The sequence below is a fragment of the Triturus cristatus genome, chromosome 7 (assembly GCF_964204655.1).
Source record: "Triturus cristatus chromosome 7, aTriCri1.1, whole genome shotgun sequence".
Taxonomy (NCBI): Eukaryota; Metazoa; Chordata; class Amphibia; order Caudata; family Salamandridae; genus Triturus; species Triturus cristatus.
The window spans coordinates 325,824,248-326,112,605 of NC_140590.1; the positions used below are offsets into that span (position 1 = coordinate 325,824,248).

The following is a 288,358-nucleotide window of genomic DNA, read 5'->3' on the forward strand; positions in this document are numbered from 1 at the left end:
ATTAAACATACATTTATTTGCATATACAGTTATACACACACCACCACACTTACTTCTACGGAAACTTACACATACTTAGTCTTTTAAACAATCACTTATAGAAACACATACTTATTCATACAGGAACTCTTTCAATCTCTCACTCTCACATATACTCACTTATATACACCAATAGTCACATATACTAGTTTAAAACATATGTAGTTACTCATAAAGACACTATTGAGACAGTCATTCACTCACTAACACACCCATACACACACTCATCCACCCATACAGTCCTGCACACATGCTGTCTTCAACACATACAAAGAGTGAGTCACTCATTCATGCACCTATGCACTACATAATACCCCCCACCGAACCATGCAGACACTCAGACTGATACTCAAAAACCAACTAATAACCTATATAGACACCCATGTAGCTACTCACCAACCCATGCAGCCACTTATACACAAAGTGAGAAACTGATACAGATATTTACATATTTAAACATTACTCACTAAGCCATGTATTCACTATGATACACTTAATCAGTCAGTTACACAATCAATTTTTCAAAAGCAAATCATCCATTTAGACACTTATATACCCATTTATTCTTCCATCGACCTTGCGATATACATATATAAAACATATTTAATTTTCAGAAAAACACACATTCACTGGATGATGTCATCAGTGATGTCATTTGAGATGTCATCAGTGATGTCATGAGTGATGTCACTGACCATGTCATGAGTGATGTAATATGTGACGTCATCAGCAGTGCATTGCGGGCGCACGAGTTATAGTTAGCTGAACTAACTATAACGGGGGAATTTCAATGGTTTTGTACAAGTGAAAAGTCCAGCTAACTATAACACCTCTGAAACCTATGGTTTTTTCAGTGAATATATATATATATATATATATATATAATCAAACACAGTGCTTCAGCAAATTGAGAGCGCGCTCAAGAGACAAGAATCTTCCTTTGGCCACATAAATCACCTTGTTTATTTAATTTCGCCTGACGCATTTCGGAACAAACATTTCCTTCATCATAGGCATTATCCACAGTCTCGCATTGCTGCTGCACTGAATATCAATTAACCGCCCCCTAATGGGCTTCTCCAATGAATCCCAGAGCAACCTGGTAACCGTAGTGCAAACAGTCTGCATTAGAACCCAAATGGGGAGGAATAACATAATCCATAAAACGACCCCGCAATGAGCCACCAAAACAATGATTGAGTCCATAATCATTAGGCTTGTCTCTCCACATGTTAGGGCGTCGGCAGATTCCGCGCCCCGTGGCCCCATGTCATCAGCTTGGGGGTGCAGCTCTCCACGCCCTGAGGCCGTATATATCTATATACAGTAATGTGTGTTTTCTGGATGTAGAAGTCTTCATTCATAACAATAGAGTGGAGACCAAACTGTTTAGAAAACCCACTGCTGGCAACACAGTGTTGCACGCCATGAACCATCACCCAGGACACCTGATACGCAGCATTCCCATTGGGGAAATGTTGTGCATTTGGCGTATCTGTAGCACAGAAGCAGAATGTGTTGCAGCACAGAAGGCTAGTCGAGATATGTTTGTGGCAAGAGGCTATACCAAGGAGATGGTTGACAAAGCTATAAACACAGCCCCTAATGGTATTCCTAGAGATGTGGCTCTAATCAACAACAAAAATGTTAAAGGCCATTGCAGTCAGTGAGGACAATTCTGTTACTAGATTAGTACTGACTTACAATAGGCAACACCAAGCTCTGCGTAAGATCCTCAGAAACAACTGGAGCTTGGTGCGTAACGATCCAGCCATTGACAATCTTATGTCAGCTACACCAGGCATCACATTCCGTAAAGCCAGATCGATGAGTGATGCTCTTGTTAAAATTAGTCCCGAATTGTCAGTTGCTAAAACGTGGATGAGTTCTAGAAAGGGATTTGCCAAATGTGCTGTCTGCAAAGCATGCAAACAGGGGGTCAACAAAACATCTTATTCAGTGCCATTCAATGATACTTCTGTTCCCATTTCTAAATTGCTTACCTGTAAGACTGAATTTGCAGTCTATGTGCTGGAGTGACCGTGTGGCCTGCAATATGTGGGTAGTACCAAGTTGCAGGTCCACAAGAGGATACTCCAGAACATTCGAGCCATTTGCGGTAGTGATGCCTCCTACCCGGTGGCACGTCACTTCAAAGTGTCTCACAATAACAACTCTGAACTTTAGAGATTCTTTGTGATAGACACTGTTATGCCACTTAGAAGAGGGGGTAACCGCGAAGCCTGCCTTCAAGCTCTGGAAACTCGCTATATCCTAATACTAGATACCAAGACACCTAATGGTCTTATTGCTAGCGAGGATTTTTTTACATGCTTGTAATATCTCATTGCCTACTTTCATTGATTTCTATATAGCGTTTTAATAAATTCCTCTGATTATGCGGCCTCTGAAAAGTATGCAAGGTGTTTAGCACATATTTATTGCCACTATTGCACTTTATTAACTGTGTCCATGTCATTAGAATACAGTTCCATGCCCATCTGGTCAGGACTTTTTGTTTTACATGATCATTAGCTTTGCTTGGTACTTTAGGCCATGCGTTCTGTTAATTGTCAAATTGTTTATGTGAACACTTTTGCATTTTTTTTTTTTTTTTTTTTTTTTTTTTTTGAAACCGTTTATTGCACGATGAAAAAGTTACAAGCATGGGCCTACAACCATCCGGCCGGCCGCTAGAGTAGCAAAAGGCATATAACATACATACAGTGAGAGTCTCTTGGCGGAGCAGATTGGCAAATCAGGTGATATCAATAGCGTAGGCCGCATAACTCCTAGCCCACAATACGGTTTCCTTTTGTCAAACAGAACAACACAAAAAAACCACACCCGCAAGGCAACCCGCGATCCAAGTGACAGTACATGCTCCGTAAATGGGGGATCCTAACCAGCAGCAAAACTCTGAAGAGGGGAATGGGAGTATAGCAGGGACTGGGGAGCCACGTGCCCACGGCTGAGGGAGGGGGTCGGCTAAGGAGATGGGGCTGGCGAGGCTGCCGGTAGGAGTGGCGGCTCACAAATACCCCCACGGTAGGCGTTCCAGGGGCCCCAGGTTTTCACCCACGCCCCAGGCTTACCCCTCGCCACATACACTACTTTTTCACGAAACATACACCAATCCATATGTTCTTTCCAGGCCAACACCGCCGGGGGCCTCTGGGATCCCCACAATTGGGCAATGTCACGCTTCGCTATCATGTATCCCAGAGTCACCCACCGCGTCTGCGGGACCGAATAATCATTTGGTTCCCACACATTCAGCAAGCATCTCCTCGCTTCAGGCAGCAGTGCAACCCGCGTAACCACACGCAAAACCTCATGCACACCACGCCAGAATCGCTCCACTTTCGGGCACTCCCACAGTATATGCATGAAAGTTGCCAAAGCACCACAGCCGCGCTTACACAATCCGTCACCAGCAAAGCCCATACATAGAAGCCTCGGCCCCGTGACGTAAACCCGGTGAAGGATCTTAAGCTGGACGAAACGAAGGCGAGCCGGGATGGCCACCTCCTTCGGAGAGGCCACCGCGGAGATCCAATCCTCGTCGTCCAGCTCCAGCCCATCGGCAACCCAGGCCTCGCGGAGGCCAGTCAGCAGGCACGATCTGTCATTGATCAGTTTTTTATATATAAGGGAGATCGTGCTGTCTGGCACATGGCCATCCAGCACCCTGTCCTCCAGGGGGGAAGACTCCGGAATGGACGCAACATCCGGGAAGACGGAGGCCAGCGCGTGGCGGACTTGTAAGTATCGAAAGTACTCACTGCCTTGCAGCTGAAACTCCGTCTGCAGCATCTCAAAAGTCTTGAAACCCCCCCTCGTCCAGAGATCTCCCACCGTGCTGATTCCGATCGTGTCCCACTTCTCGAAGCCCTTCAATGTCCACAGGGAGCCCAACCTCTCAGACGCATATAGCGGTGACGCCCGGGTCAAACGGTCCTTCCACCCCATAGCTGCATTAGCCGCGTGCCATACACGCACCATGACACGAGTCGGTCCCGTCAGACGGGAGTCGGGCGTGCCAGAATAGAGCGCTCGATTATAATCGCCACCGGGCAGGAGCATCCTGTCCATTTCAAATGCCGGGTTCAAGGCGGGCCCGTAAAGGCCATGATTGATTGCAGCTAGCTGGGAAGCCCAGTAATACCGTTTAATGTCCGGGAGGGCGACCCCCCCATCGTACCACGGGAGCGTCAATTTGGCCAGAGCAATACGCGGCCTCCCGTCCCAGAACAGGCGTCGCTGCAGGCCCTCCACCTCGCGGAAGTAGCGCGCTGGTACCAAGTCCATAGTGTTCTGGAGGGCGTACAGAAAGCGCGGCAAGGACATCATCTTAAACAAGGCCGCTCGGCCAAGTGGTGAGAGCGGAAGACGCCGCCAACGCGCGACATCCTCTCGCAAGCGCTGGAGGGGGGGCATCAAGTTCCGCTCATAGCGGGCCTCCGGGTCTAGAGTGATATATATACCCAGGTACCGGAACCCCTGGGAGGCAATCTGGATCGGGCAGTCACGCGGTAGGGCCGGAGCCTCCCCGGAAAGCACATATACGCAGGATTTCGCCCAGTTGATGACAAGGCCTGAGTTACGCCCGAAGGAGCGCAAAACATCAACCAGGACTATCAGCGACTTTTGCATTTTTAACAGTGTTTTTAGATGTATCATTGAACTTTTTTAGCCAGATCAGTAATGCATACACCCTTTTATTGATTGAGAAATGATGTCTAAGTTATTTTGGCATGGCCTTTGCATATATAGCTAAACGCTGGTTCCCCTGCTTAATTCATTGATTTATTACCCACTTGGGTTTTATTCTCTGTATTAACTATGATATTAAGCATTTGTGGAAACTTTTAGGATCCTTCAGGTATTTATATTTTTTTATGAGCAGTATTTATAATTGATTCATGAATTTCCTGACTCTCCTAAAGTAGCAGTGTCATTTGAAAATATGTTCAGTATCCTATGATGTATTTCATATTAGGTCTAATGACTAAGTATTGTTTTGCTATTTTTCTGTACAAGTACAACTTTACTCAGGCACTTGCCGATCATGTTTACAATATTTCCTCTATGTCTATTGACCATGTGACACTAATCATGCACCTAGCACTTTAAATTTTGCACTTCCTCTTGAAAGCATCATGTGATCTTGGCCTCTAGGAGGCTGAAACGCATCATGGCTGACAACACGAGTTTTTATTAAACAACTTGCCCCAACACTGGGTCTGCTTCGACTGTTTATCTGAAAAGACTTCAGTGGCGAAGGTTTATTTATATATATATATATATATATATATAGACACACACACACACACACACACACACACACACATGCACGCACGCACACATACACACACACACACACATATATATAATATATCAATAGGCAAAAAAATCCTTCTGGGAACCTCCACCCTTGGAAGGTGGTGAGCTTACCGGCGGAGTCAGCCGGTCAATAATCTAACCATACCAAATTCCATGTGGTGCGCAATCAGGCAGACACGGTGAAAGCGCAACAAACTGGGATTTATTTACTTCATAAACCCTTCATGACTCGTTTCGACTGATATACAGTCTTGAGACCGTATACCGGTCGAAACGCATCATGGAGGTATGGTATGGTTTTATATATATGTAGAAAAAAGAGATTTTCCCCTCGGTGGAACTGCACACTCGGGGCAACTGCCACGAACATCCTCGTCACGTGTCCTCCCTGTCCGACGTGTTTCAGGAGTGCGCCCTTCCTCATGGACAGTCTTTGAAGAATCAAGGCAAGCAAGTAACACCAGTATATCCCCTGATTTATTTTCTTTACACAAATGACACTCAGGTAAATGATGGTATTGCATTCTGGGACTGGTAGTTAGTGAATACCCATGTGGGTCGCCGCCACCATTGACAACATTAATAAAGTTTTTTCAAAAAGGAAACAAAAGTCTTTGAAGAGTCGCTCTTGCCCAAAGAAAAGCCCCTCCTGCTCCGCACATCAGCTGCTCAAATATGCAGTGGCGGGCCCGCTTGGGTCTCGCGGTGGTGCTGTCCCGTGGCCGGGCCAGTCACATTAGATTTAAAAAAAAGAGAGAGTTCCCCTCGTGGAACTGCACACTCAGGTGGGTAATGCTGGTAGGCAAAAGCAACTGCCACAAACATCCTCCTCACGTGTTCTCCCTGTCCGACGTATTTCGGGCATGCACCCTTCCTCATGGACAGTCTTTGAAGAATCAAGGCAAGCAAGTAACACCAGTATATCCCTTCATGTATTTTCTTTACACAACTGACACTCGGGTGAGTGATGATATTGCATTCTGGGACTGGTAGTTAGCGAATACCCATGTGGGTCGCCGCCATTGACACCACCATTAATAAAATTGGCGGCAACTCTTTTTTTCCTGAATATATATATACATATATACATATATATATTCACTTAAAAAACCATAGGTTTCACACATGTTATAGTTAGCTAGACATTTCCCTCGTAAAAAACCAATGAAATTCCCCCGTTATAGTTAGTGCAGGCAACTATAACTCACGCGACCGCAATCCTCTGCTGATGACGTCAGATATTACATCACTGTATTTTGACACCTATTTACCCATGTCTTCTTCCATTAATCTTTAGCTATACATATATTACAAATATTTATTTTTCAGGAAGACACATATTTAATCAGTGATGTAATATCTGACGTCATCAGCAGAGGATAACTATAACATGTGTGAAACCTATGGTTTTTTAAGTGAATTTGCAAGGTTTTTTAAATGCTAATTCCTAACTATAACGTGTGTGAAACCTATGGTTTTTTAAGTGAATTTGTACGTTTTTTTAAATGCTTAAGTTATGTATTTATTAATATTTTTATTTCAGGTTCTTCACCGTGCGCGCACCGCGTACGTTATGCTTACCGTATGCGCACGGTGCGCGCTTATAGATATATATGTACTTTTAACTGAAATTTTCTCAGGAACTACTGAACAGATTGACTCCAGATATTCAAAAGGCACATCCCTGACCTGAGGACTTTCTCTTTGCCAAATTTTAAATAATTCTGTTCAGCCGTTCGGGCTGTACCTTGGACTAAAGGTCCCTATGGAAAAATGCATGGGGAATACCCGTTTTGGGACCCCCCTTTTTTCTCGGCCCCCACTTAACTACTCACCCCGAGACTTTCAGGATAGGAGCGGAGCGCCCCACCTATTTTGAAAAATTCGCGAGGATTCGTCAACCGGCGCCAAAGTTATTCAAAATAGAATTTTCAGATTTCCTATGGAAACACGGTCCTAACTATAACTATCTACTGGCGACCGCCAGTAGATAATATATATATATCAGAAAAAACTCCACTGCTGCTTGGCACTTCAATATGTAGAAGAACGGAGCACGGACCACATCTCTGTGCATTCAATCAAATGTATTTTCCTGAGGTAAGCCAGCCATTACGCGTTTCAACTCCGTAGAGCCTAGATCACATGATGATCAAGGCTCTACATATATATACACACACACATACACATTATAAAATTAAATATATATATAAATGGGGGTTGAGAAGTCCCCTCAAAAGTAAAAAAAAAATAACTTTGATATATATGTGTGCGTTATTTTATTTTTGGTGGACTCCTCAACCCCCACCTTTTTTTACTCCTAACCTCCTTTTGCCTCTTTCCTTACCTGAGCCCTAAGAGTGCCCTTATGTCCTTTTACTCTACACACCCTTAAACCATAAAATTAACCTTACCTCCCTTTACCATTGCCCACCCCTATACCCTAAAATCGCCTTACTTCCTTAACCTCCACCCGCCACTAGACCCTAAAATCACCCTTACATCTCTTTAGCTGTACCCACCCTATAACCCTAAAATCCCCCTTAACTCTCGTTACCCATATCCACCCCTGAACCCTAAAATCAACCTTAACTCGATTTACCTCTTCTACCCCTAACATCAACCATACCTCCCGTTCCCCCTGCCGGCTAGCCACCAGTGGGTACAATGGAATCTCCAAAGTGGTCAGGAAAAGGTGGAATGTGTGAGAGGGCAGACCAGGTAACCAGATATTCTTGCAGGCAAGGGCAGGTACAGAGGGGCATGAGCATACCAGGCATGCAATGCCCACAGGACTAAAAGGGCTCTAACCAACCCCCATGGTGTGTCTCAGCCCAGGCTTCTGCAGCTTGAGCTGCTGTGTGCTTTGCTGGGCAGTGTCTGGAATCTTATCTCCACCACACCCAAGTTTTTCACAGGTCTTTAGAAGACAATTTACATCCCTTTGGAACTGCTTAGCGAGGCTTTGTTAGTTTTGTTTACTGATTACAGTACCCCCTGGGTCCCCACTCTGCCTAGTCACTATTCCTTACATTTGTATTTTATTTTTAGTGCCAAAGTGAAAGAATGCATTTAGTAAAAAGGCATCTCATGAGTAGGGATGCCACCTTTCCAAAAGAAAAATACCTGCCATTTGTTGCTGTCTAAAGAGTCTGCAAAGGCCTCGCTTTGAAACTCAATAGGGTTGTAAATAAAATGGTATGTATTCACATGGCACATGAATTTTCTGTCTTTGTTTCCTATTGCTTAATTAAACTTAAACTGTAATTATTAGTCATCGATCATTAATGCCGCCCTAGAACACATTTAAAAGTGCTTTCTACTTGTATTTGCTGTTTAAAGTATGCACAGATAAGTGCTAAAAATACCGGCTGAATGTGATTTTGCTTATTTTTGTACTGGCTGGGACATAAAAATACTGGTGGAACCGTTAGAAATCTGATCAGCTGGCAACCCAATCACTAGACTGAAAGTTTGTTGCAGGATCAGCACAATATTTATTTCCTTTACCCTCCATCCCCGATTGCTGCCAATCTGGGTACACATCTTGCATTCAGGCAACTCACTCACCCTTAACGTTCATACTCACCCTGCACTCACAGCAATCACAGTGCTCACCATGCACTCACGTCATTCACCCTCCTACCGAGTGAAGGACTAAGGAAAAATGCTAACATGGCTATAGTCCCGCCATCTTGAAAGGTTTGCACGAACGTTGCCCTTGAATGCCCAAACCCTGCCTATCCCGTGCCCTCCCCACCCCAGGCACAGCTGTGCACACAAGAACCCCCTACATGCCATCTGCCACCGAGCCAACTCGGGAAGATGGCCCTGGACTGTTTCCCACACCCTGCTCCGGGGTACACACACCAGCCTTCGACAACAGCTGAAAGCTGTGAACAGGACCATCAAACACTCTTCCTGTGTGGACTTAATATCCCCTCCCTGTGAACAGCGGAATCTGGCCCTTTATGACCTGGGAATACAACCGACATCAAACCCTCTCTTTCCCTCCATCCTGTTTTAAGACTCTTGTGTCCAGGCATCAAAGGCGGGAGGGGCGGAGCTATGGGTATAAGAGATTGTACGCCACGGAATGAAGGGGCAGTCTTAGCAGATCAGTTTTGTGTTTTATTCCAGGAGACTGTCCTAACCCGGGTTAGCAAAATAAAGCTGGTGTTCCCGTTTCAAGCCTGGAGTCCCATGTCCACTTTGTCTTTTCCTGGAAAGGTGAAACGTAGATTTAGGCGTGCCCCGCGCCGCTGGCCTATACCTCACTGTAACGAGTGGGAAGTCTTCGGGGGATAGTTCTACAAAATGGCGCCCGAAAGTGGACACCTCCAGAGGTCATAGGTCAAGCCCGGTGGTTGTGGAAGGGTCCGGTGATCAACATCCAAGGGAGGCGCCCTACTCCAATTCTGTCCAAGTTGTCAGCTTGTAGACCTGCGGATCTCGAGAAACCGATCCCCGCCACCCGGTCTGGGCTAATTGACTATGACCCTGGCTGGGGTTCCTGTCGGACGGTCGGATTCCAGGAAAAGGACCGGGACCCACGGCTGAGACGACGACACCTTTAAATCGGTCAGGTACGGGTGGGTCTACAAACACACCTATTTTAATTCGGAGTTGCAACTAAATCGGTGTATATCGGGTAATTCGGGTAGTCTTCGGCCTTTGCAAAGTCCAAAGCCAGTAGTGATTGTGTTTTTGTTACGCTATTGAATATTTCTGGTAAGTCGGATTTCGGATAAGGAAATATGCCAAGGCTCAGTAAATTTAAGAAACTGTGTTGTTGTTGTTGTTTAAGTTTAGAAGAGATGTTAGAAGAGAACCAACCGGTACCCCCTCCTGGTACACCTCTTTATGAGATGTATGTCAAGACGGGAATAGCACACATAATGTGGACGTCTATTGCCAGAACATGGGTCCTTTGATCAAGACATATTAGAATACCTCGAGCAGATACTGTTTTTGAATAGAGCTCGTCAGGCTATGTTCGAATCTTTTCGAGCCTGGCAGAAAGAAGCTTATCATCAGCAAAAGAAAGCCGAGAAACATGCTCGCCGGCACCAAAAGACATTAGATGAGGGCAAGAATAGGCAGACCGAGAAAGATACGAAAGAGGAAGAAATGATACGACAGGACAGGAAGTTTAGAGCAGAAATGGAAGGATGCTACATGTCCAAAGAAAAGGATGTAGAACCAGAAAATCAAGACCTCCTTATGAGGCAGTTATTGGAGGATAGGAAACCACCCCCTTATAATCCCTCACCTATCTACCCTGTTCTAGTACAACGGAATGATCAACATGACCGCTCGCAACAGCCAAATGCACCCGCACCCGAAACCCCGCATCAGCCAGTCACTGAAAGTCAGCCCACTGCCTCCAGCTTAAGCCCAGTACACCGAACTATCCCGCACCCGCCTCAATTCCCCATTCAGCATCAGCCCATTAAAGCAAGCGCAGTACAGCACACCGCTACACACGCGTTGACCTTGGGATCACCAATAACGGACACACAGCTAGTCGAGGATGCCAGCACACATACACCTAGACACAACATGTCCAAGGCAACAGGTGCAGCGGATGGGTGGAAAGATCAAGCACTAAGTGTGGCAAGAACCCTATTTACCCCCAATGCATATTTTCTCCGGTCCCATCGGAATCAGACAGAAGAAAACGGGGTTATATTACAACAGGATGTCTGACTAAAGCTACACATTCGATAAAATTTGGCAGACAATGAGTCAATAAGCTCCCGAATAACAGTTTATGGTATTCCTCAGCATGTGCACAGAAATACAGGAAGACTGGGCGACATTCCTATCCCCACTGACACCCATTCCCTTACAGAAGATGAAGGACGAGGTAAAAATGGGTCATGTAGCGTCACACAAGTTAGAACACTTCCTGTTGACACTCACGCAGTATAGGAACGAGCTTATAACACGCATGACTGGAAGCGAGCTATCACGGATGAACCCTATGCGAGAGGTACCCCCCTTCTTTCACCCAGGTACTCCGGCCATTACTCCAGACCCAACTGCCAATCCACCAATCCTTGGCCGACCAGAGATAGGTCCCCACATTGTCCGACAATGGGTACACATGCCTTGGCAATGCTCTGAGATATTGCAGTTCAAGGCAGCGTTACCGGACCCACGTAAAAACCCCACAGCCTATTACAAGGAATTAGAACAACAGCTTAACGCCTCCATCATGACGTACACGGACATAGTGATGTTCTTTGGTAGCGTAGTCCCGACAGACATATGGACAGAGATACACGGAACCGATCACGCAACACAATTAGGGGACACATGGAAGGCTCTAGAACAGGCAGACCTAGATCGAAAGGTAGTAGATAAACCGCCACAAATAATACTTGACTTACCAAAGAAAATAGTCACCCTGATGAAAGGAATACTGAAACCTAAAAATATAATATGGGACAAACTGACGGCGTGCAAGCAGGGCAAAGACGAAAGCGTCTCGGACTTCTTTACCCGCTTTGAGCAGACCTTCACTGATGATAGCGGTCAAGATCCATCCTCTGAAGGCGGCCTCCGCCTCTTTGTGGACAAATTTGTTGAGAATTTGTCACCCGACATATCCGTCCTCTTAAAGATGTCCGAAAGCTCCTGGCAGGTGGCTACTAAGAGCCGGTTGCTCTTTATGGCTAACTACTACGAGCAGAGAGTACATGAGAACAGGAAAAGGAAGGTAAAAAGTTGAAGGACCTGAAGACAAAAGCACTGCTCCAACAAGCTTATCCTGCACCCCAAGTAGCCACGGTTCAGACCAATAGGCTGTAGGAAGGTGGATATCTGACTATGGTTACCCCCAATTGTTTGCCTAGTGTCTAGCTGGTTTTTTGACTTAGTTGGCCTGAGATCCTGCCATTCAGGGTCTCAGGCTGTCTGCTCTCTCTTTAAAATGGACTCCATGTACCCTAGGTACATACCCAATTGGTAAGGATCACCTTATTGGACCCTGTACAGTGTACCCTAGGTACCCAGGGCATAGGTGTACCCTAGGCCTCCCAGGGGCTGCAGCATGTATTATGCCACCCCTGGCCTGGCCCTCCAATCAGACACAACTGGCTGATTGCTCAGCTGGGGCAAGGTTGTGTAATCACCCCTGGCTTAGATATAGTATACCTATATCTACCCTTAAAATAGACACATGTGTACCTGTGAGCCACTCCTATGGCAGGCCTTAACAATCCTGGAGGCAGAGTGCTTGGTAACATGTGAGATGGTGCTCTAGCATGAGATGAACCTGTCTGCAGCTTTCGGAACCATGTCCTTATAGCTGTTCCATGATATAGCCTACCATATACTCTTAAAGTACCTTATAATCTTAAACGGTTATGGTAACTATGGTTTGGCTTTATCAAAACATGTCGTATAAGGTGTCTAACACTTTGGAATAATACCCCCATACAATTTCTGGTGATGAGGATATTATTCCCCCCTTCTAGAGGGAGAGATATGTTAAAATCCTACTTTGCTGTTTAACTCTGACCAAAGCCTCAGCATCACAAAATGGATGCTGCTGCCACAGACACGTGTCTGACCTCCTGCAGCTGGGAGCCCTCCCAGCCAGTGAGGCCTGGACAATAGGTTTCCTGCTTGGGGAGGTGCTAGCACCTCCCCAGTCAGACTTTAGTGTATTGGGGCAGGGAGGGCTGAAAGGAATGAGACATGCCTGGGGCACACAAGGTGCTCCATGCATAGTCCAGTTCAAACCGGTGCTGGGGCACTCCAGCCCCAGCTCTGGCGTGAAACTGGACAAAGGAAAGGGGGTTTAGCCACTCCCCTTCCTGGTCCCACCCATAGGAGGGACCTTGCAGGTAGCCCAGCCCACTAGCCCAGTATATCAGTAGGTAGCTGAGCCCTGCAAATTAGATTAACCTGAATCTGCAACTTGAACAGAAACTCTGGACCTTCGACATTCGACCTCAGGAAGAAGACTGAAGAAATCTCCCTTGTGGCCAAGGAGTGACCACCCTGGGCAACCAGGCACCATCCAGCGACCGCTGCTTGCGACTGATCCTACGAGGGACGACTGCAGAGACTGACCAGCGCCGAGACTTCCAGACACCTCTGACCCAGATCCACATCTGCAGCGAAGCTGAGACCCGTGGAGGTGACGAGGGACGTGGGACCGGCGACTTGGGAAAAGTGGCTGGTAACTGACTAGCGCAACTTCTGAGGCTTCCTCGAGGCTGTGCTTGGGGAATTGAGAAGCCCCCATCCCGGGCACCATCTGCAAAGAAGATCAGCTCCCCACACTTCACGTGTTCTGCGTGGGGCCCTTCTGCACCTGAGTTGCTCGACGTGTTGTCCGGTTGCTGGCCCGTTGGCTAGTGACCTCTGCGACGACAAACCTTTGATTTCATCTTGCTGGTCCGGCTCCTCCAGACTGGCACCCGCTCCTCCGTGAAAGAGAAGCACCCCAGACCTTTCTGGTCTGCACCAGAAGCAAGTCCTCCATCCTGCGTGGGTTCCGCTTGCCAAGGCTTGTTGGGTCCTAACTCGACCTCGACGCCGCCGACAGCAAGAGCCTTCGTGGGATAGCTCACCTCCTGGTCCTGGTTGTCCTCGACGCCTCCTGGTACCCGTGGCTGCTGCGACAAGCTTCACCTCTCCACCTGCATCTGCACAACATCGCCTGGCTCCTTCCTGGTTCCGTCCCGGCTCCTGGCTGGTGACCTAAACTCTGTCCCTTCTGCTTGCAGGTATCTTTCCTTCTTGATTCCATCCCTGGGATCCACCGGACACTCTTCACTGACTGCCTGTCAGCAACTTTCCATCAGGCATCCATAGGAGTCAACGACGAAACCCGACGCAAGTTCACACCTATGCACCCGCAGCCCGTGGGCTAGGTAACTTGAGTACTCCGGTGCTCACAAGGGTATTGACTATCCTAGGGTCTAGTTTCCAAGTCTCGACTTCCTAGCTATTCCAGAAGTGTCCTAAAACTGTTAAACTCTAATAACTACTATTTCTATCGACTTTTACGCATTACGCGTGAGTGTTTCCACTCTGCACCTGAATCCCGTGGGCCTCCCACTTCCTAACCTTTGGTAGTATAGTGTAGCCCCAGCGATTCCCTAGGACTAGGCCTATCCTGTGTTCGTGACAGTGGTTCTTATACCACTTACTTAGTATATGGTTTGCGTGGCCCCTAGGGCCTAACTGTATTACTTACCTGTGTGACTTAATGTATGCTTAAATAAGACTGTGTTGTACTTACCTCGAATCTCATAAAGAGTGCTGAGGGTTTGACTAGAATAAATACATTCTATTTTTATATATATCTGTTGTGGTGTCCTTTCGTTTGGTATTCAAGGGATTACAAATGGTATAACAGCTGGCTTCACATGCCATACAGAGTTTAGCCTAAGACTGCTCTTGTCCATGCTACCACTAGGATAGATGATCTATAAGGTTGACTTTACAACCAATCACCATAAGGGTTGTTTGGACTGATACAAGGTGTACACTAGAATTAGTGACATCATATATCAGTCCAACTTCTCACATAGGCCTCACCCAATGAATAGACAAACACCACCCTTAGGAGAGAACCAGTGTTCTTATTGTAAACAGGACGGTCACTGGTCTAAAAACTGCCCTGTTCTCGCCGCCAACATAGCTGCCGGCATAACGAGACCACGTGCACCCCGACCATTAGACACTCAACCAATGCAGGGGCAGGGTAGAGGTAGAGGACAGGTGACAGCAACCCAAACAGGTGTCAAATTACTTTGACAAATCAACTGAAAGATCCCGGAACTATTATACGGAAGATTACGACCCCGAGGAAGGTGAGGGTTACCAGACAGCATAGGACAGCCAAGAGAGGGGAAATGGGCCAGTACAGATTCCAACTGACCAGAAGGGACCTTACATTCGTATAGGCCTTCGAAATGGAAAGCAGGACAACTTCCTAGTAGACACTGGGGCAACAAGAACTTCTGTCTCACACGCTCTGGTCCCTGGGGCACCCCTTTCAGGCATTACCAATGTTTCAGTAGGTTTTGCAGGTATCCCTGTAGCCAGCCCCGTTTCATTACCCATCCCCTTGCAGATAGGTCCATACACTGCCCATGCTCCAGTAGTTCTCACGTCTGGATGTGCGGAGAACCTACTAGGCCTAGACTTGTTGAAAGCCTTACATGCTACCATACAGTGTTCTCCAGACGGTGTACATGTGACTATGAATGCCCCTGAGGTTACAAAAACCTGTTTTACCTCCGCATGTCAATTACCGCCTGAGTTGTCCACGCTCCCAGACGCCCTATGGGCCCAGTCCGACACTGATGTTGGATGCCTGGACATATCACCCTACCATGTACAGCTAAAAGAGAATGCCCACATGCCTCGCATTCCCCAGTATAAGATACCTGCAGACGGTCAGCAAGCACTCATCCAGATAGTACACGATCTAATTGAGAAAGGGGTAGTAGAAGAGACGAGAGGGAATGTATGCAACAGCCCCCTTATACCGGTCAAGAAGAAAGGTCCAGCAAGTACCCCACATGTCTACCGACTGATAATTGACCTACGCGCTATCAACAAGATAGTCGTTCCCCAGTACCCTGTAGTGTCCGACATTACCACGTTACTAACCATCATCCCTCCTACTGCCACACATTTCACTGTCATAGACCTCAAAAATGCATTTTTCTCCATCCCCATACATCCGGCCAGCCGCGATATATTTGGATTCACGTTAGCCGGCAGAAACTTCCGGTTCTGCCGAGCTCCGCAGGGGTACACAGAGAGCCCTAGCATCTACAGCCAAGCCCTGAAAAGTCAGTTGGACACCATGACCCTACCCCCCACTTCAGCACTCATACAGTAGGTTGATGACCTACTCATCGCTTCCGAAAAAGAATGTCGCAAATGCACCATCATACTGCTACTACATCTGCACAAACACAAACATAAAGTTTCCCTTCCCAAATTGCAGTACTGCCAACAAGAAGTCTCACACCAGATAGGATACAGTTAATTTTTAACATGAGCAGACCTCATACTCAAACAGCAGTCCGAGGCTTCATAGGTATCACTTCATACTGCCGTCAGTGGATCCCAAATTGCTCTCTCACAGTCAAACCTTTACTCGCACTGATCACAAAGGAAGTTCCCGATGTAATACCATGGTCTTCTGAAAGCGAGCAAGCCTTCCAGACACTCAAACAAGACTTATGCTCTGCACCCGTACTAGGTTCCCCCTGCTCCACCAAGCCTTTTTTCCTTTTCACACATGAACAAGACGGATGTGCATTATCCGTGCTGACCCAGCCCTACGCCGACAAACAACGCCCGTGCTCCTATTTCTCAGCAACCCTAGACCCAGTTGCCCAAGGGCTCCCGAGTTGTTGAAGAGCCGCTGCTGCTACAGCTGTGTCGATACGACAAAGTGCCGGGCTAGTAATGGGTCATACCCTCACCATAATGGTACCACACTCTGTTGAGGCCCTCCTGAACAAGACAAAGGCCCAACATCTGACTAGTGCACGCTTGACCAGTTACGAGCTAACACTCATGGCAACTCACATTACCATACAGAGATGCACCACACTTAACCCAGCCACCCTATTGCCCGCTACTGACGGACACCAGGACACTACTGATCCGCATGACTGCCTTCTCCGGACGGAGGAGGAAACAAAAGGACGAATTGACCTGACAGACCTTCCCCTAAGTACACCGAATGGCACACTCTATGTAGACGGGTCTTGCTTCAAGCTACCTGATGGGAGAACCACAGCAGCCTATGCAGTAACCACATTACAGACGAAAGTAGAGACAGCTAGGATACCCCAGCAATCAGCACAGGCAGCCGAACTCGTAGCGCTCACCAGAGCTTGCGAACTTAGCGCTGATTTACGGGTGACTATTTATACAGACAGTCAGTACGCGTTCGGAGTAGCACATAACTTTGGCCGACTATGGGCAAACAGAGGGTTCCTCACATCCCATGGGACACGTATCCAACATGGTGTCTTGATAGGCAATTTGCTCGATGCCCTGACACACCCCAAGCAGCTGGCCATAGTGAAATGCAGTGCTCACAAATGGATCACAGACGACATAGGACGAGGGAATGCCTTCGCTGACCAGACAGCCAGGGAGACAGCAAAGCAAAAATCAGACAAAATGTATGTAGCAGGTCCGGCGAGATGGGTACCCGAGGGAGGGATGATTGAAGACTCAATAGACAGTGTGAAGGAAATACAGGCAGAAGCGACTGAGACAGAGAAAGCGGTATGGACTGACAAGACCACCCAATTAGACGACAAGGGATGTTGGACAGACCTCTCTGAACATCAGAGATGGATGCTCCCAGACGCCTATGTCCTCCCGGTAGTAACCATGGCCCACGGACCGGCACATATCAGTGCAAAGGGAATATGCAGACTCCTGGCACCGACCTGGGCCAACGAGAACATCTCCAAGACAGCCACACACCTAGTTAAGAACTGTATGACATGCCTCATGCACAATCCCGGCAAAGGCACTCCAACACCTCCTGGCAACTTCGCTCCTCCTTCCTTCCTCTTCGAAGCCCTACAGATGGACTTCATTGAGATGGAACGGGTGAACAATCTAAAATATGTGTTGGTAGTGATCTGCTCTTTCAGCAAGTGGGTAGAAGCGTACCCCGCTAAAAATTGTACAGCCACCACGACAGCCAAAATCCTCCTGAAGGAATTCTTTCCGCGATTCGGGTTACCACGCCTAATATGGAGTGACAACGGAAGTCACTTCACAGGCCTAGTCATACAGGACGTCTGCGATGGTCTAGGCATCAGACAGAAATTTCATGCCGAAAATCATCCGCAATCCGCCGGATTGGTGGAAAAATACAATGGCACCCTCAAGCTTAAAATATCTAAGATCTGTGCAAGCACCGGATTGTCATGGCCAGATGCACTACCGCTGGCCTTGCTGTCCACCAGAACCACACCACACACATGGTCTGGACTCTCGCCACACGAGGTGGTCTTCGGTAGACCCGCCAATGTGTGGGGAGTACCCAGACCGAGGAGGTTTTCCGAAATAGAGTACCCAATGTTGATAGATTACCTAAAACAGCTCACTGACATTCCCAATTCCTGAAGGACCTGGCCACAACATATGGCCGGGTGATTGGGTGCTTACCCGGAACTTCCAGAGGAAGAAGAGCCTCGAGCCCCACTGGTAAGAACCGCAGCAAGTGCTCCTGGCCACGAGAACCGCCGTCAAGGTCGAGGGGCGGAAGAACTGGATACATGTCACTCACTGTAGGCGTGTGCCTCTGCAATTGCCCTATGACCGATGGGTAGATGACGACTTGCCAGACCAAGAAAGCGAGGCGGTTCCAAGATCCATACCCTTCAGTGATGCACAACTAAGAGACACAAAAAGAAACGGACGACATACTGCTGGAGGCCATACCTCCTCACCTAAGAAACTAACAATTGTTTGATGATCACACCACTCCATGCAAAGAAAGATACGACTTAAGGCCGAGAAAACCAAAAAGTGGGACATGATACGTGTCATCCTCTGACAAATTTCTGACACTGCTGACCTGACCGCTGGGACGGTCGTGATAGATGTCCTGGGACGCGACTCGAGAGAGTGCCAATAGGGCTGCGGATATCGCTACTGGGTGAAGCAACCAACCATCACGGGCAGCAACTAGGGGTCCAGTGGCTCGGTCAAGACTCAGATACAGGATGAACGGAAACATCGAAGCACAAGCAACAGAACAACTGAAGAAGAAAAATGAGAAGTACTGTAAAATAATACACAGAAGGTTCACTATATGTCTGGGCTTACTACTGATCGTCTGTATGGCACTGACTATCATCGGATGGGTACTACATGACATTCTGCCAAAAACAGTACCCCAAAATCTGTCAGAACATGAATATGCCACAATGCCACCACATGAGGGCCACAGACGACGAGAATATGTGAACAACACATTCCTCCAAATATTGCACCAACACCAGCTCGTCATGAATGTTACAAACTGCTGGGTGTGCGGCCTGATACCGCATTCCACCCAACGGGGAACGCCCTTCCTTCCCCTGCCATTCTCAGAGAATGGGTCCGCATGGCCCCTCTACAACATATTCACAGGTGCATATCTAAGCACTCCAATCCAGGCCCCTGACAGTCCATTTGGGCCTCAGAGAAGAGCAATAATAAACGGAGTAATGGCAATGATGGACTATCTTAAAAACAATAATAGCGGGACTCCAGACGAAAACGAAAAATATGAACGGTGGAACTTAACGTACTATGTGGCCAGCTTCAAAGAAAGAGAACGCAACAGGAAGGCACAGCCAGATGTCTGGGTGGTGCCACACAAAGGAAATCTGTGCCTCCAAGGGAAAGGCGGGAACAGCAAGGCCCAACTAGGCACCAGCATATGCGTCGACACATACGCCTTCTCTGAAACAGCATCTCCGCCACTGGTGACAGCACAGGGCGCCTACTTTGTCTGCAGTGACAAAGCACATACATGGCTCCCAGCCAACTTCACAGGGACTTGTTACATTGCCTTCCTCCTTCCACCAACATATACTGCCACAGCTACCCATCATCAGGTGGGATTCAAAAAAACAAAAGAAAAGGGACACTCTGAATTCTGAAAGCACTGCTGGCCAAATAGCAGACGACTTCTTCAAGGGACTCATTTCTTTCTGGGGTCCGGTGGTCAACAGCCAAGAGGTCAGGCATCTGTCCAGAGTGGTCAAAGCCACTATCAATGAAACAGCAGGAGCACTGAGCAACATCACGGCAGAGGTCCAAGCGGACCGTCTCATGACACTTCAACACCGCATGGTCCTAGACACCATCCTGGCAGATCGTGGTGGTGTATGCAAACTGATCGGATCCAGCTGCTGTGGGTACATTCCAGTAAACGCACCAACAGTGTATCAGGCCATTCAGAGACTGCATAAAATCGCTGAATCCACACACACAGAGGACGGGAGTTGGTCCTTAACGAACTGGGTATGGGGGCTAATCACAAGCTGGGGCTGGAGAATAATGACTGTCATCGGAGCCATCCTCGTTGTTTTGTTCTCATGCTGCCTCTGTATCCAGTGTGGACCGGCACTCTGTGGATGATTTTGTGCCATGTGTCTGACACCCACACCTGTCAACATTCACAAGCGGAACGAACGGAAACAACAACAACAAGAAATCCATGAACTCATGCAGATACGCCTCTAGGGTTTGCCATTCAATGGCAAAAGGAAGGACTGAAGGACTGTGGAAAAATGCTAACATGGCTATCGTGCCGCCATCTTGAAAGGTTTGCACGAACGTTGCCCTTGAATGCCCAAACCCTGCCGATCCCGTGCCCTCCCCACCGCAGGCACAGCTGTGCACACAAGAACCCCCTACATGCCATCTGCCACTGCGCCAACTCGGGAAGATGGCCCTGGACTGTTTCCCACACCCTGCTCCGGGGTACACACACCTGCCTTCAACAACAGCTGAAAGCTGTGAACAGGACCATCAAACACTCTTCCTGTGCGGACTTAACACCCCCTCCCTGTGAACAGCGGAATCTGGCCCTTTATGACCTGGGAATACAGCCGACATCAAACCCTCTCTTTCCCTCCATCCTGTTTTAAGACTCTTGTGTCCGGACATCAAAGGCGGGAGGGGCGGAGCTATGGGTATAAGAGATTGTATGCCACGGAATGAAGGAGCAGTCTTAGCAGATCAGTTTTGTGTTTTATTCCAGGAGACTGTCCTAACCCGGGTTAGCAAAATAAAGCTGGTGTTCCCGTTTCAAGCCTGGAGTCCCGTGTCCACTTTGTCTTTTCCTGGAAAGGTGAAACGTAGATTTAGGCGTGCCCTGCGCCACTGGCCTGTACCTCACTGTAACGAGTGGGAAGTCTTCGGGGGCTAGTTCTACACGAGAACTCACATGAGCACACCGCTCATCCTGCACGCACATGACACTCCACTCACTTGTCACTTTGACCGCTCACCCTCCACTCACAGCAATCACACAGCACTTACGTTGTTACCTTGCACTCACACCATTCATCTTCCCCTTGCCTTGCGCTCACACGAGCACAACACTTACCTTACACTCACAGCTACCAAACTGCAATCATGCCCCTCGCCAAGAACTCATGCCATTCTCCCTTTACTTACCCTGCGGTCACATGAGCACACTGCTCACCCTACACTTACAGTAATCACACTGCACTCACACCACTCACCATGCACTCATGATGTTCGCCCTGCACTTACACAAGCACACTACTCACCCTGCACTAAGTTGAGACTTCACTCACCTGTCACTCTCACTTAGCAATCTCATTGAAACAAGCACAACACTCACCATGCATTCATTCCTCCCACTCGGCACTTTCTCCTGCACCAAAACTCGTATGTCACATCACTTACCCTGCAGTCATTCCTCTCAGCCTACTCTCACACTGTCTCATCGCTCACTGTGCACTCACATAGGCACTCCTATCACTCACACAGCTCACTCGTCACTCACATCTTCACGCACATCTTCACTCACATGGTCACAGCACTCACCCTGCACACACACCACACAGACAAGCACACCACTCACCCTGCACTTCCACCTCTCACCCTTTACTCACACGGACAAACCTCTCTGCCTGCATTCATACAGGCACTCTGTTTATCCTGCCTGCACACAGGATAGTAGTCTGCTGGAACTCATATGGACGCACCACTAACTTTGCACTTACTCCTCTCACCATGCACTCACCAGTCACTCTTGCCGCTTATCGTGCACCACACACGGGCACACCACTCACCCTGCATTTTCACCGCTAGCACACTCTGCACTCACTCCTCTCACTCTGCACACACTCCTCTCACCCTCTCACCCAACACTCACATGGGCCCACATTGCATCCATGCATCTCACCTGACACATCGGCACATTTTTCACCCTACACTTTACCACTCACCCACACTAATCACCATCACCCAGCACTTACAAGAGCACACATCTTACTCTGCACAACTCTCATGAATATACACGTATTTCTACAAAAGCGCCCACAGAAAACCTGCTTTTTCCATGGTACTAGATACCTACTTAATTCTATCTTTAACATCGGGGCTGGTGCAAGAGGGGAGAGTGGACTGAAAATGTGGGCTGGCACAAGGAGGGAGACTAGGGCTGAGGCTGTGGGGTGTGGTGCTGGATTGAGAATTGTGTGACACCTTGAGCCATTCCTGGTTTTCCATTCACCACAATGCTTTATTCCGGGACACGTAGTGGTTTTTTTTCACATTGTAAGTTGGGTCTCAAAAACTCAAAAATGCAAAGTGTTACTGGATGAAATTCGTGGTTGTCGAACAAGCCAAGCATTTAATTAGAACAGTTGGATGTTTTGATGCTACATGTTAGAACGTTAATTTGTTAATTTCCAAAACTATACCTGCTTGATCCACGTGTGAAACCAAATATAAGCCCCGCACAGCAATTTTAAGGACGTGCACCTTTTATTCACATCCACATCATAATTGTAAGAAACATTGACAAGGCAATAAATTATTATTTCTGAATAGTGAATAGAGAATATGTTTTTTTTAAGCTTCACTAAAAGGCAGGGCATGTATAGCAGAAGCAGAAGGGCAAGCTTTTCTAACACAATAAAAGCAGATTCACTAATGGAAATGTGAGTGGGATTATGTCTGAGTGAGTGTGACAGAGTACAAATGTACGAAAGAGTGCAAGAAATATAGTGAAATTGTATGTGAGTAAATGTGTGTGTGTGTCAGTGTGTGTGTTATGCGTTCAAGTATGCTGCTGGTCTGCATACTGGAGATCATTCCTGCCCTTAGGACAAGGGCACTAATAGCATATGGACGGGAGGACTTACCTATGGCAACCTGCAGGCCCTGACATGCTTCTATGAAGAGAACATCATTAGCTGTGGGGATTCGAACTGTCTAACTGAGAAAGCCGCTAACCCAGTCATACACAGAGGCAGGAACACAGAACACGCACCACCACACCTGACCAAAAGTCCTGACATGAGGTACGTAATTCTTAGCATGTGGGGTGGATCCATAGCAAAATGTTGAAAATGATATTTGAGGTAACTCTTGTCATAAGTTTCCTGTACTCGTTTATAGAGGGTGTCAATTGCAAAATGCCTACCCTGGTATTCCGGAGGGAATTTTTAGAGGTACCCTTGACTTCGGCTGACATATCCATGGTAAATTTCTGGCATTGCCATATTGAATGTACTACTTGGCATAAGGGGCTCGCCCATGAAAAAAATGTGAGCTTGGCATAGTAGAAGTAATTTCTGACTTAACACATTTGAAAAAGATGAGACCTACTCCTAGGAAAGGCCAGGCTTCCCTGGTGCACCATGAAAGCACTAGAATATTTCATAAATGCCCTAAAGGGGTCTGCTGAGTTTTACAAATTTGATCCCAAAAAATTCTCAGGGGAGAAGTCTACTCTCCCTTAAATCATCTACAGAAATCTGTTAAATTGTTTTGCTTGCTGGAATTTGGGGAAGAATCACACCTCACCACTTACATAGATCTTTTTCCTCATATAATGGCTATGAAGTTAGCTCTGACACCATTTCTGGAAATTCTTGTGCTGGCCCATTGCTGGGAGCAGGACTGGCATTATGGTAGTGTGAGGAGCGCTGTGTTTAAAAATCATTTTTGGTTTAAAAGCACATGAAACTGTCTTGTGTCTCGGCAGTTTTCAGGCAACAATAAAAATGTCAAGATAACTCTGGAGATTAATGTTCCTCCTTGTGGGATTCCGGAATTTTGTATAGTGGCAGTTTCAGCTTATTGTAAAGTAGCGCAGAGGGTTAATGTACCTGCAGCAAAGAACGTGTACCTTGCAGAACACAGAACTAAGGGGCTATGTATAAGCCCCTATCGCCACCACAACGTCACTTTTACCAACATTGTGGTGGCGATAGGGGATGCGCCTTATGCACAAGGAAGCGTGCTGCCTTATACACAAGGCCCCCTTTCATGCTATGGTTAGCGTGAAAGTGGTGGGCAGTGGGTGTTGCGGTGGGCGTTCCACCGCAACACCCATTCGTTTTGACGCTGCCCCCTATGTACAAGGGTGGCGTACATAGGAGGCAGCGCCAAAATTAAGACCAGGTAAATCCTGGTCTTAAGTTGGCGAAACGAGGAGAAATGCATTGTTCCTTTTTATTTTTTATTTTTCCATGTGTGCTGCCTTGTGCAGCACACATGGAAAAAGCAAATTGCCATACAATCTTTAAAAACAAAAATGCCATTTTTTCACTTTCATGTGTACTGCATGAAGCAGCACACATGAAAGTGACAGAATGGCATTTCAGGATTGCTTATGTGCAAGAAGGGACACCGTCCTACACATAAACAAGCCTCCCCTGCACACAGACAGACCTCACTTTCACTATGCTGCAAGGGTGCCAGCGTTGGTGCTAAGTTGCTAAACTTAGTGCCATCGCAGGGGGAAAACGCAAGGCTGCACCACATTCTTGTAAATAGGGTGCAGCCTTCCGTTTCAGAAGTGGCAGAGAGAGGCGTTAAGCCAGGAAGGCTAAAGCCTCTCTCCGACAATTTATTGTACATATGGCCCTAAGTGCGACTGAACTATGAGTAGCACTATAAAAAGCACTATAAAAAATGTACGTCAGAGAGAGGCTAGAGAGAGATGAGGGGCACTGTTGGGGAGTGGTAATGAGAAAATTCATGGAGAATGAGGTTATGGGGAAGGAGAGCGCAAAAAAGACTATCATAAGGGCCGCCGACAGCGCTCGAGTCAGCCCTGGTTGGGAGTCTTAGCCAGCCCCCCCACCTCCCCCCTTTAAGTTCTGGTCGAGTTGCGCCCCTCGAGCATATTCACCAAAGCCACGGTCGGAATCGCACGTCTATACGCTCAAGGGGAGGAGCTTTCTCCAGCCAGGGAGGTGGGCAGTGCCTACCCCTGGAAAGCCAGAGCCTCGTGGGTGTGCGCTTGCTTATCTGCAGGCCCAGTGCCCAACTGACTCAAACTTCTGCGGCAACAAGACACTATCTGCAATACCATTGCAAGGCGGCCAGGCACTGGCACTGCTACGTTTATTTTGTAATCGTGCGCCTGCTATAATAAGGCTGGGGCATTTTTTCTTATTTACACTTTTATTCTTTCGGTTTATCTCGCACATGCGTGTTGAGTTTCTTCGAGTGCTCTATTGTGAATGGTTTAATTGGTGAATGAAAGAATGAGAAAATGTGTGGATGAATGGATGACAGGATGAGTCGGGCCATGTGGTTATAAAGATGTATTGAGTGCCTAAAGTCACCCGTTGCTGAAGAGACTCTCGTACTTGAACTTGTAAATACGATCACATATATAGGGCCGGGGAGGGGGCCTCACCTGTCAGGTGGCGCTTGAAATGTGATAGGCGTATCTGACCGGCCATCATTTGAAAGTCACCCACCCTTCTGACATTTTCTTCGCTCTACTGAACTCAACAGTGTCTTCAGATAGAAATGTGATAGGTTGCTTACTCAACCCCAGCCCTACCGACACTCAATATAATCGGCCTGAATGGGTCACCCCAACTCTATCGGCCTTTCCACATATAAAAGACAGAATTTACTCGTTCGCGGCCGGCCGGCCCGCCTCTGACTGGGGAGCCTCGAGGCGTGACTCAGACACTGAGTCCCAGCCTTGCTGGGATATGAGGCGGCCTCGAGTTGGCAACGTGACCTCGCCATACTTTCATGATATTCACAAATGAGCCAAACTTGACATCTTTCTACATAACTCCCTCTACTCCACCTTAAACCTTAGCATCGAGGCGTGACTCAACTCGACCAATCAGACGGCTGAATTTCGCATACCTCTGGTCCCTTCAAGGAATTATCATGACCCCGCCCCAGAGAGGGAGGGGCCAGATGTGGACAGGCTCGGTGTGAATGAGTAGTCTGCTGAGCCAGCACTTTCAAACTGCCCCAGAGAGCTCAGCAGACAGACACCAGGAAGTGTAACTGACAGCCCCAGCCCACCTCTGGGGTCCAGCGGCCGCGCGCTGAACAACAGAGAAACTCTGCTGCCGTTGCTGGTAAGAAGAGAGTTATTTTAATTTCTTTATTTGTGTATTTCTGTTTACAGCGCTCGTCCTTTCTAGTGCTGCGGTGACCGCGACATTTATTTTTGCAAATGTATATAGCGCGGACAACGGCTCGCGGACATCAGAGCGCTTTACAACAAGCAGGCTTTAAGGATTGCAGCGGGTTACATTACTAGAAATTAAACTCAAACGATTACTTCAGTGAATGTGTACAGGGGTAACCGCAAGAACCAGCTACAGCAACGGGGCAGACGGAAATACACCTTTACAACATCCATTTAGATGGTGGGGGTCAAAAAGCGAAACAATATGTGTCTGAAAGGGTACAACGAGGGACTGGTCTACCTACACCATGAGTCCCAACGTTTTATTTCTTTTCTCTGTGGATTAGGTAGCGGTGTCGGGGTGTGTGTTACTCCGTGTTGAGTTCACAGCTCAGTCTAGCATGGAAGGCTGCCAGAGAAATAGTAACAGAGCGAGAGGCATTCACGCTGGATCGCCTCGAGGCGCTTGCGATAGGCCATAAATATAATTGTTTGATAGTCTATGAATGTGCCGACTTTGGCTTGAAAAATCCGTGTTTAAAGACCCAGTGTAGCGCTGTTACGGACTAGTGCTGCCGTCGCACCGCACACCGCGGAGAGGTCCCGCTAGCCACAGCATTTCGGCTTACTACATGCTAACTTTACCAAGCAGCTCTGCTTGAAAGCGTTTCCAATGAGCTATGGTGTGACCGTGCGGTTCGGCACACCCCCGAATATGCTTTTGGTTCGGTGCGCTTGCTTATTTAAGTTGCGGAATAGCGCTATGTTGGCTGCTGGTGGGTCGCTCCGCTGTCCAGCATCACTGAGTCCTCATACTACAAAGGGTCCCTGTAGCAGTCGCGGTGATAGCACTTTGAAGCCCACTTCTTGCTGCCAGGGTCTGTTTCCGCTGTCTGTGTTTCGGTCTGCTTGGTCTGTCTCAAAGCACTCTGTGGTGGGGTAGATGTGAGCTAGGGAGGATGTTTAAAGGTGGTGGGGGAGGGCCCTTGTAGGGTGCGCGCGCACCACTAAGTGGGGCTATCCCTGACAGTAAGACAGTTCAGTAGGTCAATGTACTTGTCGCTTAGATCTGTGTCAATCTGCAACCTGCTTTCCACCTGACTCCAGCCTACATAGTCAATAAAATGAATTTTCTGTATTATGTTAAATGTCACAAAAAGGACGTCTGCACTAAAAAGTGTTATGTAGATGAGACATTCACAGTGTCTCAAGCTCCCTGAATTCGGAGGAAGTAAGCATGTTGGCACTGTGCAGTGTATCCACTCAAATTAATAGCTGCAGAGTTGTGCATCTTGGTTCATGTGACAGGGGTGCGGCCAGCGTTGTCTGTTTTCTCCCCCAGACAGGGTGGGGTACCTGGGATTCTCCTCTGCCGGCCTCCGCCTCCCCCTCAAGCCCCGAGGGACAGTGCAGAAAACACTTGCTGCATGTCGATCGAGTCAATACAAAGAACGTATTCATAAGAGGAACAGGAACTCGGGGGGAAAGGGCGGGGCGCGGGGGAGCGCCTGCTATGCACCCCCAACTTCTCTCCACCCCCCCCTCAAATTCACAACTGCGAGTCGCCAGTTCAACGCCCCACCTTCCCCGTCCCCCAAGCCTGTCTCCCAGAATACAAATTATGTCGGTTCCCAAGTCTTCCGTCCACCCCTCCCCCCTCCAATGAACTTTATAAGCAAACTCCGAGAGAGAGCCGAGCTGCCGCTGCGCTCTCTTCTGGCGGCGATCACTCCATTCCTTGAACGATGCGAGTGTCTTTAAATTGTGACCATTGTTCAGTTTTACAACAAGAATCCAGAATAGCCAGTTAATGAGAGAGTGCAGCGACACCTCTACAGGGTTTTAAGTGGGCCGGGTCCCTCCGGGTCTCACACCTGGTAGTAATTAAAAACGGACATTGAAATGGGTCCCGATGGGACCCTATATTCATGTTTTAGTTTAACTTTACTGTCAAATAGCGCTTATTGATTTCTGAACAGTGATTGCAATACAATTAAGGTAATTCAGGAGAGCGGTTTAGTTCCTGTTTATATTTCACATGTTTTGCTTCGTATTGCATTCCCTGAGAGCATTAGCTATTTGCAGGATGTTGTGTTTCTGTCATGTTTCGTGTTGCATATTACTGTTGTAAAGTCCATACCTTAAACTGAGTCGCCTCCAGGTGTTTCTAACCAGCCATGACTGAGCGCCCTGGAGTTCGCCAAGGGTGTGCGAGTTTCTCTTAGCGCCGATCGATGGGTCAGACAGGTGTTCCAAATACATGGCCATGCACTCTTTGGCCTCTCTGCTGAACAGCACAGAGCAATGGTCACACTCTCCTGTTGCAAATGTGATTTTGTACAAATGTGTGAAGGAGGTACAACGTTGTTAAAATTGACAAGGGGGATGTGTGGTGTGTTTGGGGGTGGTGAAGGAGATATGAGGAAGTGCATTCAGAGAGTCAGAAGAGGGTGCTGGAGAGGAAAGAGAAGAGGTGTAATGTATGCATATAGATGAGTGGAAAAAGGCTTACATATTGGTGCCCGATGCTATACCCTCATCTACCCCCCAAACTTTCTTTGTCTGCTTGTCTTATTATCTGTCGCTCCTTACCCAGACATGCCTTGGATATCTATAGCTTACTTACGGAAAATGCCTGGGATCTGGTGTTTCTGACAGAGACTTGGCTTCAGGTTTGGTCGGCGGCTGACAAAGCCCTATCCATCCCTCCTAATTTTTGCTCTCAAACATCTTGATCGTGTTTGGTAAAATGGTGGAAGGCTTGTTATTAGACACCGCTCCTCCTTCTCATACTCCATCTCTAAACTGGCGGCTGGTAATATCACTGAAGGTTTGCCGTTCACCATCGTTCTATCCCCCACCTCTGCTCTTTTGGGTGCCCTCGTCTATCGTCATCATGGTGCTCCGGCTAACTCTCTCCTTCCTCCTGCTGACGCCCTTGGCCAGCTATCTTCTCTTCACGCGAACTTCGTGGCACTAGGGGATTTCAATCTTCATGTTGATGATCCCAACAATAGGCCGGCGCCACAGTTTGTGTCCTCCTTGGAAGGGTTTGATATTGAGCAGTTGGTCAGGGGACCTACTCATCTGGCTGGTCATACACTAGCTCTCATTCTTTCATCTACTGATGCGATCAAGGTCAGACCAGCACTTAAGCTTCCTTGGCCCGACCATTTAATAGTCCCTTTGGGCATTTTTTCCCCAAGCCCCGGTTGAGTTCAAGGAACAATCATTAAAACTTCCAGACCTTGGGCCAAGCTAACTGAAGCAGCTTTTTGCAGGCCATGCAGTCTTCTTCTTATCGCGGCAATGGAGTGTTGGAATCTGATGTTTCCAACTTTAATAACTGGTTGATCTCTGCGTAAGATGCGATCTCCCCCATCAAAACAATCTCCTCCAGCAGATCATCTCCTTCCGCACCTTTGTTCTCGAAGGCTCTTAGGGCCGAAAAATGGTGTTATAAAAGACTTAAACGGCGATGGAGGAGGGCTTTTGATTACGAGGATAAAGTAATTTACCTATCTGCGTTGAAATGTTATCATTCCTCTATCCGGAAAGCACAGAAATCTTTCATTGCTTCTTCTATATCTGAGGCAGCTAATAAGGCACATGAACTTTTTAAACTTGTAAAAATAATTCTGTCTCCCGAAGCTACAGAAAATGTTCTTACTCCCTGGATGGAACCCTGCCAAGATCTATCTAATTTATTTCATGAGAAAGTTAAAAACATTTTCATCCTATTCACTGATCCAACCTCATCTGATGTGGTCACTCACCCCTGTCTTCACCTCTCCAGTCCTCTGCTTCTGAGGTTTGACCCCATTTCCGTGGCTGATTCAGTGCCTGAATTGCAAGGTGTAAATCTGTATCTCCACTAGGCCCCTGTCCTCCAGCCTTCCTAAAGTTAGTTGCTGATGTGGTTAATCCTATTCTTAATGTGCGGATGAATAAATCACTGAAATAGGGCGAGGCTCAACTTTACTGGAAACATGCACTATTTTTCCCTCTGCTTTAGAAGTAATTGGCGGATCCTCAGGTTCTGAGTAACTTTAGGCAAATTTCTCTCCTCCCCAATGTAGCTAAACTTTTAGTGAAAAGGGTCAACAAACAGCTGTCACATTTTCTAGAATCTAATTTTCTTTTGCATGAATCCCAATCTGTTTTTCGTTCTGGCTACAGTACCAAGTCAACCTTACTTGAAGTATCTGAATTTATCAAGGAAAAACTCGATCAGAGCTTTCCTGTGTTGCTTATGTTGCTGGACCTGGCTTCGGCCTTTGACACTGTCTCTCATGTCATCTTACTAGACAGAATAGAAAGAATAGGTGTCAGAGGCCAGGCTCTGCGTTGGTTGAAATCCTTCCTGTTGGATCACTCCCAAGCAGGCCTCCTTTTCCAAACCTCTGGTCTGTGGCATCCCCCAGGGCTCGGCACTTAGCCCCACTTTTTATATTATCTATCTGGAGCATCTGGCTAAACTGGTGGAGTCCTGGGGGTGCGGATGGTCTCCTATGTGGATGACACCCAGCTCTTCTTAGATTTCCATATAAACACTCCCTCAACTTGATTGAGTGCCTTCAAGCAGTGTCTGAAAGGTGTGGTGGCTTGGATGGAGGAAAGTTATCTTAAACTAAACTCAGAAAAATATGAGATTCTTTTTTTTGGCACTAAATTATTCCCTGATGCCAGTCTGTGGTGCTGCCCGGCCCCATCTCTGATGGCCGGAATCCTTGGGGTAAAATTTGACACTCATCTCACCTTTGAACCTCAAATTAGGTCCTTCTCCGCTTCTTATTTTGCCACCCTTAGATCCCTCAGACAGATGTTCCACCTCATTCTGGTGGACTCCCGAAAAACGGAAGTCCTCGCTCTGGTTAGGCTAAACTGGACTAGGCCAATAGTGTATACTTAGGCCTACCAATTTTCCTTATCCAACTTCTTCTATTTATCCAGAATTCTGATGCACGCTTCACCTTGGACATCCCTTCACCATGGACATCCCCGATGCTCAGCAATTTCTCCTCACTTGTGGTATCTTCACTGGCTTCCTATTATTAAGAGAATGCAATTTAAGGCACATACTCTAGTTTTTAGAGCCTACACTCACAAGGGCCCTTTATATCTTAGGGGGAGACTTAAGCCTTACTCCCAGTCCGGAGCTTTTATGTCCAACAACTGCAAGCTTCTGTATGTTCCCCGCATACTTAAATCCAGACGAGGCGGACACTCCTTCACATATCTGGCTTCCAAATTGTGGAACTCTTTGCCGCTCAGTCTGCGCTGCAGCCTTTCAGAATCAGTCTTCAGACTCAATCTTAAAACCTTTTTGTTTGATACCTCTCTTATGGCTGTATAATCTTTAGTCCCCCCTTCACTCCTGTGCGCTTTCCTCCAGTGCGGGACACTTCCTTGGAGGTAGCTGTGCGCATACAAATGCCATGAATTGAATTGAATTAAATACACGTCTTACAAAAGGTGAACATAACAGGAGTGACTGAGACACTTTGAAGACCACACACGCTGTCATAGGCCTCAGTAATGTTACATTCACAGTATTAGAATTTCAGAAATGAAACATTTTCAATATTAATTTACAACAAAATCATTGTTTTTACTAATTCATCTTAAACAGTTACCAGCTATTGAGAAAGCCAATAGTCCTGGCTGGCTTAAGGTGTATGTCAATTGTAATACATTGGGATGCAGCCAAAATACCAGTCGGTTTGCACACTATGGGAAAAACACAAATGTAGTTTACATATTTGGGCAATCCCTTAGTGACATAGGCCGCACCCCTCTTATTGACCGCCACTTCTTTCGCCCTACCTAAAACGCTGCGTCTCGAGACATCGCGGTACATTTGATGGGACGGTATTAGCACTTCTTTCGAGATACTTTTAGTGAATTCATATCAAGGCTTTTTTAAAGGCAGTCAGGACCAGCCTTGGTTAGAGGGGCACGTGAGACGGCGCTGCTCTTCTCGAGAGACCTACAGTGCATGTAACGAGACAGTGCTAGCCTCACTCACACTCGTCGTAAGATCTTGCGGTATGCTTATTGAGACAATACTGGCAGTTCTCTAGAGATTTGCATTGTCTATAGTAGGGCCATGCCTGCCACCCTGCAGCACGCATTTGTCTGGAGGCAGGGCCGGCTTTAGCATTTGTGGTGCCCGTCGAAACAATAATTTTTGCCCCCCCCCCCTCCCCATGAACCCCTCTTCAGATTCCCTCACTACCACGGGGCAAATGTGCCCCATATCTCTCTGTAGCCCCTCTCTCACAAACATTTCATTTGTTTTCAAACACTGGTAAAGGCTGGCTCTACCAACAAGAATGTATATGTATCCAAGAGCACCTTTTTTTGGAAACATCATGAATAGATAATGAAAGACTGGGGGGGGGGGATCATAATGCCCTAACTGTTCTGTATTAGGGTTGTATCTTATTAACTGCGGAGACAAAAGGATCTCTGTAACAAAAAGCAGTAATCCACTCAGCTATCCACATCAAATACAGATCTGTGGTCTGCATGGTACACATTCTCTACCACAGGTATATACCCTCTGCTCTACTTTATGACGAGTCAAAACTGCCACTAGACAACACTCTGATCTCTCTGTAGCAGAAACATTAACCGCAAGACTTATCTTGACATTTTTATTGCTGTCTACAAGCTGGACGGACAAGGAACTCTGCAGCGGGTGATTTTAAATCGTGAGTCTGCGCCCCGTCCCCAGGTCAGCACCCGGTGCGGCTGCACCAGTCGCACTGCCCTAAAGCAGGCCCTGTCTGGAGGCCTCTGGTATGTTTGTTGGGACAGTACCGGCAGTTATCTAGATAGCTGTAGAGTCTACAATGGGACCATGCCTGCACCCCTGCAGCCCGCATTTGTCTGGAGACCCCTGGTGTGTTTATTGGGACAGTCAGGGTAAAGCTCTCAAGAATCTGAATTCAAACAGTATTGGCCCTTTTCCAGAGATCTGCGAGCTGTGTCCAGAGATCTGTGCTGCATGTATGGGAGATAGTAATGGCCCTTTTCTAGAAAGCCACAGTATATTGAATTAAATTGCATTTACACTTTACAGGAGCAAACCTTTCTGGAACCGCGCTGCACATTTTTTTGACATTATTGGCGCTTTTCTACAGATCTGCATTGTATTTGAGTGGAATGCACTGACAGTTCACAAGAGATCTGAAGACCTATAATAGGGCAGGACTGGCACATCTCTAGAAATCTGCAGCTTCATGTAACAGATCAGTACCAGCACTTCCTCAGACAGTACCAGCACTTCTCCAGACAGTCCCAGGGCTTCCCCTGAGCACACGTGCCTGGTGATCTAGGCTGCATTTGTTAGGACAGCACTGGCAACATGGAAAACATATGACGAGACTGTAAAGGCCCTTCATGTGAGATCTGCAATACACTATGGGTGACAGTGCCATCAGTTGTCATGAGCGCACTTATGTGGAGTTCTGCAATATATGTAACCAGACAGTATTCACTCAGCCCCTTGTGCAGATGTTTTTTATGTGCTGACTGCTCCATATTGGAGCAGCTATAGGAACGCAGCTAATGAGAGTGACCCCCGAATACTCCATTACTAGCACAATAGTGAGGTGGCCTGCGAGGGGTGTCCTTGTCGATGCAGGCTATGATCCTACACATAGGGAAGGCGGAGCAAGAGGGACCGGTCTGCCCCCACATGCAGTCTAACCTACAAGCTGTTGCACAAGAGGTTGTAACAGCCCCTCAGTGATGGGGTGAGTGCATTTTAGAGCTGTGCACCCAGTATCCTGAGAGATCTCTGAATTTCTTTCCATTTGGATTTACTTTGGTAGGTAGTGGAAGGATGAGTAGGGAGAGGATACGGCGTAACGGCCAGAGCTGCCAACTTTGTATCTGGGGAACCATTATTTGTTTAGCACCAAACTGATGCTAAACCTTCTTGAGGATTAACACACCAACGCAAATTGATATTTGTGTTGGTTTGTATCGAAAAGTAACACAAAGCAGTGTGAACTGCTGCTTGCATTACTTTGCGTTAAGGGGGCGTTACATGGGTGGTACATGGGCTTTATCATGCACCACCCATGGTTTTTTACGCGAAACATTAGTAGACAGGATTTAGGGCAAAAAATTAACGCCGCTGAAGAGGAGGCATTAAACAGAAATGTTTTCATTTCTCCTTGCTTTTCAGACTTTGCATGTGTGCTGCACTGTACAGCAAACATACAAGGTAGGAAAAGCTTTTAAACTCGTTTGGCCATAGTATTTTGTACAGGAAGGGTACCCCACCAGGACGAAACCTATACTAGACTCAGGCATGCACCGTAGTGGTACTAAGGTGTGTGCGTGGTGCACGGCAGCTGAAATCAGCGCCGGCACTAGGGAGAGGGAGAAGAGAGCCATATCTCTGTAGATACGGGCTCGCCTGCTCTCTCCCTGTCACGCAAAGCAGCGCAGCAACCGTTCTGTGATTCTTTTGAGAATCTGGGCCTTGACGTTCTAGAGTTATTGGGGTAGTTTGTGTTGTGATATCTGTTACTATTAGAACAAATGTGTGCAGTAAATGCTTATGCAATATTTCTGGTGTGCCTGTTGGCTGTTTGTGAATATTTACTTTTGTGTACAAATGGAGCTTTTAAGAGAGAAGATGAGGGTCGCTACAGAGAACTACCTCCTCTCTGAATCTTTCTTGATGTTCTTCTCAGCGTTAGGGCCTGTTTGGCGGAAGAGCAGCCCACAGAGAGTGTATCCGGGCTTCTGTGCTTGGCCCTGCAGTATGCTGGGGGGAGATGAGTTTCCAAGACTCCTCTTAGAGGACAGAAAGGCTCCATCAGTCTGGTAAATTATTTGAACGGAGGGATGCACTGGGCACTGATTGGCGCCAGGCAGCTGCCTGGCTTTGAGAATATAATGTGAACCTGCCCTGTAGCTCACTTGCCACCTTTTGGACTTTTGTGTTGAGTACCTTCTATTTTCTGACTATACAAACAAGCATTGGCATAGCCAATTGTTCTCGCCTTTGTTTAGTTATCCAGCGCAATATCCTTGGTGCAACAACATCAAGTGTTGCATGGCTAAACACTTATAAGGTCCCAAAGGCGAGACCTATTGGCTATGCCTTAAATAGGAATAAACACTGCAGGTAAATAATACAAATGCATACTACACAAGCGGGTTTCTCCTGGGAACACAACAAGTACTTCTTTCGAAATTTCTAATCTTGGATGATGAACTTCTGTTCCGTGAGCGTACAGATTGTCACAGGGAGTACAGTACTTGCGTGTGAGGAATCCAGCACGGCAGAGTGTGGGAAAAGTAGGAAACTGATATGGGAGCAAGGAATGAGCCCACATACTGACAGGTGTGAGGGTTTCAGAAATGAATAGACAAGAAAGAGTATGCCTGGATGCAAAGGGGAGGGGAAGTAAAAGGTTTGGGAAATAATACAGAAATATTTATTTTTTGGGGCTGTGTAAGAAAAGAGCCCGATTTTGTGGATGGTGTAGGGAATAAGAAAGGACAAAGTTTGGCATGTGGTAGGAAGAAGTCAGTAGAAGGTTTATTAAGTATGATTGAAGACCCAGTAGATGTAAACAAGTATGGCAGGGTTTGGGGGTTGTAAAGGAATTGGAACACTCAACTCAAATATTGAGAAAGCAATACAACACAAGAGCCTGTGGAGGGGCATGAAGAGCTTGACTGGGAGTGTGTAATGTGTGTGAAGAATACCATGGGGTCTGCTGGACTGTAAGTGAGACATAAGATAGAACAGTGTGCATAAAGCACAGGAAATAAGACAAGACAGGTGCAGGAGGATAAAAGACATGATAGATGCCTGGTGCGTAAGGAATGCAATATGGCAAGTTATGTGAGGACTAAAACATGACCTACTCCCAGAAATGTGGAGAGGAAGAATGGGCATAGATGTAGTGTGCATGCAGAACAGGACAATGTGCAGGCTGTGTGAGGAAATGATGGTCTAGGCTGTGTGAAGAACAGGGCAGGCAGATGCCAGGCATATAACGAATAGGACAACATGGAAGGTGTGGGAGAAGGAGGGTAAAAGGTATGCAAGGAGTAAGGCATGATAAGTTTTAGTGTGTGTGTGTGTGGAATGAGACTGAGTAGGCACATGCTATGACTGAGTCTTAAAACACATGATATACTGTATGAGAATAAGGCATGACTCGTTAGGTGTGTGAGGCATGAGATGGGACAAGGTAATGAAGCACCGAGACAAGATATGTGAAAAATAATCTAATGTTTGTTGAGGTTGTAGGGAATAATACAGGACATGGTGTAGGTTGTGCGGAAAAATAAGGTAAGGGAGTGAGAAACAGGATGGGGAAGGGTGTAAGGGATAAGACCTCACTATGACAACTCTGTCAACTGGAAAACTGTCCAGGAAAACTTTACTCTCAATCCTATCCTTCATTCCCAGTTCCCCGCTCTATCGGGTAACATAGAAAGGGATGCTGACCTCTTCCACAACTGGATTACACAAGAAATTAAAAACCGGAATCCCACTAATCGACCGGGCAGAACTCATAAGAAAACAAAAAACAACGCCCCCTGGTTCACCCCTGACTTAGCTACCGCTCACCTACTATGCAGGAAAGCGGAGCGCAAATGGCGCCGAACTTACGACTATGACGACCATCTTGCCTATATCCAACAGAGGAAAAATTACCACTCTAACATTAAATTGGCCAAGAGAATCTTCTACGTAAAAGCCATCAAGGAAGCTAGTCAGAAACAAAAAACCCTGTTCTCTATAGTAAAATCTTTTACTCAGCCCAAGGCCCTCCAACCCGAAATCCCCCCATCCCAAGATCTATGTGACAAGATTTCAGAATACTTCGACGAAAAAATCACTTCTATCCAAAGAAATTTTCCCCCTCCGCAAACCCCTCAAGGGCCTCCTAGTCCAGACCTACTTGATTCCTCAGTTGGCAGTCTCAAAAATTTCACACCGGTCACCCTGGTCCAAACCAGAGAAGCCATCCTATTTTGCAAATCCGGCTCCCCTTCTGACCCCTGCCCCCCCAAGATTCTCCACCAAATCATAGATGTGGTGAACCCTACCATCAATGACATAGTCAACTTGTCACTCAGCTCCGGATCTGTCCCTCGCATATGGAAAAAGGGTGTTGTCAAACCACTCATGAAGAAGACTAACAAATCCCCAGTGGACTTGACCAATCTCCGCCCAATCACCCTTCTCCCTGCCTTGGGAAAAATCACTGAACAGTTAGTTTATAAAGAACTCAAAATCTACCTGGAAACCCATAATATACTTCACCCTCAACAATCTGGTTTCTGCCCTAAACACTCAACTGAAACAGCTCTGATCGAACTGACTGACACAATTAAAACGCTGCAAGATCAGAGAAAGAAAGCCATTCTGATACTTCTCGACCTCACGGCAGCGTTCGACACCATATCACACTCTATCTTGATCAACAGACTGATGGCTATAGGGATCTCAGACACAGCCCTATCATGGATAGGATCATTCCTCAGCGATAGGTCCCAAACTGTCGCCCTTGGTCCTTTTCAATCTAAGGAGAAAAAGGTCTCCTCTGGAGTACCCCAAGGGTCCATCCTGAGTCCCCTCCTTTTTAATATTTACCTCATTGCCCTCATTACCTTGATTGAATCTTTCGGAATACCCGTCACCTCGTATGCCGATGATACTCAGTTGATCGTACCCCTTGAGGACAACTCAAATAAAGCTGAGCTTCATCTTAAAAACTGCTTAACTGCGGTCTTCCAGTGGATGGACACTAACCACCTCCGATGCAACTCTGGTAAAACAGAGATCCTCCCCATCGGAAAGAACACCTCCTTCTGCCCAGCCCTCTGGTGGCCGGATAACTCTGTTGCCCCTCCTCAAACTGTCACAACAGCTAGAAACCTTGGTGTAGTATTTGACGCAGATCTATCATTCGACCAACACGCCAGGACGGTTGCCGGCAGATGCTTCGGTATAATTAAATCTTTCAGAAAGTTCTTCGACTTTCTCCCTCTTGAGGCCAGGAAAACTGTTACAGTGGCCCTCGTAATCTCGCGCATTGACTACTGTAACGGCCTCCTGGCTGGGACCAAAAAATCCACTCTGACCAAACTCCAAAGCGTCCTCCATACTGCTGCCCGCCTGGTCCTAAAATTACCCCGCAAATCCTCAATCTCTGCAGCCCTAAAAACACTGCATTGGCTACCCCTCCATAAAAGAATACTTTTCAAAATTCTTACTGTTGCCTTTCGGGCTTTTAACAACACTGGTCCTAAATACTTAACCAGACGCTTTCCACACTACAACCCGAGTCGCTCCCTTCGTTCTGCCCATGACAATCTCATGTCCTCCGCCAGGTACAACTTGAAGTCAAAAGGTGGAAAAACTTTAAGCTCCCTGGCCATCAAAGCTTGGAACAGCATGCCTAAACACCTGAGACAACAGACCTTAGAGAAGCCTTTCAGAAAACTTCTCAAAACTTGGATCTTTAACCTCCCCGACGACTGGACTAAAGCCGCCATCTAGCCTCCCTCGCACCTACCTTTGACCGGGCATCCAGGTTGTTCAGCGCCATGATGCTCCCTCCGGAGCGAACGTTGCGCTTTATAAATACCCCCTCAAATATCAAATATCAAATACCGGGACGGGTTTTGGATCGGCGTGTAATATGCAGATACCTCTACAATGACTCTAACCTGTTTGATGATACCGGCCTGAGTGCATGTTTAGAAACAAGCATGGCTGAATGCGCCAGCAATCGCCTGGGAAATACCTTCCCCCAACCAAATGTACAGTAACTTCGGAAGTAATGGTTGACATTGTTTGACCCAAAGCTAGATCCTGCATCTCAGCTAATGCAAATACTGAAGTGAAGCTTGGATAATTAGCCTGGATACATATGGATCATGCACGGAAGCAGCACTGGCAGTGAAACAGACTGGCACAGTCGAATCTATGACATGACCCTGTGCAGAAATGTAGGAAACAGAGATGCCTGCCCAAGTTTTTGGGACAAAAGAACCAAATAAATGTTTGGAAGAAAACCCCATAAAAATTAAATTGCACACGTGCGAAAGATGGGTACCTGCAAGCAGGAAAGGCGTGAAGAGAAGTTGTGTGCGATGGAGCAACATGGGAGGAGGAGCCATTGCAAGCCCGGGAGTGGAGCACGTGTGCGCACTTCGGGGAGCAGTCTCCACATTCTCAAGCACTTCACTCGTGCTTGTGGCGCGCCGCTGCGCGCTCCCGCAAGGTGTATGCCGCCACAGGCACGAGTGCAGTGCTTGAAAAAGTGAAGAACAACGGCTAAAGGCCCTCCTACGCAGCGTATGTGCGCTGCGCAGGCGAGACCTAAAAACTGTAAATGTATTTAAAACACGAAGAGACATTAAAAGTATTTTGTAGTAAACAATCGTTTTTTGTATATCGGGCGTCACCTCACACCACCTTGATTGACATAGGCTTTGACTACATATGGGCACCTATGCATTGAGCTGAGCCAGATTAGTGAACCCAACTTTCTGCTACAAAGCTAGTCCTTGTAGCACTGGATGCCAGAGATCCTCACCATCCCGCTTTTTTAGTGCATGTCCGGACCGGATCCCAGTGCTGAAATGGGTCAACACCAACAGCAAAAAAATGTGTGGCTCGTGCTTCATTTAAATAATCTTCCCCTTGGTGAAGAAAAATTACACTCATTATCATTACCTAAGAGTATAGACAAGTGTTGACAACATCAATAGACAAGTATTGACAAAATAAATTGGACTGGCTTTTTGCTGCTAATATAGACTGATTGGCTTTGCCGATGCTATTTGGAAATGCTAAAAAGAGAAAAAAGGCTTTATGCTTATGTTGTGCTGCATTGGTATTAAAAAGGTAAACACACATGATGTGTACCATTGCGGTCCTTCTGACACTTGAGCATGTTTGTGTCGCTGTGCTGGGGAGATCCAGCCTGATGCCATATGTGCATGCTTGTGTCACCATGCATGTGCATGCATACAGCAGGGTGCAGCCCCCCTTTTGGTTGTTTTTATATATCATTCCAATATGGCAGAGAAGTACATAAAAAATGTAATGTTCCCGAAAGTACGTCTCGAAAAAAGGAGCAGATGCAGTAGTGGTGCGGATGGGATCATGGGAGTGAAAAACAATGGTAGGGTGTGGGAGCAACCAAAAACATTATTAAAAAAAGATGTGAGGGGTGGGAGAGCAATCATAGTACAGGCTGGTGTAGAAAAACACCGCCAAGCAGTGGGCAAGGAGCAGTAAACAAAAAATACATTAAACAATTACAATAGCTGTGCAGGAGGGCTTGGACTCGAGGTGGTTATAGAGAGCAGAGAGAGTGTGCAAGGTTTGTGAAGGGGGAGGCAGCCTACAGGGAAGAGTCAGAAAAGGTATGTAGTCCAATGGAGTGCTAACGTTGAAAGAATAAAGTAGTGACATGAATCTGAGCAGTAGAAGGATGCAAGTCATCCAGTAAAAAGGATGGTAAAGAAATTATGCTCCAGGGGAGGCACAAACATAAGAAGAGGAAGAAAGCCGACGTATAAGAAGCTATCAATGAGAGTGACAAGAAAGCCATCCAATGGTAAGTAAGGGGCAGGCCCAGAGTCCATGGTACGTATAAACATTGTCCACAATAAATCTACGACAACTAAGACCCAAAAAAGCCCAAAAGTTAACTTAATCCAAGTATGAAGAAAAATGACACAAATTACCTCCAGCCCAGGGTAAGGAGGACAAAAATTAAGTCTGACCAAGAGTTAAAAAATAAGGACAACAAATATCTCCACCACATGATATAGAAAAGGGCCCAAAATTACCTCCACCGCAGAGTACAAAAACACACAATTTCCTCTCAGGAGTACAGAAAATTGAAACAATTATATATATTTGAGACTATAGAAAAAAACGACAAATATTATCTCTAGTCCAGAGTGAAAAAAAAAGGATAAAAATCATGTTCACCCCAAACTGAACAAAAAATGCTAAAATTATCTCCATTTCAGAATAAAGGGCAAAAAAATATCTCTAACCCACAATACTAAAAACGACAAACATTTCCACCCTATAGTGAACAAGAACAAATTCACTTTATCTGAAGCCCATAATGTGAAAAAAGGATATTCGTGCCCTGTTGGTTGTCAAAGGGGCCACCTGGAATATTTGTGTCAATGGTTTCTGTTAAACAACAACAAAGATGTCTGCGGCTCTTAGAGAGTTAAAATGTAAGAAAACACGGCCTCCTTAGCGAGCCATTCTGTGTGCTGCTCATTGGTGGCCCATGCCTTGTCTCACATGTGACACCGCCTTTGGGCTTTTAGTCAACAATGCTTTGCATTCTGGGACTCGTGATTTTGCTTTTCCAATGACAGGCCTACAGTTCTAGTTGTGAAACAGTGAGGACGGTTTGAAGATGTCCCCTCCTGCACAGGATACATCGCTCCCCCCACCCCCAGCATTGCGAACACGTGCTCTCCACGAGCTGGAGATCTCATCCAGCTAACCACAGCCTCCTCTGCTGCTTGGTATGTTTATTTAGTTCTGCTTTTATCTGGTGCAGTGTGTTTTTTAACCCACACAACGGTTTCAAAGGCCGTTCCTCTAAACCTAAGCACCATCTCGTTGAACCATGGATGAGAACACTGGTTAAACATTACCCTCTGTTTGTGCAATCTGACCAAGGACTGTGACAAAGCAGGCCCACCAGAAAGGGGGTATTCTGAGGGGCAGCTCCACCATGTTGCTACATACATGTGTGACGCAGAGGGGCGGCTCCGCCATGTTGCTACATACATGACGTAGTTGGAATGGAGCCCCTCCTTCTGCTTACTCCAGTCCTGTATTTGCATAAATTAGCCCGTCGGATTCAATATACTTACAGTGCCTTTCCTTCCATTAATTCTCCTACCTTTCCCATTGTTACTCCACTGGGCACTTCTTCGTTGTCGTACTGTGCGTGTTCTCTTTGAGGACTTGCATGATTGTCTCCTACCACCACCTCCTTTCATGCGTTCATCCATAAGTGTCTTCTGTACGTAGTGGTGGTTTAATAAGTGACTTAGCTCTCTCCAGTTCAACGCTAAGTCTTGGATGTTGCCACCAGACCATTATACTCTACTAAGGCTTACAGACCTTCCAAAACACTCCAGGTTTTAAGTGGAAGCCAATCACACCAAAACATCTTGTGATCCTACTGTTATTTTTAAGCCTACTGATAGTCAATTGGGCCCTAGTCCATTGTGGTCCAATCCAGAGATGTCAGGTCAACCCGTGTGTGGTGTGAGAGCCCCATCCAGTCCAGAGATCACAGAATATCCTATGTTAGGTGCGAGTAGTGTACATCATACACGTATTGCAAGTTATGCCACGTACGGTATGAGTAGTTCATCCATTCCAGAGATCCCAAATTTTGCAATGTGAGGTGTTCGTTGATCTTCGATGCAAGATATTTCAAGTTCACATTTGAGGTGTGAGTAGCTTGTCCAGTTCAGTGGTGTCAGTTTATCTCATGGGAGGCGTCAGTGTGTCTAACTTGCAAGAGATGTCAAGTTATCCAATGTGAGGCATGAGCAGGGCTTCTATGTAACAGATTTCAGGTTAACCCATGTCAGGGCTGAGTAGCTCTCCCCATCCAGAGATGTCAAGTTATCCCACGTGAGATTTCAGCATTTCAGTCATTTCAGAGACCCCAAACGCTCTCATCGGAGGTGTGTATTATTTTGAAAAACAAGAGGTCCTTCAAAAACAATGCAACATGCGATAAATATAGACCAGAACCGGCTCTATATCAATTGTACAATGCCCAGCCGGACATTGAAGTTTTAATGATCAAATAGAATTAATTTCTGACATACAAATAGAATGTAGAGTGGGACACAGTCCTGTGTCCTTACAAACTGAACAGAAAGTACAGACAGTCAAACACAAGAAACATACATCAGGCTGAAGAATGAAGCTTATAGCCAGTATGAAATACAAGGGCAAGCTTTCATAAAGGTACAATGACATGCACAATTTTTAACAAATGCGTTTAAAATGCATGTTTGTACATGGGGTCGACGACGTTTCGATCTATTCAACCAATACATAGATCATCATCAGGACTAGAGAGAATAAAAGCCTGAATTTACAATTCCCAATTCAGAACCGAATCGCTCCTTGAGTAGTTGCACATGGTTCCAAGTAAGGAAGTGGTTGCGCGGATCAGCCAGGATAATACCAGGGGTTCAGCTGAAAACAATTGTTCGCTGCAGCTTGTTGAGGGAATTAAGGGAACGACCAACTACCCAGCAAGGCGGCCTGAGAATCCAAAGTCCGCCAGCATCAAGGGGAACTGCACGATCGCTAGTTGGTCATCGGAGGTGTGAGCAGGACAGCCCTAGAAGTGACGTGAGCAGCTCGTCCAGTCAAGAGATGCTGGCTATCTCATGCGAGGTGTGTCTTGGTCTAGCACATACGCGCACACATTTAAGAAGAGGAAAGTGGTAGATTAACAAAAATAATAATAATCAGGAGAATATATTTCCTGAATTAACTCCTATTGAAGCAGAGATAATTTCAGATGGGAGACAGTCATATAAAGCCATTTTTGGCTTAAAAAATCAGGAGCCTTCCTACTGAATCGGGTCTATCGGCATGTATGTGTAGCGTGAAAGAGGTGTCATGTTATCCCATGTCAGGTTTGAGAAGCTCGTCCAGTCCAGACATCTACTATTGTTCCAAGTCAAGGTTTACAGACTCATCTTGTCCAGGTTTTGACTTTACACTCTGGTTTGTTTGGCAGTCCCAGGGGTGCAGCTTGGTCAGTAAGATTGGGGTGGTGTGAGCTTCAGATTTTCCGGCAATCAGGCTGGCATATAATGTTTAAATACATTATAGGACAAGCAGAGTACATGAGAGGGACCCATGGGGCAGTGGAAAGGGAGAGGAATGCGAATTAGTTGGAGTACTAAGAGAGAAAACACCATATTTTGTAAAATAGCCAATATTTTTGAGGACTTTCAAAACAGTGTGTATGTTTTTTTCTGTGTGTATGTAAAACGTACTAGTGAAATCCGACTGGCATCTCAAAATACCTGACTGAAAGCACCTGTACCCAATTGTGTATTAGAAAATGCATTTAGAGGGGGTGTAACACCCCAAACTCCTCCCCTGAAGCTATGTCCCTGGGCAGTCCTGCATTTATAATAGAAAAAGCAATATCGCAAGTACCAGAGGGTACAGAAGGCAACTTGTGAGCTCTCTCGGTTCCTTTCAGCTGAGCCCTGGTCGAAACCTGAGTGCTGGGTTTTCAAATGGCTGCCCGAGCTACTTTAGTTTGTGGCGGTTTCGGCGCCCTGGAGAGGAAGCAGTTAATGCACATTGAGCGGGTTTGTTTCCGGTATGGAACTTCTTGAGGGAGGGGGCTTCAGGCTAATTCTCGATGAGCTCATATGGTGGAAAACACAGCCGCAGGTTCATCAGATCTTCTCTGCAGCCAGTGAGCGCAAGAACCGAACCCATATATCCCAGGGGTGGAGCCCACGTGGCTCTGTGCCAGAAGGGGCGTTCGAAAACCCATGCTTCGATATATAGATGCTAACAGCAGACAAGCCCCCCCAGGCTGATCTAGCCCTCTCTGCAGCAGCATCACACACCCTACCTGCCTTCGTCTTCTTTGTAGGTTTGTCGTTGGCCAAGACCTGTTGTTTTTAATAAAAAAAAGTATATATATATATATACACACTGCTGAACATTAATCAGGGCCATTTAGTTTCAGTGCACCTAAATGGACTTTTTATGAATATTCGGAATATCTGCCGTGAATCCCGCCGTCCAGGGCCAATATTGGACATTCCTTGTGCCGCCAAACTCTGATTTCCAGAGCCTGCTAACATCTGGGGTGCAAGCTCTCACTCCCTCCCCCTAGTCTGCAGGAATGAGTGCCCCCCCCCACCCCCGCCCCCCAACCTTGGCCTTCTCTGAGATTTTCCATCTCTGAGAGCGAGGAGGACACGTCAGCCATTCTACTGCCTCATGGCAGAATCAGCAGCGAGTGAGGATTACCATGTGCCCCTCCACTCATCTCCTTCCAATCCCGCTGAAAAAAACACTTGTTTCGCTTCCCAGAAAGTCCTTGCTTGGGGACTCTGTGTAAAAGGGGGCTTCGGGTTTCCAGCGCAGCTGTTTTAAGGTCCTCAGATGCTCGAAATGAGAACCAGCTGTTGTCATTCCCACTTGTAAAGTTTTGTCCGATTAAAGAAAAGTTTAAAAATGTGGGTCCAGGTCGTAGTAGGAACTAAGCAATTCTTCACCAAGTGGGCCTTTGTCACGAGGGCCGCCTACAGCAGTCTTGTTCTCCATCCAGCACCAGGCTGCAAGCTGAAGCCCCGAGCTGGAAGCTGAACCCCCGGCTGGAAGCTGAAGCCCCGAGCTGGAAACTGAACCCCCGGCTGGAAGCTGAACCCCCGGCTGGAAGCTGAAGCCCCGGCTGGAAGCTGAACCCCCGAGCTGGAAACTGAAGCCCCGGCTGGAAGCTGAAGCCCCGAGCTGGAAGCTGAAGCCCCGGCTGGAAGCTGAAGCCCCGGCTGGAAGCTGAACCCCCGGCTGGAAGCTGAAGCCCCGAGCTACGACTGGGAGGATGGAAAATGCAATCTCAGATCCAGACCTCTGTTGGGGCCAAGAAAGAACTGGCGGGAGGTAACTCTCAGGATACCTGGCCACTTGGCAGCAGTGCCTCTTATAGTCTGGAAATGCTGCTTTTTAGGTCCCGCCAACAGCTCTGCTAGCTCTCTGTTGACAGCAGACCTTGTGTAACCCATATGGACTTAGAGTGGCCTTTGTGGGCTTTGGGCTCCCGATTCAGTGGCTTTACCCGTGTACCCACTTGCCTCCCAACCCATGCGACTCTCACTGCCTCCAGAAACTGTTTCACACGCAAGGCAGTTTTCTTGGAATGGTTTTTCTTATGCTTTCATTGCAAGCTGGCTGGCGTGCACCAGCCATCTTAACATTATTTTTCTTAAGGCACAAGAAAAATCATGGCAAGATGGCAGATGTGCGTTTGTGGATTCCCAACTGCTATCTTCGAATGCTTTTTGAGAAACAAAAGAAAAGCTTTGCAAGATGCCCACCTTGCGTGTGCACGGCAGCCATCCGGGAAAATTAAAACAGTGGCAAAGCCCATAGGTGTGAGCCCTGGTTTCACATGTGCGGCCTATTGGCTTTGCCAGTGCTTGTTAAGTTTTAGTGTGTAAGGGTGCAGTTACTAGAGGGTGCATTTGTTTCAATGTTGGGTGTAGAAGAAGGCACAGAAAAGACAAATCAGTTCACCGCAGTCCTTTTCACCTCTTTTGACCCTTTCGTCCAAGACCTGTTCCATCGTGCGGTTGTGCTGTGAGCATGGCGGAATGATCCACTGTACACAGATCAAGGCCTACTCTTGAGAGCAGCCAGCCGAACACAGTCAGTCCACAGCCCAGAAGTTGAATATTTTATCCCCAGAGACATGGACCACCGTTCCACTCGCCCTGCTGTTGTATATTCACCCCCTCTTATCTGGCCTTTATCCCAGCCGCCTCTGCCATGCCATACATCAGGGAACCATCATTTCATTGCCTGAAGTTTCTGCATCCTGGGTGGACCCTTTATGGGGTTTAGGCCCCTAAGCACCCAGTATCTGAAACAACACCCCCTGTTCATAGGGCCGCCTCAACGCTGCTCCAGTTTATGAAAGAGTTGAAGACGCACCTCTCTAAAGAAGACTATGTCACAATGCATTAACCTCTCACAACCCAGAGCAGTCTCCTCTTACTTGTTGACCGTATGCTTGTCTTTGACCATATAGAGTGCTCTGTTGCCTTTTGGCTAGGTTTGTGCCATAGAAATAACATACATACATACATTTCAGAGTTACCGATCCTCGTAGTTAGGACTCTGCAACTTCGGTACGTGTGAGGGTGAGGTGCACGCAAATTTTAGAACCACTCTACGTACATCCGAAGACACACACTAAATGCATGAAGAACAGTCCGGCAATGAACAGTTTTGTAGATTTAATCCAGTGAAACAAAAACAAACCACCCAACGCGTGTTGGCGTCTCTCACACCTCGGTTGTGCCTGTGACCAAGGTGTGCGAGATGTCGAAACGTGTTGGGTCGTTTGTTGGTATTTCACTGGATTAAATCTACAAAACTGTTCATTGCTGGACTGTTCTTCATCGACTGAAGCGTGTGTCTTTGGATTCACTTAGAGATGTTCGAATACATACATATATACATACATACAAACATACATAAGCCCCTCCTTCATAGACTTAGTGTGCTTTTGTGAAAGAGATCCACGGCCAGGCACCTCCCTGCCTGTACTGTGAGTACTGGAGGGTACATTCCTGGAGAAAGTGGTGAGACCTCATGAGCGGGGGAGAGACAGGACTGGGTGGCTGGGTCGTGCCCATCGTGGGTGCTGCCAGAGATCAGACTGGGGTTGTATGATTGGACCATAGCATGGCATACGTCACTCATTGGTTTCCATTGCTCCTGCAGAGAACTGGTGAATAATACCCTGGACACCGAGATTGGCTCATTCTCTGTAAATTGAGCACAGTACTACTACAAAGTCTGGCACGTGTATCGAACCCCTAGGCAAAATGACATTTTGCCGTTTGGATTCCCCAGGTTCCCCAGCATTTGTTGTATTCTGGTGCCCTCCTGTAACCATAAGGCAGATGCTTAAAGATGTCTTTATGTAGTGCCAGTCCTGAGCACAAAGTGTACATTTTAGGGAAGACTTTGTTGAGTACGGAATACAGCAATGTGTATGACTTCTGTAATGTGCCTTCTAAAGTGCTTCCAAACGTTGACATATCAGAGGTCTCCAGTTGTTCTGTGGCGGGCATGAATGACGTATCAGGTACTGCCCGTGTTCTTTGTATTCTGGTACTCTTCGTTTTGTATTACCGTTATAAATGCAAGACGACACGTCTCAGAGTGGAAAGAAACAATCATGGACAGGACAAACTACTGGAGCCCGGATGGAAAAAAATTGAGATTCCCGCAATAAATGTTGCGAATCTCTCATTCACAGAAAACACTGCAGACCCAGATGATACACTTGGCATTGAGCAGCTGTGGGCACTGATCGATGCGAGGGCGAGGGCCTGAGCGGCCTCCCCCAGCTGCCAGTGCCAGTCCTATGTGCGCAAACTTTTTTTTCCAGCCCTGGCCTTTGTAGTCAACACACTTTATGTGCTGGATTTTTTGAGCCCTTATTTGCAAGGTTAGTAGTGATACTACAAGTCCCAGAATGCAAAGTCTGGTTGCATAAAAGCCCAGGCTGACTGGCGTAATGCCTTGGCAGCTCTGGGTTGTGTGTGCCAGTCTACTTGTCAGAGTCTTGGGTAGGCTCTGAGCCTCACCCCTGCTGTCTTCACATACCTTTGACTGGCCTCTCCTTCATGCTGCCACTCTTGCCTTTGCCCTGCAGTCATACTGCCAGGGGCTAGCTACTAATGATGCAGCAGGAGCAGTGGCACCGGGGCAAGGGCGTGTGGGCCCCACTAATCACCAATTACAGCGGTCTTCTTCTACCCAACCAGGGCCTGGAGGGGGTGGGGGCGGAGGGGGTCATTTTCCTTCCTTGCATTGGGCCCTTGGCGCTCGTGTTACGCCACGGCGCGAGCTGGCAGGCTTTGCATCTAGTCACGCGCTGACTACTTTTATGGTCCTGACTCTACTTTGCGAATATTTGCTATTAGTTTTGTTTGTACGCAGTCTTGTGATCTCTGTCATGTATACCTTTTAAAGAGGCTTTTAGAGAGTGAAGTGCACCGCGTGTTCCTGTCTTCAGCTGTAACCATGCTCAGCCGCCACTGAATCGGACACTGCGGTTCGGATTCTAAGAGCCCCGGACTGAGCTCAGCTCATCAAAGGCTTGTTTACAGGAGAGGTGACGTCATCGTGAGGTTCAGCGGCTGCAATGGAAGTAAAGTCAGAACATCTTCTCATCTTGGCTCGAGACAGAAGGGATAACGTATAAACTTTCAAACAAGTTTAGATTGCACATTCTCCTGGGAGCCCGTGCTGCAGCAACGTGCCCATCGCTACGTATAATGTGACATTTCATTTGTAACTTATTCCTAGAAAATATCATCAGCGCCATAGGGCCCAATTTGATCCTAGGCGGACAGGGCGATGGAGTTCCCTCCCTGCCAAGACTATGGCGCGCCACCCAATTTAAAGCCAGTGGACCATAGTTTGACGACGGCGGTGACTACTCCTTCTCTGCTGTGGTCAGACTCCTCCCATGCCTTACAGAGTACGGGCTGTCGGAGGCTTGGCTATATGTCCGTCCACCTAATTTAGATTGGCGGAGATGCAGCCGTTTTCATTACCCGTCACCACCAGTAAAATCCTGGCGGTAAGGGGCACTGAAAAGTGCTCAATGTCCCCTCGTCATGGGAGCAAACTCCCATGGCGAGGGGGGAATTATTTTTCTTTATTTTCCCCCAAATAATTCCACTTTGGGACTTATTTTTGAAAATAAAAGAAAATTGTAACTTTAGCACAGGCTGGGTTCCATCATTATTCATTATATATACATCGGCAGGAACTACCTTGGCAGCGTTTCCCGCCCTAGCTTGAAATGTTCGCTGGGCCTACAGGCATTTCAAAATGTGGCCGTGGGAAGCTCCGTCAGGGCGATGGACTAACTTACTCTGTCAACCTGGCGGGGGAGGGGCTGACCCCATAAATGTAGATCAGGCTCCTAGTCTTAAAAGAGCATTTGTGAAGTGAGGATACTGTTTCCGTGTACACTTATCATAGTTGTGTGGTATATTCTACCAATACTCAGATTAAAGTACTTACAGCGGGACAGATGTTTTTGCCTGGAGTCCTCCTTACTGTACACGCGCTAATTGCTGTACTGTCCAGCTGACAATTCAGAGAGCTTTTACATGAAGGACAGGACGGGTGGGGAGGGTTGACCTGGGCCGGAGAGGAATAAGGCCCATGGCTACATCAGGTGTTTTTCCCTAGTCCACGTGTTGGCTGCTGGGGCGGTTGTGTTAATAGCCCAGTGTGCAGATCTGAGAGGCACATGGATGGAGGGGCGCGGCAGACGACATCTCTGCGTAGATGACGCAAGAATGTACTAGGCTGGTTATTAGGTGCAGAAAACTCTGAGAATGATTTTATGTGCCATGGCATGTTCCTGGGACAGGACAGCATCACTCTTCAATATAATATGGGAGGTGAAAGCATGGGAGTTTTATGAGGAATGTTTTAGAGATCAAGAACAACCGTAAAGAGATTCGTCCTCTAAAACACCCTTTAACTCACTGCACGGAAGGAAAGTATCTGGAATTAAAAAAGGAATGGAAGAATCCCTGCTTGCCTGCAAAGATGAATTCTCACAGCACTAGTTTCTGACATTGAGGATAGTTGGACCCTTTTCCTGAAGAGAGCCCAGATGCCAGAGGCACGTGCTCCAAGAAGCTTGGCTGCTGAATAGATGAGAAGAGCCTAAGCCTGCCTGCTGCCGCCTTGCCTGGCACACACCTGCCTGATTGCTGATAAGGGGCCGCCCGATCCAGCAGACACCTGCCTCACGCCTGGCAGATGCTTCCCGATCTAGTAGACACCTGCTTTGCTGCTAGTAGATGCTGCCGATCTGACAGACACCTGCCTGACTGATGGTAGGCGCTGCCAGATCCAGCAGACACCTGCCTCACGCCTGGCAGATGCTGCCCGATCTGGTAGACACCTGCTTTGCTGCTGGTAGATACTGCACTATCTGACGGACATCTGCCTCGCTGCTGATAGATGCTGCCGATGTCGCAGACACCTGCCTGGCTGCTGGTAGGCGCTGCCTTATCTGGCAGACACCTGCCTTACTGCTGGTAGATGCTACCCTATCTGGCAGACACCTGCTTCGCTGCAGGTAGGAGCTGCCCTATCTGGCAGACATCTGCCTAATTGCTGGTAGATATTGCCTGATCTGGCAGTCACCTGCCTGACTACTGGTAGGTGCTACTCTATCTAGCAGATGTCCGCCTCACTGCTGATAGATGCTGCCTTGTCTGTCGGAGACCTGCCTCACTGCTAGTATATGCTGCCCTGTCTGGCAGACATCTGCCTCACTGCTGGATGGTGCAGCCCTATATGACATACATCTGCTTGCCTGCTGGTAGATGCTGCCCTATCTGGCAGACACCTGCCTCGCTGCTGGTAGATGCTGCACTATCTGGCAGACACGTGCCTCAATGCGGATAGATGCTGCCCTATCTGGGAGACACCTGCCTCGCTGCTGGTAGGTGCTATCTGGCAGACACCTGCCTCGCTGTTGGTAGATGCTGCCATGCTGCCCAATCTGGCAGAGACCTGCCTCGCTGCTGGTAGATTCTGCACTATCTGGCAGACACCTGCCTCTCTGCTGGTAGACTCTGCCCTATATGGCAGACACCTGCCTCGCTACTGGTAGATGCTGCCCGATCTGTCAGACACTTGCCTCACTGCTGGTAGGTGCTGCCCTATCTGGCAGACACCTGCCTCACTGCTGGTAGACGCTGCCCTATCTGGCAGACACCCACATCACTGCTGGTGGGTGCTGCCCTATCTAGCAGACACCTGCCTCACTGCTTGTAGATGCTGCTTGATCTGGCAGACAGCTACCTGACTGCTGGTAGATTCTGCCCTATCTGGCAGACACCTGCCTCGCTGCTGGTAGATGCTGGCCGACCTGGAAGAAACCTGCCTAACTGCTGGTAGGTGCTGCCCTATCTGGCAGACACCTGCCTCGCTGCTAATACACGCTGCCCGATCTGGCAGACACCTGTCTCACTGCTGGTAGATGCTGCCCGATCTGGCAGACACCTGCCTAACTGCTGGTAGGTGCTGCCCTTTCTGGCAGACACCTGATTAACTGCTGGTAGGTGCTGCCCTATCTGGTAGACACCTATGTCTCTGCTGGTGGGTGCTACCCTTTCTGGCAGACACCTGCCTCGCTGCTGGTAGATGCTGCTTGATCTGGCAGACAGCTACCTGACTGCTGGTAGATGCTGCCCTATCTGGCAGACATCTGCCTCGCTGCTGGTAGAAGCTGCCCGATCTGCCAGACACCTGCCTAACTGCTGGTAAATACTGCCCGATCTGGCAGACACCTGCCTAACTGCTGGTAGGTGCTGCCCTATCTGGCAGACACCTGCCTCGCTGCTAGTACACGCTGCCCGATCTGGCAGACACCTGCCTCACTGCTGGTAGATGCTGCCCTGTCTGGCAGACACCTGCCTAACTGCTGGTAGGTGCTGCCCTATGTGGCCGACACCTGCGTCGCTGCTGGTACACCCTGCCCGATCTGGCAGACACCTGCCTAACTGCTGGTAGGTGCTGCCCTATCTGGCAGACACCTGCCTCACTGCTGTTAGGTGCTGCTCGATCTGGAAGACACCTGCCTAACTGCTGGTAGTTGCTGCTCGATCTGGAAGACACCCGCCGAACTGCTGGTAGGTGCTGCCCATGGGCGTCCGCAGAAATTTTTCCAGGGGGGGGCGAACCTGGCAAATGAAGGGGCGTGGCTAATGTTAATCAATGGGGGCGGGGCTAAAATGGCAGACAATCAGGATCGGGTAATGTTCAGGCCAACCTGAGAAAAACAAGCATTGGCATAGCCAATAGGTCTCGCCTTTGGGACCTTATGACTGACTCACTGACTGAAGAACTTATATAGCTGGGTAAGTATGATGCCGGCAGTATAAGTATTTAGTTCTGCAGCAGGTCCCAAAGGCGAGACCAATTGGCTATGCCAATGCTTGTTATTATATCTGGGCATGTTGAGAGGCTAGGGGACTGGGTCTCGATGTCTGGTTGGGAGCACAGCAATGACCTACTCAATTTGAATGCATAGGTAATACAACCGGAGGGGTGAAATGAAAGGTTCGCTACCAGGAATAACAGGAAGGTAGAAAGTTAGGCTGGTTAGAAAGATAAGGAGGGGTAGAGACAGGCATGGTGGTGAGGGGAGAAACAGATGCATGCTAGGAGAGCGCTGTGAGGGAGTGAGGCGAATTGGGAAGAGGCACTGAAAGGTGGGTCGGGTAAAGACCGTAGTAAGGCAAACAGAAGGGTAGCGAGGGGTGAAGGGTAAGCAAAGAAGTGAGGTGTAGAAGAAAAAGATTCAGGAGCAGCGACAGGTAAATCAAAGCTGGAGAGGGGAGAATAACGCAGTCGTAGAACGTGAGGGGGCCAGGTAGAGAGAGGGAGAGGTGTGTCATAGACATGTAGAGACAGCTGAGGAAGAGGGAATAATAAAGACTGAGGTAGACAGGTGAGGTAGAGGGGTGCGTTGATATAATGGAAGTGCAGAGATGTGCCACAGATGTTACTGAAGAGGAAAAGAAGTAGAGATATTGAGAAAGATGTAAGGCACTAAAAGAAGTAAGGGGGTGAACAGAGGTAGAACGAGTGGAAGGGGAGAGAACACGTAGAAGATGAATGGCAGGGTAAAATGAGCGATCAGGCAGTGAGTGTGAGGAGTGGGATACAGAGGCATATGTGGCAGTGAGCGTGATGTGCGGGGTACAGAGGGATATGTTGTGGCAGTGTGCACAAGGTGCGGGGTACAGAGGGATATGTTGTGGCAGTGCGCACAAGGTGCGGGGTACAGAGGGATATGTTGTGGCAGTTAGCGCAAGGTGTGGGGTACAGAGGGATATGTTGTGGCAGTTAGCGCGAGGTGTGGGGTACAGAGGGATATAAGGCAGTAAGCGCGGGCAGGGCCGGCTTAAGCGCTCGTGGCGCCCAGTGCGACAATGCTTTTTGGCACCCCCAATGACCACCTCCACTACAGGTTCTTCATAACCATCCTTTCACAGCGCCCCTCAAGCCTCCGTAACCATTCAGTCTCAGGTGCATTTAATTCATTTTATAGCGCCGCTCCTATCCGTGTAAGGTGTCAGAACACTTTACATTACACAGATTACATAGAGACAAACAATCCTAAGTGTGTAAACAGTGCATAGGAAATGTTACATAAGAGAGAGGACAAGAAGGTGTAGGAGTCACAGGTCATCCGTACAGGTAGGCAGGATAGTTTAAGAGGGCTTGGCCAGGAGAATCAGAAACCTAGAATTTAAAACCTAGCACCATGGATGGGGGGTTCCCTTTATTAATAAGAATTGATTTCTACCCAAATTAACCCATTTTGCCACATTAGGATAATGAAAAGCTGGGGGGAAATCATAACACTCTAGCCCATACCCTACAGTTTGCATGCATCTTTCATAACAGTTACTTGCTCACTGTTCCACATTAGGATTTTAACTCATAAAGAGTTATCAACAATATGGTCTCTCTGACAAAAGTGTGACCCACTGACCTATTTACATTACATTATACGCACTTTGTGAACTGCACGTTCTTTGCAGCAAGCATAGTAACCCTCTGCGCTACCTTAGGATGAGTAGAAACTTCCATTACACAAAACTTCGATCTCTCCCTCTCTAAGAAGTGCATTAATCACTGCAGTCATTTAGACATTTTTATTGGTGGCTGAAAATTTCTAGGAGTCCAGGAAAGAAGCAGGTGCTTTTAAAATCATATTAGCGCCCCCTACACAAAGTCAGCACCCGGGGCGGTGGCACCGGTCGCACCGCCCTAGAGCCGGCCCTGAGCGCGGGGAGTGGGGTACAGGGGGATATGAGGCAGTGGGGAGTGGGGTGCAGGGGGATAGGAGGCAGTGAAACACAGGGTCAGCATGTCCTGCCAGACATGATAGGGTGCATACTGGCAGATAGATATGTTATTGACACGAGTCTGTGTACGTTTTGGTGGGATCTGAAATCTGGGCTATGGCGCAACCTCAATTTTTGACTTGGGAGAATAATGCATCGACCCCCCCAGAACTTCATTCAGAAGACCTCTTGCTCTCAAGCTACACTGTGTTAAAAGCAGTGCTTAATTTGAGCCGGTGCTTTCCGGTGCTCAGCACCGGAACTTATTTCACAGGGCCGGGACTATGATTTCTGAACCTGCAGGTGGTCGTCTCAATATTAATTATTCCATTCCAAAATATAAAGTATAACATACCTTGCCATGGTGACTGGCTGGTATGTGTTCACAGGCAGGCATACACCGGTTCAGGCAGGCATGATTGTGTATCACCACGTTAGTGATGTCATCACACCTGTCACGAATTCAAGAAGTCATCGTCAAAAAATGGCTTGCGTTCGATTCCCCGAGTCTGTTGCACCCTGCCATTGCCTGAGCCTCCCATTGGCTAATTGTAGGTGGGGGCTAGCTCATGACGGATTTCAGGCAAGGAAGCTCCGAGAGCTCATTTGGAACTTGGGAGTGAGGTCGCGAGGAAGAATAAACTAAATTAAGTGTGCATTTTCAAATTGCTTCGTGACCAGAGTGGTATAGATGGCAGCCCTACATTGCTGCTATCCGCAATGGGCTCAATACGGCTGTGGCCGAGCACAACTTTTGTGTGCCATGGAGTCACCTGTTTGTGCGCTGCCCCCCAGCATGCTAATTGTTCAGCGCGTGAGTCCAGCAGGTGCCACAGCCATACACACCGGCATTGGCAGCATTACGGTCGGGGACAATGCTTGTGCTGTAGCAGTCAGGGTCACAGCAAGCTCAGCATTGGATGCCGATGCCGTTGTCACCCCTGGACCTACTAATTGCAGGAGGCACTAGCAGTGACCTAACCTGCTGTGCTGGAGCAGCCGCCTGTTCCGCAATGCACTGATTAATATGTGCAAAAAAGCATTTTATTTTGGTGTGCATTTCTTTTTTTTGCACTCGTGTCGTGTCGGTTTAGATAAAGAATTAAAATACATGTCACCTTGCCCTTCTTTAGGAATGACAAAATAGCAGGGACATGTACAGGCTAGAGACAGGGCTGAGAGCACTAGTAAAGATGAGAGAGAGCAAGAGCAAAGAGGGGAAAGAAACAAGGAGAAGAGAGGGATAAAACACAGCAGAGAAGAAGAAAAGGAGGAGAGCAAATCAGATACAGAGAGAAAGAGAAGGCAGACATGGTGCGCAGCAGACCGTGATAGAAGGGAGAAGATAGATTGAAAGGATGTAGAGGACAGGACATGGCAGAGAGAAAAAAAGAGCAGAGAATGGATAAAACGGAGATACAGCTAATCACTGCTAGAAGAGTGAAAGTAAAGAGCCAAGATCGAGGGGAGAGAAAGCAGAATATGCATAAAAAGGAAGATGAAAACGGGCATGGGTAGAATGCATAAGGAATAGAGGGCAAATCAGAAATACAGGGAAGTAGGTAACACACCAGGTGTGACAAAGACGATAGAAAATGATTAGAGAGGCGAGAGGATAGACTCTTAGAGAAAAGACCTATGGGACAAACATCAGAGCATGGTTAGAAGATAGACTGAGGCAGTGCTAGTGTTGAAGGTGGGGAACACCAGAGATAGAAGTGGGCTATGGCCTCCTTGGAAACATTTTCGGCACCGGCACTTCTGCTTTTGCAAATTAAGCACTGGTTAAAAGGAGGTCTTTGTGTCCAGACCTAACCACTCGTGCTTGTGGCGCGCAGCTCAAACTGGCCATTGTCATTCTGTTTGTGATAATCAGCCACAGACAGCATGACAATGGGCGGGAGGGGCTGCGAGGAGGAGTGCGAGGCGCCCGATCAGGGAGTTGAGGCCTCTGGCAGGGAACAGCTCTGCTCCCTGCAGGGCCCGTAATTACGGACAAAAGGCATCCGTAAAAGCATGGATGGCCGCAAGGGGGGCAAGGAGGAGCACTCCAGGGGGGGGCAAGCGCCCCTCCTTGCCCCCCCCTGCGGACGCCCATGGTGCTGCCCTATCTGGCAGACACCTGCCTCGCTGCCTCGCTGCTGGTAGATGCTGCTCGATCTGGCAGACACCTGCCTAACTGCTGGTAGATGCTGCCCGATCTGGCAGACACCTGCCTCGCTGCTCGTAGGTGCTGCCCTATCTGGCAGACACCTGCCTCACTGCTTTTAGATGCTGCCCTATCTGGCAGACACCTGCCTCACTGCTTTTAGATGCTGCCCTATCTGGCACACCTCCCTCGCTGCTGGTAGAGTCTGTCCGATCTACCCACCTGTGTGCTGGGAAAAAAAACTGTTTCTAGAGGGAGCCGATCAGAAATACTTCTAAACGTGGTTTCGTTTAGCGTAACTAGCTCTGAAAAAAATTGCAACTATTACAGTGAACCTTCAAAAAGTCCCTTAAAAATGTGAATTATCCAGCCACAGACGCCCTATCGTTTGAACTAAAGCGTCGAGCCGCCGCTGCATGGGGCAATGCGCCTGGTTGGTGACGATGGCACAGAATCACCCGACGCATTGAGACTTGGATACAGTTTTCCTTCAAAATAATTTGAAGCTTTAAAACATCCTCATGTGTTCTTTGACCCCAAACTCACGCGCCGCATCCTAGCTGTGAACTCGGCATTGCATAGAGAGCTGAGGCAGCGCGGCTCAACCTACAGACTTCAGTCCAAACTGCTCTGTGAAAGATGGACGTCGAGTTACCAAAATGCCAGGAAGAGTGAAAGTGACATGACTCACCCTTTGACCTCACTGACGTTACAGGAAGGGCCAGCAGCAAGTGAGCTTTGACCCTGAATCCCAGGATGTGACGCCTCAACCACTTCATTCTAATGATATCACAGGGTCTGAGTCACTATAGCCTTGTGTATACTTCTAAGGGAAAATATAATTACAAAATCATAGGGAGAGGCACAAAAAGTGATTTAGAAAACAATGGCGGTCAGCTGATCTGTACAATTTCGTATGGACCTAATGGTCATATGAACTACATTATTTGTATACATTTTAATTTACGATCACTTGTAAGAAACTATCACACTTGTGGGACACAGAGGTGACGGTTCTGTTCAAACACATGATTTTTCATATACTCACAACAATAGAGCATGGTAACACGTTTAAAGATATGTGTGTTTTTAATTGTTTCATTGTATGTTTTATTCTGAAACGGGCACGTTTTATTTTTGAATACTGTTTACCTTCTTGGCATGTTATTTGCTACCTCTGAGGACAGAGAGTACAAAAAGCACTGGCAGGTTTCGCCAGGGCAAACTAGGGGTCGCCGCATCGACCCCTGGATGACTGCCATGCTGGGAACTGCACTTTAACTCTAATTTAACTTGGACTAGTTCTGCCCTGTTTTTATTATTTCTGATAATGTTATTTCTTTTACATAACTTCGGCTCATATTTCTTTAGTGTGTGACGACTTGTTTTTATTAATTTTCATGCTTTTAATCAAGTTTGTTTGGACCTTTAGTTCTATACCTTGCCCTATACCTTGAGGAGCCTGTAAATCTGCAGCCCGTCTCCCAAAGTGTCCCATGCAGTATGAGAACTCAAAGAGGTCCAGATGACAAGGGAAGCTTGCAGTGCTGGGACTGTAACCTTTCTTGTGTGTAAAGGAAGCTCTCAGTGCTGGTGCTTGAACTGTAACTTTCCTCTATGTGCAAAGGAAGCTTGCAGTGCTGTTGCTGATACTGTAGCTTTTCTCTCTATGTAAGTGGCGCTCTCAGTGCTGTTGCCTGTACTGTGACATTTCTCTGTGTGCCAAGGAAGACTACACTGCTGTTGCCTGTACTGTGACTTGTCTCTGTTTGCAAAGGAAGCTTTAGTGCTGCTGTTGCCTGTGTTGTAATCTTTCTCTGTGTGTAAGGGAAGCTTGCAGTGCTGTTGCCTGTACTGTAACTTTCTTCTATGTGCAAATGAGGTTTGCAGTGCTGTTACCTGTACTGGAACTTTCCTCTATGTGCAAGGGAAGCTTGCAGTGCTTTTCCCTTTACTGTGACCTTTCTCTGTGTGAATAGGAAGTTTGCAGTACTATTACCTGTACGGTAACTTTTCTCTGTGTGCCAATGTAGCTTGCAGTGCTGTTGCCTGTACTGTGACTTTTCTCTGTGTGCCAATGAAGCCTGCTGTGCTCTGTTGCCTGTGTTGTAACTTTTCTCTGTGTGCACTGGAAGCTTGGAGTGCCGTTGCCTATACTGTGACTTGTCTGTATGTGCGAGGGAAGCTTGCAGTGCCGTTGCCTGTACTGTGACTTGTCTCTGTGTGCGAGGGAAGCTTGCAGCGCCGGTGCCTCTCCTGCAACTTTTCTCTGTGTGCGAGGGACGCTTGCAATGCTATTGACTGAACTGTCAATGTTCTGCATATGCGAAGGATGCTAGCTCTGCTGTACTGTCTAGACCTGTCCTGAGTGTGAGCAAGCATTCCCTTGTGCTGCACATGTTCTGTGTTGGGGATGCTTGCCCTGCCGCAACACACATGACACCTGAACTATGTGTAGTACTGAAGGATGGTAAAAATCCTTGCTAAACCAATTTCAAAATGGTTGGTCCTTCCAGTGCTTGCTATTTTTCTTGGCACTCTCGGCGCATGGTTGCTGTGTTTTCCAGCAGTGTGGGTCAGGCTAAGTTCAGCCCCTTCAACACTTGCAGAGTTTCCTAGTCAGGTGTTAAACGAACATGACATAAAAACCACCAGATTGTGCATATGAACCGTCCTGCAATTTTGGATAGTCATGCGCAGCTTCGAGCTGGACCCCCGTGCTCCGCTGTAGCTGTGAGATTCAGTTATTCCTCGTAGTCCCTGGACAGCAGCCAGCTTGCTGGGGGAGTGCTGCTCATTGTACAAGCAGTGCACAAGAGACTGCGGATAGATTACAATGTTAGCAGCGAGACATTGACATGGTCGGCACATTGACATCACAGTAACATATAATGTGCACTATACAGATCGATGCACTCTGCGGGGTGTGGTGGAGGGACAGATGGCGGCTCCAAGCGTGGACTTTCCTGTTTAAGTAGCTGAGACTTGACCTGCTCCTTGGGTGACTTCTAATATTTAACGGTTGGATCCAAGAGGCTGTGCTGGTGGATGTGATACAGGTTAACAAAGGGTCCCGGTTTTGGAGGGCTTCAGTGTTACTGCCCTGAGACTCAGCCAGTGTCTCCCAGCAGGCCCACAGTCGGGTATGTTGGACTGGAGGAGGGGGAGGGTGGACAGGAGTTTGGTGCTGTTGGTATATAGAGGACACCAGAAACTAAGGACGGAGGTTGCATCAGTGAGGAGGGGTCCCTAGGCGGGGTCCTTGAGCATCAACCACTAGAAAGGGAGCGGGTGTTGACATAGAGTCTACGCGCCCTCGTGTTCTCAGCGCTGTTGGCTGAATGTGCCCGTCTGGCTGACGTCTCCCTCATGCGATGGGACCATTCGACTGGTGTACTAGTATTTTGATGCAGATTTCTCAATTTAGGTAGCCTCAGATGTGTTTAAATTCTGTTCTGGCACTGACACTTTTGGGGTTCCCTTTATAAATATTCCAGAATGCAAACGAAAACAAAGTGGAATGAGCTACTCACACCAAATATGGATGGGTTAAGATCTCTGTTTGTGCTAAACAACAGTTACCTGTGCTCGTGCTTGCTGCTTGTTCATTTATTGTCAGTGCACACGGAGCACTGACATCTTTGGGGCAATTCGTGCACTCTAAGCCCAGAACTCCCAGGATGCTTTGTTTTGTAACACAGAAATATGGCGTTTACAGTCTACCAGGATCAGGCACCAGGAGCAGCGTCATTGACAGATCTTCAATTGAACCAATACCGGCTCACAATGACAGTGACGTATCGACGCTCATACCAGAGGGCGGGTGTATTTGAAAGACAAGCTGGGTTACATTGGCGCGTGTGGTTATTTGCTTTGGTTTCCTGGGACATGACCCTTAATGCTCTTTCTCCCGTTGTCCCATGCCATGCACGAGCAGCTCACACAGTCCTGTGTCTTCCTTTCCGTTATGGAATCTGCAAGCATACATTTAAATGGAAAAAGTCCAACTACAAGTAGACAAGGAAAAGAATGAAACGAGCAATGGACTGTGTACTGACGCTTGATGGACAGCTTTCAGGCTTTTAACAGCTAAGGCGGAGGAGCGTCGCCCTCACTACTTTTTAGCTCTGTAAATTAAGGAAACAGTAAATGATAATAGCTGCTTGTTTTGTTGTTATCATTTTATGTTTCCCTGCTGCAGCAGCTCTGTGGGTGGGGCTGCTCTGCTCAGAGCAGGGCAGGTAAGGCGTGGTTTGCCCACTCCAAGTGTGCATGAATGCTTGGCCAGCCGTCTCAGGCCGGCCAAACATTCATGCGCACTTTGCATGTTCTCCACACAGGCTGCAGTACAGCCTGGCTGGAGAACATGCCCAGGCCCCCAGTCCCTGGCTGAGTGCCGCACCGGTGCTCAGACCAATCACCCTGCTGCATTGGCTATGGGGAGCGTGGGAGCCGGGTACTTCCTGCTTCCCTGTTGTGGCCTGAAGAGATGACGGAGGAGAGACGAGAAGGGACACCGCAATCTGGTAATTTTTTTTTCCTTTATTTTAAACCCCCCACTCCTCCGCCCCCGATCCATGCCGGCCGCCACTGAGTAAGACTGATAACAATTTCATAGCTTGCACCATCCTTTATTGGCAATTAGTATCATCTGATTACTTTTTAGGCAGCAGCACTTTGAATTGTTGGAATTTTAATTTTTTCAATAGAGATATCTATATCTCTATATATCTATAGCTATATGTATCTTTCTCTCTCTCTCTCTCTCTCTCTATATATATATATATATATATATATATATATAGATATGTCTATATATATATATATATAATATAAATATAGAGAGAGAGAGCGATATGTTTATATATATATATATATAAATATATATATATATATAGAGAGAGAGCGATATGTTTATATATATATATGTATATATGTGTGTGTGTATGTACATATACACCCACAGAATGAAACAGTTGAGTAAATATTATAATATATAGGTGTTATTTCATTTTATTGTATATTTTAGGGCAGTTTTCAGTTCCGCTCTGTGAGCATTTCCTGGGTGGCAGTGCAAGACTCCTCAAATCTTGCTTCTCTTTTTCTGTGTCTCTAGTGACATCTCTTTGGGGAGGTTGCTAAATACTTCTTTCACTTCCTTTCTCGGAATAGCTGTCAGTAGCGCAGCAGGTGCGGTGGCACTGGGGTGCAGGGTGCGAGGGGACCCCTGAACCACTAAACTCCACTTCTGCTTTTACTATCTGGGGGGGGGGGTAGGAATCAGTGTAGTTTGATTCTGCCGTCGCAGCCCCGCAGTACGACCATTTATTCCCCCACACAGTGCTTTAAAAGGGGGTGATAGGTTGTGGTGGGGCTGCTTTGATGCAGGGCCATTGAGACATAATTATTTTTGTCAATTGCAGGCTCCATGAGCCAGATGTGAGTCTGGGAGCGAATGTGACTTCAAATTCGAATGGTTAATTCGGAACAGACTGAAATCAAGGGAAGAGGATGTATGGCAAAGTTTGTTCAGAATACAAAGGCCAGACACCCTGGCCTGGTTCCATCATGGCATGTTGGATAAGAAACTTAAACAAGGCAACAGGGTACAAGTCATGCATTACATGTAGAGTGTCTGTGTTTAAAGGGTATGTGTGATTGTGGTCAAAGAGGATGGAAGAGATATTGGTGAAGAACATGCAGAGCCGTTGGTGAAGCATGACCAAGGGTCTACTGTGGAAATGGGTGAGCTTTTACCATTCAAACGCCTTACCACGTTAACAAAGGGTGCCCAACCTGTTAAACACAAACTAGGGTACGTACCTCTCGTGTAAGGAAGGAACTCTCTGGTGCGACTGATAAAATGTGTGCAGAAGGGATGATTTTACCTATAGTCACCATGGCTTTCTCCTATTGTGAGAACAAAGAGCGGTGATGTGCATTACTCTGTCAAGCATTATTCATCCTACAAACTTGATGATATAATTACAATGATAGGTGGGTGGGCCGCTTTATTTTGTATTTTTACCAGTTTGACTTAAGGTCAGCCTGTTGCCAAGCAGAGGTAGCAAAGGAATCACCGTACAACTGCCAGCCACTGTGGTGTTTATGAGTTCAAAAGGATGCCATTTGGGGTGGCATCAGCACTGGCTATGTATCATCACCTTATAATGCATTCACTTTTTGGCGGGACGATGTGGCATCCTGGCATTTCAGGAGGTGAATGCTTTAAAAACAGAAGATGAGGATGTAGGACATGTGATTTCAGCGGAAGGTTCAAGACTGAGGCAAAGATTGATGAAGATGATACAGATCGTGCTGCATATTGAAATAGAGCTCAGACACAATTTCCTGGGTTGTTGTGACTTTTATGCAAAACTGATTTTTGCTAAACTGAGGGTGTCAGAGAACATGGTTTAGGGGCCCTGTGGGCTCAAAACGGGACAACATGGTGGCTTCTGCTAATGCCTGCTGATACCACAAAGAATATGGTACTCTGCAATTGAGAAAGAGAGCTATCCTGTATGGCAATGCTCCCACATCTTAGCAGAGGAGCCGCCCCTGCGCAGCACAAGCCTGAGGTAACACAGACTGTTACTAGGTGTCCTCACAGAGATCCGCACAAGCTTGAAGTGCCACGGACTGTTACTAGGTGTCCTCACAGAGATCCGCACAAGCTTGAAGTGCCACAGACTGTTACTAGGTGACCTCACAGAGATCCGAACAAGCTTGAAGTGCCACAGACTGTTACTAGGTGTCCTCACAGAGATCCGCACATGCTTGAAGTGCCACAGACTGTTACTAGGTGTCCTCACAGAGATCCGCACATGCTTGAAGTGCCACAGACTGTTACTAGGTGTCCTCACAGAGATCCGCACAAGCTTGAAGTGCCACAGACTATTACTAGGTGTCCTCACAGAGATCCGAACAAGCTTTAAGTGCCACAGACTGTTACTAGGTGTCCTCAAAGAGATCCGCACAAGCTTGAAGTGCCACAGACTGTTACTAGGTGTCCTCAAAGAGATCCGCACAAGCTTGAAGTGCCACAGACTGTTACTAGGTGTCCTCACAGAGATCCGCAAAAGCTTGAAGTGCCACAGACTGTTACTAGGTGTCCTCACAGAGATCCGCACAAGCTTGAAGTGCCACAGACTGTTACTAGGTGTCCTCAAAGAGATCCGCAAAAGCTTGAAGTGCCACAGCCTGTTACTAGGTGTCCTCACAGAGATCCGCACAAGCTTGAAGTGCCACAGACTGTTACTAGGTGTCCTCACAGAGATCCGCACAAGCTTGAAGTGCCACAGACTGTTACTAGGTGTCCTCAAAGAGATCTGCACAAGCTTGAAGTGCCACAGACTGTTACTAGGTGTCCTCACAGAGATCCGCACATGCTTGAAGTGCCACAGACTGTTACTAGGTGTCCTCACAGAGATCCGCAAAAGCATGAAGTGCCACAGACTGTTACTAGGTGACCTCACAGAGATCGGCACAAGCTTGAAATGCCACTTACTAGGTGTCCTCAGTGATCCGCACAAGCTTGAAGTGCCACAGTCTGTTACTGAGTGTCCTCAGTGATCCGCACAAGCTTGAAGTGCCACAGCCTGTTACTAGGTGTCCTCACAGAGATCCGCACAAGCTTGAAGTGCCACAGACTGTTACTAGGTGTCCTCACAGAGATCCGCACAAGCTTGAAGTGCCACAGACTGTTACTAGGTGACCTCACAGAGATCCGAACAAACTTTAAGTGCCACAGACTGTTACTAGGTGTCCTCACAGAGATCCGCACAAGCTTGAAGTGCCACAGACTGTTACTAGGTGTCCTCAAAGAGATCCGCACAAGCTTGAAGTGCCACAGACTGTTACTAGGTGTCCTCACAGAGATCCGCACAAGCTTGAAGTGCCACAGACTGTTACTAGGTGTCCTCACAGAGATCCGCACAAGCTTGAAGTGCCACAGACTGTTACTAGGTGTCCTCAAAGAGATCCGCACAAGCTTGAAGTGCCACAGACTGTTACTAGATGTCCTCACAGAGATCCGCACAAGCTTGAAGTGCCACAGACTGTTACTAGGTGTCCTCACAGAGATCCGCACAAGCATGAAGTGCCACAGACTGTTACTAGGTGACCTCACAGAGATCGGCACAAGCTTGAAGTGCCACTTACTAGGTGTCCTCAGTGATCCGCACAAGCTTGAAGTGCCACAGATTGTTACTAGGTGTCCTCAGTGATCCGCACAAGCTTGAAGTGCCACAGCCTGTTACTAGGTGTCCTCACAGAGATCCGCACAAGCTTGAAGTGCCACAGACTGTTACTAGGTGTCCTCACAGAGATCCGCACAAGCTTGAAGTGCCACAGACTGTTACTAGGTGACCTCACAGAGATCCGCACAAGCTTGAAGTGCCACTTACTAGGTGTCCTCAGTGATCCGCACAAGCTTGAAGTGCCACAGACTGTTACTAGGTGTCCTTACAGAGATCCGCACAAGCTTGAAGTGCCACAGACTGTTACTAGGTGTTCCCACAGAGATCCGCACATGCTTGAAGTGCCACAGACTGTTACTAGGTGTCCTCACAGAGATCCGCAGAAGCTTGAAGTGCCACAGACTGTTACTAGGTGTCCTCACATAGATCCGCACAAGCTTGAAGTGCCACAGCCTGTTACTAGGTGTCCTCGGTGATCCACACAAGCTTGAAGTGCCACAGACTGTTAGTAGGTGTCCTGAGAGTGAGCCTCACAAGCATGCATTTTGATTAAGTAGGGAACAGTAGGTGCTGTGAGATTGAAAAAGACTACCAGTAATTTTTTAGCAATTACACTACAAAGTACAACAATTGGAAAATAGTGAATAAGGCAGTTATTATATTATTGAGTTGGGATTAATTGTTCATTTAAAATTACTATACTTAGTAAGGACGACAACAATAAATGCAATCAGAGACATAGAAGAAGGATTACAGTGGCATCATTGCAAAAGGACCACAATAGCACATTCAAGCAGCAATATAGAAGAAGGACCACAATGAGACATACAGACAACAATGTAGAAGGAGGACCACAATGGCACATAAAATCTTTATGAAGGATGCACTCACAATAAAAAAAAAATAATTGATCAGATTGCAGGAATGCAGTGGGAACCTGAGTATGGTATTGTCAAGAGTCATGAAGAAAAGTATGCAAATTCCAAAAGACACCCTCGAGACCCCTTGTTAAAAATGTTTAATGGGTAAGTCTGCATATGGCAATGCCCCTTAGCGTTATAATCACTTCTTTGTACAACAGATATAAAGTTAAATGGTGAGAAACTCTTCAGACTGTAAGCGGATGAAGTTGTAAAGCAAAACATAATACTAGAAGCTTCTGTCTGATGTTATTTTTAAAGGAAATCATTTTTATATAGCATTCATTCAACGCCAAAAAATCATTTTCTTTAAAAATACCAGAAGATACCTAATAATCAAGTATTTATATTCCAACTAGTTAGATCATAGTTCAAGAAAGCATTTGCTTAAAATGTAGAACGTATTGCTTTCATAGGGGAACCTTTTTCCTTCCTCTCGCTGCTGCCGCGAGTTCGTGCCTCCTGTGCCTGCTCCTGTGCCCGCTCTCGTTTTTATGCTGTAATTTGCCCGCTCTTCTGGGCTACTGTGTTGCCTTTTTGTCCTTTGTTTTTCCTGCCCTCCTGGGCTACTGTGTTGCCTTTTGTCCTTTGTTCCCCACCCTCCTCTCCCATTGCTCTCTGGTTCCGTTTCTCCCGCTGCTGCGGCCCCTGCGGCCCCGCCCTCCTCCCTCGCCCATTCGCCCTCCCACCCACCTCCCAGCTGCTCCTCCCTCCCACCTCCCCTTCCTAATGGCGGCAGCGCGCAGCGGGCGCGCCGCTGGTGTGCAGAAGGCATGCCGAAGGCAAGCACGTCTGCGCCCATCCACGCCTGGACCGTGCCAAGCGCCAGACCACTGGCCCCCGCCAGCACCACGACACCCTACTCCGCTACAACGCCAACCTCCTTCACACAATCCACGCCGGCCGATCAACCACCTGCATCCAGGCCACCAGAAGCTCACCCAGAGACCCATCATCTGCCAAAACTGCATCTTCCCCAGCCAGCAAACACCTGCACGTTCTGCCTCTCCCACCAGGGCAAGTCGAAACCATCTCAGATGCATACTACTCAACTCCCGCTCCATCCACAAGCACGCCGTCGAACTCTGGGACCTGCTCGACTTATCCTTCTTGAATGAGACCTGGATGCACCCCTCTTCGGCGCCCGACATTGTTATAGCCATCCCGGATGACTACAAGATTACCCGCAGGGATCGCACCAACAGACCGGTAGGAGGAATCGCAATCGTCCACTGGAATGCCCTTAGAATCTCGACCAGCACCGAAGACACCCTTAGCACCGACGAACACCTGCACTTCCAGATCCACATAGATCCCAACACCACCCTCAGAGGAACCCTCATCTACAGATCCCCCGGACCCCGACCAGAGTTCAGCGACTCCATCACAGACATCGTCAGCCCGCACGCACTGGCCTCCACAGACTACATCCTCTTCGGAGATCTGAACTTCCACCGCGAGAACGCCAACGACAACAACTCCACCACCCTGCTCAACAACCTCGCCAACCTCGGACTCAAACAACTCATCACGACACCCACCCACTCTGCCGGACACACGCTCGACCCCATCTTTTCCGCCAGCAACCACGTCACCTTCAGCCACAACACCGAACTTCACTGGACCGACCACCGCTGCATCCACTTCTCCTTCGAGAAAAACACTGCACACAACCACCTGCAACAAATCCCCCACCGCAGCTGGAACAAGGTCACCGAAGACCAGCTAATCACCACCCTCGTCCTAGACCCACCAACCGACCACACCGACACAGCTGCCCGCAACCTCAGGCAATGGATCGACGACTGCGCCAACACCCTCGCCCCGATCAAGAAGCCCTCAAACAGACGCACCGACAGAAGGGCCATCTGGTTCACCTCCGACCTCCAAGCATCCAAGCAGACTTGCCAAAGACTCGATGGTGACACGAACAGACACCAGACAACCACGCAGCCCTCAAGAACACCAGCCGCAGACACCACCAACTCATTCAAACCGCCAAAAGGACCTCCTTCAAGGAACGCATCGACAACAACGCACACAACAGCAAAAAGCTCTTCACCATAGTGAAAGAACTTGCCAGCCCCAGCTCCAGCTCTAACGACATCCCTCTGTCACAAGACCTCTGCGACTCGCTAGCCACCTTATTCCACCGCAAGATCATAGACATCCACGACAGCTTCAACACCCTGACCCCCCGACAGCCGCAGACACCTCAAACTCACCGCCCCCCAGCCACACCGGCCTCCTGCTCTCCTGGAACCACATCAACGTCAACAGCACCATCAAAACCATGAACACCATCCACTCCGGCTCACCGTCAGACCCCTGCCCCCACCACATCTTCAACAAGGCGAGCTCCATCATTGCTCCCCAACTCCGGAAGATCATCAACAGCTCCTTCCAGATCGCCACCTTCCCGGAGAGCTGGAAACATGCCGAGATCAACGCCCTACTCAAGAAACCAAAGGCAGACCCAACGGACCTCAAGACCTTCAGGCCCATCTCTCTGCTCCCGTTCCCGGTGAAAGTCACCGAGAAGATCATCAACAGACAACTGACCCGTTTCTTCAAAGAGAACAACACCCTGGACTCGTCCCAATCCGGATTTCGCAGCAACCACAGCACTGAAACCGCCCTCATCGCCGCCACCAATGACATCAGGACTCTGCTGGACAAAGGCGAAACCGCGGCCCTCATCCTCCTAGACCTCTCGGTCGCCTTCGACACCGTCTGCCATCAAACCCTACGCACACGCCTCCACAACGCGGGGATCCGCGACAAAGCCCTGGACTGGATCACCTCCTTCCTCACCGACAGAACCCAGAAAGTTCGCCTCCCTCCATTCTGATCCGAAGACACCAAAATCACCTGCGGCGTACCCCAAGGATCATCCCTCAGCCTGACCCTTTTCAACGTCTACATGTCACCGCTCGCCAACATCGTCCGATCGCACGACCTCAACATCATCTCATACGCCGACGACACCAAGTTGATCCTCTCCCTCACCAAGGATCCCGCCATCGCCAAGACCAACTTCCACGAAGGAATGAAGGCCGTCGCCGAATGGATGAAGAACAGCCGCCTGAAGCTGAACTCGAACAAGACGGAGGTCCTCATAGTCGACTCCACCCCCTCCGCCTATGACGACTCCTGGTGGCCGGCCTTGTTAGGAGCTGCACCAACACCCACTGACCACGCACGCAACCTGGGGGTCCTCCTGGACTCATCACTGTCAATGACCCAGCAAGTCAACACCGTCTCCTCCTCCTGCTTCAACACCCTCTGAATGCTTCGCACGATCTACAGATGGATCCCCACTGAAACCAGAAGGACGGTCACCCAGGCCCTCGTCACCAGCAGGCTGGACTACGGCAACGCCCTCTACGCAGGCCTCACGGCCAAACTCCAGAAAAGACTTCAACACATACAGAACACCTCCAAACGCCACGTCCTTGACATCCCCTGCCACAGCCACATCACTGACCACCTGAGAGACCTGCACTGGCTCCCCGTCATCAAGAGGATCACCTTCAAACTCCTCACCCACGCTCACAAAGCACTCCACGATGCCGGACCAACATACCTCAACAAACAACTCACCTTCTACACTCCCAACCGCCCGTTTCGCTCCGCTGACCTCTCCCTCGCCACCGTCCTATGCATCCACAGTACCACCACCGGCAGCAGGTCTTTCTCCCACTTCGCCGCCAAGACATGGAACACCCTCCCCATCCACCTATGACAGACCCAGGACCCTACTGACCTTCAGGAGACTTCTCAAGACCTGGCTGTTCGAGCAGTAGCAGCTTCCACCTCCCCCTTACTGTCTTGAGACCCTCGCGTGTGAGTAGTGCGCTCTAAAAATGGATTGATTGATTGATTTTTCTCAAACTGCTCTTGCGTTCATCAGATAGTCCTTGCCACATGCTGAAAACAATGCTCCTCGTGTTGTATTGAAATCACTTCCTGGAAGATGAACAGATATACCAAACAGCCAAAACCATTACATGAGAGATCTTTAGTCCTCTGAGGTCACTGTATCTATATCTTTAGAAGAATAGTGCCAATAGCTCTGGCAGACAGCTGCACTGGCAGACAGACCTAACTTTGAGTCCAATTCACGGTCTTTAGCAGGTGTTCCTGTAAACACTCTTTGACGGTCTAGGTTTTCCAGATATTCAAAAATCACTTTTTACGGTGGAAGTGCAGGTACTCGGCCCATACAATAAAGCAACCTAAACCAGAAATGTTGCTTAATTACTCATTAAATAGACTTCCAACTTTGTCACATTTCAGCAAGCAGCAATCTGAGGACGAAATCGAGTAAATCAGAATGAAAGGTAAAAAAGACTAGCAATCTGTCATCCAAAAAATTACATTCCAGCACTATCAATAGGACTATGAGAAAATGTTAATAATCTTACTGTTTAGTTTATTTATTTATTTTATTTGTGAGTTTTGTATAGTGCCTGAATCACCTTCCGAAGGGGTATCTCTGCGCTGTGGGAGTGCAAAAGGAGAATAACAGGATAGAAGTCTAAAATAGAAAGGTATTAAGAAGCCTTCCAAATTGAAGAAGATTATGGCATTGCCTCAGAGGGGTGGGGAGCTGATTCCAATATAGGGGAGCAAGGTAAGAGAAGGCTTTCCCGCCCATCCTTGACTTCTTGACCCGGGGCACCTGAAGAAGAAATTTAGATCCTGATCGTAGCACCCTAGTGGGGTTGTACTGTTTAAGTTTCTCAGCAAGAAAGACAGGGCCCATGGACGGTGCAACAGATCTTAAACTTAGTATGCTTGCGTACCGGGAGCCAGTGGAGCTGTTGAAGAAGAGGGAGAGAGGCTGTTCTGGGAGGGACATTTGAGACCAGGAGTGCCGCGGTATTCTGGACTACCTGCAGACGGCTGAGCGAGGACTCATTTGCTGAGACCAGCAGAGCGTTGCAATAATCTAATTTGCTTAATACCAGTGTCTGGATGAGGGTTTTTCGTGTGAAATCTGGAAGAAACGGTAAGACTCGCCGCAGCAGACCGAGTACATGGAAGCAGGAGCCAACAGTATAGGCCACATGTTCCTTCAAGGGCAATGCCTGATCAAGGCGCACACCCAGATTCTTGACAACAGTCTTTGGTGCAGGGGGGGGGCCCCAAGATCCGCTGGCCACCAATCTGGTGACCACAGCAACGGAGCCTCTCCAAAGAGCATGATCTCAGTCTTCCCTACGTTAAGTTGGAGGAAATTGCTCCTCATCCAATAGGATATTGCTATCATGCCTGGGGATAAAGTGGACTGGGCAGACAGAGTCGATTTGTTAAATGAGAAGAGTAGCTGAGTGTCGTCAGCATAAGAAATAGGGGTAAAACCAAAGGACCTGAGAAGGTTGGCCAGAGGAGCGACATATATATTGACCAGGGTCGGGCTCAGGCATGAGCCCTGAGGCACTCCCTTAGTCAGCTACATGGTTTTTGATCGATAAGGGCCTAGGTTCACAGTCTGTGAGCGAGTGGAAAGGAAACGTGTCATCCACTGAAGGGCTAATCCTCTAATTCCCATTTCCTCCAATCTCCTGAGCAAGATCTGATGGGCGACCGTGTCGAATGCGGCCAAAAGATCAAGCAGCACGAAAAGTGTGGAATGGCCGCTCTCCAAGGCCAGCCTGATATTATCCGTGATGGCCACCAGGGCTGACTCCGTGTTCTGTTTAGGCCTGAACCCTGATTGAGAAGGATCAAGGCTACCGGAGGATTCGACAAAGTCCGACAGATGTTCCCTTTAAGGATGCCTGGCCCCCACTCCTCTAACCTGCATGCTCTAAAGGACATGACATCTGGCTACTACCATTTTTCTGAAGCCTGCACTTCCTGTATGATGGTCACCGACATGTTCATGAAAGTTTCACTTCCTTTTTAGGTCTCAGCATAACAGACAGCTCAGCCTACCAGACAGCACAGCTGTCTGTTATGCTAAACAAATCTTGGTGAGCTTCAGAAAGTTGACCTAGGAATGCCCCTTGCTTGCCATTGGCTTTATGGTTTGTAACTCATGTTGTCCTGCTTTCTATTTGCTGGTTTAGGCTTTCAAGTCTCACTTCATTCCTCCCAAAGCCAAAACCTTATTTACCAGCATCTTTCTGAGAGCTTTCTTGCTGTAAACAGGCCTATAAATCTTGCTCTTATCTCATCACATTTGCTGTGCATTTAAGACAGGTCAAATGTCAAGCTGTGTCTTTGAGGGAGCGCGGCTTGGTGTTTACTTTACACTGGGCTTGCTAATGTACTGATACCCTATGGCTTGCGCTTATCTTCCACGCTTGTCTGTTACCACAAAAAAAATTCTGACCGTGAAAAAATGTGTTATCTTGCTTTGTTCTGTGAAATTTCCTGTACAGGCGATTGTCTAACTCGCTTTTTTTAGCTGGGCAGTGCGTGTGCTTATGAAGCAAACACGATGGACATGAAAACAGTACACTGCCATCACGGCGGGAGTGAGGATGGCTTCTGATGGGGAGCCCAGTCACCTCAAGTAAATAATTCCCTTCCATGCACAGGCAGAATGAGAGCTAGGAGGCTGTGTTTGTATCTGTGGCATAAAGCCGCTCCTATATGCGCTTGTACGTTTACTGTTTTGAAATACTGTGAAGCGAACCTTTTCTATTTACAAAGTGCTTATTTTGGGCGGAGAGCTACTGGTTTTTGAGCACTCACAATTTTATTTGCTCTGATCGGATGATTAAATGGTTTGGAATCCAGGGGCTGTATCATATTGGCTCTGCGCAAAGCTGAGTGCCTGTTTTTTTTCTGCTTGACGTGCCTAAAGTTCAAACATATAACTCCGAGCTAATGCATGAACTTTAGATATAACAAGTCGAAAACAGAGGGAGGCAATATCTGTTCACTGTTTCCGAGTTGTTCTGTTCAAAGTCTATGCATTAACTTAGAGAAATTCCAAATGATATGTTTGAAACTTTGGGGCCCTCGCATGCAAAACAAGCACTGGCAGAGCCAATAGGTCTTGCGTATGTGAGAGCTACTGGCTTTGCTAATGTCTTTTAGCCATGTTGTAGAGCAGCGTCGCTGCTGTACAGCATGGCCAAAGGTTATATAAAAAAAGCACTAGAGGCCCTTTCTGTTACCTTCCCGCGTCATATTGCTTTTTAAAAATAACTTTTAATGCACTTTTTAAAAAAAAAATAACTTTTAGCCATGCTGTTCAGCAGCTACACTTCTTTACAACATGGCTAAAAGATATTGGCAAAGCTAATAGCTCTCATATAGGCAAGACCTATTGGTTTTGCCAATGCTTGTTTTAACTTTTGCTGCCTGGCGTCTGAAGATGTGACTTATTCTATGATACTCACCAGCTTTCGGGATGCCTGCATTGCCTGTATGACACTGGACGCCATGTTCCTGATAGCAGGTAACCTTTAGAATGCCCACTCCATGATCTATTCTGACGGAGGCACTTTTTTGTATGATGGTTCCCACAATTTTCCTGGAGGTGGAGTTTTTTGTGTTAGTCCTGCTCTGCCATGTTACTTAAGAAGGCACCTTCGATATTCCAATTATCATGATGTTCCTAAGGGCCATATGTCCTGTGTGTTGGTTTCACTGATTCTTCTTATCGTGTGATTTTCAATGTGACAGTATTGTCCATGTTTCTGAATGCGTGACTTCCTGCATTAGAGTTGCCGCCATGTTCTAATGGTGGGACTTCTATGTGACATTGGTCACTATTTTAATGAAGTGAAGATTTCCTGTGTCGAAATTACCTTCATGATTTTGAAGGGAGCACTCGCTGTGTAAGGCTTGTGGTCAAAAGACCCTCTTCATCTATTCTTCACTCAAGACTGAACTCGTTAGCAGATCTTACCAATGATCGTAATTATTGTCAATGTGTCCATGAGACAAGCTCTGCACCTCCAGAGTCTCTGTATAATGTATGGTAGTTTGAAATTTACATCATGGTTTCTGCTTGCTGCCTTGTTTTTCTGAAATGAGTATTTCTTCTTTGACTCTGGTTGCCATGTTCCTGAAGGTGCAACCTTTGTATGATCATCACTGCCACTATAAGAGGCACTTCCTATTCGTGACTCCCCATGAGTTACGAGAGGTAGAACTTCCTGGGTGATCCTCACTGCCATGTTCCTTAAAGTGGAACTTCCTTTGGGATAGGCCCGCCCATGTTCCTTATCATGCGGCTTCCTGCATGGCACTTGCTACGCTATCCCTCTTTGCGGGCCTTCTTTCTGTTACTTCATGGCATGTTTTTAAAGGACAGACTTCCTGTATAATACTCCCTTGCAGGAACCTGAAGAAAGTGCTTCCTGTAGGGCAACTGCTGGTATAGTCCTCAAGGTGGCTATCTGTGCACTGTGCTCGCGATCACGTTTCTGGAGGTGGAACATCTTGTATGATGCTCACTACCAGGACCATGAAGATCTGACCTTCTGTACAGCCCAGGAATGCTTTAAAATGGTTTCGGAGGCCACCAGCAGGTCTTCTCAGCCCATCCTTACATTAGATTTAATATATTAGTGGGTATTAGGTTCACGTTCACCCTCTTCCTGAGCTTTCCTGCAGACGTGGAGGTGGTGAGGGAGCTGCAGGTACAGTAATGTTAGTACTTGTGATGCTGGTGCATAAGTCCAAGCAAAGAAACATAAAGAAATACATTTTGAAGGAACTTCCCCTTTAATATTCCCTACTTATAGCTTTTTTTAAACCTCGGAGTAGGTTACTCTGCTGGGTTGGAGAAGCCCTGCAGAGAGCAAAGTTGAGGCTGCAGTCTGTTGATCCTAGATAAAAGCAAAACAGCAGGGTTTCGAAGACCAGGACAGCAAGGCAAAAACAAGCACTAGTCTGTGTGCGCCATGTTTACCAGGCGTGCCAGTAGGTGGGACCTCAGATCCTCAGCGAAAGGGGAAGTCAGCACAGCAGGATTGCAGTGCAACCGATTTCTGATCTCAGGACGTTCATACTGTGACAAAATGCATGTGCGTGACAATGCTTGTAGAGTCAGATGATGTTGTGGCTGTGATAGCTGTGACCCCAGCCCCACTGCCTTTCACCGACACCGCCCTGTAGCCAAATCTCACGATTTCACCTATGTTCCAGGGTTTACCAACGTAGGTGCAAGAAAGTCGGCCCACGCCAGGTTTTCACTGCAACCACTGACAATGCAAATAAATAAATCCCCCGGCCCTTGCTCTCGCCCCTCAGGCTCTAAGTTGAACATATCTTCTGCCACTAGGCCTTGGTAATATTTTAGTTAAATAGTACGGGTGGCAAGATTCACAGATACACTGAACAAAGTCGCGAAGTTGCCATTCCAGGCATTGAGGGGGTAGAAGGAGAACTGGAGGCAGACATTTTTTTAATACATAGATCAAATGATGCCCTTTAAAAATGCTATACAAATCTTACTGGCTAAAAATCATTGGTTAGGGGTATTTTTCACCAAGAGTTGTTTGATTTCGTGTATTCTGTAGAGCTCTCTTGCGTTGCCTTGGCTGTCGCATCAGAGTACTAACACACACGAGACAGACGTCTATCCAGAATAATCCAATACTTCAATGCCTGTCGCTGTCCCCCAGGGGTACTATGTAAAGATGACGCTGAAAAGACATCTGTGTACCCAACTAAAGCGATCTACCCTTGGTATAAACCACTGGGGCAAAGCAGAACATTTTCATTAAGTGGCATAACAGCAATCATGCACATCTTTAAAAAACTAGACCACAGCACAAATATTGGACATACTACAACTCATAAGCCATTAAACATTAAGTCAACTCTACGTCATGCTTTAAGGAATGAAAAACCATCCAAATTGATGGACTAGAATATGAAGACAATTTCCACTAGCATATCTGTACTACTGAAGACTCCAATTTAACATCCTGCTCTACTGCTGTGCCCATGAAAGCGTAAGTGCTCAGAGATGCCCTGATACAACATTCTAGTAGTAGACATTATATACAAGCGTAGAACATGGAATCATGTCTAAATACAGAAAGAAGATTGTTGATCAGTCACTGGGCTACATCAGTTAATATGCTATGGAACACCAGCCTGCCATGTAATGTGTCACAGAATGCCAGCCCTTAGGTTAATGTGTCACAGAATGCCAGGCCATCAGATTATATGCCACAGAATGCCAGCCCATCAGTTAATGTACTACAGTATGTCAACCCATCAGCTAATGTGCCAACGAATACCAGCCCATCTGTCAATGGGCTAACCAAGAGTCCGTTTCATCTGTGAATGTGCCACAGGACACTTGTCCTTCAATTACTGTGCCACAGAATGCCAGCATTATCGGCTACATCGAACAGGCCCTCTGTGTGTGTTACTCTTCGATGGGTAGTGGTGACAACAACAACAAAATCGACGCGCCATAAATGTCATTATACAGTCATGGCGCTCATTATTAGGTATTCTTATGACCACACATACAATATTTTAGCTTCCATTGATTGCAAAATCCGAAATTCACAGGGTGATGTCTTTACCAAGTCATATTTTTTTTAAATACTAGCTTTACTCTTATGTGATTAGCAAGACAAGTACATGCAGTGATTGATCCTCTGATGGTATAAACGTAACATTTGTGTACATACCTGAATGTATGACTTCTTGCAATTTCCAAATAGAATAGTACCTTAAAAGCAAAACTTAACAGTAAGAGTAGAGAACGATGCAACACCATGACTTTGACGCCGCATCCTAGATTGCCTTTACTAAGACACCACCGTAATGCAACTCACTAGTACGTTGTGCGGCCATATCCTTGACCTGTGTCATGACTTGACCATTACTTCAACCTGACCATTAGCTTGACTTGACCATTGCTCTATGGCTCTCACGCCTAATTTGGAAAAATCGGGATTTAGAATAGTGTACCATCCCAATGGTTATAATGGTCTGCTGTAATAAGGGTCTCGGTGCATTAAAGGTCAGGTCAAAATAAGTGTATGTTGAAGTAATGAGGAGGTTGAGGTAATGGTTACCACAAAATAATGCTCATGTGCAGTAAGAATCAGTAAAAATAATACGTTGGTTGAAATAATAATTAGATTGGAGTAATGGTCTGGCCAAAGTAAGTGTTAGTCGAAGAAATGGGTCGATCAGTCAAAGTACTGGGGTTGACATCCACCCAAGAGGTTATAGAGGGAGTTTTCAGATAGTAGACGGCTGTCTTGTTCTAAAGTGCAGTCACTAGTATTGTAGAGTGGCCTCCTCTCTAAGGCATAGAACACCATAAGACTTGGGATAAACTGTAAAGCAGAGGCAATAAAGAGAAATGAGACCCTCATCACAAAGGCCCGGTAAGTTGCGATCCCTGCGCAAACACCTGGTTGCGCAGGGATTGATCGCAAATATAAGGGTTGCTGTGTTTATCGGTGAAGATCGCACTGCCTCGTAAATTTCAACAGGTCAAACCTACCAGAATTCACAGCGGGAACAGTGCCCGGTAAATACCGGAGCAGCCTCCTGGATTTGAGGTTAGGAGCCTCGATGATTTTTGTGTGTGTTTTGTGTTGAAGCCACAGTGTTTACAGCGTGCTGCACTCTGTTGGGTGATTAGAGTCCGAAACGGGCACGCTTCTTAATGTGGGTGGCTGCAGCTTCGATGACTAGGTCATGGCACTACTACCAGTTGGTGAATTGGGAACCATGAAGGGTTATATGTAAATAAGGTGTGCAGAGGGCAACAACTGACAGGAAACATGCCCTGCACCACTGGGATTTAAAATATTTTCGAAATAATTAGGTACCAGAATTCACTATCATTAGGAAGAGGCTCGAATACACACTTATGTGCTGTAGAAAAAAGGTGAAATTGTAATAGTGCCCTCATATGCCTCACCTTGGGGAACAAGTTTTTACCTGTCAACCTCTGGAGTTGTCAGGGTGTGTGGTTACTTATAGTCCTGTCCATTCATTTAAACAACTGTTCATTGACACTGTCCTCATCGTCTCAGCCAGCCTTCGAATAATCCACTTGCCCAAGACCTCTAAAAACTCTCACCGAGCCCATGAAGTATAGAATACTACTTATTACATTCAAAAAGTAGATTTTTATCTATGGGCTAGAAAAAAAAAGCCAAAACATCACGACATAACTAATATTTTTGAGTCCAAATATAATTGTAGTGGGCACAGAATACATAGTGATCATTGTAGTTGACCAGTTAGACAGGGCCCTCCACAAGTGCATTGTCTCACGGTAATACAATAATGTAATAATAACTGTAGTAGGGGTCTTTGTGGGCCGTGACACAAGAGCCACCAGCCCACGTGATCCTGGTTCTGAACGAGGAGTCAGCGGCCATTGTCTTAGGCTAGAGAAATTCCTCTGCTCCCGCGGCGCTGTGGATGGCTCGTTCTACAGTCCGTGTGCTTAGATCATGAATAATTTATAGAGTTAGCTTTGAGTTAAATATTTTATGATTCACATACTTTATTCACCTCCTGCCTTCCGATGGAGAGCTCCTCGCTTGCTTGGCTCTCACGTTCGCTGTTTCAAAACAAGTTAATTCTGTTGTTACGCCAACAGTCAAAATGGCGCCATGGAGGATTGAGGCACGGGCCGGGGGAGGCGAAGCCGGACCCGATAGGGGCCCATGCCAAACGCCTCCCAGGGGTGAGAACACGGTGTGTAAGAGCGCCTTGGATAAAAGTTTGGAAAAAACCATACAGCTCCAAAAATGGGGTGCAGTATGTTTGTATGATTTAAGCCGTAAAGTGGCTGTTAGTTTGCTGCATGTAGGAGAGGGAAGATGAGATAACATGCATTTGAAGTTTGTAGCAGATCACACAAGTCAGAGATGCAGAGAAATGATTAGGGAGCGGAAACTGCTCGGTTGTTAAGAGCCTGATAACAGCAAATGAGGGCGGTGTGAGAGGGAGAGGGTGGGTGTATGGGTGTGCTGTGAACACTCTTCTGCTGTTGGGGCAATGTTTTTACACTTGGTACTTCAACTGCATAATAGGCCCTAAAAGTAAGGGGCACAGCTACATAGTGATGACGTCACGTGTTTTTCTATATGAGCGTAGGTGGACTCAAGGCAATGACATTCTCAGCAATGAACTACCATGGACCACTTAAAGGAGTATGCCAGGCCCTATTTAGAGGTATATTTAGGATACTTACAACCAAAATCTGTCCTTGCCTTGCTCTGTCAGTGTGCTGGTGGCAGACGTCACCCTTACGTTACCCCCTCCCACCCAGAGATGTTGATGAGGGAGGGGCCCGAGTTCAAGATGAAGCTGCCATGTCACAGTGCATATGATGTAGGGTGACCAGATTCTCAAAACAAAAAACAGGGACAGGTCATAGACATAGAAGTAGGACTATGGTTTGCAGTAACCATCGACATAAAAGTAGGACTATTTGACAGCTGTCATAGACATAGAAAAAGGACTACAATTACAGCTCCCTCCACAGACCGAGATGAAGCATTACAGACAACAAATCCGCGGACTTTTATTGGCAACCCTCTCCTTCACACAGCAGCATTAGTACTTTTAATTACATTTACACTTTTAAGGACTATAGCATATATTTGCCAAAAATCAATAAAACATCACAGGCTAGCAAACGCCAGATTTATTAGCTTTATCAATGCTTGTTTCTATAGCTGCACGTCAGCACCACATAAAGTACAACTCACCAATGTTGCTTAGTTGCTCATGACAGAAAAGCATGGGAGGTAAACTGCGGAATGCTAAATTGCCAAATGGCAGCCATGGATCAATGTACAAAAAAAAACTTCTCTCCAGGTATTACTGCCTTAGGGTCTTAAGGGTGGCAAAGGTTGGCCGACCACACTGTCCTCCCACATTTGCGTAGTTACTGCTGAGATGTCATGTTACCTTACTGGGGTATGTATAGTGCACTCTAGCCTTTGGTATCATCTCATAGTGCAATAGTGTGAAGACCTGAGCAAAAAGCTCGAGCAGCGCTGCTCGCCTCTCCCACAGGCGTTAACCCTGCTCTTTTAAGTCCTTTCCAGCTAAACAGTTTGCCGTGATCTGAAAGGTCAGTCAAAAGGTCAAGTCATAGCTTTGATATGGAGAAGACAAAGCATGCATCAATTGGTTATGAATAAAACATGCAATGAGCAATGCATTAATCCTTGCACGGTGTGCATAAGAGCTACTGAAAAGTTTGTATGACTATGAATACAAGCTACAGGATGAAGAAATATTGTTTTATCCAAAGAAGAAACTTTGGCTGGCATGATGACGTAGGTGGCGCTGCGTGTAAAATGTCTCTCTTCAAAGGATTTCCCTTCTTGCTACAGCGCTCACCTCAGTGACGACACATGCCGTAAACAGTGCAAAGAGAGCATGCGCGTGCATGCTCAACCGGAACAATGAAAAACAGGGAAATTTCTGTGTTTAACGGGGACACTGTTTGAAAACAGGGACATTTGAGTCACTTGGAGAAAAGTGTCGGGAAACGGGGACACTTGCCCAAAAACGGGGACCGTCCTGGGAAAACGGGGACGTCTGGTCACCCTAATATGATGGGGATGGTATAACTTGCTTGGAGCTGTGGCAAAAAGGAGTTTCCAGTCTTTTAAGAAAGAGGCCCCCAACACAACCCTCATCTCCCCCTCTATGTTGTGGGTGTCTCCTTTCAGTTTGAACTTTACCCTGCCATCCTCTCGTTTCACTTTTCTGTCTTATTTTTCTTCAGGTCTCCTGATCGTTCAAATATACATTTTCTCCATTCATATTATTTTTAAAAGCTGTTGTTTTCGACGTGAAGACTATTTTTGGCGCCGTCAACAACATTTCTATGCGTGTATAACCACGGTTGTTCGGAGGCTGCGAAGGGCGTATGCACAGGTGTGAGGCAGCATGGTTATGCAACGTTGCACAGCCTTGTTTTTTAATTCTAAGTTTCGGAAGCGTAAGTTCACCCACGCCCCTAACCGCGAAGGTTGGAGGAGACAGCTTGACACAAAGAGAGGTTTCATATCGTCAGAGACCAAGTCGAGCTCACAACATATCACTTTCAGACATCCCCATTCAATGCTTTGTGCCCTTCCGCCTGGGTGTTGACAATGCCCTGCTCACCGGTCTCCGGCTCCCACCTGCTTCCGGAAAGAATTAAACGGGCCTCCCCAGCCTCACAGCTCGTCAACATGCTCAAATCCTACTGCATTGACCACAACACGGACACAGCCGGCACACCACTGAAAAAGTTACCTTCTCAAGAAGCCTTTTCAACCCACACAGCCATGACACAATGAGGTGCACAAAAGAAAAGACTAGAGTACAATACTTCTAAAGACGCACTCCCGAATCTGAATAACAGCCCACCGCAGATCCAACTCACACCTCTCTCCTTCACCACAGCAAGAAGCTGAAACGCATCGCTTCAATGGACATGTCATCCACCTGCTTCCTCTTACTCGGTGGACAGAAATAGGGTCAGAACCTCCCCCGTTTGAGCTCTGCACGCATTCCTGGATGTGGCCCCACCTTGATATTGCGGTTAGCCCTCTGTGACTTCCTACATAGCCTTGTGCTACATAATTTACATACATTAAAATGCTCCAAACAATATCTTAGTACATTAAAATACCCACACCTTGAATACCCTGTAAGAACCCATACTGTTTTTGTTGGACTCACAATCCCATCGCCTAAATACATCGACCTCAGAGTTTGCACTGATTCAGGTTCCCATGGCTCCAAATTAGGCCTCTCGGTCACATCAGATTTTTTTTTACCATACAAAGGTCACAGATATCAACTAGCCCCCGCTGTGAATCCTAGCAGAAATCAGGCACCCGCAAATCCAACTGGCCTCAACTTTTTGCCCTATTGCCTTTGGTTTTACTGGAAGTTGTCTGGTATTAACAAAAAAGAAATGCTTTTAGCTGATGCGGTACAGCATCGGGAAAAAAGGAAGAATAGCACAGTGACTTGTACGCACCCATGTGTCATCATTCATGGGAGTGCATGCGTCAAGATGCTGACAAAACTAGGTGATGTTATCTTTGATAATCTGATAGAATAAAACCCCTGCACAGGATCAGGGGCACTGCTTGCCTCAAGAATGGATGAGGTAAGGCACCCCTAACAAATTCAGGGTTGACAATAAAGCAGGCAGCATAAGCCATCTTGAGATGAGTAAAGTTAGAACTATAAAGGTTTAATAAATATCAAAACTCCTTACAGAAGGCACACATATAGTTAGTCATTATAGGGAATTAGCTTAAGACTCAGTCAAATGCAGAATAAAGTTTAGCAAACAAAAAATGTAAGTCCTAGACATGAGACAGACTGACATGAGTCGGCTCTCTAGGGGTTGGGGCAAGGAGACTTAACAGTGTTCACCTTCAGAACGGGCTTTTTCAGAATAAAATGCACAGTGAATATCACATATTCAGCATAAAATAAAATAAATGTTTTATAGCCCAACCTATCACAGTACAGCAATATGCAACAATAGCAAGCTAAAATAAATAATAATTATTACCTATTTGACCTAATGTCAATGGATGAGAATGTGCAAGTGTAGTTACGCACAATGACAAACCCATCCAAGGAATCGATCTACTGAGGCACAGACAGGAAAGACCTTAGACAGTTTTACAGGAGAGGTGTGGTGCAGCGGCCAGGGCAGCTGACTTAGGACAGAGGATTCACGGTTCGATGGCGGCAGCTCAGCTCAGCACCATGTGACTCTGGGCAATAGCTCACTTAATTTCCACGACGGCCCCCAGCGCCTTAAGACCCGTAAGGGTGAGTAGCTGTGCTATATAAAAACGGACTTACTTACATTTAGAAGAAAATCTTTCCACCAGAGTTCTTTGAGAATAGTGTTTCATTAGTGCACATTGTACCTTGGGCCATGAGAGGAAAAATGAAAAAACATTTGCACAAAAATACAAAACAAAGTCAGGCCAAATTTGGGCCTAGTTTGGCCATGCCCAGGTACTATGAGTCTACAAAATGCAGCAAGATAATTTTTAATGCAAAGCGTTCATGACGCTAAGCACACTGTTTTAAGCAAAAATATCTCCCACACGGTCCAGTGTGTTATATATGTATGTGTATATGGCATGACACAGTTTTTTTTTATTATTTACTTTTCAAAGAGAGAGGACACCAATATTGGAGTGATAAAAAACACATTTATTTAAACATGCGGGGAGAAAAACTAAAAAGCCAGGGAGGGGCGGGGAAGCAATTGACCACATGGCGGGGTTTGAGAGCATGCCGGGGGATGAGGAAGGTGGGATTTCATGGAGAAGCAACACCCAAGGGAGAAAGCAAGAAATTGCATGCACTCCTACGGAGTGCTGAAAGAAAAAAGAAAAAGTAGTTATCTGAATATAAGTAGTGGAAGGATACAAGTCATCCAATCAAAACAATGGTAAAGAAGCTATGCTCTTGGGGAGGAACAAACACAACAAGAGGAAAGAAAGCCATTTAATATGAAGCAAGCAAATGAGATTGCCAAGAGAGCCAATTAACGATAAGCAACAGGCTGGCCCTAAACTCACTGTAAGTTTTGTTATTGACCACAAAAGGTCTGTCGACAACACACAGATAAGAGTTGTGTGCAGGCAAGACCTTAAAAAAAACCCAGCTCATCCCAAGATACCAAATCTGCTAGAAGCTGAGCCTTCTTATATTCATACTACAAAACACTCCAATCTCTGATGTATGCATTGTACAGGATCAACCTGTAAACTCTGGGCATGAATCACTGTTCAGTCTGGAGCTGGGCGCATCCTTCACACCTCTCATGTTGTATTCGCCTTGGAAAGGTCCGTCTGGTACCCGCGAAAGATACTTATGTAGGATCTGAGCCAAGTTCACAAGGTATGCTGGGGCAACCTGATGCTGACTACCAGATAAAAGAGCATATTTGGACAATTATTGATAGCATTATGTAGAATGTTGTCATCTAAGGACAGATTAGATGTAGTAATAGTCGATGAGCATTATTTACATTGTGGTGTTATTGAAGAGCCTCTGATTTGTGGTGAAAGTGTTAAATCTGCAGAAGAACATCTCCTGGTGCAATGTTCTTGAATTCAGCCATAGTACGATGGAGGGGATCCTGCTGTCCTATGACCCTGTGCTTTGAGCTCGTCCTCCATAATTCAGAGATTTATCCTTTAAATAAGATTCCATTGCTAAAAGTATTTGAAGTCCATAGTTAGCTGACATGCGAAACAGAGGGTCGATGCAGCAATCGGATGTGTAGGAGTGTCAATTTGCGCACATGTAGTTTAGGGAAGACTCATCATGAAGCTACTGAGAAATGTCCTCCAGGCAGTTTAAGAATTCTTCTGAGGGTCCAGAACAGGAAGTTGTACTTTAACCACTGCAATGTAGGGATGCCTTGCTGAGGTGTGGGTTGGTTTTGGCCCTGTCTAGCCAGAAAAGGAGCTCCCTTAAATCACGACACAGCGGGCTATAGAGGCACTATGACCTGACCTTGCTAGAGATCTGAATTCATGGATTATTTGTTAGGAGCCCGGAGAAGATGAAACGTGTAAATCTGACCTTAATTTCTCTACACTTCACAATGTCACCTAGTGAGAATCCCTTTCACACACCCCTCTGGTTTCTATTGTGATATTGTATTGTACTGAGGTGAAGGAGCTAGGATTGCGATTAGGATCGAGGCGCGTCTCCAATTTCTGCCTCCTTTAGAATGCTGTGGTAAATCGAGGATCAATATCCTCAAGAGTTAATAGCACTACTCTAGTTGGAAAATGTGGTTTTACCGTTGGAGTTACTGATTTTAGTCCATAAATGGGGTGGTTTATACAATTCCACACTATTTGAAGCTTTTTCTGCCTTTAGGTGCAAAGTTATTACCTGTGCCGGTGTTCTATGCTGTGATGTGGTATTACTTCATTTGTAGTGCACTATTACTGCATTCCCCTACATAGGCAGTAATTGTAAAATGTGCGATAACATTGGTGCTGCAATCCATACCTCTGCCACTGCACTCTAAATGATAGCCGTGGTATCTATACCATGTTATGTTGCATGCACTTGTATAGCACTTTTTTTCCCATTTCGATGGTTCCGTAGCGCTTTCCGAATTAGTGTGTTGTTTACGGTTTTATAATTCTCGTTGACCAAAATCATTACGGTTTGGGGACATTGAATTGCATTTGATTGCGTTTCGTAATGCCTAGCGGTGAATCGTATTGCACAGTTTTTGCACGCTTGGAATAGACTAATGGACGGTTTAGTATTGTGTTGTCTAGCAATGAATCAGTGTAGACCATTGTGTGTGTATGGGTGTGTGTGCCCAAGGACTTTGCTGTTGGTTTCGCTGTGATTAGGGCATACTGTGGTCCAGTGATAGACTTAGGTTAGCTGTTGAAATTGGAGGCATCTTTGCTGATCACGAGGCTTGGGGTGTCTTGGGTATCTTTCCTGATTATGTGGCCTTGAGGCAATGTTGTGTTTATATAGGTTAGATTATTCTTAATATATCGATGTTTTTTTGCATGAGGTTTGTTAGGGCAATGCAAGCAGAGGAAATGCTTGCCCAGGAAACTAAACGGTAAACCCCTTGGTGCTTCATTGGAGTCTCTGTCCATTGGAAGCCCTAAATCACAAAGCCCCCCCTAACGCCACCCTCTAGATTAATTAGATTATCATGGTTCAGATTAAGTCCCACAGACCGCTCTTTTCACGTGAAAGAAAATATAGCTCTTTTAAGAAACCTAAGAAATAATAGGAGTGCAAAAACGTCAGGGTTCAGAGCACCATTATACTCTGTAGAAACCCTCTGTGGCAGGCCTACTGTGCCTCCGACAGGGGATTCGAACCTGTGGCTTCCAGGTCCAGGGAGTGCTGGGCTGAACTGGCTGCGGAGTGCACCAGGCAGCGTTAGAGTTAGAGCTCAATCTTCCTCAATGGAACCTTCTGACGTAATAGAGGGATTCACTGGAGGGTCATTATGTCACGTGACTGGGAGTCATGAGTCATGCTAAGGAACATGTCACTTAAATGTAAGCTTCCCCATGGGAGCACTCCTTTTTGGTGTGCACCTCTGACTAAACTAGGCTCATGATACAAAGGGAATTGCATTAAGATGAAGACAGGCCTATTGGATTTGTATTTGTTTATGTTCTGTGTGTGTCCCACGTGCTTTTAAGTTTCTTCTGTCTTCATCATCCCACAAAGCAGTCAGCTAAGGTCATTACATGGAGAAGTAGGAAATGCGAACAAAGACAAGAATATTGTAGGTTAGTGCGCACTACACCTGTGATCTGCCTCTCCGCCATCCTAACTCTATGAATGCAGCTGCTGCAGATGTAAGTTCCATTCATAACAAAAGGTAAGGAAGCTGAGCTCTTTCTGAATTGGGCCAGCTTTGAGTTAAAAAACAAACTCCAGGCATAGCAAATGAAGGATACAGTGGAATATGCATATGATCTGTCCCTGAGATGCACCTTTTGCCACCGACCTCCTGGACCAGACGTCAACTTTGCAAACACAATCATTCGTCAACCCACTGGTACTCACTCCAGTGCCTTCATCCTCCTTGTTGACCTCAATTACCACCTGGAAGACCACACTGACCATAAAACTACCAACAACCTTCGGACTCACCCATGGAGTGTTCAAACCGCCTACACCAGCAGACACCTACTGCACCCCAGCTTTCCTATCTTCAACAACATCACAGTAGACATGCCCACACTGCTCACTTAGTCTGACCATGGCCTCGTCCCCTTCATCCTCCCCATCCCCCAACTCAGCGGAAATATCTCCTGTGAAATCTGCATGACGAGAATGGAGCATGATCCCAGAAGAAACGTGGTCATCGGAGCTCCTAGACCACCTACCACAACACCAGGTGGTCAACGTGGTTTTGCAAGTGCATTATATATTAATGCATTTGTAATATGGTTGATGCAATACAAGATATAATGCACTTGTACTAAGGTGGATGAAATATTCCTATCTGCCAAACTCAAGATCTGACCCATAGTTTTAATAGACAAAAGTCCTCATTTCGCGTGCAGCGATACTTCCCAAACTAAAGAATGTTAATTACAACCAGATATTAGAGCATTTGTATATATTACATTGTAGAGTCTTACCTGATTGGTGGTAAGTATCCTACATAACCACATTACGGAAAATTGCCAGATTACAGTTAGTGGAAAAGGTGGGGGGATTATGGCCCTTTGAGAACACTGTGGGTGAGGGGGATGTGCCCACACTCCCAGCCTGCTCTTCCTGCTCATCGTGAACAAGAGGGAGCTTGTTTCGACAGCTTTGAAAAACTCAAATTTCGCATTCTGCCTTCAGGCCGCCTGACAGATCTGCTTCCTGTCAGGAAATGTAACAAACGAGTTTTCAGCAAAACTACATAATACAGCAATAACCTAAGCAGAAGCATGAGTGGGATACTAGAACAAATAATGTTGAAGTGCTTACTTGATTCCTCTCCTCAGCCACCGACAGGGTAAAACAAGCATTGGCATAGCCAATAGGTCTCGCCTTTGGGTTCTTTTAAGTGTTCAGGCAGTGCTCCCGGCTTTGCCAATGTTTTTAAGCTATGTTATAGAGCATTGTGGCTGCTGTGCAGCATGTTGAAAAGTTATAATAAAAAAGTATTGTAAGTATTTTTGTTACCTTGTAAATAACCAAGAAGATATAATGTACAACTGAATGACCCAATTAAAAAAAGAAGTACCATAAAAAATGTCTTGCAGTTTTTTTGTCGTTGAAATGCTAGCAACTTCTTGCTGGCTGTTCTAAAGTTGAGGCGGTGCTTAGTGATGTTGAGGTGGTGTTGAGTGATGCTATATTGGTTCTTAGTGATACTGTGGTGGTAATGAGGCATGGTGAGGTGATTGTGCTGTGGTGGTGTTAAGGTGGTGCTGAGTTCTGTTTAACTGGTGTTGTTTTGAGGAGATGCTTGTTTGATTCTGGAGGTGATGTTGCGCTGTAAGGTATATTTTTTAACAGATTGTATAAATTACACAATATATCATTTAGGCATCGCAAGGCAAGCTCAAAAGAAAGCACTGCTGGATGTTTTCCAGCTTCACCTATGTTGTGTAATGTGCGGGAAGGGTGGGAATAATGTCGAGCTAAAAAGAATGTTTATTGCTTTAATGAAAAATTAATAATTTAACTGTATTATGATGATGAGCTGTGCGCTTCACAGGGTTTGGGAAGCTGGGAGGGTCTCTGCACACAGAGCGCCAATGGCTGTGACGGCGGTTTGCAAACAACCTAAAAACATGTAGCCCGGGGATTTCTGACCTGCAATGCATACAGTCAACCACATGAAGCTAAAAATACAATGGGCCAGGCTCCCACTACCAACACTTGCATTGGTGGAATCGATTACGTAATTAAAAACAAAACAGTAGAAAACTGTGCGTGAGAGACTTTGTAAAGTTGCTATAGAGCTGATTTCCTAAAAAATAGTAATATAAACAATACCATAATGAAAATAAAACTTTCAAACTATACATCTGGAAGTTCAATGCAACGAACAGGGCGGAGGCGCACCTCTCCCCGGAGGGCCCTGTCAGTAGTAGTTATCTTGTTTGTGACGGTGGGACCCCGCTCCTTCAGGCCGCACGCCCCCGGGGTGTGCTGTAGGAAGAGCGGCAGGAGAAGCAGCAGCATAGAGGCATAGTTGCTCCTGGGGCAGAGAGAACCTATTCCCGCGGGAGCACGAGGAAGCGGCGGACACCAGCACCGCCGAAGGAAGGCTACAGAACGAGGAGGAGGTGGTGAACCACCAAGAGCAACACCCCGCGCATGCTCTCTGCTGCCGCAGCACCTAAATGCCACATCCTCGACATCTCCATCTAGCAGTGCTGCTCTTGTGTAGCTGTGCACTTGTGTGAGTTTCAGAAGTACTACAACTATCTGCCCTTTTGTACGTAACTGGTGCGCAAGAAAGAAAAAAATGAGGAATGCAGCTGCCACCCTGCGCACCGTATCTCGCTCCCGCACGCAAAAAGCTCCCAGGGCACAGTTACAGGTGTCTGAAATGTTGTCCACAGACCTCAACCATTTTTTAGTGAACGACAATACCTGCTAAGTACCATGCTCAAACTTATTGAGAAATCAAGGTGTTCATTGAAGGCAAAGAAGATGAGCTAGGGATTGCAGGAGAAACTAAGGAAGGTAACAGACAATAGAGATTTCCCCACAGAAAAAGAGCAAAAATAATCTGATGGACACAGACCATTGTGTCACAATTGGAGCTTAGAAGAACAAGAAACAAGATAATAATGTAAATACAATTGTGGTCACTACTGCCATGCCACTGGAACAGAGGTCTAATTCCCCTCACAGTGAATCAACACTTTATCTCCCAAAGTCAAGCATTATTTCAAATTCCAAATCCTGGCCAATAACTTTATAGCTAATGTGATGCTTCCCCATGCCTCTGGAATGACGCTTAACAATGTTGCCCAGATTTTAGACTCTTTTTCGACAATATACGAGCATACCACAACAAAATAACTTTCATAGGAGAACACCTGGAACACAATTTGGCAAACAGTTGGAAAGCACCAAAGAACGATGAAATTGTGGAAATCCGCTAGACAAATGAGTTTAAAATGATATGAGCAAGATTTTGTCTAAGCACGTCCAGAAACCTAAAATATGTCAAACAAGCATTGGCATAGCCAATAGGTCTCGCTTTTGTGACCTCATAAGTATTTAGTTATGCAGCACAATATCCTTGGTGCAACAACATCAACTGAAGCAAGATCAGGAAGAGAGAAGAGGGGCGGGGAGATGAGGGTTAAGGGGGAGAGGTGTTTTGAAAGAGTGGGGGTTACGGTGGTACAAGGGAAACAGAATCGAAAAGAGAGAAGGAGAAACTGAAGAGGAGTGGAGTGGTGCGCACACGCACTTGTGTCCGCCTATATATATGAAGAAGAAAAAAACACGGCGAAAATGAGAGAAGCAAGATCAGGAAGAGAGAAGATGGGCGGGGAGATCAGGGTTAAGGGGGAGAGGTGTTTTGAAAGAATGGGGGTTACGGTGGTACAAGGGAAACTGAATCAAAAAGAGAGAAAGAGAAACGGAAGAGGAGTGGAGTGGTGCGCTCGTGCACGTGTGCTTGTGCCCGCCGCTGCATGCAAAGAGAGCAGTCTGCTCTTTTTCGAAGCACATACATACATTTCAGAATAAGCATTAGCAATGCAATAGGTCTCTCATTACTGAAAGTTTGAGCTATTGGCAATGAATTATCATTTACAATGCCAATAGCTCAAACTTTCAGTAATGCGAGACCTGCTGCATTGCAAATACTTGGTATTTTTTGTATTTTTAACCTTTTGCTTGCTCTCCGCCCAGAGGCTGTACTTTCGAATAGAAAAATGTCTGAAAATGGCAACATTTGCAGCCAATGTGTTTTTTGTTGTTTTTTGGATCCATTTCACAGGGGAACAAATGAAGGAAAGGAGAGGAAAGAGAGGGTAAGAGACATTTGTTGAAGTAATGGTTTTCAGCAAGTGAGGAGAAGAGAGACAGAGACAGAAAGAGGGTATAAGAGGAAGAAAGAGAGGGGGGAGTGGCAGCGGCAGAGCAGGAGAAGTGAACATTGTTGTTTAAAGAAAGAGGAGAAAACGAAATTAGCGCTTCACTGGCAAACTCTGTAAAGTGGCGCAAATGTGTTTGGTTGTGAACAAAAGCACCATTAAAAGCCTACACAGCCCCCATCAAACACCACGCCTCACCCATCATACTCAAAAACATAAATACGTGAGCTAAAGCCCAGACACCCACAATTAAGTCACCTTTGAGGAGAGAGGCACATGTCCGAACTGTGTTGCACATCGAGACAACATAGTGGAAAGCACCAGGTGCTACAGTATGCGCTCTGTGGTAAGCACGCGAGTGGTGCGCGCGCATCAGTGATCGTGCTGGAAGGGAGGAAGATGGCGGCTGAGCGTGTGCACGTGGCGTGTACGCAAGCTTTAGGCCAGCGAGGTCTGGTAGCACTTTGAAAACCCCAATACTAAATGTCTCGCAGAGCAGCGCATGCGCTGGCTCAGGAGAGACCTAAAAAGTAAGGTTAAAAAAAGACAAGACTAACTAAAATAAGACTCTGTTTAAACTTCCCGAACATTATAGTATTCTGAAGCTGTAAAATGTGTTGAGCGAAGCAATTTAACAAACCGGAAATCAACATCACCAAACCGATACCTCCCCTTCATTACAATTTTAACATTAAAACTGAAATCCATCGTGAGCTCTAAAATGTAGGGACCAGCCAGCAGATGTCATCGATAATGGGTTTTACCTTAAACTGAATACGATTTATGAGCAGTTTCGTAAACATACCAAATCTAGACATGGCCAAATTTTAGACCGGAACTAAACTGACAGCCAACTACGGATTTTAAAATCTAAACATTCTACGCGAGAAATGAATGCTTCACAAATGTGTGAATGGAAAAGAAATGTTAATACAAAGCCAAATTGCACAAATTCAAGATAGTAGGGTATGGGTCGAATCCTATGGTGTAAAATGCTTTTTAAAAATCATATTATCGTGTCTGCTCACTCTGAACGTAAGTGTGCAGTTAGGTAGTAATTTATATTTGCGACTGGCTGTCTAAATTCTAACGTGAACTTCACAGATCAATGCATGCCGGTAAATGCTGCCCAAATTCACAACAGAATGAAGCAGTGAGACATTTTGAAATAGAAAGTATTAAAAGGTCATTGGCAAAACTAAAAGACTGAACGAAAATATGGATAACAATCCATTTATGCGCTCAGAAAGTGCCCTGGATTCAATGGTCACATTCAACAGAACGCTGTTACAAACTCAGATGGAAAGAGCTGGTGGAAAAAGGAAGGTGGCAAGCCACTTACAGATTATAATTTAAGGATAAAATATACAGAAATTTAAGATATGAATTCGTTTCTACATTCACTCGTTTTTCTTTGCATTTCGGTGCTTACGTCATACACTAGCGCAGAGCATAGGGGGCACAAACAGACAGTTTTCAGAACACTCAGAAGGTATTATTGTACAGTTCCAAAACGAGGAACACAAACGTTTAGGATACTGTTCTTCAAAACCATCATTGCTGAAGAAAAAAAAACATTTTAGTTAAGGTGACATTTCCAGTCAGAACCCTTACGGTGACATGCAGCAAGAAGCCTTCATATATATACACATACAAATCACAGAGCTCTTACAAAGTTTAAGACAGGGTAAACTGGGGCCAAGCGGTGCAGCTTCCAACTCAATGAAAAAGTACATCAATGTGATCTGTGAAAGCCAAAATGGAAGACCCGCCTTAAATAATGACAGTTCTCTTCTGCCAGTTCGAACGTCGATACCAAAATAGAGAGCCAATAAGTTGTTTTAAAACCCCGCACAATGTAAAAAGTTGAACGTCCAAAAAGCTCGATAAAAACAAAACAGAAACAGCTGCAGCACATATGGAGAGGAGAGCGGGCAAGGAGAATGAGAAAGAGAAAGGCAGTCGGAGAATCTGAGGAGAGTTCGTGAGTTGTGCGTGCGCGCGTAGTCTTCACTTTTCAAGCACTGCGCTCGTGCTTGTGGTGCGCCGCTGCGCGCTCCCGCAAGGTGGATGCCACCACAAGCACGAGTGCAGTGCTTGAAAAGTGAAGACGACGACTAAAGGCCCTCCTATGCAGCGCATGCGCGCTGCCTAAGCAAGACCTAAACATGACGTTAAAAATCTAAATAAAGACATTTTCACTTGGTGGTTCAGCCTGCAATAGCTCTGCAGCCAATTGGTAGGGCAAGTGACTGGAGCTGTATTGGCCAGTCAGAATGTGGGTATATATATATATTTATATCTTATATAAGTCAAGAGAGTGTTTCATTTTTAGATGTAAAGGTCACAGTAGTCAATGTTATGTTATGTTATGTTATTTATATTTTTATAGCGCACAGCTGCCCCAGCAAAGGGGCGTCCTGGCGCTTTGACAGACACTATAACATAACACACAATAAAAGAAAAAGAAATTAAACAAACACGGGAAACAGGAAAGTTTTAATCGCCTGCCTGAAGGCGAGCAGGTCTTCAAGAGCTCGGATGTATACCGGAAGCGAGTTCCATAAACCTGCCGCGAGCACCCTAAAGGAGCGGCCACCCATACTGCTCAATTTAAAGCGTGGACAGACAGCCAGGTGAAGCCCCTCCGATCTCAAGGATCTCAAAGGAATATAGGGCGTGAGTAGGTTGGCAAGTGCCGGCGGCGAAGAAGATTTTAAAATTTTAAAGGTCAGGCACAGCGCTTTGAACTGGATTCGCTGTCTGACCGGGAGCCAATGTAAGGCCGTGATGGTACCAGACACTGAGCAATGTCTAGGGAGGCCCACTATGGCCCGTGCCGCGGCATTTTGTACCCTTTGGAGCCTAGAGGCCTCCGCTTGATTCACCCCTAACAGCAGTGAACTGCCGTAGTCCAGCCGAGATAGTATAGAGGCCTGGACCACAAGCTGTCTGGTAGGGGGATCAAAGTACTTTAAAACCGGCCTTATTCCCCGCAGAATGCCATAGCACGTGGCAGCCACCTTCTTGGTGTGGTCCCTGAAGGTGAGCGCAGAGTCCAACCAGATGCCTAAATTTCTCACTCCAGAAGCTGGAATGGGAGTGACACCCAACTCTGATGGCCACCACTGGTTACCCCATAGCTCAGCGTGCTTCCCTAGTACCAACACCTCTGTTTTGGTGGCATTCAACTGAAGGCAGTTGGTGCGAAGCCAGCTTGCTACTGCCATCAGACCCGCTCGGAATCTGGGGGCCTCCACCTCAGGGTCTCCACTAAGTGTCACCGCTAGCTGTGTGTCGTCCGCATATGAGGCCATCGTAAGACCCCACTGTTTGACGACACCAGCCAGCGGTTTCACATAGAGGTTGAACATAGTAGGGCTCAACGAGGATCCCTGTGGTACCCCCAGCTCCAGGGGATAAGTGGCGGATTGGCCAGGTGGTATAGCCACTTTAAAGGATCGATCCGATAAAAAAGACCGAAACCACTGGAGAGCGAGATCAGTCACTCCCGCCTCCTGTAAGCGTTGGATCAGTATATGGTGGGACACAGTATCGAAGGCAGCGCTTAGATCTAATAGTAAAAGCGCTGCAGTACGACCTGAGTCCAGTACCTGGCGAAGATGTTCCGTGATGTAGAGTAATGCCGTCTCGGTACTGTGTCCCGACCGGAAGCCGTTCTGACTGGGATCCAATATCTGGTTGCGAGCCAGATGCTCAGACAGAACAGAGTTGACGTGGGCTTCTGTTACTTTGGCAATCCAAGGCAACAGGGATATGGGTCGATAGTTTTCTGGCAACCGGGGGTCAGAGTTGGCTTTTTTTAGTATAGGAGTAACCACTGCCTGTTTCCATGCCGTGGGTACCGTTCCGTTGGACAATGACATATTGATAAGATTCAATATGGGGTCACGGCACAGTGGGGAAAGTGTGTTGATAAAGGCTGGCTTTAACGGGTCCGAGGGAGAACCTGACTTGACCCTGAGGCTAAGCCTGTCAAAGGTCTCAATAGTCAGTTCAGGTAGCATAGCAAGGGTCTCATATCCCATCGTATCGGGGACAGTAACCTCTCAGTTCTGGTGGAGTGTGTCAAAACCTTGGTAGATTTTTTTCACTTTCTCCACAAAAAAGGAGGCCAGCTTATCACAGTGGGAGTCTGTGCAAATCACCTCTGAGGTGGATCTGTTTTTCATAAGGTCCTTCAGTACCTTAAAGATCAGTTTTGATGGGTTGGGGCTGGTAGCAAATTCTTGAGCGTAAAATGCGGCTCGTGTTCTGCAAATAGCTCTATGGTAGAACTTCAGCTCAGTAAAGTACCGAGTTTTCAGAGCAGGGTCATAGGATCTTCTCCATTCCCTCTCTGTTTTTCGGCAAGCTTTTTTCAGTTCTGCGAGTGACTCATTATACCAAGGACTAGATGTTTTTGTCCGGCCTTTCGACCACCGTAGAGGTATGAGAGAGTCCAGGGCATCGGTGATCCAAGCGCAGAACTGTTGGTAACCTTGTTCCACATTAATAAAGGTGCTCAGAGGTTTCTGTTCCAGTATGCTATAAAACTCTTCAAGCCTAAGCTTGTGCCAAAGCCTTTTTAGAATAGGTCTGTCCACAGCTATAAAAGGCTTATCGTGGACCGGACAAAAGGCTTCTACCAGCAGATGATCAGTCCACCCCATCAGCCTCGGATCTGACAACCTCACCCCATCAAGTGTGGAAAAGAAGGGGTCCAAAATATGGCCCCCTGAGTGGGTTGGAAGGGTGACGAGCTGAGTGAGTTGAAGAGCTTCAAGGTTCGCCAGCAGAGTACTCACGGTAGTGGATGACCCATTATCAAAATGGATGTTGAGGTCCCCCACGATGTCGAAGTTGGCACAACCGAGTGCTATAGGACTGACCATATCGGCCAGTGCGGACCTGAAGACAGAATCATTGCCGGGAGGACGGTAAATGAGCATACCACTGAAAGTGAATTGATGGGAAAAAGCGACTTTGAAAATAGCACTTTCACATGCAGGTAGTCCCGACGGTTTCCATTCAGCTGGGAAACAGGATTTGACTGCCATAGCAATACCACCTCCTCTTGTGGTCCTATTGGAAGTGAAGACGGTATAGTTCTGAGGGAATGCAAGATTCAATATGGCAGAATCCGAATCCTGAAGCCAGGTTTCTGTCATTAGAAAGATATCGGGGTCCTCTTTCTCAAGCAAATCATAGATGGACAGGTGGTGTTTTACCAGCGATCTAATGTTTAGACACCAAATACGAAGATCTCGAGATGCAACACACGTTCGCGTAACAGGAATAGCATCTTCCAAGGAACGGATTTTAGTAGGGCTCTTAAGTGACCAGCCTTTGCAGGCACAGCTGTAAGGGCCGACTAAAGGGTCCACAGGCTTACAGACACATCCTCTGGACATTTGCCCTATGTCCAGCAGCTCGGACCGTGTGTAAGATAACATACCTGCCAGAAGCGGCGAAGCAACACCGCGACAAGAAACAGAGCCTGCCCCGCCTCGCGCTGCCTCGACGCGGACGAGCGCAGACGGGCAGGACTCTGGCACGACTCCGGCTAAGCGACGGCGCCCTCACCTGCGCGTCCCGCTGCGCGGGAGAGGGGAGCATTAAGTAGGCTCACCAATCCTAGCGCGAGCGCGAGGACGCTCCAAGATGGCGCCCGAAGCTACATTTACAGCCCTACCCAAAATGGCGCCCACAGTGAACCACCCCCGGGATCCAGGCCCGCCAAAACGGCGGTGAGGGAGCCAATTATATGCGGAATGAGGAAGGGGGCAAGACCCTGCTAAAAACAGGGGAAAAGTGCAGCAAAATAAAATAAAACAAATTCACAAAATCAGGAGTTTTTAAAAAGCGAAGCGCCAGCAGCAGTGCCAGCAACAGCGAGTGCGCAATAGAATAAGCGTCTGTCAATAACATCATAACCACTTCCCTGTTACGTAAAGAAACAGCTGGCAATACTTTGCTACATGCGTCTAGTGCGCATCCCCCTAATTTAATCCATAGCATTCCCTATGGGAAGATGCTGCGACTACGCAGGATTTGTAGTAATACCTCAGATTTGGAAAGACATCAATCTGAAAGTAAGACACGTTTTCTGCAGCGGGGTTATAGCACTAGAGCTATTGATACAGCCATTCGCAAGTCGCGGGCTCTAGCTAGGGAAGATCTATTGCTGTACAGGGATAGGTCTAAAAAAAACTCATGATACAAATCCTACAGCTTCCATAGAACCAGTAAGACTGATCTTGACATTTTCTAGACAGGAACAACAATTGCGCAAAATTATTCAGCACAATTGTCCCATAGTCACAGAGGACCCTATCATAGGCAGTTCCCTCCCTAGATTTCCCTCAATCACATATAGGAAATCAGTGTCCATGGCCAATGTTCTGGTTAAAAGTAGTCTGGAACACAAGGATGGAGAAGGTTGGTTAACTGCGAGAAAGGGGTTCTTTAAATCTTCTAATTGTAAGGCATGTGTATATGGAGACAATAGAACATTATATTTGACAGCTTTCAGTGACAAGCCCAAAAAGATTAAATTCCATCGTACATGCAAGACCGAATATGCGGTGTATGTCTTAGAATGCAGCTGCAAGCTGGCATATATTGGGAGCACAAAGCTAGCAGCACACAAACAGGTCCTACAGCACATTATGGCGATTACTAACAATGACCCTAATTACCCGGTAGCGAGGCATTTCAAAGAACACCACAACAGCAATTTAAAACATCTCCGGTATTATGTCATTGATACTGTTCCCATACAAAGAAGAGGTGGAGATAGAGAAGGGAAGCTAAGAAGATTAGAGACCCAATATATCCTTGAGCTCGACACCAAACAACCGGGGGGGCTCAACATGAGCGAGGATTTGTACACGTATTTTTAAATATTGAGGCCCCCCTTTATTGTGAAGCAATTTGAAGAGGAAAAATGGGTTTTGAATACATACACTTTCATAGATAACTAATGTTTTGAATACTTGATACAAGAAATATGTCTCAGTAACTTTGCACTTTTTTCACATTCAATGGTCTTTTTTATAAGAGATTTTTTTAGAATGGAACAAAATTCCTTTTAACATTCGATAATTTATTTAAGGGTTTTAGGACAAATGAAGTATATTTATATTTATGGATTTTAGATGTATTTATTTATGAGCTATTTATTTACATATTTATGAATATATTTATGATCGTGGGAATCATTTGGTATCAAATATATAAAAGCCCTTTATGGAATTGACCCCATGAAAAACTCTATTTTGCACTTGCTGTTGTTTGCATATGTTTTACTGCCTAATAGTAATACCAAATGAAAACATAATTGGATTTCACTATTTAAGGCAATGGATACGATGTTTTTTTACGCACTTGCACTTTATAACCAGGGGCACGGGTACACATCTATTTCATATTGAATAATTTATTGTACTTCACATATTAGTATTTTTATTCTTTTTACTCCTTTTTTGAATTTATCGATTAGGTCTCTACATAGTTCGGATCGAGGCATATGAAAACAATGCATTTATGCTATAAAATGTTTATATCTCAGAGCAACCAAATAACAATTTTCTTTGGTATGCTCAGATAGAGATGCCTTTGTATTTGTACGAAAAATAATATAAAAACATATTGTATTCAATCAAACGATATGTATATGCATTGAGGCATGTAATCACTGAGTATGTTTTCTATGTCTAGCACTGAGTAATTGCACTGTCACTTTAAAAGGAGTATAAACGAGGCAATGTTGTCATGTGATCAAGGCAGGGATCTGCAGAAACGCGTCATGGCGGCTGGTGGTGTGTTAAAATAAATACAAATTGCACCAAACCTGGGTCTACGCTCGTTTTCTTCTGAATGAAGATATCCATGGCGAGGTTCGTGGCATATATATATATATATATATATATATATATATATATATATATATATATATATATATATACATGTATATATATATACATATATATATATATATATATATATATATATATATATATATATATATATACCCCACTGGATAGTCATAAGTTAGGTCAGTGTTTCCATAGGAAACGTGTTTTTTGTGTTGCTAATTACTTTGGAATCGTTTGACGAATCTCTAAAAAAGTGCTCTTTTTTGCCCAGTTTGTGCATGGAATATTTTGGGGTGATCCGCACAGTGGGGGCTGAGAAAAAAGGAGTTCCTAAAACACAAAATCCCCATGCATTTTCCATAGACTTCTTTAGGCAGGCCTACTTGAAAAACTGCTGAATAGAATTACACCAAATATGCCAGGAAGCTAGATCTTGCTCTGCAGATTGTGCTTTTTGTGTTTTGGTGTAAATCCATTCAGTAGTTTATGAGAAATTAAGGTTAAAAAATAATTTTATATCTGGATGGTTGGGTTCGCGAGGGCACCAATTTATAATTAGAGCGTTCTGATTAGCCCAGGGAGCTTTTTTTTACCCTTGGCCCTCTCGCTCCCACAGGAGTCTGACTCCTGCGGAAACGAGTGCTCTGATTGACTGCCAAAAGCATGAGAAAAGTGTTGGTGGCAGCCATTACAGGACTCAGAAATGTAGTCCCCTGTTACATAAGGGGACAGGGTAGGGATACCCTGCTTCCCTAGACCTCATTGGGGGACCCAAAGGGACTTCGCTGGTGCCAAAATAGAAAACAAATCTGCAATTTTTGCCCAGTCCCACTGGACTCCTGAGGCATTGCAGCAAAAAATAAAATAACGGCCTGGGCTGCATTCTTCAGTTATTGGGAAGGGGGCATCATTTCTCACTTAACATAAAAAAAACTAGAAATTCGCTGAAAAAACACCAAAGTTAACGTGAAGTTAAAATTAGGTCTGGAAATAATATTTCAGACATGGACTGTTTATGACATCACAAATTTACAGCACTCATTACATGTTCTATGACATCATTGATAGTATCATTGATGACATTTGAAATTACATCATTCATTTCAACACAGTGCATGACGGGGGCGCAAGTTATAGTCACTTGAGTTAGCTATAACTTTTCAATTTCACCTGAATATATCTCTCTGTGGTAGTCTGTAAGATTGCCTGTAACAAAATACCTGCCTATAAGCTTTAACACAATGTAATGACAATCCACAAATAAAAGCCTATTTGCTTTTAGATTTGCTTTTCACAATAGAAAAGTAATTCCAACTGCCTTTCTCAGGACCTTTTATAATAAAGAGATGAGGCTGATAACCTTGATCAGTGACGTGTCACTATAATCAACTGCGTCCTGCTGTGTTGAGCCTAACCTCTCCCGCAAGGCAAAAAGTACAACAGATGGACTCTTACTCAATAGAAGTAGACAACTTCTGCCCAAATAAAATGTGCACTCAGGCCTGCCAATATTTAGCCAGAGTCACCGTCCCACTCTGTAGTACTGCTGAAGGCACTTTTTTCTGTTGATCACATAAAGCCTGGTGACACCTACGCTGTCAAGCTACATCCAAAAAACATGGGTTTGTGCGGAGATTTCAGAAAGGATGTAAGCTCTGTTGCTGTATGATACCATTGCTTTGATTACATGAGGTGAACGAGGGATATTGGGCATTATCAATTATTGGAAGGCAGTAATATGTAAAGACCTTGTTCTGAAGATTTGCCGCTTGAATCTAAGTTCTTTACTGTCTACCCTTTTACCACATCAGGTTGCAACACAAGATATTTATGTGTGTTCCTAAAATTAAAACTCATAAAGCTTTCAAAAATTGTGTAAATAAGCTGGAAGTGATCTCCAAAGATGCAATTTTTTAGATGGCAGAGAGGAAGGAGTTTCGCAGAGGACAAAAAACATTTTCCTTGGAGAAAGAAAAGTTTTATGTGCAAATGTACATACACTTCTATCACATGGTCTCATGCAGATTTTCCACTTAGATATCTGACATTTCAAAGCTTGGCTGTGCCCCTTCTGCTCTTTTCAGTGCATTGTAAGCACTGGGAGCCCCATCAAGTGTTCCAGAGAGCCCCATCAAGTGTGGCAGGGAGCCCCATCGAGTGTGCCAGGGAGCCCCATCAAGTGTGCCAGGGAAGCCCATCAAGTGTGCCAGGGAGCCCCATCAAGTGTGCCAGGGAGCCCCATCGAGTGTGCCAGGGAGCCCCATCAAGTGTGCCAGGGAAGCCCATCAAGTGTGCCAGGGAGCCCCATCAAGTGTGCCAGGGAGACCCATCAAGTGTGCCAGGGAGCCCCATCAAGTGTGCCAGGGAGCCCAATGAAGTGTGCCAGGGAGCCCAATCGAGTGCGCTTCACCACTATTCGTAGCTGTTCTCCTGGCAGACTTCCCGGAGGGTTACGGATGTTTAACAATCATATGTTACGGCTTTTGTATGAAACAAACTTTGATTTTATAAAAAAAAATTAAAAAATAATACATTGTTGTAAATAAAGAAAATTCGAAAAATGTCTGTCTTACTTTTTGGTGTAGAGATTGAGAGTGTATCATTACATCTATCCGAGAAATAAATGGCTTTATTCCAGTTTTCTAGTATTTACCCCGTAGGCAAACATTAATTAGTCCCACCCCGTTCAAAAATGATTAAAATCTCCCTATTTCTCCCTATGTTTTTTTTAAATTTGAAGACACCCTCTATCCACGCAGGGCTTGTGTAAGAATGTCCTGTTATTGTGCATTCAATCAATTTGTACACAGCTAGGTATTGTGCTTGTTTGTATGGTTAATTAAACCCATTGCAAACGGGTGGTGAATTAGTCAGATTACAATCTGACCGAATTTAAATGAGTTACCAATTTGCCAACCCCTAGTCATCTTGGCCCTAATAAAATAGAAGATGTAAATAGCCAAAGGGGCAGTTCTTTAATTTGGTACCAGCTGTTAAAACCTAAAAAGGTGTCAGAATCTTATACTGACTTAGGCAGGATCTTTGCCAGACTCTGCCTGAGCTGGCAGGCTCAACACACTCCATGTTAGATTCCTCCAATACTTTTCCTCCTGGCCTCCAGCCCAGCCCACGGTTTGGAAGCAGGCACACCTTTGTATTAATCCCAGTCATGGAGATGCGGTGAAGGTCTTCATGATCTAAGGTTCTTACTGCAGGGCTGTACAGGATCGGTCGAACCCACATTTCACACTAACATTACCTCACATCCGGACGGACAGGCCAATTCTTGAACCCTAAAGTGAAATGCATAATAGGAAGTCCTAGCTATGGCCAGGAAGACCTGTATTTTCAGGGAAGGAAGGCGGGGACGCGAAGGGTTTTCTCGGTGAGCCCACAGGTGAAGGCAGATTTGCATTCAGCAAACAGAGCATTCACTTTTGTGAAAGGAATCTTGAACCGGCCTTGCCTTTGAGAAAAGAAAGCGAGCAGATGCCCTGAGCCTCCCCTTTCTGGGATCTTTTTTATTTGCTTTTGGTGAATTCTGTCCTGGCACCACTCCTCTCTGAAACAACAGCCAGCTCCCTGTTTCCTTTGCCAGGTGAAGCCATGAATGTTTTTGGGTGTTTAATCGCCATGAACAATACTGGAGTGTGATCAAGAGGGAGACCACACACAGCACAGCTAATGCACTTCAGACCTAGCTTGTATCAATTCCTGGTGCTGGCAAACTAGAGCAACAGAACTTAGGACCACCCAAAATATAGTGAGTCTGTCATTCGCAGAAATGTGAGGGGGTAGAAACGAGATCTGTATGCCATTGGCAACAAGGAGACTGTAGAAGCGGAATGGAGGGGGTTGGTGAACAGATGCTGAATTGGTAACCGAACATCTGAAGCCACATCTCACAAAATAAATCGTCACTTCCTGCAGCTTCTTAAGCTTAGAGTCTGTGTAGAGGTAGAATTCACAGAAATATTTGACGTGTGCGCTACCTATCTTGTAAGTCTATCTGGTCCCACCCTTGCTGATCATCATTCAGAATGAGAAGGATAGCATTTGGTATTTTCTTAAAGGTCATTTCTATCACAGCCACATAGAAGTCATAATTGTGGCACCTGACATCATGATAGGCAACAGAATAGCTAACATCTAGTGTATAGCTCTCTCTTTAGAGTTTAGACCATCAAACTCTAGAAACTTTGTGAGGATACATGAGCTACAAATGTAGCATTACAATGACAATTTTGAAGGGTTAAAACTAAAGGAAAGTACACCAACAAAGCGAGAAAACAGAGGTAATTTAATGCCAAATAACTTGAAAATGAAAGTTAAAACAAAATATATTAAAAAAATCATTCTAAAGTCACTGAACACTGGACAGAACAATTTTTAAACATAAAGGACTTAAAATAGCCAGAACAATTTAGCTGGAATGTTGAACATGTAATGAGTAAAACACTGCAAAAATGAAGTTAATCTGATCTAGACATTTAGGGCCTAATTACGATGTCGGACGGAAAGCGTCCTACCAGAGTTTGGAGGCTCTCCGCCCGACATGATAGGTTCACGTATTAGGATGACGACGATCGGAGTGAAACCAGCGGTGGGATTCTGATGTGGTTCCGACGGGCTCAAGGAACCCATCGGTGCATCAGACAGACCACATAATTCCTTAATGACGGCGACTCCACCGTCGAGTTTCTGATGTTGGTTTCCGACAGTCATTCAATGTAGGCATTTACGACATGGAAAGGCTGGTGTAAACCGACAATGGGCATCCCTAGCAGGGCCGCCTTTCCCCCTGGTCCTCCACAATGGGGCTTGGGGGACACCTATGGCCCTCAGCAATATGGCTTTGGGGACACGCAATGGGACCTGGGAGACACCTATGGTGCTCCCCAGGCCACATAGGTCTGCAAAACTCCATTTGTTAATGGAAGCTTTTCTTGCGGGCCTTTTCTGCCAGCTACACAAGCTTCCATTGACAAATGGAGGTTTGCGACCGCCCTATGGGTGATTGCATTGTAATACTGCGGTCGGAACCGCCGACCCATGGTCGGGTGGTTCCTTTCCGCAACGGTGTTGGGCGGACGTAAGTTCGCCAGACATCGTAATTAGGCCCTAAATTTCACAGCCGCCAAAAGTTATAAAATGCAACATACAGTGAATCCTCTTTTCTTATTCTATTACATGGTGGTTCTTCCCTGACAGTGGATCAAGAAAAGCATTTTAAAGGGTAACACTAGTCATATATTCGTGATGACATTTCTTCCAATAAAGCTAAAATGCATGGGCTTTCCTCTCCCATATTCAGCAGTAGTATGACCCAGTTCCTGCTTTAGGGATATGCATTCAAGCAAGAGCCTATGCCATAATCCGTTGCACCATAAAAAGCAAAATGGTGATCCCTTCATTTCCCAGAGCCATCCTAGTGCCTTAAATCCCACCCATCCAAAGGGAGACTTCATATCTAGTGTGTCAGGTGTGACTGTGATAACCAAGATGCACAAAATAAATATTTGGATTCATGGCATGGATACACGCTGATAGAGGACTGCCTTGGCAGAGACGGGAGATTTCAGCAGGTAATTCGACGCTGTAGCATTCAACTGACAACTGTGTGACCCCATCCACACACTACTACTGATGGTGAGCATTTTTTTTGTTGAATCTGAACAATATAGTGATAGAGAGCTGATCTAGAGGTCATTCAGTCTAGGCATTTTTCAGAGCGCGCCGCATCCAGCTACTGGCCAGTGTGAGTCAGCCATTTTAGAAAGTTAAGTGAGGACTTCACCAAAAGTGAGCTGAAAATATACTTGTACCAACACTCCCAGTTTAGATAAAGATGCCTTATTTTTTAAGCTACACATATTTCAGCTTTCTCTCAATTAGATATTTACACTCTAATGTAAGTAAATGGAAAATTAAATTCCTCCTATGTCTTTGGAAATCTCTCTACGAGGTGGTTCTATATGTTTGGCATGCAAACTGGTCAGTGCCAGCAGTGTTGCCAACCTATAACATTCACTGTGCCACTCCTTTGAACCCAAACAATCCTCTTTCCTGGTGTTTCTTCACACTTTCTTTCTCCCTGACATTTGAAGCAAAGGTAGAAAATGTCTGGGAAACTTATAAAATCTGAGGGAAATGTGCAATATTTCAACATTTACATTGAACTAGGAAATCTACTTATATTTAAATTAGTCTGTCTAACAGATTTGTGCTGTCACTACACAGCTTGGAAACATTTTCACTTACAGCTCATAGAATTGTGGTCTGTGTTCAATTTTCTCTACCGATGTGAACCCAGAATTCATCTAACAGAATGTATTAGCTTTTAATGGGTGAGCCCAAGATTGGAGCAGGGGTGGCTCCTCCACTAAGGCGGAAGAACGCCGCCCCACTGCTTTTCGAGCAGTGGAAAAAGGAAAAATAAAATGGTAATAACTCTATGTTATTATCATTTTATTTTTCTGTAATACAGCAACTGCACAGTGCAGGGGCGGTGCTAGGCTGTTGTCACAGCCAGCAATGGAAGGAGTGGTGGGCACTTGCGCATGACGGTTTGGCGGGCCCGCCAATCCGTTATGCACACTTTGAATGTTCTGCACCGAGGCTGCATTACAGCCTTGCTGGAGAACATGCCCAGGCCCCCGGTCTCTCTCTGCGCGCCGAACCATGGTGGTCAGACCAATCAAAATGTAAGGCAGCGTTGTGCTTGGCCAGGGGAGCCTGAGAGCCTAGGTGCTTCCAGGAGCCTGGAGCCGAGGGAGAACGGAGGAGAGGCAGCAGCCGGTGTTCTGAAGGTAAGTTTTCTTTTCCTAACCGCCTATTCACCGCCACCCACCCCCATTCTCTAGCAGCCGCCACTGGATTGGAGCTCTGTGATTTGTAACAACAAGCCACAGCCACCTAGAAACCATAGGCTGGTGGACATGGAAGATCAGCAAATGGATTATAGAAAATAAGCAATCATGCAAAGTGTACTTTTACTGAGAAAGTGGTACTTGACAAAGTGCTTTATTTATTCATGTAAAAGATCTCAAACTATTCCAGTTCTGAGACCACGTACTACTCTGCCAACATAATAAAGGCCTGATTTTCAGACTGTAGTGTATGAACGATGTCAGTAAAATAATTTCAATAATGTTTATGACCTATTCTTTATCACAATTAAGCTCAATTTCAGTATTCATTTACAGGTGTGACAAAGAGATTAGTGTGTGAACATCACTAGACAAGAAAGTAGGGAAACTGGACACTTGAGAAAGGGCTATGCCTGAAACATCTGGCTATGACAGTAACATCTGATTTAAAGAGTGGGTCATTAAAAGTACTGAAATGTAATTCCTGATACCTTGAAGTTTGGATTACATGCTCAAATATGGAAAACGTATTTTTTTTAATTACAATTGTTTCAAGTTTAAATATACAATAGAATTTTTCATAAAATGTTATTACGAACAATGATGGGAGACTAAAAATAATTTGAAGATGTGAGCATATTTGTTGATAATCGCACTGCAAAGTAGTATTTTTTTGCGAATCATGGAGAATCGTGTGCGCACTGGATCAGAATGAAGATCAGTCACTGACGGATTATGTTGGATATCCCGTTGGAGCTGAATGAATCTATTATTCTTGACTTTATTGGGCCGATTACCAGTTATGCAAAAATCCATGAGGAAATTCCGGGCAGCTGGAATTACTGTTACTGGCCAGTATCTCTGAATGAAACTCCAACTCTTATGGGTGAAGCCCACCAGAATGGGGAATAACAGTGTGAAGGCTAAATTACCATTGGGAATTCCGCACGCTATCTGTAGTATTCTGCTACGCAGCCAGAATGACTGCCTGTTGGAATGTTAGTGTTTGGAATGTGTGCGTGCGTGAATCCGTTGGATGAAGGGCTGAGCAGCAGGATACTGCACTATCCTACTCCAAGGGGTTTAAAACCCATATTTACCACTGGCTTTAAGCAGGTGGTGAATGTGTGGAGGGGAGAGGAGAAACAGAGAGAGAAGCATAGTTCTAGCAGGAAAAAAAGGTTGTCAGGTTCCTGATATGTGGTGTGCCTACTGTAGCACAAAACCTCACCGGCGGGCAAAATTGGGCCCATGGTTTCTGCACCCAATAAATTCAGGAGCCTCTGCCCACTTGTGATTGGGCCGAGTGGAATTCCATACAGGAATACGATGCTGCCCGGCTCGTAATGGGACCCATAGTCTTGTTCTAGCTCCTGCCAGGTATAACCTTATGATGAAATGAGTTATTTTTCATAGATTATAGTATTACATTTATTTGAAAATGTATGATCTAGATCAAGATGGAGTACAAGGATTGGCATTGATTAAGCACAATTCCAGGGGTAGGGACATCACTCGCCCTTGTACCTCACCTGTGACATCACTGCTCTGACCCCTTGTTCCAACCTTTGCTTCACTGCTGCCTGCTGCTGAGGGACGAAGTTGTCGCAATGGAATGTATTTTACACGGAGAAAGTGGTGAATGCATCAGGAATCAGAATTCCATTCACAGCCTGCAGGTTTCGCAGTGTCATGCATGAACAGCTCGTGCAGTCCACTTATTTATTTGCAAGCTGGGATTTGTAAAACCAGGACTACAACTCCCAGAATGCAAAGAAAATACCCTGACTGGATGAGCTACCCACGCATGGAGCAGGGAAAGCTGAGATTGAAAGATGGACATACATATTGCTACACGACTGTGAGAAAGCTATTGGAAAGAGAAACCCACATTGATTTTGCTCTAATACTAAATTTCTGATCATGTCCTATTCCCCTGAAAGGTAAAATAACTTAAAGTGGCTTCCGGCGTCATTGACACCCTCCGGGGTATCATTGTGTCACCTGAGTGGGGGTAGACACCAATGACGTCACTCCAGCGCCACGCTCCAGTGGTAGAGTCACAGGGTCAGATGTTTTCATTCATGAAACATACAGTTTGTTTGGAACACTTATTGGTGGGAGTGTATAAGAAACGCATCTGGACTATACATTTCAAGCAGGGCATTGTGTAAAGCTGGTGCTCATGGAAGAATGTTGGGCGTCTCCCGGGTGTCACTAGAATGAACCCGTGTTATGTTATGACATCAGAAGAAAGTTGGTTTATGACATCGCCGTGTCCAGGCTCGTGCCATATTCGGACTCGGTGACGCTCTCTTTTTTTCGTGTGTCTGGTGAATGTTGCCCCCTCCTCGGTGCAGCCCTCTCGGTTAAAACCGGACTGGTCACTGGAGGAGAGAGGTCGGGTCTAAAGCCATCAAACCAGGCAAGCTTTCTCCAAACACCCTTCTTTCTGTCTCTATTCTCAGTCTCAAGCACGAGGAACCGTCATGAAGGACTCGTCTTGCTATGACGACTCCGGACGCTGGACTCACGGTCATGTTCTTTCCTCTCTAGCTGCAGATTCCCAAACCCCGCTGACTGAAGATGGAGAAGAAGGGATGCCTCAGTGTCACCAAGTACTTCCTGTTTATCTTCAACCTCTTTTTCTTCGTGAGTATTGCACAATCTTCATATTTGTGTCTCCTTGTATGATACACATGTTTCTTGGTCCATCTTGTGTTGACGGTTGTCCATTGCGGTGGCTCTGATGTTGCTTTTGTTCCTGTTCGCACACACGCCACCTAGCAGTTTGGGTTAGGCTCCTCCTTTCGAGGTGAGGTCAAGCCTGATTTGCATATGGTTGGCCCATTTCAGTATTGGTAGATGAGCTACAAAATGATGTAATGTAATGAGTAGATGTCCGGCACAGGTAAGAGAAGTGGGGAGGTGGGGTGGGGTGGAGAGCAGGGTGGGAGGAAGTCGACAGACGATGGGTTAGGTAAAAAAAAAAAAATTATAATAATAAAACCACTTACCTGGTTCTTACCGCATCGCTGACTCAGCGATGCGGCAAGCGCAAGGTAAGTGGTTTTATTTGTTTAATTTTACTGTCGACTTCAACCACACCCCGCCCTGTCCCCACCCTGCCCCACTGCCCACCCCTGTTAGCTGTGCCGGCCGCCACTGAATGTAATTCTGGTCAGAAGAATTTTCAGTAGCGGTAACTGATTCAAGCATTTCCACTTTATCACTGTTTCTGCCATGGCTTTAGCCTAAACCTGTTCAGAGCCGCCTGGCTAGTGAGACATGCCTTGGTTTGTCCAGACCACCTCTGCTTAAAACAGGATTTTTAGGAGTAGCCCAGAAAACAGAGAGATGCACGGAATGTCATATCACCATTCAATACAGCAGCTTACGGATTCTACAGCTGTGCAAACTCACCTTTGGTTCGTGAACGGATGAAGGAACTGAAAGTATAAGGGTGTGAAATTCAAGGTGCTGTGGTACTACAGTCTCTTTTCCTCCAGAGTTCACTAACAAAGGTGCGCTGAAATGTAAGTAGAGACATGCGCCAAGGCACATGCTATATATTGTCGCAACCAGACATTCTTAAAATTTCTACACAATGTGGGATCAAATTGGGTGTCCCTCAGTTGGACCCCCCATTATTTTCTTGATTGCAGATGGTGTTAAACATCAATTTCATGAGACAATGTGTCTCTACTTTAGGGCACCTCTCAAAACATTCAAATCAATCAAAACAGATTTCATAAAAATTCCAATTTAAGAATAATTTGAGTCCACTCAATAATTGAGTTCTAGTGAGTTCTTGATCAATGAAAATGTAAAGGGTTTTATTACAAAATTCAAAAATAAGCGGTACAGTGTCAATGGCAAGATGGCTTTCAGAGGCAAAGTTATTCACAGTATGCAAAAATCAGAAAATATTCCAAGTCCCAATTGGCAGTAAAGTCAGAAAAGAGAGGAGCAGCATCCCTAGTAGGACAGGAAAGTCTTCTGGCTTACCCCAAAAATCAAGGGGTTTGTATGCACAATTCCTGCAAATTAAATCAGCATTACTGCAGATTCATTGTGGTGTGAGCAAATGTATAATTTCTTCAGCGAAATCAGGGCACATAAAAATAGATATCATTACCTTAACACCCAAGCACCATCCCATTTTCTTGAATAATTATTCAGCACCCTCTAGTCTAATGTCGCCTGGAGATGTTCAAACAGATATTAAACATTGACAATAACACTTTCATTGAATGAATAGATTCACTGAAGAAACCGAAAACACAGCTACATGTAACAATATTACATCTGGGCAAGCAAGAGTGAGTGACAGAGATGATCCATCTTGTTCAAGGTGGCGATTTATACAGAAATGAAACCAACTAAAACACGTTATTAAATACACTTCTACACATCATAGGAACCTTATTTCAGAAGCAATTGCAAAATCAATATGCAGATATAAAATTGTGAGTATAAATGCATATTGCACATTGTTAATGATGCGAAAAAATATAAATCTTTGAAACACTTCTACAATACCCTGAAGTGGACACCTATTTCCATAGACAGAAAGGTAGTGACGTATATGCACATAGTACACGCAAATGCTCAAACAAGCAGATACAGACATACATATTTGTGCCAGCAAGCACCTAGAGACAACCATACATCTATAGACAAAACACAGCCATATACATATGTCAAGGTAAGCATGCATAAACCCACAAATACTTAGTTACATAGATTTTTAACATATGGACAGATTTATGTCAAAACATAGATTTATGACACAGGGCAGACATACATACAGAGAAGGGGACATGAACAGTACATATGGACACCATTTTATGTGCTCAGAGAAGCACATAGATATACAGACAACAGACTGAAAAACCTCCCTATGTAAGGATACAGCCAAGCACATCTATCACAACAAGTGAGATTGGTTGCTGGCCAACACCTCCCACAGTGTAGCAAGGCCACCATCCAAACACTGCAAGAGGGAAACTAGGTAATTCTTACTTAATTTCATTGATGCACAGGTATTGACCATGAAGTTATACTAAGTGTGTTTGCAGATTCAATATGAGAGAATAGGCCACGTTAGTTCACATGTGTTTACAATGCATACCATTACAATGCAGTCATTACAACGACCGCGTTGTTACCTCGCATACCATTACAACGCAAGGCGGAACAACATGCGTGGTAAATGATGTTTACCATATGAGGCAGCATGCTGAGCTTGTAGCCCATCCGGCAACCAAGAGATTTAGTAGTGTGACACTGGGTAGCACAATCTTATCACTAGCCAGTTCACATAGCCAAAGTAGTACATGAAGGTTACGAACGTAAGATGTAAACAGGAGGAACTTACGGGCATATTTACAAGGGAATGCCGGAGCCTGGCGTTAAGCACAAAATGCTAATGCCATGCTCCGCCATTCCGAAAACCCAGGGATGAGCCGTATTTATAAAGATACGGCACATCTCTGCATTTTCCCTAGCGCTGGCACTAAATTAACCTGCCTACCGCCAATGCAGGCACCCTTGCACCATAGTGCAAGGGTGCCTGCATTGAGGGAATGATTGTTTATGTGCAGGAAGGTGTCCCTTCATGCACTTAAATCATCACTAATGGTGATTTGTAACTTCTATGTGTACTGCATTGTGCAGCACACATAGAAGTTGCAAATCGTCATTTCTTTCAATGATTGTTTATGTGCAGGAAGGGAGACCTTCCTGCACATAAACAATCATTAATTGTGTTTTGCTGTTTCTATGTTTGCTGAATAATGCAGCACATATAGAAACACCAAAAATGAGGAGAAATAAAGCCTTTCTCCTCATTTCGCCATGTTATGACCAGGTTTCTCCTGGTCTTAATTTTGGTGCTGCCCCATATTTACTCTACCCTTGTAAATAGGGGGCAGAGTCAAAATCAATGAGTGTTGTGGCAGAACGCCCACTGCAACACCCATTGCCCACCCCTTTTACGTTAAGTATTGCGTGAAAGAGTGCCTTATTTACAAGGCGTCACTTAACGCCACCTTGTAAATAAGGCGAAGCCCCTATCGCCACAGAAACATAGTTAAAAGTGACATTCCTGGGACAATAGGGGCTTGTACATATGCCCCTTAGTATTAAGAACTGAATTTCAAAAACTGGTCTCCATCCAATCCCGAATAGCCCCAAGAAAGACACTCAACTGGCAGATGTCCACTCTAGGTGCAATTTCAGGTTGTGCAGAGTGTTGTTCGCACGCTGGTAGGCCCCGATAGCCATGGAGCATTCGACTCATCCCAGGTATTCATTGAAAGAAAGAGGGTTTCTAGAAGGAGTGCTGTGGGGCAGTCTACCAAGCCCAGTTCAAACAATGAAAACTGTGACAAATCTATTTTGGTGTTGGGCACTGTCCTGCGGACCCACCATTGAGGGTATCACCCTGCCTGGCTACCTGCAAGTAGAAGCTGAAAGGGGCCTTCCTCAGCAAAGCCTGCACACATTGAATTGACAATGCTAGTATCATTCTCCTTTTCACAAGATGATTCCTTCTAGAGCTTCTTGATCCAGAAGAATCCTTCAGGACTAATTTGCCCGTGGCAAAGGGATGTCCCCACCTATCCTTGAAGACATATTTGCAATCAAAGAACCATATACTTTTGACTCGGTGATGGGAAGTGGTCAAAAGGTGACTTGCCAGCACTTTAAAATACCCCAAACTAAATAATCCGTGTGTAAAGGCAGACAGTGACATTGATATCTACAGAATACCCCACATGGATAACCATGCAGGCACAGAAAGCATGCATACATATACAGATCTGCAAACCTCAAAACATACATGTAGAAAAAAAGCACACACTGAAATATTCATTTACAGAATGGCACAAGCGAAGCATACATGTATCGCAGCTGTTCGAATTTTGCAATTCTGTTTAATTCTGTACCTGCTGAAAACGGCTAGACCTTTCTATGCGAATCAGTTTCCCACTGACTTTATTACGTGAGATATGCCATCAGGTAAAAAAGGTAAAGCAAAATTGTGTCGTGAAAGTTTGAGAATTTTGTATAACGCAAAAATGTGGGAATTTTATTAGCCCAATTCAATTTCTCACAGACCTACTGATTAAAGATGTACTATATAGTCCATCATATTCGACATAATCTCAGGATTTCAACAAAGAATATTGCTAACCTACACAAATTATACATTTTGAAAACTACTGCAGCACCAGACACTCCACATCAATTTATTTATTGCTTGATTATTACATTATCAAGTACTTAGAGAGGTGAGGATTTCTATCTGCCTTTAGAGCCAAGAACACTGGAAATGGGTGGATTATCCATATTGACCTACATAACACAAAACATTAACCAATCCTAAACTTTCTAGTTTTAAATGATGCAGTTTCATCATAGGAGGGGGTGAGACTCAGAGGTTTTATACGTACATGAGACACGACCCTTTTATATTGATCCAAGCTTGGACAGCCTACCAGGTGGCTGCGCACCCAATTTCCACCAAATAATCCACCAGATAATTTGAAGTAGACGGGCTGTACCTGAAACTAATAGTTATTTTGAGGAATAAATGTTTAAATGCTCTTTGCATATTCCAATGTGTTTATTGGGATCATCAGGAGTTGAGCCTGAAGTCAGAGATACGGCCGACACGTGTTTCGCCCATATAGCTGACACTCCTAGGGCATTCTCAAGACAATTATCAAAATAATAGTCTAATCTGTCCTTATATACAGAACGTCTAATCCTGCATTGAAGTAATGCCACCCCGTGCGGTCTCTGCAGTCAGCAATGCCGCATTGATTCAAGCACTGGGTTGGCAGGTCACAAGGCAGCAGCAAGCACTAAGCCTGGTCAACTATCCTGTGTGATGTATTTGGTATTTCCTTTGCATCCTAAAGTGCTTCCTGATGAGACCCATGCTGAATAAATATTCAACCTACACAGCTGTGCAGAGTGGCTGTATTATACTACAGAACTAATTACGGTGTCCATGGTATCCCTCGCCCGGGAGTTACCGATCGTGGGGGCAATTGGTACCTCCAGTGTGGGAGTTACTGGGTATTATAAGTGAGACCCTCTTAGAAATGAGGAATTACTGATTGAATCGTTAAATTATGTGATACTTGCTTATTTTTCTAAAATATTTCACCAGGAAACTCCATGTATAGCAGGTGGTGATTTATTTAGACTGTAACGGCACAAATCTGTGGCGTTACAGTGGTTTTGTAATCCCTGTTCAGTCGGGATCAGCTGCCTGAATCAGGATTAGTGGGGATCCTGTAATGAGCATCTATGAATACATCCATAATTGAGCTGTGAGAAGAGTGGGTCTCAAAACATAGCTGGCATGTGTTTTTGTGAAGTGCTCCAAAAAACTGGACCATGTACTTGGTAACCCTAACGTCATTTAGAGGTGAGTTAATGGTTGACATTCACATTTGTGTTTGGTCGCCGAGTGATGTTGGTAGTCTAGCTGCCAGAACCACTCGGCTTCTCCCTGCTGTGAAAACCTTTGGAATCGTTGGACTACTGAAAATCTAAGGGTGGAAGAACTCAGCGTCAAAGGGAGGAGGAACTCCGGGTCAAAGGGAGGAGGAACTCAGGGTCAAAGGTGGGAAGAAGCTACAATTTAGGAATGTTTAACCAGTTTCCAAAAGGAAGCTTTGAGAGGCTCCCATTGTAGGCAGAAAGTGTGAATCCACCACCATCACCCCATGTTGCCTGCTCCTATGCCTGCATTCTTTCAAAGTCTTTCAGAACTGAATTAATGATGTACAGTGTACACCAAGCAAGCAAAGATTCTAGGAATTCACGAGACACAGCTTTTGGGTTGGTCAAAGCCCATCCAAGCTCTGGAATAAGTCAAGTTAACAAAAAAAGGCCCCATATTGGGATCATCTGCAATAGCAAGAGCGGTTAGAGGAGACAAGGTCAGAAGCATTGAAGGTGGCAGTAGATCTCACATAGGTGAGAGCTGTTGGCTTTGCAAATGCTTGTTTTTCCTGGCTGGAGGGGGGGGGGTGCAAGCAACGAAGCTGACTAGGATGGGGCAAGCAAGACCATGGAATGAGGGGGAGGTTTAGGGCAAGCAAGAAAGTGGGGGGGGCGTGCAAGCAATTTGACAGGAGGAGGGCAAACAGCAACGGGGCAAGCGACAACGAGGCAGCAACGATGGGGCAAGCAACAATGGAGAAACAAGGGGGCAAGAAACAACAGGGCAAACAACAGCAATGGGACAAGCAACAGGGCAATAACAACGTGGTAGGCTACAGTACTGGGGCAAAAACAATGGGGCAAGAAACAACTGGCCAACAACAATTGGGCAAACAACAACAGAGCAACAATGACAGAGCAAACACAATGGGACAAGTAACAAAAGTGGGGCAACAATAACCGAAAGCAGGAGGGGAGGGGAGGGCGGTCTGCAAACACACTCACACTTATGTAGTGCTACATCCAAAATAAAAAAAGTACCCCCAGAAGCGCACAAGTACTGGAAGGACACAATGCACAAAAAGGAAGTGAAGCCGGCATGCGCTGATCAAAAAGAAGCAAGGACATGAGAGCGACGATGAAACTAGCAGTAGTAAGCAATGAACTGCTCTAGCCCACTGTAAGCTAACAAAATGTCTCTCAAGAGACATCACATGCGCTTCCTCAGGCGAGACCTAAGGACGCCTGCGACCAGCTTTAGTTATGAAGTGTTTTTTAACGGCGAGAGGCCCCACTGCCCTACCTGTTGCACAACATGGGGTAAAGGGTTTCTTAAACATATCCAACACTGTGCATTATCCTGTAGCGACCAGGAAGGAAATCGTAGTCCAAGCAAATCACTTCCTGGGTTGCATTCCTCAGCTCCTGACTTTGCCAACTTCTGATACATGGGCAAGAAGGGCAAAGCACTAGCTATCAAAATGAACATGCTCAATATCTTTTTGTATGTCGACCTGCTAGCTGCCCACGGCCAGTGGTATAGCAATGATGGCACGAGTCAGAGTGCCAACAAGGAACATGGGCCCCTTTGGTGCAGATTTTGTGCTATAATATTATCCAGGGGACAGTGGACCTCTGAGTCTCCTGGACCTCAGTGCCACTGTACTTGCTGCACCATAGATAGCTACACACCAGCCCACGGACCATCCATGATGACATGACACCGCATTGATATAATGTATAGTGCTTGTGACTATGACACCGGGATGCAGCTTAAATGGCAGTCTGGTTGTGAAAAACAAAAATGGTACTTGCCAAGTACCAATGATGTACGTTGCCAAGAAGCCATTTCCACTCTCGGTGATGCCAACCAAGGCTCCCTGGAGGGCTGTTGTCTGCTGTACCTTGGTGAGAACTGTAGAGGGGCTGCTTTCTGGCCAAGGCCAAACGTGTAAATAAATATTAGGATAGACTGGCCCATAAGCCATAGCAATGAAATACACTCTGTTTTGTAGGCAGATGTGCACACTGGCACCCTGGCCAAATGACGTCATTCTCTGCGAGGGGACCCAATGGCTGAAATGGGCGTCCCCATTGACCCATGCTTTATGCTGTGGTGGGAGGAAGCAAAATGGGAATGACGTTATGACAGGCCAGTGGATGGAGAGGTCTAACTGAAAGTCCTTGTTTTTTATGCATGTATGTATATTTTAGCATATTTTATTAATGATTTTTTGAGGGGGGGATCCAGAGGTTTTGCTTAATGCTGGACGTGAAAAGTTCTGAGTCTGGCAGAGAGGAGTAATTAAGGTGTAAGAGGAACACCGAGTTGGAGAGTATTGTCCGCACCATGGTTTACAGCTGGCAGACCACCAGCCCGATTGGTTGGACCTGTCCGAGCCTCCCTTCTGCCAATTTGTGTGTACACACACTAACAGGCACACTCATGTTCTCTCATCGTCACTGGTGGCCTCCGGGGCCACAGAGCTGTCTGTCTCTCGTCAGCTCTGTGTGTAATCCGTTGTCTAAGCGCCCCCACTCCCGCACCGCTTCTGCAGACGGCGCCGAGATCAGTGTGGAAATTCGTGGGGCCTCTTCCCAGACTGCCACTCCCTCGATTCATCTCTCCCAGCACCCCTGGCTCCCGTGAACACGTGTGACTCATCCTGACAGGCTATCACAGTGGGATTTCCTCCCTGCATTATCTCACCCAAAGGCGTGCATTAGGCTCCATTCCCTTTGACTGAACTCTCACTCCGCGCAAACATATCCTCTTGGCCGGAGGGAGCAAACATTGGTGGGCGGTGGAGGGTGGTCAACGGTTTTAGCTCCTATCCCGTGGACCGCAGAGGACGGCGCGCGCTAATGCACGCTGACCATTCTGTACCAGCTTGTTAGGCTTGTTGATCTAACAGAACCCTGTAAAGTGGGCTCCCTGGCTGAGGCAATGCGCTTTTTCTTGAGATGAAGAAACAAATGATGTTCTTATGGATAGCCGGGGAGCACCTCCGGCGCCATCTTGTAAGCCCACAGCTGCGTAATAAAAGGTCATCAGAATGGGACGACAGAGGGTGTTCTTCCACTACATAGAGTTATAATGTTGTTATGCAAGAAATAATATCGACTTCTGCTGTATCATAATGGTGAAAACATATGGGAAAGCGTAGGTTTACTATTCTTAACTCCACCTTCCATATCTTGGCAACATATATCTGACACGCACATAGATGTGGAGTAAAGAATAGCAAATGTAAATTTACCTATGCACATCAACCTTCAAGATACAGTCCGATAGACAGATATGTTCTTGCAGGATGATATTATGTTCCCCCGCTTTGTGGAGTGGAAACCAGTAGTAGCATTTTAGTTGAAACTAAACAAGGGGGTAGTATTGAGCAGTGAAATAATGGCTAATAAGGATGTTAGCAAGAGAGCGCTCGAATATGGTCCAATGTCCCAGGGTTCTCCCAAGTCGGTCCTAGAGGGCCGGATCCCTGCAGATTTTTAAGACAACTACATTTATATAAATGGGGATATCTTAAAAAGCTGGCATGGATCCGGCCCTCCAGGGCCGTCTTTGGAGTACCCTGCATAAACAAAGGAATTTCCTAGGATCGTCCCCTCCAGTTTAGGGTTGGCTCAACATGCCTATTGACAATGGTCTACTGCACAAAGGTTTCACTGGTCTGAACCTATTTTTGTGGAGTGTGGTTTCCAGTAGCACGCGCCTTGAGAGAGCGGAAAGATGCTTTAAGGCGCGTGAGCATTGTAGATCAGACTATCTAGGGTTGTCTGTTTTGACCTTATTGGCAGGGGCTCTCAGCAAGCTGTCAACTGTTTGTGCGATGCCCTTGAAGGTCTCCACCAATTCAGCCCCTTCCACTTCACCAATTATTCACCAACCCTTCCATAATGAGCATGCAGGATAAGACCCTGGTCAAGGATCGGTTCTTTAAGTGTGCTTCGACGCTTCGGGAACACAGAGAATTAGCCAAACTGTCGGTGAGAGAACATTTAGCAGTTAAATCCACCGAGGGCATCGAACCATATCTGTCCTGTTTAAGCAGTGCTCACGACAGATTTTTAATGACACGGTTCAGGCTAAAACTTTTGCATCATGTAATATCAGAGCCGGCAGGGTGTATATCGTAAACAGAGTTGAAGGGGCCCTGTGGCTGCGACCACTGGTCTCCACAGGACACCCTTCATTTTGTATTATTATGTCCATTATATTCACACCTCAGAAGTCTTTTCCTAAAGGGTATTTTAAAGAAAGCTAAACTGAAACAAGCGCGGGTAGCTTTCCTATTCTTAAAATTGGCCCCAGATACTTTTACACTGTTTTGTATTACCAATTTTTTAAGGGCTGCTTTTAGATTAAGGGCTACAAGGGGCAGTGACTGTCCATTGATTCCTTGCCTCCATTCTTTTATATTGTTCGGATAAGGGTTCCCTCATTCTTACATTTGATAACTTCTTAATTATGGTGTGCTACAGGCTCAAACCGAGGTTAAAGATGAATAGGACTGCAGAGGGATAGGCCTTATGTGACGTATATATCTTTTATTTATTTATTGAAATTGTATCATGTAGAACCCTGTCTGATGGATTGTCTTTTTAAATCTGTACTTGCAACCTTTTCTTTTTGATATGTTGTCTCTTTTATGGTATTTTAACATGCCGAATAAAGAATGTAATTATTAAAGATAAAAAAAAAAAGAATGCAACTCACAGAGATCAGAAGCTCATTCCATGCCTTGCCTGCCGGCACCGAGAAGGAGCGGCCTCCCGATCTCACCTGACGAACCTTAGGAATCGGCAAACCGAGCCGTGGCCAACCGAGGAGCTCTAGAAGGGGTACAGTGAAGACTTCTTCTGATCATGTAGCTCGTGCACTGATTGTAAAGGCCTCAATAAATTGATATTAAGGCTTTAAACAGAATCCTTTTCGTAATGGGTAGCCAATGCAAAACCTGTGAATGAGAGGAAACAGAGTCTCCTCTACACAGGCCCATAAAAAGCCAGGACATCATGCTTTTGCATTGTCTGAAGTTTCCTGATCTTGTAGTCGAGAACACCGATATAGAGACTTAGTGTAACTGTGTTCCCTGATATGCTGGCAGTATGTCCCTGTCTCAGTGTGAGTACATTCCTTGTTCCATTCCCAGTGTGCTTCCTGTCTCTGTGTGGTCATGTTTCCCACCTCAGTGCACTTGTCTCTCTTTTGCCAGTGTGAATGAATTCTCTGACTTCATATCAGTGTAGTTCCTGCTCTGCTTCCAGTATATCCTTGTCTCAGTGTTGGTATAATCATTGTTCCATTGCCAGTGTTCTTCCTGTCTCCCTGTAGGTGTATTCCCACTCTCAGTACACTTGTCTCTTCCAGTCCGAGTGGATTCTCTGACTTACTATCACTGTTATCCTTGACAGTATATCCCTGTCGGTGTTTAGACGGAATATCGGAACCAAAAATATCGAGAGACAAAATATTGTGCCAAGAATATTGAGGACAAAAATAGTGTAAAGGTAAGTTTCTATAGGGAAGTAAAAAATTTAACTCCATATATATGTATCTTCAAGGTACGTAGATGTTGAGTTAAAAATAGTAAGTCTACACTTACCTTTTTTTACTTGCCTTCTCCATATTTCGGTCCTCGATATTTTTGACCCAATATTATATCCACACAATATTTTTAGTTCGGATTTTCTGCCATTGATCCTCCCTGTCTTAGTATGTGCCTTGTCCCATTACCTGTGTGTTTCCTGTCATAGTGTATCTGTATTCCATCTCCCGGTACACCTGTCTCTCTGCTATAGTCTGGGGGGAGGCTCTGACTTACTATCATTGTTCTCCCTGACAGCATCTCCCTGTCTCAGGTTGATTATGTACCTAGTCCCATTGCCTGTGTGTTTCCTGTTTTAGTATAGGTGTATTCCCTTCACTGGTACACTTGTCAGTCTTTTCCAATCTGAGTGGATTCTTTGACTTACTCTCACTGTAGTCCCTGACATACACTGTAGTCCCTGACACTGTCTCAGGTTGATTATGTACCTTGACCCATTGCCTGTGTGTTACCTGTGTGGTTCCTGTTTTAGTATAGGTGTATTCCCTTCACTGGTACACTTGTCAGTCTTTTCCAATCTGAGTGGATTCTTTGACTTACTCTCACTGTAGTCCCTGACATACACTGTAGTCCCTGACACTGTCTCAGGTTCACTAGGGAGCTGAGAGATCTTAAACGGAACTGTAAGCAACTTGAGAGACAATGGAGGAAAGACTTTTCACTTGAGAAAAAGAAAGTATATCGTGATGCACTAAAAGTATATAAAGCCGAGATCACGAAAATACAATCCAAGTTTTATGTAACAAAAATTTTATCTGAACCTAACTCCCCTAGAGAAATTTTTTAAATTTTTAAATCTTTAACCACCCCTCCATTCTCCACAATGATCCCCACTGATGTTCAAGGTCGCTGTAATAATTTAGCAGAGTATTTCCAGGATAAGGTACAGGTGATTTACTCAGCCTTTCCGGCAGTCGCCACTTTTGACCTTGATGCTTTGACGGAAGATATTAGAGTCCGTCGAGATCAGAGCCTGGTTTCTTTCCCGCCCCTGGATTCAGATCCAGCAATGTTCTTGCTTAATAAACTTAAATCAGGTTCCCCTAATGACCAGGCGCCCCCCACGATGCTGCAAAAGGTTGTCTCAGAAGTAGCCCCTGTTATTGCAACTCTTATTAACTCCTCATTGGCAACAGGCAAGGTCCCTCCACTTTGGAAGGAAGCAATGGTGAAGGCCCTGCTCAAAAAACCTGGATCTGATCCTGAGGTTATGGCTAATTATCGCCCTATTTCCCTGCTCCCGGGAATAGCTAAAATAGCAGAGAAGTATGTTAATACCATTCTCTCCAATTATCTGGAGGAACATAACTGCCTGCACTCGACACAGACTGGTTTCAGATCTCGTCAGGGCACTGAAACTGCCCTGATCGCTGTAGTTGAAGAGGCTAGGAAAATTATGGACTCAGGAGGATCAGCTGCAATAATCCTCCTTGATCTCAGTGCGGCTTTTGATACCGTCAACCATCAAATTCTTCTTGCAAGATGTCACGAGATGGGTATGAACGGTACCGCACTGAGCTGGATTGCCTCCTTTCTGGAAGGTCGGACATTCCAGCTTTTCGAGGAGAACGTTACCTCCAGGATTGTGCCTTTGAAGAGTGGAGTACCTCAGGGCTCTTCACTTAGCCCCACTCTTTTTAATATTTACATGTGTCCTTTAGCCAAAATTGTAGAGGCATTTGACATACAAATTGTCACGTATGCTGATGATACCCAGCTGATTCCCACCCCAAGATAATTCCCATACCCTGCTCCTTCATGTGGTCCAGCATCTCCCACCCATCCTTTTCATCCCTAGCTTCCTCACGTGTTATTCCCCATGTGCCGTCTCCCCTCCCTATTCTGCAGCCCTGCCCCTGTCCTCTATTGTAACTTCCACTACTCTTCCTCGCCCATGTGCATTGTACACCCTCCTGTTGCAAATCCCCGTCTTCCACCTTTCCTTTCCTAACTTCCTGCTTCCCCTATTCTCAGTGCAAAATGCACTGCACAAGCCATCGTCTCCGTCTCATCAGCCCACACCCGTGTCTCATCAACCCTCGCCCCCATCACCGCCCTCACTCTGTTGTTGTGAAACCCTTTCTGGTACAGTGCTGTGATGCTTGGTAGATGGGTTTGTTTTATGTAAAAACATGCATGCGCACAAGTATAAGTGTCCTTTCCCAAGTGAACTTGTGAATGCATTGATTCAGATGAGTTGATGCTGTTGCACAGTGTGCCCTATACAGCATTAACACTATGCCTTTCGGTCTCTTCAGGGTTCTTTCAGAGATTGTAAGCAAACTTAGAAGCCAAAAATAAAAAAAACAGGACTTGGACGGTCTAAGTTATCTTAGTGCTTTGAAGGGCGTACGTTCGAAGGGGTCTTGATGGAGCTGCATCCCTCGACACTTGGCCAATGAGCTTCAATGTTCCTTAGCTACATAAACTACATGGGAGGAGGTTGCAAGCTGCATGCGGCCTAAGTTTCCCCCAATCCAATGCCATTATCCTTGTCACTAAGTGAAACAAGAAAGTGATGTGTTGAATGCTTAAATGAATCTCAGCTACTGGCAGTTCCTCAATGCTGCATTCTAGTGCAGGCGTGTTTCTACTGGAGGCGGACAAGGCTGGTTTGCTCCCAGTCTGGAGGGGCACAGTGAGCAGAAAAGCAATGGACTTGATATGCCCCCCGTCAATACCAGTGGCTGAGCTTAACTGGAGCATTTCACCCACCACGTTTTTTCCAAAGAGCGGGGGTGGTTATGCCCAGACATATGTTGGACTGTGAGCAGAGGCACGGCGCTGCATACAGTTACTTCCTACTCCCGAGTGGAGTAGCTCAGTAAGAAAAACAATGACGGTCAAGAATGTCAGTGGCTGTGATTAATTCAAGAATTGCTTCCATCACTTTCGCTTGTCTCCTGATCCTGGCCAACTGGCACAGAATTCTGTTTGCAAACGTTTTGGAGATAGATGTGGAACTGTAAAGACTGGGCCCCTCTTACACTGGCAGCGGGTTCCTATTTGAAACATCTACACAACATAGCCCTTTCCTCTCTTGCCCACAACCCGGCATTGGTCTTCTGCTAAAAGAGGGTGACAGGGTGAACCCAGAGCACACAGATACGTGTTATGAGGCTCTGCATAATGTGCCGAGCTTCTGTGCAGACTCAACCTTTTAAGCTAAGGTTGACAAATTGAGTATGGTAACACGTGCTAGCTACAGTGCTTAGAAATGGCAAATATAAGGTATTAGGCACTACATAAAAAGCAAAATGTTATTTGGAAACATTTTATTCTGAATCCCTCACCCGCTGCCCAAGTACCACTCACACCCACTGACCCCCAGACCTGCTCAATTCACCAGACTCACCAGTCCCACATGATTGGTCTTTTCCTTGCTGGGTGAATGATGACCTGAGCTGCAGCTTCAGACACGACCACAGGGTGGCATTTGAACACACCCCATCTCAGTACCCTGCCATTCGCAGCCAGTGGCTATCAAACCCCTTTCATCTCAGAGTGTTATATCCTGTCTAAAGAAAGATTTATGAAAGTCACCCTGAGGTGAGGAAAGTGCCACATTGGGCATACCTTCTGTGTGCAGGTGTGTATGGATAAAGGACCCCTATGCAAGCAGTAGTTCTCAAGAAGCGAAAGACAGATCCCTCGCCCTGTGCCAATTATTGATTTATTTCGGTTATGGTGCATTATCAAAGGTCTCAGAGGGCTGTAGCAGCTCAGCTGTAGGACTTGTTGAGTCTAATGATCAGGCGCTCGCTGCTGCTGCTGACTTTTCACTCCTAGCCAAGGAGGCAAGGGGTTGGATCAGTTAAGATTCGATTCTACAGCTGGTGATTATGTTTTGTAAAGAATTGAGCAAAGGAGCCCAAAATGATTTTTTGGAGCTCATCTTGGGCGGTGCCACATGCTTTGGTTGATAAATAGTAAGTCTGCCTAGGCTTGATTGCAACTCACGCCCTCCAAATCGTTGATGCAAATTCAAGTACAAGTTTCACTCTAGTGGATGGACCTTTGTCTCATCAACAGTACATCAGTGACCGTGAAGGTCATTGGGCTCCACAATAATGACAGAGAGGATTAGGTTTCCAACCATGAAGGTCTATGAGCAGATTAGCAAAGTTACAAACTCACATATTTCCAATTAGTCATAAATCAATAATCACCTTATAAAAGCACTGTTTGGTATAATCCAGGGGCGTAACACAGGCCCCCGCAGCCCCCGAGGTGCGGGGGGGGGGCCCAGCCTCCAGGGGGCCCACTCAGCATCACACTTTGGCCAGAGCACTCTAGATCGAGTCCGGAGGGGGCCCAACCATGTTCCCTGCAGGGAGGCCCCCTCAAGTTTCGTTATGCCACTGGTATAATTCAAAGCAAGTCAGAATAGTAAATGCAAAGGCAAGTTATTTAAAGATTGTCCTATGCAAACTAAAGAAGATTCAGATCCCTGAAGGGAAATCCCCTAATGCTAAGCTAAGGTTTCAAGGGGGAGGTTTAGCAGCTGGTGTCAGCAAATAAGACTTCTAGAGGAAAGAATCAAATAAAGAATCAGTCAAGCAAATGAAAACAGATGCTCAGGAGTGTGAACTCTGAGCACTGGAAAAGGCCAGTAACAAGTCTCAAGGGCATGGAAAGGGGCTTCTGCTTTCAAGCACGTGGGAAAGCATGTCTGAATCGAATTGACTGACAATGGCAATGAACGCATGCCATTTCCAGCAGACTGAAGTACACCCCACAGTTTCAAAGAAGTGGGGACCAACCGGAATCCAGCTCTTCCGATAACATGGGTTTGCCCTTCTTCCCACATAGAGCTCAAGGGAAGCTTACAGCTGCACGGCCTTCAGGAGACATTTCACAAAGGATGACACATCTACCAGCGTGCCCCAGGCACAGGTGTAGAAAACTCATTATTCAACTTTCAGCGAAAGTCACAATGGTAAACAATTCCCACGGAAACTAAAACAATAGCACCAGGCTCTTGGGACAAGAGAGAGTGAGAGAATCACAGCAGCCAAGGGCACATGTCCAACGTTAGCGTTAAACTGAGGCCTACAGTAACCACGGGCTCACTTAACCTAAGCACACCGTATCTAGGGTTTACTATAACATGGAAATCACACTCTGAATATTCTATGTAATGTGTAGATCAGTACATGTGTTACGCAAAATGAAAACTAGTAACAGAGAGTCACCGCCACCCTAGACTTTTGTTTCTCATTATCCCACCCTTGCTGGATTGTGTTCACCCGAGGGCTCCCTTAGTCACTGTTTTCCAGTCTTTCTCTTTTTCCTGCTTTTCTCTCTCTTGCTCTGTGTCAAAGCCTGACCTAGATAAGTCCCACTCCCAAAAATGAGTGCCAGTGCCCACTACCTGCAACCCCCAGCTCAAAATAAGCACTACCTTCCGAGGGGTTGTGACACATGTTTTATGATATTAACTGCTTGCAATTAAATAGGTTTTCAGAGATCTGTTTTTAATTCGTCTTATAACCTCTCTATTTTGCTCTTAATTGGGCTCCTTTCGCTCTTTTGCTCCTGGCAGGTTTTTTTTCGTTTTGTTGGTGAGCGGTGCAGTCCCTTTGGGGGTTAGCTGCTGCTGAGCAGGGCTGATTGGTGTGCCTGGGGCGGGGCGGTGGGGGGGGGGGGGGGGTCTTGGGGTAAGTGGCTATATGACCAGGCTGCAGCAGACAGATGCGCAGCGTTCCAAGGGTTTGTGATACATGTTTTATGATATTAGCTGCTGGCAATTGAATGTGTTTTTAAAGATTTGTTTTTAATTTGTCTTAAAACCTCCTTGTTTGGTTTTACTTTGCACTTAATTGAGCTCTTTATGCCCTTCTGCTCCCGTCAGGGTTTTGCCTGTGAGTGGTGCAGTCTCTTCGGGGGTCAGCTGCTGCTGAGCAGGGCTGATTGGTGGGCTGGGGGGAGTGGCTATATAACCAGGCGCACTGGTGGCACGCCAAAGGCGCACCTAAGGCAAGCCCGTCTTCACCCGTCTGGACCCCTGATCAAATCTCAATGTACTTTTTGTGGAGCTGAAAAAGTTGACAACACAGGGTACGGTCCATTTGCTATCAAGTATGGGGGTGGGGAGGTTGAGAGAGAATGGATTATTGACTCCCGGGGGAGTGGCTGACCAGTTTTTCCCCAGGGATGAGAAACAGGGAGGGGGATTTGTCCGCCACGATCATGGTCTGGTGACAGGGGTAATGGGCCAGAGATGCTGGACACTACCACTATGAATGTTGGCCCAGACAAGGAGCTACGAGCAATGTTGTTAAGCATGCGCTCCCTCCGCAATCACAGGATGAGGAGCTAGATGTATTGGCATTAACAGAAACATGGTTGGAGGCAGGGTTGGAGCTGGATATTGTAGCGGCCCTGCTCCCTGAGTACTATCTCCTTGCGCATAATCGGCAGGGTGGGAAAAGAGGTGGCGGCTTTGATCATCCGGAAACATCTTGTCACAGAAACAGTGTGTAGGAAGCTTGCTCTGTATATACTATATCAAAAAGAGATATAGTCTGCACAGAGTCCTGTGTGTACCCTAAGGTATAGCAAAGGGTAAAGTAGATAATACCTACTCTCAATTTAGTGGTAGTTGGGCTGAGCAGTTAGGCTTTTCAGAGGGTAGTGTGAGTTCATTTGTTGTACACACCCATGCAAGACGAGAACACACACTCAATTACTAACTCCAGATGAATATTTTGTAAAAGTATTACTTTCATTATTTTTATTTTAAGAACCAAGTTGGACTCAGTCACAGTCAGGTAATACTTTCAACAAGGCAGTAGGAATACTTTAGGGTCCTGGAAGTACTTTGGTATGGTCAAATCGAAACAGTAACATTTAGTACTGGTACAGGATAGACAGCTGTAGGTACTTGATAGAATGCAATGCAAACCTATGGAAGGAAAACAGTGTAATGCATCAGTGGGTAAGTACACAACTTATGTTACCAGTCTTCGAAGGTTAGTCCGACCCTGAGCAAGGGTTGGTTTGGGCTGAGCACTGCACCACCGCCAGCATTGGGGCGGCTGGATGCAGATCGCTGCCGCTGCGGTCGATCCCGGCAATAATGTTTGCTCTTGCGGTCAGTTGAGAACAATAGGGGTGAAAGGGTGTCAGCGGGCTGCTAACACCTGGACCGCCGCAGACGTCGTAAGCGAGTCACTATAGGTCGAAGGGAGGCACCACCAGCCCAGCAGTCGCGGTCAAAGGGATAGAGATGCGCTGGGGTTGAAGGAGTTCCGCCGAGGTTGGGCCGTCTTGGAGAGGCCGCAGTCGAGCAGGCGGAGCAGGAGAGGATGACAGGGCCGCTTGGGGAGGGTAAAGGCTCTCAGTAACAGGGCTGTGATCAGCTTGGGTCGTTGAGCAGACAGGATCCCTCCAGGTCGTGGAGGCCATCCAGCTGTGGTGTTTTCTTTGGGCAGGGCAGAGTCCGTCAACACAAGTGTCAGTCTTTTACTGATGTGGTCTTGTGATTCCTTTTGTAGTAGTGAGTTGTGCCAACACAAGTGTAGGTCCTCAGCTACTGCAGTCTTGGTATTGGTAGACCCCGGGGACTAGCGCCTCTAGCCCAAAGGCAGGTTCTTGGAGATGTTTTGAAGGCTGGAAGGTCTCAGGGGTTTCTTGGATGCCTTCTAGGGTTTCTGGAAGGACAGCAGGTCCAGTTATCGAACCGGCAACAGGTGGAAGGGTTCTTTTTTTTTTAAGCTCAAAAGATCTTTATTAGAGAAATAAAGGTGTCAATACATAAGAGAAACTAAAACATAACAACAATATGACAGGTGAAATAAACATGACTGTGGAAATAAACATGAGATTGAGAAATAACAAATAATTGAGGCTCTATAACAAAAAGCAGTACTGGAAATAATATGCAGCAAAATGGATTATACAAAATGCAAGGGAACAAAAAAAGGTCAATCAGGGAGGCTTGGAGACCTCCTGCTGAAACGGAGGCAAATGAGATGGGCGCTTAGCACAAATATCAAGATACATTGTCACAGGAAGCCAAAGATCATGTCGTTTTTTAGCCAGACTAAGAGGATAGATAAAAACAGTGTCTAGCCTATGATTGTGACATACATTGTACCACCATGCTTTAAAAGAGATGTTAGCAACATTTTTCCAATTAACAGTAATTTGCTGAAATGCAACAGCTAACAGCAAATCAACAATCTGCACATTAAAATCAACATCTGTCCAGCAGGAAGAGAGGCTTCCTAAAAACACATTGGTAAACAAGAAGGGAAATGCAGTATGAAATATAGTATTAATCTGAGCCCAAACCTGTTTCCAAAAGTTGTATACAGCAGTACAGGAAAAAAGCATGTGGAAAAGAGTAGCCTTGGGTGTCGAGCAGGACCAACAATGGTCAGGAAGTAAAGCGAAACCTCTTATTTAACATATGGGGTGAAAAGAGAAGTCTGTTGTAAATAAAAAATAGGGTTTGCGTGAGGGAGGCAGCCCTGGAGGATTTGCGAAGTTTGGTCCATATTTTATCCCAAAGAGAGGTGGGCCAAGAGATGTCAAAATCAGACTCCCATTATTCCTCTACCGTGGATTTTGGCCTGGGAGTAAGAGTCTTGTGAAAAGAGTGGTAAATTAAGGAGGCAGTAGTATGAGTACGGAGCAAGGAATGAAGGCGTCGAGTGGAATTGGAAGGGTCAGGTTGGATGGGAGAGTTAGAGAGTTGGACATAGGTGGACAGAACTGCATTCTTGAGTATGAGGTACTTACGGGCAAAAGAGTGGGGGAGACCGAAATTTTGGCAAAGAACAGAGAAAGATAAGAAATCAGAGCCAGAGAAAAGGTGGGATACCCAGATCAGTCCTCTTTGCCTCCAGGATTTCCAATAAAAGGGCTTGTGATTAATAAGGATACTATTATTGTACCAAATGGTGGTATTGAGGAATTCGGCTACTGAGGAAGGAGGGCTTGGGGAGATGGAAAGAAGAAGTTTGGTAGTGAATTTGTGGATGGGAATGGAAGTGAGTTGGGGTTTGCGAGAAAATGAGAGATATTCAGCGAAGGTAAAGGGAGATAGAGATAAACGCTCAATAACAAGCCATAAAGGAGGAGATTCAGCAGGATCTTGCAACCATAAGGAAGCTTGGCTCAGAAGGAAAGCTTTGTGATAGGAGGGAAAATCTGGAAAGTTGACCCCACCTAGGTGGAAGGGTTCTTGTCAGGTTCTTCCTGCAGCGTTTCGGTTTCTAGTAGGTTAGCGGTCTTTTTCCGTCTTCTTCTTTTCGTCCATTGAATCTGAGGAACAAGGTTCAGAGGAGCTCTTAAATACTGAATTGAAGGGTGTTACTGAGCCAATGGCTACTGTCCCCTAGGGTGACTACACCCTTTGGGTGTTCCCTCCCTTTGGAGAGAGGGGCACATCTCTGTTCCTATTGAGCCTAATTCTCCAATTCAAGATGCAGAATTTTTAGCATAGGGATTCAGCTCCTGGTGACACTAGATATGGAACAGGCTAATGTGGACACTCCTACTCTGCTTGCTAATTTTCCTGCCTGTCCTGCTTCCAAAAGTGGGGCTTGGACCAGGGGGCAGGTATCTCCACTGGTTGGAGCTGCTCAAATCAGCACATCACAAGGTGAGAGCCTTTGAGGCTCACCGCCGAGTGTTGCTGTTCCTGCCAGGGGAGGTGTTAAGCACCTCTGCCTGTCTGGTGGGGGCAGTTAGCCAATAGACTAGAGGTTGGTCATTTTTTTAGGGGGAGTCTCTAAGATGCCCTCTGAGTGCATTTTATAACAAATCCATCACTGGCATCAGTGTGGGTTTATTATGCTGAGAAATTTGAAACCAAACTTCTCAGTCTTCAGTAAAGCCATCATGGAGCTGTGGAGTTCGGTTGACAAACTCCCAGCACATGTACCCAAAGTGGCTTTTCTGCACTTACAATGTCTGTGAATGGAACAGGCACTGTAAAGGCATATGGCTCATGCTGCTCTGCCCTCACCTGTCGTATTGTGAACCTTGCCTCAGAGCTCAAAGGTCTGCCAGAGTGATGACGTACCCATGCTACAGGAAGTGTTAGTAGGCATGGCACACAGGGATGTGTGCCATGTCGACTCTTCACTTTGGTCTGCACCAAAACATGCAGCCTGCAATGGCAGTGTATGAGTGTTAAGGTGAGGGGTCTCTGAGGGTGGCATAATACATGCTGCAGCCCTCAGGTGCCTTCTCTGGTCACAAGTCGCTTGGTACCATGGGTACCTTTTACAAGGGACTTTCATGTGGCCCAGACGTATGCCGATTGTGGAAACAAATGTACAGTTTTGGTAAAGAACACAAGTGCTGGGGCCTGGTTAGCAAGATCCCAGCATACACTCAGTCAAGTTGGAATAAGGTATCTGGCAAAAAGTTAGGGGGTATCAATGCAAAAAGGGGCACTTTCCTGCACAGTGGTTGCCGAAACTTTAGATGGAGCTGATGTTCTGGGAAAAAAAGTGTAATTGAAGTCTAGATGTGTAGTTATTGTGGTGGTCTCTTGCCCACCTCGGGCAACTCCCCTATTTAACCAGCTATTTCTGGAGATAATGAGTGATGTGTGCTTCAGATATAATCAGGTAGTAGTGGGGGAGGGTTCAATTTTTGGTGGAATACTGTACCTAGGGACCCCCCCTCCCCCAACGGTGGGGTTTGGTGAAGGGATGAAAATGGTGAGTTTAAAGCAATTAGTTGAGTCTCAGACCCGAGATAAGGGCCACACCTTGGATTTGGTATTGTCCACTCAACCCTTGGCCAGGCTAACAGGATTGAGCCCTGCGGCTGGTCAGATCATTAACAGATGAGGATTACGATCCCCCTGCCTACTCAGCAGGCTTGTTGTCCGCCAATCTGGTGTACAGTATGTAGTTGGTCAAAACTAAATAAAACCCACTTAGTGGAGACCCTAAGTGTCACAATACACCCGCCAAATAGGCTGGAGGATGTAGAACAGAAAGGTGTGGGGTTTTTCAGTTGGATCCAGGATACCATATATAAGGTGGCTCCGGCTCGTAGTGAAGGAGTAAGAGATAGAGGAGGCTCTGAGGATCTATAAAGCGGAGCTGGGCAATTACAAAAGCGATTATGGCCACTAAAGCAGCCTTTTATAATGCAAGGATCACTGAAGCTAGTGTTCCACAAAAGGAGAGCTTTAAGGTGCTTAAAGAGTTAAGCCAGAATAATGATCAGGCCTCGTGGTAAACCCTCAGGACTGTAATACGATGAAAGATTTTTTCATGGATAAGATTAAGGATATCCTGAAGGAAGCAAGGAACACCCCGCGTTGTTCTTGCCCTCTGATAGTGGCTGATGTTCCCTTTCATCAGGGTAGGTGTCTATCAGTGTTTCCACCCGTTGATCCAGAGACCTTGGCCTCGTCTTTGAAAGCTGTAAAATCTGGCTCACCAGAAGATCCTTATCCCCTGAGGTGTTTGAAGCTGACTCTTCTGAAGTTGGGAGGGGAGGGGTGAGTTTTTGTCTCTCCTGAATGCCTCTTCGGCATCAGGAAAAGAGCCTCTGAGATTTAGGAGGGCTATGGTTTCCCAGCTGTTGAAGAAGGCAGGGGCTGATCCAAAAAACATAAAAAAATATTGCTCGGTCTCCCTGCTACCATTTCCAGCTAAAAGTCTGAAGTGGCATGTTAATAAGATCCTTACCAAATTGATGTAAGATCGGCAAGTGCTCCATCCTCGCCAAACAGGCTTTTTGGCCGATCATAGTACCGAGTTAGTGATGCTCTCAGTTCTGGATGAACTTAGAGTGACGGCTGATAAGAACAGGCCCTCCGTGTTGATCTTGCTGGATCTTACGGCAGCATTAGATACAGTCGACCATCAAGTGCTTCTGTACCGGCTAATAGCGTGCGGGATTACAAGGTCCGCACTCCTGTGGATTTCACAGAGGATGCAGATGGGCAGGCATGTCTCTAGAGAGAGGTTGTTCTGTTGTGGGGTTCCCCAGGGATCTGCACTATATACACTGCCATTCAATATTTATTTATATCCTTTGATTGCAGGATTAGGACATTTGGATTGTCAACTGTTTACGCAGATGACACCCAGCTGGTCTTACAGATCGAGAGTTCCACACCTGCACAGTTGAGTGTTCAGAATATTCTGCAGTTCACTGTAAACTGGATGACAGCAAAATCGCTGAAAGTGAATCCTGATAAAACCGAGGCTCTAGATATGACTATGAAAGGGAATCTATGGAAGGATGTGTTTTGGCCCTGGGAGTTAGGTCCTGCCCCAGACTCCATGCCAGTAGTGAAAAGTCTCAGTATTAAACCGGGTAGTAACCTGTCAAGGGCTAAGCAGGTGGCAACAGTGTGCGGTAGCTGCATTGGTCTCTTGAGGCAGCTCCGGAAACTGGTTCCCATCCTCTTGTTTGCTACTATGCAAACAGTGGTGGCTGCATTGATCATGTCACAGCTGGATTGTGGAAATACCCTGTATACCAGCCTCCCCAATGAGTTGTTGGGTAAGCTTCAAGAGGTGATGAATGATGCAACAAGAGTACTGTTCAAGCTACCAAGACAGGCTCATGCTACGCCACGGTGGCAACAACTGCATTGGCTGCCAGTCAAACAGAGGGCCATGTTCAAAGGCTTGTGCATTGAACACAAGACGCTGCATGGCACAGCACAAACCTAAATTAAGAAACGGTTAAGGCAATATGTGGCTCTACGCCATCTACGCTTCTCTGAGGCGTTTAAGTTGACCTGCCCATGCTTCAAGAAATCTACTTTGGGCAGTCGAGCATTTTCTGTTATGATACCACAGATCTGGAAGGGACTTCCTGAATGTTTCAGGAAAGAAACCGCTCTCCTCCCCCTCGGAAGATACTGAAAGCTCTCCTATTTAAAGAAGCTCTCAGAAGAGATGAATACTTCTCCTCTTATCAATATGGTAGTAACATGTTATCATAACCCATGGGTAAGCGTCTAGAGATCAGTTTGGGGTGTTTAATCATAACCCCCTACTCGATAGCCCTTAGCACGTGAACACATAGAAACATACAGTGTCCACATTCAGGTCATTTGAAAGGTCAGACTTAGACTGTAGTACTGTCCATTTCTATTGGCTAACGTGCAGACTCCAATGGGTCACCAGGTGCTTTCAATGTAAATCTCCTCTCCTTGGTGAATCGATTTAGCTCGTGCAGGGTCTAATGCTTGAAGTATGTGAATGATATACAAATCTTTGCTAAGGTGCAACTCACTCCCAGCTCCAGGCACTCATTTAATCTCCTGAGGGCCAAAGGGGAGGTTGAATGATCTTCAATGTATGGAGCATCTTCTCTTGGCTAACTGCGAAACACTCCAACCTTTTCTAATAGGCCCCTAAGCTAGTGACATCTTTCCAAAATTATGGGAGTCGGTGGCAGTGAAGTCTCTGGGGAAGATGGCCTTTTTACATAATCTTCACGACTTAAATCAATTCCACACTATATCAATGACTATATCAACGTGAATATTAAGTCTGTCAATGGAGAGTGTTTTGGGAGTGCGTTGGCCCCTTTGAAGTCTCTGCCCCTCCTGATGTTAGTCCTGCACAGTGTACAAGTGTCCTATGCCATGGTCCTTTGCCCAGTTCTGCCACACCAGCGCCCTAAGAGCCCAGTAGTATGAACTTTTGATAGCAGAGCATTCCAAGCGATGAAGGATTCAGGTAGAATGAGCTCTTTACTGCAGTGCCCTATCACTCCAGCAGTGTGAACTTTTGATAGCAGAGCATTCCTAGCAATAAAGGATTCATGCAGCATGAGCTCTTTACTGCAGTGCCCTATCACTCCAGCAGTGTGAACTTTTGATAGCAGAGCATTCCTAGCGATATAGGATTCAGGTAGAATGAGCTCTTTACTGCAGTGCCCTATCACTCCAGCAGTGTGAACTTTTGATAGCAGAGCATTCCTAGCGATGAAGGATTCATGCAGCGTGAGCTCTTTACTGCAGTGCCCTATCACTCCAGCAGTGTGAACCTTTGATAGCAGAGCATTCCTAGTGATCTAGGATTCAGGTAGAATGAGCTCTTTCCTGCAGCGCCCTATCACTCCAGCAGTATGAACTTTTAGTAGCAGAGCATTCCTAGCGATGAAGGATTCATGCAGCATGAGCTCTTCACTGCAGTGCCCTATCACTCCAGCAGTGTGAACTTTTGATAGCAGAGCATTCCTAGCGATGAAGGATTCATGCAGCATAAGCTCTTTCTTGCAGCGCCATATCACTCCAGCAGTGTGAACTTTTGATAGCAGAGCATTCCTAGCGATGAAGGATTCATGCAGCATGAGCTCTTCACTGCAGTGCCCTATCACTCCAGCAGTGTGAACTTTTGATAGCAGAGCATTCCTAGCTATAAAAGATTCATGTAGCATGAGCTCTTTCCTGCAGCGCCCTATCACTCCAGCAGTGTGAACTTTTGATAGCAGAGCATTCCTAGCGATGAAGGATTCATGCAGCATGAGCTCTTTACTGCAGTGCCCTATCACTCCAGCAGTGTGAACTTTTGATAGAAGAGCATTCCTGGCGATAAAGGATTCATGCAGCATGAGCTCTTTACTGCAGTGCCCTATCACTCCAGCAGTGTGAACTTTCTAGTAGCAGAGCATTCCTAGCGATGAAGGATTCAGGTAGCATGAGCTCTTTACTGCAGTGCCCTATCACTCCCGTAGTGTGAACTTTTGATAGCAGAGCATTCCTAGCGATAAAGGATTCATGTAGCATGAGCTCTTTACTGCAGTGCCCTATCACTCCAGCAGTGTGAACTTTTGATAGCAGAGCATTCCTAGCGATAAAGGATTCAGGTAGCATGAGCTCTTTACTGCAGTGCCCTATCACTCCTGTAGTGTGAACTTTTGATAGCAGAGCATTCCTAGCGATATAGGATTCATGCAGCATGAGCTCTTTACTGCAGTGCCCTATCACTCCGGCAGTGTGAACTTTTGATAGCAGAGCATTCCTAGCGATATAGGATTCATGCAGCATGAGCTCTTTACTGCAGTGCCCTAGCACTCCAGCAGTGTGAACTTTTGATAGCAGAGCATTCCTAGCGATATAGGATTCAGGTAGAATGAGCTCTTTACTGCAGTGCCCTATGACTCCAGCAGTGTGAATGTTTGATAGCAGAGCATTCCTAGTGATGAAGGATTCATGTAGCATGAGCTCTTTACTGCAGTGCCCTATCACTCCAGCAGTGTGAACGTTTGATAGCAGAGCATTCCTAGCGATATAGGATTCATGCAGCATGAGCTCTTTACTGCAGTGCCCTATCACTCCAGCAGTGTGAACGTTTGATAGCAGAGCATTCCTAGTCTTATAGGATTCAGGTAGAATGAGCTCTTTACTGCAGTGCCCTATGACTCCAGCAGTGTGAATGTTTGATAGCAGAGCATTCCTAGCGATGAAGGATTCATGAAGCGTGAGCTCTTTACTGCAGTGCCCTATCACTCCAGCAGTGTGAACTTTTGATAGCAGAGCATTCCTAGCGATGAAGGATTCATGAAGCGTGAGCTCTTTACTGCAGTACCCTATCACTCCAGCAGTGTGATTGTTTGGTAGCAGAGCATTCCTAGCGAAGAAGGATTCATGCAGCGTGAGCTCTTTACTGCAGTGCCCTATCACTCCAGCAGTGTGAACTTTTGATAGCAGAGCATTCCTAGCGATATAGGATTCATGCAGCATGAGCTCTTTACTGCAGTGCCCTATCACTCCAGCAGTGTGAACTTTTGATAGCAGAGCATTCCTAGTGATATAGGATTCAGGTAGCATGAGCTCTTTACTGCAGTGCCCTATGACTCCAGCAGTGTGAATGTTTGATAGCAGAGCATTCCTAGTGATATAGGATTCAGGTAAAATGAGCTCTTTACTGCAGTGCCCTATGACTCCAGCAGTGTGAACTTTTGATAGAAGAGCATTCCTGGCGATAAAGGATTCATGCAGCATGAGCTCTTTACTGCAGTGCCCTATCACTCCAGCAGTGTGAATGTTTGATAGCAGAGCATTCCTAGTGATGAAGGATTCATGTAGCATGAGCTCTTTACTGCAGTGCCCTATCACTCCAGCAGTGTGAACGTTGGATAGCAGAGCATTCCTAGCAATATAGGATTCATGTAGCATGAGCTCTTTACTGCAGTGCCCTAGCACTCCAGCAGTGTAAACTTTTGATAGCGGAGCATTCCTAGCGATATAGGATTCAGTAGAATGAGCTCTTTACTGCAGTGCCCTATGACTCCAGCAGTGTGAATGTTTGATAGCAGAGCATTCCTAGTGATGAAGGATTCATGTAGCATGATCTCTTTACTTCAGTGCCCTATCACTCCAGCAGTGTGAACTTTTGATAGCAGAGCATTCCTAGCGATGAAGGAGTCATGAAGCGTGAGCTCTTTACTGCAGTGCCCTATGACTCCAGCAGTGTGAACTTTTGATAGCAGAGCATTCCTAGCGATAAAGGATTCATGAAGCGTGCGCTCTTTACTGCAGTACCCTATCACTCCAGCAGTGTGAATGTTTGGTAGCAGAGCATTCCTAGCGATGAAGGATTCATGCAGCGTGAGCTCTTTACTGCAGTGCCCTATCACTCCAGCAGTGTGAACTTTTGATATCAGAGCATTCCTAGTGATATAGGATTCAGGTAGAATGAGCTCTTTACTGCAGTGCCCTATGACTCCAGCAGTGTGAATGTTTGATAGCAGAGCATTCCTAGTGATATAGGATTCAGGTAGAATGAGCTCTTTACTGCAGTGCCCTATGACTCCAGCAGTGTGAACTTTTGATAGCAGAGCATTCCCGGCGATAAAGGATTCATGCACCATGAGCTCTTTACTGCAGTGCCCTATCACTCCAGCAGTGTGAACGTTGGATAGCAGAGCATTCCTAGCGATATAGGATTCATGTAGCATGAGCTCTTTACTGCAGTGCCCTAGCACCCCAGCAGTGTGAACTTTTGATAGCGGAGCATTCCTAGCGATATAGGATTCAGTAGAATGAGCTCTTTACTGCAGTGCCCTATGACTCCAGCAGTGTGAATGTTTGATAGCAGAGCATTCCTAGTGATGAAGGATTCATGTAGCATGAGCTCTTTACTGCAGTGCCCTATCACTCAAGCAGTGTGAACTTTTGATAGCAGAGCATTACTAGCGATATAGGATTCAGGTAGAATGAGCTCTTTACTGCAGTGCCCTATGACTCCAGCAGTGTGAATGTTTGATAGCAGAGCATTCCTAGCGATAAAGGATTCATGCAGCATGAGCTCTTTACTGCAGTGCCCTATCACTCCAGCAGTGTGAACTTTTGATAGCAGAGCATTCCTAGCGATATAGGATTCAGGTAGAATGAGCTCTTTACTGCAGTGCCCTATGACTCCAGCAGTGTGAACTTTTGATAGCAGAGCATTCCTAGCGATGAAGGATTCATGCAGCATGAGCTCTTCACTGCAGTGCCCTATGACTCCAGCAGTGTGAACTTTTGATAGCAGAGCATTCCTAGCGATATAGGATTCAGGTAGCATGAGCTCTTTCCTGCAGCGCCCTATCACTCCAGCAGTGTGAACTTTTGATAGCAGAGCATTCCTAGCGATAAAGGATTCATGTAGCATTAGCTCTTTCCTGCAGCGCCCTATCACTCCAGCAGTGTGAACTTTTAGTAGCAGAGCATTCCTAGCGATGAAGGATTCATGCAGCATGAGCTCTTTACTGCAGTGCCCTATCACTCCAGCAGTGTGAACTTTTGATAGCAGAGCATTCCTAGCGATATAGGATTCATGCAGCATGAGCTCTTTACTGCAGTGCCCTATCACTCCTGTAGTGTGAACTTTTGATAGCAGAGCATTCCTAGCGATATAGGATTCATGCAGCATGAGCTCTTTACTGCAGTTCCCTATCACTCCAGCAGTGTGAACTTTTGATAGCAGAGCATTCCTAGCGATGAAGGATTCAGGTAGCATGAGCTCTTTACTGCAGTGCCCTATCACTCCAGCAGTGTGAACCTTTAGTAGCAGAGCATTCCTAGCGATGAAGGATTCAGGTAGCATGAGCTCTTTACTGCAGTGCCCTATCACTCCAGCAGTGTGAACTTTTGATAGCAGAGCATTCCTAGCGATATAGGATTCAGGTAGAATGAGCTCTTTACTGCAGTGCCCTATCACTCCGGCAGTGTGAACTTTTGATAGCAGAGCATTCCTAGCGATATAGGATTCATGCAGCATGAGCTCTTTACTGCAGTGCCCTATCACTCCCATAGTGTGAACTTTTGATAGCAGAGCATTCCTAGCGATAAAGGATTCAGGTAGCATGAGCTCTTTACTGCAGTGCCCTATCACTCCTGTAGTGTGAACTTTTGATAGCAGAGCAGTCCTAGCGATATAGGATTCATGCAGCATGAGCTCTTCACTGCAGTGCCCTATCACTCCAGCAGTGTGAACGTTTGATAGCAGAGCATTCCTAGCGATATAGGATTCATGTATCATGAGCTCTTTACTTCAGTGCCCTATCACTCCAGCAGTGTGAATGTTTGATAGCAGAGCATTCCTAGTGATGAAGGATTCATGTAGCATGAGCTCTTTACTTCAGTGCCCTATCACTCCAGCAGTGTGAACTTTTGATAGCAGAGCATGCCTAGCGATATAGGATTCATGCAGCATGAGCTCTTTACTGCAGTGCCCTATCACTCCAGCAGTGTGAACTTTTGATAGCAGAGCATTCCTAGCGATATAGGATTCATGTATCATGAGCTCTTTACTTCAGTGCCCTATCACTCCAGCAGTGTGAATGTTTGATAGCAGAGCATTCCTAGTGATGAAGGATTCATGTAGCATGAGCTCTTTACTTCAGTGCCCTATCACTCCAGCAGTGTGAACTTTTGATAGCAGAGCATGCCTAGCGATATAGGATTCATGCAGCATGAGCTCTTTACTGCAGTGCCCTATCACTCCAGCAGTGTGAACTTTTGATAGCAGAGCATTACTAGCGATGTAGGATTCAGGTAGAATGTGCTCTTTACTGCAGTGCCCTATGACTCCAGCAGTGTGAACTTTTGATAGCAGAGCATTCCTAGCGATGAAGGATTCATGAAGCGTGAGCTCTTTACTGCAGTGCCCTATCACTCCAGCAGTGTGAACTTTTGATAGCAGAGCATTCCTAGCGATATAGGATTCAGGTAGAATGAGCTCTTTACTGCAGTGCCCTATCACTCCAGCAGTGTGAACTTTTGATAGAAGAGCATTCCTGGCGATAATGGATTCATGCAGCGTGAGCTCTTTACTGCAGTGCCCTATCACTCCGGCAGTGTGAACTTTTGATAGCGGAGCATTCCTAGCGATATAGGATTCAGTAGAATGAGCTCTTTACTGCAGTGCCCTATGACTCCAGCAGTGTGAATGTTTGATAGCAGAGCATTCCGAGTGATGAAGGATTCATGTAGCATGAGCTCTTTACTGCAGTGCCCTATCACTCCAGCAGTGTGAACTTTTGATAGCAGAGCATTACTAGCGATGTAGGATTCAGGTAGAATGAGCTCTTTACTGCAGTGCCCTATGACTCCAGCAGTGTGAACTTTTGATAGCAGAGCATTCCTGGCGATGAAGGATTCATGAAGCGTGAGCTCTTTACTGCAGTGCCCTATGACTCCAGCAGTGTGAATGTTTGGTAGCAGAGCATTCCTAGCGATGAAGGATTCATGCAGCGTGAGCTCTTTACTGCAGTGCCCTATCACTCCAGCAGTGTGAACTTTTGATAGCAGAGCATTCCTAGCGATGAAGGATTCATGCAGCATGAGCTCTTTACTGCACCGCCCTATCACTCCAGCAGTGTGAACCTTTGATAGCAGAGCATTCCTAGTGATCTAGGATTCAGGTAGAATGAGCTCTTTACTGCAGTGCCCTATGACTCCAGCAGTGTGAACTTTTGATAGAAGAGAATTCCTGGCGATAAAGGATTCATGCAGCATGAGCTCTTTACTGCAGTGCCCTATCACTCCAGCAGTGTGAACGTTGGATAGCAGAGCATTCCTAGCGATATAGGATTCATGTAGCATGAGCTCTTTACTGCAGTGCCCTAGCACTCCAGCAGTGTGAACTTTTGATAGCGGAGCATTCCTAGCGATATAGGATTCAGTAGAATGAGCTCTTTACTGCAGTGCCCTATGACTCCAGCAGTGTGAATGTTTGATAGCAGAGCATTCCTAGTGATGAAGGATTCATGTAGCATGAGCTCTTTACTGCAGTGCCCTATCACTCCAGCAGTGTGAACTTTTGATAGCAGAGCATTACTAGCGATAAAGGATTCATGCAGCATGAGCTCTTTACTGCAGTGCCCTATGACTCCAGCAGTGTGAATGTTTGATAGCAGAGCATTCCTAGTGATGAAGGATTCATGTAGCATGAGCTCTTTACTTCAGTGCCCTATGACTCCAGCAGTGTGAACTTTTGATAGCAGAGCATGCCTAGCGATATAGGATTCATGCAGCATGAGCTCTTTACTGCAGTGCCCTATCACTCCAGCAGTGTGAACTTTTGATAGCAGAGCATTCCTAGCGATGAAGGATTCAGGTAGCATGAGCTCTTTACTGCAGTGCCCTATCACTCCAGCAGTGTGAACTTTTGATAGCAGAGCATTACTAGCGATAAAGGATTCATGCAGCATGAGCTCTTTACTGCAGTGCCCTATGACTCCAGCAGTGTGAATGTTTGATAGCAGAGCATTCCTAGTGATGAAGGATTCATGTAGCATGAGCTCTTTACTTCAGTGCCCTATGACTCCAGCAGTGTGAACTTTTGATAGCAGAGCATGCCTAGCGATATAGGATTCATGCAGCATGAGCTCTTTACTGCAGTGCCCTATCACTCCAGCAGTGTGAACTTTTGATAGCAGAGCATTCCTAGCGATAAAGGATTCATGCACCATGAGCTCTTTACTGCAGTGCCCTATCACTCCAGCAGTGTGAACTTTTGATAGCAGAGCATGCCTAGCGATATAGGATTCATGCAGCATGAGCTCTTTACTGCAGTGCCCTATGACTCCAGCAGTGTGAATGTTTGATAGCAGAGCATTTCAAAATATATCTACGTTGACCCAAGAATGTTCCTGTCACGGTTTTCTGTATACTTTCTAGAAATTCTAGCAGAGCATTCCTAGCGATAAAGGATTCATGAAGCGTGAGCTCTTTACTGCAGTGCCCTATCACTCCAGCAGTGTGAATGTTTGGTAGCAGAGCATTCCTAGCGATGAAGGATTCATGCAGCGTGAGCTCTTTACTGCAGTGCCCTATCACTCCAGCAGTGTGAACTTTTGATAGCAGAGCATTCCTAGCGATATAGGATTCAGGTAGAATGAGCTCTTTACTGCAGTGCCCTATCACTCCGGCAGTGTGAACTTTTGATAGCAGAGCATTCCTAGCGATATAGGATTCATGCAGCATGAGCTCTTTACTGCAGTGCCCTAGCACTCCAGCAGTGTGAACTTTTGATAGCAGAGCATTCCTAGCGATATAGGATTCAGGTAGAATGAGCTCTTTACTGCAGTGCCCTATGACTCCAGCAGTGTGAATGTTTGATAGCAGAGCATTCCTAGTGATGAAGGATTCATGTAGCATGAGCTCTTTACTGCAGTGCCCTATCACTCCAGCAGTGTGAACGTTTGATAGCAGAGCATTCCTAGCGATATAGGATTCATGCAGCATGAGCTCTTTACTGCAGTGCCCTATCACTCCAGCAGTGTGAACGTTTGATAGCAGAGCATTCCTAGTCTTATAGGATTCAGGTAGAATGAGCTCTTTACTGCAGTGCCCTATGACTCCAGCAGTGTGAATGTTTGATAGCAGAGCATTCCTAGCGATGAAGGATTCATGAAGCGTGAGCTCTTTACTGCAGTGCCCTATCACTCCAGCAGTGTGAACTTTTGATAGCAGAGCATTCCTAGCGATGAAGGATTCATGAAGCGTGAGCTCTTTACTGCAGTACCCTATCACTCCAGCAGTGTGAACTTTTGATAAGAGCATTCCTAGCGATATAGGATTCATGCAGCATGAGCTCTTTACTGCAGTGCCCTATCACTCCAGCAGTGTGAACTTTTGATAGCAGAGCATTCCTAGCGATGAAGGATTCATGCAGCATGAGCTCTTTACTGCAGTGCCCTATCACTCCAGCAGTGTGAACTTTTGATAGCAGAGCATTCCAAAATATATCTACGTTGACCCAAGAATGTTCCTGTCACGGTTTTCTGTATACTTTCTAGAAATTCTTTTCTTTTGTTGTGTGTCAAATACAAATGTGGTCCAAGTCTCCAATATCATCGCTTGTCTGCCTGTGAATGCCACTTGAAGAAGAAGTGTCATAGATTTCTAGAAGCTATGCCAGCCTCACCATGGACGCTAGACTTCCTGTTCAGGAATCGCTATTCTCCCTACTGGCGGGAGAAGCAATCCTTGGCTCTTCCTAGAGCTAAAAATCCCAAACTAGCAGTGTGGAGGACTGAGATGATATGGTTAGAGATTACTTTATTGAAAACAAGACCACTTATTTATTCAAAACTACTTATTATTGTTCTAGACTGAGTGGGTTAGACTAGTACCCAACATGTTGAAGGAGCTATTTTGAATTGTATCCGATCTTCAGTCACCGCACGCCATGTGGACACGTGTTTCTCCAGCACAATCACTATGGCATGACATAGCTTTCTTTTAAAAAAATAAATCTTGAAAATCTGAGACATCAGTACCTGTGATGCAGTCCCCAAACAAGAAAGGTTTTCTAGGTCCTACCAGACCAGATGCAAGCCTTCACTCTTACCCCAGAGGACCGATTATTACAGGCCATAGAAGACAACACCTTTCAAGCTCTCCAACAGATCTCTGCCCAGCCCAATGTATGAAGCCTCTTCTCTTGACTAACTGCGTAGCTCTCCTTACCTTTTTTTAACAGGTCTCTAAGCTAGATATATCTTTCCAGCGTTATGCATATTAGCAGTAATGCAGTCTCTGCAAAAGACTGCCTTATTTAATCTGTATGATTTAGATAACGTCCCCCCTATTTCCCTCTTTCCTTAGAGGGTCAAACTGAAGAAAAAACTAGTGCTCTCCCAACTACAAAAATTCACAGAGGAAAATGTCTGAGCAGCCTGTCTGGTGGGCACAACATGTTTAGTCACTTTCAAAACCATTGACCAAAACATTCCCGCTGAAAAGGGTCGATTTTGCTGGCAGTGTTCCTGATTGGACCAGAGCCTCCTTTTCAGAGAGATTTAAGATGGTGGCACCACCTCCCTTCTCCGAAGAAACAGTTCTAAGGTGTGGTGTCCCACCAGGTTCTATCCTCTCGCCTTTCTTGTTCAATCTTTAAATGCGAACCCTCGTGCCATTACTCCGGACAGCAGGGGCCCGATTCTATACACAGGCATATGAGGCCCAACTTATTTTTTGTCTGCCACATCCATGGACTCAACACCCATAAGCCCAAGGCATTAGTTCCCTATTCTAAGTTCTATCAACATGGTGTTGGATGGTTAATACCAAAATTCTACCAAGCCAAGGTTTTTCTCCCGTTCTCAGTGAAGACAGAGCCAGAAATGATGGCTTCTCCATCTACACCATCCAAGCTGATATGCAACCTGAGGGCGCCTCTGGATCACACTCTGTCCCACATAAACTTGGAGGTTGTGTTACTCTAGTTCCTGGGCCTCAATATTTGGGTGTAGGAGAAATTTTGGCCGGGCTGGATCGAAAGTTTGATAGACTCTTGTTTGAAATCAGGACAATTTTAATGTGGGGGTCACCAATGTTTTGGTGGGAAACAGACAGCACTCTGGGGTTAACCAAAACCAGGGTAAGACTCTACTCTTTACGTCTTTCTCTCTTCTTCCCACAGGTCCTGGGAGGGCTGCTTCTCAGCTTCGGACTATGGATCCTTTTTGACAAAAACAGTTTTTCAGCTGTGATAGGTGAGTGGCAGAAACAACCATTATTAAAGGAGAAAGGTGTGTGGCGTGAAAAGGCAAACGTGGATCCTGGATACACCCAAAGCAAAAAATGTTTAGAAAAATGCCAAGCGCAGAGGAGGAACAGCAATGCGTTTTATTTACATTCAGCAAAACACTGCATTACAAGCAAATGGCCTAAAGGTGGGAAGAGTGAGGCCGCAAAAGACACACTGGAACACATCTCATATGCATGAAGGAAACAAATTCAGAGTGTCATTTAACATAGCAGATATTAATATACTAAGTTTTGTTCAGATATTTAGTTCATAGTTTTGTTAAATGTTGCACATCACACAGACAACTTCAAAGTACTGGAACTCAAAGAGAAAAAAACAGGACATGTGATAGTTCTGTGTGTAGGAATGTTGGAGTCCAGCTAGATAAGTAGGGTGAAACCTAGTCGGGCATCCCTCCGTACCTCGGATGTAGGCAAAGGACTGAGTTTAAAGCGCGTCTGGAAATGTTCGTGTTTAGAAGGCTTGTGAAATGAAGATTCCATTTGTAGACTGGGGCTAACGCTGATCCATAATTTAAGGCCTGAGACCACCAGCGAGCTATCTCTACATGTGCTTCTCTTAAAGGGGTGTTATCTGATCAAGTAGGCCGATGAGGATTGTAAGTGTCTGCCTGGAGCATAGTGGGATAGCAGTTTTAGAACATGATGGAAAGAATGCTTGAATTAATCTCAACCACTGTCGATTGTTCAGGCTGAATTCCAGACCATCATTTTTCACCCACCGTGTTATTCTAGACAGAGACCTGCCATATGCAATTCAGTCTTGGCCCTTCTCCTGTAGGTACAGTCCAGACCGAACTGCCAGGCCTGGTCCCCTTCAGATGGGAGAACAACAACCCCAGACCAGTTTCGACCTACTTAGGTCTTGTCAGTGAGGTATAGCTTGAGTCATGGGTGGACCAGGATGCGGCCAGAGTAATTACCAGGGACTGAGATTGATTCAAGCATTCCGCCCATCACTTTCTTGTTTCCTTTAGTTTGTGTAGGTAGTCTGGCCCTTTGCTCCAGTATGCTTTATGCATAAAGTTCAGCGTTTTAAACTCAATCCTGGATTCCACCGGAAGCCAGTGGGCTTAGTGTGGTCCCTTTTTATAGCAATTTATGCTAGAACTGCGTGAAGAAGTGATGGGTATCACAAAACAGGATTTGGGTAAGTCCTGGGTAATGTATGGAGTACGGATTCTCTATGATGCTTGGGAATGTTCAGATTGTGTGCTCCTGTTTAAAAGACTAGTGTAGGCGTCTATCCACAGTTTCACAGTGTGCCAGTGTCAAATGTCAAATGAGGCCAAAGGGCAGACAGGGGCTACCTGGCCCCTGCAGTGGTGGTTGAGGACTTTTGCCTCTGGTGTCCTGGGGTCTGTCCTACTATGGCTCTGCAAACTGGGCCAGGTACAACCCCTCCTGCGCATGTCTCTCAGGATATCCAGGGCATTCCAGCAAAGGCTTCTCAGCTACGGCAGTGTGCGGGATAAGAGCTCAGAACTCAACAGTCAACCAACGGACACAAATAATTGTCCAGCCCAGCGCTTATCTGTTTACTGAAGAAAGTACTTTATTTTCAAGGCAAAATGAAATATTACACAATTGAATAGTAATCAGTAGATCAGGGCTGGGGCTGAACAGGGCTGGTGGGAGTAGGTCTATCCTGAAGCTCTGGTGGGTGATCCTTCGAAGGGGCATGGCTCCCCAGACCATACCAGCTGCTGGGATAGTCACGACTCTGTCAGGGGGCGTAGTCCGGGTGGATGGGTAATGAACGGTACGTGGAGCAGTCATGAGCTGTGCGGTGGGTGGGTTGTGCACCCGGACCCTATCTGTTTTGCCAAGATCGGTGCGGTCCTTATTCCTGGAATTCTGCAGACATGAGTCTAGATATTCCAGGCGGGGGCGGGGGTCAAACCTTAAGTTCTTTTACTGAAGAGAAGGGAGGGGCCATTCCCTGTGCGTGACTATCTGACCTGCACTGCCTCTACTGTAGAGCTCCTGGCTGACGGAGTGATCCTGTCCCCGCGGTAAAGCACCGCGATCAGCACACAGGTAGATTGGGGAGGCCAATGGCAGAAGAAACCAGGAAGCCCGGTTATATCCTGCTCTTGCAACCTCATATATGTGTGATTGTATTCCTCATGTAGGTGTACGTGAGTGTGATCATACACCATGATTCCTGGATGGGCCTCATCCCATCAAGAACCTCCTGCTTGTGTTCAATGGTCGGCGTGTAGCCCTCACCTTTAGACATAACTTACGACTATTGCGCAGTTCATATGTACGTCACATTTGCTTAACAGCCGAAGTGCATTACTTGCTGCTGATGAAACACAAGGTGGAAGTATGTTTTTTGACTAAAGTGACTGCGCATGTTTGGGGACAGGTAAGTTCATGGCTGCTAGACCACGCCAGTTAGGTCATAGTGGGGGTTTGGTACTACCTAAGCCCAGACCTGTGGCCACTTCTGGACCCCAGCCGGCACCAGCGCCCACATGATACTTTTCCCTGTTTTCCCATCTACAGCAATACTGAGCCACAGAGGCCTTTTCATCGCCAGCAGTAAACTCCAGTCATCGATTCATAACTCATCTGGGGTTGTTAGGAAAGTCTTCTGATTTGCATCAAAGGCAGATGATGTACCTTGACGTTGTAGGATTCCAGACAAGGAGACCCTCATATGAAGTCTACTTGAATTTTGGGTGCAGTGTACCAGAAGTGAGATATTTCTTAACCATTCACATCACAGCTGCTGCATAATTTTACTGAGCTAAACTTAGTTCTCCTTTTTTAGTAGTTTTCATATGCACTTGCAGGGAGTGTGAGACGCTCGCACTGGTGCGCAGTGTGAGTGGAGCTTGCGCTACCGTGGACCGCCTCTGGTTTCCAGGATTTCAATACAGCACTCTGCCAGTGCCGCACCCAGTTCTGTTTTCACTCCCGCATCCAGGCGTTGTTGGTAAGAGAACTGTTCCTGCTCTAGGTAATGTGAAATCCCGCCACACGTTGCATGACCCGCCACAGGTGAAGAATGAAGAAGTGCTGGTAGTTTTAGGGGTGGGCGAAACTCGCGGAGTTTCACCCGCAGACATAAAAACTCTGCAGAGTTCTTCAAGCGGGTGGAAATCGGTAACTTGGGCTGCTCGCGCTGATTTTTAGCGCCAAGAGCTTGTTCCACGCTGCAAAATGAGCCAAATGGCACCATGCGGCACACCAGCGGGCGCTGCTTTTTGGCTGCTGCTTGCCTAGATCTCTACTTGAGCAGCAGCTTTCCCACTGTAAACGGTCATGACCGTCGGCGTTGAGAAAAGCTTACCATGTGCCGTTCTAGCACCTGAAAACAGCGCTAGGGGCTCCCATTTCTCACTCAGCAACTTAATGTTGGTGAGCTGCTTGAGAGAAAAACTCTGCCACGTGGTGGTTGGCAAAGTTTTGCCAGAACATCGCCTTTCAAGCATAACGCGGAGTGAACAAAACTAATTTATCGCCCACCCCTTCTCACTATCCACAGTACCTGTTTGCTCCTGAGACGAGCCGGTATTCTCTTAATACATGTATTGCAGCAGAGCTGAAAAGTGCAAGTTCTCCCTTTCAAATTAAAGAAGTGCTGGTACTCAATACCAGACAGTACCTGCCCATTTAGCACTTCCCACCCCCCTTGAGGCTTTTCATGGCGTCTCCCTCCAGGGACACACGCCCGTCTGCGAGCAGGCGACGCGATAGGTCGGGATTCAAGGCGCAGGGGGGTGGAGCACGCTGCAAAAAAAACCTGTATATCAGGACACAGATTAAAGATGGAATTTCTTCTAAATATGAGGGCTGTTTGGAGGATTGCCTCTCCCGGTTGTCACTCTGGGCTGATGGGTTCCGCTGGCACTGCGCCTAGAAGTTGGCAGTGAGCGCAGTAACTCCCCCGCGCACTTGCCTGTCTCTTGTCAGGCGATCCTTGTTTAACTCGCTTTACGGACTGGGTTTTGTTTGGCTGGATTTGCGAGCTCCGTGTTCCATGGAAATCCTGACAGCTGGAAGGCATCCTTTCAAAGGCGCAACAAATTCGTGCACCTGCCCATGACAGTACTGGTTTCCATGGAGACCTCCAATTGCGGGTGGGAACCACTTGACCCCCGGGGCAGCCATGATTCGGTTGAGTCACAGAGCTTTGCCAGAGGCGCTGCAGTAGAGGGGGATCCTGGGAGGAGGGTCTGGAGGCCGGGGTAGGGAGGCGAGGGTGGGGCTCGGTTTCAGAGTTTAGCAGCTGTTTTCCATTATTTCTTCCACACTCTCCCGTGGAGTTCACATGTGAACACTCACTGTCCAAGAAAAGTTGTCCACTAGCCGCTATGGGCCCTAAAGCAGAGATGCCTGTGCCACTTTGTACATGGCCTGCGAAGGGTCATACCTATTCGTTAAATAATTCCCCCAAACTGGTCAGGCTGGTGCATGGTGCCTACCCCGATAAATGATGGCCCAACCATTTATTCGTGCCCTAAACTTCAGAAGTATTTGGCCGTGGCACTTTTTGGAGCACAAATCTTGTAAATATTATAATCTAGTGCGTAGTCCCCCAACTAGTGGTAATGGTCGGAATAGCATGTTGATGTTACTCCCGTGAATGGGAGATTATAGTGAAGTAGTATGAATAGCATGATGGTATTCCGGTTTTTAATTTGACTGTGTCCAATGCTCGGAGGTAGCGCAGTCTTCTCACCTTAGCCAAGCTGAGTTCCTTACTAGTGGCACCAGCAAACCGTTTCAAAATGGTTCTTTTTTTTTAGTGGTTGATTCAATTCTTTCCTCTAAAGTATACAAAAACGTGACAAAAACGCTTGAAATAATATAAATATACAAATGTTAAAAATATTAATAATATAATTTAAATATATCATATATAAATATATAAAAGTATACGTTTTTATATATAAATATATAAAAATATACATATAGAATATATGAATAATATCATATAAATAGAAAATAAAATTGCTTGAAATTTTATCGCCACTGGTAGACTCAGACTGCATTGTTATTTTGCACAACATGCCACCTCATATTGGACCCAGCCATGTGCACATTGATCTTGAACCTGCTCCAATGGGAACAGTCAAGCCTAACTGCCAGGACAGGTCCTCCCTGAGCCAGAACACAATCAACTCAGGACCAGTTTCACCCTTGTTAGGGCTCATCAGCCAGGATTAGCTTGGTTCCAGTGACACAGCGTGCATGGGACCAACGTCTGGGCATACCCATTCCACTCAGGGCGACAAACTAAAGTATATAAACATTGTAATGGATGGAATGCTTGAATTAATCTCAGCCACTGGTAATCACTTGGGGCCGTATCCCACCCCATCGTTATTTTGCACTCTATGCCACCTCAGATTGGATTTAGCCACATGCAAATCAGTCTTGACCTTGATACAATCGGAACAGCCCAGCCCGAACTGTCAATCAATTCTTTCCTCAGCTCATCCGGTGAAGCACATCCTTTTGCGAGAAGTGTTCAATGATTATTCTCACAGTCACTGTTGTTTCATTTTCCATCAGATGCATTTAGAAAAAGTTCTGATTTGATGGATGCCTTAAAGTGCTGCGCAATTAACCAACAAATCAATACGTTGCAATGTAATGGTCCCTAGGATGAAGAGCAATATGGAGGCAGGGCGGCAGGTTATTATTGGAGTGAGGGCAAGTGGGCCCAGCACCTCTTTTATGGGTAGGGCAATATGGCTGCTGACACTTGTTTGGGATGGGTTTGTGCCCAGTGTTACCGTTGGTTGTGCAGCTTTACTCTCCGAAGAAAGTCGTTGAGCGACTTTGCAACTTCTTGAGGAACTTCAGGGGTCCTCAGACTCCAGTATCCTTCAATGTAGCAGCGCCAATTTCATCTCTCACACCTTGTATGTGTCTCTATGGGATTGCTTCTAGGTTGTGTTGGGGTTACATGTGCACCACGTGTGGAGTGCTGCAAGGCAGCCAGTGAGACACTACATGGTCAGTCGTGGAACACTGTGGGGTGAGTGTGTCATGGTCAAGGAGTGCTGAAGACTGGATCAAGATACTGGTGGTGCGAGCAGATTGTCGCTGGTTGCTTCGGAGTACCCAGGATGCTTCTTGGTCGTTTGGTGCAGTGCTGATGGTCTGACTCCAGACAGGGTGTGAGGTGACCTGCTGGTGGTAGCAGCGATGCTCTTGTAATGGAACTGGAAGGATGTTTGTACCAGCTGTGTCCTCCTTAAATGACATGGATGCCTCTATTGGCCTTAACTGATGCCCACAGAACCAGTTTGCTGTAAGACGTCGATGATTTTGATGTAGCAAGTGAAAAGAAACTTTCGAACAGTTGTCAATGTATTTTCCATGAGTTCACAGAGCTTCTTCCATGGTGAATCTAGGGTTTGTTTGATGGTGACTGGATAGAATTCGTATCCCAGTAGATCTGTGAGTTGCTGGTTCTGAACATCTTTGGCCTTTGTAAAGTGTCAGTGATTGTTTAATGTTCGCAGTTTGCAAGGTGGCCTGGTTGGTGCTCTGAGGTGTTGGGGGAATGACTCTGTTGTACATGCGTGCGGCTTACTTTTGTTCTCTCTCTAGGCCTTTGCCACGTCAGTCACTATATTGGTGGCCTGCCCGCCATGGGTCGATTGGTGCACTCTCAGTCAGTGGAATGAGTCAGTTATAGTCCTGGTCTTTAGGCCTGATTGATTCTGATCAGAGGGTGAGGACAGGATTCTTCACCTCTTCTGCTGTAGCAATCTTCAGGTTCACCGGAGTGGACTGGCGAGTCACTCACTTGTTCTTCTTGGTGGTTGGGCATGGCACCATCTTAGTGGCCTGTGGGTGTTTGATAGAGTCTTGATGGTGTGGAAGTTGTAACTTTGTTTCAGACTTCAATCCTCCCCACACCTTCTGCTATCAAACTGTGTACTGTGAATCATGCTTCTCACTGGTGGGAGGTTACCACATTATACAGGAATTACGGGAACAGAGTTTGCACCTCACCAGTACTGTATAAGTAGAAATGAGGATCTTAGTGTGAACATTGGTGGAGTGCTGGTTAATTCTCAGCTAAATATCCGTAATGGGTGTGTATTGGTGGTAAGATCGAATTCCCCCAGAGAATTAAAGTAAAAAAGGAAAAGGCTAGGGGCTGAGAACAACACTATTTGACATGAAAGTTGTAGAAGTAGAGCGCGAGAGGGCATGTTTCAATTTAGCAATCTGGTACCATTCTGCTGCGTACCACACATGCGCAACTGTGTAGATAGGTATTTAAGTAAGATATGTGCTCTCTACCACAAATTCTAAATTGTGCATACAGGTTTGAGAGATAATATTGTGGTTCACTGCATTGATTGCTGGGTTAGGTTCAGTAGAATCAGTAATCATGACTCATCTTTGTCAACCATCAGGTAGACCTTATCCAGCACAGCTTCTGTGCTCTGGCCTGTCCTGAAAACTGGCCAAAGAATCCAATTATCCCTCCACCATACTCCACACAGTACATGTCCAACAACTCACGGTTCCAGGCATCAAGGTTGACTTACTTAAGGATGTTCTCGTAGATGGTGAGAGCCAAGCGACCACAGTCTTTGCCCAGCGCAGTTTCTGTGCTGTGTCCTGTCCTGGAAAGGGACTGGTATGTGTGCCGTAGGCTATTGTTGCTGATAGAGACGCTTAGTTGCTCTCTAGGCCGCATACCACTGCCACTCCTGCTTTTATTTATTTTGCTTGTGCAAACAATTCAATGTTTCCCCATTAGCTTAGTCTTTTAAACACAAACACTATTCCCTTTAGGAAATATAGAATATTGTTAATAAACTATAAAACTAAACATGCGAACAGGTATTTTCTTAAAAAATGTATACTTCTGACTTCACAATAAAATGATTGCAAGTTATCATGATGCTTCATACCTCTGACATTCTGCCCTGCACCACCCTTCAAGTGTAAGCCGAGACTGTTCATCCTCACTACCTCTAACAGACCAAGCTTAAGAAGGAGGCACTTGGCAATGCCGTTCATGTGGTCTGAAGGACAACCATCAGTGCTTGTCACAAGCGGCGCCCAGTTAGCTGCCAGTCCCACAGGCCTTGAATAACTGGCCTGGTAGCCAAGCTCTGTGATTTTTCTGGGCAGACTGGCTTCATTCTCATACATAGATGGAAAGGGTGACCTTAAGATTCCTAGTGTAGTGCAGAATGAATGGGCCTTGCCCAGGTGTTCAGAAGAGTCTGAGATTCCGATTGTGTAAAGCTACAAGCATGTACCCCACACCCCTAGAAATGGAGTCGTAGGTCTGTTTACGGCCATGGATGTACGAGCCACCTGGAATATTCGTCGACCGAAGTAATGTTAGAAAGTGTAGTTGAATGTAATTGTATGGGAGATGGTAGTGGTCTGGTTTGGCGAGTCAGGAACAAGCTTTTCTGTCCCAATATCCATCCCTTGTTGACCTCTTCCTTATTCTCTGTCCTTTCGAGGTCCCCATCTGCCAGTGTACCCCAGTCCCAATGTGTGTGTTAATGAATACCAGACTCTTGAAGTGAGTACATTAGGAAGGAATTACAACTGGCAACATTTAAATAATCTTTGTTCTTCCCCCAAGTTTAGAGGCCACACAGGTCCAAAACTCCATCCTCACTACAGTAAATGATCTGGTGGATGCACTTGAACACAAGTGTATCTCTGAACAAAGCGGCCAGGTCGGCCACCAGCTCCTGCACCATCCATCAGAGAGAGGCGATGCAGACAGTTATGTCCATTCCCCACCAAATAGTTTTGCTTCTGCAAGTTCTGCACAGAAACATCTATTTGCTGCTCCCTCTAAAGTTCAAAGCCATGGTCTAACCTGTGCATGTTTGTCATCGAAGAATATACCTACTCACTTTTCCTGTATCATATTTTCAAGAAACATTCCCCATAGTGTGCCATACACAGTAATGTCTCCAGGATGATGGCCTGTTCTTAATGTTAGAGAAAGAAGGTCCCCATCCTTCGTTGTCTCTTTCTGTTTGCTTTAGTATTCTGAGCAATTTGTGGTCATAGTTGTCAGAAAGTGCAAAGCGAAATGTACATCCTGCTACTAAACAGACAGTTCCTCAGGAATAGGAACCCTGGCAACCCTTATTTATGGCATACGGGGCCATTGGAAACTACTTCTGCATACGTGCAGTACCACTTAAAGGCTCCCAAGCTCCATACATGCTGTCACGCTATGTGCTCTCCCATCCATGTTTGGGCTGGCCCTTCAACTTTCCCCACTCGTGACCTCATCATTTCAAATTTGCTGAACGCTTCTCCCCAGTTACATATATATAACTGTCTCTTTTTTGGTTAGTTGTATTAAGCTCCATAATGCAGAAACTACATCAGATGAACCATACGCAGGACACAAATCATAAATTAAATTTAAATACCGTAGTTAAGGTTGGCTTCCAAGCAAAGTAGCCGTAAGTGAGCGCGCTGCCTGCAGTAAAGCAGAACTTTGAGTGTTTAGTGGGTTTGAGGAAAACAGAGTTGTGGCGTCAAGCCTGGTTGGTCCATGTGTTATCCATCCTGCTCCTTGAGTTACCTCCTCTGTCTCTTCCAGGTGAAAATTCTACGCTGAAGATCTGGTCGTATTTGTTCGCGGGAGTCGGGACCTTCACCATGTTGCTGGGCTTCCTGGGCTGCCTTGGATCACTCAAGGAAATCAAATGCCTGCTGGGCTTTGTGAGTACTCAGTCCTTTCAATGAAATACGTATATAGCATGATACTGTCTTCTTACTCGCTGACGCATCGGGACATTGGGAGATCTGCGACAGCCCTGGCTCTTTGAAAGGATGATTGGGGCAGGACAGAGGCAGCCATAGGACAGGAACAGGTTGACTAACTACTCCAGCTCTCCCAGACCTCCAGCAGACACTGGTTGTCTGAGCATATCTCTGTGGGTCAGCCTGCCAGGCCCCATGGTCTGCTTTCATACTCTACATCAGCCACAGTTCATCCCAATGTGCTATCGCCCCAGGTGTGATCATCCTATCTCTGCTGTACCACATACCCGAGTGCGGTCCTTCGGGTTGTCACTGATCCCCAATTCCTTGACATTGTTTATCACTGTCTCCAAGATCCTTGTACTGTCATCCACACGTGTGAAGGTCCTCGCCTGGCCGCCAATCTACCAAGACATTTATGAGGATGCAGAGTTGCACTCCGATAGTGTTACTTTGCGTCCTCATAAATGCCTTTTTTATTTGCGCCCAGATGCCCAATCCCTATTAGTAAAAGTGCACAGTCCTCTCAATTCACACTAAGTCTATATGTAGTTCAGTGAATATTCCCATTTTAGATGTTTTGGGGCTAATTGACCAAGTGATTTATGAGAGTAGGTGAAATAGTCCTCATACGAGAAGCAGTACTACAGGAGTACTATTACATGTACTCATGGGTATCTTTGTGAATTAGATTGGCCCTCAGTACTTTCATGCGCTTGAGATATGGAAGTAAAAAGCTATATATAAAGGGCATAAGATAGGACACAAGGAAGTCGTTGGAGCTGCTGTACAATTGGCCTGGCAAAGACCACGGAGCAGTTGAGAACCAGGAGTTTCTCACTCATATAAGCAACCATCTGGCTCAAGCCACAATCTGCCGGTCCATGAGCTGTTCCCTTCTTTCTGAACTAGAAGACAGAGTGCCGGTCTTTTAGGACATTGTTGTACTCATCACTGATGGACCGTCGCGATCTGTGCTGTGCAGCCAGATCAATGCCTACACTGCTGGATCCCTGGCTGTAGATGGGTCCTCTTTAGTAGCCTTCATCCCTCCTTCTTCCCTCTGATATATAATATTTCAATTTCAAAGGCCTTCTATCACTGGCAATTGAGTATTCATTGGTGAATTAAGCAATAAAGTAAAAGATACATATATTTATAAATATGTAGGTGTGCCGACCGATTGTACAAGACGACTGTAAAATGATCTGACTTCAATGTGTATTCTTTTTACCCAGTTCTGCATTTATAACAATCACCTTACATAAGCATTCCAGAGTGTGTGTTGATGTTGTCTTCTTGAGGTTTGAGACCTACTGAGACATCATCACCCGATGCAAGGTCTAAAATTAACTGATCCGAGCCTCTTGTTTTAGGCAGCAGCTTCCTTATACTGAAAAGCATTCCCACCTTTCACAAAATAGGACTAATTTAGGGTGAAGAAATCATTCTCATGTTGCAAAACACAAGCAGTGCATTTTGTAATTTGTATTTAATGTGCACGTTTCTTGATTTGTAGTTCCCTTGAAGGAAACCTTTTTTATTGAATACGATTTTGTTTTTTTCTGGACTTATTGTCTCTCTTCCATTTATCCTGCAGTATTTCGGATTTCTTCTCCTGCTGTTTGCCACACAGATAACTGCTGGAGTTCTGGTTTACACTCAAAGAAACAATGTAAGTTGCAGAGAGACCAGTCTGGGAGTATTGTGTAATGGGATTGTCTCAGTAGGTTGTCTCTGGGGCTGTCGGGGCTTTTTCAGTGTTGCTTAAAGTGTTTAGATAACCCGCTTTTATCAGGAAATTATTTTTATCTTTGACCATTTTAGCTTGTATGGGAAACTGAACAAAAGCTTGTTTAACGCCTCATTAGTTTCTAAATTAGAGCCTGAAGGGCTGGATTCATATTTTCAGAATGCCACACAAGACCCAGGTACATTGAATCTAAATGGAACTGATTTGCGTAGTCAAGTTATCCTGCTGATGTGGCATGGTTGTGGTCCTCTTGGGCCCATGTCATTCACCGCTCTTGCATTTTAACATTCAGCACACAGACCTATGTAGAAATCTTGGCTCTGAAAACTTTCTGCTCTCCATATCACACCTGTAAAAACACAGGGTTGTTTGCGACCGTAAAAATGTTTTTTCTAATGTACAAAATGTAAAAAGCGATTCAGTAACTTGTTACCAATTCGCATTTGTGATTCGGTATTTGGAAGGGGTGTGTTTAGAGCGTCCCTTCCAAATATTGAATCGGTATGGTATGTATTACTATTTTGCGACCTAATTCCGGTCGCAAAACAGTAATACAATACCATCAGTTTAAAACTGGTTGTAACGCAAAAGGGCCTCTTCCCCTTTCAGAATGTAAATCAAAACATTTTTTAAGAGCAGGCAGTAGTTACAAAAACTTTGCTTTATTAAAAAGCAATCACAGACATGGTGGTCTGCTGACCTCAACAGGCCACCACCCCTTTGATGGCTGTGATTCCTAATGGGTGGCAAACTACAACCTACCTCATTAATCCTCATGAGGTATTGAAACCCACAAGGAATCCCTGAATGAAACTGAAAGAGTTTTGTGCATTAGGAATATCGATTTCCAAATTGCGATTCAGAGAGAATCATAATTAGGAAATCAATATTCCTAATGTTTGTACACCTGGCCCACAGTTCCTATAGACACATTTCATATTTCTCTGCTCCAATATGAGGATTTTAGAAAAAGTACAACACATACACTTCTATGTAATAGATACTTTTACTCATAAGTAAACTCATAGTATGTTTTTGTCAGTGATTAAAGTGTCAAAAAATACAATTTCGAAAATTCTCTCACTCATCAGCATTCCTGAGATGTACTGCTGAAGTTGGCTAAAGATTAGTGGAAGCCCTAAATGTATGGTTTGAGTTTGAAATGTACAACAATTTAGTTAGACTGTTTTGGAAAAGTGCTTATAGAGTTGCAGAATTAGCTTTTCAAATAGTGCCTTTGGAGACAACCTATACCAGTTCACTACCACCAGTTTACCTTTACTCAGAAACACCACAACGGATGGTGCGTTCAGAAGAAAGGAGGCTTGCTTGCAGAGAGAAAAGCTGGGATGGATTTTATAATTAAACACAGGGCAGAGTGGTGTGTGTTTTTCTTTATATTGAATATCCATTGAGTGTTTAGGGTAAACATCATAAAATACTGTAGTTAGTGATGCACAGGATAAAGGAACAATGTCCGATAGGGGCATGCAGTGGGATTGCGGGCGATGGTGCTGAGAGTGAGGAACACAGACAAGTGCGATGTCTCACACATTTAGTATATGTAGATATGGTCATAGCGTGCCCTGTACCAGAAAGGGTCCATATGGAAGTGGCTGTAGGATATTGTGGGGTCGGAGAGAAAAGGCCATTCATTGCTGCGTTGCCATGACTGAGGAGATAAGACTGCAGGATGGTCCATAACCATGTATGAGGGTCCACTTGAATGGCATCGGCGAGAAGGTTCGCTGAAGAGATCCCCGGTGGCTGAAGCTAGCATCTTAGCATGGCACAGGGGGCTTGAGAGGAGATGTGTTTGACAGTTTTCATGCTTTTATTGAGTGAAGATAAAAAGAGTGAAAAGGCTTCAGTGAGGTATTTCAGAGAAATTCCGTGTATATTCCTGACTGTTTGGTTGAAAAATGTGTGCAAGTCTTTACTTTTGGCAGGTACCCAGGCAAGTGGATGGGTGGTTTGAGTTGGGTGTCCGGCTAGGGGAGGGAGAGGGTGGAATGTGCAGTTGCTGAAGCATGGTTTTATGGTGCAGTAATCCCGTCCAGGGGGAGGAAGCCTGGGGCGGGGAGGATAGCTTTCCCCTAAGACCATTTCACTATATGTTTTTACTCAACAGTTATGTGCTGATTATGGATTTGGGTTTGAGGAGAGGAGTTGAGAGAAAATCTTATGTCTGCTCAGCAGCGAGTACCTGGCTTCTGTAGCTGCGGGTGGTGTAAAGGAATCTAGTTGTAAGACAGGGTTAAATGGCACACCAAGGCTTCTGCTGGAGGGTCAGCGTGGTATGGTGCCAGGTGAGAATAGGATGTGGTTGGATAAGCGGGCTTGTTCGTTTGAGGCAGAGAAATACAATATTGTAGTTTGGGAGAAGCCCAACATAAGTGCACCAGAGAGTCATCAAGTGGGCGATGGCAGTTACATCGCCTGAGATGCAGGACTGGGGCAGATGGAAGGACGCGACTATGTTTGGGTGGCATCCACGACGGTGAAGAGAAGGACCACGTGCAGAGCCCAGGCTACTTAGTGGAAAGGACCCAGGACTGAGCCTTGGCAACAGAAGCATGTAGTAGGGCATGTAGTAGGGCTTGATGCCAAGTGTAAGGGGCACCAGGAGACTGAGAAGGATCGGTGAACAATACTGGAAGAGGCGCAGTCAGCCCCTGAGCCAGAGGGATGCCACTGCTGCAGAGAGGCAACCCGCCGTGCAGCTGACTGAGTGTGCCCAGGTTATAAGGTTCAAATGCAAAAACAACAATTGATGGACAGAATGCAGAACAATGTCATACATCCACCCCAAAGGTTCAACACATTAATCTCCGAATACCCAACAGGCTGGGCTAAAGAGGGCTGAGCCGGCTGTTTTAAGCGGGTATGTAAAGGGTACAGAGGCCAGAATATCCACCAGAGAAGTGCTTGCAAAGATCCTGCTGGAATCTTCAGAGGGAGGGCTCGTACTGGCACATTGTGCACAAGTGATTTGTTTTTGCTGCTAAATAATGCCCAGCTAAATATTTAATGACCTTGGAACTCAACTGTGGCTTTATGAACTTATTAAATTATTATGAATTTTAACAAATGTATATGTTATCGCTATTGAATCTTGCTGCTAAGATATTTCCAGATATAGAGTCCATACACAAGCACTTGCACTTTGGTATTTTGTAACTATTTTATTCACTTGCCACGTTTAAGTGTCGGAAAAACGTATTCTGAATTTTAAAATTGTTGATTGCAAATGTATTCTTTTACACTTTAAGCTGCTTTGTAACTGAGATTTTTGATGTTTAGTTGTTGACAGTATGCACCACAGTGCAGCTGCACAGGCTTTGCATAGGCTGCCCAGCATCGCACTTTATATCTGTATTCCTCATGGTGTGAAATTTTGGAAGCCAAAGCAGCATGCATGGCTATGTTTCAAATTATATTTTCTTATTTATGTAATTGTAATGATTTTAAATATTTAAACAATAAAATAATCCTCGGCTGTCAGGGAGATTAAGTGAGCTGGTGTCCAGAGTCACATGATGCTGAGCTGAGCTGCCGCAGGCGTAAGGCATCGACCCGTGAGCCCCGTGCTCCGGAGTCAGCTGCTCTGGCCGCTGCGCCACACCTCTCCCCTCATGTAAAAGAAAAAAAAATCCAAAGCATCTGTTCAGAAGAAGGTGTAGTGTGTTTACAGTGTGCCTCTGGGCACTGCCTCTCAGCACCTCTATGAAGGCAGCATTCCAAGCCCCACTTCTATGGTCACTGTATATTTCATAAAGCATCATAACTAGGCCTCCATCAACACGTTACACATGTTGACGAAGTGATGATAAGGGTGCCACAGGCCTTCATTGTTGCCTGCAGATACATTAAACAGCGCCCTCCCACTTTGTAGCGCTGAAACCAGCAGAGATTTTGCAAAAAGATCCTGTGAACACTTGCTCTGGTGGTTTTAAACCTAGGAATCAAATGTTTATGGGAATTCCAATTTTCCATGTAATGGTTGCATATTCGTTCACTATTGCGTTGTAGGTGACGAATACAATTTGTAAAACCCTCACATAGATTATTTTTATGAGCGTTTTTAAATTGCAATCTTAAAAAGATGACACCCTCTATTACTATACAAATATGCTGGAATCCAGCAGCGCTAACGGGACACTTCCTGGAGGAGTCTAGCACTGCTGGACCTCAATATCACTGACAAGGCACTGCGAGAACTGTATTACACTGTACAGTGCACTGCCTGGGGAAAGCTAGCACTGCTGGACCTCAATAGCACTGACAAGGCACTGCGGGAACTGTATTACACTGTACAGTGCACTGCCTGGGGAAAGCTAGCACTGCTGGACCTCAATAGTACTCACAGGGCACTGGCTGGAAGAGGTTGGCACTGCCTGGGGGAGGGGGGAGGCTAGCACTGCTGGACCTCAATAATACTGACAAGGCACTGCAGGAATTGTATTACACTGTACAGTGCACTGCCTGGAGGAGGCTAGCCGCTTTACAGTCTTCTGTTAATCACAGGCACTGCCTGGAGGAAGCTAGCACTACTTGAATCTTATTACATGTACAGGGCTCTGCCTGGAAGACGACGACAATGCTGGAGCTCTGCTTCACTGACGGGGCACTGACTGGAGGGGGCTAGCACTGCTGAAACCTTTGCACTGACAGGATGTTCTGTGGTAGGAGCTGGAACTACTGGAATCCAGTAGCACTGACTAGATACTGCCTGGAGGAGGCTATCACTACTTGAATCTTATTACACTGCCAACGCACTGCCTGGAAGAGGCTAGCTATATTGCCGTCTTTTGTTACTAACAGGGTACTACCTGAATGAGGATAGCACTGCTTGAATTTTATTACACAGACAGGGCACTGCCTGGAAGAAGTTGGCACTGCCAGAGCCCTGCTTCACTGACAGTGCACTGCCTGGAAGACGGCACTGCCGGAGCCCTGCTTCACAGATAGGGCACTGACTGGACGAGATTGGCACTGCTGGAGCCCTGCTTCACTGACAGTGCACTGCCTGGAAGAAGTTGGCACTGCCGGAGCCCTGCTTCACTGATAGTGAACTGCCTGGAAGAAGTTGGCACTGCCGGAGCCCTGCTTCACAGATAGGGCACTGATTGGAAGAGATTGCAACTGCCGGAGCCCTGCTTCACTGACAGTGCACTGACTGGAAGAAGTTGGCACTGCCGGAGCTCTGCTTCACAGATAGGGCACTGCCTGGAAGAAGTTGGCACTGCCGGAGCCCTGCTTCACTGACAGTGCACTGCCTGGAAGAAGTTGGCACTGCCGGAGCCCTGCTTCACAGATAGGGCACTGACTGGAAGAGATTGGCACTGCTGGAGCCCTGCTTCACTGACAGTGCACTGCCTGGAAGAAGTTGGCACTGCCGGAGCCCTGCTTCACTGATAGTGCACTGCCTGGAAGAAGTTGGCACTGCCGGAGCCCTGCTTCACTGACAGTGCACTGACTGGAAGAGATTGGCACTGCCGGAGCCCAGCTTCACTGACAGTGCACTGCCTGGAAGAAGTTGGCACTGCCGGAGCCCTGCTTCACTGACAGTGCACTGACTGGAAGAAGTTGGCACTGCCGGAGTCCTGCTTCACAGATGGGCACTGACTGGAAGAGGTTGGGACTGCCGAAGCCCTGCTTCACTGACAGTGCACTGACTGGAAGAGGTTGGTACTGCCGAAGCCCTGCTTCACTGATAGGGCACTGACTGGAAGAGATTGGCACTGCGGGAGCCCTGCTTCACTGACAGGGCACTGACTGGAAGAGATTGACACTGCGGGAGCCCTGCTTCACAGATAGGGCACTGACTGGAAGAGGTTGTTACTGCTGAAGCCGTGCTTCACAGATAGGGCACTGCCTGGAAGAGGTTGGTACTGCCAAAGCCCTGCTTCACAGATGGGCACTGACTGGAAGAGGTTGGTACTGCCGAAGCCCTGCTTCACACATAGGGCACTGACTGGAAGAGGTTGGTACTGCCGAAGCCCTGCTTCACACATAGGGCACTGACTGGAAGAGGTTGGTACTGCCGAAGCCCTGCTTCACAGACAGGGCACTGACTGGAAGAGATTGACACTGCGGGAGCCCTGCTTCACAGATGGGCACTGACTGGAAGAGGTTGGTACTGCCGAAGCCCTGCTTCACACATAGGGCACTGACTGGAAGAGGTTGGTACTGCCGAAGCCCTGCTTCACTGACAGTGCACTGACTGGAAGAGATTGGTACTGCCGAAGCCCTGCTTCACTGATAGGGTACTGACTGGAAGAGATAGACACTGCGGGAGCCCTGCTTCACTGACAGGGCACTGACTGGAAGAGATTGACACTGCGGGAGCCCTGCTTCACAGATAGGGCACTGACTGGAAGAGGTTGTTACTGCTGAAGCCGTGCTTCACAGATAGGGCACTGCCTGGAAGAGGTTGGTACTGCCAAAGCCCTGCTTCACAGATGGGCACTGACTGGAAGAGGTTGGTACTGCCGAAGCCCTGCTTCACACATAGGGCACTGACTGGAAGAGGTTGGTACTGCCGAAGCCCTGCTTCACAGACAGGGCACTGACTGCAAGAGATTGACACTGCGGGAGCCCTGCTTCACAGATGGGCACTGACTAGAAGAGGTTGGTACTGCCGAAGCCCTGCTTCACACATTGGGCACTGACTGGAAGAGGTTGGTACTGCCGAAGCCCTGCTTCACACATTGGGCACTGACTGGAAGAGATTGGCACTGCCGGAGCCCAGCTTTACTGACAGTGCACTGCCTGGAAGAAGTTGGCACTGCCGGAGCCCTGCTTCACTGACAGTGCACTGACTGGAAGAAGTTGGCACTGCCGGAGCCCAGCTTTACTGACAGTGCACTGCCTGGAAGAAGTTGGCACTGCCGGAGCCCTGCTTCACTGACAGTGCACTGACTGGAAGAAGTTGGCACTGCCGAAGCCCTGCTTCACAGATAGGGCACTGCCTGGAAGAAGTTGGCACTGCCGGAGCCCCCCTTCACTGACAGTGCACTGCCTGGAAGAAGTTGGCACTGCCGGAGCCCTGCTTCACTGACAGTGCACTGACTGGAAGAAGTTGGCACTGCCGAAGCCCTGCTTCACAGATAGGGCACTGCCTGGAAGAAGTTGGCACTGCCGGAGCCCCCCTTCACTGACAGTGCACTGCCTGGAAGAAGTTGGCACTGCCGGAGCCCTGCTTCACAGATAGGGCACTGAATGGAAGAGATTGGCACTGCCGGAGCCCAGCTTTACTAACAGTGCACTGCCTGGAAGAAGTTGGCACTGCCGGAGCCCTGCTTCACAGATAGGGCACTGCCTGGAAGAAGTTGGCACTGCCGGATCCCTGCTTCACTGACAGTGCACTGCCTGGAAGAAGTTGGCACTGCCGGAGCCATGCTTCACAGATAGGGCACTGACTGGAAGAGATTGGCACTGCCGGAGCCCTGCTTCACTGACAGTGCACTGCCTGGAAGAAGTTGGCACTGCCGGAGCCCTGCTTCACTGACAGTGCACTGACTGGAAGAGATTGGCACTGCCGGAGCCCAGCTTCACTGACAGTGCACTGCCTGGAAGAAGTTGGCACTGCCGGAGCCCTGCTTCACTGACAGTGCACTGACTGGAAGAAGTTGGCACTACCGGAGCTCTGCTTTACAGATAGGGCACTGCCTGGAAGAAGTTGGCACTGCCGGAGCCCTGTTTCACTGACAGTGCACTGCCTGGAAGAAGTTGGCACTGCCGGAGCCCTGCTTCACAGATAGGGCACTGACTGGAAGAGATTGGCACTTCCGGAGCCCTGCTTCACTGACAGTGCACTGCCTGGAAGAAGTTGGCACTGCCGGAGCCCTGCTTCACTGACAGTGCGCTGACTGGAAGAGATTGGCACTGCCGGAGCCCAGCTTCACTGACAGTGCACTGCCTGGAAGAAGTTGGCACTGCCGGAGCCCTGCTTCACTGACAGTGCACTGACTGGAAGAAGTTGGCACTGCCGGAGCCCTGCTTCACAGATGGGCACTGACTGGAAGAGGTTGGTACTGCCGAAGCCCTGCTTCACTGACAGTGCACTGACTGGAAGAGGTTGGTACTGCCGAAACCCTGCTTCACTGATAGGGCACTGACTGGAAGAGATTGGCACTGCGGGAGCCCTGCTTCACTGACAGGGCACTGACTGGAAGAGATTGACACTGCGGGAGCCCTGCTTCACTGACAGGGCACTGACTGGAAGAGATTGACACAGCAGGAGCCCTGCTTCACAGATAGGGCACTGACTGGAAGAGGTTGTTACTGCCGAAGCCCTGCTTCACAGATAGGGCACTGCCTGGAAGAGGTTGGTACTGCCGAAGCCCTGCTTCACAGATGGGCACTGACTGGAAGAGGTTGGTACTGCCGAAGCCCTGCTTCACACATAGGGCACTGACTGGAAGAGGTTGGTACTGCCGAAGCCCTGCTTCACAGACAGGGCACTGACTGGAAGAGATTGACACTGCGGGAGCCCGGCTTCACAGATGGGCACTGACTGGAAGAGGTTGGTACTGCCAAAGCCCTGCTTCACACATAGGGCACTGACTGGAAGAGGTTGGTACTGCTGAAGCCCTGCTTCACTGACAGTGCACTGACTGGAAGAAATTGGTACTGCGGGAGCCCTGCTTCACAGATAGGGCACTGCCTGGAAGAGGTTGGTACTGCCGAAGCCCTGATTCACAGATAGGGCACTGACTGGAAGAGATTGGTACTGCCGAAGCCCTGCTTCACTGGCAGTGCACTGACTGGAAGAGATTGGTACTGCCGAAGCCCTGCTTCACAGATAGGGCACTGCCTGGAAGAGGTTGGTACTGCCGAAGCCCTGCTTCACAGATAGGGCACTGCCTGGAAGAGGTTGGTACTGCCAAAGCCCTGCTTCATAGATAGGGCACTGTCTGGAAGAGGTTGGTACCTTCGAAGCCCTGCTTCACAGATAGGGCACTGCTTGGAAGAGGTTGGTACTGCCGAAGCCCTGCTTCACAGATAGGACACTGTCTGGAAGAGGTTGGTACTGCCGAAGCCCTGCTTCACAGATAGGGCACTACCTGGAAGAGGTTGGTACTGCCGAAGCCCTGCTTCACAGATAGGGCACTGACTGGAAGAGATTGGTACTGCCGAAGCCCTGCTTCACAGATAGGGCACTGACTGGAAGAGATTGGTACTGCCGAAGTCCTGCTTCACCGCCAGTGCACTGACTGGAAGAGATTGGTACTGCCGAAGCCCTGCTTCACAGATAGGGCACTGCCTGGAAGAGGTTGGTACTGCCGAAGCCCTGCTTCACAGACAGTGCACTGACTGGAAGAGATTGGTACTGCCGAAGCCCTGCTTCATAGATAGGGCACTGCCTGGAAGAGGTTGGTACTGCCGAAGCCCTGCTTCACAGATAGGGCACTGCCTGGAAGAAGTTGGTACTGACGAAGCCCTACTTCACAGATAGGGCACTGACTGGAAGAGATTGGTACTGCCGAAGCCCTGCTTCACAGATAGGGCACTGACTGGAAGAGATTGGTACTGCCGAAGCCCTGCTTCACCGCCAGTGCACTGACTGGAAGAGATTGGTACTGCCGAAGCCCTGCTTCACAGATAGGGCACTGTCTGGAAGAGGTTGGTACTGCCGAAGCCCTGCTTCACAGACAGTGCACTGACTGGAAGAGATTGGTACTGCCGAAGCCCTGCTTCATAGATAGGGCACTGCCTGGAAGAGGTTGGTACTGCCGAAGCCCTGCTTCACAGATAGGGCACTGCCTGGAAGAAGTTGGTACTGCCGAAGCCCTGCTTCACAGATAGGGCACTGCCTGGAAGAGGTTGGTACTGCCGAAGCCCTGCTTCACAGATAGGGCACTGCCTGGAAGAGGTTGGTACTGCCGAAGCCCTGCTTCACAGACAGTACACTGACTGGAAGAGGTTGGCAGTGCGGGAGCCCTGCTTCACTGACAGGGCACTGACTGGAAGAGGTTGGCACTGCCAAGGCGCTGCTTCACTGACAGTGCACTGACTGGAAGAGATTGGCACTGCCGAAGCCCTGCCTCACTGACAGGGCACTGCCTGGAAGAGATTGGCACTGCGGGAGCCCTGCTTCACAGATAGGGCACTGACTGGAAGACGTCCTTCCTACGTATGTATATTTGTATATCATGAACCTAACTGAAGGGCAGCGGAGTGCTGTACTGGGTCAAAGGCAAAGATGCAGTCTAAAAGTAATTGGAGGGGGAGCTGGGTCCTGAAATGGACTTTTACTGTCGTGATGTAGCCTTTGCTTAAAGAGAAGTCCCTTCAGTGCTGTCCTCAACAGGAGCAGAGTAGAAGTGATACTGATGGATTAACCAATGACGCTCCAGATCGGATGATCCAGAAGGCACTACTTTGTGTCCTAACTCTGGGTATGCAGAGAGCCACCAGAGGTGGTGAGTGTCTCAGCCAGGTAAGCAGGAGTTCAAGCCTTGATGGCAGTGTAGACGATGAAGCTAGTTTTGAAGACAGTGCAGACCAAAAAAAGCCAGTGGAGTTCCATCAGCGGAAGGGTTATGTGGATGTATTTCTTCAGGTCTATGATGAGGCATGCTGCAATGCACAAGATGTCCTTAGGGGGAGCTAGTGTGGAGTCTGGAAGACAGCGGAGCATTTTAACTACCCAGATGCAAAAGTGTGAGGGACTGAACAGAAGTACTAAAGTCGCTTTATGGAAGGAACAGCTTCACTTTCTTTAGTAGATAGGAAGAGCTGGGACCCCGCCATCTTGGTTATCTTGGTAATGTGTTCCTCGAGAGCAAGGTCAGTATTCTTGGTGAATCTCAGCACTGTCCTTTGATGGATGCCACAGTGCTGTTGCCTTTTTACACTGCCAGTGCTCTTGCTGAATCTTACAGTGCTGTATCATTTTTAAGGGTGGGCGTAGTTCGCGAAGTAGCACTTCGCGAAGCTACGCAAAGTGAAGTTCGCACTACGCGAGCTACGCGTAGCACTTCGCGAACTGCGTAGTAACTTGTTCGCACTGTGCAAGATGTTGTTTTCAATGATTGCACAGTGCGGACAAGCAACCGGCACTGTGCAATCATTGAAAATGGCATCTTGCACAGTGCGAGCTGCAGTTTTCTGCTGCTCGAGTAGATTTTTACTCGAGCGGCAGCTTTCTCAACGCGAACTGGTAGTTTCTCATCGCAAGCGGTCGCGAGCATACGCGACCCCTCGCAATGAGAAACCTGACCTCCTCGCGTTGGGAATCTCGCCGGGAGGTTTATTTTCCATGCTCGCGATCGCGAACAAGGAAAAAGTCTCGCCGGGATGTCATTTTGCTTGCTCGCGGTCGCCAACTTGAAGTTGAGGACCGCGAGCAAGCAAAAAGTGACCGCAGCACTACGCAACACTACGCTACGCGTGTTCGCACTGTGCTACGTGCAGTTCGCGTAGTGCGAAGTAGCGCGAACTTCGCAAACTTCGCGAGCGTAGCGTAGTGCTTCGCCCAGGCCTAATCATTTTCACAGTGGCTGTCTTGTCCCTGGATTATTTTGACAGTGCTGTAGCCCCCCTCCACTGACAGTACTGTCCCTCCATGTATCACAAAATGCTTTTGTGCCCCTACAATGGCAGTTCTGCAGCTCATTGAACCCTGCAGTTCTGTACAGGGGTGTAACACAGGCCCCCGCACCCCCGCAGTGCAGGGGGGGGAAAAGCTCCATGGGGCCCCCTCAGCACAATACTCCGACCGGAGAGCTCTCGATTGAGCTTGGAGGGGGCCCCTCCATGTACCTTGCAGGAGGGCCCCCTCTAGTTTTGTTACGCCACTGGTTGTGTAGCTACATTGCGCATACCCTGGATTATTCCTGTTGTGCAACAGCTGCTGAGCAGCGCTGTTATTGCTTGGATCACACGGTGCTTATTAGTTCCACACTTATAGTGCTGTCTGAGTGTATTCCACAGGATCACATTGCCTTTATCTCTTTAAAAAAGTCTAAAGTAAAAGTATTATTTGTTTCATTCTGTTTGTGATTAACAAATTAATTGCCTTACCTCCAAACTTTTCCTCATAGTTAAAAGCAGCTGTTGGAGACTATGTGAGGGAAATTATAAGGACGTACGACAGTGCTGACATCAGTGACACTGAGGAAAGTTGGGATTTTGTCCAGTCAACGGTAAGTGCAAAAAGAACAGATGATGGACGGAATGCTGAACAATGCAAACATTCACCCCCAGTCAACAGATCTGGGTTTAGTCCATTGTTTTATAGCCCACCACACCATCCCAGTTTAGACCCAGCTATATGCAAATCAGTCTAGAGCCTGCTCCTCATGGAAACAGTCCAGCCTGAACTGACAAGCCAGGTCCTTACTGGACGAGAAACAAGCTTCCTTTGACTGGTTTTGGGGTATCACCCCTCATCAGCATCCCTAGGTCTGAGGTCCTAAAACCTTCCACAGCCGGCTGTGTGCAGAGATCAACTGCCAATGCCACTGAAGGGCTAGTGGGTGGGGCAAGGTCAGTCACATGCCATGTCGTTGAATCTGCCCTGGCCCAGCCTAACTTTCAGAGATACCAGAAGGTCAGGTAATCTTCCGATTTCCTTTAACTGCTTCCATGCTTATGACGAGCCCAGCTCGTCATGAGGCACAGTGGAGCTGTGCTCATGACGAGCTGGGCTCGTCATAACGGTCGCGGCGCTCCCACGCACAATTAATTCCCCGCCTGTGCGGGAGAATCAACCAGTGGGCGGAGTCGTGACGAGCCCAGCTCGTCATGAGCACAGCTCCACTGTGCCTCATGACGAGCTGGGCTCGTCACGAGCACAGCACCCCTGCCGCCACCCCCGCGCCGTGGGGGAATTCCCCCCGCGGCGAAGGGGTTAACTTCAGTCTGCAGATAGTTCTGAGGTAAGGATGGGAGTCTTGCACCTTGTCGTGCAGTCACACGCATTGAGTGTGAGTCTAGAGAGGTTTGGAGCCCAGTGCCACTTTTGCACAATCTCATGCCTTATGTCTAAGCGTTTTCATTGTTAACATGCAGACCTTTACAGTTATATGTCTTAGCCCTTTGCCATTGTACTTGGGCCCTTTCCACTCACTATAAGTGAGCTCCCCAGGTTTTGAGGGGCATAGTTGTTGAAAACTCTGTACTTATTGAGCAAAGAAACAAACTTTATATGTGCAAATACATTTTATGGTCGAATATAGCATCTGAAATGAAAGACATTTTCTAGTAAATAGATATAGCTTTAAAAAAAACTTGATTCAACCGTGTCAAATTAAAGTTTTTATCTAGAGGGTCTCATTTACTATATATTGATGCACTGCAGCAAACCTTCGTGCTGCGTTGCCGTGCATCAAAGTAAAAGGGCAGGAGTGCACCGTATCAACAAGATACAGTGCATTCCTGTCCTTATCCCCTGGGCTCAAACAGCAGCCGAGCACCAATGCAGATACACTTGCATCATGTTGCAAGGGTGCCTGCCTGCGGGGATGATTGTTTTTGTTCAGGAAGGGGCACCTTCCTGCACAAAAACAATAACTGATTGCATTGTCCTGTTTCTATGAGTGCTGCAGAATGCAGCACGCATGGAAAGAGAAAAGAACAAGGAGAAATAAAAGTATTTCACTATGTTGCGCCACTCCTACGCCTCCTCTGGGACGGTGCAGGACTCCGACGCATTCCCAGTTTTACAAAACGTTATAAATCTGGGAATGTGTCAGGTTCCATAGATGCTGAGTGGGAACACCCACAGCAACACCCATGGAATGCCCCTTTCACTCAAAGTAATGCGTGAAATGGGCCATATTTACAAGGCCATGAAAAGTCACGCAGGGTGACTTTACGTGGCCTTGTAGATATAGGCAAGCTCATTGCTCTACCTGTGCGTCAAAAAGTGACTCAACAACAGCTCAATGGGCTTGTAAATTAGGCCCAGAAGCTTTCGGATGGCACAGTGGGAGGGAGCTGTCCCTTTGAATAGAAACCCTGCTCTTCCTTGCTGTGTCCATATATAAGCCCTTTTACTGTGTTGCAGTTCAAGTGCTGCGGATGGACTGGCCTAGATGACTGGCAGACCCTCAACGAGCAGCAGAAGCACTTGCGCAATGCCACGCTCAACTTCTTCCCCTGCTCGTGCATCAACATGTCCAACACGGCGTCCAGCAAAAACATCAGCAGCAACAGCACCCGTGATGCCAAAGGGATCCGATCAGGCTTCTGCGAGGCATCGTCGAAGGTGGTGGTGCCGGTGTATAGAGTGGTGAGTGATAAACACTCAAGAAATCTCTCCTTCTCATTCTGGGCCTGCTGGAGTAAAGGGATGCCTTTAATATGTGTCATTTTGATATAGTAGGACTTTAGCAGATTTATAACATAACTTCTGTGTCACAATGTGGGGATAGGGACAACTGAGTCAATGCAAAGCATTGCATTGAATGGTAGCTCCTCTGTTGCTGATGTATCCCCTGATACCTTCTTTTATGGACTCTTCTTGCAGGGCTGTATGAGCAGCGTTCAATCCTGGCTGTCCAGCAACATCCTCCTCATTGTTGGTGTGTGCCTGGGGGTCGCCCTTCTGGAGGTGAGTTTATTCTTTGATGTCCTTCAATATCCATCTGGCTAGAGAGGCTTCATTGTGTCGTGGAGTAGAGTAGTCTGTGTGTTTGATGAGGAATGGTCTCAATTTGAAACTGTAGCACATACATGATTACCTGTGCACGTTGAAAACCAAGACCCCTTTGAGCGCTGAACCCTCATACAGAAGGTTAAAAGTTTTCAATATTTAGGGGTTCTTTTCGATTTATCTCTGAGATGAGACCATTGCTGAGATACAACACAGTTTGAGTGAACAATTGAAGCGGGCTTTGGGTTTTCCAGTAAGCTGGGGGCGAAGCCCCTAAAAGAGAGGTTGAGTGTTTACAAAAGTAAAATGTATTTCCATCACAATTATTGAGCCTAAATTATGGGTATATAAACATAGGAATTGTTTACAACAGATTGAGAATGACTACTTACGACCACTACAGTCTGTCCCTAAAAGCACCTCTGTTTTATTTGCCACACTGACACTAGGCATTAGCTACCTGGAGGACTACATCAAGTTATGACCACTTGCTCTCTGGCTCCCAATATGGTCTAAGGGGGAAACTAAACTTAACTGTACGATTATAGGGAACTGTCTAGCTCTGGAGCACGTAAATCATATCCCTTGGCTCAAGTATGTAAAAGAAGGTTCTGAATTGATCAACCAAGGGAATCTTTGCTCCAAAGACATGTTGACAACCTTTTTCCTTGCTAAATGCAATGAGCCAGATTGAACAAGCATTTGCAATGCAATAGGTCTCTCATTTGCAAAATTTTGAGCTATTGGCATTGTAAATGACAATGCCTTTTATTTATCTGTTTTTAAAATCAACACAGAGATAAAAGCTTTGTCATTTACAATGCCAGTAGCTGAAAGTTTCACAAATGCTAAACCTATTGCATTGCAAATGCTCGCGAAGCCCCTGGTGTCATGTATGAAAAGCCTGAGCCGGGGTGGGAATGTTGATGAAAAGAACGGGCGCGTGCGCCGAGAATGCTGTAATGCCTCGTGAAAGGCCCGAGTCGGGGTGGACAGTTTGCCTTTGAAGAATTTAAACATGGAAAAGCGTACTGTTCTGTATGTTCTCTGCGGCAGCTGGCGAAGCCCCTGGTGTGATGTATGAAAAGCCCGAGTCGGGGTGGGAATGCTGATGAAAAGAACAGTGAAAGTGCGCCGAGAATGCTGTAATGCCTCATGAAAAGCCGACAATTCAGCGCCAGAGGTGGCAGTAACAGTCCGCAACTTCACCATTATGACCAAAACACCATCCTACTGCATGTCATCAGCATACACGTTGTACAACCTGGGGCAATTGCCAGGCAGTGGAGCAAGCGCCTTTCACAGACTGCACGGCTCTGTTCTGTCACTCTCTAAGCACTCACTCTTCAGTCTGTTCAGTCACTAAAAATATGTTTTGGCATTCTTCCCCCTGCGAAAAGCGCATCTGGGTTGCAAAGGATTTAGTGACGTGTTCAGGAGAAGTATATATAAATTGCAGCCGGCGTCAGAGCTGCCATTTTGTTTGAAGAAGGCTTAGTGTTCTGTTATTGCTTGCAAACACACGTGTCCAGCATTGCATTACATCACCAGAGAGGCGGCCAGGTGTGTCCTGCTGCCAGGATGACTGAGCCCCCCTGCAATGTGTTATCACAGAGCACTGAGAACAAGCCAGTGCATTTTTTGCTGGGAGGGATCCTGGGGAGTGGGGGTAAGAGTCAGGAGACTGATAATTCTGTGTGAACCATGTAAGAAATGTTTATAGGGAAATGGTTTCAGGTCAGAATCCTGTCGCCTCCCAGAACCGCGTGTCTGCCGCTTTCACCTTAAGTTAAAGCGTGATGCATATATAAACACGCATGTCTGGAAGAGACGCCGTGCACAAGCGTGTGCGAGCGAAATCTCCAGTCCAGGTGGGCGGGGCCTAATGCCGACAGGGCGGACACCAACCCCGCTTCCAGAGAAGCCGGACACAAAAGCGACGACAATACATCTCGCCAAAGCGACACAGCGCTTAAGCGCTGCAACACAGGCGAGACCTAAAAAAGAAGGTAATAAAATCTACTGTGTATACCTACACAGCAATCTCGCCCCACCAGTTTAATTGAGCCATGTCTTGTTACTGTCTCAAATGTCTATCACAGATTTCTTCTCACAAGATTCAGGTTTACTATAGTACACGCTATGCTGACCTTCTGGGTCCTATGGCAGAAGCAGTTTCCTCCTTGTCTTTGTGTTAACTGTTCCGCACATAGCACCGTGCACTTTATATTATTCCGTTGTTCAGGTCTCGCCTGACCCAGCGCATGCGCTGGTCTGGCGAGACATTTTGTGAGGGCTCCAAAAAGTGCTACCAGGCCAGAATAGAGCTACAGTGCATGTGCGCGGGCACGCGCGTCGCGCTGTACTGCGATTACTTTCACTTTCGCAGCCGCACGGCCGCTTTGAAGTTTGATCACGATCACGGCCGCTTTGATGTTCTCCGTGAGGCTTCAATAGATTGCAGCAGTTAAAACAAGCATTAGCATAGCCAATAGGTCTTGCTTTTGGGACCTTATAAGTGTTTAGTTATGCAACTGTTGCATGGCTAAACACTTATAAGGTCCCACGGGCAAGACCTATTGGCTATGCCAATGCTTGTTTTATAAGTGACCTAGGAAACGGTTCTTATTTCCACTGTTGCCTCCTGGAAATTGTAGATCTTATGGGCCTGTTCTCTTATTTTTACAAGAACTTGATACAAATGTCATATGTATTTCTGTAGACAGGTAATTTCATCAATGTATTGGAATTAGAATGATTTACAGATAAGGTGTTGATTAATACAATATGTATGTTTGCTATAGTCCATTTGATAATGTTTTACAGGGTGTTCTTTAATGTATTGATTTTATGACTGGATACTATTATGATATATTTGATCTGTTTTACATGGATTTTATTTACCTTTTTTAATCTTTTATGACATATTGTTTTCAGAATAAAGATTAATTGAGTCATTCATTGATTGCACCTATGTGTTGACGAATATTTTTTATTTATTTTTGTATTTTATCTAGCACTAAATGCTGTCTAGAGGATGCTTCTGTGTGTTTCTGTAGTTCAGAGAAAATGTAGATAAACAGTCAGTGGGCATGTGTGTGTAGCAACAGTACACTGTGTGGAATAGATGGGTTTTCATTGCATTGCGCTCTCCTTGTATCATACCTCGAGTACAGACAGCAGCTTCAGAAAGCCAACCAAAGGTGCCTCATTGGCTGGTGCAGGAGAAGTCTTTCAGGCCCGTGTAAGGGTTTTTGTATGAGATACACTACTTTTAAATCTGAGCACTTGTTGATCAGGAGCTAGTGACAGGATATCTTGGCAACAAAGATGTGGAGATCGGACAATGAGCCAAGAGGTGGAGCCTTGAGCTCGTTGCAGCTTGGAGGTGGGCATTTGATTTGTATCACCAGCAAGTGATTGGATGTTCTCAATTTCTTACATCACATGCGTTTATTGGAGGACAGTGCTTCAAAATTAAATACAAGACACTGCTTACAAAATGTATGGGTGGCTCTGGCCTAGTAGGCTACAGTAGGTATATGCTACTGCCAAAGTCAACCAGGGTACCTGTACTTGACATATACACTGTGTCATCATATAGAGTTACTGCATATTACATTTTTGATCTATAGACTGTTTGTACTGTATGAATCAATCAATCAAGTAGTACATATATAGCACAGCTTCTCACCTGAGAGGGTATCCGGATGCTGTGCTGCAGGTATCCGTCAAAGAGCCAGGTTTTGAGTCCCTACCTGAAGTGAATCAGCGAAGGTGCAGTGCAGAGTTGGAGGGGAGGGGCATTCCAGACTTTGGCGGCAAGGTGGGCGAAGGTGTGTCCTCCAGAGTGGCAGTGCAGATGCGTGGTATCTGTGTGAGGGCGAAGTGTGCGGAGTGGAGATTCCTGGGAGGTCGGTGGAAGTACAGACGGTGGTTCATGTAGGTGGGTCCTTGGTCATTGAAGGGTTTCTAGGCGTGAGTCAGAAGCTTGAAATGGCATTTTGTCTGAATGGGGAGCCGGTGGAGGTCCTTCAGGTGCAGGGTGATATGGGTCCTCTTGTGCAGGTTGAGGATCCGCCAGTCTTTGCATGAGTTCAGTGGTGGTGCCTGCATGGAGTGCATTGCCATAGTCCAGCCTGCTAGTGATGAGGGCCTATGTCCCCGTTTTCCTGTGCTGATGGGGAGTTACTTTAAAAACTTGCAGAGCATGTAGAGGAAGGCTGAAGAGACTGCATTGACCTGACATTTCATGGAGAGTTCGCTGTACCGGACAATGTCGAGTTTGCCGCGTGGGGGTGGGTCTGAACTCCGCCGGCCACCAGGAGCCATTTCAGAGGGCAATGTGTCTGGTGAAGATTAGAACTTCAGTTTTGTCCGTGTTGAGCTTCAGGCAGTTGTCCTTCATTCAGGCTGCTACGTTCTTCATACAGTTGTGGAAGTTGGTCTTCGTCAAGTTGGGTCCCACTTAGAGTGAGAGGATAAGCTGGGTACCATCGGCGTAGGAATTGATGTTGATGTCATGCGATCTGACGCTGTCTGCGAGTGGAGTCATGTAGATGTTGAAGAGAGTTGGACTGAGGGATGAGCCTTGAGGTATGTCGCAGCTGGGGTGCTTGGGTGGTGAGGTGAAGGGAGGGAGGCGGAGTAGATATTTGCACCAAAAGACAGGGCACCTTTAATATTGTTTCCCTTTCCCTGCTCAGCGACGGTAGAGACACAGTTCCAGAATGAGACCTGAAACTCCTCCCTTCACCAAAAAGTAAAATAAATGATACTTTTTATGTATTTATTGACTTACTGTTGAGTATTGTAGAGCCCTGCATGTCGCATTTTGGTTACTTCAGAGCATTTCTAGGTGTTACAGCTTCTTAATGTCAAAACTATAAAAGTAGGATTTGTCCAATATTCTACTTTGCAGTTAAGGTTCCAGGCCCTTCCCAAAATTAAAATAGTTGGACTCTACCTTCGAATCTGTGTTTAGTATATTTCAAAGCTTAGTGACGCACACTCCGTGTATGATCTTGTTAATTTTTTTTTGGTTAGGTATGGAGCTCGAGAGAACAAGATCTGGTTAGATCTGTGATGCGAGGGTAGTTTTTGTAGATATCTAGGTCTCTGGCCCGTGCAGGCCTCCTGGATGGTACAGCTTGATTGAAAACTTTCCCCTGGCTTCCTATTGTCGCCCGTGTAATGCTCACAAGGCCAGATTTATGTGGTTTCAGCCACTCAGGTTTAAAGAGAGTCTACCTGCATTGTTTTGGAGTTTTTGCATCCTGACAACAAGCTTCCTGGGAGTCCAGGGCATCTAGAGTTGCCATAATCAGACTCTTCCCAACTCCACCTGAGAGCCCAGTTGGAGGAATCGGAGGATTCTTTGAAGATGTGAGTTGCTGGCAGTGGCTTAGCTAGGCTTTGTCCCGCGACGGCCGCAGGTAAGAGTGGGGGGGGGGGGGGGGGGGGGCGGCAGCGGTCCCCGCGTTTGCCGCCCCGCGATGGCCGCAGGTATGAGCAGGGGGGCGCCACCCTCAAAACTCGTGCTACCTTTCTTTCACTGAGGTGGGAGGTGGTGGCCTCAACCTGGCAGCAAATCGAATTGTGGAGCCTTGCTCTCTGGTTCTACACAGTAAAAGCTATATCCTTGCTTCCGTTCAGACGAAGAAAGCTCGCCTTCTTCCAGTGGAATATATAATGCAGGCGCAAGGAGGAGTTGATCTAGTTTTCAGACCGGTTTTCCAGCTGGGAAAATAATTGTTATCATCAAATTGCTTAGCCTGGGTAAAGAAAACCATCACAATTATTGCAACAGTTTGCTGAATGAATGGAAAAAATGTAGTTTTGCTTGGAAAGTTTTGTGAAGTTTCTGGAAGTTAGAGGGTTTGCTATAAATATAAAGTTCTCAAAAATTCTACTTTATTCGAAATATCTTGAAAAAAGATTTTCGCCGAAGAACTTTCCCTAACAAAAAAAAATATTTTTTGTTAAAAATGTCTTCTATTAAAAAGAGGTTTCTTCCTGAGATTGTTGTCCAACAAATACGTATTTTGCAGCATTGTCCCTTGTGTCGTCATGAAGGTCGTCAGGCTCACAAAGTTGCAATGTTTGCAGAGGAAAGACTTTCCATCTTTGCTCACATCTAGTTCTAATCACATTACGATTTCAGAGTCACCTTGCAATACCTGTATGAATTCACGCCATGTGCAATGTCCACTTTCCTCTCTTGGTGCTCAGTTCCTGCAGATCCTGGGGGCGATCCTGGCCTTTGCCCTGGAGCGGAGCATGCGCAGGAGTTCATCCGATGATATTCTGTTCTTCCCTGTCAGGTGGCTCCAAATGTGTTCATTCTGTGTGTGCATGTTTGTGTGTTTCTATTCTCCTTTTTTTTAATATGAAAATGCACAGGTATCATTCCTAGAGTAAATATATGTCTTTTGGAGTGCTCCCATGAACTCTACATTCTTGTACATGTCTGTGAGGTATACAAGTCTCTCAATGAGGTGTTAGCATCTCATGCTTGGAGCCATCTTGAAGAGCTCCTTGTGTGCATTACGAATCAGGATTTTTGTGTGATGGCCAATTAGGACAGGTCTCCGACCTGCCCTAAAGTTTGCTCTGAGCTGCCTGCAGGCCCAATCTTCTTTCTTATGATCAGCGAAATGCAGATTGATTTTTGCAGTGTACAGAATTCTGACAAATGTAAATTTCGCAATTGTGTGGAATTCGAGTTTTCAAAATTTGCCTCTGATTACAGTGGCGTCTGTGTCATTTTTTTAATACAGCTATGAGTGCAGCAAAAATATTCGGAAAAAAAGGAATTAATCGTATTCTTGTTCCAGAAGAAGACTTTTAAAAATTATGGGAGCATAAAGCAAGCCATTCCAGTTTTAGATTACTGTGAAAATGATTTAAGGCGTTTTAATAAATAGGTTAATCTTGTTTTAAGTGTCTCGAAAACTATTTAGAATTCCTTGCAAGGGAAAGCATCGAAATTCACCAGAAAGTAAAGCTTCTTCTGAAAAAAGGCTGCAAATATGGTTCTTTGCAAAACAACGGGCCTATAAGTCATGCACATAAGTTCACCATAACATCAGAGTAGCAGAAGTGGTCCTAAGTGGCATCACAGGTTAATGTTGTCCCTTTAGCCCTTTAACAGCATCATATTTACTCCTGAGGTGCCATGAGAAGGACAAAGAGGGGAAACAGCAGAAAACAAACAGATCTCTTTTTTCTGGCCTATCCTTCCTGACCCTTGAGACCAGAATAGAAAGGGCATGGCCCGCATGGCCGGACTGGGAATACAAAGCAACCCTGGCAAATTTTGTCAGACCAGCGCCATACGGTGCAAAGCGCTCGAGCCCCATACGGGCTATAGCGATCGAGCCCCATACGGGCTATAGCGATCGAGCGCAGTGAGTGAGCCTGACCACTACCAGGGATTGGTGGGGTTCTCAACCCCATGAAAATTTGAGAAAAATGGCAACAATGATGCATTCTACAACACATTTGTCATTATATATTAAATTGTATTAATTTTTAAAGCAATCAAAATGGATGGCCTTACAGTGCACCAGCATACAGCAATCTTTGTTGGGGCTCTACAACGATTCCCTCACTATCACCCACTAACAGTGCCTCTCATATCTCCTTAGCCCCTCTCTTGCATGTATTTGATTTGTTTTATAGCGCCTCTCATACCACTGTAGTGTGTCAGAGCATTTTACAATCACACACACACATACAGAGACAACACCTTATGTGTGTAAATCAATGTATAGAAAATGTAATATAAGACAAAGGGGACTACAAGGTGTAGCATTCACATGTCATCCATTCAGGTAGGCATTTTGTAAGAGTGCTTGTACTGGGTAAGCACAAACTCAGCATTCAGAATGCAAGACAGTAGCTAGGGTTGACTTTACTCATAAAAATGTATTTCTACCCAAAGTAACCCCTTTTAGCAATATTAAGATAATGAAAGACTGGGACAAAAAACATAACTTTCTAACCTAGATTATGATTGTAACTTATGATACTGCACAGTAACAAAAACATTTCCATGACAAAAGCAGTAAACCACTGAGCTATGCACATGAAATACTGTACTGTGACCCGCACGGTACAAGATATTTGCATAGTAACCCTCTTCGTTAACTTAGATTAGTCAAAATTGCCACTAGACAATACTCTGATCTCTCTCTAGCTGGTACATTAATCACCAGTTATCTTGGGGAAACAGTCTTTACAACGATTACAACAAGGTTTTTACCTCATTGTGCCTATACCACGCATTTTTTAGCATGCATATTTTTACCACGTGCATGCCTTTACAACGCATGCCTTTCCCATGCATTTAAGGTAAGTTGGGGCATGTGGGGGGGTTCCCCCCACAAATACATTGTTTTTATACGTAAAAACAATGCGTGGTAATGGCATGTGTTGTAAAAGCATGTTCGTGGTAAAAACAGGCAAGGTAAAAAACGTGAGTTAAAGGCATACGATGTCTTTACCTGCGTTGTACCGTCTTACAACTGTTATCTTGGCACTTTTATTGTTGCATGAAACTGTTGGATATACAAGGAACTCTGTGGTGCTTTTTAAATTGCTGCATTGCTACAAAAAGGCCCCCAGTAACAAAAGCATCCGACACACCTTCCAGCCACCCAGGGAAATGCCCAATGTCTGGTACGGCCAGTACGGCCTTGAGTGCCAGAGGTTCCAGATTGCTAGGCAGGTATACTGGGGGCAGCTGGTACACCGGCTATCCTGAATTAACTCAGACACACAATAGGTGATGAGAGAAATGCTTGTAATAAGTCTTACCACTGGCGATCGCTCAGAGTAGCATTCCAATCCATCATTCTTTTGCCCACCATGTTGCCTCAGTTGCGACCCAACTTGATCCAAATCAGTCTTGACCCTGTTCCAGTAGGAACAGTCCAACCCAAATGTCCGGGCCAGGTCCTTCCTCAAGTAGAAGACAAGCAAGCCAAGACTGGTATTGCCCTGTTCGGGGCTATTCCGTCGGGTGTAGCATGGGGCCCACGTCTGGGTATAACTTTGGCCACTTGGGGCATTACGTGAAACACACAAAAGGTGATGGGAGGAATACTTGCAATAAGTTTTAACACTAGCAATCGCTTAGGATAGCATTCTATTCCTTTGTTTGGGCCAGACTGATTCTATTGGAGTAGGATCAAAACTGATTTGCATATGACTGGGTCTAATCTGAGATGGCATGATGGGCAAATGAGCAATGATTTTTTGGTTTGACGAATATGATGTAATGACCTCCATGACAAAAAGTTCTGGTATTCACTCTTTCGATTTGAAAGCATAAAACAAGACACAATAGCAAACGGTAGCCTGAGGAGTCCCATGCTAAGCATAGGAACAGGCAGCATAACACCACTCCGCAGGCTTCCATGCTAGAAGTTACATTTTAAGCACAATGAAATCTGCGTGAAGTTTGACGTCCAAGCTTTATCTAAATTATTATAGACTTATATCCATCTAGTGATTCATTTGTAAAAGAATAAGTGCAGGCCCTAGATGTTTCTCAGAAGCCAGCCGGGATCACTGTCGCACGTCAGAGTTCTTGGATATGAAGGCTGTAGCGCCTTGATTTCACTTCATGTCTCCTTCTTCCACCAGCATACTCTCCCTACTGCTCTCTGTCCCCATTGCAGGTTTTTTGTGTCTTTGATTTTTCCCTTTGCCTCAGTTTCTCCCTCTTTATCTTTCTCTTTCCTCCCCCCTTTGCTGCTTTTCTATCTCTCTCTTGCTTCTGGGTCAAAGTCAGCTGATTAAACATAACCCTCGGTCCCTAAAATTGAGTGCTCCACATACACCAAAAAAGGGCTTAAGTTCTGCCTCCTGGGACTATATTACTGGATAAATTGATCACACACAATCACAGCTTACCACAGAGGATCTGGGAGTACCCCACCGTGGTGCAATTAACAATATTTTACCTAATTCCTTGTTTGAAGAATTACAGTGAGAAAATGAATGCACCTAAACTATGTCTGTGCATAGTTCCTTGTCCTTCAGTGGAACTCTGGGTGCACAAGGCATATGGGGCAGAACCCCCAACCCCCCCCTCCCCCCACACTGAAATTGCGATTCTCATATTACCATGACTAGAGAATCTGGATTTCATTAAAGACACGGAGGCTGACATTATGCATTATTCCTTTAATGCAGTCAAAGCAGCCGCTTACATCACAATATTAAAAGGTTCCAGAATAGAACAATAGCAACACATGAAAGGAATGAGCCAACAACATTCGTCCTCTTTTAAATGTGGAGGAAAATAAGTTCATGAAACTTGGAACATCAAAACGATCTTCTGATGAGCAGGATGAAGGAGAAGGAAAAGCGAAGGTAAAACCAAAGGCCAGACGACACACAGTTAAGGAGCATTACCTGAAAAGAGAAAGAAGTAAATATCTCTTGAATGTAAAAAATAGTGTCAAGCTTATCAAGCTAAAAGGAAAAAGAGATGAAACAAGTGCTGTTAATAAAAAGTACAGTAATAAACTGTAACAAAAACAGCATTAAATCATTGTAAGACCACCAAGGGGTGGGATGGGAGGGATAATGTCAGCCTCTGTGTCTTTAATGAAATCCAGATTCTCTAGTCATGGTAATATGAGAATCGCATTTTCATTACAAGAACGGAGGCTACATTATGCATGTTGGTAGCTTTGTAAAACAACATCAGACATTTGTTCAATAGGCTTGCAATAATGACGTGCAAAGGTGCTAGCATTTGACCAGTCAGCAGCTTTGAGAATGTCGTCCAACTTAAACCTCCAGACCAGAGAGATTTACTGGCCATGGCATTCCTCTAAGGGAGTGAGCTTGACAAATTTCTTTAAGTCAATACCTGCTAAACTCATAATAGTCTTAACCCATCTAGCAATAGAGGTTGAGCCTTTGTGGGGTTTAACAAAGGATATAAGTAATTGGTTAACATCCTGAGGGCGAAGAGCAAACATTCTGCGATCATACTCTCTCATGCAGTCCACAACCCAAAGTTTTGGACATAAATCAAAACGTGGGTAAAAGATTGAATCAGACATAGTCTTTGTTCTTCTATAAATCCCAAATTTAACTCCGAACATGTTATGAGATCCATACGTAATCTCCAGTACTTTGACATCAGAGACCCTTCTGCATGAGATTAGGCATAGTAGAGTAGCCATCTTAATGGAAAGGTTTGTTTTTTTCCTATTGGGGAGAGTATTAACAGGCCGGTTATTGAAAAGATCAAGGATTAGCTTGACATCCCAAAGACTTTCATATTTAGGGTAGGAGGTCTTCTTAAACGAATGCTTTTCATCACTCTACAAACAATGACATTTTTACCTACCGTTTTACCATTGACAAGGACATGACCAGCAGAAATAGCCTATCTATAGCAATTGATAGTTCGATAGCTGAGGCCTTTATCAAATTGTTTAAAAAGGAAGTTAACTATGTCAACAATAGGTGCTTCTAAGGAATCCAGGTTCCTTTCCAGGCACCAACATACCCAGATTCTCCATATGTTGTTATATCTGTAGTGAGTGCCTGGGGCCCAAGACTCACTGAGGAGAGTTGCAGCCGTCACCAAAAGTCCTGAGATTTCATTGGATCTACTGAAACTCTTCAACAAGAAGGGTTAAACTCCTGTTCTGAATTAGGGGGTGAACTCCTCCGTCTACATCTGCAAGAAGATTCTCTAGGGTAGAAATTAAGAAGGGGGGGTTGCAAGCTAGTTCTAGAGTGGTGGGGAACCATGCTTGGGATGGCCAAAAGGTAGTTATTAGGACAAGGAAGCACTGATCCTGTCTCACTATCTGAAGAACTCTCTGGATCATGGCAAAGGGAGGGAATAAGTACACCGTGGCTCCTTTCCAAGATTGTAGTAAGGAGTTGACTGCTAGAGCACCCGAGTCAGGCCTCCAGCTGAAGTTGTTCTCCAGTTGAAAGGTTAGTCTGCTAGCAAATAAGTCTATCTCTAGAGGTCCCCAGATCTTGTTTAGGGTACTGAACACTGAAACATTCAGTTTCCAATTGCTGTGATCTAAGAGGAATCTTGAGTTCGTGTCTGCAGAGATGTTCGATTTCCCCAGAAGGTATTCCGCTTTGAGAGTGATCTTTTGTTCCAGACAGAACATCCAAAGTTTCTTTGCTAGATTTGAGAGGTCTGCAGATTTGGTGTCTCCCAGACTATTTATATAGGCTACCGCTGAGATGCTGTCCATCTTTAGAATGACTGACCGCCCCTGGAGAGAGTGTTTGAAGCTCATGAGGGCGTAAAGCCCAGCTGTTAGTTCTAAATAATTTTTGTGGTGAGATGATTCCTCTTGTGACCAGATACTACCAGTGTTCTGATTGAGAAGGCAAGCTCCCCAGCCATGAAGGCTCGCATCTGATTCCAAAACAAACTCTGGTTTTGAACCAAAGATTGATTGTCTGTTCCATGCGTCTAGGTTCTCGAGCCACCAGGATAATTCCGATTTGGCTTCTTGATCCAGACAGATCCGATCTCCGTACCAGAGGCCAGATCTTAGGGCTCTAGCCTTTACCCTTTGAAGGGCCTGATAGTTGAGGGGACCGGGAAAGATGGCTTGGATGGAGGAGGAGAGGAGACCCAGAAGTCTGGCTGGCTCTCTCAGAGATAAGTCTTGCTGTTTCAGGACGTGTCTTATTTCCTTCCTGATTTTGGTAATCTTTTTGGAAGGTAGTAAAAGGAGACATTTCAATGTGTCTACTGTGAAACCTAGGAACTCCAGAGATTTGGATGGGGACAGAATTGATGTTTCTTTGTTTATGATGAATCCTAAACTTTCTAGGAGATCCATCACAGTCTTCAGGTCTTTGGCTAGTTGTGAAGGATCTTGAGACATTATAAGAATGTCGTCTAAGTAAATGATTAAACGAATGCCCATTATTAGAGATGAGGCAACAGCTCTCATGACCTTGGTGAAGCACCAAGGGGCAGAGGAGAGTCTGAAGGAGAGAGCCTGAAATTGATAAAGGTGATTTTTCCAGACAAATTGAAGAAAGGGTTGGTGGGATTCGGCCATAGGAATAGTGAAGTAAGCATCCTTTAGGTCCAGTTTGACTAGCCAGTCTTCCTCTAGAAGTAAATCCCTCAAGAGATGGATGCCCTCCATCTTGAAGTGTCTGTAAACCAAATATTTATTTGGTTCTCTTAAGTTTATGACAGGTCTCCAACCTTTGTCTTTCTTTTTTACAAGAAAGAGTGTGCTTATAAATCTTAAAGTTTCTAATGGGATCTCTATTATGGCTCCTTTCTGAAGCATAGAGGAGATCTCCTCCTCTATTATTTTTTGTTGCTCTGGAGAGGCATGTCTCTCGGGAAAGAAGTTTGCAAAGGTATGTGAGTCAAATCTATCATAAACCCATTGACAGTGTTTAAGAACCAAGGATCTTGAGTGATCAATCTCCAATTAAGAAGCACATATTTGAGTCTGCCACCCACTTTTTGGGGGAAAGAAGGAGAAGGGATAGGGGAGAGAGTTCTCACTTGCAGGGTTGTTTGAGATTAAGGTTCCACCGGATCTAAATCCTCTGATGAGTTGGCCTCAAATTCTCTAGGGATAAAATTGAGGCACGTTGTACTGCTGATACCCTCTTCCGAAACCACAGAATCTTGGAAATGGCCTTTGATTGAAGTGGCCGGAAGAGAGGCCCCGTCTTCTGGACCACCCAAAAAGGTTAGGATTGAAAACTCTGCGCATATTTTACTGTGCCTTGTCCAGGGCGGTGAAAGTGGAGACATATTTCCCCAAGGATTTAATGAGGTCTTCTCCAAAGAGTAAACCTTGTGGGTTTTGCAAGGGTTCTTTATTCGCCATGTCAGTTAATTTGGGATTTATTTGAGTCAAAACGACTCTTTGTCTTTCTGCATTAATGCTAGCGCTGACATTACCCAGTAGAATTAATGCTCTCTGGATCCATCCCCTGATGAGATTGGTGTTGAGAGGGGTGCCATTGATGTGGTTGACTTCTGCGGAATCTAGGATTCTGGCTAATGGTCCCAAACGTCGAGAATATGGTCTTGGCACCCTTTCAGGGATTTTTCCATCCCTTTTCTTGGATCACGTCCAAGTTTGAATAGGAATTTAATGAGTTCAGGGTCCAGATTGGGGGTATAGCAGCTTTTATCCTCAGTAGAAGGTATAGAGCATTCAGCTCTAAGGATGTTACGGGTGTCCCTTTTTAAATGAATTTTGCGACGTGGTCCTGAGGGAACCACTCAGAACTTCTTGGGTGTTTCAGATTTAATGGGGAAAACATTTCTTCCCCTAAGGGGTCAAGGATAATGTCCTTAGAGGATGATGGGAGTTCCTCTTATTGATTGTAAAATTCTTGATCATCTTCATCAAGATCAAGGACATACTCATCAGGTGTGTCTGAGGATTCTATATCATTAGATTCGTTATCTCCCATATAAGAGCATTATGATGTTTTGTGCCACTAGGGACACCCAGATGTTTTGTGCCGCTAAGGACACCCAGATAAGTCGTGCAGCTAGGGACACCGTGGGAGTTCGAGGTGCGAGGACCTCCATTAGAAGTTGAGGTGCTAAGACCTCCCTGAATTGATGAGGTGCTTGGACCTCCTATATTGCTCTTATCAATGTTTTTACTTTTCTTAAGTCTTTTACCCCTTAATTCAGTGATCTTGTCAGAGTAGGAGTTTGGAACTTCTGAGATTTCGTCCTCATCAGGGAGTAACCTTTTAGAGGACAAGGTCTCAAACATGCAGGACCTCAATTCCTTATGAAGGATTTTGTGCAGGGCTTCGTTGTCTATATTAGGAGTAGGGGCAGGAGCCTTGTCTGAGTCAGAGTCAGACATGGTATATAGAAAATGTTAACTTGTAAAAAGTGGTAAAGCCCTTTAATGAAAGATAATTAGGGAGGAATTCCCTTAATAATAGTGACAAGGTTTATAGATGAAGGAATGTCAAGAGAATAATTCCTCTCTCATTATAATTAATTTTGTTTTAGAATGTTGAAAAGGACAGTTAAATGAGGATTTACTGCTAAAACCCCCTTTTTTATGAAGAAGTTTGTAAAATAACTACTTGCGGATGAAATCCGAAATAATAAAAGGTAGCGATGCAGAGCCGCGTTGGAGTGCGTGGCCTGCATCGGTGGAAAGAGGTAAAAAACGGGAGTTAAACAAAGACATTAGGTAAGCTAATTATGGCATGAGGAAGTAGAACAAGGATGAAATCTAAGAATAATCGTTTACACAAAAAATAAAATATTAAGGTTCGATTAAACATCTGAAAATCTTTAAATATATTAAAATATTAGAAATAGTACATAAGCTGAAAGAAAAGGCAGGTTAATCTGGTCTGTCACGCAAGGATGGGACTAGGGAAGGGGGTGTAGGGAGATCTCCGTAAATTGGAGATCGGTATAGAGGCAGTAGGAAGGGGGGGGTAGGGTTAAGCCACACACAAGGGAACTTCAAAATAGAGATAAAAATGAATAATGGTAATGAAGGAAAATGAACTTATCTGCTTGGAGCCGCATTTAAAAGAGGCAGATTGTTGATGGCTCATGCCTTTCATGTGTTGCTATTGTTCTATTCTGGAACCTTTTAACCCCTTCGCCGCGGCACGAATTCCGCCGCGGCGCTGGGGGGGTTTGGGGTCAGCGCGGCGCCGCCATGTTCATGACGGAACCACGCCGTCATGAGTCACGGGCGAGCTGTGCTCATGACGGCGTGGTTCCGTCATGACTCCGCCCACTTGCATTGATCGCCCGCACAGGCGGGGAATCAGTGCCGCGTGGGCGGAGCGGCCGCCAACAGCCGCAGCATGACGGAACCACTCCGTCATGACCACACGGCGCCCGTGGCTCATGACGGAGTGGTTCCGTCATGAGCAGGGAACGGGTTAATATTGTGATGTAAGCGGCTGCTTGGACTGCATTAAAGGAATAATGCATAATTTAGCCTCCGTTCTAGTAATGAAATTCAATGTGAGTGCCCTAGACACTGGCAGCTGGCAATTACAACCGAGGGCCCCAGACATTGGTTGCAGAATACCAATGCCATTAAAATTGAGGGCCACAGGCGCTGCCATCAGTGCCCCTTCTTTTTTAAAATGAAGGACCCCGGATACTGGCGGGTGGCATGCACTTTGCTGTCATTGAAACCCGGATACTGGCGGGTGGCATGCACTTTGCTGTCATTGCAACCCAGGGTCCTAGGTTCTGGCAGAAGGGCCCAAAGTTATTACAATTGAGGGCCCCAGACACCAACAGCTGGCATGCATCCCACTGGCTATAAAACCAGGAAGACACCGGGGGCAGAGCTGACTGTGCTGTACACATGTATCTGAGCCCCACTCTCAATAAAACGGAGGGCTAGAGACAGAAGTATAAGAGCACCGCTGTCATAAAAAAAACAATAGGGCCACAGACCCCGGCATGAGGGCCCCCTGTCGTAAAATCTGAGGGTCAACAGCAGGTCACAGCAGACCAGAGCCATAGAATAATTAAAACTCATGGTTTGTGGCCGTGGTACACTGTGGCTGAGTAATGGTGTGCCTGGGTTCTGAGGGAATACTCTGCACGTGACCCCTGTCATTTCCTTCCTGAGCAGAGGGCACTTAAGCCTTCAAAGCAAAGACATAGCGTGACTGCTGATGCTGAGTAAAATGCATAAGGGGCGTAGCTTCAGGGGTGTGTTTGAGGTGTTACACTCCCCTTATAAATGTATTATTTAGTAAATAGTTGGGTACAGGAGCTTTCAGTCGGGTATTGTAAGGTGTCTGTCGAGTTTCCCTTGGAATTTTAAATACTCACTCAGACAAAAACACACATACACACAAGTATTTTACCAAATACTGGGCCTCATGTAGGTAGCCTAATACCGGTCGGTAACGGCCGATTTTCGGTAATTATACCGTTACCGACCGGTATTTAGGCTTTTGCTATGTAGGGGGATCATTTCTGTATTCGGTAATTTACTGAATCGGTAAAATTACCGAATCGGTAATTTTACCGATTCGGTAAATTCCGAATACAGAAATGAGATGTAGGGGGAGTGTGTGGGTGCTGTCTGGAGTCGGTATTTACCACCAACTAATAGTTGGTGGTAAATTAAGAATGGATGTGTAAAAGCATTTTAAAGCGCTTAGAAGTGTGCAATGTGGCAGACATACATGCCCTTAGGGCATGTATGTGTGCCACATGTGCACACATGCAGGAATCAGGGGTGCAACAGGGTGTCAATGTGACACCCTGCCACCCTTGATTGTGTTCCCCCCATTACCGAATCGGTATTTACCGATTCGGTAATGAGGCATACCTTCCCATTGATTCAATCAATGGGAAGGTATGCCTCATTACCGAATCGGTAAATACCGATTCGGTAATTACCGAATTACTACGAATCGGTAATTTTTACCGCAGGAATACCTACATAGCATTTACCACTTCATAAATACCGAATCGGTATGATTCGGTATTTATGAAGTGGTAAATGCCAGCCCACCTACATAAGGCCCACTGTCTTTTAAGTCCCCCTCACAATCCGCAGTCCTCTCCCTTTCCATTGGCCCTTAGGCCTCCTTCGTGTGCTCCTTCTCATATGATAATTAGCATGATATCCCAGCGTTATTGTCGGACAACCTGGAGCTCACACCCCCAGCCTTACTGACCAAGCTACGCCCCTCAATAGAGAACCTGAGTGACATTATTAATTCCAATAACACACAATAACCAGGGACACTGGTGTAACCACTCACGTTGGGTTATATAGGCCAGGGTATATAAATACAATCACAAGTGCATATTCAGACTCATTGAAACATAATCTAGAGAGCCCACGACCTCAGTTGCGTGAGGTTGTGGAAACGGCAGACGCCCCGTTGATTATCGATGATGTCACAGGTTGATACCGTGTCCCATTCTTAGCATATAATTTGTTGATGAGCTGCAGGAGTGGCCAGGAGTAGAACCTCAGAAAGTAAGCAGGACTCCTCCAGCTTGGTTGGTTTTCTGCTCCTGCCTTTGCCTTCATGATCTCTGAGACCAGATTCAGACAACTGGACGCATTCCTGCAGTATCACCATACTCTCGAAAACAGCTGTGCCTGAAAAAGAACCAACCCTCTCTGAAGAGTGTCTTACATACGCTCAAGTCCAAGAAGAACATGCTACTTCTAGTCCTGTGGCCCAAACATTAAAGAGGGATATAGGGATCTCTTTGCCTTGACAAAATGATAGGTGGTTGCTGAATGTGCCTTGCCTAACATAGACATACAATTTGCAGTGACATATTACATTGGTGTTTTTCTCTGCTCCATATTTTGTCCTGGTGTTTCTGTTAACCTTCTCCTTTATTTGTGTTTATCAAAACATCTACAATAGATGTGGAGTGTGGTGCAGTGTCTTAAGATTTGTTATCACCCAATTTTCCCTTCTTTTTCTTTCTTTCTTTCTTTCTTTCTTTCTTTCTTTCTTTCTTTCCTTTCTTTCTTTCTTTCTTTCCTTCCTCATCTACTATACTCTTGCCTCTCCCATGCCCTCTCTCCTCTCTACTTTCTGTCTTTTTAGATTCATTGGACCCAATTCCCAAAGGTTTTTTCTCCCCTACACGTATATTTACGGCAAAAAATGACTTCAATTACGCCTGCCAAGAAATCCCAGACGCATTCCTGACAGTTTGAACTGGTTTTACTAATTTGCAATTCTTCATTATGGGTGCGTAAAATTACTGTGTACTAAACATCATGTAGAGGGTGGGGAGCAGAACGAGGCGTGGTTGGCCTGGTAGGTTTGCGGACTTCTGAGTTTTGGCCATACACAAGCTCCTTTCCAAACCTTTAGCCCCAGGAAATGGTTGGAGTTTTACTGCTGCAAAGGGTTGGAGTAATTCAGCTCACAGGGTGGGAAGATGAATGAATCACCACCACCCTAAGAGGGAATGTAGGAAAATGGGTTCCAAATAGGGACATGTATAATCTCCAAAGAGAAAAAGAATAAAATGTGCTTTATCGCATCCGTCTGCATTTCCCTGGTGTAAGGCTGTACACTATGTACAATCATGGTTTGGGAAAATGGGAGCCTTTGAAATAGTGACGTGGGATTTCCAGTGATCTGCCTGGCGCAACTTTCCATGTATGTCAAGAAACAAAAGTTCCTGTGGAAGCAATAATATCTTATATTGATAATACAAAGCACAATGGCAATAGTAATGGGTCGTATGGATTTCAGACAGCGAGGAGGCCGAGTACAGTGTAGTTGAGTATTCACAATTTATATGAATTTTTGGCGAAATTATAAACATATATACAACAAGTGGTGCTTAGCGTCCCCAGTGTGTAATGGAACCAAAAGACAGACTCATGTGAATTGTGACATTTACAGCTTGGTTTCCAATAGTCAAAAGACGACCATTTACAGTTTTTCAACACTGTTTTAGTAACCAGTGCTGATACAATGATTCGTTTTGTTATATGTCGACGGCGTTTCGACCCTTCCAGTGATACAGGGTCTCTTCAGGACCTAATAATATAGGGACATCTGGAAAAATAACAATGTGCGCAGCCACGTGTGAGAAGTGAAGAACACCGGTCAAGTGGAAAGAAATTGGGAATATACTCACACTGGACCCAGCCGGGTACTCAGTGTGGGGAGGGGAATGGGGGGGGCTGACGGTTGAGGATAAGACAGGGCAGATGCTGCTGTCTGTGGATCAGGGCTCTGGAGAGATTATCCGTGTGGGCCTTCCATTCGTGTGGCCCAGGTCAAAGGGTGCAACAACGAGGGCGCGGAAATAGGATGTGTCCCGTCCTTGGATATCTACTGATTCAATCAATCACCGACGCGTGCCGCTGCTATGCGTCTGCTCTGGAGCCTCTGTCTGCGTATAGTGACCAGGCAGACTGCTGGAAATGTTTGGGAATTGCGAAAAAGTGTAAAAGTGCGTTCAAATGGATATGTAAATCTGTAATTTTACACCTTTCTTTGTGAATGGGGTCCATTGTATGTAAATGTATTTCATATTGATGTCCTAACAGTTACTTACATATGACTTCTCGCATTGACGTTGCTCGCCATCATCGCAGCTTAAATGATGGTTTCCCTTTTTTGCGGAATGTTGAATTGGTGTGCAGTGCGCAGATTTCTCTGAACTCCTCATGCCATATGCTCAAAGATGGGCCCAAAACACAATTTAAAAATCTAATATGCTCTCCTGTCCCTGGACCTTCTGTCCTACTTATGGGACCTAAGGTGCTATCATGAGCAGGTGGAAAATAAAGCTGACTCTTGGATGTCTCCACCAAAGCCCAGACTCTGCTCCTAACATTCCCACGCAACATCTTCACCCAAGTTCACGTTTGTCCGCTTAGCTCTTCTAAGCGCTAAATGGATTGAAACTATGAGCTGGACCGCCAAAATTTACAGCGCCACTAAGAAATAATTTACTGAATAATCACACGGTCCAAAGAAATGAGATCCTTTTTTTGGCAGTGTGGCCTGTCCAAGCATATGGCATGAAATCATGGATTCTAAACTACCCGAACAGAGTATGTCTGCCCAGTTTTAATCTGTTCTTATTAACCCTTTGTTGCTTTCACAATGTGCAGAGACTTCTACGTGGAATACTGGCAAGGTACGGAACCTACCACACGTCTGTCTGGCCCACCACCAAGGGTGCTACTTACTGGCACCTTCTTGCAGGGACTGTGTCCATTTTGTTTTTGGGTTAGAGTCTCATCTCTTTTGAAGGTCCTTGTGCAGTATGATGCAGAAACACATGACGATCACTCACACAGCCAGGTTTTAAAGAGGATCAAAACAAAATCAAGACTCTTCACTTGGTGGTGCACAAATGATAAATATTCACTGAAACCTGATTTGAACACATTATCATTGGTGTGCAATAGAGTGGCGGCTGGTGTTGGTAAGAGCTGTGGGTGGGGTTAGAGGTGACAGGCGACAACGAAGGAAAAAAAGAAAACCACTTACCTTGCACTCGCTGCATCGGCAAGTCGACGATACAGCGAGTGTAAGCTAAGTGTTTATTTGTTTAATTTTGTTTTCCCTCCTCGTCGTCTGTTGACTGTCCCCACTCCCACAGCCCCGCCCACACCACCACCCCACCACTTTACCACTCTTACCTGCAGAAGGCGCGACTCGTGCAATATAGTTTTGTCTGTAAAACTGTATATATCTGTGCAAATGTAGTGGCCATTTCAATGAAAAATTTGCTGTTTGTAAATGACAGTGCCCTACCATACAGTTCTTTAGCTACATTAAAAAATAGCCCACCTCATCAAAGATAGGTGAGTCGCGGACATTTGTCATTCTGAAGAATGGGTCATGGTTCTAAAATGCTTGGGAACCACTGAAGTAGAGCATAGAGCCTGAAAAGCAAATCGGAGTGTATATATGTGCCACATGACACCCCATACATAATGGCCGCTGCATCTGACTTAGCCCCATTTTCGACAATCATGCAGTTACAGAGAAAAAAGGAAAAGCAATCAGTTGCCTGAAAAAATATGAACTAGACAGGTTATGAAAACACAGTGTATCGCTATAAAGGCAACAGAAGTGTGCAGTTGTGTACATTAGTGTTGATCCCACAGTACGCAGATGGTACTCAATGAAATGCACGTTCTGTGTTGTGTCTCAGATGAAGCTGGAAGTTGGCTGTTTTCACAGCCTACTTCAGTTAAAGGTCTAACAGGACTTCGCGGCCAAGCACAAATCATGGGACCCTTCCTGTTTTCGACTCATCTGGGTGTAAGTTTGCATTCCTGATAGGGCGGATACTTAGCCAGGTTTGCGTAGGTAAAGTAAGGAAAAACTCTTAGTCTTACATCCCACTCCCCTCAGTCATAAAAAGGCAGTTACTGTTACTATGATCAGTAATCCATACGTTTTTGGGGTGTTTGCTTCAGATACTATTGTGGGTGTACCTCCACTGCATCGAATTCACTAGATTGATGTACAAATGCATAGAAGCCATTACATCAGTGTTTACCACTACTGAGAGTGAAACTACTGACAATGCCATTAATGAGAATATGGTAAGTACAAGGGCTAGTGTTAGGGCTAGGGGTAGGCTTAGGAGTAGAGTTAGGTTAAGGGACAAGAATAGTGCATGGGGTAGGCATAGCCTTAGGTTGAAGGTTGAGTTTAGAGTAAGGTTTAGGGTTCGGTTTCGGGTCAGGCTAAGGATAAGGTTTAGATACAGGGCTATTTTAAGGTTCGTAGTTAGGACAATGTTAAGGTTAGGGCTAGGGTTAGGGGTGATATTAGAATAAGGTGTGGGCATAGGGCAAGGATTAAAGTTAGGTTATTACAGTTGGGTGTCAGGTTAGGCTTAGGTTTGAAGGACTGTTTTGGGGTACCCATATGGTTAGGATACAGACATTGGGAGGGTTTAGGGATATGGTTATAGGTATATTTAGTTGTAGGGTTAGGGTAAGGTTTATGGTTAGGTTTAAGGCTAGGACTAGGGTTAAAATGGTTAGGGTTGGTGTAAGCGTTATGTTTAGGCTTAGAGCTTGGGTAAAGGTTAGCGTTTGTGTGAGAAGCAGGGGTAGAGTTGAGGACAGGGTCAGGATCTTTGCAGATGGTAGGCTATGTTGTGACACCAAGGTATCAGCTAATTATTTCAAAGAGATGGGATAATGTAATGGTATGTCAATGTAGTGGTTCTGTTGTAGTGGTGGGTTGCTGTAGCTGTCTTCAATGTAGTAGTGTAAAACCTTTCGAATGCAGTCTTCTTTTTTTAAGTGACTCAAAATCAATAGTAATGAAATATTCTGTGAGAGGTCTGCTTTGGATATATTACAATTGAAAATATGAAGGAAATATGCAGTTATTATTTAGTTTATGAAATTGTCCCATTATAAGCTGACTCGATACTCCCTACAGTCCAACTCCTTTGGATGATGACCTTCTGGGGCTAAAAACTATGTTTGGGAAGCCCCTTTTTAGGGTCATTTTCAGCTATAAGACTTTGACGAGACACCTTCGGTTGTGGTTATGGGCTGTAGGATAGTTTTGGAGCTTTTTGGACAGTTGCAGATATTACCAGCTGTGTTTTTGTGAGAAGAAGGCCCCTTCAGGATCTCCATGATTTTGACAGTCCTGTAAGACCAACTCAGTCAGTTTCTAATGTTGGTATAATTAAGGATACTGTGATTTACCAAATCTGAAGTTTCAGATACTTCCACAAATGACAACTTTTCACATGAGTAAAATTATCTTAGTAGAGTTTTCCCACACTACTTAATCCATACAGGTTATGGGTTACATCCAAGGCCACTTGAAGAGACACTTCTTCTGAATACCCTACCCTGTGGAGGAGCTACATGTCATCTGCCATCGCAGGACTTGAGCTTTGTTCATCCTCCTCACTCTTGGGTACTTGGGCTGAGTCTTCAGCACAAGGAAGAGAAGTTCATAATCTTCAAGATTTCACAATGTCAACAAATCTTTCATGGCATATTGTCAATGGATTGCATTCCCTCACACTTCCTGCTTTGTAAACTGAGGCCATAAGTAAAACTCATAGACCAAATACCAAGAGAGTCTGTCCGTATCCACGTCTTACTTCAGTTCACACAGTGACGCAACCGTCTTGGGTTCTAGTTTGGGCTTCCTAGAGCTGACAGACTGATGTAAGTTTTTGTTTCTAGGTCTAATTTCTGCACCAGCAGTTCACAGACAATTGCATATTTCAGGTTTATAATTCCTATCTCTATCCCTATCAGTGCTATTCTTTCCAGTGTTTTTACACCCTCATATCTAACCCGATGCCACCCTTTGTTTCCATGTCCAGTCACCCACCTCTAGAAAGTTTATTGGCTAAAATATTGGCTAGAAAAGCCATATGTTCGACATGTTTGTGAAGAGAAAGCAGCAGTATTCACAGCAGCAGCACATCACATATGCCTGTATTGGACCACTGTGTGCCCTCTCTCGTTCCTGCTTTCAGAAATAAATAGGCAGAGACACTTTCAGCCCAAACCATTCCTAAAAGCAGTCAACTTCCCTGATGGTTGTTTTTCCTGTGTTCTTTGTGACCATCCCAACTCTGCAGACTGACGCCTGTCTTTTGGTTCCGGGGTGACCACCTATATCTCACAGAATGATGCATACATTTTGATTCCAAGAATGACCCTTTGTTGCTCACCAGCTGCTCTCTACTTATTATTTACAGGTTGGGCCTGCTGTTTTCTCTATAAAACTGCTGAAAGATACATCATTTGGTGCCAAGAGCAAACCGTATATGTCCAGAAGTCACCATTTGTCAGGTCTTCATCAGGGAGAAGTCCAACTAACCAATATAGCCTGAAGCCCAGCAGGGCTTACATATCAAGATCAGTTGAAGAAATGGGTACCAAGTAAAGAGAAGGCGATAGATAGAAAGAAGGAAGCAAGCAAGCAAGATCAACTAGAAGGATGGCGAAGGGAGAATGTGCTTGAAGGAGGATAGACCCTGATTGTTCATAATAAAATCACAAAGAAAGGGGAGACCTGTGGATGGTGATATGCTTAATTTCTCAGCCTTTGTTATTATAGGTCAACATCTTCTCGACTCTATCATTCTCAGTATGTCCTCCCATGGCATTTATTTGTTCAATTATGGGATCACACAGTCCGGCTGCCTCTTTCAAGCCAATCCCATTTACCACACAGCTAGGTGCAAGCTCTGTATTGTTCACATCTCTACCTTCTGCTCTTTCTCCATTTATTTCCTTCATGTAGCCTGTGCGTGTGTTGTGTTCTATTTGCCCATCAGCATTTCTTCATGATCGTCTAAGATCCCTCGTATCGTCTCAGATCCTGCATGACTCTTTAAATAATTTTCTTCATCCTGGCAGTTCACTATGTTCTCTGTGCCTTTCCTTACCTGACTTTTCTCTCACTGTTGGCCTGACTTTCCTGACCCCAGTGGTTTATTTTCTTGTCCGCAACTCTCACTATGCCTCTTATTATACAGTTTGGCAATGAGTGAGACATTGTCTGTTGATGATAAAGTTTGTGTCTGAGATGGTCTGTGTTTGAGAGGCTCAGTGGTTATGCATATCTATGGTTATTGCAGCCTATGTTTAAGTTGGTTATTCTTTGATGGTCTGTGGTTGAAAAGGTCTGTAATCATGAAGAACTGTGGCTGAGATGCTCTAGGGTTGCTGATTGAAACTATCTGTGCTTAAGTGCAGCTTTGCCTTAGGATGAGCAAGGGGCTCTGTCATTGACATTTTCTGTTAGAAAGGGTCAGTGGATGAGATGGTATTCAACTGAGATAGTCTACATTTGGTTTGGGTGGGGATTTGTAGTAAATTAGCATGTGGTTGAGAGGGTTCTTTCATTTAGATGGCCCGTTAGTGGGCTTGTCTGAATTTAATGTTTTTTGGGTGAAAAGGGTATGTTTCTGGGATTGTCTTGTTTCTTCATGGTATGATCAGTACAAATATTGGTGTGTAAGCAGAACTAGGAAAATGAAGGGGCACATTTACAAGCCCTTTGCGCTGCCGGTGCGCCACTTTTTCCCTTATTAAAAGTGACGCACCAGTGGTGCAAGAGGCTTGTAAATAAGCCCCCAAGTCTGTATTTAGCGGAGGAAAATGCAGTTGATGTAGTTTGTCTTTGCGAAAGCATATGGTAACAGATTGGAGGTTTTGAGGGGTCAGTAGATTATAAGGAAGTTGAGATGGTTTTTGATTCACAGTGCCCCCCTAGTTAAAATGCTTAGCTGTGGCGATGTCTATAGGAGTGTCCGGGTCGCTAGCTTAGATTATTTGTAATTGAGAAGTTTGTAATTGAGAGGGACTCAAGCTGAGGCACAGAGCTAGGGTTTGAGAAGCTGTACTGTTTGAATGGATTCTCTTTACAAATTTCATTGAGCTAATCTGTGGTAGTCTCTTGTCTTCATTTGAGGCATTCTGTATTTTAGAGTATTTTAAGCCAACTGAGTCTGTGCCGGAGGTGTAACTAGTTTGTGGTCTCTGCAATGGCAGGGTCCAGTGGCCGCTCCTCCGCTAAGTCGGAGAAGTGTTGCCCCACTGCTCTTAGAGCAGTGAAAAAGGGAAAAATAAAACGATAATAATAAGGTTATTATCGTTTTATTCTTGGTTGCTTCGGGCTGGGTTAGGGCGGGGCTTGTGGCTCAGGGTGGGAGGAGGAGTGGACTGTGCACACTTAGTGCGCATGACTGCCTGGCCGGTCGTTTCGGCTGGCCAAGCAGTCATGCGCACTTTGCATATTCCCCACCAGGCTGTAATGGACAACCTGGTGGGGAATATGCACAGGTTCCCTGTCCCGATCTGAGCGCTGATCTACGGGGCTCAGACCAATCACAATGCAACGCTGCAATGCAGCGTTATGATTGGGTCTCGGGAGCCTGTGTGCCAGGTGCTTCCTGCAGCTTCTTCCTGACTGGAGTCAGGAAGAGCAGAGAAGCGTAGGAGAGATGCGGCCGTCGGAAAAGGTAAGTGTTTTAAAAATATATATATTTTCAACCCCTCTGTCCCCCACCCCTGTTCCCTACAAGCCACCACTGGCAGGGTCTGTAATTCAGAAGCTCTCTGGGTGAAATGGTCTGTGATTTGCATGATATGAGCTTGAGATGATCTTTGAATCAGACGGTCTGTGTTTGAAAAGGTCTGTGGTTAAAACAGTCTGTATTTGAGACCCTTGGCATGTAAGGCATTGCGGTTGGCATGGACTATGGTTGCGAAGGCTTGCATTTTAGAAGGTCTGAGGTTGAGATGGTATGTGATTGAGATGGCCAATAGTCAAGGAACTCTGGTTGAGAGGATGCAAATGGTCTGTGGTTGAGATGGTCTGTAACTTGGCCTTAGTAGGGATGCTTTGTGTTTAAGATGCCAAATGGCTGACAGTCATCCTTGTTGAAGAGAGTGAGTGTGAGGGATTAAGAGATGAACTTGTTATGGTATTTCACATTTATGTAGATCCACGTTTAAGGTTGAGGAAGTAGCTTAGTGGTTGAGAATGTCTTCAATTGAGATGGTTTATGATGGCATGTGGTTGAGAAAAATGGTCTATGTGTGAGAAGGTCTGTAGTTCAAATTATTTTTGGCTGAACTGTGGTTGAGAAGGCATCTGGTAGTTGTACTAGAGATGGATAAGAATGTTTATGGTTGTGTTGGTGTGTTAATCAGACGACCTATGGCTGAGATGCTACATATGTGAATTGTTCTGTGGTTGGAGTTGATTGTTGATTCATACGGACAGAGTCGGTGTCTTTAAGGGTTAGTAAAATACCAAGTCTGATCATAAGGAATATCTCCAATTCACAAGGTCTGTGTTTAAGGGTGATATCATCTTTTAGAGACCGAGTGAGTGATTCTTTGATTATGAACATTTATAATATTCCCATTGCGGACTCGATTATCTCTAGGCACTGACTGAGGAGTTGAGTTTAATCAGTTGTTTGGTTGAGGATGGGTGTGTTTAATAAATGTGGGTGAATAATATATTTGGTTGAGGGTGTCTTATTGGCATAGTCAGTGATTGTGGGATTCTGCGGTTCAGTGCCTGTGGTTTCTGTGTCTGAGAGTATGATTAGGAATGTGTGATGTACAGGACCAGGTATTGAGATGTTGTCTGTGGTTTACGGGATCTGATGTTGAGCTGTCTGGTTGAGGGTGTTTGTGGTCTGTGTTTATGTTGGCCTTTGGTGGGATAGTGTGGTTGAAAGAGGCCTCTCGTTATGGAATTAATGATCGAATAAGTCTGTGATTAAGATGATCTGTTAACGAGTAAGCTAATTGCTGTGGTTAAGATGATCTGTGTTTGCCAGTCTCTGATGTTCAGATTGTGACAGTATTTTCTTTCAGTGTACCTGCTGCATATCTGGGGCCATGAGTCTCTCATTTCCCCAATTTGACATCTCAAGGCTGCCATGCTCATCCACTGAGAAATCTTGCTGAAAAGACTGCTCCTTAATTGTCTAGCGAATGCCTACTCTTGAGTGCCCTGTCCACCCTCAGAGTTAATGCTCCTGGTTGTTGCCCAAACATGTGACCCAGATACTGCTCTCAATTTGATTACTTCTGCTTAATGGTCTAGATTCCAGAAGAAGCATGGTGGCATCTACCAAGAGAAGTTTAGTGCTCCCTTGGTGGACACCTTAAGATCCTACCCATGCCCAACTTGCCGTGTGCTATGGGTTCTTATAGCTGTTACATCCAGTTACCCCTACCTCATTTGGTCAGCCAGACTTCAAGCTCCTCCCTGTCACCTGGGCAGCACGTAACATGTATTAAAGCACAACGACTTCCAGACATTGTTTGATGTTGCAAGGATGTTGGTGATTTGCAGAGGAGGGCTTGTATTCTACAGGTTTATTTTCTGTCATATCAATTAATCAATCAGTCACCAGTTATCTAGCTCAGCACTGTTACCCTGAGGAGTATCTGGACGCTGAGGGTGCTGTGTCTCTGTTGAAAAGCCAGGTCATTAATTTGTTCCTGAAGTCCGCCAGGGAGGATGCTGTTTGGAGGTGGATAGGCAGCTAATTCCAAGTTTTGGTGGCGATGTGGGAGAAGAAGCGGCCCCCGCTGTGGTGGATGCGGGAAGGGGTGCAAGGGCAAATGAGGAGGAGCGCAGGTGTCTTGTGGCCAGATGGAAGTTTAATGGATGGCTAATTTGATTATTTCTGGCTCATTATCTTCATTAGAATAGGAAAAGGATGGGATGAAGATTGGAGTGGGGTGCCCTGAACATAAAAAGATTGAATTTATTCCTGTGGCAAACAAGAAGGTAAAATGTTCTGTAGTGAGAAATAAATATTTGAGTGGAATGACTCTACCCCCTCCCAACACTTTTTTTGGGGGTCAGAGTATAAAACAAGAAGGAGCAAAGGCAGCGGCAGCTTCAGCCGTGATCCACCAATGTCTAAAGTTAATCATTTCAAGAAAAGGGTGCTCAGCATGCAAAACTCTGACTTTTCTTCCACAATTTTAAGAGAAGTCCTATATTATAAGCATTTTTGCAATGTACTTTATTAATTTGTTTTTAATTTTGGTAAATACAAACTTGGCCAAACTATATGCCTGAGAACAATATAATAATATTTAGTATAAAAACAAATAATTAGAATAGTTAAAAACGCACAGGTAAAATATATACAACTATAAACAGTCTTAGGGCAAAAGAGAAAGTTAAAAAATAGACTTGCAATTGCAACCTGAAACATTCTAATGATGGAGAAAATGAATGCTGAAGGGAAGGTAATTCCAAAACCGGACAATTTTACTAAGATTGCCTACAGGCAAGTATGATTTTCGGAACCCTTGGTATTTAAAGGTGTAGAGAAGTTTCTAAATAGTCTAAAAATGATGAGAGTATAGAAGCCAAATAGGTTGGTCGTTTCAAAATCGAAGCATTATATTCTGCTTAATATAAGATTAATTGTGGGGTCATAAGAACAGCGGTCATCCTCTTGCACTAACGCAATGGGAGAAAAATCTGAGTTGAAATCCCCTTGAAGAGGTAATAAGGCACACTTTGGTAGCCCACAATGAACAACATTCTCCTGTCTATGTGCGTGATACAAGGCCTCAAACCATGCCATGAACATTCTCTGGCAAAAGGAAGGGTTTCATCTGACTCAGAAGACAAAGCTGACATGTAGCAAACAGTATCTTTTTTCAGCATGTGGACCTGAAAAGAGAAAAGTTTGTTTTGGACTGGTGCATTTTAGGAAAGCTGCTTTCATATATTTTTGAATCATTGTGCGGCCACTCCTTAGACAACTTCCTCCTCGGATCATACTCCAAGATGGAACTGGGTACCATCACCATCCTGATGCATGGACACTGCTAGTTATTTGTGCATCTTCATCTATATTTGTAAAATACTAAGTGACACAATGGAGCACATTTCACACGTGGGGCTGAGGGGTGGAAAGGTTTGATGAAATCACCCGAAAATATTGAGTGAGGGCAGAGAAAAAGAACGAAAAGCTATGCGAGAGATATATATCACCATACGCAGACATGTGCCCCCGTGATCAACAGCATCGAGAAGAAGGTTTCCCATCAGCAAACAAAATTTTCTAAGTCTCCAAATAGCCTTCTCAATCATTTTCCCTAAAGGGAGTCTGGCAATTATGATTTAAATTTGGATTGATCAAAAAACATCAGAATACAATTTGTGACTCACCACTTTGCATAGAAGCAGTAAAGCATCAAAGGGAATATCTTTAAAAATGTAACCGAGATGAGGTCACCCGAGTAAGATGTACGCATGCAAGAGTGCACTAGAACAAGTCGAAGAACAATTGTTCCAAGTATAAGCTGTCTAATACTGGAAAAGGAGAACCACTGTGGCACATCATGATTTAGGCATTTTCTTTCAGTATTGTGCTGACTGAATACAATATTCATGTCCTCCTTGAAATGAAATTTAACAGAAATGCCAAGCACTGATTGTGTGAGTGATTTATAAATCAAGTTATAATAGTTTCATGGCTGCTTTCCATCCCTAGTTTGGTCAAAATTGACAACAACTTCGAACTCGATTTTAGAATGGCCCAGCACAGACAATACTATGTTTCAGTCAAAAGGAGAGTTGAAGGAGGAAACTGATGCAATGACTGCGCGTGCTTTGTTCATGTGCGAATAACGAAGCGATCGTCTTGAGTAGAGGACCAGACAGACTTGTCTATGACGCTAGATCCCTGTGGCGAAGAGCTGCGAGAGCTGCGGTGTTGCTTTGTGTCCTGATCGAAGGTTTCTGTTCACACACTTTGTTCAGTGTTCTTATATCAATAAGGAGGAGATGAAAGGCATGCTGAATGTTATGTTAGGTAAAGAGAACTTCAAAGATGAAGTGTAATCTCACACATGCCCTGGACAATATCTTCATCTCTGTGGTCCCATAATTGGAAAAATCTTGATAGAATTTCTGAAATATCTGACAGCATCTTTCCTATTCTTAAAAAGGGACATATGGCACTCTGAACAACGCAGGAGGCTCACACAGGCCTAAAGACATCCTATTAAACTGAACAAACTATTGCACATTGAATAATGGGGGTAAAAGACATGGTCACAGATGCAACTCAGTCTAGTGGCAAGCGGAGAGCAAGTCCAGAGAAGAAAACACACGGCCTTTCCCAACAAATAGGTCATTTCATTGCTTGCAGGCAAGGCGTGTGAATCTTTCATTAAACTGGAATTATGAGTTAGTTGGTGGAGCCCTTTAATGGGGGCGTGTCTGGGTTTGGTGTAAACCAGCTAAAGTGTTTAATCTCTACATAAAACCTTACATATTTTTTGTTTCTGGATGAGTAAGCACAGCAGTGTTATGAGATCATCTAGATGTGCGATGTAATGGGGTAGCAGCCAGAAATCAAAGGATGCCCCATTCTACGCCCTTTCTGTTCCCTGGCATTATTTAGACATGATGAAGCTGCTGAGGGAGAAAGAACTGAGAATCCTGCCTTTAAAATTCCTTGCTGGTTAAATTAATTAAATTAAAAAAATCAAGTTATAATAGTTTGCTGGTGGCCCTTCCACCTTAGGACTGCTGACTCAGCAGCATCAGAAGGACCAGCCCAGTTGGACAGGGCTTTCTGATGCTCTTTTGCCTGTACACGACAGCCCTGAAAGGTATGGGTGTGCATAGTAGCAGTATACTTGGAGTCATGGAATGTCATGCATGTCATACAGAATGTCAAGATGTCAAATAGAATGGTGGGGACTGACGCGGAGAAGAAAGCTGGGAGTTGGTGAGGGCGGTTGGATTGGATCTTCCTCTGTGGACAAATACCTTATATTAATCACACATGTTTATTGGCATCCTTCATGTCATTCAGTGCTACAGTGTCGCAAACATGGAAAATCTAGAAATGTCCCGATGCGATTTCGATGGGAGAAAGCTCTCATCACATCAGAGACATTTGGTTTTTTTCCAGAAAAAAACCCGCTCTCTGAAAAATACACAATGTCAAGAAGACCACCATGCGTAGCATTGTAATACATTTCAATCAAAATTGTGTCCCACAGTGTTGGTTGTAGCACTTTCCATGAAAATGCGCACACCCTCACTTCATGTGGCTAACCAACAGATGCAAGTCAGGCCGCGGCTGCTTCCTGGCCAGCCTGCTATGGTCTGAATGACCTCCTTAGCCTTTCTTGGCCAAGGCTCTTGGGCGACCTATGAATTTTGAAGCAGAAACTTTGTGGTGCAGGTTACCTACAGGTTGTGTTTTTTCTTGCCTGCTTGTAGTGCATCAGATATTGCTTTTCAAGAATCAGTTCTTGCAGCGATACCTGAGATTGTGTTAAGGAGTTTGGTAAAACCACCGGTATACTTTATTTAAAAATTCCATGAAATTATGCAAAGATTTTGAAAAAAAGGCATTTGAGCAGGTAATGACTTTAAATGCTTCTGTGACCTCTAATGGGCACTAACAAGAGCGTTGTTCAATTAATCTAACCATGATGCAATATATTTTTTGTAGTATTTTTGAAATGTTCTGTAGTTGTAATACTTTTCTCTCTCCCTTTCCCCCTGCAGCTCTTTGTCATGACGTTGTCGATGTGTCTGTGTAGGAATCTTGATCAAGACTACAATAAGCTTGCCCGGTACTAGCCGTTTCCTTGGAACAAGCAGGCATGTCAACAGATGAAGGGCAGCTCGTTTTCTTCTGTCTGGACAAAAACCACATTTCCCTCACCCCAAGCATCCAAAAGAGCCAGCTCGCATGGACCCACACACCACCCGCTTGTATTTAGGGTCTCCTGTGGGCGTCAGGACTCAATGCCTTCGCCATGCAACCTGACTGGCTGGTAATACAAATATGACATGGAGGCATATTTCTAGGTGATGACCAACCCAACACAAGGACTCCACTGAGGTGAGAGGTGAAGGACTTATCACTTGAGTTCCCATTTACACCCTAATGAGTGCCACAAGCCTCTCCCCCGTGACTTTTCCATGCAATTTTACCAACATTAGCGGAGCCACCCTGAGCTCAGAGAGAAAAGCAGCGGTGTTCATGGACCTCGGACATTTCGTTTTCACTTTCAATGGGTCTGATCATTCTAACAGTATTCCGATGACGTAAGGAGGTACGACAACTCCTGGCCTCAAATGCAACTATTGAGAACTGAAGGTCTGCCGCTAGATACAGTCAAGCTCTAACTTCCTGCTGGACAGGACCAAGAGCGTGCTCTAGGTGTAGACTGCTTCATACCACTTTTATTTTAAGGGCTAAACTTGGGCTTCCTTCTGAATTCCTCAATCTTAATCCTCAAATTCCACTGTTGCTCATGCTCTGTTCTTGACCTCATTTATGATCAAATTGGCGAGCCTGCACCTTTCCAGGTGCAGTTTTGAACAGGTGATATTGGAAGCTGGTCATGTCTTTGAAAAAATTATGGGATCACACAGTCCAGCTGCCTCTTTCGAGCTAATCCCACTTACCACACAGCTAGGAACAAGGATACAGCTAATGAAATGCAGCTACTGCACAAAAGCATATTCATTGTAATCCACATTACAACAAAGCCAGGCACAAGGATACAGCTAATCAGCTTTCGGCTATGGCTAATGGACAACAGCATCCTTTTTGTAATCCACACATTTCTTGTTCCTCAAGTTCTCCCAGCCCACGGTAGGTAGTTGGACTCCTGTACGGTCACCCCCTACAGGAACTAGCTTGTCCGCCAAAATATAATCCACTCAAGATTCTGATGCTGTCCATGAAACAAAAAATCCCCTCATGGCTTTTAGGTTATTGACCTGAAAGTGTTTACACTACTATAGACTGGCTATAGGTAACACCTCCCTCCCGGCGTGTGCAGTGCTGCACTGTCACTCTGTATGCAAACTCTAGAAGGTCCTTTAAAGTAAAGTCGACCCACATTTTATTGAAAACCATGCTTCCATCTCGTTGGCATGTGGTGCATTGTGAAGAGTGGGTGTACGTATTCATTTGGTAAAAGAGGTAGTTTGGGGTTTTGCCTTGTAATCCATGGTAATTGCCACGGGGGTAAAGATGTGAAGTTGTGGAATTTCGAATTGTAACATTTGAGTTCTCTGTGCCTCGCTGAGGGCCTAGATGCTACTGGACAATTTACTTCATCTCTGTATCCTCCTGTGGAGTGCTCAGAAGTTTTTTTTTTATTTGGCAGGTGTAGTGCATCTTAAAGATAACTTGAACCTAACGTGAACTACTCTCTATATGACTGCTCAGCAAACTTACTATAGATACGTCCATCACATGTGGCTTTGGTTAGGGACCTCATTGGACCACAATGGCGACCTTTTTTTTTAAAAAGCTAGTGGGTGTCTGAATGAGCTGGTCTTAAACGTGCTCGTTCTTGTGTCTTCAGCAGGATTCGCCACCCTGTGCATCTACCAGCAGCCAATGTCTCAGGGGCATACTTGTCTGTTGTCCTTAACATGCGTGTGTTTTCTCTTCATAAACCAGTATTGAGAGGCCAATATTTCTCCTGGAGCTCCAGCGATCTCTTAACTACTCACATAAGTGGCTTTGTGACTGTGATGGTCAACAGTGTTACCCAAGGGTCAGTGCGTCCACCCATCACAGGAGCCCGGTTTAATCTGCCATGTAGCTGTTCTGCTCACCTTGCTTGGCTTCTGCGACTAGATCCTCGCTGAAGGTTTCTGGAGTTGGGTGACCCTTTATTTGTAATGATAAATTATTATTAATATGTTTTCTTGATGAATATACCCAGCAGTGTTATAGCAGATGCGATCAGCAGGTATAAAGGAATGATCCTTATCTTTGTTGTCTCATATAAAGACTGTGGAGTGCATCCATTTCTGATTTTTGAAATTGTGAGGAGGGAAACCAAGATATGAAAATGCTTGCCAAGGCAACACGTTCACTTGCCACATCTGTGGCTACAGACATCTCTTCTAGATACATGCTACTCTAGAGTTCCCATTGCCTTGCATATGTTCTGGAATTATTTTCACATGCACGATATTCTAGACTTCATTCTAGGCATGCATGCTACTAAGACTTTCTAATGATATGCAGCATACTCAAGACTTCCCATAGACGCGGATGGAATTCTAAAGTTAACTTGACATGTGTGCTCCTCAAGGCTTCCATTCCATTCCATGTGTGGTAGTCAAGAATTTCTATTTACATACTTCGAATTGTAGACTTCCTGTTGACATGCATGTATGGTGCTCCAGTTTTCAAAAAGCCAATGCAGAGAACTGTAGATTTCCCATTAACATGCATGACAATCTGTATTCTCTGTTTGACATACAAAGGATTCTGGATGGGCTTCTAGCATGACATGTGTGGCACTGATATGTGACACTCTTCGTTTCCCGTTGAATTGCAGGGAATCCTAGCCTTCCTATCACTCAAGAAACATGCATGTACATGGAGCCACCAGTGGATCTGAACCACCTAAACATGAATTTTGGAGAGTCATGGGGTATTTGCATTCTGGAGACATAGGCTATATATGTTGTAAATAAATCAATTGATGTAAACTCAGCTAATCAGAAAGAGATTCCAACCCAAAACGTCCATATACCTGCCATTTTGTCTTCAGAGTGACTCTACCTTTTCTTGGTGATTCAAAGTGTGGAGACATTCTTTCCCCGTGGTAATACTGCTTTTGTTTTTAAGTATATATCACCAACATGAAAAACTTTTACAGAGAGAAATTCAACAGTGCAATTACAACAGAGAAACCTTGGAACAATACATTTTAGGTGATCACAACAAAAAGTCCTGCAATACTTTTTCGATACTCATAGTGTTAAAAAAAAGTACTCTGGGTAGAGTTAGGGTTAGTTTCAGTTTTAGTGCAGAGTTAGTGTTGGTGTGAGGTCTCAGGCTAGAATAAGGGTTAGTAATAATGGTTGAGGTTAGTTTCAGGGTTAGTGTAAGTTTAGAGTTAGTGGTAGAATGAGGGTGAGAGTTACATCTAGTTACAGTGTTTGTGTAAGTTTAGAGTTTGCGTGAGGGTAAGAGGGCGAGAGTTAGGGTTAGTTTCACTTTCAGTGAAAACTTTAGAGTTACTGTTAGGGTGAGCATGATGGTGAGAGTTAGGGTTAGTTTCAGTGTCAGTTTAGAGATAATGCGAGAGTTGCAGGTAAGTCAGAGTTCCAACTAAAGTTAGTGTTTGAGACTCTCAAAGTGAGTTTGGGTGAGGGTGGTTTAAACTGTTGTCATTTCAGAGAAATTCATTGTAACCATTTTATTGCTGCAAGCAAAGTAATTTTGTTTTGTAGCGGGATTGGTTGTGGGATTTTCTGAATTGTAGTATTTCTTTGTATTGTTTCTCTTTGTAATGGCATTGTTCCATCAGGTCACAGAGAGTGTGCTGGTTATATAAGGACATGTGACATAGCTCTGGCGAGTTGTGGTCGTTCTGTATTGGGCCCTCTCCTGTGTGTGTTATACAAGTGCTGATTAACAATAACAGCATTCACTGTAGAGTATGTGGTTGGTCCATTCTTCCTAGAAAGAGCTGATCCTGTCGGCTTTCCAAGACAATGAACGAGAAACTGATTCAAATTCATCAAGTGACTGTTCACTAGTCTCATATGTTCTACTCTTCAATAGAACTTTCCTTAGAGTACCATATACATTGAATGGTTTTTGTTGAGACCAAGTCATGGCCCAGTGAGATAGGGGAGGTATTCTGGCTACTTCCTTTTGATGCCTTCCATTCCTGATCTGGCGAGCAGCTTCTGGTAAACTGGCCTATACTCAGGCAGTCAGTACGATTTAATTATCAATAGGATTAAAAATACTGAGAAATGTTAAATGTTGAAGACATGCCATTATTATAGACTTAACTGTGAAGCACTTTGGGGTGGACTTTGTTAAATTGAGCTGCACAGAAAATGTAAATAAACCCTACTGTTGTGTGAATGCGCTGTAATGACAGGTGTTGTTGCCCTCCCCGAGATCAACATTCCAACTTATAATTTGGAGGCTGCACAGAGATTGTTGAAATGGGTGCACTGACCCATTGAGCTATCTCTCCAGTACCATTCAAAGCTATACCTTTGAGGTGTTTGTGAGCGGGACGCTGAAGGATTATAAGGGGGATAAAGGGAGTAAAATAAAAATACTTTTTTATATGTTTCTACAAATGCTTTTAAAATGTTTTGCATGTGATGTGATGACAAAAATAATAAAATGGAATAAATAATACTGGAGCCTTGCTGTTCGGAGCCTTTTTACCTTTTTTAATTTGAGAAGATCAAGATCGTGGGATGGTAAAGGGTGATGATCGTCCAGAGGTGTATACAAAAAACATTGCTTTCCTTAGCAGTGCTCAATTTGTAAAAGTATAAGTGCATGGGCCCAAAGGTTTGCTCAGGACCCCGTGGCCGGCACAGGTTACTGAATATCATGGTGGTCTCTGTAAATCACCACAAGACACTTCCCACTCTTGCAGGTTCTTTTTCATCCCTGTTTTCTCCCTTTGTCACAGTTTTCCGTCATTCTCTTCCTCTGTCTTTCCTCTTTTGGGTTTTTCTCTCTCTTGCCAGGATCAAAGTCTGTTGAGGAAAAATAAGTGCAGTCTCACAAATGAGTGTTGGTGGTCCTCACCTGCAAGCACCAGCTCAAATTAAGCACAGCTTTAGAAGCTTTACTATGAGTTATTCGGAGTGGAGTGTGCGATACTGCTCTGGGCAACTCCAAGGCTCCTGGTGTCTGGAGGCCGAAATGATCAGACCCACACCCTCCCGACCTGATAGTTCTGGGCTTGAAAACACCTGACCCGGACTTATTAGTGGAGCTGTGGGTCTCTGAGCACGACAGCTGCTGTGCCCACCCCACCTTTATATTGCAGCTTGAGGAAGAAGAAAAAGCACTCCCTGGCTGTAACTAAACCCGTGTTGAGAAATTAAAGTCTGCCTGATAATGTATTGGATCCAATCCTAGTCAGGCTACAAGATGGTACTCGCCATCAAAAGTCGAACCAAAGAGAACAATATTGGACCTGATTTAGAGTTATGTGGGAGTTGTAAATCCCTTAATATTGAGGCTTTACTGTTGCCACCAGACTCTCTTTTAGACTCTTAAGATTTGTATAGTTTTGCCTCGATATGTTGGTGAAGTTTAAATATATGTATATTATCTACTGGCGGTCGCCAGTAGATAGTTATAGTTAGGATCGTGTTTCCATAGGAAATCTCAAAATTCTATTTTGAATAACTTTGGCGCCGGTTGATGAATCCTCGCGAAATTTTCAAAACAAATGGGGTGCTCCGCTCAGCTCCTACCCTGAAAGTCTCAGGGTGATTCGTCAAGCGGGGGCCGAGAAAGAAGGGGGGTCCCAAAACACGTTTTCCCCATGCATTTTTCCATAGAACCTTTAGTCGAAGGTACAGCCCGAACGGCTGAACAGAATTACTTGAAATTTGGCAGAGAGGTAGTCCTCAGGTCAGGGAGGTGCCTTTTGCAGGTCTGGTGTCAATCTGTTCAGTATTTCCTGAGAAAATAGCATTTAAAAGCATATAAATATCTATACGCGCGCACTGTGCGCGCACCGTGCCGTGCGCGAGCGAAATTCTGATTGGTTGTTAGATGTCGGTAAACATTCGAATCGGTCGAAATCAGGAAGTGTCGGCCGCCATTTTGTCTCTCGCACTGAAAAGGAAAGGGGGAAAAAAGGTGGAAAACGTGAAAAGGGGGCAGGGAAGAGAGTTCCTGACCCCCTAGCCTTTGTCAGGGGGTCACAGAAGGACCCCCAAGAGGAAAAAACCATTTAACTTTGTTTGGAAAAAATCGCGGGGTGAGTGCACGGTGCGCGCATGGTGAAAAACCTTGAAAAAAAAATAATCAAAAAATACATAACTTAGCATTTAAAAAAAAGTACAAATTCACTTAAAAAACCATAGGTTTCACACACGTTATAGTTAGGAATTAGCATTTAAAAAACCTTGCAAATTCACTTAAAAAACCATAGGTTTCACACAGGTTATAGTTAGGTGGATATTTCACTCGTAAAAAAACAATGAAATTCCCCCGTTATAGTTAGTTCAGATAACTATAACTCGCGCGACCGCCATTCTATCACAAGGATGATGTCATCAGTGATGTCATGAGTGATGCCACTGACCATGTCATGAGTGATGTAATATGTGACGTCATCAGCAGTGGATTGCGGTCGCGCGAGTTATAGTTATCTGAACTAACTATAACGGGGGTATTTCATTGGTTTTTTACGAGTGAAATATCCACCTAACTATAACCTGTGTGAAACCTATGGTTTTTTAAGTGAATATATATATATGTAAAGACCAAAACTATGGAAAAACCCAGAAAAGAACTATTGAAAGAACGAGATCATACTGACAATGATGAAACTATTCGGATCATTATGGATTTTAACGTTGAAAATAAGTGCCTAAGGAAAATCATCAGAAAGAATTGGAACATTTTATTGCTTGACGGACTCACTAAAGAAAAATTTACCACCAACTCCTAAAATAACCTACAGGAAGACCTCATCATTAGGTGACATTTTGACAAAAAGCCATCTAAAAACACCAAAGAAGAACAGAGTAACATGGTTAACCACTCCTGGTTTTTGGAAATGCTCCAAATGCAAAGCATGTTGTTGTAATCTCCCCTCTTTTCCTCCTCCAGTGGTAGCTTCCTCTACTCCCCCACCCCTCATCCCTCATGGTACGCTCCGCTAGAGTTCACTGTGGAATGTTGGCAAGCTGTCAGTTGTGGAGAGTGGATGACAGAATAAAGACGCTTGAACCTACCTTCTGAGTGTCTCTACTTTATAACACTGGCGACGACTTGGCGAAGGGGGCCACGCCTGTCATCTCCCCTTTCAGTGCTCTCTCCTTTCTGCACCGGATATTATTTCATTAAGGACATTGCCAGTGAGAAGGCATAAATATGGCATATTCCTGCTAAGTTCTAAGTTCAAGGGAAATCTTGACTGTCTCCAGTGCATCGAGTATCCAAGAAACTTGCTACGAGGTTCCTGCAAGGTGTTGGTGCGTTTTGTTCATATTTACAAGTACCACACAGTGATCGTGTAACGCTGCTGAAGTTATGCGGTAAACATCCAACTGGGAATGTAAAAGAGAAGAGGCACTCTGAGGTATTTTTTATTTTGTTTTTCAATCCCTTGTGGATGTGAGAGTCTTCACGTCAGGAAGAGCTAGTAAACGAAGAGGTTTCTAGTAGCTGCGAGCGGGGCACTGGAGAAGGGAGCTTCATACGGGTCCTCTCCTCCGTTCCAACCTCCGTTAGGACTGTGCTGCGTGGTTTTCCTCAGACCATCACAGTTTTGTGAAGGCCCTATCTGTGGAACTGCGGTGTGCCAGGAGTCGGCGACTGTCATTGGTATTTGAACTGAAACCGGTGGGCCAACCCCCGTGAGGTGAGGTGCGCTGCTGCCTAGATCGTCTTGCGTGCCCGTGGGAAGTTGGAGTGGTTCTGTGCACAGGGGTGGCCCTACCCTGTAGTGGATGTGGACGGTGGCGCTCCGGTGCCGGCTCTTACCTTGTCCAGCGAGGCTTTTCATCGGCTTCCTGCTACGCTGTCTCCGCCTTGTCGTTTCCTGGGTCTCCGGACGCAGACGAGGCCGACTCCGCCTCACGCTCTCCAGTGGGCGGCGTTTCTTAGCAGCCGCTTCTTGCTGGGTCCCTGTGCTCCGGGGTTTGAGGCAGCAGTTGGTGGTGCAGCAATCTGAGGAGAGTAGTGGTCCGCGTCACGACGCCAGCGGGCGGAGATCTTCGGTGGTTCTTTTGTCGCAGACCGGTGCTGCTCTCTGCCCAAGTAAAGATTTGTGAATCTGCTGATTCTGGCTCCACAACGAACTTAGGCAACTCAGCCTGTTTTTGGTTGGTCGTGCTACATGTACAAGTACTTATTTGCACCTCCTGTGGGGGAACAGTACATGTTGCATTGGTGACTGGTTTGTTTTTTTGCAGACCTTGGTTCTAATTCACCAAAGCAAGCTTCATCATCCAGGTTTCCGTGCTTCAATGTATAGCGCTACTATGGTACCTGTTTCCTGTTCTCAAATTTTAGTTTGATCCTTGTTCTTCTCTGCTTCTTTTCCCTGTATTTTCCTCATCGTCTATCTCAATCCCAATCCCATTTTCACTCATCATCTGTACTTTCCTAGCACATAACGCTTTTCTGTGGGGTGCTATTCTTTTTGTACCTTTTCTTAAGCTACATTCTTTACTTGCGTATTTCGTAGTGTGTCAAAAAGTAAATACAACCACGCATGTGATGTGCCTCTGAGGGTATAATGCTGTTTGGAGTACTGCATAGCTAGTTTATACATGGGTCACACGTCGAATGTATGCACGAGGTAGAGATATAATTGTGCATTGATCACGAACCTTGTCCTCCACATGCTCCAGGGTACTACAAAGTATTAGAGTGAACAGGTACTGCTTAAAAGCCTTGTTTTCTCATGCTTCAGGTTTCAATCGTCAAGTGTAATTGCAAAGTATTAGATGTAATGGACATTGATTACAAGCCTTGTCCTCCTCATGCTTCAGTTTTTGGTGTAAGTAGAGTATATTAGGGATCTGCTCAGATTGTACTCTTAGTGGTTGTGGTACGCATGCAGTTCAGTGTCCCCTCCCTCCTATTCTGTGCATACATACCCCTTCACCACCATTAGCCAACTATTGTGTTACTGTCCCTCCTGTAGAATTTCCGGTTCGCCTGACGAGATAGCTTACTCCTCCCATTATGGCTGGACAAGCTATGAGCCAACCTCCTGCGTTCCTCAGTGAAATCGGGGAACCGGTAATTTACTGGAAGGAGTGGATAAATTTATTCGCCTCATACCTCATTGCCATTGGTGGCGAACGGTATTCGCCAGTTCGCAAACAACACATATTGTTGCACAATTTAGGGGTACAGGGTAGGAAGATTTTTAACACGTTACCTGAACCAGAACTAGAAGAGGATGACACGGATGAGTTTAAAGTTACCTTAATAAAGTTAGAAACACACTTTGGTGACCGAATAAATGTAGTACTGGAGCGACATAAGTTCTTTAGCCGCATCCAAGGCAAGCAGGAGTCAGTCACCAATTATATAGCAGCTCTTAGAGGCCTGACACAACTATGTGACTTTGGCGAACTCACTGATTCACTCATTAGGGACCAACTTGTCAGGTGCACAAATAATAGTCGTATCCAAGAAAAGCTCCTGGCAAAAAACCCGACCTTAAAAGATGCGGTTAGTATAGCAGCCTCGGTTGAACACACTGCCAAGTGTATCAAAGAGATGAAGACTCCCAGTGATGTGGTTGCCAAGGTTCGCGATAGTAGTGATGCACAGGCCATTTCCCTTGATAGTGAGGTATTGAAAGTTAGACCTGTAGAGGTCAAAGACAACCATTCTGTCAGTGAAACGGGTAGGATGAGATGTTTTAGATGCGACAGCAGCAACCACCTTGCAAATGATGTACGTTGTACTGCCCGTAATGTCACGTGTATAAAATGTAACAAGAAGGGGCACATGGGTAGAGTGTGCAACAACAGTGAAAACTATCGAGTAAAATTAGTACACAGTGAAGGGGATGTGGACCCCAGATATGTTTTCCAAGTAAAAGCTAGGGAATGCCAAGCTTCCCCAAGTTTACAGGAGCAGTCCAGTACACACGGGTCTGTTGAACATCCTAAATGTTCCATCCTCGTGAATAATAAGCCTGTAGAGGTGTTGGCTGAATCGTGTGCCCCGGTTACCTTATTCAATATAGATGCCATAAAGGACGTGTTTGATACCTCCTGTCCCAGAATTCTGGAGCCTGACATTTCAGCAGTAGGGTATGACAATGTGAGTATTCCGTTGGTAGGGATGATGAGCGTGTGTATTAAATTCAAAGGAAGATCCACATGGGGCAAAGTTTACATGGTAAGCAAAGGGTCTAATTTGTTGGGTTGGCATCATCAAAGAGAGCTGGGAATAGTACTTGACCCGAACAGTAAAGAACAAGTTCTCGTAGCTGAGGAAGTGGATTTAACCAGCAGGAATGTATACAAATCATCAGATGTGTTCAATGGTAAAACCCAAAGAGTAAATTGTATTGCCTGGGACATACCCCCCAGGGGAGTGCACATAAGTACTAAACTAAGGCCCGATACCCTCGTAAATGGGGGGGTGTCAGAAGTGGGTCATGTGGCATCAGGTTCTGATGTTGTTGAAAGTTTGCCTGCAGAGGATGTTCGCATTCGGTCTGAAAATTCCACAGGAGTTCCAAAGACTCCTTGGACTAAGTTGGCATTGGAGATATTCTGTCCCACGGGACAAACAGGAATTCCTAAGAGATTTTTTATTGTTCTTATGGATTACACATCTCACTGGATCAATTACAAGAGTGTTTCACGTGTCTCTACAACAATCCTTTTAGACTTCTTAAGAGACTCTTTCGCTTGTGAAGGTGTGCCAGCTTGCTTAGTCACCAACAATGACATCAAATTCTCCTCCCATGAAATGAAGACATTCCTTCGGGAATTGGGTATCAGGAATCTACTGGATATGCCCAAGGAGACAATGAACCCATTCAGAGGGCAATGTGTTGGATCAAAGATATCACTCATCAGGCTTGTACCAGCAAAAGCGATGTAGATAAGGTGTAAAGAGAAAGCATTTGGGCATATCACACCTCTTCTGATTTGAAAACGGGGGTTACCCCTTTTGCCTCCATCAGGGGAAGAGATCCGATTGCCAACCATATAACCTCCTGATTTGTCCTGCAAGTACTGTTACGTAATCTGTATTCGGGGCTTGTTCTCCTAAACCCTGGCCCTTGTATTTAGGGGTTCTTACTGTTGGGTTGTTTAGTTTACCCCACAGGTTTCCCTTACTTGTTCTCTCTCTCTCTCTATCAGCTTTCCCCCTGCCTTTTTCCCTTTTCCTCCGTAGGGAGATGTGTTGTAATCTCCCCTCTTTTCCTCCTCCAGTGGTAGCTTCCTCTACTCCCCCACCCCTCATCCCTCATGGTACGCTCCGCTAGAGTTCACTGTGGAATGTTGGCAAGCTGTCAGTTGTGGAGAGTGGATGACAGAATAAAGACGCTTGAACCTACCTTCTGAGTGTCTCTACTTTATAACACATGTGAACATGGAAATAACACACTGTCATACACATTGGCCAATGGCAAAAAGGAATGGATCACTGCACATATCACGTGTGAAACAAAATACGTGGTATATGTTCTAGAGTGCCCGTGTAAACAACTTTATGTTGGAAGTACCATCAATAAATTAAAACGGCACATTCTACAACATTTGCGAGCAATCAAAAACCGAGATCTGGCGTACCCTATGGCCAAAATATTTTCCGAAAAACATCAAGGAAATTCACTAGGGCTACGCTATTTCGGAGCTAAAATGATGCAACCTAATGAGAGAGGTGGTGATATAACTCTGGAATTAAGAAGGGCTGAGTCCAGATTCATTTTAGCACTTGGAACAGAAAAGCCCTTTGGCCATAACCTGGATGCGGAATTACATGTCATTTATAAAAACCATGGATGATCTAACCTTGACTCTTGGCTTATAGTGGAGAAAGTCAGGGGAACAAAAGGATGAGTTTTTATAAAATCATGACTATAAAAGTGAGACTGAAACCAACTGAAATGCCAAGAAGTCAATAAATGAACTGTGGTCTATCCCGAGAAAACAAAATAGTTCTCATGGCAAAGACAATAACATTGATGGTATATTTGAAATTGCAGATTTGCACAATGTATCAGGACTATATGTGAACTTATGCTACTTGCAGCATCAAATGACATATTCCATAGGATTGAAACCGCTTGTTTGCACAATATCTTTGTATTATATGATGGCTATGGCACTTTGTATTTACGAGTCTAAAAATTGCAACTTTGCACAATATACTTGCATATTTGCACCTTACTAAAATGCACTGTGTAATAATTAAGGCAGCTTGGATTTCATGAGCCTAAAAAATTGCAAATTTGCACGATACACTTGCACTTTATTAAATATCTTGGCAGGTTGCTGACTATATTGATACAATTTGCATATTGCACAAATCACTTTTCCATCATTCCTTTAAAAACTTTTAGAGCTTTTTTAAACTCTGGAGATGTTTAACTTGAGACCATGGTTTTTAATGATTATTGACATTTCCCTTGTGTTTTGAGGTCATTTCTTAAAACTAGTCTAAACTCAAATCCAATTATTCCCTGTATATCTTTTAGGATTTTTTTAGGTTCTTTTCAGAATGTGAATATGAGCATGATCTTGATAATCACAGCATATACAATGTTCTATGTTTTTCATACAAATGTTTTCCAATTTTGATGAGTACTTTACTCAACAAATCTGCCAAATGCTGTCTGGTTGTCTGTTAAAAGATCCAAACTATAAATAGGAAATGTCTCTTATATACACAACAAAACACATAACAAAATAAAAAAATATATAAAATAATGAAATTGAAATGCAAAATGGCGCCTAATGTATGCCATCGTTGAGTGTGGGTTAACACTCTAGCCTACTAAAACACACAAGGTGAATTCTTTGTTTTTACTGCACTTTGTCACTTTAAAAAGACTGTCTAGATGTTGGGACTCTATGGTCCAGTTGAAGGCATTCGCCGAAACACGTTGACCGTCCCTGTTGTTGTGCACTTGGTGAAATAGATGAAATAAACGATATTGACTGACCTTGCCGTGCTGTGGACTTCCTTGGTGCCGTGGATACCTTGGTGGGGGATGCTACCGAGTTCTTTCTGCAAATATATATATGTATGTATATATATCACTGAAAAAAACATTGTTTCACATATGTTATAGTTAGCTGGACATTTCACTCGTAAAAAACCATTGAAATTCCCCCGTTATAGTTAGTTCAGCTAACTATAACTCGCGCGACCGCAATCCACTGCTGATGACGTCACATATTACATCACTAAGATACTGTTAATAAGTCAGTTATACAATTAATTTTACCAAAAAAAACATCCATTTAGACACTTATTTACCCATTTATTCTTCCATTAACCTTTAGATATACATATATAAAAAATATTTATTTTTCAGAAAGACACATATTCACTGGATGATGTCATCAGTGATGTCATCAGTGATGTCATTTGAGATGTCATCAGTGATGTCATGAGTGATGTCACTGACCATGTCATGAGTGATGTAATATGTGACGTCATCAGCAGTGGATTGCGGCCGCGCGAGTTATAGTTAGCTGAACTAACTATAACGGGGGAATTTCAATGGTTTTTTACGAGTGAAATGTCCAGCTAACTATAACATGTGTGAAACCTATGGTTTTTTCAGTGAATTTGCAAGGTTTTTTAAATGCTAATTTCTAACTATAACGTGTGTGAAACCTATGTTTTTTTTAGTGAATTTGTAAGGTTTTTTAAATGCTAATTTATGTATGTATTATTATATTTTTTATATATTTATTTTACAATAAACTACCTATGTATATAGTTATAGATTGACTGTATCCTGAAATATGGAATGGCTCAGCTCTTTTTTTTGAATTTGGATAAAGTTGAACAGCATAGTTAATATCGTCTATAAACTTATAAACAGTTTAAAATGTTTTTTTTTTTTTCCAGGGTTTTCACCATGCACGCACCGTGCGCACATCCCGCGATTTTTCAAAAAAAAATAAAAAAAAAAATGTCACCCTTCGGGGTCCTTCGGGGTCCTTCAGGGACCCCCTGACAAAGGCTAGGGGGTCAGGAACTCTCGACCCTGCCCCCTTTTCACGTTCTCCTCCTTTCTTTTTCACTGTCACACACAAAATGGCGTCCGACACTTCCTGATTTCGACCGATTCGAATGTTGACTGACATCTAACCACCAATCAGAATTACGCTGGCGGACATTTGGTGCGCGCACGGTGCGCGCATATAGATATTTATGTACTTTTAACTGCAATTTTCTCAGGAACTACTGAACAGATTGACACCATATATGCAAAAGGCACATGCCTGACCTGAGGACTACCTCTTTGCCAAATTTCAAGTAATTCTGTTCAGCCGTTCGGGCTGTACCTTCGACTAAAGGTCCTATGGGCAAATGCATGGGGAAAACGCGTTTTGGGACCACCCTTTTTTCTCAGCCCCCGATTGACGAATCACCCCGAGACTTTCAGGGTAGGAGCGGAGCACCCCATTAGTTTTGAAAATTTCACGAAGATAAGTCAACCGGCGCTACAGTTATTCAAAATAGAATTTTCAGGTTTCCTATGGGAACTCGGTCCTAACTATAACTATCTACTGGCGACCGCCAGTAGATAATATATATATACATACATATATATATATATTCAGCTCCTTTACACTCCACCTTGGTCTCTGCACTCACGAACGTGTGCTCCACAGCGCAAAGGTGAAAACGAGCTTAAATCTTATCGCTGCATGGCAAATAACACCTTCACTCCCGGGAGCAGTTCACCCAGATTTTATTCGGGTGATAGTACACGCAGACACGTTTCGGCAGTCGCCTTTCTCAATCCAATGAGAAAGGCAATAGCCGACATGCGTCTGCGTGTACTTTCACCCGAATAAAATCTGGGTGAACTGCTACCGGGAGTGCTGGTGTTATTTTGCCGCACAGCAATATATATATATATATATATATATATATATATATATATATATATATATATATATATATATATATATATTTTCACTTAAAAAACCATAGGTTTCACACATGTTATAGTTAGGTGGATATTTCCCTCGTAAAAAAACAATGAAATTCCCCCGTCATAGTTAGTTCAGATAACTATAACTCGCGCGCCCGCAATCCTGCTCATGACGTCACATATTACATCACTCATGACAAGGTCAGTGGCATCACTCATGACATCACTGATGACATCATCCTTGTGATAGAGTGGCGGTCGCGCGAGTTATAGTTATCTGAACTAACTATAACGGGAGAATTTCATTGGTTTTTTTACGAGTGAAATATCTACCTAACTATAACATGTGTCAAACCTATGGTTTTTTAAGTGAATTTGCAAGGTTTTTTAAATGCTAATTCCTAACTATAACATGTGTGAAAAGTATGGTTTTTTCAGTGAATTTGTACGGTTTTTTAAATGCTAAGTTATGTTTGTATTATTTTTTTTTAAATATATTTATTTAACAATAAACTACGTATTAAAATTGTTTTTTTTTTTTTATTGTTTTTCACCGTGCGCGCACGGTGCGCGCAATCCCGCGAATATTAAAAAAAAAAAAAATTTAAATGTTTTTTTCTGCCTTTGGGGTCCTTCAGGGACCCCCTGACAAAGGCTAGGGGGTCAGGAACTCTCTACCCTGCTCCCTTTTCACGTTCGCCACCTTCCTTTTTCACTCTCGCACTGAAAACAAACAAAATGGCGGCCGACACTTCCTGATTTCGACCGATTCGAACGTTGACTGACATGTAACCACCAATCAGAATTACGCTCGCGCACATTAGGGTGCGCGCACGGTGCGGCTATAGATATGTATGTGCTTTCAAATGCAATTTTCTCAGGAACTACTGAACAGATTGACTCCATATATGCAAAAGGCACATCCCTGACCTGAGGACCACCTCTCTGCCAAATTTCAAGTAATTCTGTTCAGCTGTTCGGGCTGTACCTTCGACTAAAGGTCCTATGGGAAAATGCATGGGGAAAACGCGTTTTGGGACCCCCCTTTTTTCTCAGCCCCCGCTTGACGGATCCCCCCGAGACTTTCAAGGTAGGAGCTGAGCGGAGCGCCCCATTAGTTTTGAAAATTTCGCGAGGATTCGTCAACCGGCGCCAAAGGTATTCAAAATAGAATTTTGAGATTTCCTATGGAAACACGGTCCTAACTATAACTATCTACTGGCGACCGCCAGTAGATAATATATATATATATATATATATATATATATATATATATATATATATTTATATATATTGTGAATACACGCCCACTGGGGCGGGCTTATCAAATTCATTAAAAGGTGTTTGAGCATTACTGTGATGTTCCTTTGGTTTTTTCTCGTGATAAAGGATTAGCCATCCGAAACGCGTTGAGCTGCTAACGATTGGGAGAAAGCACGTAAGCTGGTCCTGTTGCACACACTTACCTGCAGAGGTTCACCCTTGGTGTGGGCGTCCCCACGAGAGGCTTCTCTTTTTTGTTGGATATATATATACATATATATATTCACTGAAAAAACCATAGGTTTCACACATGTTATAGTTAGCGGAAATTTTACTGATAAAAAACCAATGAAATTCCCCCGTTATAGTTAGTGCAGGCAACTATAACTCACGCGACCACAATCCTCTGCTGATGCTAATACTGTATTTAGACACTTATTTGCCCATGTATTCTTCCATACATTTTTAGCTATACATATATTACAAATATTTTTTTTTCATAAAGACACATATGTCATCAGCAGAAGATTGCGGTCGCATGAGTTATAGTTGCCTGCACTGCATTTGGACAACATGCAAGTGAAAATATTCATGTTTGAGATGGTAATTTGACCACTCTAAAATGGCTGCTGCATTGGGCTGCTTTATTGTTACCATGATTTTTTGGTCCTTTGTTTGTATTCACAGCTCTCTTACTTTATTTAGTTTGTCATCACTGTAGCACCGTTATTCACGTGATCAAGGCTTGTGAAAGTCGAAACGCGTTGTGAATAAACACCCGTTTCTCCGCAAAAAAAAACAATAAAAATTTTTAAAAAAACACCCGTTTCTCCGCTATCTGTGTTGAACTATTTTGTTCCTGAGAGCGCACGACATCTCAATATTTGGAATACATATATATATATATATATATATATATATATATATATATATATATATATATATATTGCTTGCTTAAAATATTTTGTTGTGGAATCAGCTCCGAAATCCCGCAGGGGTGGGAATCGAGAGCGCCAGCTGAGAGAATTTGAAACTAAAATGATCTTGGAGTTCGACAGCAAATGGCCAAATGGGTTCAACAACACTGAAGATATGTATAATTTCCTCTAATTCCTTCAGTCCCCCATGCCATTCATTTTTATCCACCCCAGCAATTGAATAGAACAAAATATCTGTGTTACCCCTGTAGCACATCAAGTTAAGTTGTATTCATGTTGCGGTCATAATATATAGGTTCCCTAATATTAAGTACAAAATGAAATTGATCTTTTGCCTGAAACAACTTATAACACTCTAAAGCTTGCTCTATGAAAACAATACATTTCATTACCTCTTTTTTGCACTATTTTTACCGATATGATGAATTTTTAAATGTTATTTATATGATTTTAACAATATTATCCAGAAATGGTTCTTTTATTGTTAATAAGATTCATACATATTGCTGCTTTGTTATTTGCACTTTAATGACTATTTAGTAGTCAATGGATTCTGTTCGAATTATGCAATTGAGATAGATGCATTAAATTTGTTTATATGTGTTTAGTGGCTGGGCCATATGCCTTATCTATTTTGGTAACAGTTAATGACAATAGACTGGTTCAGCATGTACTAGGTGGAATCTACAGAAAGACAATAGAATCTTGTTAAAATATATTGCGAAAAAATCTACCTAAATTATCCATGTATTTATACAGACAAAGTAACTACAGCGAACCTGCATTTACAGGTCCAGTCACAACTAACTAACTATACATATATATATATTACGATGAAATGTATTTCTACCTCTATATTTTTGTATATATATATATATATATATATGTTGGAACCTATAGTTCTCCTTACATCGAAACGCGTCAGGCGATTAACTTTTCCGTGATGCCACGAAGCTTTGAAATGGAAAGTCCTGTTGGACGGCTTCCCGTCGAGTGCATCGCCAAAGCTTTCGGGCGATTGTTGCAAAAAATTCCCACACGGCTGCCCTGCTGTGGGTGGGTGCACCACTTCGAAAATAAGAAGGGCTGTGGCCTGAATCTTCTTTGGCCATATAGCACGGGGAACCAGAAGTAAAGAGCGCTTCTGCAACACCATGGATCCTACAAAGGAGGAATACATGCATAAATATAAACTGTGACAGAAACCTACAAAGGTGAAACTGATCGGCTCGAAGGAGAACTGTAGGTTCCAACATGCTTTGCAAAAAGAACAACCCACTGAGGGTCATGAACTATTCAAATAAATCAATGGAAATAAAAGAGAGCCTTATTCTGCCATTTGTTTTAGCAAGCCTATGATGAAGATGGCTTTACATCGAAACGGTCAGGCGATTAACTTTTCCGTGATGCCCGAAGCTTTGAAATGGAAAGTCCTGTTGGACGGCTTCCCATCGAGTGCATCGCCAAAGCTTTCGGGCGATTGTTGCAAAAAATTCCCACACGTCTGCCCTGCCGTGGGTGGGTGCACCACTTTGAAAATAAGAAGGGCTGTGGCCTGAATCTTCTTTGGCCATATAGCACGGGGAACCAGAAGTAAAGAGCGCTTCTGCAACACCACGGATCCTACAAAGGAGGAATACATGCATAAATATAAACTGTGACAGAAACCTACAAAGGTGAAACTGATCGGCTCGAAGGAGAACTATAGGTTCCAACATGCTTTGCAAAAAGAACAACCCACTGAGGGTCATGAACTATTCAAATAAATCAATGGAAATAAAAGTGAGCCTTATTCTGCCATTTGTTTTAGCAAGCCTATGATGAAGATGGCTTTACATCGAAACGCGTCAGGCGATTAACTTTTCCGTGATGCCCAAAGCTTTGAAATGGAAAGTCCTGTTGGACGGCTTCCCATCGAGTGCATCGCCAAAGCTTTCGGGCGATTGTTGCAAAAAATTCCCACACATCTGCCCTGCCGTGGGTGGGTGCACCACTTCGAAAATAAGAAGGGCTGTGGCCTGAATCTTCTTTGGCCATATAGCACGGGGAACCAGAAGTAAAGAGCGCTTCTGCAACACCACGGATCCTACAAAGGAGGAATACATGCATAAATATAAACTGTGACAGAAACCTACAAAGGTGAAACTGATCGGCTCGAAGGAGAACTATAGGTTCCAACATGCTTTGCAAAAAGAACAACCCACTGAGGGTCATGAACTATTCAAATAAATCAATGGAAATAAAAGTGAGCCTTATTCTGCCATTTGTTTTAGCAAGCCTATGATGAAGATGGCTTTACATCGAAACGCGTCAGGCGATTAACTTTTCCGTGATGCCATGAAGCTTTGAAATGGAAAGTCCTGTTGGACGGCTTCCCGTCGAGTGCATCGCCAAAGCTTTCGGGCGATTGTTGCAAAAAAAAAAGATATATATATATATATATATATATATTCACTGAAAAAACCATAGGTTTCACACACGTTATAGTTAGGAATTAGCATTTAAAAAACCTTGCAAATTCAGTTAAAAAACCATAGGTTTCACACATGTTATAGTTAGGTGGATATTTCACTCGTAAAAAACCAATGAAATTCCCCCGTTATATTTAGTTCAGATAACTATAACTCACGCGCCCGCAATCCACTGCTCATGACGTCACATATTACATCACTCATGACATGGTCAGTGGCATCACTCATGACATCACTGATGACATCATCCTTGTGATAAAGTTGAATTTCCTGCCGTGGTCTTACGATATAAGGCAGTGTGTATTTGCCCATCTACTACAAATACCTTCAGGTCTAGGTAGTCCACTGCCACTGGACTCACCACACCCGAAAAATATAAATTCAGATCATTGTTATTTAGATCATTAATATATCCATTGGCAGATTCAATTCCGCCCTGCCATACTATGAATAGATCGTCAATATAACGATACCATTCGACAACCTTTCCTGTTACACTGCCACACTCATAGGTTCTGGACACCTGTTCCTCCCACCAGCCTACGAAGAAGTTCGCATAACTGGGGGCGAAACAGGTGCCCATCGCCGTACCTGATACCTGTTTAAAATATCTGTCCTCAAGCAAAAGTATATTGTTCGTTAAACAGAATTTCGTAAATTCCAAAATCATGTCATTGTGTTCAGCAAATCTTAGCTGTCTTTTGTTCAAAAAGTGCTGCAAGGTCTTTAAACCTTCCTTATGGTTGATACAAGTATACAGACTTGTGATATCTAACACCATCATTAGATATGTTGAATCCCAGGATATGGTCGAAATTTTACCGAAAAAGTCTTTTGTGTCTCTCACATAGGATTTAAGTTCTGCCACAAATGGAAAACGAAAATGATCTATGAACATGGACACGTGTTCCGTGAGGCCACCCTGAGACGAAACTATTGGTCTCCCTGGTGGATGGGCTGCATCTTTATGTATCTTTGGAATGTGATAGAATGTTGCTATCACTGGATTTGGGCATCTTAGAAACAGATGTTCATCCGTTCCCAACATGCCCCTGGTATTCCACATCTTCAACATGCCTTCATATTCATCCACACTAGCCAGATAAATTTCACGTGTGGTCAAAGCATAATATTTTGTATCTCGTAGTTGTCGAAGTGCTTCCTCCTGATATTGTGTTCTTGTTTGCAGCACAACATTCCCCCCTTTGTCCGAGGGTTTTATGATAGTTGTTCTATCTGCCATTAGATTCGCTAATGCAGCCTTCTCTTCTCTTGTTAGATTTTCTTTCACAGCACACTTGCGGTTCTTGCATCTAAAGTTGAGTAGATCTTTAACCATTGCCTCTGAGAATACGTCTATTGAGTCATAGGGCATCTGTGGAACAAACAGTGATTTAGGCTTAAATGGACTTTCTTGCATCCCTTGTTCAATTCCTGCTTTCACCGCTCTGTCTGCCATGCACACTCCTATGTCCTCTTGGTCTGTAGTGTTCAAATTTTGCAACAGTTCCACTGCTCGTATATCGCTGCATGTCAAAATATCTGTTGCTGTTATTCTCGAGGCCATGGTTTTATTTTCTCTCATAGTGGGTCGTAATTTGAAATACTTATGCAGTTTTAATTTGCGTACAAAACAAAACAAGTCAATTCTGGTTTGAGTAAATTCTAGATGACTAGTGGGGCAAAAAGTCAATCCCAGTGATAGAACTTTGATTTCCTTATCAGACAATACTCTTGGGGTTAAATTCACTACCGTGAGATTACTTTCATTTATTGTTTCTTGTTGTATCTCTTCTTGCATGTACCCCAGGGTGGTGTTCTTCCTCTTACTGCCCCACCCTGATCTCCGCGTTCTTCGCTTGCTCGTTCGTGTGGTTTGTTCTTGCCTCCCCTTAGCCACGATTGTCTGATGATCTGGAATTCGTCGAAAAAAGGAGTGGTCGTTTTTCCGACTGTGGCCTGACTGGCGGTACATTCGTCTTCCGATTCGTTTTCAGTAATCTCTGATTCTGATGTTTCTACTCGTGTAGTTGCTGTTCGCGTTGTCTTTAGGGAGAATTCCTTTCTGGGACCACCAAATTTGCGTGCAAATGTAAGCACTCTTCCTTGAAGATAGTCCGTTCATCACGTTCGAATTTTTCTTGCTTTCTTAACTTGATTTTATTCTCATATTTCTGCAAGCGTGTCTTCATTTGCCCCAATAGTTCTTCTATTTTGTTTTTATCCTCTTCTTTAGATAGCATTTATTCCACTTCCTTTATTTCTTGCAGTGCCTTTTCCCGATCGCTCCAGGCATACTTCACTAAAATTCTTAATGTACCTTGACAGTACAATGCTGTATGATCAGCCCATTCTGTTAGTAATGCCGGGTCCGGGTTTTCATACGATGGAACCGTATAAACTCTTAAACCCCTCGGTACCCTATTGACCTCAATATAGCTCTGGAGTGAAGTTGCCTCCCATCACTTGCATGTTTCTCTTTCATAAAGTCTCTCCAATTTTGCCAGCATACTGTTGACACCACTTGTGGACTTCACATCGGTGGGCATAGCTGAATTGTCTGTGGTTCTGGTTGTTTTGTTCTTAAACATGCCTTGTGCGGCCTCACGGCGCGCTGAGTCGCTAAACATCATTAGTCTCTATCGGAAATCTTATTGCCTCTTTCGCGTCTCCCTCGCCCTGCCGCCTATGGTCAAATGTTATTCGCACAGATATACAATGTGTCTTGCCGTTCGTCACCCAGCGTCTTGCTTGTCTTACCGATTACTGCAGTCATCCGCTGGACTGACTCGGCATACCTTGATCCAAATCTTGTAGTCGGCGGTGCCTTCCTATCAACATACGCTCGGGTTGCACCTTTTCCGGGAATTCACTCGCGGGCGGGTGCTCTTACTGTGGCGGTGCAGTCCACAAATTATCAACGCTCCAAATCCTCTTCATGTAGAGAAATAAGCACTCTCTGGAGACGCTTGGAGAAATTTTTTATTCCGATTCAAACAAACGCGTTTCGGCGAACTGCCTTCCTCGGTGTTTGTCAACATACCGGGAGGCCGCCATTATTTGTACATGCGTAACATCCGTATGTCAACATAGAAAAGGGACTGCGCAATACATCATCACGGAATGCGCCATTTGTAAATGTGCAATTTAACTATTTCTAATCCACATTTTGCAAAATTGCAATTCAAATTATGAGAAAATTAGAAAGCATACTTAACGATAATGTTAAACTCAATTATCAATTATTCAGATTCCTATGAACATCCAAATATGCGAGTAACATACCATGAGTAATGCTCATATTATCGCTAGCCGCCAAATAACATGCCATAGATTGGCTATAACAGTACAAAATTACTACTACTTTATATAAGTGTACAACCAGACATAGGGCCCGATTCACAGAACAAACTTAAGACAAAATCCTAAACTTAATACCATTTTGGTATTCACAGAATGCACTTACTACTTCTGGTATTCACAGAATGAACTTACTACTTTTGCGATTCACAGAATAAACTTACTACTTTTGCTATTCACAGAATGGATTTAAGACTACTAACTTTACGTCCGCACTCGGGCCGGAAATTCCGGCCCGGAAGCGGAGCTTCCGGCCCGGAGGCGGGGCTTCCGGGCCGGAGGCGGAGCTTCCGGCCCAGAGGTGGAGATTTTAAATCTCCGCCACTGGCCGGAATCCCCACCTCCGGGCCGGAAGCTCCGCCTCCGCCCCGGAAGCCCCGCCTCCGGGCCAGACGCCCCGCCTCCGTGCCGGAAGCTCCGCCTCTGGCCCGGAAGCTCCGCCTCTGGGCCGGAAGCTCCGCCTTCGGGCCGGAATTTCCGGCCCGAGTGCGGACGTAAAGTTAGTAGTCTTAAATCCAGTCTGTGAATAGCAAAAGTAGTAAGTTTATTCTGTGAATCGCAAAAGTAGTAAGTTCATTCTGTGAATACCAGAAGTAGTAAGTGCATTCTGTGAATACCAAAATGGTACTAAGTTTAGGATTTTGTCTTAAGTTTGTTCTGTGAATCGGGCCCTTAGTCTCTATCTGGTGATATCATATTAGCTGAACTAACTACAACAGGGGAATATCTAGGGTTTTGTACGAGGGAAATGTCCAGCTAACTACAACACCCCTGAAACCTATGTTTTTTTCAGTGAATTTCTAAGGTTTTTTAAATGCCAATTCCTAACTATAACGCCCCTGAAACCTTTGGTTTTTTCAGTGAATTTCAAAGGTTTTTTAAATGCCAATTCCTAACTATAACGTGCATAAAACCTATGGTTTTTTCAGTGAATTTCAAAGGTTTTTTAAATGCTAATTCCTATCTATAACTTATCTCTGAAGATATCATGAAAAGCATTCTTTTTTAAAAGTAGGGTGCACATTAGTTTTGTGAAAAAGCATCTTTGTGATTGGTTAAGAAAAAGCAGTTTCAACGTGGAGTACATATCATAGGATAAAATTTGCTCAGCTCAACCACACCTGCCACTTGCATTTGGAAGGCACTGTTCGAACTTAAAACAATCGTCAACTTTTAACCTGCATGTGTCGTTAAATGTTCAAGAAAATGTTACAAAAAAATATCATAAAGTTTTAAAACATTGATGAACTTTTAACCTGCACGTATTGTAGAATGTTCTAGAAAGTGTGTTGATAGACTACGTTGCACTTCTGACTTCTATGTGTTGTTGAATATTTAAAAAAAACGGTTCATATGGAAAATTAAAAAGAAACCAATAGAGAAGTTTTGAAACCTAAAAGAATCAATGAACTATTCTAATTTATTCTTTACATGTATTTATGTGTGCAGCAACAAAATTATAGACACAACAGCACTAGGAAGAGGAAGAAGCAGGGAGTGGGGGGAGGGGGAGATGGGCAGAATGCCACACATGCACAATTAAGTACAACACACATATAGACTAACAATGGCCAAAATGAAACACACCAACAAGGAGCACAAGTCACACAACCTGCCAACATCACACCACTGAACGAGCATAGAAGTGAAAACCACGCTGCATTCATACAGGATGTGTACAAAGGCCAGTTGTTGGTGTTGTGGGATGTCTGCGACTGTGGTCATCATGGATGAGATGCCCAGCATGTGGCACATGGTCGAGTTCACTGTGTGTTATGTTGCCAAATGGCTGCTCCTCCCGCCCACGAGCCCCCACACTTTTGTACGGTGAGCTGTTGTATCTCGTGCACTCGTACGGCACGCCATTGTAATGTCTATTTGCGCATGTCCTGCTACAATCCAACAACAACATCACAGTGCCGTTTGGAGGTGGTGCATGCCACTTTACAACTTCGACTGCTGCGGCTCTTGTAACAGGCCACACCAGAACACAGAGACACACTTACCGCACTTCCTGTACACGGACATGTCCGAGACACCCCGTTCCCCTTGCCAGATAGGCACACCCCTGCACTGACCTGTAAACCCCAGACCAGCACATGCCAGTTGTGCATGCAGGAGGATGCGTACGTAGCTACACATCCAGGCTCACTGCCAACACTGAGGTGACAGCACACTATGATGTTGCAGGGCTCGTGCCTATCATGCTAAGACAATGACCACAGGGACACACTTACTAAGATGTGGGTTTGGGGGCATTGGCGGTCCTGGAGTTGTTGAGATGAGTCTTCTGGCCCTCATGGGTATCCCTGTATCATGCTCATTGACTCTATGGCTCCTGTGGGTGTTCTGGTGTGGTTCTTGGCTGTGTTCCCTTTCATGGTGCAGGTAGTTGTCCTGCTTAACACCAGCAGAAAGCAGGTGTAAAATCCCTGGTGCTAACGTGTCTTATCGCCGGAATTTGTTTTGCATTGCAATTGTTGTGAAAGTTGTGATGTGATTTTTTTCGTGTGCACAACAATATACGAACTGAGCAGTGTATCTCGTCAAGATCCACCACCTGACGCACTATTCCCAATCAATATAAATACAATGAGATTTCTTAATAGATTTCGTGTGTACACTGTAAGTGCAGCCAATACCTCAGTGCAATACAATACAGGATTTTAGTATTTAGAATAAATCGCAAAGGTGCACCTCATGTCTTTTTGCACGGGAACGGCTACTCTCCATTACATTATCAGCACTTTAACGGAAGTAAAGTTGAGATAAATCTAACAAACTATTCAGAAGTTGGTGCAAACTGCAGATATCACCAGCGATAAGTGCCCCAAAATTTAACACCATGGTGGACTCCATCAAATAACAGTAATAAGAACAAGAAAGAGTCACACAGCAGTTAAGAGAACAACCAAAAACATTATTTATTTTTTTTCAAACTTTATTCTTTATAATAATAAATATATAAACGATAAACTATTTTCAAACTTTATTTTTTTATTAACATAAATATAAACAATAAACTAATAAACAAAATGTAACAACAATAATACAAAACAGCAAAGCGGAACACTCCTGTGGGAACCACGGATGTCGACGACAGACCTGGAAAATCAAAAAGACTGTTAAAAAAAAACCAACATGGTATTCTCAACAAAATACCACAAGAAACAAATCACAGATATATAAAATGTATACAGCTAACAAAATTTTATAAGTTTAACTTACAAAAACTGTAAATGTTGCCGCTTTAAAATATTTACCGAATCTGAGGATTTTTTTTTGCAGAAGGCACCACGCCCACAACGTTTTTCTTCAGTGGTGAAGAAATTTTTAACTTTTTCCAAGGGGCAAATAAAGAACAATGCCACCTTCTTCATTCGCAAGATTTGCCAAAGAGTTCTGTTACGAGGGGATCCTAACAAAAAATACTCGTGCGGCACAGCAAGTATGATGAAACACCTAAGGGCCCGTCATCCAAACAATCTTGCACGAGAAGAGTGCAAACAGATGAGAAACACTCCTGTTCTGTATCTGTAAAAAAGAATCACAAATAAATGTATATTAATAACTTTCAAATGTATACTATTCCATTACTGTACAAACACATTTTATATAAAAACTGACTATGAAAAAATAGCCCTGAACCACAAGTGTGACAATCATTAAAACACTGCATGCATAGTGCATACTACTTTGAAGCAGTTCATGCCCTAAAGCCTACCTCACTAAAAGACTACATGCTAACTGACTAAATGATTACAGTACTATGAGGAGACACACTGGGTGAGTGACAGGGTGTTTGCTAGAAGAGTATGAATACTAACTAGGGAATTGAAGGTGTGAAACACAACTGTGTGGGTGATTAGAGGACTGCATCAATACTGCATAGGCATTTAAAGCAGTCCATGTGCTAAGGCCTGGCTCACTGCATGACTACTTGGATACTGACTGAATGATTAGAGTACAGCAAGGAGAGTGCCTAGGTGAATTTATAAGTGCTAGGCTTTTCGCACAGGGAATGGATTAGTACTTGGTACTGAATGAGTCACTAGAGAAGTGCAAAGGCAGTCACAAGTGCTGGACTGTATGGATACTGACTAGGAAATTGAAAGTGTGAAAGACAAGTGTCTAGGTGGTTAGAAGACTGCATGCATAGTGCATAGGGGTTTGAAGTAGTCCATGTGCTAAGGCCTGGCTCAGTGTATGAATACTTAGGCACTGACTGAATGATTAGAGTACTGCAAAGATAGTATCTTGGTGAATTTAGTGTTTGGGTTTTAGCACAGTGAATGGATTAGTACATGGTGCTGAATGGGTCACTAGAGGACTGCAAAGGGAGTGACAGGGTATTTCCTGGAAGTGTATGGATACTGACTAGGGAATTGAAGGTGAGAAAGACAATTGTGTAGGTGCTTAGAGGACTGCATGCATAGTGGATAAGAGTTTGAAGCAGTCCATATACTAAGGCCTGGGTCACTGGATGAGTACTTGGGTACTGACTGAATGATTAGAGTACTGCAAGGAGAGTGCCTGGGTGAATTTATTAGGGTTTGGCGCAGTGAATGGATTAGTACATGATGCTGAATGGGTCACTAGAGGAGTGCAAATGGAGTGACAGGGTGTTTGCTGGAAGTGAACGGATACTGACTGGGGAATTGAAGGTGTGAAAGACAAGTGTGTAGGTGCTTAGAGGACTGCATGCATAGTGGATAGGGGTTTGAAGAAGTCCATATGCTAAGACCTGGCTTTGTGCATGAATTCTTAGGCAGTGACTGAATCATTAGAGTACTGCAAAGAGAGTGTCTTGGTGAATTTATAAGTGTTTGGGTTTTGGCACAGTGAATGGATTAGTACATGCTGTTGAATGGGTTTCTAGAGGACTGCAAAGGAAGTGAGAGGATATTTCCTGGAAGTGTATGGATACTGACTAGGGAATTGAAGGTGTAAAAGACAAGTGTATAGTATGTTAGAACACTACATGCATACTGCATAGACATTTGAAGCAGTCTATTTGATACTTAGAAACTGACTAAATAATCAGACTACTTCTAGGACAGTGCTTTGGTAAAACTTTTAAATTTTCAGTTCTGCCACAGTGAACAGAATAGTACATGGTACTGCACCTTAGTGTCAACCCCTGACTCATTTTATCAATGCATAAGCAAAGACTAGCTTCTAATGCTACTAAAACTTGACAACATGAGAGGTTTTAAATTAGTTATCTGTCAGCAAATACACGATGTTACCAAATGCTTCTCTCACAGTGGTTCCCAAATGCACACAGACTCACAGTGTGATTCTAGACAACAACCACTATACCTAGGAGTTTACCAAAAATCATTCACTACTGTGGAAGTGGTAAGCGAACTGCACACAATCTTCATATTTCAGGACTGCACTTTTATGTCAAAGCCTGACTCATATAATCAAAGCATAAGCAAAGACTGGCTTCTAATGCTACTAAAACTTCACAATATGACCGGTTTTAAAACAGGTATATGTCAGCAAATACACGATGTTACCAAATGCTTCTCTCACAATCCTTACCCAAATGCACACAGACTCACATTGTGATTCTAGACAAGCACCACTATCCCTATGAGTTTACCAAAATGCATTCACTACAGTGCAAGTTGTAAGGGAACTGCACACAATCTACATATTTCACAACTGCAATTTACTGTCAATGCCTGACTCATATAATGAAAGCATAAGCCATAACTGTCTTCTAATGCTACTAAAACTTGACAACATGACATGTTTTACAACACTTATCTGTCAGCAAATACACGATGTTACCAAACACTTCTCTCACAGTGGTTCCCAAATGCACACAGACTCACAGTGTGATTCTAGACAAACAACACTATCCCTAGGAGTTTACCAAAACTCATTCACTACAGTGGAAGTGGTAAAGGAACTGAACACGATCTACATATTTCCCGACTACACTTTAATGTGAATGCCTGACTAATTTAATCAACGCATAAGCAAAGACTGGCTTCTAATGCTACTAAAACTTGACAACATGACAGGTTTTAAAACAGTTATCTGTCAGTAAATACACAATGTTACCAAATGCTTCTCTCACAATCCTTACCCAAATGCACTCAGACTCACAGTGTGATTTTAGACAATCAACACTATCCTAGGACTTTACCAAAACTCATTCACTACTGTGGAAGGGGTAAGGGGACTGCACACAATCTACATATTTAAGTACAGCACATCAGTGTCAAGGCATGACTCATTTAATCAACATATAAGCAAAGACTGGATTCTAATGCTACTAAAACTTCACAACATGACAGATTTTAAAACAGTTATCTGTCAGCAAATACATGATGTTACCAAATGATTCTATCACACTGATCCCAAATACACACTAACTCACAGTGTGATTCTAGACAAGCACCACTATCCCTATTAGGTTACCAAAACTCTTTCACTACAGTGCAAGTGGTAAGGGAACAGCACACAATCTACATATTTCAGGACTGCACTTTTGTGTCAAAGCCTGACTCATTTAATCAAAGCATAAACAAAGACTGGCTTCTAATGCTACTAAAACTTGACAACATGACCGGTTTTAAAACAGTTATCTGTCAGCAAATACACGATATTACCAAATGCTTCTCTCACAATCCTTACCTAAATGCACACAGACTCACAGTGTGATTTTAGACAATCAACACTATCCTAGGAGTTTACCAAAACTCATTCACTAGTCTAGAAGAGTTAATGGTACTGAACACAATCTACATATTTAAGTATAGCACATCAGTGTCAAAGCATGACTCATTTAATCAACGCATAACCAAAGTCTGGATTCTAATGCTACTAAAACTTCACAACATGACAGGTTTTAAAAAAGTTATCTGTAAGCAAATACATGATATCACCAAATGCTTCTCTCACACTGATCCCAAATACACACTAACTCACACTGTGATTCTAGACATGCACCACTATCCCTAGGAGTTTACCAAAACTCATTTACTACAGTGCAACTGGTAAGGGGACTGCACACAATCTACATATTTCAGGACTGCACTTTTCTGTCAAAGCCTGACTCATTTAATCAAATCATAAGCCATAACTTTCTTCTAATGCTACTAATACTTCACAACATGACAAGTTAAAACAGTTATCTGTCAGCAAATACACGATGTTACCAAATGCTTCTCTCACAGTGGTTACCAAATGCACACAGACTCACTGTGTGATTCTAGACAAACAACACTATCCCTTGCACTATACCAAAACACATTTCTTCATCTAGAAGTAGTACTACATTTTAGTATAGAAACATAACATAACTCATTTCACAAATTCATAAACAATGACTGGTTTCTAATTCTACCAAACTATAAAAACTGCACAGTTATCTGTTTACAAACACATGAAAAACACAAATGCTTATCACAGAATGGTTTCTACATGCACACACATTGTAGAGAAAAAAATTACTCCCTACACTTTAGCAGGAAAAATACATTAGTCTGATTAAAATCAAAATAGTCTACATTAGGGTTGGGCGGAATTTGCGAAAGTGACTTTCGCAAATTATCGCGAAAATGTTGAAAAATCTCCGCAAACACGCGGAAATATCGCGAAGATGTGGAAGTTTTTTTCCCGCCCGTTCGCGGTATTTTCTGCGTGGTCGCGGCTCGCCAACTTACCCATGCGGTTGCTCGCGGGCGCGGCCATCTTGTTTTCACTCTTCCCGCGGTGCATGATCGTGAGAAGAAAGACGTGATCGCGCGACCAATGACATTACTGCGGGGGCGAACTGTCACGAGACAGCGCAAATGGCTACCAACAATCCAACATCTCTTGGAGAACGCGACCGGATCGGGAAAACTTGTCGGCGAACGCGGGGATTCCGGTAAGGCGATCGCGCGCGCGCGAGAATGTATTATTTTACAGTGCGAGCAAGAAACAAATTATCGCTAATGTGCGGAATGCGGAAATTTTGACATTTTCGCGCTCTCCGCGGAACGCGAAAATGTCAAATTATCGCAATTTCCGCGAGCGGAACGGAAATTTAGCCCAGGCCTAGTCTAGATACATCCCCTCACAATTAAATAACTCATCTTTCAAGTTCTTTTGTAGATCAAGAAGTATATCAATCACTCACCATATTTTCTTTTACAGAATCTCTGCACTGTGCACCTCTCAGCAAAAGCTTCCCTTTCATTTTCCACACATATACATGTAAACATCAAATCACAATCCTTCGCACATAAACTCAAAAGCAAACACACATTTCTATTGGTTAAACATTTCCACCCTTTCCAACTGAAATACATTTCAACCCTTCCCCCAATCTGCCTTCTGCCTGTTACCATAGAAACAGGTCATGGAACACTGCACTGAGCTCACAGGTCACAAGTTCAGCACACAATGTTCCTACACAAGACAGGAAGTGTGCTTGACTTTTCAACATATCAGCTTATCATATATAATGTTCCTTACCATCTGTTTTTGTTAACCAATAACAATCATACCTTTAAAAAACAGAAATATACACCCTACCTTTCAGTGTAGAAAGTTGTCATACAACCAATGATTTCTTGTCGTTTTTCAAAAAATGTTGCCGTGGATCTGCGCACCCACAGCGAGAGAATCCGTGCATCCAACGCAGTAGGATGCGCGCACCGTGCGCGCATTTCCCCGTGTTTTTTTTTTTAAAAAGGGGGCCCCAGGGGGTCCTTCTGGGACCCCCTAAGCACCTCTAGAGGGTCAGAGTATTTCCACTCTGCCCCCTTTATATGTTTTACACACTTATTCCCCTTGCTTCTTCAGCCTCGCTTCTACCGAGGCAGAAAATGGCCGCCAACAGTTCCTGGTTTCGAATGTAGAGAGACACTCGACAGCCAATTAGCATTCAGTGCGTGATCGGGAGGGTGCGCGCTCGGTTCAGGGAGGGTGCGCGCTCGGTTCGGGGAGGGTGCGCTTAGGGTGCGGGTACGGTCCGCGGATCCTCCGCGGCCATAGATATCACTAACTTTTTTACCCTAATTTTCTCAGGAACTACTGAACAGATTCACACCATATATGCAAAAGGCACGAGTCCGAACTGAGGACTACCTCATTGCCAAATTTGGTGTCATTCCGTTCAGCGGTTCGGGCTGTAGCTGCGACAACAGATCCTATGGGAAATTGCATGGGGAAAATGCGTTTTGGGACCCCCCTTTTTTCTCGGCCCCCGCTTGACAGATCACCGCAAAACTTCCAGGGTAGGAGCGGAGCAGAGCTGGCCAAAAGTTTGTAAAATTTCGCAAGGATTCGTCAACCGGCGCCAACGTTATTCCAAATAGAATGTTGCGGATTTCCTATGGAAAAAAGGTCCTAATATAACTATCTACTGGCGACCGCCAGTAGATAATATATATATATATATATATATATGTATCCATAGATGCTCCATTTGCCCAATGAGACAAGACACACTCGGGAACCGTCAAATTCATTTATTAATCCTGGACATGTACTACTGCGTGTCTCCCCTACGCGTTTTGAGCCTTGATCACGGGTACAATCGAGAATCTGAAATAACAAGCAGGAAGTCCATCTTTTATACCATAATAATGCTCCAGTGAGCCTCTCACATGAGAGCAATACAATGCATTCTGGTCCCACTAGACCATATACTGAAAAATCCACAATATATACACAGCGTTCACGCCCCAATTTTATCATCCAGACGCCTGTTCCCCTGCATTTAGCCCAAAATCTGGAGGCTGAGCAGGCCCCCATAAATGCAATGAAACAGCCACCGCCTACAATTCCTCACAGGCGGTTTGTGCTCCTCTTTTGAAGGGTGGTGCAGTCTATTTATAGCTTCGGGCAAAGCCATTACAAATCCATAGATGCTCCATTTGCCCAAGGAGACACGATACGCACTCGGGAACAGCTAATTTCATCTATTAACCCTGGACATGGACTGCTGCGTTTCTCCCCTATGCGTTTCGGCAGTTGAGCCTTGATCACCGGTACAATCGACAATTTGAAATGACAAGCAGGAAGTCCATCTTTTATACCATAATAGCGCTCCAGTGAGCCTCGCAAATAAGAGCAATACAATGCATTCTGGTCCTGCTAGTATATCTATCTATCTATCTATCTATCTATCTATCTATCTATCTATCTATCTATCTATCTATCTATCTATCTATCTATCTATCTATCTATCTATCTATCTATCTATCTATCTATCTATCTATCTATCTATCTATATATATATATATATATATATATATATATATATATATATATATATATAGGTGTGCTCATGTTTCACAAGAATCCTTAGTAAATTCAAGAAAAAAAATAATCACAGAGGTATGGATATGAAATTTGTACAGGCAGAGGGAGAAAGGTCTGCTCATCAGTGAAAATAAAAGAATAATAGAGAAGAGGAGATTAGGCACAGACCCGCATCCACAATGAGAGCAGAATCTTAGGAATAGCATATGGAAGGGTTTCTTTTTTAAATAAATGTAGTAAATGTGTAGTGCCTCCTTCGATCATGAGTCAGTGGAGCACTTTAATAAGCTTCATTCAGTTATATCGCAACCTCAAGGACTGGCCGCCTGCTGATCTGGGGCAGCATCGCTGCTCATAATCATTCCCTCTTCAACCCTTTCCCATCACAATTATTCCTGCTTCGTTACTTTTCCATCACAATCATTCCCACTTAAGCCTTTCCCAATCGTGATCGCTTCCCCTTCCGCCCTCTCCTACCCTGGTGATTCATGCTTCAGCCCTTCCCCATTACAATCATTCCTACTTCAGCCCCTCTCAACCGCAATGATCACCGCTTCAGCCCTTCCTCACCACTGTCATTTCCACGTCAACCTTTTTTCGTCATGATCATTCTCACTTCTGACCTTTCCCTTCTCAATCATTCTTAATTTACCTCTTCCCTATCCTGATCATTCTTGCTTTACCCCTTCCCCATCACGCTCATTCCCGCTTTTCTCCATCACGATCATTCTAGCTTTACACTTTCCCAATCAGGATCACTCTAGCTTCAGCCCTTCCCCATTATGGTCATTTCTGCTTCCACCCTCCCCATCCCAATCATTTCTTCTTTAGCCCTTCCCCCTCAAATCATTCCTGCTTTAATATGAAGTTTCTTTCCAATTTAGAGGCCATAATCTAGGGCTCTGAGTCACCTAGACAGGGCTGATTCTTGTATCTTGAAATACTAACCTATAGGCGAGTTGTACCCCAGAAAGCTCACGAAACAGCAAAATGAATTTGGGTTTCCGTATTCATTTTTTAACAAGCTCTTGGTGCCCTTCAAGCATCATTAGTATTGTACAGAAATATGTGAGCTGCAACCAGCCTGGTTAACACGATTAGCCCAAATATCAAGAAATTATATTTATGTAATGAGAATGACCCATTTCTGTCTTTTGATCCATATACCACATATGACTAACCCATGCTTTTGGCCTTCCTGCTTTAGCCCTTCTCCCACACTGGAGGCTCCATCAGCAGAGATCACAAGAAGTATTGCTGAATGAGTTGTGGATGACAGCTACAGTGCCTCAGCATCCCCCTTCCAAAGAGACCCATGGAGGCAAATGTACTGATGGTCTCTAACAGTTGTTAGATCTGTGTCTCTGTCATAAGACTCCAAAGGCAGGATATCTCCACATCAATCCAAACCTGCTTGTATACCATCTTCATGGCTCCCATAAAGACCTCATCCCCTGTCTCTCCAGACACAAAGCAGGAACTGGACCATTTGGAATCTACTTACAACCACTTGGAATACAGCCTCTCAAACACTGCAAGCAACCCGCCTGACCATCTCCAGGGGTCACTCCAAAAACCTGGTGTTCACCTCAAGTCAATTACTAAAAGAAGAGTGAGAGCCCACAAATGCAACGTCTCTTGCTAATTGTTCAATTAAGAACATTGTGACAGACTCAGAAGTAAAGCAACATTATATAAAAAAACTTAAATACGTTCTGATAACACACCTAGACTACATACCAATGACCAGGACGGTTCAGGGGATGGACACAGCTTAACCTCCAATGAAATGTTATGCTGTACTGCGGTTTCATGAGACGGATATGAATAAAATGTTTGTTGCTCTATACATATCCTTCTTTGAACTCTTATCGATAAAGGTCTCTTCAAACAGTCCTAAAAGGATCACAGATGAAACTAAATGTATAATGCACAGAAGTGGGGAGAAGCAAACTTGAGAGAGAGGAAAGTGCAAGAGGGAAGTGGTGTGAGAAGAGAGGGACGAGGTGGTAGAAATGGATGAGAGAGCAGGAGGGAAAAAGAAGCAGGCAGGGATAAAATAGGAGTGGGCGTATTTTTTTGTTTGTCAGTGTGGGTGTACGAATGTAGGGACATTTTATACTGCATGAAGAAGTACAGTTTCCAGAATTTTCCTGAGGCTGGTGTAGTTCACCTCACTTATGGCCTTGGAGTCCTGGCAGGCAGATGCCCTACCCATCATGGACAGGCAGCAGGTATTTGGGCCCCCCCTCTCCCTGCTGATGGACGACCAAGGGCGGAGCATCTTGCAAATGACATGGCCGAGTGCCACCTGTGGTGTTTCCCTGCTGCCTTAAGTCACAGCGGGCGCAACATTGGCCACATCCCTTCCTTTCTCTACTGCTAGAAGGCCCATCATTGGGCTTCTAGCAGTCAGAAAGGAGAAAGAGTGCATGGCGTGAATGCAAAATGTAAATGTCTGCTGCCTCCAGTGCTGCCTGCTAGTGGGAATATGGCTGCTACAAGCCAGGATTACACATTTTCATATTTGTTTGTTAAGAAGCGCCATCAGCTTCTCACTTACTGAAGATGATGGGCTATTTTTTTTTTAATGTGTGAAGTTGCTCATAATAGCAATTCTCAACTTTGCACAGCCGTAGGATAGAGTAAGGGTATAAAACAGTAAAGAGCTATGAATAGAGGGTGGAAGTTTGAGTACATTAATAAGCACCATAGATAGGGACAGGGCCAGATTGGGACCAAACATAGGCCCGGGCTACCCCACATAAGTGGCCCACGTTTGAGGAGGGCGACCTTTCACTCAACATTGCTCGGTTCAATCAATCAATCAGGGGTTTGTAAAGCGCACTACTCATCCGTGAGGGTCTCAAGGCACTGGGGGAAGGGGGAACAGCTCCTGAACAGTAGAAGAGTCAGGTCTTGTGGTCCTTCCAGAACATATGCAGGATCGGGGAGGGTCTGATGTTCACCGGGTGCTCGTTTTTTAGACTGCGATGTAGGAGAAGGCCCTCCTGCCTGTTCTGTTTCTGCGGATGCGGGGGACCACGGCCAGGGCGAGGTCTGCAGAGCGGAGGTTTCTCTTGGGTACGTGGAAGGATATTCTCTCGTTCAGGTTTTTGGGTCCAATGTTGTTGAGGGATTTGTAGGCGTGGGTGAGGAGCTTGAAGGTGACCCTCTTATTGACGGGGAGCCAGTGGAGGTCTCGTAGGTGATGAGTCATGTGTTCGTGATGCAGTGTACCAAGGATGAGTCTGGTTGGGGTGTTCTCGATGGTTTGGAGTTTGTGTAGAAGGGTTCTGTGATTCCGGCAAATATATTGCGTTGCCGTACTCCAGTCTGCTGGTTATGAGTGCGTGGGTGACGGTCCTTCTGCAGCCGGGGGAAATCCATTTGAAGGTCTTGCGGAGGATTCACAGGCAGTTGAAACTGCTGGAGGCAACGGCGTTGATCTGGCGATTCATGGAGAGAGAGGAGTCGAGGATGATGCTGAGGTTTCATGCGTGGTCTGTGAGGGTGGGTGGATGCCCAAGGGCGGAGGGCCAGCAGGTGTCGTCCCAGGCGGAGGTGCAGGGTCTGAGGATGAGGACTTCGGTCTTCTCTGAGTTGAGCTTCAAACAGCTGTCCTTCTTCCAGGCTGCCACATTCTTCATTCCCTCCTGGAAACAGAGTCTGGTGTCTTTGGGATTCTTCGTGAGTGAGAGGATGAGCTGGGTGTCGTCGGCGTAGGATACAATGCTGAGCCCATGCTGTCGGACGATGGCGGCGAGGGGGGCCATGTAGATGTTGAATAGCGTGGGGCTGGCTAAGCGATGATCCTTGGGATACTCCGCAGTTGATATCGAAAGGTTTGGAGAGGAAGGGAGGGAGTGTGATCCTCTGGGTTCGGCCGGAGAGAAAGGATTGGATCCAGTCGAGGGCGACTCCTTGTAACCCCGCATCATGAAGTCTGGCTGCGAGCATGTGATGTGAAACGGTGTCGAAGGCTGCGGAGAGGTCTAGGAGGATGAGGGCCGCAGTGTGTCCCTGGTCGAGTAGCATGCAGATGTCATTGGTGGCGGGGAGAAGGGCGGTCTCGGTGCTGTGGTTGCTGTGGAATCCAGACTGGGAGGCGTCCAGGATGGAGTTCTCTTCGATGAAGGTGGTCAGTTGGGCATTTACAAGTCTCTTGGTGACTTTGGCCGCGAAGAGGAGGAGAGAGATGGACCAGTAGTTTTTCAAGTCTGTTGGGTCGGCACTTGGTTTCTTGAGGAGGGGTTTTCTTCATGGTCGTGGTAATGTGTTCGACGGTGGCGGGTTTCCAGGTCATGATGGTTGGTTTATCAGTGGCGTGAGGGGGGGGTGGTGTCCAGCGTCTATTCGCTGAAGTTGTCGTAGAGTACCTTAATCTTCTGGTGGAAGTAGGCGCTGAGCTTGTCACAGAGTTCCTGGGAAGGTGTGACATCTGTGGCTTCGCTGGGGGGTTTGGCGAACTGCTGTATGACATTGAACAGTTTCTTGGCATTAGTCTGGATTTTGTCTCTTATGAAGGTCCATTTGGTGACTCTTATGCGCTGGTGGTATTCCTTCAGGGCGCTCTTGTGGTTGTCCCGTGCTTCTGTGTTTTTCTGGTTTCGCCAGGTTTTCTCTAGGCGTCAGCAGGAGCGTCTGGCTTCTTGCAGTTCCATGGTGAACCAGGCGGCCTTCAGAGGGCCTTGGAGAAATGTGTGGTTCATTAAACATTTTAGAGCTTGTAGGGTCAGTAGCATTGGTGAAGACTGGAAACCAAGTAGCTATGAAAACTGAATACTTATTGCAGAATCAACGCCTTGTACAAAGTTGCGAAAGTCCTGCTCCCGATCGACTAGGTCCTCGACCCTGTTGATGACATCAATCAGAAATCTAATAGAAAGCCAAGGAGCAAAAGGGGTTAGGTCAGGATCCCTGGGAAATGAACTTACAATGACAAAAGAAAGAGAAAAGGCGGCTCTGAAATTCCTCCTCTTGATGGTTCACTACAGAGGGGTTTCATAGAATAAAACCGGTCATTTTTATTGGCGGTTCGCCCTTTCTTATAATACTGGTAATTAATAGTTACCTATTTTTCACTAGTCGTAAAATGAAAACTATGCCCACCCTTGCTGATGCTTGAGGCAGTAAATCTGTCTGAGGGCTGGCAAAGGTGCACAGAGGCACCTGAAACAGACATCGGAGAGAGTCCCTCTGGGTCCTGCCAGGCCTCAAGACCTCATTAGTGACATGCTGTAGTGTCACTGGTACAGGCTGCCATGGGCACTTTTCAGTAATCCCTACAGTGCGCAGGGCTACCCATCAGTCATCCTGTCAACTCATCCTCTCCCATCTCATCACCGAGGAGAGGGGTTGGCAAGAGCCTAACTCACCACACACTCCCTTACGATAAGATGGGAGAAGGTGAGGTGAAAAGGCAAGGAGCTGACAGCTGGAGCCTATGCATCACTGTGCAGACTCCAACTTTGTGCTGGAGTTCTCGAGGCTGGAAGGACCTGTGTACCTGCCCTGAGAGTCTACCCAGTACCATCAGATGAAGCACAACAACGTCAGTAGGCTGAAGGTAAGTAAAATAAAACCCTGTGAAAGGTTGTGTGAGAGTGTATTTGTCTGTGTGCCTCTGCATGAGTGATAGTGTAACTAAGTGAGAATAAGTGAGCCAGAGCAAGTGGGAATAATTGAGACTAAGTTACATTTAGAGAGTGAGTAAAAATGAGTGCAAGTGAGAGTGAGCTAGAGTGACTGAGTGAGTGACAATGAAGAAGAGTGAAGGAGATAATTCTTGGTATATGATGTACCCAGGCAAAATGTAGGTACATAAGCTGTAAATCTTTGCCTATGGGACATCTGTGCCAAAATGCTGGTGCGGACATATCGGACATACTTCTTGATACAAGGGGAACCTTTGGCAAATTGCAGGCACAGGCATAATGGAGGTAATTCTTGCCATATGGGGTGGGGTACTCATGGCGAAATGATGGTGCTGGGACACTAGAGGTAATTTATTGCCTATGGGACGCCAGTGGTAAAATGTTGGACATCATTCCTGGCATAAGGGACACCTATAGCATAATAGCGGTGTTACCATACTCATGATAATTCTGGCCATTAGGGAGAACAGTCATGGCATATTGGGCGGGGGATGAAAGCAACCAGGACAAAATTCTGGCATTGACATACTAGTGGCAATTTTGACTTAAGGTTCACCCATCATGTGTGTGTATATATATATGTATTCCGCCACTGGCCTACTGCATGGATTTCATGCCATTGATATAGTGCCCATGGCATATGGGGTGCAGCCATACCAAATTTCTAGTCCTGGTACATGGAGGTAATTATTAACATACATGGGCACCTAATGCACATTTTGAATTAAATGGGGTCAACATGCTGGGGAGAGTGTCCGTCTTCATTGACTTGGGACACCTTTAAAGTACTTCAATATTCAAAAAGTGCACTTTGAGAAACAGTGTTTTTTAAGCAAGTTTATTTGAAAAACGTTCTTTAATATACACTATTTGACCCACGTATTGTACACAGACAATGAATCATAAAATTGTGTAAATCAATACATAGGAAATGTTAAAGAGACCATGAAGGGTTGCAAGGTGTAGAAGTCAAATGTCCTCCGCATTGGTTGGCATCATATGTTACGAGTGCTTGATCTGGAAAAACACAGACAAGAATTCAAACATAACGCAATGGTTGGGGTTGTCTACACTAAAGGGCCTTTATTACTACCCAAATAACCCTTTTTTAGCACTATTAGAATAAAGAAAGATTGATAAAAATGCAATACACTTCTAAACCCATGCTTTGCAGTTTGCATGCATTTTTTTTAAGTGACAAAATAATGAAGCAAATCTATCACAAACGTTGCAGCATCACGCTGCATACTTTGTCTTTTCTTGCCCCAAAATGTAGTCAACCCTGGCACATAATACGTGCCTCTCCTACCAAATAATTCCAATGGCGAATATATGCCTCTAAAATAATGGGGAATTTGCCGGGTAAATTAATTAATGAAACTTAGACCAGCCAGGCTAAGGTGGAAATCTCCACAACACCTGACAGGGCCTCCCAGCGAAGAGTTTCACCTTTTGTGCACTCCCCCACCTCCGTCCCCTATGACCTAAATGGTGAGGGCCTGGTGGAGTAGGGGTCATGTCAAAGGCGAATGACTGCTTCACTTCTGAGCCGGTCTGGCATGAGTGTGGCCGAGGTGAGAGAGGATAGCATTATGGGGCTTATTTACAAGCCCCTTGCGCGGCGGTTATGTCATTTTTTCCCATGTTAAAAGTGACGCAGCAGCAGTGCAATGGGCTTGTAAATAAGCCCCGATGTGTCTCTATCCCATCTACCCATGCCGGCCCCATATGACAGTGACCTGGCCAAGGGAGAATGGCGGGCCGGGAGGACAATAGGACACAGTGTGAGCAGTTAAATAAACAGCCCTCAGCTGGCACTTAAGCACCAGCTGATCAGCCTATCAGCGACTGCCCACTTTGCCAATCCGACCCAGGACAGGGAAACATAGTGGATAACGATGTATGCATCTTGTTACTTCTTACCAGGGGATTTGAGAAGTTTGAGCCCCTTACATCAAACTGATGGAACAACAGCAGCTCCCTGCATGACAGGCTCACCATCAAACCCAGCTGCACCACCTTCAAGGTCATCTGAAAGGGCACTCCTACTTGCCTGGCCAAGAATCTTATCACCTCAGATGAACAGCGGCCTATTAGGAGCCAGGACACTACCTGATTGGAGATGAAGACATGCCGGGCAGAAATGATAAGAAAGAAATCAGACCTCTTCCATCTTTGCACACAGCATTGGAACAACATCCCCATCAACAGCTGTGGTGCTGCGGTCAGGGTGACTGACTCTGGAATCTGGGGATCACGGTTCGATCTCCAGCGCCAGCGGCAGATTAGCCCAGCACCATGTGACTCTGGGCAATAGCTTGCTTAATCTTCCCGAAGGCCCACAGCGCCTAGAGACCCTTACGGGTGATTGTTCGCACTTTACAAATGTGGATTATTAACATCAGAATTCAGAAAGAAACTGTAGACCTTTATTTTCAAAGAGTACTACCACTCCACACAAAATCAACCTACTTCTTATCTACCTCATTGTAAATGATCTGGAGTCATGTCTTTGTGGTTCACTCCCTGTTCAGCCCTCCATTTCTCTCCAACTAGGATTGTGCTATATAAATGCTATCGATATACAGACATATATACAATTCATGCAAAAGGCAGCGGGCTTCCGTGCTTTCTACAGTCACAATACAGCAGGGGCGGCTCCTCCACTAAGGCGGAGGAGCGTCGCCCCACTGCTCGTTGAGCAGTGCAAAATAAAATTAAAATGATAATAACAAGAAGTTGTTATCATTTTATTTTGCTTTGCGGGACTCCAGCCAGGTTGGGTGGGGTGGGGCTGGGCTTGTCGCCGTCAGAGGGAACAGGGGGGGATTGCACTCCCTCCCTAAGTGTGTATGACGGCTTGGCCGGCCCTCTGGGAACATTCATGCGCACTTGGCATGTTCTCCACTGGGCTGTCTTGCACAGCCTAATGGAGAACATGCCCAGCCTCCCAGGTACTACCTGAACAGCGAAACAGGCCGCTCAGACCAATCACGGGGCTGCTCCTGAAGCGTCATGATTGGCTGGGAGAGTCCGGGAGCCTGGGTGCTTCCATTAGCAGAGAGCGAGGAACGGAGGAGAGACGTGAGGTGACGGAGAAGAAGATGAGTTTCTCTTTTTTTTCATGCCTCCCCTCCTCCCCCTCACCCGCCTCATCAGCCCCGTACAGAGGCAGTTGCCACTGAAATACAGAACATGAAGTTTTGATCATTATCTTCCAGCCATTTACCCCCGGTCACTGTTAAGCTTTAACGTTGTGTCTTCCTAAAGCTTTAAGATGCATCAGCGCACTGACGCTCCTCGGATAAATTAGAGCAGAACAGAACATAAAATAATGCGATGCGATAAACATTAGTTCTGGTGGCGTTACATGAAATACGTGCAGTCTGCCGACCTACCACTAGGTGGCAAAAGCACCTCATAGCTGGAACCGAAATCGAATATCAATCGCGTGAAACTCCATGATTCTGTTGAAGGTAATTGAATATCCAAGGAAAAAAAACACACAGTAATGAGAAATGTAATTTGCTAGCCAGTAGTACAGAACCGGTAGTCTGCGTTCATGGCAAGAGGCACTGGGACGATCTACAAATTGAGTCAATGAATGAACTAAACTGTATTTCAGTGTTATACATTCAATTATATTACTTCATAGAATTATATTTATTACAATTAATAATTTCTAAAGATAAGCTTAGAAAGATATAATAAAGAAACCCCCAGTGAAGCTGCCATAAACGAGTGATTAAAGAAATTCTGGTACACTCTATCAACAATAACTTTCATACAATAAGGAGAAGCAGTATAGCCTCTCAAACCAACTATGAATGTATGCAGATATACTGCAAACCTAGCACTGTAAAGTATGCGCGTGGGCTACAATATGTGGGGGAGGCTCCACCGGTGGAGGGGTTACTGCTATGGAGGGAGAACAGAGGTGATTGGCAGCAGGCCAGGCAGGAGAAGGGGAGATGAGGTCGGAAGGCCAGTGGGAGGTCGGGGAGGGTGAGCTGGGGCAAGGGAGGGAGGGCTGAATGCAGATGGTTGATCTGTGGGTTTACTTTGTCAGAAGCATCCAGTGACTTGGAGTTCACACTGCAGGTGCAGGGTTTGAGCTCATCTCTGAATTGGGGGAGGAATGTCCAGATTACTTAGTGGCAACCTCCACTCTTCAGAGTCTAGTTCTTACTCATCGCAGTCCTCAAGAATGAGCCCCCATCCTCCCATAGTCAGACACTGACAAGCACATAAACAGAACGCCATTTTATAAATCAACACTTCCACCTTTTTTCCATAAAAGAGGATGTGGCAAGCTGAACTGGTGCCCTGCAAAATACATCAAATGGGTGATAGGATGAAGGGTAGATGTGAGGGTGATGACAAGTATTGGGGAGGCACACATTCAAGCAACCAGCCATCCACACAGTGAGGTGACTTACAGGGGCTCACATTGAAACCAGAGGCCAATGACCTGGGGCCACTTAGAGCGGCAGTATACATTTAAACCCAGAGACAAAGGAGAAGAATAAAGAAGATTAGAGAACCCAACTCTGCCCCAAGTCAAGAGGGCCAGGAAAAGAACAAGGAGTAAATTAGGCGAAGTGTGTGCCTCAGGATATAATGCCTGCCAGAGGATCGAGGTAAAATAAGCAAGTTCTTCCTCGCACCCAATGGTATTGAAGAACAGGGAATCAAAGCTGGCTCTGTGCATCACCTCCTGTGTAGGCTCCTTTGTTGACTCCCTGGGAGTCTGTGATGTCGTCTTCGGTGGTGGAGGCTCTGGCTTTGGCTAACTTTCTTTTGTTTCTGGTTTAATAGCTTCAGCTTTTAGGATGTTGCGGCTTCTGGCATGAAGGCGGTTCTGAACCTTTTTACAAGTCTTTATGCCAAATGCTTTGGCTTTGTGGCGTGTAAACATGTTGGTGTTGGGTTTTCCTTTGGGAGAGACGATTTTGTGGTTTGCAATGCAGAGAGATTATTTGAGAGAGAAATTTTCCGGGCATTCCTGAGGTTTCTTCTTTGTCAGTATTTCAGAGGACGCATGCGCTTTTTGGCATAGAATCTAATGCTCTGGAATTCACAAATTCTGTTCCCATTGCCAATATCTTACATTCCAATGGAGAGGGGAAAGACTGGGCTTATTATTCAAACTAGAAACAAATTCAATGTGACTGCTGGATGTTAGACACAGTAAGGTATGGGCACTTAATAGAATTCCTAGCAAAGCTCTTTCCAAAGATCTCCAAAGAAAGAAAACGTTTAACATACACAGCCTGTACCACTGGTATACTGTGCTATGTTATATGTATTGTCTGTCTCACTCTAGTTTTGAGGTATCGATTTTGAAGCGCCTACATGGGCTTGAGAGCGGTGCGCTCAAGATTGGCTATATTAGAGGTGACTCTGAGGGTAGGATACCGGTTGTTTTATCTCCTGATCTGAATAACTAATGGAGTCACAGGCGTAAGGTACATCAGTGGGTTACCGCACCCACTGCAGAGATCAGTGTATGGCCTGTAGGTCACTGGCTTCAGAACCAGTAAACTAACAAACAGGTTAGTGCGCTTGTTGCAGAGTTATGTGTGAAGACTGCGGGTCGTTGGAATGAATTCCACTTAGCCCAGGCAGTTAACATCGCTACTGCAGAGGAATAAATATTACATGGGTCACAATGGGCTGCCCGCTTTATTTGCAATGAAGAAGCGCTTCTACGCATCTCCTTTGAGGACATTTTGGGGCACATTTACTATAATTTCACGCAACGACGCTCAGCAAGGAAACTTGCTCTCTGCGTTACGTGCATGGGAAAAAGCAAGAATGTGCCCTATTTACAAAGATAATGGAGCGTTTCTGCTCTGTCCTTGCACTGGCACACTGAGTGCTGCCTAGCGCCAACGCAGGCACTCTTGCACTATAGTGGCAAGGCATACCGTCCAGCACTAAAACAATCCTTAGAAGAATATTTCTCTTCCTCACATCGAAAGAGGAAGTAACAGGGTGAAATAAAGATATTTCTCCTTGTTGTGCCTCTGTCGTGCACCCTTTTGGCCCAAACCCAGGTTTACAAGTCTTTGTAAATCTGAGTTTGCATCAAACTAAATGGGAGGATGCATCGTAATGCCCATGCTCCACACACGTAATGCCTCCCCGATATGAACGAATGCTAGGTAGTGCTATTAACAGTGTTGCGTTACTTTGTATTTACTAAACAATGAAAAGCCACGCAAAGTGCCTTAATAAATGTCCAAAAATATTTTGCATCGGGCTGTGCCACACAAGTAATACAACCCAGATGCAAAATCATAGTAAATCTGGGCCTTAATCCCCAATAAATGTAAACTACACTAGTGTAATGTAATCGATTTACATGAGCAAGTTCAACAATTGTTGAATCACAGGATTAAACTTCTATTCTTAAATGACGCTGTTTGTGCATGTAAGTTTCACAAGGCAAACCGAAAACCTTTGTGAACAGGGGCTATAAATGTTGTTTTTTAAACTATCAAGCAAACAGAAACATCTGGACATCAAAGTTGTCATTAGTCTATGGTAGTGCCAAAGAAACCTGGTTATAGACAAGACAGAAAAAAAAATTGTAACTGCCAATTGCTTAAATTCTTGGGGCGCTGCCTCATTTTCCACAGCAAAATAATAATTTTTTTTTATTTAGCGATTAGTAAGATGTCTGCGTCAGTCACTGCATCGACATTTAGTATTCTTTTGGCAATGTACGAATCCCACATACCTATGTAAAGGTCCAGGCTCGCTTTTAGGTCGAGTTTATAGCGGCAGTGCGCATGCAATGCTCGCTCTTCGAGGCATGCAGTAATGCAGTATGCAGTGGAAGCTCTGCCCATGTTTTTAATTGGCTGATGTCATTGTCTTTCGTAAATGCTGCCTTCTGATTGATTATGAGGCTTGTTAGTCCTTTCTTAATATGGCCATGTCGTCATTTGTACCGTCCCATGACTACTGGCCCCTTTACTTCGAGTGTTACACAGTAGGGTACGTGTTATTTAGACTGTAAGCACTACTTTGTCCATGCCTTCTCGCCTCCTTTTCCCCCTCCCCGTACCTGCATTCCCGTTGTCTGTGCTTCCCCCTCCCATTGTCCGTGATGCAATGCAATAGGTCTTGCGTAAATGCGAGTCCTATTGTTTTGCAAATGCATTTTTATTTTTTTACTATCACTACCATTGAATTAAAGTATTTCTCTTTGTATACTTGAAGCACCCATTAATCCCTTATGAGCCTGCCTTTCCACACTATTGCCATGCCTTTTCATGGGCAAACACTAGTTCGCACTCCCACCCTCACTGCACACTTGTTGCTAGTTTTGTTTTCAACCACCAGGCGCTCATGGCCGCTCACCGTTTGATTAAGCCACAACTTCCAATTTCAGTGTGTGTGCTGCTGAAGCGAGTGCGTAGCTGAAGTACGGGTGCCTATTTAATGTAGACTTTTCAACCGTGAGTTTGTCTATGGCTAATTTTTTTTATGTAGTCCTCAATGTCTAGTATCTCGTTTATTAGTAATTGGCAGGGCTTCCACCTTCCCATAGACAGCATTTTGTACTGCATGATTTACTACTTTTAGTTTTCGTTGAGTGGGAATCGCAGACTCTGCACTATACTGCTATCTGCAGTGACGAGGTAGCACCAGGATCGAAGGTGTGTGGTGGAGGCTGAGTGTGGGGACCCAGAACCTGAGCCCCAGCCTGCAAAACATGGGCAGATCCAGCCCAGAAATGAGTCCAGTTCTGTTTCAGGATTAGTTCCTCTCTGTCCCTGCACTGTAGCTCCTTCGGCAGCACTAGGATAGCTCCCCTCCTCCATGGCAGGCTGGAAGGGTGGCTCAGTGCAGGAGAAGTATCGACTGGTGCTGGTAGGCAGCGGCGGCGTAGGCAAGTCCGTGTTCACCATCCAGTGTATCCAGGTGTGTGTAGTATGTCTGGCATGCATGGCTCGACTATTCCCCGCCCTCCTTACTCATGCCGGCTGTCAACTATCCTTCACCCAGCTGCTGAGTCACTGCACCCCGGTCTCTGCTCTCCTCGGCCCAGCTTATCTGAGCTTGTCCCTCCCCAGGCAGTGTGCTCTGCTCTCTTGACACTGCTCCCTACTTTGTGAGCCTTCAGGACACTGCTGCCAATCCACTAGATACTGAAATTAATTCCGTCTCGTCTACACACACCGCTCCCACTCTGGGCCCCTGAAACTGGGGCAATCATTCTTCCACCTCAATATGTGTTCCCAACGAGTGAACTCTGTCTTTCCCTCCACCATACGCTGCTGCACGTCGGCCTGACCTGTTGTACCTTCTTAGAGCACCAAACCCCTTGGATCCTGTGCCTCTCCAACCTTTACTGTCCCTCTTCCAAACACTGCTAGCAACCCATTCACTGTGTGTCTCTCAGACACTGTCCCCCACTAAAGATCTCTCCTCCCATCCCTCACTGCACTCAAAGTAACTATGACCCACCGCCCAGCATCCCTGTCCATTCTTGCCCCCTGCCCTATGTATTTTACTTCACATTACCGTCCGTCTGGTTTTCCCAGATATTCGGCCCTTCTTGCCACCTTACACTCTGCCCCCCCCGCTCTATATCACTTGTTTGTCCACACAGCTGTTAAGCCCTGCAGACTCACCCTCTTTTGCCATACTATTTGCACCTTCCACATCCTCTTATGGCAGTTGTCGCTCCTTCTTCTACCCAAGTCCCACTCTATCCTTTTATACCCCTACCCAGGTACCTGTGCCTGCTCCTCCCTCATATCTAATCACGCTTGCTTATAATATCAATGTGTATGTTATTCCTGGTCTCACTGGCCCTTACACAGATGCGCTTTCCTTTTCTGCTGCCAATTCGTCACATTATTTCTCCATTTTCGTTTTCTAACTGTCCTTTCCTTTTTCATTTTCCAGAGTCTAACAGCTCTTCCTGTCCCACAATTGCCTACTTCTGTTTGATTTTTCTTAGTCATTCAATTCAGTGTTTTTTCTCAATTTTTGGTACATGGCCCCCAAATGCGTTGGCATGGGCACACCTTCTGCCATTGCTTTCTTTCTTTCTAACCAACATCACCTGTATCTTGGGCATTGCTGAAACACGTTTTTCATTAGACCTGTGGGCTTGAATTAACCAACCTGGAAAGCTTGCCTTTGTATGATTTGACTTCTGGCCTGCACCGGCTGATGGTGGCACAAATGACATGGAACCACTTGGTTCTCATCCCATCATTACCTTGTCCTTTGCTGACCCCTGCCTTTCGTCTTTATTTTAGTTTCCTGGGCTTTATTTCTTTTTTAACTAACCTGGCAGCTACATTCGTAGTTATTTATTTTACAGTAACTTGTAAAACAATCTAGAGCTGTACAGGGCCATTTGGGTACGTGCCTTTCTTCTCTTTTCATGTGCTGTCTGAAATGCCCACCATACTATGTCTTCATACCGTCACCTACTGTCTGGAGAACTTTGTCGTCAGTTTCTCTACGAGCCCTGCCACTTCCCGATCTGGTCCAGATCTGGTCCCTCAGTGCCTCCCTGCTTCACTCTCTGAAACACATTTGTCCACCTCAGCATCAGCATAGCAGCACCTCATCAGTGCAGCATTAACTCAGCGGGAAACAGCCACTACAATGCGGGCATCACATCGCGATGCCCTTACAACGCGATCGTTACAACTACCGCATTGTTACCACTCACTGCCATTACTACGCAAGTCAATACATCGACTTGCAGTAGATGGCGTGCTAACATTAGAAATAGTATGGTCTACTATTCCAACACCTTCCCTACTGTTACGTAGTCTGGAGTTGGAATAGTAAATTATAAATTTCTAATGTCAGCACGCCATCTACTGCAAGTCGTTGTTATGGCACGCGTTGTGATGACTTGCGTTGTAGTGAGTCATATTCTAACTCAGCACTAGCACAGCACCTCCTCAGTACCAGTGTAGCACCACATCAACACGTGCGCAGCACCAGCTCAATATCATCACAGCACCATCTCAGCATCAGCACAGGATCACCTCTGCATCAGTGCACTGCCACCAGCGCAGCCCTACCTCAGCACCAGCGCAGCCTACCTCAGCAGCAACTCAGCACCACTTCAGCATCAGCACAGCACCACCTCAGCATCAGTGCAGGTTCACCTCAGCACCAACTCAGCATCACTCAGCACCACCTGAGCACCAGTGCAGCATCAACACCTCAGCAGGAAAAAAAACTAGAAGACATTTATTTTTAATTCTTTTTTTTAATAGGCTCATTCAGTTGTACATAATGTGATTTTGGATATATATAAGGTAACAAAAATGCTTATAACACTTTTTTATTATAACTTTTCAACATGCTGCACAGCAGCCACAATGCTCTACAACATAGCTTAAAGACATTTTCAAAGAAAATAGCTGCGGCTAAACACTTATGAGGTCTCAGAGGCGAGACCTATTGACTATGCCAGTGCTTGTTTTCTCTCTGCCTAGGATCCAAGCACCTCTGCTCGGATAATGAAGAAGTGAAAGTAAGCAAGGTTGAGAAACAACTGTGAATACAAGTCACACATTTCAGATTCATCATACGAGCAATTAAAATGTCAGACTCTCTCTTGTTTAATGACAACCTGCTGTGATCTTTTCCTGAAACCCTAGAGAACTGTATTGAATCCTTCACAAAATAACATGAAACGTGTTTAAGATTCTGTTAGGATTCTACTAACAAAAATAGGTAAATTGGCAGCCTTGTAGGCATTGGAGTGCAAAAGTGTCATCATTGAGAAAACTCCCTTTCGTTTATCTATAGACGAATACTGACATCTACTGGCGACGGAAAATAATAGCACCCGAGATGATGGCCCCTGTCTTTTGAACACTAATGCTTGCTATGCTTTTATCTTTTCGAGTACCAGTTTTCTAGAGCTTGGTAAAAAGAAACCTTTGTAAGCACCACATAAAAAAAGCACTTGCAATGCAATAGATCTCGCATTAGCGAACGTTTGAGCTAATGGCGTTGCAAATGATAATATATATATATTTTTTTTTCCAAAAATTATCCCAGCAGTAGCATAAGTAATAGAAGAAAATCCAGAAAGCAAGGAAAGGGTGCAGTACCACAGGCTGTTACTAGGTTTCCCTGTGGAGTTGTAAATGGCGCTACAAAAGCTGCATACTTACTCTGGAACGCCCCCTTTCCATCTCATTAGAGATGCAAGGGGAAGCGTAGAGTAAAAGGGTGCTAACATGCAAATTTGCATGTTAGCACCCTGTTGTTGATAGGGCGCGAGTTTTATCTCTCCTTCTTTGGCTTTTAAAGCCAAAAAAGCAGGGATGAAGCCCTTGTTGATATGCCCCAAAGAGTTTCTAGTGACTGTATATGCTATTGGTAGGTGTGTGGAGAATTAGGTCAGTGAGGATACATTAATTAATGCATCATGGTAATGTGCCTCCCTTTTACAAAAGCTGCTTCCTTCTCTTAACTACACCAGACGAGATCACATGTCTTCTGGTTCATGGTGAACAGCACACGTTCAAACAAGCATGCTCTTCTGAGAGCAGGGATTTATAACAGATGCTTGAGCTGTGTCTGTAGACATATGTTGACGCCAATCCTTCACGGTGTCTTTCTGGATCTACTTTCTGATGCATGCAACCTTAAGCCCCATTGGCCACACCTGCAGCAACCCCACTCCCACTGAGCACCATTCACCTGGCGCATGGGGCAGGTCTCAAGAGGTTCCAGTCCACTTTCAGTTAAGTATTATATTTATGTTTGGCTATCACACAGGCCTTCTTTAACGTGCCTAATGACAGCTTGAGCTGCGAGATTTGAAATCATTCCATGGATTTAACTCCTACTGATTAGGCTCCTCGATAACAATCCCATTCACTAGCACTTTATCTGGCACATTCCCGCAGTAAGAAGTTCTTCTCAAATGAGGCCCAGGCACCAAATATGAACAGAAGCCCTGCGCACGCCCAGCATTCCCCATCGCTCCTCCAGTTCATTAAAGACATTAACCAACATCTAACAACACATGCACGTGTACAAGAGGGAGAATATGAATAAGAAGCAACGTGTGTATGCCTTGTACGGAAATGAAGGCGCGAGGAGGAACTTTTGTGGACAGATGGGGAATATGTGCGGAGGAGCCTGGAAGGACTCGTGTAAAGAAGGGCGGGAAAAGCGAGGCAAACATGCAAATGATCAGAAGTACTGACGGGACGGACTATAGGGAATGATTCCTAAATTACACTGTCCTGTTGCTCTTGCAGCACCTGCTCCTTCAGTCCCCCCAGCTCCCTGGGTAGCCTCAGAGGCGTAGCTAGAGCTTGTGACGCCCGGGGCTATCCCTCAGGTTGCCGCCCATGGCATCCGCAGTCCTGTGATTGTGTGAGCTTAAGTTTCAGACTCGAATTTTGAATCTCACCTCACTGTCAAATTTCGGGCACAAATATTTCTCACATGTATCATTGGAATGCTAGTTTTACATTGGTCTATTAACTAGTGCAAGTAAGTGTTAACTATCTGAACTCGCAGTTGTAGAGGGCTGCGCACAGCACCCCGGGGACACTCGCTTAATTATACTGGTGTGATTTTTAAAAAATACTTTTAAACATATTTGTCATCCTGTCTGACTGTGACCGCTATGTGTGTCTCACAGGCTCTCCCGAGGCTTGCCCAGCAATCATGCGATCACGCACATGCTCACTGTGGCGGCCGGAGTCCTTAAATCAGCTGACTCTAATGAATTTATGGTATAGGCCTGAGGCAATTGAGATTTATGTTAGGGCCTCTCACACCCTGTTATAGTCTGGGCCCAGGTTCCATGTGGGACAGAGAGAGCAGCATGGAGTTTAGTGATTCTTCCCTCCTGGTTTATTATTTGAGCTCTCTCCAAACAGCGGCAGTACCACATGTTCACAGACAGGTACTCTCATCAGCGTGCGTTGTGAATGTCACTTGAGACAGACTACTTTTGCACTTACCTGCGTGAATCTGGATCTGAAGGTGGGGTGTTGGATTTAGGGGTCTTTCAACACATGCTGTGCTGCAGGCTTTAAACAGCAATGCAGGGTGGAATGAATACCCGGCTGAAGACCAAGCTGCTTCTTTGCCACGGGCAGAAAACAAAATGTCAATCTTTGTTTGAAGTGTCGTCTGGTGTATTTACACTTGGTGTGTAACTTGTCACTCGCTGTGCAACACTAGAGATATTTATGCCAGGACATCAGGGCAGGCTCTGGTGATGCTCATGCCACTACAACTCTGAATGCCTCATGTGCACCCAGCAATACCCAGTCTACATTGGTGGGGTCCAGTAAAGATCTGTGTTCTCTACTAAACTGTTGTCTTGTTTTGTCAGAGGCACAGCTTCGCTCCAGTGGTTCTACAGCCTAACCGCAGGTCCTTGCTCTTTTTGGTGTTAATTCTTAGTGGAGCCATGTGACCTGCTCTCTAGACGTCCATAGCTGTCCTTTTAATTATAGTCAGCTGCAGCAGGTGTTTGCAGCAGTTTTAGATCTTCTGAGAGTTTCTCGTTGCTCAAATGGGTCTAATTTCTGATATTTATGTTTCCTCATCTTTATTGCTTGATTTTTGCTCGCAAGAAAGTGTCAAATGCCACTCATAACCACACTGAAATTATGAACGTCACACATAGCTATCTGAAACCTCGGTTAGTCCCCCCCACTTCTTTTTATAGGACTTGTGCCCACTGCCCTGCCACTCACCAAAGATCCTTTCCTCCCTTTGTGACAACCGTTTAGCTCTTACCTTCCTCAGGCTCCAGTGCTCCACAGTGGTGGCAGGGTCTCTACCGTAGGGGTTGGTTCTGCTGCAGCCTATCGCCCAGCACTGCCACTGCCCCAGACTCGACTCATACCTGCCAAGGTTTCAGATTGCCATGTGTGACATTTTCATAATTTTAGAGTAATTATGAGTTACATTGCAATGGCTATGAGTGACACTTTCTTCCGAGCAAAATCAAGCAATGAAGACGAGGGAAACATATAAATATCAGAAATCACTCCAATTTCAGCAAAGAGAAACTCTAACAGCTGCAAAGCACCAGAAATGGAAGGGAACTACCCTAGTGCCCCTGTAACCTGATTGGACAGTGGCTTCAGACACTCGCCTCAGACACTCTGCATCGGGCAAGGCTCAGGGGAGTGAGGGTGAGGCACACATAAGTTACAGCCAGCCAGGGCGGTGTTGTGTGTAAAATGGTATGTCCCGTTATGAGAAAATCCAAACATGGTAGACGCTGACACACCAAAAGCGGATGGGTTAATGTTTGACATAGGCAACAAAATGGGTGTGCAGTTTCATTTTTTTTTATTAATCCACCATACGTTTTGGCAGGAGGAGCACTTCTTTATCAGTTTCCCAGCTGACGAAGGATGTCCCATTAATGTTAAACACAAAAGCCTGGAACAACTATTAAAGTCAGAAAGACTAATGGTAATAATGTGGAAAGTGTCTAGACTAATGGCCATTCAGAAAATGACATTCCCCATTTGTAACGTTGAAGAGATGTCATGAGCGCAAAGAAAGCTATATATAAATGTACCGTAGCACATTAACAGGTAAGCGCTTTCAGCCAAACAGAGAGAGAATAAAAGAGCTGCGTTGGAGAGACAGTGAGTTCAGGTATCTAACGGCTATTGACTGATGCTGGGCTGCATCAGTTGCCTTAGGTGATAAAATATAACGTGCACTGTTTTAAATCGCTTTCTGAGCATGTATTTGACAAGAATAACTTTCTGAATTATGTTGCTCAACGACACTAATGTATGTTGCGATTTTCGGTGCTAGAGGACGGTGAATGCAAAAGCAGAAGAGCTGATAAAACATAATACAGGTCGTGCTTTAAATTAATTTAGGAAGCAGTCACTCTATGGGACATCTATTCAGGAAAACAGAAACCTTTCCCTCCCAAAGCTCGAGGTTAGCACCTCTCAGTATGTAAGTCACAGTATCAATTTATGAAAAAAGTGTCTTACCATCATGAAGTATATAAGTCAAGTGCCTGCTGACGAGACCCTAAACACCTTTCATCGCTGCCAAGGTTTCAGATTACTTATGTGTGACATTTTCATAATTTCAATGTAAATATGAGTGACATTTAAATGACTATGAATGACACTTCTGCGCAAGCAAAATCAAGTAATGAAGACAACTGAAGCATATAAATATAGGAAATTGCACCCATTTGAGCAAGAAGAAACTAAAATCTGAAAACTGCTGCAAATGACCTGTGGCTTTGCTGTTACTCAATATTTGTTTCTGCTGTAATTTCTATTTTTATGCTCTTTGTCAATCATATATGGCCCAACGCCATTGTGTGGTATCATTTATATGCTTTATATCTTTATTTGTAAAGCACTCTAACATCTTTCAGCCCCTCTCACAAATTGTTCATTTGTTTTCTAGTGCTGCTGATTCCAATGTAGGGTGCCAGAGCACTTTACACCAGACAAACATTATACCACACAATGACTTTCGTGGGTATTCCATTCTAGCAAAATATTATTTGTAGCACATTTCCCCTGACAACAGCTGAAGTGGTTTTCATAGGTAGTTATGAAACTGAAGTGATTTGCAGTGTTCACAAGCATTTTGCCTGGTGTACTGCAAGAAATAGAACACACATTTGAAAATAGCAACGGGGGGCCCAAGCCAGCAGGATATTTGAAACTGAAAATATCCCGCAGTGTCACTTTAGTACTAACACAGGCAGGCACACACAGGCTTTAACCCACCGAGCTATCTCACCCATACTATTTTTTTGTCTAAATCTAGATGCTTATATGGCGTGAGGGTTAAGGCTGATTGAAGAGATGTGTGTGTTGTGTCGCCGTGGTTATATGCTTGTAATGTACAAAGGTCAATTCAAATTATATCATCAGTATCCTAATGACCATTATTAAAACTTCAAAAAGCCTTTCTATTTTGGCCTTAATTTTGAACGAGACAAAGACAAAAGGGCGCCAGATATCATTGTTCACTGACTGAGAAAGAGTTCTAACAATCATCTCACAATAATCTTCCTGCCTGACTGCGCCGCTCGCTGCCATTTATTGTGTAAATCAGAGAGGCTGGTGGCACTTACTTTGGCAGTGGTCGCAAGGTCCGGAGGAGTGTGGCGGTGGCGCTCCTAGAATTGCTTGATGACACACCGTTTCCCCAGTCTCAAGGCAGTGGCTGCAGGCTCAATTAGGCCACTACTGAACTGCACGCTGTGATAATTCGGGTTTGGCGGGCGTCTCATTTAACAGTCACCCTCCGGGCTGGCAGGCCGTTGAGTCCCTGGGCAGGCGGGGCGTCTAGTTGCACGCAGATTATGTCCTGGCGACCGCTGCCCCAGGTCACTCACTTGATTTCTCTTAGACTCCCTCGGGACTGGCACTATTAAATTGAGGGGGTTTAAGGAAAACGGTTGGTGATAGGAACCGGTGGGACTGGTGCGAGCGGCATGCAACAGGCGCGACGCTGCAAGCACCATATTTGAATACATCTGCGTCTTAGACAGGTCTCTTAAATTCAGCGGTCTATATAATTGAAGACATCGACGCCGGACTCCGGTCTGCACTATGCAGAGGTGCACGCAAGGCTGGCTGCAGGCAGGTTCAGGCCGTGAGTTACAGTGGGCCCCGGCCACGGCAATTTGATTTTGCCGCCCGCCTCCAGTGAAACTCATGCTGGCGAGCGCGTGCGTGCGTGCCAGGTGGTGGGGCGCGTGACTCGAGCGAGGGCTGGCCTAACAAAGTGCCCAGTGCCGTCATTGGTAGCGCTTTCGCGCGCTACCAGATTGACGGCCCTGGGACAGGATCTACAAACGGGGTAAGAGTGACGCGCATGTTGCACTGCAGGCAGCATTTATAAGGTGCGCCTGCTCTTCACACGGGGCCGCGCGGCACTGGCGGCGGCCTTTTATAATTTATTTGGGGACACAGACACTACTGCAGTGTCAGTCAGTGAGTGTCCCTAAATAAATTATAAAGGCCGCCGCCCCCAAAATAGTGCCGCCTGGGGCGGACCGCCCCCACCGCCCCCCCCTAGCTACGCCACTGGGTAGCCTGTTCTGCAACAACAGCAGTTCTTGATGAAGTTCCTGCAGCCCATCCCTTTGTGCCAGGTACAGCCTGGCAAGAGTTCTGAGTGCTCCTGCAAGCAGGGCAGGAGAGGTCATAAGAATACAGGGAGCCGGGAGGAAGGGGGAGCAGCAGGCCGAGATGCAGGGATCCGTGTAGAATCAACTTCCTCACTACTGCACGGGGGGGAGGGGAGGGGGGGGGGGGTCCCATGGCCACCCTCTCCCTGCTGACAAGATGGGTATGACTACCTGCAACGGAGTGAAGCTGTCTTTTAAAAAATGCACCACCTGGTCTTAACACCTTAAGCAACGGAGTATATAACTTGCTGCCCAATTGAACTAATAAAGCAAAGTGGGAGGATCGAAAAGCAAAACCACGGTTGTTTAAACAAGAAGCTTATATAAAAATGTTAAAGTGCCTTGCGACTCCCTCATGTAACATAATACATAATCTGCAGCCTAGAAACGAATTCCCATTCAGCAATGCAATAGAGAAAATAGCTGTAAATGCCCTGTTAGAAATTAAAATGCCACAGAGGTTTATTTTAAATTAGCATTTTTTAAAGCGTATGTTAAATTAAAGGGAAAAAAGCAACCCTAGTGGCAATGTCAAACAACTTAGGGGCATATTAACAAGCCAGGCGATAAAATTATCGCCGCTTTAGCGGCAGAAAACTGCCGCTAAAACGGCGATAATGGGCTTGATAATATGCTCTATGGAATTTCAATTGAAGCCCATGTTAGATGTCCTTCACATCTAACATGGGCTTCAGTTGGAATTCCATAGAGCATATTATCAAGCTCATTATCGCCGTTTTAGCGGCAGGTTTCTGCCGCAAAAACGGCGATAATTTTATCGCCTGGCTTGTTAATATGCCCCTAAATCACCTGCCCCATCTCCACTAATTAACCAGTGGAAGCCAATAAAATAAGGAACTAAGGGGCATATCAACAACAACCGGCGATAATTATCGCTCAGCGCTCTTAGCGTGAGGATAATTATCGCCGGCTAGCGTGAATTTTTATCGCTGAGATAGCGTGCTATTAGCAACGCTTATCTCAATAGCGATAAAAATCTACACGCTAACAGGCTAACGTGAGATTATCGCTGGAAACCCAGCGATAATCACACGTTACCTTGTTGATAGGGACAGGCAAACTTAGCCATGATATCCTCCTTCCATAGGATATCATGGCTAAGTCTGAAAATTAGCAGACGTAAAAAAGCAGCGTTAACCGCGGTTAGCGCTGCTTTTTTTGTCTCTAACAGGGTTAGCGACATTCTTGATAATAGGAGAAATTTCGCTTAGCGACATTTCTCCTATTATTTTACTCTGGAACGCCCCCTTTGCATCTCATTAGAGATGCAAGGGGAAGCGTAGAGTAAAAGGGTGCTAACATGCAAATTTGCGTGTTAGCACCCTGTTGTTGATAGGGCGCTAGTTTTATCTCTGCTTTTTTGGCTTTTAAAGCCAAAAAAGCAGAGATAAAGCCCTTGGGGCATATCAACAAGGGCTTTATCTCTGCTTTTTTGGCTTTAAAAGGCAAAAAAGGAGAGATAAAACGAGCGCCCTATCAACAACAGGGTGCTAACATGCAAATTTGCATGTTAGCACCCTTTTACTCTACGCTTCCCCTTGCATCTCTAATGAGATGCAAAGGGGGCGTTCCAGAGTAAAATAATAGGAGAAATGTCGCTAAGCGACATTTCTCCTATTATCAAGAATGTCGCTAACTCTGTTAGAGACAAAAAAAGCAGCGCTAACCGCGGTTAACGCTGCTTTTTTACACCTGGTATTTTTCTGATTTAGCCATGATATCCTATGGAAGGAGGATATCATGGCTAAGTTTGCCTGTCCCTATCAACAAGGTAACGTGAGATTATCGCTGGGTTTCCAGCGATAATCTCACGTTAGCCTGTTAGCGTGAGGATTTTTATCGCTATTGAGATAAGCGTTGCTAATAGCACGCTATCTCAGCGATAAAAATTCACGCTAGCTGGCGATAATTATCCTAGCGCTTAGTGCGCTTAGAGATAATTATCGCCGGTTGTTGTTGATATGCCCCTTAGGGGCATATCAACAAGGGCTTTATCTCTGCATTTTTGTCTTTAAAAGCCAAAAACGGATAGATAAAACGAGCGCCCTATCAACAACAGGGTGCTAACATGCAAATTTGCATGTTAGCACCCTTTTACTCTACGCTTCCCCTTGCATCTCTAATGAGATGCAAAGGGGGCGTTCCAGAGTAAAATAATACGAGAAATGTCGCTAAGCGACATTTCTCCTATTATCAAGAATGTCGCTAACTCTGTTAGAGACAAAAAAAGCAGCGCTAACCGCGGTTAACGCTGCTTTTTTACACCTGGTATTTTTCTGATTTAGCCATGATATCCTATGGAAGGAGGATATCATGGCTAAGTTTGCCTGTCCCTATCAACAAGGTAACGTGAGATTATCGCTGGGTTTCCAGCGATAATCTCACGTTAGCCTGTTAGCGTGAGGATTTTTATCGCTATTGAGATAAGCGTTGCTAATAGCACGCTATCTCAGCGATAAAAATTCACGCTAGCCGGCGATAATTATCCTAGCGCTAAGTGCGCTTAGAGATAATTATCGCCGGTTGTTGTTGATATGCCCCTTAGGGGCATATCAACAAGGGCTTTATCTCTGCTTTTTTGTCTTTAAAAGCCAAAAACGGAGAGATAAAACTAGCGCCCTATCAACAACAGGGTGCTAACATGCAAATTTGCATGTTAGCACCCTTTTACTCTACGCTTCCCCTTGCATCTCTAATGAGATGCAAAGGGGGCGTTCCAGAGTAAAATAATAGGAGAAATGTCGCTAAGCGACATTTCTCCTATTATCAAGAATGTCGCTAACCCTGTTAGAGACAAAAAAAGCAGCGCTAACCGCGGTTAACGCTGCTTTTTTACGTCTGGTATTTTTCTGACTTAGCCATGATATCCTATGGAAGGAGGATATCATGGCTAAGTTTGCCTGTCCCTATCAACAAGGTAACGTGAGATTATCGCTGGGTTTCCAGCGATAATCTCACGTTAGCCTGTTAGCGTGAGAACTTTTATCGCTATTGAGATAAGCGTTGCTAATACCACGCTATCTCAGCGATAAAAATTCACGCTAGCCGGCGATAATTATCCTAGCGCTAAGTGCGCTTAGAGATAATTATCGCCGGTTGTTGTTGATATGCCCCCACATCTGTATGTTTTTTTAGGTACGGTCAGCAATGTGGTTCTAACAACCAGGTTTTGGCGTTATATAAGTACCGCAGTACCAAACTGAAAGACTGCTTTTGCCACTTTTTCTGTCATCCCGACGGAGCGGCAGGGGTAAATTAAAGACTATGGGGGTCATTACAATGGCAGGTGGACTTCAGTCCGACCGCCCTCGTGGTGGTGCTTCTGACCGCCCGCCTGTATGGCGGCGGTCCTGCACGTTGAATCACGATTGCCACCGTGGCGGTTGCATCTTGCATCATTATCATTGTGGCGGGTGCTGCTGGGTGCAGCACCCGGATGTATGTCGTTACAAAGCACACTTTTACAACGCATGCACTTACAACGCATTTTTTACAACGCAACATCCATTACAAAGCATTCCATTACATAGCATGACACTACAACGCATTTTTAAAAACTACCTTTACAATGCATTCCATTACATCGCATACTACCTTTACAACGCATACCATTACAACGCATAATATTAAATTGCATTTAAGGTAAGTATTAGATAGTATAGGGGTAAAAATTACTATTCTTACTCCAGGGGGTGCAACAGTAGGGAAAGTGTTGGATAGTATGGGGTAAAAATTACTATTCTAACTCCAGGGGGTGCAACAGTAGGGTAAGTGTTGGATAGTATAGGGGTAAAAATTACTATTCTAACTCCAGGGGGTGCAACAGTAGGGTAAGTGTTGGATAGTATAGGGATAAAAATGACTATTCTAACTCCAGGGGGTGCAACAGTAGGGAAAGTGTTGGATAGTATAGGGGTAAAAATTACTATTCTAACTCCAGGGGGTGCAACAGTAGGGTAAGTGTTGGATAGTATAGGGGTAAAAATTACTATTCTAACTCCAGGGGGTGCAACAGTAGGGAAAGTGTTGGATAGTATAGGGGTAAAAATTACTATTCTAACTCCAGGGGGTGCAACAGTAGGGAAAGTGTTGGATAGTATGGGGTAAAAATTACTATTCTAACTCCAGGGGGTGCAACAGTAGGGTAAGTGTTGGACAGTATAGTGTAATATTATGCGTTGTAATGGTATGCGTTGTAAAGGTAGTATGCGATGTAATGGAATGCGTTGTAAAGGTCGTTTTTAAAAATGCGTTGTAGTGTCATGCTATGTAATGGAATGCGTTGTAATGGATGTTGCGTTGTAAAAAATGCGTTGTAAGTGTAGTGCGTTGTAAAAGTTGCGTTGTAAATGTTGTTCCCCGCAGCACCCACCGCAATGGTAAAAACGTATGTAGTGCGTTTCCCTGCACTACGTGGGAGTATTTATAGTGCCGGAACAAATACAGTGCTGGAGGCTTAGTTGGTGCATGATGCTCCAGAGATCAGTAGAATGGCATAGCTTCCAGGTTTCCCAGGCCGGTGCATTGACTACCTGCTCCAATCCACGCTTTTCTCTACATTATGCAAGTTTTAGTCTTGGATTTATAATTGGATATACAAGACTACAAGTCCCGGAATGCAAAGAAAAATTCTGGCCTGTAGCAGCTAGTCATACATGGACCAGGGCTGTTTTGCAGGGCTGATTGAATGGGTGAGCTAGGTAAACCGGGAGTGACTGATCAATGTCTATGTTTATTCCTTAGGCTGACCTCAGAATCCTGAGCTCTGACTTTCCAGGATGTGACCCCAGTGACTTGTTTTACTGTCAAAGAAAAGGCTGTATGGTCAGGCCTTGGGAAACTCTAGATAGACAACTGCAGTGTAGTCTCATTGGAGCAGGAAAGAATTGTCAGTCAGTGGATCCCCTAGATTAACAACAGCTGTTATGCCAAGTACACTAAAGGCAAAAACAGAAAACATTAAGATCATGCCTTTCACCACTCTGCGAAAAACACCCACTTCTTTCCAGGGCAAGGTCCACATTATGTAAATATCCTCAATAAAATGGATGCAATACAATTCTGAAATTGCTATCAGGAAGACATTATGTTGTGTAATAAACCAGTTTATTCTGGAGGCAGTGATTAATTCAGTTTGTGGTGAGTGCATGTAGGTGGTTTCTATTGTTCTCTAATTGTACATAACCCTTTTGCAATGCACTGCAGCAGTCAGGGCTAACCAAGGAGACATCAGGTGTGGCACCATGCTCTGTGTGAAACTATTTCTGGAGGGTCTGTTGTAATACGCCCAGAGCAGGATTCTGTTTTGATGTTGATAAAATGAGTATGATTGAGTTAGGTAGCTTCAGAGACCGGAGAACATGGCGGACGGCTAGGCAGCTTGGTCGGGAGCTCCGCCGAAACGAGGTTTATAATGCAAAATCCTGAAGACTCGGAAAACAACAATTCGGATAATGTGGGAACAAATGTTTTGAATATTTGCTGAGGTCTAAATTCTTCCCCGGGTTTATTCCAAAAGGCGTTCAAACGCGAAAGGCTCCAACGATGCGGGAACGGCTTCCGCACTGCATCAGACCCAAGATACTCGGCGTGAAGCTGCCCAACGGCCCACGGAAGAAGAGCGAGGGGAACGAGTGGAGAGGAGGTGTTTGGACAGAAACAGTATTCAGACTGCTAGCTCGTCGGAGAGTTTTGACTGAAACGAGTTTTAGAGGCCCACCCAGCAGCTGTTCCCTTCTCAGCGTGGGAGTCGACCACAACGAAGATTGCATAGAGTATAGCCACGAAGAGGGGAATAAACGGAGGAAAAAACGGAGGTACAGTGTGTGTGCTTGTATGAATCTGGCTAGAAGGCAGGGAAGGGGCAAACTGGGGGGGGGGGGGGGTTAACAACTGTGAATTTGACAAATAACCCCCTTCAGGATCACCCTCTCCAGGATAACACACCACAACAATCCCAACCGCAAATTTTGGCGCCAGTTGTAGTGCTAGAGTCAAAAGAAGAAGAGGACATGGAGGACCTCACAAAAAATAAACAGGCTGCAAAAAATCGTATCCAAGAAATAAGCTACGCCTTACGGAATAGAAGCCTAGCTGCAGTACCCTTAGAAAGTATAGGTTATACTGAAACAGGAGGGGTACTGGGAGCCACTCCAGACACTAATAAAACAAAACACACTAGTAGGAAACAAAAGACCCATAAAACTATGGGGCATATTATCAAGGAACGCGTTAAAAATTATCGCCGCTTTAGCGGCAGAAAACTGCCGCTAAAGCGGCGATACTGAGCTTGATAATATGCTCTATGGAATTCCCATAGAAGTCCATGTTCTGGTGTGAACATGGGCTTCTATGGGAATTCTCTTTGGCATATTATCAAGCCCATTATCGCCGGTTTAGCGGCAGTTTTCTGCCGCTAAACCGGTGATAATTTTAACGCCGTCCTTGATAATATGCCCGAAAGAGAGGAGCTCCAGCGGTGGTATCAACTAGAGCTATTAAGGCAGCCAAAAGCGAACAATCTAAGAAAGGAGTCAACCTAAAAATAATGCCCTCTCTCCGTACGTTCTTTAAAGTACAAGAAAAACCGGTAGAGGAGAACACACCACTAAACGAAGATAACCCGAACGCTGCTATTTATAAGATGCAAAAAAACAACATCCCCTTCTAAAACTGGAATAGCGGAGTCTCCAAACCGCTTTCAAATATTGATGATAAAGGGCAATGAAGAGGAATGTCTTTTAGATGCAGAAGAAGGCCAGCAGTTGGATAAACACTCAAATCATGATATGGCTTCTAATTATCAAGAGGATGATTCGGAACCAATTCCACAGGGGGGGATAGGCAGACTGACAGCTTCATTGTTGTAAGAAATGAAATAGGGCTTTGCTAAGTCGGAAAGAAACCAGGAAAAAATACAAGCATCTTGTGAAGCATTGGCGTCAAAAGTTAATGCTCTGATTGATCGGGTATCAGGGATCACTGACATAATATCGACTACAAAAATATAGACTTACAAAAATATCGATGCCAAAATATAGAATACCAAAATATCGACTCCCTATCTCCAAACAGGAAAATACAAAAATATAGAATCCAAAATATCGTTGTAAATAATATAGTTAGTCAAAATATCGAATTTTTTAAATGTTTTAAAAGTAATGTAAAATTAATGAAATAATACATATAATTAACTGACACATACTTAAAAATACTTAAATAACATTAAAATTATTAAATGATTAATGTAAGTAAAAAAAAAATTAATACATATATATTAATGTAATATTTATTAAAAATATTCAATATTTTCTGCGTAGGATAGCGGGCGGGTAAAATTTACTATTACCACTCCAGTAAGTGCAATAGTAGGGAAAGCGTTGGATAGCGGGAGGGTAAAAATTACTATTCCCACTCCAGAGAATGCAACAGTAGAGAAAGCGTTGGATAGCGGGAGAGTAAAAATTACTATTCCCACTCCAAAGAGTGCAACAGTAGGGAAAGCGTTGGATAGCGTAGGGGTAAAAATTACTATTCCCACTCCAGAGAGTGTAAACGTAGGGAAAGCATTGGATAGCGGGAGGATAAAATTTACTATTCCCACTCCAGTAAGTGCAACAGTAGGGAAAGCGTTGGATAGCGTAGGGGTAAAAATTACTATTCCCACTCCAGAGAGTGCAACAGTAGGGAAAGCATTGGATAGCGTAGGGATAAAAATTACTATTCCCACTCCAGAGAGTGCAACAGTAGGGAAAGCGTTGGATAGCGGGAGGGTAAACTTTACTATTCCCACTCCAGTGAGTGCAACAGTAGGGAAAGCGTTGGATAGCGTAGGGGTAAAAATTACTATTCCCACTCCAGTGAGTGCAACGGTAGGGAAAGCATTGGATAGCGTAGGGGTAAAAATTACTATTCCCACTCCAGAGAGTGCAACAGTAAAGAAAATGTTGGATAGCGTAGGGATAAAAATTACTATTCCCACTCCAGAGAGTGCAACAGTAGGGAAAGCGTTGGATAGCAGGAGGGTAAAAATTACTATTCCCACTCCAGAGAGTGCAACAGTAGGGAAAGCATTGGATAGCGTAGGGATAAAAATTACTATTCCCACTCCAGAGAGTGCAACAGTAGGGAAAGCGTTGGATAGCGGTAGGGTAAAATTTACTATTCCCACTCCAGCGAGTGCAACAGTAGGGAAAGCGTTGGATAGCGTAGGGGTAAAAATTACTATTCCCACTCCAGTGAGTGCAACAGTAGGGAAAGCATTGGATAGCGTAGGGGTAAAAATTACTATTCCCACTCCAGAGAGTGCAACAGTAGGGAAAGCGTTGGATAGCGTAGGGATAAAAATTACTATTCCCACTCCAGAGAGTGCAACAGTAGGGAAAGCGTTGGATAGCGGGAGGGTAAAATTTACTATTCCCACTCCAGCGAGTGCAACAGTAGGGAAAGCGTTGGATAGCGTAGGGGTAAAAATTACTATTCCCACTCCAGAGAGTGCAACAGTAGGGAAAGCATTGGATAGCGTAGGGATACAAATTACTATTCCCACTCCAGAGAGTGCAACAGTAGGGAAAGCGTTGCAAAGCAGTAGGGTAAAAATTACTATTCCCACTCAAGTAAGTGCAGAAGTAGGGAAAATAATAAATTAATATTTTCTTAACAATTAATTAATTATTAATACTAAAACAAGTATTACAATTAATTACGAATCACACAAGATTTAATAATTGATTATTTATAAATACCAATATATTTTTGTTTAATTAATTACCTATTAATAATTAATTAACAACCAATTGTTTTTCAATAACAAACATTAATAAATGCTAATAATACCAATTAATCATTAATTAATAATATATTGATTAACGATATACACAAATTATTTAAATAATTAATTGTTTACAATTATATTACTTCCCACCATATTCCCCTATAAACACACTACCCACTACAAATATTAAATAAATACAATTAATATAATTATCAATTAAACAATTAATACAAATTAATTACCAATTAATACAAATTATTTACCAATTAATAATTAATCAACCACCAATTAATTTGCAATACCAATTAATAATTAACTAATAACAATTAAATTACTTCCCACCCTATTCCCCTATAAACCCACAACCCGCTACAGAAGTAAAACGCTAAATTAAATTATTGATATATTAATTAACAATATACACACATCCATTAAATAATTAATTATTTACAATTATATTACTTCCCACCATATTCCCCTATAAACACACTACCCACTACAATTAATAAATACAATTAACATAATTATCAATTAAACAATTAATACAAATGAATTACCAATTAATACTAATTATTTACCAATTAATAATTAATCAACAACCAATTAATTTTCAATACCAATTAATAATTAACTAATAACAATTATATTACTTCCCACCATATTCCCCTATCAACACACTACCCACTACAATTATTAAATAAATACAATTAACATAATTATCAATTAAACAATTAATACAAATTAATTACCAATTAATACTAATTATTTACCAATTAATAATTAATCAACAACCAATTAATTTTCAATACCAATTAATAATTAACTAATAACAATTAAATTACTTCCCACCCTATTCCCCTATAAACCCACAACCCGCTACAGAAGTAAAACGCAAAATTAAATTAAAAATTATTAATAATTCCAATAAATTATTATTTAATGTATTATAATTAAATTACTTCCCACCCTACTCCCCTATAAACCCACAACCCGCTACGGAATTAAATTACACAAAAATAAAATAACATAAAATTCATTACTTTAAAAATATTCTAACATACATTACAATATTAATACATACTTTTAACACATATACTAACACTTAAAACACTATAAAAAATTCGATATTTTTAACAACTATATTATGACTGTCGATATTATTTACTTCTATATTATTGCAATCGATATTTCTTACCTGTTTTTCGATATTCTTCACCACTATATTTTGGTAATTCGATATTCTGTCCATTCTATATTTAAAACTCGATATTCTGTCCACTCGATATTTTTTTTTCGATATTATGTCTATTTACCCGGGTATCAGATATGGAAAACACTGTGGAAAAAACAAGGGAAGAAGTGAAAACATGCCCGGCTGACACCAGCAAATTAAGAACCAGCGAGAAAGAGCTTAGGGATAAGGTTGAAATTATAGAGAATAATTCATGGAGAAACAATTTACGTATTTTAAACATTCCGGAAGGCTTAGAGGGTCAGAATATAAAAAACTTGGTATTCTTATTGAAGGAATGTTTCCCGGAATTAGAAGGGAAAGCACTGGATGAAGATAGCCAAAGAATGCACAGAGATCCTTTCAGACAAAACGCACAAAGGAAAAACCCCCGGAAAATACTCGTAAATTTTAGAACTTATTCTCTCAAAGAAAACATATTAACTATGGCATTGAAAGCAGGCACCATCACCACGAATGATTACAACTTCAAAATTCGATCTGATGTATCTAAAACTACATTAGATCGACAATGGGCATGATCCAGCGTGAAACTGGGACATATTTACATAACCTCCCTGTGTCACAGACCCGTGGTCACGCTAACTCATTCACACACGCATTCATTGGTGGGGCCCATAACACCAACACTCATACGTTTCTCTCACGAGTCTGCACACAGGAGGAATGGTATATCCGCTGGACATGTGGGGGTGTACCTTATTACCTATAGGAAAAGAACATTTATTACAGAATATATATATTTACTTCACACCTATAGGATCCTAACCTTAACATCAAGGCACTCCACCACTTGGTCAATGGACCAATTAGTTGGACTGGTTGATGGTGATTTAGAACCAGCTAAAACACATTTAAAGCTTCAGAATCCTCTTATAACCTACTGGAAGAACCACAAACTCATTATTTCTGTTAATCAATATTTTGTTTATCTAAAATTTAGTTTGCAATCTTATAGTTAGCATTTCGGTCAACCAAACTTGAATTTCAGTCAATCAATACAAATTACATGACATTTTATATTTACCTATTCTTGCTATCGGGGACCTTTCTAATTCAATTGGCTCTGCATAATTCAGATTCTCTGCTCAATTTGTCCCAATAGAAAGCAGGCCAAGACTCAAAAGTCCGGAAAAAGTTATTTTGCTCAGCACGGCACAGTCCCAAAGATCTCCAAAGGACCAAATAATCGTGCAAGCATGTCAGTCTGTAGCTCATCTGTCGTCGTCGGTGAGCAATGGTCTGGGGGTTATAAGGTGTGGGGGTACCTCCTCCCTATTCTACTACTCTTTTTATAATAAAATTCTGGGTAACATGAAACATTTCTTAGGCTATGAAGAACCTGATTGGTCGATTTGGTGAAATTTGTAATAGGGTCCTGTTTTCCCATCGGCTTGGGTTCTCAGAGATTCTGCTGGATCACTTCCTTAGTCTACGTCATACTCATGCAACATTGTTGATCCTGGTTGTGTGTGACTATTGTTTCCTCCGAACAAGTTTCACTGACTGAAGTTTGGCAGTCCTCCATGTTCCTATCCTTGACCAGGAACACTGTGCTTTGAATTGAGAATGCCTGGAGATCTACGGAGCCATCCGAGTCTGCGCAGTAGACATCGCGCTCATGAGATGGTGGCCACTTCTGAACTCCATTTTAAATGTCATGGCTTGGTAGGCCCGAATGCCAACTTAAGCAAAACAAACATAAAAGAATAATTAATATGCGGAAATGAAGATTCTAAAGTTAAACCCACATTAATCTCTTTATGTATTAGTATTTTCCTAGCTCATAGCGACATTTAATAATAATAATAATAATACAGAATTTTATAAAGCGCGAACAGTTACCTCTCCAGGAGGTGTCCCGGCGCTGAACGCAAGCAGAAAAAACAAATACCGAAGTGCAAAACAGTTAATTAACGAGGTTGGGAGAAGAGCCAGGTTTTCAGCATTGATTTAAAACACGATTCAGAGGGGGCCTGTTGGAGCTCCGGGGGGAGTGAGTTCCATAGGCTTGCTACATTGGCAGAAAACGTTCTGCAGCCCAGCCGGGCCCTTCTTATTCGCGGGACTGCAAGCTGGGTCCGGAGGTTGGAGCGAAGACAGCGGGCCTGCGTGTATCTTGGCAATCGATCCCTCAGATAAGTGGGACATGAGCCAAACAAGGATCTGAAAGCTAACGTAAGAGCCTTGAATTTAATCCTGTGGGCCACAGGTAGCCAGTGAAGTGATCGAAGATGCGGAGAGATGGAATGCTTGAATGGAATATGCATTAACAGTCTCGCAGCCGCATTCTGGACCACCTGCAAACGTTGAATTAAGTATTTGGGCAATCCCAGGAACAGGCCATTCGCGTAATCCAATCTAGATGTGACTGTCGCATGGATTACCATTTTCCTGCAATGTGTCGGCAAAAGTCGCAGGATTTTGCGAAGATTCCTAAGTTTACCCAAGCAACAGCCCATCAGCTGTTGTGTGTGGGAAACAAAGGACAGATTGTTGTCCCATCGCACTCCCAGATTTTTTGCCGAGGGACTGGGGGAAGGGGGGGAGCCCATTGCTGCCGGCCACCAGAGCTCAGAGGGGGGCGGGGCGCCTTTGCCAAAATGAAGCACTTCCGTTTTGTCCACATTAAGTTTCAATTTATTAGTGTTCATCCAGCGCGCCACATCCTGGAGGCAGCCTTTAAAATTTGACAAGGCTGCCTCAGACCCCTCTGCGTATGGATACACAAGCTGAGTGTCATCGGCATAAGATACTGCCTTGACCTCCCAGTTAGCGATCAGTGTGAAGAGTGGGGCCATATAGATATTAAATAGAAGTGGACTAAGCGCCGAGCCCTGAGGTACGCCACAACCTAACTGCTTAGGTGTAGAAGATACAGTCCCCAAGGCGACCTTCTGGCTTCGCTGGGACAGGTAGGAGTGTAACCAGGCCAGCGCTTGATCCTGTATGCCCACTTCAGACAATCTCGTCAACAATCTTACGTGATCAACGGTGTCAAAAGCCGCCGAAAGATCCAGGAGCACCAGCAAAGCTGAGTCTCCCGAATCTAACGACCATCTTATTGATTCTGCCACCTCAATCAGAGCTGTCTCGGTGCTAAAACCTGGTCTAAAACCTGACTGAGTCTCGTGCAGAATCTTGTTGTCCTCTATGTATTTACTGAGTTGCCGCTGGACAACTTTCTCCAGCATCTTGCCCGGGGCAGCCAGAAGGGAGATAGGGCGTAGGTTGGTGAGATCCGTAGGATCACCATTAGGCTTTTTCTTTAAAGGGAGGAGGGTAGCATGTTTCCATATGTCTGGGAAGACCCCCGAAGAGATGGACGTATTCCAGACGTGTTGTAAGGACGGGGCCACAAAATCCGCCATTGTGCACCACAGTTTGGGAGGGCAGGGGTCATCCGGCGAGCCTGACTTGCAACACCTTAATTCCTGTAAAACCGCGGGCAGAGTTACAGGTTGAAAACAGGTCAGCGGATCGCTTATCAGCAGTTTGGCAGATTGCTCTGTTTTCTCTGTTGCTACCTCTGGGCCAAATGAATCATAAACGCTCTTAATCTTCTGGTCAAAGAAATCCGAGATTTTATTACAAATAGTGACCGAAGGCGGTATCTCCCTTTCAATGCATCTAGGCTTGAAGAAGGACTGAACCACCTTGAAGACTTCCTTGCTGGAGTGTTCAGCCTGTTCAATTGACGCAGCAAAAAATTGTTTCTTTGCCTTTCGGACAGCCTTCTGAAATTTATGGGAGGCCATCTTATAATGAGTTCTCTCCAAAGTCCCATAATTTACCCTCCACAGCCTCTCTAAACGTTTACATTTAGCCATTATTCTGCTACCAGAAAAACTGATCCAGCGCGAAACTGGGACAAATTTACATAACCTCCCTGTGTCACAGACCCGTGGTCACGCTAACTCATTCACACACGCATTCATTGGTGGGGCCCATAACACCAACACTCATACGTTTCTCTCACGAGTCTGCACACAGGAGGAATGGTATATCCGCTGGACATGTGGGGGTGTACCTTATTACCTATAGGAAAAGAACATTTATTACAGAATATATATATTTACTTCACACCTATAGGATCCTAACCTTAACATCAAGGCACTCCACCACTTGGTCAATGGACCAATTAGTTGGACTGGTTGATGGTGATTTAGAACCAGCTAAAACACATTTAAAGCTTCAGAATCCTCTTATAACCTACTGGAAGAACCACAAACTCATTATTTCTGTTAATCAATATTTTGTTTATCTAAAATTTAGTTTGCAATCTTATAGTTAGCATTTCGGTCAACCAAACTTGAATTTCAGTCAATCAATACAAATTACATGACATTTTATATTTACCTATTCTTGCTATCGGGGACCTTTCTAATTCAATTGGCTCTGCATAATTCAGATTCTCTGCTCAATTTGTCCCAATAGAAAGCAGGCCAAGACTCAAAAGTCCGGAAAAAGTTATTTTGCTCAGCACGGCACAGTCCCAAAGATCTCCAAAGGACCAAATAATCGTGCAAGCATGTCAGTCTGTAGCTCATCTGTCGTCGTCGGTGAGCAATGGTCTGGGGTTATAAGGTGTGGGGGTACCTCCTCCCTATTCTACTACTCTTTTTATAATAAAATTCTGGGTAACATGAAACATTTCTTAGGCTATGAAGAACCTGATTGGTCGATTTGGTGAAATTTGTAATAGGGTCCTGTTTTCCCATCGGCTTGGGTTCTCAGAGATTCTGCTGGATCACTTCCTTAGTCTACGTCATACTCATGCAACATTGTTGATCCTGGTTGTGTGTGACTATTGTTTCCTCCGAACAAGTTTCACTGACTGAAGTTTGGCAGTCCTCCATGTTCCTATCCTTGACCAGGAACACTGTGCTTTGAATTGAGAATGCCTGGAGATCTACGGAGCCATCCGAGTCTGCGCAGTAGACATCGCGCTCATGAGATGGTGGCCACTTCTGAACTCCATTTTAAATGTCATGGCTTGGTAGGCCCGAATGCCAACTTAAGCAAAACAAACATAAAAGAATAATTAATATGCGGAAATGAAGATTCTAAAGTTAAACCCACATTAATCTCTTTATGTATTAGTATTTTCCTAGCTCATAGCGACATTTAATAATAATAATAATAATACAGAATTTTATAAAGCGCGAACAGTTACCTCTCCAGGAGGTGTCCCGGCGCTGAACGCAAGCAGAAAAAACAAATACCGAAGTGCAAAACAGTTAATTAACGAGGTTGGGAGAAGAGCCAGGTTTTCAGCATTGATTTAAAACACGATTCAGAGGGGGCCTGTTGGAGCTCCGGGGGGAGTGAGTTCCATAGGCTTGCTACATTGGCAGAAAACGTTCTGCAGCCCAGCCGGGCCCTTCTTATTCGCGGGACTGCAAGCTGGGTCCGGAGGTTGGAGCGAAGACAGCGGGCCTGCGTGTATCTTGGCAATCGATCCCTCAGATAAGTGGGACATGAGCCAAACAAGGATCTGAAAGCTAACGTAAGAGCCTTGAATTTAATCCTGTGGGCCACAGGTAGCCAGTGAAGTGATCGAAGATGCGGAGAGATGGAATGCTTGAATGGAATATGCATTAACAGTCTCGCAGCCGCATTCTGGACCACCTGCAAACGTTGAATTAAGTATTTGGGCAATCCCAGGAACAGGCCATTCGCGTAATCCAATCTAGATGTGACTGTCGCATGGATTACCATTTTCCTGCAATGTGTCGGCAAAAGTCGCAGGATTTTGCGAAGATTCCTAAGTTTACCCAAGCAACAGCCCATCAGCTGTTGTGTGTGGGAAACAAAGGACAGATTGTTGTCCCATCGCACTCCCAGATTTTTTGCCGAGGGACTGGGGGAAGGGGGGGAGCCCATTGCTGCCGGCCACCAGAGCTCAGAGGGGGGCGGGGCGCCTTTGCCAAAATGAAGCACTTCCGTTTTGTCCACATTAAGTTTCAATTTATTAGTGTTCATCCAGCGCGCCACATCCTGGAGGCAGCCTTTAAAATTTGACAAGGCTGCCTCAGACCCCTCTGCGTATGGATACACAAGCTGAGTGTCATCGGCATAAGATACTGCCTTGACCTCCCAGTTAGCGATCAGTGTGAAGAGTGGGGCCATATAGATATTAAATAGAAGTGGACTAAGCGCCGAGCCCTGAGGTACGCCACAACCTAACTGCTTAGGTGTAGAAGATACAGTCCCCAAGGCGACCTTCTGGCTTCGCTGGGACAGGTAGGAGTGTAACCAGGCCAGCGCTTGATCCTGTATGCCCACTTCAGACAATCTCGTCAACAATCTTACGTGATCAACGGTGTCAAAAGCCGCCGAAAGATCCAGGAGCACCAGCAAAGCTGAGTCTCCCGAATCTAACGACCATCTTATTGATTCTGCCACCTCAATCAGAGCTGTCTCGGTGCTAAAACCTGGTCTAAAACCTGACTGAGTCTCGTGCAGAATCTTGTTGTCCTCTATGTATTTACTGAGTTGCCGCTGGACAACTTTCTCCAGCATCTTGCCCGGGGCAGCCAGAAGGGAGATAGGGCGTAGGTTGGTGAGATCCGTAGGATCACCATTAGGCTTTTTCTTTAAAGGGAGGAGGGTAGCATGTTTCCATATGTCTGGGAAGACCCCCGAAGAGATGGACGTATTCCAGACGTGTTGTAAGGACGGGGCCACAAAATCCGCCATTGTGCACCACAGTTTGGGAGGGCAGGGGTCATCCGGCGAGCCTGACTTGCAACACCTTAATTCCTGTAAAACCGCGGGCAGAGTTACAGGTTGAAAACAGGTCAGCGGATCGCTTATCAGCAGTTTGGCAGATTGCTCTGTTTTCTCTGTTGCTACCTCTGGGCCAAATGAATCATAAACGCTCTTAATCTTCTGGTCAAAGAAATCCGAGATTTTATTACAAATAGTGACCGAAGGCGGTATCTCCCTTTCAATGCATCTAGGCTTGAAGAAGGACTGAACCACCTTGAAGACTTCCTTGCTGGAGTGTTCAGCCTGTTCAATTGACGCAGCAAAAAATTGTTTCTTTGCCTTTCGGACAGCCTTCTGAAATTTATGGGAGGCCATCTTATAATGAGTTCTCTCCAAAGTCCCATAATTTACCCTCCACAGCCTCTCTAAACGTTTACATTTAGCCTTCTCCGTTCTAAGATCCTGTGAGAACCATGGAGCAGAGGGGGAGTCTCTTTTGGACAGCGCGCGTTTCGCTGGAGCAATGGATGAAATCATATTTTCAATCCAGTAATGAAGCCGCTGCGCGTCAGAATTAGCGTTCAGTGTTAACGTGGGCATGTTTTGCACCAGGGCTGGGCCCATAGCGGACGGGACAAGCTTCGACCATTGTCTTTTCATGAAAACTCGTTTGCTTGACGTTGGTCTGTCAGCTGCCAGATTTATTAAAAAAGGTAAAAGCAGATGGTCAGACCAAAGTAGTGGCAGGGGATCTTCCAACAGCACCCCTTCAATATTAGAAAAGATGAGATCGAGTGTATGACCCGCCCTGTGTGTGGGTCCCTTATTAATTAGGCTCAGATTTGCGGCCATCATAAAGCAATAATACTCACCATTTGGCATCAACAGGAACGCAAACGTCACCAAAGCAACATAAATCATGCAATATTCTATCATTACACATACTACTGTTAATAGACGTACCACAATTAGTTATTAGAGTTATTCTGCCATGCAAATAGCAATGAGTCCCGCGTGTAATTTGTGTTTACCAAAAATGCACGTCGTTGATTAGTATAACACAGCACTCAGTTAATTCAAATTAAAAATATAAATTGATTATGTAATTAGGATTTTTATGCAAAATAGAGAAGGTATACAAAATTTTGCTTTAACTGCTCCATCAATCCCCCCTTTGGTGATTTTTAATATCACCACAAATTCCCTTAAATTTTGATAACATTTATAATAGAAATGAATTCAGTTCTCTTAAGTTTTGTTAGGTCACATAATTGTTTCCCCTGTTTCATCCTCTCTTGTCTTTTTATACACATTCTCTTTCCATTCTTCTAATTCTATATCTTCCATTTCTCTTTCTTTTCTTTCCTTCTCTCTTTTCTTAGCAGCTTCTCTTTTTATATGATTTTGTAATTTTCTTCTTTTGCCACATAAACATCCTAGTCTCAAAATTAATACTAAAAATATCACACATGTTACTGGAATTAGAACCTTACCAATTAAGGTACTCCCTAATTTTAGTAAAAAGTTTTTAATAGTAGAAAACCCTTTTCCAATCTTTTTCCAAACACCTTCAACCTCCAATGGAACAATCTCCTTGTGCAAATCAGTTATATTCTTAATGCATGTCTTTAAATCTTGACTTTCGTAAGGAATATAAGTACAACAATGTTGTACCTTCAGCATTCCACAGACTCCACCCTCTTTGGCCAAAATAATATAAAGGGCAAGTCGATTTTGCATCATCATGGCTCACATGGCAATCATTTCTGTATTTACTAATAAGAACCCTCCAGCAGTGCTTGTCGATAGGTGATCCACTATTGTAGACAATTTTCTAATTTCGGGTGCATTCAGAGATATTCCAACTGCTGGTATCAGTGCTCCAAAAATATCCCCTACAATTTCTGACCACCTCTCCCTCCTTCTACGTGTTAGTTGTCTACCTAACTCATGCGCACCATCTTTTCCCCTTCCCACATGAAATATCTTTGGGAAGACCGGACCTAGATAACATGTGCCATACCAATGGTCCGGTAATCGATAATAAGCTTTGTTCCCGCAGATAAAATATAATCCAGGGAATACCGGATCATTTCCTCCTTTAAATTCCCATCCACCCATGATTCTATAAGAATCATGGCATTCACTCGCACCTATGAAATAGTTATCATGCACAGTTTGATTTCTTGTAATACACAATTTCCCTTTCTGAGGCCAGTCTAAATCCATAGCTGGACTAGTTTCTCCTTTCAAATGTTTTTCTCTTTCAAAGTCCCAGACTGTCTTTTCTTCCATTCCCTCAGGTATCTTCTTTTGCATTTTGATTCTCCTTTCTTCTACCATATCTAGAAAAGTCTTTACTTCTCTCTTCACCCTACAAGTGAGATTATTTCTAAATACTGATTCTAAAGTTAATTCGCTAGTTTCTAGAAAAAATTCACCTAAAACATTACCAGGTTTTACCCTATTCAATTCAGGAACTACTGGTACTTGTGAAAAATGTTATCGACATCGGAAAAATAATATTCTAGTTTCCCTATTTTATAAAACAAACTTGCCAATACACTACATGTTATTCCATATGTCACTGGAAGATGATGGTACGTTACTCCCTCAGACACTGATGCAGGTAACTGCATGCAGACATAACAGTCTCTCACATCCATTGTTTTTCATACTACAACTTTGAGAAAACATTGTTAGAAAAACCAGTTATGGACCTATCTTTATGTAAGTAAGGTCTATCTATTTCTTTAGTCGGATGAATATCATTAATCTTTTCAAATGTTACTTTAAATGAAACTATTAAAGCTAACACACTCCACAGAAGCATTAGTAATCCTGTACAACAGCAACACACCTTGCACCATCTTCGAAGGAACACACATGTAGATTTTCTACTTTCTGTGTTTGCCATTTCGGAAAATGATCAGTGTCTTTTGACTTAGCCTCATCTACACACAACCAATTTTGTCTAAACCCAAGGCTCTAAGCACATACTTGGCTCTTTTCGGTTATGTCTCTTTATTTCAGTAATTTTTCAAATTTCTCCTTTCGGAACACCCTGGTTTCTTCAATTCGGCATTTGATCGTCTTTCACTTTACTCTCACAGTCTTGATTCAGAATTTCTTGAACATCAGTCTCTTCCCCGATGTCGGACAAGATAACTCTCAGGATTTCCGATTCTTCGTCTTCCTCAACCACTTCTGGTATAGTCACCCCTAGATCCCCTTGTCTGTCTGCTCCTTCTTGTACTTCAGGATGTGCCACATATGACCATTCTGCCGACTTATACTTCTGGTTGGGTTTCTTAGTCCGTTTTCCTTTCTCTAGCGGTGTCTGTTCAATGTCTTTTGATTTCTCTTGGCTAGACACCTCATTCACCTGTTCAGCTCTAGGTGACTTTACTCGTCTCAATCGATATCTTAATCTCTTTATCTTGTTTGGCCAAACTTCCTCCTTTGCTGGCCTTTTCAACGTTTTTCCTTTTTCACTTCTCTCAGTTCGCCATGCTCTTTTTCTCAGAACTCGACCTTCCTGTACTTCTTCGTCACTGTACTCCAATTCAGTTCTACCTTGACTCTTACTTTCAGTAGTTTTTTCTTTCTGCAACTTCCCTTTGCTTTTCTAATCCTGTCCCTCCTCGTGTTTCTTCCACACAATCTTCCTGCTCACTAACTGTCCCTTCTTCTACCTGGATGTGTGGTTTCCCTACACCTCCTCGGGGGTCTTCCGCAACAATCTTTCCCTCTGTAACTGGTACCTCACCTTCTACTTCTGTGATTTCAGGTGGAATTTCTCTCGTTTTTTCACATGGAGCTTCTTTATCAAGAAATTCTTTGACAGTCTCTTCACTGTTTTCGTTTACTCTTTCATGTACTTGTACTGGTTCAGTATCTGACTCTGAGCTGGTGTCAGAAATCTGCAATCTCCTTCTTAATGGTAGATCTCTGGTGCTATAACTGGACTTGATTCTAACTCCCCCCTTTCAGGAGTTGGTCTTGTTCTTGTTTCTTCTGAATCCGACTCGGAACTGGTATCAGATTCTTCAAAGTTTTCTTCTTCACTGTTTCTCGCTGGATTAGGAATTTGCAAGGTATGACTAGCGTGAATCCATTTCTTCACACATTTCACAGCTGTTGTCGTAGTCAAGATTGCCTGACGTGGTTTACCCCACCGTGGGACCAGACAATTTCTTCTTCTATGCACTTTAACTCTCACCCAGTCACCTGGGCTCAGATCATGAGCTGGCTTCTTTTCAAGAGTGGTTGCATCCGATCCAACCTGATGAAACACAAAATGAACGGCATCAGCCAACCCCTTGCAATAATCCAACACCAAGAATGAAAACATGTCTCATTGCCCTCCCCATTACTATTTCATGGGGACTCAATCCATTATTCCTATCAGGGACAGATCGAATAGTCATGAGCACTAGAGGCAAGACATCAGGCCATTTCAAACCTGTGGCTAAACACATTTTTCCCAATCTATTTTTAATGGTGCCATTTACTTGTTCCACCACACCAGAAGCCTCTGGGCGATAAGCACAATGCAGTTTCTGTTGTACATTCAATGCTTCACAAATCAGTTTCATGATTTCATTATGAAAATGTTTTCCTCTATCTGATTCGATCGTGATTGGAAAACCAAATCTGGGAATTAACTCTCTCAATAGTAGTTTCGCTACAGTAATTCCATCACTCCTTCTAGTCGGGTATGCTTCCACCCATCGTGAAAATAGGCAAACTACCACTAGAACATTTCTCAGTCTATTGCAGGGGGGCATTTCAATGAAGTCAATCTGCATTCTGGTGAAAGGCCCTCCTTCTCGTCCTATCGTTCCTAGGCTCACCACTGTCTTTCTTCCAGGATTATATTTCTGACATATAAGGCATCTCTGACATAGGCTCTCAGCTACAAGTCTAAACTTGTCATTATACCATGTCTGTTTGAAAAGTCTGATCATAGCATCCCTTCCTACATGTGCTTGTCCATGATACATCCGTGCCATAGTAGAGACCATGCTATCAGGCATGACTGGTCTTCCATCCCGATAAACCCAAACATGATCTGTCTTTCGGGGTGCACATCCTGATTTTATCCACTGTTTCCTTTCCTCATCTCCTGCTTCTTCTTGTAACTGCCTTATCTCCTCCCAGGTATTCACAGTGTTTGTAAAGAGCAAGGGACATGAATTCATTTCTTTTTCCCTTCCACGATTTACTGAATTCTGGTTTCGTGCACAGTATTGTGCCATGTCATTAGCAAACTCATTCCCCGCTGATATATAGTCAGCGGTTTTGGAATGTGCAGCACATTTTACTACTGCTAATTGCTTACGTAGCTGTATCGCCTCAAGCAACTTTCCAACCATTTCAGCATTCCTTATAGGAGTTCCACTTGATGTAAAAAATCCTCTTTGGGACCAAATTTGCCCAAGGTCATGCACCACACCAAAGCCATACTGACTATCGGTAATCACAGTGACTCTCAGATTCTTTCCCAACTTGCACGCTCTTGTTAATGCAAATAGCTCAGCAACCTGGGCTGATTTCACTCCTTTCAGACAAGATGTTTCCAATACAGCTGCTACAGTACACACTGCGTACGCTGCACTCAAAATCCCTTCATCTGTTCTCAAGCATGATCCATCCACAAACATCACATAGTCACTTACTTCCAGAGGTATATCTTTTACATCAGGGTGTGGCTTAAGTACAAAAATCAAGCACTTCCAAACAGTCATGATCCACATCATCCCTGACTTCCATATTCTCAGCATCAGGTAACAATGTTGAAGGGTTCACATTAAGACACCTCACAAGGCTCACATTTGTTGCACCTAAAATGACCTTCTCATACTTAGTTAGACGACTATGCGTCATAAACTGAGTGCAGCTCCTAGTTAAAAGGATCGCCACGTCATGAGGCACAAACACTCTCACAGGATATCCCATCACAATTCCTTCACTCTGTTCCAAACTCTTACAAGTAGCTGCTACAGCTTTCAAACAACCAGGTAATGCCACAGCTACAGGATCTAGTATAGCTGAAAAATATGCAATTGGTATTCTCAATTGTCCATGTTTTTGTACTAGTACTGAAAGCGCACATTAATTTCTTTCGCTGCTATAGACCTCAAACCCTTTTTCATAATCAGGCGTGCCAAGAGCTGGGGCTTCACACAAACCATCTCATAATTGTTTAAAAGCCTTCAACTCCTCTTTATTCAATTAAATGAGGTCTTTTACATCACTCTTTGTCAATCGTACCAGAGGTTTTGCAATCAATGAGAAATTACTAATCCACTGACGGCAATATCCAACCATTCCAAGAAACATTCTCACTTCCCTTTGAGTCATTGGGGCTCTCATTCCTTTGATTATCCTGATTCTATCTGCAGTCACTTTTCTTAGCCCTTTTTCGATTTTATGGCCTAAATACTGTACTTCTTTTTGACAAAATTGTAACTTTGATGGGGATACTTTCAGTCCTTCATCTGTTAAATGATTCAGCAATGCAACAGTATCCACTACACAGGCTTCTCGAGTTCTCAATGCCACCAATAGGTTATCGATATATTGGATTAGTACCGAACTTTCAGGCATTTTCAAATCTTCTAGGGACTTCTTTAGAATCTGATTAAATATCGATGGACTTTCTGTATACCCCTGTGGGATTCGGCACCATGCCAAAGTACATTCGCCAAACCGGAACGCAAAAATCTGTTGGCTATCAGGGTGCAAAGGAATAGAAAAGAAAGCATGACACAAGTCAATGACTGTGTACCATTCTGCATCATGAGGAATCTGATATAAAATCACCGAAGGATTTGGTACGATGGGACAACATGATACAACAATTTTATTCACTTTTCTCAGGTCTTGCACTATTCTGAAAGTTCCGTTAGGCTTTTTCAGACCTATAATTGTCGAATTGCATGGACTACTCATTATTTCTCTCAAAATACCTTGTTCAATCATTCTGTCTATTATAGGAGTAACTCCTGCAATTATCTCGGATGTCAATTTATACTGTGGAATATTTGGGTAACTTACTCCCTCTCTTACAGTAATTTTTACGGGATCTAAATTTTTCATTAATCCCACATCTTCTCCCGTGAAATCCCATACCTCCGTTTTCACTGTGTTCTTCAATTCCTGAGGCAATTCCTCTGGGTCAAATACAGCAAATGCCTCAGTAACCTCAGGTTCCATATTAGCTATTGTCATTTTATACAGTACATCCTCGTCAGGAGTCTCAAAGGCTATATCATCAGGAGTACAGAAAATAGTGCAGTTCATCTTGCACAACAAGTCCTGTCGTAACAAATTTACAGGGCTGGTATAGCACACGACAAAACGGTGCATCTCAGAAAATTTCCCTATTTTAACCTTAACCGGCTCTGTAAGATACGTTTTTATCTGTCTGTTGGATACTCCAACTACTTGGATTGTCTCATCCGAGAGAGGAAGGTTTTTAACATCAGCTGATCTAACAGTTGAATGAGTAGCACCAGTATCTACTAGGAAAGTAATGTTTTCGTCATTTATCTTTCCATCCACAAAAGGGCCTGTCTGGTCTACTTCCCGAGTTGCGCCAAGTACGCACTCTTCTTCCTCTCCTCGGCACCGTCAATAACTCTTTTCTGACTCACTCTCATCGCGTTGCAGCCAATACTGCAAAACAGCACTAGCGCGTGGCAGCTTAGGTACCTGTTCTTTGGTGCAGAATCCTGTCTCATTACTGTATCTCTGAAGATTTACGCTTTGTGGAAAAGGCGGTTTTGGCACCTGACACTGTTGGGCAACAACCTGCTGTGGTTGACAACTCACCTCATACTACACCTGTGGATTCAATGATGCATTATCACCATTAGCACTTGGTGGTAATTTACACTCCGATTTCCAATGCCGTATCTTTCCGCAGTTATGACATGGCCACTTCTTTTTTGCTTCTTCTATATTAATCTGTCCTTTTCCCTTTCCAATATTGGGTATCTGTTTCATATGGCTCATGCCATTTGCCTGTTCAATCAAATGGGCGTCCTGTCTTTCTGCCACTTTTACTTGAGCCCACTTGGCCTTTTCTTTTAACTTACGTTGCTTGGCTTCAATCTCATCGCTAAAATATTTTGCATGCCTCAATACTTCATCTATCTTTTTATTTTGCCAATCTACAGTATGCTGTTAAATCATTTCACTTACTTCAGGTCGCAACCCATACACAAATCGATATACAAAATGACTTAAATCTTTTTCACTCAAATTTTCATCACCACTGTATTGTTTAAAGGCCAATAACAATCTCTCATAATAGGCATGTATAGATTCTTTTACTTCTTGGTGAGTTTTATCCATTTTTACCCAATCAGTTTCTTTTGGTGGTACTTTATTTTTCAGAAAGGTAACTACCTGTTCATATTTTCTCATTACTTCTGGATCAGGGGCACCTGTTTTAGGATATCTAGGGTATTCCTGAGTAGGCCAACCTATTGTAATTTTACATTCTGCCCATAGATCTGCGGGCACAATTATGTCAAATAGACTATTCAAGTAAATCCACAGTACTTTTGATAATTTGACAAACCTGTCTACCTGCCTATACCACTCCACAGGTTTCTCGCGTAAACGGGGAAAGTCATTTGTGAATGATAAAATGTCTTGTCTAGTCCAGGGGACATGCACATAGCCTCCTCCTGGAATCTCCCTCATGGGACACTCAGTTACTACTTTTTCTTTTTCTCTCACTGGGAAAGCTGCAAACGTTTTATCTGTTACATCGTCTCGTTTCCGAAACCACCTGCTCTTCCATTTATCTACATCGCCCCATTTTCTCAGTAAAACAATTAACTCTTTAATTTGAGTTAATCTTCCTGCAGTATTCAAATTCCCGATGTCTTTTTTCAGCAAAGTCTACTCTGTATGGTATCTGTAATGACTTAATTTTCTCAAAATCGATACCCATTTCACTCGCCACTTCTTCCAACCTTTCATGCAAATTTTTCGCTCTCCATGTTATACTTTTACATAGAAACATTAATTCTTCATCCTGATATGCTTTTAACTTTTCTGTGGGAATAGTTCCTACTATTAATTCTTCTAAAGTTATTTTTAATTTTGTCACATCTAAAGGTCGAGGTTCGGCGTCTTTTTGCTGTAAACTCCTTAACCATTCGCTTAATTCATTAGAAGTGGGACCTACAGGAATTGTTTCAATTCTCACTTGTTCTAAACTCTTTGGTGATTCTGGTACTGATTCTGTCGTCATTAGTGTTTTATTTGTTAGGCTCTGATTCACCGTCAAATTTTTAGGAGTACTTAATCCAGACGTTCCTACCAATTGTCCCCATGGATTTTCTCCTGAATCTCTTTTTTCCGTTTCGGCTTGCTTATTACTGTTGTAAGGGATCGTTAGACAATGTTCACTATCCTTTTGCTTATCAAAAGTAGGCATCACTGGTCCTTTTGTTACAGGAACAGTTACGCCTTCCATATTTTTAGTCAATTTCCTAATCTTTTCAGTTAACTCCAGAGTAGTTCTGGCTAATTCGGATGAGTTTTCATTTGTCATTCTCCCAGGCTGTGTATTTTCTGATTCTCTAAAGGGATTATTTTTCCCTACCTCAGGTGGCGTTGACTAAAATTGTATATTTTGTGGTTCCAATCTGGAGCGTCTATAGTCACTTTTTCAACTCTCCAATCCCAGCGCGACGCACACTAACGCACCAATCCGGAGCATTCACATCACCCTGTCACTTCTCCACTTGTAGCGCGACTTACACTAACGCACCAATCCTGTGCGTCTACGTCTCTCTACAGTTGGCCATCCCAGCGCGGTCTTTCTGACGTCAGCTGTTCTCGCTACTCCTGCTTCTGCTGACCCCTCCTTTACAAAATTTATCGGCAACATTTTTCTTATGTTCTCTTTCACTCAAAATCTGTTAATAATGACATAAAAACACCACCATTGTCCGCTTCGCTAAACAAAGAGATAGTTTTGACCTTTTCACAAGAATTCCGTATTTCTCGAGAACAGCGCTTACCTCTGCCCTACCACGGAATTATTTAATTTGCCGATAAGGTAGCACTTCCGTCTACCTTACCCTTCTAACAAGCATTAGCTAACCGTTTCTCTGGAGATAAAACACATGTGGAGACTACACTGCTCCTGAGAATTAAGGTCAGAGTTTCACAATAAAGCCGAATGCTATTTCACTTACTGTATTTCTCTAGAGCAGCGCTTACCTCTGCCCTTCCACAGAATTATTTCATTAGTTGATAAAGTAGTACTTCCCTCTACTTTACCATTCTAACAAGCTTAGGGGAGACCTATTACCTTTCCAGTGATAAGCGTAATCAGACCTCAGAATTGACTCCTGTTACTTAAGACCGAAATTTCACAGGTGGCCTTCGCTACCCATGCACCACTTTCACACAGATATGTCCCTAACGATAACCCACGACGATGTTACCAATTCGAACCCAGACAATGCGTCGAGCAACTCCAATCATCAACGTTTTCCCCGTGTACCTACAGGGCAACAAACAATACACCATGTGACTTTACTTGCCACACGTTTTCCCCATGTACCTACAGGGCATCCGACTGCCTACATCCTAGAAGTCTTCAGAAACAACATAGAACGCAACGCAACTCAACATAGAATGTTAGAACATAAATCAATAAACATCAAACATTCGCAGTCAATAACCAATAATCAGAAATCAAAAATCAATAATCACCAAACTAGCCAAAAATAACCATTATTCTGCTACCAGAAAAACTGATCCAGCGCGAAACTGGGACAAATTTACATAACCTCCCTGTGTCACAGACCCGTCGTCATGCTAACTCATTCACACACGCATTCATTGGTGGGGCCCATAACACCAACACTCATACGTTTCTCTCACCAGTCTGCACACAGGAGGAATGGTGTATCCGCTGGACATGTGGGGGGGTACCTTATTACCTATAGGAAAAGAAACTTTATTACAGAATATATATATTTACTTCACACCTATAGGATCCTAAATAAAAATTTAGTTTGCAATCATATAGTTAGCATTTCGGTCAACCAAATTTGAATTTCAGTCAATCAATACAAGTTACATGACATTTTATATTTACCTATTCTTGCTATCGGAGACCTTTCTAATTTAATTGGCTCTGCATAATTCAGATTCTCTGCTCAATTTGTCTCAATAGAAAGCAGGCCAAGACTCAAAAGTCCGGAAAAAGTTATTTTTCTCAGCACGACACAGTCCCAAAGATCTCCAAAGGACCAAATAATCGTGCAAGCATGTCAGTCTGTAGCTCATCTGTCGTCGTCGGTGAGCAATGGTCTGGGGTTATAAGGTGTGGGGGTAACTCCTCCCTATTTTACTACCCTTTCTTTTTATAATAAAATTCTGGGTAACATGAAACATTTCTTAGGCTATGAAGAACCTGATTGGTTGATTTGGTGAAATTTGTAATATGGTCCTGTTTTCCCATCGGCTTGGGTTCTCAGAAATTCTGCTGGGTCACTTCCTCAGTCTATGTCATACTCATGCAAAATTGTTGATCCTGGTTGTGTGTGACCATTGTTTACTCCGAACAAGTTTCAGTGACTGAAGTTTGGCAGTCCTCCATGTTCCTATTCTTGACCAGGAACACTGTGCTTTGAATTGAGGATGCCTGGAGATCTACGGAGCCATCCGAATCTGCACAGTAGACATCGCGCTCATGAGACGGTGGCCACTTCTGAACTCCATTTTGAATGTCATGGCTTGGTAGGCCCGAATGCCAACTTAAGCAAAACAAACATAAAAGAATAATTAATATGCGGAAATGAAGATTCTAATGTTAAACCCACACTAATCCCTTTATGTATTAGTATTTTCCTACCTCATAGCGACATTTAAAGCAATATTACTCACCATTTGGCATCAACAGGAACGCAAACATCACCAAAGCAACATAAATCATGCAATATTCTATCATTACACATACCACTGTTAATAGGCGTACCACAATTAGTTATTAGAGTTATTGTGACATGCAAATAGCAATGAGTCCCACGTGTAATTTGCGTTTACCAAAAATGCACGTCGTTGATTAGTATAACACAGCACTCAGTTATTTCAAATTAAAAATATAAATTGATTATCTAATTAGGATTTTTATGCAAAATAGAGAAGGTATACAAAATGTTGCTTTACCTGCTCCATCAGGCACTTCGGTCCTATATGCAAGAACTGAGATCATTAGGAGCTACTGTTCAGATGAAGTTCCCAGCATTACTGAGAATTATGTGGGATAACAAAACACACAATATTAAAGAATCAAAAGAAGTCGAGACATTACTTGAACAAATTAAAGCAAAAAAATAAGGGCCAGCTAAATTAAACAGATGACCTCATGAAGATGGAGCTCAAATAGGGCAATAATATTTGTCCAAAGGCAGAAGGGAGGGTTCTCCAGGGGAGGGTGATGGGTGTGAGTTTATGTTATTTTATTTTTTTGAGCATAAGTTTATGGTTTATTGGGTGGGGAGCAACAGGGGAAAAAATCCCCAAAAATAATTGTCCGATATGTAAGACAAAGGAAGACAAGGTCCTGAAAGAGGTATTATACATTTAATACGATTAAAGCCTGGGGAGAGAGTGAGGAAGGAAACGAGTAGAAAGCATAGATGGTAACATGAGAGGAATATTTTCAAATTAACGCTAATGGTGAAGTATCATTGCAAGGAGTGTGGGACACATATAAAGCCGTAGTTAGAGGAGTCCTGATTGGAT

At 44.9% G+C, this 288,358-nt stretch overlaps 1 protein-coding gene across 2 annotated transcripts; it reads left to right on the forward strand.

Moving 5' to 3' along the window:
* Positions 1 to 26,319: 26,319 nt before the first annotated feature.
* Positions 26,320 to 207,238, forward strand: LOC146809586 (leukocyte antigen CD37-like). Of its 2 annotated transcripts, none has more exons than XM_085616427.1 (9): positions 26,320 to 26,498; positions 108,406 to 108,501; positions 143,801 to 143,873; positions 153,506 to 153,627; positions 155,270 to 155,344; positions 167,476 to 167,577; positions 169,443 to 169,667; positions 169,905 to 169,988; positions 202,587 to 207,238. In XM_085616427.1, exons 2-9 carry the CDS (start codon positions 108,436 to 108,438, stop codon positions 202,659 to 202,661), a joined length of 822 nt encoding a protein of 273 aa, XP_085472553.1. In that variant the 5' UTR covers positions 26,320 to 26,498; positions 108,406 to 108,435; the 3' UTR covers positions 202,662 to 207,238. The 2 variants fall into 2 exon arrangements, with proteins under 2 accessions (XP_085472553.1, XP_085472554.1); XM_085616428.1 differs by lacking the exon at positions 26,320 to 26,498 and adding an exon at positions 61,938 to 61,969.
* The last annotated feature ends 81,120 nt before the right edge of the window (positions 207,239 to 288,358 follow it).

Coding starts and splice junctions, on each gene's coding strand:
- LOC146809586 (XM_085616427.1), top strand. CDS start 108,436: ATGGAGAAGAAGGGATGCCTCAGTGTCACCAAGTACTTCCTGTTTATC. Junction 108,502..143,800: donor TCTTCAACCTCTTTTTCTTC/GTGAGTATTGCA, acceptor TTCTTCCCACAG/GTCCTGGGAGGGCTGCTTCT. Junction 143,874..153,505: donor CAGTTTTTCAGCTGTGATAG/GTGAGTGGCAGA, acceptor TGTCTCTTCCAG/GTGAAAATTCTACGCTGAAG.